The 284,407-nt window shown below is 49.3% G+C and overlaps 2 protein-coding genes and 2 long non-coding RNA genes across 8 annotated transcripts; 2 read left to right on the top strand and 2 right to left on the bottom strand.

The window, feature by feature from the left end:
• Positions 1-61,987: 61,987 nt before the first annotated feature.
• Positions 61,988-65,229, bottom strand: LOC133207663 (uncharacterized). Its single transcript, XR_009724115.1, has 3 exons — positions 65,056-65,229; positions 62,258-62,330; positions 61,988-62,155 (listed from the first exon to the last, which is right to left on the bottom strand). It is a non-coding gene; the product is annotated as an uncharacterized LOC133207663 (long non-coding RNA).
• Positions 65,230-67,429: 2,200 nt separating this feature from the next.
• PBX1 (PBX homeobox 1) lies at positions 67,430-198,113 on the top strand. Of its 5 annotated transcripts, XM_061345584.1 has the most exons (9): positions 67,430-67,925; positions 70,455-70,528; positions 173,467-173,711; positions 176,571-176,761; positions 177,691-177,826; positions 181,278-181,437; positions 189,020-189,132; positions 190,657-190,746; positions 197,675-198,113. In XM_061345584.1, exons 1-9 carry the CDS (start codon positions 67,735-67,737, stop codon positions 197,765-197,767), a joined length of 1,293 nt encoding a protein of 430 aa, XP_061201568.1. In that variant the 5' UTR covers positions 67,430-67,734; the 3' UTR covers positions 197,768-198,113. The 5 variants fall into 5 exon arrangements, with proteins under 5 accessions (XP_061201568.1, XP_061201571.1, XP_061201572.1 ...); XM_061345587.1 differs by lacking the exon at positions 189,020-189,132; XM_061345586.1 differs by lacking the exons at positions 67,430-67,925; positions 70,455-70,528 and adding an exon at positions 114,556-114,731.
• A 491-nt stretch (positions 198,114-198,604) lies between these two features.
• LOC133208015 (uncharacterized) lies at positions 198,605-202,202 on the top strand. Its single transcript, XR_009724207.1, has 2 exons — positions 198,605-199,357; positions 199,394-202,202. It is a non-coding gene; the product is annotated as an uncharacterized LOC133208015 (long non-coding RNA).
• Positions 202,203-239,218: 37,016 nt separating this feature from the next.
• LMX1A (LIM homeobox transcription factor 1 alpha) lies at positions 239,219-282,308 on the bottom strand. Its single transcript, XM_061344736.1, has 9 exons — positions 282,018-282,308; positions 281,566-281,681; positions 280,798-280,984; positions 244,774-245,006; positions 240,327-240,496; positions 240,096-240,173; positions 239,928-239,997; positions 239,623-239,793; positions 239,219-239,394 (listed from the first exon to the last, which is right to left on the bottom strand). Exons 2-9 carry the CDS (start codon positions 281,639-281,641, stop codon positions 239,234-239,236), a joined length of 1,146 nt encoding a protein of 381 aa, XP_061200720.1. The 5' UTR covers positions 281,642-281,681; positions 282,018-282,308; the 3' UTR covers positions 239,219-239,233.
• Between the last annotated feature and the right edge of the window lie 2,099 nt (positions 282,309-284,407).

The following is a 284,407-nucleotide window of genomic DNA, read 5'->3' as shown; positions in this document are numbered from 1 at the left end:
TGTCCTAATGAGATAAAGACACCAATTAATCCTGAATTAATTTCAATAGCCTATTTCAGGCAAACACTTTAATATGCAAATGTAAATGAGAAACAAAGCCTACTGTAGAATGCCAGAGTTCAAAACCTCTCTCTGCACAGCTGCAGCGGGTGTAAATAGTGTCTAATGAGTTTGCATGGAAAGACACAACCAGTTGAAAATTTTAGACTTCATAAAGCACAGCCGGTGCCTCAGGTACATCGTGGTGCTGAGCCGGGTGGGAGGGGTGGGAGGACTCACTTGGCTGACACTGGGAAGGCCATCAGCTGCTCTCCGAAGGCACATGCGGGATGGGTCCAGCCACCACCGCCACGGGATCACAGGATGAAGGGCTTTAACAAGATGCTGCTCCACAAAGCCAAACGTTTCATGCTGAGTACCTGGCCAGCCGCCTTTCTAGAACGCAGAGATGATTTTAATTAGCTGTTGTGTAATTGTTTTAAATTAGCCATTTTGCTATGCACTCCAAAAAAATCCACTCCCTTTTTTTTTTCTTTTAGCACTTGGCAAGGGAAAGGGTAGAGCCTGGGATTTAGGTTACAGACAAAAGCAAACATCGTACTGAGTTTCTCTTGCTTTGCTCCCCTGCCATCACAAAGTACCATGAGCATTTGCTCTGAGCCATCAAGTAAGCAAGCCCCCATTCCCAGGGCCCGACTGGGGTCTGACTTTCAATTTGCACTTTGCTTTAATTAGGGGCACTGGGCAGGGGTGCTGCATAGCTGCATAGGGGTCTGCAAAGGCAGCTATGGGAAACGATGGTATTGACGGTGAGGCTCAGGTCTGAATTATTTCTGTTGCTGTGTCTCATCTCCAGCAGGTCCCACAAATATACCCCAAAGGAAGCTGCTAAAAAAAATAAATATATATATATATAATAAACCCAAACTGTTCCAGAATGAGCATCTCCCAGATAATTTTCCCTCTACCCATCTTTCTGCCAAATCCATTCTGGGCTGCCATTAGAGAATAATATAATCCTAGAAAGGTTTGTGTCCTTCCAAACGTATTTCTTCATATATGGCAACCCTCGATGTTCTTCCCATTTGAATGTCAATTCTCTCTTTGAATCTCCCCAGGGTTTATCTTCAGTGCAGCTCATGCTGCAGGTGAAGGGGGCAGCCTGGGAGAATGTGCTGCCCTGGAACTGTCCTGCACAGAGATGAGGCTTCTCTTGTCTTTCCCCTGCAGCCTTTCCACTAAGCCCTGCCAAGCTACCAGCTGGATCTTGACTTCACCTACTGGTCTATCAAATTAATAGGATCAGAGGAGGTGGCAGTGACATTCCCCAGGCCACCAGCACTGGGACACACCCAGGGCAAACTTGGTGAGCGGAGCTTGACTGCCTGAGTAGTGTCCAAGGCTAAGTCTAAACATGCTGTTTAGCACTGGAGATAAAGCTGAACATCACTGGTCGACCTCCACCACACACCTTGCATCTTCCCCATGTGTTGGAGGGAATTTGCTCTTTGTTTCAGCACCACATAATTTTCCTACCCAGATATTCTATGAAGCAGTGAGATCCTATCCTTGTCACATCACCTCTTGCAAGGGCTTTATCGTTCCAAATAATGTCCCTGCTGTTTATTGTCCCTCCTGCTTTGCTTAGGAGGGCAGCTGGAGTCACTGTCAGGAATTTCACTTCTACTGAGAAATCTTGAGTAACCATCATTTGTGCAGCATGGCATTTGGTCCTTGCTGGGTGGACCACAAACATCCCTTTCCATTACTCCAGCCTTAATGGGCTTGGTGGTTTACTGACAGATGAATTGAGACAGTGAAAGGGCTGATGGCCCAGAGCTCGCAGTGTGCCAACAGATCTGGAGATCTTCTATCATACATGTTTGTCCTTGGAAAAAAGACAATTGACTCAGTAAATTGCTTAATCTCTGGCACGCTGGGTACCAGTGCCGCCTTTTCCACTGAAGCCTGGGAGATTATTTCTTTTCAAAGCATTTGGCGCTGCCTGGGCTCTGCTGTCAGAGCCGTCAGCAGTGTAGTATGAGCTTTAGCTTGAGTGGAGATGCCGTGCCATGGACAGGAATCTGGGTGAGAGCTCAGTGCTGCTGCAGCTCCCAAACCTGCTCCCAGCCAGAAGATCAAATTCCTCCTACCCAGCACTGAGGAGTGCAGGCATGCCCAGGAGCAGGAGTGCAGATTTAGTGGCTCTCAGAGACAAGGTTTGCTGGGTCTTCAGTCCGACTCAAGAGAGCAGGGGGATTACCCAGGCCAGTGGTGGTACCTGCCAGAAGAGAGGGGGACAGGCTGGGGGAGACTGGGGTGGGAAAGCCGTTAGCAGGCAAAAGCTGCATCCAAAAGAGGATGACAGATCGCTGCCTAGGGCTGTGGTTTCCTGTTAATTAATACCAGATCTGCACATTACCCGGTCACCCCATGGGAGGAATTGGGTCTGAATCAGGGGTGAGCACATGATCACATTTTTGCCAAATTACCCAGCTCGTACAATATGGTGTGCATCTGGCTCCCTGCCAGCAGCAGGAGCACAAAACAATACCTGATTCAGCAGAAAGTCTTCCTGGCCCCTTTGGAGATCTTGTGAAGCAGCAGAAAGAGTTTATATCTGTTCAGCGCTTTGCATTGTTTTCAGGCTTGGACTGGGTGCCGTAAAATTGGATTTATGGTCGTGAGGAAGCATGGCCAAAGAAGCAGAGCCTCTCATGCCAGTGCAGTTTAAAACTAGATGTGGGGATGGGCTAAAAGCAAGTCCCCCTGACTTTCCATCCAGACAGGAGCTTCGTTTCTTGGATCCATCTGTTTTTGGAGCCTTGTGATTCCCGGAGGAGCTTGGCGTACTGCTGAGATACTCAAACCGGGATGTTCAGTCATGTTCTAGTTAAAGGGCTCTAACAGTCAGCCAGGGGACTTGTAAAAATGTTACCACAGGGTCTCCTGTTTATTCTTGCACTCTCTGTACTCAGCTCACACATTAAAAGATGGTATTTTTTTAGCTGCTGCTGCTGCTGTCTGACAAATCCAGCTGTTTTCTTTCTCCCTCTGAAATCATGACATTTATAATCAGTGTTTAGTGGAAAGCCTTCTGAGTGGTACACTCTGCCTCTGTACTCAGAGAGGCCAGGTGGGCTTGTGGGGATGCTGGTGGGTGCATGCCCTCCAACTCCTCCAGCCTGGGCTCACCTGGCCAGGCTGGTGCTCAAGCTGCTGAGCTTGGGATGAGCTCCCATTCTGGGCAATTCTCTACCCAAAAAGCATGTAGCCAGCTGGGATGGCAACGGGCTGTCATGTGCCTTGCCCGGTGCATGAGTGTGAAAATCATTCTCAGATTTGCAGCCATCTGAGCAAGCTGGACTCTCCTTCTCCCTTTCTTCATGCATCCCTCTGAAAGGAGAAGGAAGCAGGGAGACCAGCTTGGGTGCCTAGTGCTGCCTGTCTGCTCTCTTCACAGCTCCCAAGAGGAAGGCAGAGAAGAGACAGGGACTCCTTTGTCCTGGCATGGTTTTTGGGAGGAGAAGGATGAGAGACAAATTCTGATGCAGAGTCGTAGGGATCTCCTGATCTTCTGGTCTTCCAGAGGAAAAAAAACCTATCTCCATTCCAGCTCACTCCAGTCTCTCCCTTGAGAGCAACCTTTGCTCCCTGCATTGCATCAACCCAAACGAAAAAGCCCTTACATTTTATGCATGCGGAAGTTCTCATTTTTATACCAGTAAAAGGGGTGAGGATGCAAAAGGTGGGCTCAGAGGAGATGAAGCCACGAAACACCAGGAGCAGGTTGGATACTGATGAGCTATCTGAGGTGCAGCAGGGAATCTGCATAAAATATTCCTTGTGGAGCTCATGTAGCCGGTTCCAGCCCAGATAACAGTCTGACAGTCACTGAGGAAGGATGCCTTTAACCTTCACAAAACTGAGAGGACAGCAGAGAAATGAGCCAGGCAGTGGTGTCATGAAAATCACAGCCTCAGCGGTTTGGACGCTTTTTGCTCTGCAGCAGAGTTATAGACAACTGAGGGAAAACAAATAAAATTCTGGGAGGAAGATGTCTGGTGGGCCAGGGCATGATACTGTGAGAGCTGTGAAGGTCCCTTGCTGAAGAAGATCATTGTGGAAGTTGGCTTCTGGTGATCCGGGAGAGATGGAGATGCTGTTGCTGCTGGCTACTCTATGCTGCACAAAGGTTACGGCTTTAGTGAAAGACCATCCAGCAGAGGTCCAGTGAGACCATAATGTGGTGGTCCAACCCCTGTGGGACAACACCCACCAGCTCTTTCAGGTCTTCAAAGGACTGCTGCTCACTAGTGTGAGATTTAAATCTTTTGGGACAACTGTTTCTGTCATAAAAAGGGTTTCTGGTGGTACAGAAGGGTTTGTGCACTGGGCAGCATGCTTATGGTTCACCTTCTGCCTAGTGATACCTGCATTACCTCATCTGCAAAGGGATCCTAGCAGCTCTCTAGGGGCCTGTTTGCAGCTTGTGGTGACTGCCTGGTTCCTCCTTTCTTGTGCACAACCCTATATTTTTCTTCACCCTGTTTTCTGTTCACCTCCAAGCAGTTCACTAGTGGAAGGCAAACCTTGAGATCTAGTTTGGCTTTCTGAGGGCTTTTCTTCCTCTGTGTTGTTTTGCAGAGTGAAAGAAAGGGGGAAACAGAGTATTTCTACAGCTAAAGATCCCATGTTTGGGTGACTGGGGCTGGGGGCTTGGGAACATTTCCTAGTTGGGGTTTGATGGAATGGAGATCCCACGTCAATATTTGGGAAGCCCGGCTTTGTTTTAATGCAAACAACTATCCTTGTAGCAAGAATTTTCAACAAGCTCATCACACCAAGATAGTTGGACAACCAGTGTGGGACACCCAAACGCATGTTCAAAGACAAAAGCCCTCCTCTGTCCTCACAGCTTTTTTTGTTTGCCAAACCATGTATTTGGTCCATGCCTCAGAGCAAAATTCACTAGGGCTGGCATGCTGCGCTTTTCCTGCTCCACACCCCTCGCACTGAAGGATCCAGTATTTGCAGCCATGGTTTCCAAATGGGCTTCTCCTGCAGAGCCCTGGTGAGGTGGCATCTGGCTGTGCTTGGGCAAGATGCTTCCCACCAGTGCTGTTTGGAGGCAACGCTTCAGGGACTGTCTTGTGACACCAAAAAAAAAAGAGGATCAGCTCTTCATCTGGAGTGGAAATAAAGCTGGTGAAAGGATGAATGTTTTCTCTTTTGCCTTGAGGTTAGAAAACAGCAGGAAATCCTTGCTTGAATAAAAGGCACATGGCCACCAGTATGACTTGCACAGGCTTTGCTGCCTTGAAGTCAGCCTGGAAACAGAGTTTTGTGGAGGATAAAATTTCACAGACTAAAATTTCCTGGTTTCTTACTGCAGCTTTTTTTGTGCCCGGTTTGCAGTTAAAGCTAAATGCTTGCCATATCTATACAAGCTTGGAAGGTGGTGTTCAGGCAATTGGTATCACAGAACTGGATGAAGGCAATACTGTTTCATCTCTACAGCTTTACATGTGGCAAGACAAAATATCCACATGGTTAAGAGTTTGCAGAAGCAGGGGAAGCCAGAGCCCATGTTTGGGTCCAGGCACCCAAGCAATCCTCTAACTGGTGACCCCACAGCCTGCAGAACTAACTTTGCCTTTCTAGCTTATTAATAAGCATCTTTTCTGAGTAACCAAGATGTATTGAGTTGGGACTCCCTGAGTGCGAGCAGCCAGAGATAGCTTTGACTTTTCCTTTTTTTAATTTACCTTGTGGGGCTGTGGGAAATGAGCAATCCTTCTGGCTGTCAATATTGCCAGCGGCGTTACCATCACCATGACAAGGAAAGGGGGGCCAGCGGGGGGCTGCAGAAACTGGGCACCCCGGGACTGGCGTCTCAGCCTTGCACCCAACCAGAGCTGACACATCCGGCGTGATGAGACTTGAGTCGATGGCATTCTTGCAGCTCCCAGAAAATGTCTTTTGCTTCACCTCTTTCCCCTTCCCCACTTTCCCAGACAGATTATTCCTTTTATTTTTCCTTCCTCAGCCCTCCTCTATCCTCTCCCTGCCTGCAAGATCCTCCTGGGGGCTCAGCCAATTTGCAGATGGGTTCGCTTTTGTCTTTCCTCTTTGCAGAGGTAACCTTCAAGTTCACAAAATGCTGATGGCAGTGGGGAAGCAGGATGGGCCGGGGGCATCTCCCCTGCCCACCCATGTAGGAGTTGCCATCTTGCTCCACATCCCTGCCTCTCCCACCATCCTCTCCTTTCCCTTGCAATAGCAGTCAGGGCTTTAGCTGGAGGTGGTGCTTTTGGGTAGCTTGGCCTTGGTGGTATCTTCTCCCACGCTTTCAGGGTGGGTAGAAAGCAACCTGGGCTGCCAAGTGGCCAGGGAGGGAAGGGAATCACCTGTACCTCAACTAAGTGATAATGATACAATACCACTCAGCTTGGTGTGGCTGAGAGGAAGGAAGGAGATGGGAAGGTGATATAAGGAATGCTCAGTGATTCCCTGTTTTTTTCTATTTCTCCTTTTCCCTGGGGCATGGAGGGGTGCCCTGAGGGTGCTCAGTGTCCTGGGAACTTTCTCTGTGCAGCATTGGAAATCTGGGGAAGGAGAGTCATCAGGCCCCATGGGGATGATTCTCCTGCTTGTGGATCACAAACCGTGAGTGAGCATTGCAGGGATTGGGAGGGTGGGAGAGGAGGATGGCACTGCCATGGGGTGCCGATTGTTTATTCACCCAGTGTCTTCTAAGCATGCGATATTTTCCTTGCCTGTTTTAAATGGTGGGATTCCCTGCCCAAAGAGTTTGGTATTGTTTGGGTTTCTTTGGTGAGTGGGGTGTGAGTCTGCCTTGCTGGCACTGCCCTGACTGAGCCAGGCTGGGCTGATGGGAGCTGCTTTGCACTGCTTTTGCTGGTGCTTTGAGGACCTCTTTGAGCTTTACCCTGTGTTGTGCTCGGCTCCTGCTGGTCTTTCCCCTGCAGGCAGTGTAGGCAGGAGCTTGTTCTGCCCATTCTAGGCAAGCTGCAGCTCTTGCAGGAGTTTTGGGGCAGGTCAGGTTTGGCTTTGTCTGATGTGTAATAGGACTGACAGCAGTAAACACACAAAGTGGGTTTTCTCCTGTTGTGTCTATCTCTAGCAGTGCCACATGAGAAATCCTTTAGCATGAGCTCACATCTCACTTTGTGTTGCACAAATATCTTCTCTGGGATTCCTTCAGCTGAGTGCTGAAGCAGACAGGCATGTGCTTTGCTGGGCTTCTCCTGCTGAAGCTGAAATCACCCATTTTGGGGATAGGATAAAAGAAAGGATGGAGGGTGCCAGCAGGGCTGGGTGCTGACCCCTGGTGCCGGTGTTGCTCACGGTCCAGCTTGGGACAGGGTGGATGGAGAAAAACCTGGTGAAGAGAAGGGAAGGGGATCCTTAGTATCCTACTACAGCTTGGCACAGGGCTGGGGAAGCAGATGCTCTCTGGGGAAGGCTTCAAGGAAGCAGGAAGGACCTCCTGGTTTGCCAGACCAGTTTTGGGTAGCATTACTGTTGATTCCCACAGTCAGGTTGGGAGGCAAGGAGCTGATTTCCCATTTCTTTCTCATCCTGGTTCTCTGCACCTAGTGCTGGGAGCTGCCTGGACAAATCTTGTCACCCAAGTGGTTTCGGGCACCTCCTCTGGCTCCTGCAGGAAAAGGCAATGTGGGGTTTGGGTGTTTCATCATTTTACATGGCCACTGCATCCGTGTCACTCCTGTCGTGTGTCCCAAATGTGGTGGGAGGCTCTGTCCCGGTGCCATTTGTCTTCAGTACATTCCATTTATCTCCGGGGAGAAGCTTCAGACCCAAACCATCTTAAGTGATCTACAAAAGACAGTGATAAGTACCTTCCCCCGTCATTACAGCTCCATTTTATCATGGTGGTGATAGCAATAATGGCGGTTGTAACCCCCATCAAGTCCACTTAACATGGTTCATTTTCAAAAGTCACTCAATGCCTCCTGACAGTCTGGCCGGGCGGTATGAAAAGATCATTTAACCCTGATGATCTGAGGGAGCCGGTGAGTGGGAAAAGGAGCCCAAGCAGCCGGAGAGAAGCCAGCACAGAGTGGGCAGGGGAAGACCATTGATTTTATGACAAGGGGCAAAACCACTGTCAGTGCAGAGCAGCATGGATCGGGGGGACATTTCAATTAGTGCTGGTGGGAGAAATCCCAGGGAAGGCAGAAAAGCCTGGGCTGCCTTGCCTATTATTTTTTAACAGTGAAAAATGAACCCAAAATTAGAATCCCTATTAACAATTAGCGTAATTAAAGGCGACACGTTATAATTTCAGCAGAAAGGCGCTTTATGGTGATACAGTGGCCTGAGATAATTACACCCTGTGCTTGGCTGAGGCGAGTGGTAAATGGATGATGTAGTGGCCCACCTGCCAGTCATGCAGCCCTGCTATTATCCTGCCTGATGCTGCTCTGGTCATGCCTTGCTGTTAAAAGTAAAGCCATCCTCTCATGACCTCAGAGTCATTTCAAAACTGCTCCTAAAGTGCGCTTGGCTTTAAAGGATGGGAAGTGGAGTGAGTGCTGCTTTGCAGCAGAGGCGCAAGGTGCCCCACAGGCAGTTGCTGCAGTTCAGGCTGTGTGAATGGCCAGGTTTGCAGTCATGGAGGGGATCTCCTTCATGCATCTCATCTCATCTCATCTGCCGCACCCACTTGTGCCAAACCCATAGCACTGACTTGCCACCAATGCAAGCTTCTCCATAGGGACATCCAGTCCTCTCACCAGTGCTGTATCTCATCCTCAGCATCCCTCCCTACTTTGGAAGGGCTGAGGCTGGTGGGGCAAGCACTGAGTTATGGGCTGCCCCTTGTTCCTCACCTTCCCTGGGGTTCCCACTACCCACACAGGAACAGCCTGGGGACCACAGCCTGGCAGCTGTCACCTGCAATGAGGGAAGAGCCTAACAATGCTTTGAAAGCAAAGTCATTCAAATTTGGCAAACGAGCAGTGCACACTCTTGCTTTCAGGTTAGCTTATCTGAATAATTACGTGAGCAAAGCTATCCCAGAGTGTCTTGGAATATGCAGAAATACATTCCATCTGTGTATGCCACAGCATCAAAGAGCTCTCTGAAAGGAGGTCGGTCTCACTATATTTGAATTTGGTGTAGGGAGTGATGGGAAAAACACTAAAAATCAGAATCATGCACTGCCAAAATGACCCATTTGGGTTTAGGTCCAAAAGTTTTAATTTTGAGAGCTTTTTTTTGGATTGAGATCATTTTGGATTATAGTTTGCATAGGACAATGAGGACCTTGAAAGCACTCAGCTGGAGGCGGAGCTGTCAATTCTGTGGCAAAAAAGTGCTTTGATCACTGGGAAAGGAATTTTATTTAGTTTTTTCTCCACTGAGGATCTAGAACTTGCCGGGGAGGTTTTCTCTGCATCTGGAGCAGAGTCAGGAGAGTGGCTTCTTTTCAGTACCTGCCCCCCTGGTTGCCTTCTCCAGTTTGCAGGAGGATAATAAATACAGGAGCTCTTGGGCAGCATCATCACCTGAGCTGCTGCTCTATCCTGGGGTGGAGGAGTGGGACCACACTGGAGCTGGTCCCATTTGCTCCTGGTGGAAGGCGGTTACTGGCAATTTACAGCATGTTGGAGGAAGTCCCTCAGAAGAAGGTTTAAGAGTTGTTGAGTCAACATGAAACGATATATCAGTTAATGAAGTTTAATAGCACTGAATAAGAACTGCACTGCTGCTCTGGGATCCTCTTGCAAATACTGTTACAGTCTAAAAAAGAGAGGCTGGAAAAGCAGTCCCTTGCTCCTGTCCATATGTTGTTCCCTCCGTGCTTTGCAACTTAGATGCCTTTAAGCACGAGCCAGTCCCACAGAGGTGATAACAGGAGCTGGCTGGCATCTCTTCTGCTCCTGCAGCATCAGCAAGAAGATGAGTCCTGGGCATTTCAGAAGAGTGATTCAGGCCTTACCCAAATTAGCCCCAAACCCAGCTTCTGAACTGTAAGGCCTGGGGTGGAGCTCTGCTCTCCTGCCTTTAATTCCTCTGAAGGGCTTTGAGCTTTGCAGTAAAGAAACTTTTCTAAAACCAATGTTTCCCCACAAACACATGCACTCAGGAATGAAGATCTTGGCATTCCAGACAGAGATTTGGTGATGGCAATGTCTGCCTTGTGAAAATCTAGACATCTGCCAAACTAGAGGGTGAGGGTCTGGGAGGGGGGGTAGAAAGGAGATAGAAGACAAAGAAACTGCAGATGTGTTTCCAGGACGGCATATCGTTTTTCTGTACCCCAGAGCCATGCCCTGAACCATCACACAACTATAATCCAAACGGAATGGGGTGGGTGGCACTGCAAGGCTGTGCAGGAGGAAATGTGTCCATCCCTCCTGCTCATGCAGCCCACCTGGGGGCCAAGGGGGCAGATCCTGCTGTGAGAATGGCAAGGCAGTGATGCAGGGAACAGCTTGTGGTCCATGCTCGGGGGGTATAAGGAGTCGCTGTCTTGTGACAGGCTGTGCCAAACCCACACTGCTCTCACTTGCACAGCAAAGGGAATGCTCAGGGGAGCTGGGAAGGTGGCAACTGCCTAAATAGCCCTGCAGCCATGGGGCATGGGATGATTTAGGGGTTGAGTTGGGGCTATGTGAAAAGCCTTTCTCAGGGTCCTATAATTCAGCACATCCAAAGTTGATCTCTGAGGGTCTCTGTCTGTGGCTTGTCATGGTAAGCACCTCAGCACGTGTTTACACCATCATCCTTCTGTGTAGGGTGGTGTGTAGTCATGTAGGACTTTGCTGGGTTCCCTAACGTGCTTGGGACAGCAAATCCTCCAGCTGATACCTGAACAGTGACTCCATCTGCTTTTTCAGAGGTTTGTATGTTGGTGGGAACTGGTGGATAGGTAGTGGCTCTCCTGGAAGCACCAGCCATCCTTGGACCACCTCTGGCTGTGGAAGAGAAAGGAGGATATCACATCCTCTCTCTGCTCCATCATGTCCTGCTCTTCTGAGGGTAGAGTCCCACTGCCCCTGCTCACCTCCTGCTCTGCCAGGATGCTGCTTGCTGTGGTGGAGAGGCAAGCATCAAGCTGCTGTCTTCAGAAAATCTTGACCCAGTTTCCTCTGGAGCACTCGGAGGCAATGCATTTAGCGAGTGCTGTGTCCCTGCCAAGCTTTGCCGTGCCGCTCTGCCAGCCTGAGCAGCCGCCTGGCTCAAAAAGAGTGCAAGAATGCGTCTGTCCTGAGGAGGGCATCGCCTCTTCCAGCGTAGCCTCGGCCCTGGGAGCTCGGGACTGTTCTTGCAAGAAATGCAACCAAAAATACCACCGTTGGACAGGTCTGCTGGGGCAGGGGTGCGGTGGTGGAAAAGCAGTGTTTAGGGTGCTCTGGTTTGAAAGCATCTGGGGCTCAAGTGCATGCAGGCGCAGAGAGCTTTTTCCAAAGTCCTTAACTTGTCCCCAGCATCTTTCTTTTCCTGCTCGGCCCTCTTGTGAGGAGCTCCCTCAGTGGGAAAACTGGGCCTGTTTCATCACATCTCACTGCTGCCGTTTGTGTCCCAGGAAGTGTGGCTGTGAAGGGTGACAAAGTGAGTCCCTGTGTGCCTTGTCCCTGCTTGGGAAACGCTGACTAAGCAAGTGCTTTCAGGGCAGGGGGGGCATGTAAGGAGGTGGCCAACCCCCAGGGGAAGGCAGTAGTGGGTGTCTCCCACTGCTGCTGCTCTTGGGGTGTGTGTGTGAGCAGCTCCTGCTCCACCTCCCCTCTGTGCCAGGGTCTGCAACATCCCCTCACCACTCTGTCACCAGGAGGGGAGGCACCTCCAAACTCAAGGGGCCGCTCCCTCCAGCCCACACTGCCTTGTAAAATACCTTCAGCTGCCCGTGAACACTGGCAGTGGCTGAAAGGTGCTGCAGAAACTGGGGGGCAGGGTCAGTGCCTTGTCCCTGCCTTGTTTCCCAGCCCAAGGTGGGAGGGAGGCAGTGGGCTCCCTTGTACGAGCACCTCCAGAACAGTGCCAGCACCTGTAGTGGGTGTCCCTGCCGCAAACTGGCACGGGTGTGAAGTCCAGCAGGGCTGAAAACCCCTGGATGTGTTTTGCTGGTGCTTCACAGGGTGGCAGAGCATGCTGGAGCTGAGGGAGGCTGTGGCACATCGGTTTCAGACACTCAAATGTATTGGAGGGGGATGTAGCCCTTGGTGCGCTCAAAGTTCAGGTCTTTAGAATAAATGATGCCTGACCCTTTCCCTCTCTCCCTCCCGTTCCCTCTCTTGCCTTCCTCAGTGCCAGCTCCCACTAACCCAGGTTCAATAATTTGGTTGTAATAAAATGTGACTGCTGGGGCTATTTTTACGGAGCTGGCACTCATTTGCATGCCGGCTCTGTGTGGGGCCCCAGGCAGTCTTTTTTTTCCCTTTCCCTTCCCCCTCCTTTCCCCCTCCCCACTTCCCCCACCCCGCTGGCATCCCTCTGATCAGAAGTGACAACAGAAACACAGCCGTATTTCCCGGAGATTTACTGAGTTAGACGATGAAAGCTCGGAGGAACAGTAACAATAGGAAGGGGGATGCGAAGGAAAGCGGTGGGGGGAAGTTCCTAAACTGATCGTTTTCAAATGTCAGCCCTGCTCTCGGGGGTTCTGGCAGCTCTGGCAGCAGAGCCTTTGGCTTACAGAAATGCCAGGAGGTATCTGAGGTGGAGGTGTGCGGGTAGAAGAGACCAGCTCGGTCCTACTTGTCCCCTAGGGCTGAAGAATCTTTGCTCCTTTTGGGTGGTTCCATGGGGTTTTGTCCTTAACCCAGTGCTGGTGCTGCCAACTTGAGGGGCTGCTGGGTGCCTCCTGGGGTGCTGCCACTCTTCCTTCAAGTGGTGCCTCCCTCTGCATCTTTTGAGCAGCCCAGGAGCAGCTCCTTGCTTGGGAGCTCTGGCCTCCCTCACCTTTCTTGGCCTCTGGGGTGTCCCCTGGGCAGCGGATGGAGGAGGGTGGTGGGGACCGGGCTGGGGCATGGCAGGAGCAGAGGCTACAGGAGGGACAGTTTGGCTGAATATTTTGAGAAATAGGCTTTCTGCTGTGACTGCTCCCCTCTCAGCCTCAACAACTCCCTCCCTGCCAAAAGCAGGCTTGGGAAAAAAGTGCTGCTCTCCTGATGACCAAGGCATCTCAGGCTCCACATTTAGATGCCAAGAGGCTTCCTTGAGCTGCCATTGCCACCAGGCTGCAGCAGATCTGATGGGGGAGGTGACATAAGGGAGGTCTCTGGTGGGGATTTTGGTGGGGAGCCAGCCAGGCACTACACCAGGCCCCATTGGTGCATGGGACACTGGGCAGCCAGTGCTGGGGAGCACAGAGGAGTGGGAGCTAGGTGTGATTGCAGTGCCCTCTTCTTCCACCCCACCAGCTTCATATGGGCACCAACACCCTCATGCCAGCTGTCTTATCATATGGGCACCAACACCCTCATGCCAGCTGTCTTATCATATAGGCACCAACACCCTCATGCCAGCTGTGGTGATGGGGACAAGTGCAACCCTCCCACTCGGGTCTCTAATAGAGGGTGCTTGGGTACCCCCATCCTCCTGCCTGTCCTTGCCCCCCCTCTGCTCCCTCTGTTTTTTTCTCTGTTTCTCTCCTCAGCGCCACTGTCAAGCAACTTGATCACCTGCCAGCCTGTATTGATTTTTGCTTCCCAATCTCCAAGCTGGATGGAAGGAAAAGATTAAAAACAGTTTGTCAGTTTGAAGTTGAATAAGAATTCAGCACAAGGGATATTGCAACTGCTTGGGGGGCATAGAAGGGGTCAAGGACAAAGATGGTGTTGGGGAGACCATAGCCCTTTTACACCCTCTGCACCAGTGATGCTCTCATGTTGGCCTTATCTAGCACACCTAATGCATCGTAATGACCTCCTGGCTGCTGCTGGAGTTCTGCCTTCATTCCTTGCCCTCTGCGGCAAGGATGGCTCTGGCCATCCTATGTGTGTTGCACTAGGGGTCTTGGTGTCCCAGCATCCCTCACTGTGGCATCTCAGCTACCCCTCATTCCTTGTCTCCCCGCCACTCCGCCAGCAGTGCCCAGCCCCGGCGCTCCTGTCCCCACGTGTCGCTGCTGCCACTGCCATTAGTATTCATGTGGTGGGTCTCCTGCTGTCCTTGTCAAGACTGAGTGGGCAGACTAAGGAAATTTGCCCTTCAAAAAATGAGAATCATTTGAGTCAGGGAAGCTCTTTTCTTGTGCGTGTGGTTTCCTTGCCAGCCTGGGGATGACAAATGCTTCACAGCCATCCCTGTGCAGTGAAAAGGGCTGTTTGGTTGAAATTTGGCAGGTTATGCCAGGTACAAGCAAGGGTTGTGTGTGGGCTGTGAGCAGAGCTGCATGCTGTTGGGCTGTGTTGAATTTGGACTGTGTGAAGGGGGCCATGTGTGCTTTCTGGGGTGCGATACCCCACGGGGTGATGGAGGATGCTTGGGGACAAGAGAGAGCCTTGAAGGCTCAGTCCTTGGCTGATGTCTAAGCTACTGCAGTCAATAAGTTTCTTGTACTGCCATTGCTTTTCCCCCCTCTGCCTCCCTGCTTCTGTGAGGGAGGACAAGAAAGCTGCAGGCTTCCTCCCATGCTGCTACAATCTCCGGACAGTATCCGGTAATGATCTGCTCAGATATATTTGCCTACATAAAAAAAGTAGGATTTACTTCCATTTATACCTGCAGGTGTATTTCCTTATCTAAATAATAGATGGTTATGTCCTCAGCCAGGGTAAGCTGGCAGAGTTCCTCCAAGGTCAGCAGAGCTGCGCTAGCTCATATCCTGGGGAAAGATCCTGGTCCTTCCAAGAAGGAAGTGTAGTGGCTGCATAGGGTGAGGATGGAAAAGAAGGTAGTCCTGTTCATGGAGGGTTTTGGAGGTCTGGATTGCAGCTCCTGTGTCTGTCCTAGGAGGGGTGGGACAAGTTAGCTACTGGTGGGGTCTGTGCCTGCTGATGGAGGACCACCACTTCTCAGTCAATGGGGAGAGACTGGCACCTCCCGAGGGCTCCTCTGCCTGTCCCTAGTAGTTTGGGAGATGGGTCAGTTGCTACAGCACCACTTGGTCTTTTGATACTCTGGTTTGCTCCCTGGCTAAATCAAGGTGCTCTTTGGGGAGCATGGGACTCTTGTGCTGAGGAGAAGCTGTCCCTGGTTCCCATCTCTAATCTTCAAACCCTGGATCTAGCACCCACCTCCTCCCTGAGGCAATAGGTATCCGCAGATCTTTCTTCCTCCTATACCTCCACTAAGTTGACAGCTCCATTGAGAATGGTGCCCAGTAGAGGACCAGGGTTGAACATAGCCAGAGGAGTGCTCCTTGATCTGTGGGACATGGTGCTTTCTGTTACCATCCCAATGCTTTTGGAGGGAAGTGATTATTCTTGTTCCTTGCTGAATGAATAAAGTGAGAGGTGCCAGCTGAGCCTGGTAGATGGGCAGACCTGTCTGCAGACTCCCATGGCACAATGGCTCCAAAGCTCTTGTTTTCTCTCTGCACGCTAATACCCAGCCATGGCACAGGACAGCTGTCCCACCTGCAATGCTGTCCCCTGCCATGTGGCTCTGAGCTGATACAGCGACATGCAGAGCTTGGGAAACCTGTGCTGTCTCTGCAGCTGCTGCAATGGCGACAGAGCTGATTTACGTTCTGAGACCCAAATCCTTGCCTTACCTGGCCCCACAATTCCTAGCAAGTGGGCTAGTGTGCAGAGCTGCTGCAGGTGTGCTCTCCTGGGGCGCCCACTGAAGTTTTGTGTGTGGCTGTCAGGTGAGCACATCCACTAATGTGCACTGACAGCTCTAGGGTCCCCTCAGCCAGGGGAGCTGCGGGACATAGCTAGATAGCTTATAGTGCTGGTGCCTGGGAAGAGGCAGGGGGACTTGCCGCTCACTGCTCCTCTGTGTGCAAACCAGGGTCCTGGGGTGGGCTGGCTGCTGGCAGGATGAGCTGATCCTCATTCTGCCTGTAACTGACAGGTAAAGGTGGACACCAAAACCCCAGAACTAGCCTTGGTCCTGGCCATGGCCAGGATGGAGCCCATGCCTCCCCTTCTCCCTGCAGTGAGAGCAAGGTGCTCCCGAGGGGGCAGCAGGCAGAAGACGCCAGAACAAGTGAAACTCAAGAGGCTCCCAGGGAAAGGTCATAGAGAGTTTTAAGTAGAAATGTCACTGTTGTTCTGTCAAAGGATAACAGACCAAGCACGTGCAGTGAAGTGGCCGCTGCTGTGGCAGAGAGGGCAGGCCCCCTGAGCTGTAGCTCATTTGCCTCCCTTTGCCTGGTCCTGGATAAGGGGCTTGGTTGGAGTTGGTTCCCTCCAGCTGTCACCTCCCAGCCTTGCACTCCCCTTTCCTCCCTCTTCTTCCCTTTTTTCCCAGGGTTCCTCTGCTCTCTTCCCAGCATAGTCCATTCTGGTGCCACTAGATCTGAGTTCCAAGGAGATTGTGGCACCTCTTGAGGAAGTTGGAAAGCAAAGGGGAAATAACCCCATTTGCCAATATAAGCCAGGCAATGCCTAGCTAGGAAAGACCAGCTTTTATCCCATAAAAGCATCGCCAAGTGAGCCATCACCACTTGCTGCCATGCTGTGACTATGCCGGGCATCCCTCACCGGCTCACTGGTGAGCCTGTCACACCCTCTGGCTGCAAATGCTTCTCTCCAGCCCTGGAGCCCTGCTGTTGTGAGCTGGGAGGGAGAGTACAGCTGCAGGCTCCGGTGTGGGTACCTGGTAGAGCAGCAGGAGGGGGCTGTGGAAGCTTAGGCATCCCTTCATCTTTGAGAAGCCCTGAGTTGCGGGGATGGGTGGCACAGGTACTGGAGACCAAGTGCTGCATGCCCCTTTGCTTTACACACTGGGATCCTCTGTGTGAGGAGCAGATACCATTATCCCACTGGCCAACTGAAAGGAGAGGATGGGGCAATGGAGCTGCTGCATGGCCAGCACCAGCACTGGAGCCTGCCTCTGATTTTTTTCTTCAGCCTTAATTACTGAATTTCCATATCATCAATTCTCTGCGAGTCAGCACTTGACAGGGAAGGCTGTGGCTACTGTCCTTGCTGCTGCCATCAGAGAGCACCCGCTCCATCCAGGGGACAGCTCTCAAAATGTTATTTTTATCTCTCTCTCATAAAGCCTGTTATGTATAAATATATTTTAATTAATTAATAAATGGGATGTAATGAATTCTGGCAGGGTGACATTTGAGCATAAAACGAGGCTTAAACAGATCCTGACATGTGTTAGCTGGGAAAACACAACATACCCATGTGTGCACCACACACACACATATGTATTTCTTTACTTGGTGGGACTGTTATGCAATGGAGAGGGAGATGGGTTGTGATGGTTGCTTTTAGGAAGCAGAGGTGAGAGCTGCAAGCGGTGGCTCTGCTGAAGAACCACATAGGCAGTCTCCTGGGTCGCCTCTGTCCTGAGATGGAGAGGAGGAGGGAATAGATTGCTTCCTTTCCCAGAGACTGATGAGATGTCTCCAAAGAACAGGGCTTGCTGGAAATGCCTTGTCTCATCCAGCCTGCGCCATTGGTTTTGGAGGCCCTGTAGCTCTGCCGCAGGTTGGAGCAGGGGAGACTTGAATTTCTGGCAATCTCTGGGATTTGGATCTCAGGCTCCTGCTGGCTTGTGGTCAGTCTCTAACCCATGCCAGAATTACTTTTTTTTGCCTGGGTCAGTGATGTAGCTGTGTTGCACGGTGTGGTTTTTGTTTGTTGTTGGGTTTTTTTGGCTTGGTGGTTTCTTTTGTTGGTTTTTTGTTGTTTTTTTTTTTGGGGGGGGGTGTCACTAAAATAATGTTTTTCAAAAGAATACAAGAGAAAAGGGCAGGGCTGTGCTGGGGCTCCCTGCCAGCCCTGGCACTTAGGAGACCTTCCTAAGGGTCAGGAGTGGAGGGGCACCCAGTGGGGACCTGCTGTGGCCCAGGGATTGGAGGCTTGAAGAAGCAAGGATGGTGCTATGACTGGTCAGGGTGGTGTTTCTGACCTGACTTGGTTCTGGTGGCTCCTGGTGGGGAGAACATCACAGGAGGTCCTGTGTTCACACGAGGGGGTACAAGAGCTGGTACCCAGTGGGACAAACTGTAGTAGTAAAAACTTCACCCACTTCCTTCTAGTACCTCGGCACATCTGAAGGTCACCTTTCCTGCACAAAGCCAGTGGCAGATCTGCTCTTATGTAGCTGGAATACAGATTTAGATCCACAGATCCTCTTTTTCTCAAAGCCCATCATAACTTGTGTGCCAGGGTTTCACTACAACCCACTAGAGGAAAAGCGAATCTAATGGTGAACATTGTCCAGTCTCAGATCTTAAAGGTAAAAATCTTCTCCCTTCCTAAGTTTGGAGATGTGAATTTATGGCTCTGCTCTGCTGCAGGTCAGGGAATGACTAGTCAGAAAATTATGTTTGTACCAGTCACGTGCACTCTAGATGGAAAGGTTGCACCTACATATGTTACACTGTGTGTGTATGTGTGAAGGTAAATGTGGTACAGAGGAGTCCTTCGGCAGCACAGAAGTTTTGCCCAAAGACCCATAAGCCTGATAAAGCATTCCTCTGCTCTGCTACCGGCTGCTTCTGTGAGCCCTTGGCAGACTTCCTTCTTTGTGCAGCTGCCCTTGGTTATTGCCTGCAACAGTGCCCACTGGCTTTTCCTTCCTCCGCCTAAGCCACTGTGGCTATTGAGGGACCCAGTGGGCTTTGCTCAACTCTCTGCCTTAGGCGTTTTAGCAACGGCACAACTTTCTCCATCATGTGTTATGCCAGCATCATGCTTGCTTCCTGGTCTGCCTTTGGGGAAGTCTGGGAGATGAAAGGGCATAGCCAGGATGCTTTGACCTATTATAGTTGTGTATGTACATGTATTTGATCAAATAGGAAGGGTGTACTGTTTGTTGTTCAGCTTTAGTTATGAGCTTTGGCTGCTGGGAAGATCATGTGGAAGCAGATTTGAGGTTGGTCTCCATGTGGGAGGGGCTGGGTGGGGAGACTGAGCGATTTTAATGTGGAGTTTTTTTCTTCGTGGAACAGGTCAATATTCCTCCCCTCTCCCTTGAGTAGCTAATAATATAGTGGTTGGCTCTTCTTCGCCCAGCAGGGTTATTGTCATCCTTGCTAAAGTTTGACATTTTACACTTTAACTAAGCACAGCCTTAGGCAAGAAGCTGCTAAGAGACAGATTTCCTTATTAAAAGAAGATGTCACCAAAAGAGCAAGTCAACAAATATGCCACTGCCCAGAAACAGCCATGTGGTTGGGAGAGCTGAGGAGGGCGGCGAGCGGAGCTGGTGTGGGTGATGGGCTTTGGAGAAGACAGCCAGAGGCATCCAGGGACACAGGATACCTTCACCCACCGCTCCCAGACCAGACACTGTTTCCTATGCCCCATACATATAGCACCTACTGTGATGAAGCTCTGGAGACCTCATGCAATGCATGCCATACCCACCATTGTCTGTTAGCTACAGGGCATTCATCTGGGTGACTGTGAGCAGAGGGCTTCCGAGTCGGAAAACATTTTCAAGGATTCTTCTCAATATTGCGATTGCTAAATGCCAGACACACGCAGAAAGCTGCAGGCAACTGCTCTTTTGGTTTTTGTATTTAATCTGAGCGTGCCTTGTAATGTGCCTTTTTCACATGCTGCTGACAGTGGTTTTTTTGCTCCCCTTTATGGAGTTTAAGTATAATACACTTAATAGCAGTTAGTGATGTCAGTGCTCTGTGGTATAGCAGATCTCTGGTGTGAGATAATAGTTAATGATCAGCATAAAACAGATAGAGGTCAGTATTTTAGCGTTGCTATAAATCCCACATTTACTGTGATAGAGGTTGAAGGAGATGATCCCATTAACCTTTTCACTGTATTGATAGGGTGTACATCCTGCCATGGTCAGTTGGGGTGGAGGAACAGTGTGGTTCAGCCCTGTGGACCTGCTGCCATCCTCCCCTTCCTCAGGCTTGCGGTCACCTGCCATGCTCAGCTGAGTTCAGGTCTATGTCCATGGGGTGGCTGCCCCATCTTCTGCTGCAACCTGGCTCAGGGGGACACCTGCCACACCAGGAGGGGATGGGAAGATGCTGCCAGCTTTCACCCCCTGTAGGTCCCTTGTTGGAAAGGACAGTGCAATATGCATGCCAGCCAGGACACAGGTGGGGCAGGGGGGGCCCTGCAGTGGCAACGCCTCTGGGACAGCACTCCCAGGTGCCAAAACCTCTGGAAACCACTATCCAGGTCAGCACCTCCTGTGGGCTTTGGTGAGGTGGCGCTGGTCTTACCAGCTGTGAATCCACCCTCGTGCACTGCTCTTATAACCTGCACATACAGGCAGTGTGGAGGGCAAAATATAAAAATAATTAAAAAAAAAAGTTAATGAATTATTATGGCTAAGAGTAAGGAAATAAAGCATTTAAAGGTGCTATGGGAACATTGAATGGGTGAGGACTGTATTTATGTAGCATCGGCCTTGTTTTCCCTGGATGTTGGAGCTGTTCCTTTCATCTGTGTGATGAGCAATGCCTGGGATAAACCTCGCTGTTTCTCACACTGGCATAAGGCTGGAGTAGCTCTGAAGTTTCTCCACAGAGCTGGCTAGCTGGAACTGCCCTTCAGCCTTGCTATGGAGACATTGGCTTTTGGGTCACTTGCCGAGCCTCAGATGACATGTTCCCCATGCATTTCAGGGAGATCCTGGCCTCAGAAAAGGGCCTTTTCCTGAAAATCCTCCAAGGGTTGGCCTGAAAGGGTGCACATGTGCCTCCTTGGAAATATTTGGCAGCTGCCATTCAAAGTTTTAAAAATGGTGCTGTCAGTGTGCCTTCAATGCACTCAACTTGTGCAGCCAAAGGCAGGCAGTCGGTATTGGTTTTCCTGTTGCTAGGATCGTTTTCACTTCTCATTCTCAGTTTTTAGAGTAAAGCAGCAGGGTGGTGGTATGTGGGGTGGGTGGTTGATGTGCCTCTGGAGGGACTGCACACCTCTGAAAGAGCATCTGTGCTCCCAATTGCCAAGGACCGCTGGCAGCCTCAGGGTCTGTGGGAAGGGTTTTGGGGGAGGATGGAAGAGACCTGCACTCTGTAACCATAGCCATAAGAGTCTACAACAGGTTCCCTGCAGCACTGTCTTCTTGCGAAGCCTCCATCCCTGCCTCTTCAGTCCTCTTTCCTCCTAGTCACTATAAACAGTGAAGATTTGTCTTGCAACATTACTCAGAGACCCAGGGTTTTTCTGCACTTCAAACCACACCTTCTCCCTGATGTCCTTGATTAGTTGCCTTGGTTGTAGGGTAGTGCTAATTTGATCAGTGTTAGAAATCAGTGCAGTGCTGGAACCTTTTTCCCTGTCTTTCAACTGAATGGATAGAGAGGGCAGAAATAAAGGCTCCCTCGGGTTCTGGTTCATATGTCACCATGAACTGCATTAATGAATCACTGGTCCCAGAGCACATTTGCGGCTTGTTACTAGCAGATAATCCTGCACTGTGACCCAATTGCTACTTGGCTGCCCAAGAGGAGATCTTTCTCCAAGGCCCTGAGGAACAAAGATGGGCTGGGCTGGAAGTCGCCTTCAGCTTTGGAGCTGAAGCTGATGCATTCATTAGGGAGGCTTTTCCTGGCTAGTGCTTGGGTCGTTTTTATTTTAATTTTTTAAAATTTTTTTTTTTAATAGAGAAAGCTTGCAAAAATAGCCCCAGAAAACTTGCTGAGCTTGCTACCATATCATCCTGCCACCAGCAGACATCCTCTGCATTATTGTATAGCTTTGCTGAATGTCTTATGCCTTTGGTCAGCTACAGAAAGGCTCCTCAATGTTCCCACTCATGTCAGGCCTCTATGACATGGCAAGGGGGGCAAAGAGGACATGGATGCTTTATTTCACACACTCCTTGCCCCATCTGATAAAGGCGGTTAGCCATAAACTGTCCAATGCACCTGAACTCTGGTCCACCATGGCTCGGAGCAAGCTCCTCCAGCCCTGTGACCTTCCTCCAGCAGCACTCATCAGCAGGAGCAGGACCAGCAAGTCCTTCTCCAGCCTCCAGGGAGGTGACTTGTTGAAGGAGACTTACTCCACTAAACCCAAGGAGATAAAGGTCTGCAAGTCAAGATTCGCTAGCTGGCAGATGAGTTAATATTTTCTTTTATAAGAAGCATCTTTATGAGTGTTTTCTCCATGTGCGGCAGCTCAGTGGAAGTGACTGTGCAGGTCAGGAAAGTCATCAGGAGCCAGCAAATACGAGCATTCCTTATTTATTGGAAAGTTTATCTCTGCATTAAAGTTTTGCTGAAGAGGGTGTCATTAGTCCCACAAGAGTGGTATAAATGGGGAGCTGGAACAGTGGTTTTCACAACCCCAGAGCTAATTTCTTGCTCTGTTTTTTGTTCCCGTTGTTTGCACGCTGGGGCTGCCAAGTGCAGTGAGAGAGATGCCTGTATTCAAGTCAGATTTCTTTTTATTTCCTGCGTTTGAGCAGGCCAGAATTTATATTGCTCAGGTCTCCTTAAATTAGTCCGAGAGGATTTCATTTTACAGGCCTGCTTGACTGGGATCCTTTTGGCACGATGGGCTCAGCTTTGTATACAACTGAGATTCATATTTTATGTGTATATAAAAATCCCAGCCATGAATCTAGCGGCTTAAAACTTCACCTTCATTCTTTACAGCTCAATTCAGAGCACTCTGTGCATTTCCAGCCACTTGGTCTTGCAGGCGGCTGAGCAACAGGAAAGTGGCAGGGGATGGGGGAGATGGTTCCAAAGCTCTCCTTGTTCACCAAAGGTTGCTTGAGAGAGCCCTGATAGCCTGCAGCTGAAGGTCATGATGATGTCTTTCTCCCATTGGGTCTCCAGTTCCAAATCTGAAGTGAGACCTGGGAGATATTCATGGGAATTAGGGTAATGGAAGCAAACTAAGACTCTAGGGAACTGGGCTCCATCTGTATTTTTGACCCATTAAGGAATGCATGGAAAACATCTGGAGCTATTGTTCTGCATTGTTGTATGTAGAAAATATTTTCTGATTGACATGACCAACCAAAGTTGGATGTAGCTGGTACAGCAATGTAGATATTGGTCTATCTTATCCAAACCATGGTCCACTGTCAAAATCCAAGTACCAAATTCAGATCCAGGTCAACAGGCCAGCTTGAATGTCCTGGTTGGGAACAGAGGTCCTTTGCTGCCCATGGCCAGAGAAGGCTGGAAAAATGAAGGTGCCAGAGGATATGGATGGTGAGAAATGCCAGATCAAGATACTTGGATGGTCCTGCATCCAGTGTACTAAATGCTGCCAGGCTAGTCCGAGGAGGGCTGGTTGTTTAGGATTTAAGGCCAGTTCTGTGCAGCCAGACTGTGCCCAGCTAACACTTCCCACAATGTAGAAGCCTGGGGAAGCTGTGCCAGAGCTAACAGCTGCTGGACTGTTGCCAGCTGCAGCTGGTACTGCATGGGTGGCCCTGGTTCCTGTTTCCCTGCATTCCTGATTCTTGGATCCGCATGGAGAGTGTCTCTGCCTTCCCCCTGTATGAGTACAGTGGTGTGGCTGGACCAGATTGGCATCTCTGGAATTACGTGGCACAGTCAACTGGGTGGGGAACACCAAAGAGCTTGGTGTGAGGATGCCAAAACTAGAAAGTTTGTACAGACAGCAAGGATCCTGCAGGGTCATCTGTGTTACAGTGGTGCTCCAAGTATGCTTTGAATAATAGGGTGCTATGAGACGCTGATCCACAGCTCTTGCTACTGGGATAAGCAGAGATGTGTCCTCATCAGTCATTTTCTTCAAGGTTTCCTCTTGGCTGTGACTTCCAGCAGAATTAAATTTTAAAGAAGGTAGAATTTAAGAATATGGATGTCCAAATGTTGGGTTTTACTTCAGGCTTTTTGGCAATACCTGGTCTGCATTTCACTGGCAAGTGTGTCTATGATGCTGTGCTGCCTTCCAGAGTTAGTGTGGTTTGGCTTAGTAGGTGTGAATCCCCCCAGGCTCTTGTAAGCCTCAGCAGATTCATCTGGGTCCTGGGAGAACTGAAGAGGAAACTGGAACAAGAGTGGAAAAGGGGTGGGAGTGAGCCTGGGCAGCAGGTCCCTGGCTTTGCCTTGTCCTTGTAGGATGGCCATAGCAGAAGCATCACTGCCCTGTGCTCCAGGAGCAAGCAGCTGAGGAGGGCTGCAGCCTCCTCATTCCCAGCAGCCCAGCCAGTGACCTGGGAGCATTTTCCCACTGTGAGTGAATCATGCTCCTGCTTCAGTTGTGAATCCGAAGCACATCTACATCCACTCCCTCCCCATCCCATGTTTGGCTTTCCAGTGGTTGGGTTTTATCGAGCAGTTCTTTATTGGATTTATCATGCCAGTTGTTAAAGCTTCCAGCTGCTTAAATTTACTTTCTTGTTTTCTCATTTTCTCATCTGTCTTTTCTGTGTTCTTTACAACAAAATCCACACGGCCCTCTATATCATTAACTCCACGGGCAAGTTAATCAAATTTACTGTCAGGAACAGCTATAGCTGTTGGAATGTTTCTAATTTCTTTGGAGGGGGTTATTGGGCTTGCAAAGAATCAGCCGGTGCCTCCATTTCTGCCAGCTTTCTCCATAACATGCCCTGGAGTCAGTGCAGTTCCCAAGCCAGCTCAAACACTCTATTTCCCCTACTGTGGTCTCTCTTATTTCTGCTCTCTCCATGCAACTGCCAGCTCAGTCCAAATTTTGGGTTGGGTTTGTGTGATCTTCCATGGGTGCCACTCCTCAGCTGGGATGATCCAGAGGACTGTCCAAACTGAAGACCAACACTTGTGCAGGAGGGTTGGGAGCTTTACCTAAACCAGGACATCCTTCATGGATGGCAAAAAGCTCTCCAGCCCTCACCTTCAGCTAGCACTTGCTGTGCTGAGGTTGCACAGGGAGCATCACTGAATAATCTCCGCTGCATCCTAGAGAAGTGGGCCTCATCACTGCCTGGAGGCTACGTGGCAGTAAAAAAGTTTGTGGCGTCTCCAGCCATATTTGTGGGTCACAGTGGGATCCAGAGGCAGATCGGAAACTTGAGTGTCATGTGTGCTCAGCAGTGACCTAACTGTTTGCCTGCCCTCATCCTCCTAAGGCATATTCTGGAGCAAGGAGTGGTTTGGGTATTGTAGCAGTCATAGAAAAAGGGGGGGCCTGCTATGGAGGGGCAGATCAGAGGGACATTGCAGTGCTCCTGCAGACTACATGTCCCTGGGAATGGCTGCTGGTGTCAGAGGGGAAACATGCTCCTGGGCTGAGGGAAAGCCCGATACCAACTTGGGTCATACTGTTGTGCAAACTCAGCATGCAACCATGGTTGGCATGTTGCTGTCTCAAAGAAAGATGCTTGGGAAACTTACAAATGTACCTGAGGCAGCAAGCCAGGAAAAGGTTATTATTCACCTGTCTGTAAATACTTTCCACCTTCTGAGCAGTGTGATGGTAGTGTGAGTGCAACAGAGCAGGAGCTCTATGTTTTAACTGGGGCTGACCATGCTGCCAGATGTGCACAGCTCTTGTTGACCCAGCTGCCCGTGCCCTGGGACTGGGCTGTGGTGTGACTCTGCCTCCAGCCCCCTTGGGAGCAGCCACTGCTGGCTGACCCCAAGCCAAGTTCCACCTCTGTGTAAACAGGATTGAAACCCGGTGGGGGTTTTCTGTTTAGGTGTGTGGGCTGTGTGTTTTCAGTGAGGCTACGGCACCTATGCACATGTGGAAATAAAACAGTGTGAACACAGCGAGAACATGAAACCTTGGTGCGTCTCATGCATGTATGCATGCGAGGTGTGAGACAGCTGGTGTGTGTGTTGCAGGAGTGACATGCAGGGCTCGCCTTCCAAATCACCAGGGGATGGTGGGGAAGGGAGGAGAGGAAGAGGAATGGGAAAGGGGCTGAGAGCAGGTGAAGGGAGAGGAGGGTGGGAGGGGGAAGCATGAGAGAGAGGGCAAGGGGAGGAGGGAAGGGAAGAGAAGTAAACAGGGATGCAATTGCAGGTAAAAATAAAGCTGAAGAAGCCCAGGTGGAATTCATGCAAAGTCTCCTCATCAACACTGCGACTCCCTCCTGTCACGGGAACTGTCATCCGGGCTCGGCTCGTAATGAAAGGGAAAATATTTTATTCAGATTTATTAATTTGAAAATGAAGCCCGCCTGTCGAGAGGGGGACAGTTCTTCTCAATCTGTCATCGTTGAACCACACGCTCCTGACACCAGGATTCATTTGTCTTGTCGGCTCTGACAGTCGGATTCTCCCAGAGCTGTTCCTGGTGGATCGCCCTGGGATTTTAAACCGGATGAAACACATTCCGACAAGGAACAGCCTCTTTATTAATGCAAATTACACGAGGAGGAAAGAGCGTGAGGGAGGGAGAGAGGGAGGGAGGGTGACGCCAGCAGACGCTCTGGTTCCTCTCCCTGTATCAGTCATTTGTTATTTACATTTATACGCATTTTTCAGGTTTAATAAAAGGAGACCGGGATTTTCGGTGACATTTATGGACGGATTGTTTTAAGGAAAAATGGTACCTTCACCACAAATGTATGCAAAAATACATACATACATATATATATATATGTGTGTGTGTGTGTGTGCAAGCCCTGTCTGCTGTGGGCAGAAACAACTTTGGCTGGGGTGAGCATATGGGTTTCCCCTAGGTGTGGGAGAGGCAGCTCTGAGCTGGGAAGGGGACATGGGGCTGGTAGCATCAGTCTGGTGAGGCTGCCGAGGTGGCTGATGGCAGGGCTGTGGCATCTGCCAGGGTGCCCATATGACCTCTCCTTGATCCCTGGTGGGGTTAACTAGCTGGAGAGGGCTCATTTGGGGTTTGAGGGATGGGGAGTGCCTGCCTGCGCTGGGATGTGCCTTTAGGACAAGATATGAAGGCAAGGCAGACCTCCCTCCTGCACCCTCACATCCATGTGGGATGTCTGGGAGGATGTTGGTGGTAAGACTGTGGCTCCTTGGGGTCAGTGTGACTCCATAGGCATGGCTATCTCTGCAACCTCTGCTGCTGCTCTTCCTTGGGGAAGTTAATGTGCTTTAAACATCATAATCTCACAAATCCACTTACTCCCGCCTCCCTCATATGGGTGTCATTGAAGCTTCCAGGATGGGATTTTCCTTGCAAGCCATACTTTCCCCTGTGGAGCCCAGCTTTACTAATGGGGGCTGGCACCATCCCACCTGAGGTCTCCTCAGCTCATCAGTGCAGTGTAAAACAAATGCCAGAGCCGGCAGTATGGAGAGCTTGAACGTATGTGTCTAATGATGTCTCTGCACTCTATAGAATGAATATTTAATAGCGCTTGTCAGCAAGATCTTATAGAGGGATTTCTTTCCTGAAACGCTTGTTAACTCTTGTGATTTCCATGGCAATGTTTGTGTTCCTGGTGGCCTCTTGCTGGTTTGTCACTATTCCCAAGGGTTCACCACCTCAGGGTCCATTCCACTATCCTTCCTCAGCCATGGCTTGGCAAAGATCACTGTCACCACCCTCAGCAGCCCCATCCCTGGCAAGGACAAAAGTGTGACACTGCAGATGAGCAAGCAGGAGCTGATGGATGCCCTTCTCAGATGCAGGTGGAACCCCTTATTTTAGGGTCCCAAAGTCTTTAAGGTGACCTCACATGTCCTGCAGCCCCATGTGGATCAGAGACCCTCACTCCTAAAATTTCCCCACCCTGCTAAAGCTCTGTCTGAGAGACTTTCAGGCTTGACTTGAAGGCTGCAAGTGATGGAGAATCTACCACATCGTTAGGCAAATTGTTCTGCTGGTTAATTAGCTTCACTTTTAATGTGCTTGGAGCAATGAGAACAGTAATTCACGGTAGGAATAGGGACGTGCAGCGAGGGCCTGAAGGAGTGTGGGAGGGAGGGTGGAAAGCCAGAGAAAAAGGACTCAAAATTAGGGCAGAGACATTTTTCAGTGAATCTTCATTCTGTAAGAGGAACAATGAGAAAAGAGAGGAGGAAAAAGAAGAGAAAAGGGGAGAGAGGAGAAGGAAACATTTCAGAGGGACCAATGTTATTTTTGAATTTGGGTTGAGATTTGTGAATGCTATTTTTATGACAGAAAACTAAAGAGTAGAAATGACAAAATGCCATTTGGTAGCATCCTTGAAATGCACTCTTCCACTTTTCATTCTGAAATGGCAAGTTTTAAAATTTAAATCTTGGTCTAAAAACTCTTCCAAAAAAAAAGGGGGGGGGGGGGAGGGAGGAGAGGGAAGAGAAGGGAGGGGAGATGCTTAATGCTTGAACCTGCTGCTTGAAACCCTGCTTCAAACCTTCTTCAAAGGTTTTCCCAGAGTCAGGTGGATCTTTTTGACTTGGGTACCCCTAGTTTGAATTCAGGCAGCTGCCCACTCAGAGTAGCCCATAGCAAAAAGCTTTTAGTTTCTGCAAGCTTCCTTCTCCAGATGAACCCACAAGTTGCTCTGAGAGCAAACTCAGTGTTAATCCTCATTATGCATTAACCCAGCATGGGTGGCTATAGAGACCACTGTCTAGGGAGCACAGGAGTTTGCTGGAGCTGTGCCTCATCCAGGCTTCCTGAGATCAAGGTGAGAAACCGAGAGGGGATGCATTTGGTGAGGTCTCCCCATAGCTGCTTGCTTGCAGGGGCGAGGAACTCAGGCTGCAGAGATGTTTCTGCACTTCGGTGGGTGTAGCTGCCACAAGCCCCAGGCACATCTGCACCCAGCTGGCAGAGGTCATAGGGACATGGCCCCGAGGACAAACTTGGGAGCACCTTGAGGAGCCACCTGGAGGCCTGGCCCAAACCCCAGCCTGCTCAGAGCACCTCTAGATATTGCTTTCAAGGACCTTCCCACCTGGTCTACGGGGACTGCCTGAAAAATCACTTCTGCCCTTGAATTCCTATTTCCTTGCAAGCCCTGTGGCTAGGGCTCAGTCCTTGTGTAATAGGCATCCCTTGTAGTAATATCCACACCCCTCCCAAACCTACTTATAAAATACTGTACCTTGCACCAATTTTATCTGTGACATTGCATTAAAAAAAAAAAAACCCATTAAAAGAAATAAAAGCAGGTGCAGGCTGGTGCTGCAAACACTCCTTCACTCTCATTCTCTCCCCTTCGTTCTCCCTCTCCTTCACTCCCGGTGTTTGCTAGTTTGTATGATTAATTTTATCAATTTTCCTGACCTGCTTTGCCACTGAAATAAATATGACAGCTGCAGTGCTGCCTCAATTCGTTCTCTTGCCAAGTGAGCTGCTGAGATGTGTTTTCTTGTTGATCGCAGACTTTGGTAAATATCAAGTAAATAGACTGAAGAGGATTCATTTCAGCAGCTTGGATTGTCAGGACTTCAGCTCAAGAGTACATCCTTCACCACGGAGACAAAGGGAGAAGGAAAGCTCCTGTCCCTCCCCAAAAAAGCAATCAGGAAATTCTTGTGGTGCACCAAGCCACTGTCAGCCCAGCTGTATTTAGCCGTGTCAGCAAATGTCTTGGAGGAGACTCTTAAAGCCTGGTCCCAAAAAAGAAGCCTGTGGCCAATCAGCCACTATGGTGTGCATGGGTCAGGGTGGCAGCAAAGATTGGTGCGTTGAGTACTGCCGTCCTGGTCCTTTTCTGTGTCTCAGCAGCAGCACAGAGATGGTTCACCATCAGCTCTTCCATGGTTTTGTTACTGCCCACTGTCCCTCTGTGGAAGAGAGACATCCTGTCTCTCTTCAGCAGAAGGTGGCCTAATGGGCCAAGGGTTTATGGAGCACCAGAACATTGCTGGTTCTGGTGACCAAAGAAGGGAGTATTAATCACAGGGTAACAACCTGGCATTGAAACTAATCTTCAAATGAATTGGCTGTGCCTAGTACAGCAGCAGGATAGTGTCTCCCTACCATCCTCATATCTCCTCCTGCATGGTTTTGTTTTGGTGATCATGCTCACAATTTACCTGCCTGTTTTCTCTCACCTTGGATGACCTCTGGAAACACTCCTGAGACAGAGCATAGAGACCTCGCACTTGGAAATCATTGCCCAAATACCTAATTTTTCAATTTTGCATCTCCCTTTGAAATTCAGGCAGGAGTGAGCTGAAGGGCTCCCACTTTGCAAGGAGTCTCTCCAAGAGATTTCCTCTGGCAATGCTGCTCCGACGCAGCTATGGATGTAGCATCTTGATTAGCATGTCCCCCATCCCAGTGCAATGTGAGTATGGCCCAAGCAAGTCTTCCGGTCCATGCAGGCATTTGTCCTTCCCATGTTTTTCTCAGCAGCTATACAAGTGTATATGTAAGCTTTATTTCTATAAACAAAAGTTTGTTGCTAATTTACAGCAGAATTCTGTAGCTTTAAAGACTCTATGAGTAAGGAACACCATCATGAAGATTTTGCATATTAGATTGATTAGATTAGATTGTTTACCTAATAAAAGATAAACATTTGCTATTGTTCATGATCTAGTTAACCAGCATGCAGTAGTTACCAGTGCAATCACATGGCCAAGCCCTTTGTATGCTGCAGATCTTAGCAAAGCTGCCTTCATCTGGCACATACAAACAATGGCAGAGAGGGAAAAAAAGGGAACTTCCAGCCTCCAGAACCAAAAAGAGAATTTGTAAATGTGGCCCAGATATACACGGTGCAGGATGGCTTCCTTCCATCAGCAGAGACCTTCAAATGCCAGCTTATGCGACCTCATACAACTCTGTGTTGGAGAGGCCTGCAAAGGCTGGGTGGCTGCTGCAGTGCCCCATCATCCCTTCAAACCTGCCACAGCCCAAGCCTCATCGTGTGTCACTGAGCCAAAGCTCAGCAGCTTGAAACAAGGGAGGAGGAAAGGGGCACCATAAAATACCTGTAACCAAATGTAAAACTGAAAATGAAGAGCTCCCCTGCTGCCTCTGCTCCAATTTCTTGCAGATTGACTGTGCACCTGTAGCTTTACCTTTTGGAATTATTGTATTATTACCACTACTAAGGTGGTAATTTTCATTAACGAGTTACTGCTGGAAGCTGCAGCAGTCCAGGACTTTCCATCAGAAAGAAGGTCTAACTGGCTACAGGGTCCCCCCAGGGCCATGCAGGGACTCCTCACTCTTCAAGTTTGTGTTCTGATGGAATACATTGGCTAAGTAGGTGTCTTCTATGGAGGGAGACCACCACTCCTTCCAGTTTGCCTAGGTCAGTAATCTGTGACTCTGACCTTAGGACAGTCCAGCAGCCCTCTGGTTGGGTCAGACTCCACAAACCACAGGTGAATCAGAGAGGACCAGGACAACCAATGTTGAAATATCTATAGGCAGCCATAAGGCACCCACCAGCTGGGGCACCTGGGAATCAGGAGCTAGTGAAAAGTAGTGTTTGCTAGCCTTGGATAGAGTTACAGGTGTGTGGTGGTGGGTAAAGTGGTTGCCATACTGCTGTCACTCCTTGTGTGGGTGTGCTTTTGGGTAGAAAGTCCAGCCTGCAGCACAATGCCCCCCAACAACCAACACCACCCCAACAACAACCACACCCACCCAAAACCCAAACCACCAAACCCCCACCACAACCCACACCAACCCAAAACCACAACAAAACCCCACACACCCCCACCCAAACCAAACAACCAACATGCTGGGAGCACCACTACCTGGGAGCATCACCAGCCCACTGGGGAGTAACACTGCTGCCACTGGCAGCAACACTCTCTTCCTTGCCATCAAGATGTTTGGAAGCCTGACTTTGTTGACTGGGCATATATTTTACCAATGCAAATCACCTTGGTCCAGCAAGGAGTGCACACAGCATCCGCTCGTCATCAATTCAGATATCCCCCTCCCCTCTTCTCAAGGACTTCTGAGAGCAAAAGGCTTGTGGCTACAAAGATTTACACCCCCTCGGCAAGGGTTAACCTCATCTGGCAGCCACTATTGTCTCAGGACAACTTGTCAGTCTGTGAGAACGTGCCATAATGGATTTGAAGTGGATTGCTCAGCCCACGGAGAGGGTGATGCTGTATTTATTGAATAGACATTAAAAAGAACATTTCTCAATTTCTCAGCACTGAACTCGAGGTCAATGGATCTTTTTGGCACTGACATGCTGAGTCAACTCCTAGCTTAAAGCCTTTAGAAGGACCAGGGTTAGATGAAAAGATTAGACTCCATCTTTAGTGTTTCCCTGGCAAAATTGTTGGGTGCTAAATCATTTATGTTGCTTTGAAGTGCTTTGCTTGGCCTCTCCCCATTACCTTGGGAAAGAAAAAAATTCCTCCTTTTTTTTTTTTTTTGGATTGAAATGACACAAGTTTATTATTTCCACTGTGCTGCACCAAGATGAGGTGGAAACCGTGTGTTGGGCTCCTAGTGCTGTTGGCCCGCTGGGCAGCTGCTGAAAGGGCTGCAAAGCCTTTTCCAATGGGGAAGAAAGCAGCTCTGTGGTGAGAAGTGGTGCCACCCCACCCACCTGATGCCGAGAGGGCATGTGGCTCACTGCGTGCTAACAAATTCCTTGTACACCAGCGAGACAGCTTTTTAATAATGAACTAGAGATTGATTGCAGCATCCCTGATGGCAGACTCTGGCTCCGCAGTCAGTCCGGAGCTGGTGTCAGTGGGAGCAGAGGCATGGGATTCCGACTGCCCCTGCCCGTCAGGCAGCGCTCCCTCGGTGTCAGGGGGATTTTTGCCTGTGTGCCACGCAGTAAGTAGGAGCCATCTGAACGGTTTGAAGTTAAAGGGATGAGGTTATTCTTTGCTCACTGTTACAGTAGGGTAAATCTGGAGCAATGTCCTGACTGCGATAGATGTTTTCATAGATGCTGACCTCCTTGGTGTCACACACATTGCTACCGTTCCCTGTGGTTTCTGGCAATTTTGTTAAGGTATGTGTCATGCTAAGGACAGTGCTGGACAGGCAAGTTTGGATAAACCTGTCTAGGCTGAGAGCAACCTTGGAAAAAGCATTTTTGGGAAGGGTACAAACTACAAAAACAGTGGTGAGCGATGAGAAACTGCTGCTGTATTCCTGCTGTGCATCTCTTGTCAATCACACTGGCTGTTGGGGAGACAAACACAGCTCCCACATCGATCCCAATCCCTCTTAAGAGGAGCTGGGAGCATTTCCTAGAGCAGAGGAGGAGGAAGGCAGCCTTCCCACAAAGCACTACCTTCTCCTGCAGCTATCCTGCTTGCAGCCGACATGTCCCATACTGGCAGCTCTCATAGGGTATGTGGAGCCCCATCCTGCAGCCCTTTCTCAGGCCAAATCCCTGTTGCAGCCAGCACTTACCTACGGTTTCAGGCCTTCTGCTAGCAGTACCACAAATAAAGTGCAATCCGCCTGTATCATAAAGTCCAATAAAAATGAAACTGAACATCCACTTTGCAGACAGCAAGTACACTGTAAATTTATGAGATCATATCTCGTGGAGGACAGGGTACTTAAGGGGGAAAGGAAGGGGCTGGCAAAAATGGGAGAGAGCGGCCGAGGGGTAGTAAATATGTTTTCAATAATGAAGAGGCCCGATTACCCTCTTTGCAATAAAAACGTGCACAAGGCAGAGCTGCCGTAAAAATTACTCCCAAGCAGCCTGGCGTATTTGCACCTTGTCATCTTGTCAGCTCCATGCAAATGTGCAAGGCGCCCGCAGCCAGCGTGGGTCGGCTCTGCGGCATGGAGCTGCTGAGGACTGGGCAAGGGACCTCCTTCCCACAAAAGCCATTTCATTTACAGCCCCCATCACCCCAGTCCTGTCCACCACCCCCTCCCACCCTGCAAAACACACCAATTTTCCTGTAACCGTAGCAACCAGCACAGATGCAGGATGCAGGGGTGGAGTGGAGATTTGCCAGGGTGCCTGCCACGTGTCCTGGGCTTCTTCCCAGCCAGGCAAGAATGGTGGCAAGCACAACAGGATTTGGGATGTGGCTCCTGTGGGCACCATGCTGTTTTCTCTAGGGAGAAGCCCTGGCCCCAGCCTCGAGCCCTGGCCCCATTGCCAAGTGTCCTTTCTCTCTTTAGGGGTTCTTTATATACTCTCCCTGAGGGTGATGGTATCACATACTGTCTAGGGCGCACCAATAGCACTGGGTACAATTGGGCTTCATGTATTTAAAGGAAAAAAATAAGTATTTTGTTTTCCCCCAGCACAAACCAGAGTAAAGGCTGAGGCCCCACCTCTTTGAGGGCCCTTTCTCAAGAGGTGTGGGTTTAAACCAATTTAAAGGAGATGATGTTAACAGCACAGGAGCAGCTTTGAGTCATTTGAAAAGCAGCCTGGGCTGTCCTCAAATAAACCATTGCTGGGGCCATAAGAAAGCAATTACACAGGGGCTTAACTGAGCTGATTTAACAAAGCTGCAGTAATTAAACCTCATACACTTCAGGCTGGGGATTCAGCTCCAAGTGCTATCAGGATCCTGTCTCACAAGGTAAATCTTCTTGGTAAGAGTGGCTGAGTGGATTTAAACCAGAGTAATTCACCCTTCTCTCTCTTTCCTGCCTCTTGGCTTAGATATTGCCCTTGTGGGTGCTGGTGTGGTTAGCAAGGACTTCTCTTGCGGAACAAACCCAGAGCAGAGTAGAACTCCCAGGTCTGTTGCTTTCTGCACCAGGGCATGCAGCCTAGAGCTGCATTATCACAGGATCTGGCAGGCACCTGACTGCTGAGGACAATTTACTAACCTGATCTGGCAGCCTCAGTGTAAAAACTATTGTCCTTTGTGGCTCATGACCCTGATCCAAAGCCTGCTGTAGCTAATGGGAGCCTTTCTCTAGCCTTCAATGTGCTTTGAATTGTCCTGCTGTGGCAGAGGGAAAGTGCTGAGTGTCAGGGCCCTACTAAGGATGGAGATAGCTGGGGATGGGTGCTCCCCTGCAGAGGCAGCCTGCTGTGGTGCTCGAGCCCTGACCCGCCACTGGAAGTGCCATCCGCTGGCGCTCAGTGTGCCAGCCATCACCGCAGAGTCACAGGCTATAAGGAAGGAAGAAAGAAACCGTGGTCATGTAGCTTGACCTCTTCTATTCAAAGCAAGATCAAAGGAGGGCCAAGAAGGAGCAGAGGAGGTTGTTGCACCCGATAGCTGAATGCAAGATGGATGGGAGGGGGGGGAGCTGGGGACTTTGACTTGCAACAAAGCCACAAGATTTAATTAGCATGAAAAGTCATGTTCTGGAATTGCAGCATTAAAAGGATAGGGCTGGATCAGTAAAGGCAGGCAGGGGCATCACAGAGAAGGTGGGTTTCATGTGTCAAAGGTGCATGTGTTTGTGTGGAGGGCCAGAAAATTTGGGGGATTAGACTTATTGCAGGTCTTCAGCTGGTGGGTGAAAGGAAAGACACCAGGACAGTTATCACACGAGCGGGTATCAAGCCCACCAGGTAAAGAAGGCTTTAGTGAGCAGCTAGCAGCATCATTTAGTTGATGTGGGATATCTGTTCCTGGGGATAGAAGATGCAGAGGACTCCGTGAGTCTTGAGGGGGTGTGACCATCTCTATCACCAAGAGTGGAAGAACAAGGAAGAGCCTGTTTCTGATGGTAACTCCTGCAGGAGAAGCTGGCTAGGGGTGTGAAAGGTGACTGTTAGAGTTGCGGGGAAATGACTGAACTGGTGCTGAGGAGCAGGAGGGAGTAATGAGAGTGCTGGATTTATGTACAGATCTGGGAACCCCAGCACAGACAGATCATGCAGAGGCAAGGCCCCTTGGGAAGCTGACCTTAAGGGGGGAAAAGTTGTTAATGAGGGTCAATCACAACTTCTTGTGGGCACAGTTCAGAGTATGGTGTGCAGGAGAAAGGAAGCATAGGGAAAGAACCTTGGTCTGAGAAAGAAACCTGGGGGAAATTAAAAGTAGGTCAGGCCATGAAGATCAAGTACAAAAGTGCAGCACACACATGCAGAGACAAGATCAGATAAGCCAAGGCACATGGTGAGATGCAATTAGCAGGGGACATCAAGTGTAACGAGAGATTGCTCTAGCAGTACATCAGCAGTTGCAGGAGGAGCACAGAGGTGTTGGTTTGGCACTCAGGGACAGGGAAAGCACTCAGCAGATGATGCCAAAGAAATGGCATCACATTTGTTTTCCCCTAAGAAGGTCTGCTGTTATCCTAGTCAAGTACTGGGGAAAAATATGCCTATCCTTAAAAAGGGAGCAAAGGAAGAATGGGTTAATTATGCAGTTTTCAGTCTAACTGCAGTTCACAGAAAAGCATTGGGACCTATAGTCAACCTTGTGAAAACCTAGGAGAAAACAAGGGCATGAGAACAGGTAATGCAGTTACCAGGTCACTGATGAAAACATCACCAGTTGCAAGCGTTGACCTATGCATACTTAGTCAACAAATCTTTTCAGTAAAACAGTGAACCTCTAGTAGGTGCATGATGGAGGGATGGTGTTCTCCCCTTTCTCACTGTGACCCTGTCAAGACTAGTTCTATAAAAATCAATGGAGATACCATAGTATGAATCCAAAGCTGGTAAAAGGTGTGAGTGTCCCATTGCAGAAACATTGACAGCCAGTTTTGAGAAACATCGAGAGCCTAGGAGATGTGTCCCAAGTTGCCAGGTTATTGAAGAATGGCATTTCATAAATACTATACCATCCTATGAAGCTTGTAGAGATTTCATGAAGCCGAAACATCACTGGCTAGGTGCTGGCAGCTGTGTGGTGGTACTGTCTCAGCTGAAAATAGATTGGAAAATGATTTCATGAAAATAGCTGTTTGTTGCAATATTGAAGCTGGCAAACCTTCAGAGGTGGAACTTCAGGATGCTGAAATTATGAGAGGAAATCCATGTGGCCCTTCTGAAGCCAAAACATACTGAGGTGAGGATACCTGTGCCAAACTTATTCATGTAAAATGAGGGGTTTTTCAGGTTCAGAGTGTAAATGGCTAGTTTACCCGTCACCACCCCTCCTGTTTTGCACAGTGAATTCAACAGGGTAGCAGTTTTTGTTTGCAGCATGGGCTCTATGTGGTTTTATTTGTCTGTGCCTTGCTCACATGAATTGCAAAAGCACTTCGGAGAGAAAGAACACAGAGAGGGATCTCCAGAAGAAGAAGGAGGTGGCAACAGGTTACTGAGGTGCAAGAACAGCTTCATGATGGACTGTGTCAACATCTGCGCTGTGTCCTTGCTGGGACATATATCTCCTGTGCATGGCATGGTCCCCTGGTGTTTTTCAGTCCCCTTGCCCAATCAGGCAAGGGCTCTTGCTTCTGTCTCGCAGGTTGGAAAGGACCATCCTTTGCTTGTGCTACATGTGAACCAAAGCAGAGGTGTCTCAGCTGCTTCTGAGACTTTTCGTGCTTAACATGCTGAGTGGAAGGATCCTCAAATCCCTGCTGATGGGAGAGCCTTCAGAAGCAGCTTTCACCAGCACCCAATTATGCCTGTTGTAGGGAGAATAGTTAATTTCAAAGCCAGATAGATCAAATGCAGCTGGTGCTGGAGCTGTGTGTTATCTCTCACCTTGTCCAGAAGTTTGAACAGCAGAACAAATGATTTGTTTGTGTTTTTATTGTGCTTCTCCCCCTCCCTTCTATCAGGGAACTATAAACCAGAGATAATCTACAATTCTCCTTGTCTAATTGTGCTGCCCGGCCACCTGAATGCCATTGCCTCATGGATAAAATGCCCTCCATCTTCTTGGCTCTCCCTGTGCCACTTGGGAAGCAGGGCGCATGCCAGCTGCCTTCACAGCTGGCTGCTGAGTCCTGAGACCGAGTTTTCCCTGAGGTAATAATTTACTTGGATGCTAACTGGGCCGTCCACAGAGTGAATTAGAAGAATGTTCTTCCACCAGCTCTGGAGCTGTGGGAATCCTGTGGCTGTGCCCAAAGGGTAGGGGGGATCTCACAGAGAAGTAACTGGAGCCTGGGAGCCTGTTTGCAAGGAAATTAAACTAAAAATGTGTAGAAAAATAGCCGTTGGGCTTCGCATTTCAAACCCAGAGTGGTACCCAGTAGGTCTGAAAAGCTGTTTACACGTGAGCATTGGGAGACTGCAGAATCTTATTTTTACTAAAATACTAGTTTTCCCCCCCTTAATTACAACAAAATTAAATGGAAAAGTAACCATTTGCAATCTGCTTGATTTAGTCCAGCTGAAAACTGACTGCAGACACCCAGTGCTGGGCAAAGCATTTCTCTCACAGTTTCTTTTTCTCTCTTCTTTCAAAATATCCTTTCCCAGTGGGTTTAACCCAGAGCTGTCTGTTTTGCTGGGAGGGGCAGAAAAAATATAAAATATAAAAACGCCCAAAACAACAACCCAAGAATTTTAAAATCAATACTTCATATTGTCGGGGAAAAAAAATTTATATATATATATATATTGTTGTTTGGTTTTTGGTTTTTTTTTTAGAAGCTCAACACTTGATGAAAGGATGTCAACCGTGCCCGGCTCCCCGAGGAAGCTCCCTCTACGGGCGATGCTGCGCTAGCGTTGCTCCTGCTCCGCGCCACAGCCATGTCCTGCACCAGAATCCCATGGGTTGGCCTCGCACAGCGGGTAAAACACTGCAGGAGCAGCTGAGGCTTCCAGACTGTGAAACTTTTAGATTACATCCTCTCAACACCAACCTTTTGTTTTTTTTTTTTTTTTCTTTCCTTCCCTGGAAGAATAGGGATTAAAAAATAATCACAAAAGTCTTTAATTTTTATCCAAAGCAGTAGGATGCTCTGATAGCACTAGAGATGGTATTGGCATGGGATGCAAGGGGCTCTGAACACCCTGAAAAGGGATGGATGTGTCCATCTTCATCGTGTGTTTTTACAGCTAACACCTGCAAACCTCACAAAACAACCAAAACCAAACAAACCAACACACCCCCCACCCCCACACCACACAAACAACACACAACACCACCCACCACACCACAAAAACACCCCCCACCAACCCACCAACACACAATGCAATGGTGCCCAAGGTAAGGACACCAATGCATTTGTTCTCTCACTGATTGCAAGTGGCTCTGGCAAAATTAGTGGTGGCTTCAGATGTTCAGCTTGGTTGAATCAAAACTGATGCTGATCTCCCAGGGCAAGGCAGGAGCCAGGCAGTGGCAGCCATACCCTGCTAGCTAAGGACAGCAGATAGGACAATGTGGGGTGACAGCAGCCCAACTCCCAGCTGTGTGCTGTCCCACAGACACACTGGTTTTGACTGTTCAAATTTTAACAGACTGATATAGAATACATTGAATTGCCCACCCCAGATGCTAGCGTGAACTCTGTTAGGACAGCTGTTTGCTAGGCAGTGATGGAAGATGTTGAGTTTTAATCCCTTGGGAAAGATCTGCAAAATGCTTCTACTTAGCATGGCGATGAAGAGGCAAAATTTCAGTCACCATCAGAAATGGCATAAAATGCTATAGAAACATTTTGATTCTGAAATATTGGCATGTCCTTCGAGCAGGTTCGGGGCCAAAGAGAAACACTGTGGCTGTGAAATCTTGCCTTCAAACTTCCCTGCTTTTGTGGAAGATACGGAGTTTGCAGATGGCAGGAGGTCCGTCACAGCACTTTGCAATGCAGAACAGAGGCTCAAAAAGCTGAGGCAAAAGAGCTGGTGCTGGTTGCAGAAGGTTTGGTCCTTCAGAGCAAAAAAAGGTACTGATTTATAGGCTTGTTGGTACTGAGGAGAAAAATTCATGATTTATTGTTGTTGCTCTTCTCCAAGAGATGTTTCCTCTAAGTGACAATGTAATAGCATGGGCTGAACCTGTGCTTGCTGGAGCACAGCTCCTTTGTGGGGTAAAGGCTGACTGCATAGCACAGCAGGCTGGGGGTGAAATACAGGCTTACATCTATGACTGCCAGTCCAAATTGTTCTCAAGTTATTGGGGTGTTAGGGAGGTGCAGAATGCCTTAAAGTATGACCCGCTCTGGACAGCAGGACTGTCCACAGCACGTGGCTCTGGAGGTGGTAATGATGGGACAGACCAGACAATGTCTGAGCTCTGAGATGTCCATGACAGCTCTGCAAAACTGAGTTACGGAGAGATGTGATGTTAATGTACAGTCAGCGAGAAAGATAGGAGAAATACCGCCATGCAGAGATCCATATTTTTCCCCACTGAGTAAAATACTGTGTAATTTTATCTAGTTACTATAAAACAGTTTATACTCCTTGTTTATAAAGAAAAAAAAAGGGGAGGGGGAACATATTTCACTTCCACTACTGACAGGCTATGGAGGAAAAATAGATGGCTTCTTCTGCATTTAATATTTCAAACCAAGTAGACCCAAAAGAAAAGGCAGCAATTAACCACAAGTACCAGCAATGTGTTCCGTGTATTTCTTCTCTCTGGATTCAGCTATGAAGAATCAGTTTGGTACAAAATTATTTACAGTCATGTTAAATCTTTTAGTAGTAATTTCCTAAGCTAGTCAAGAAAGAAGTGCATTTGCCGTGTTCACCTTTCAGACCACAGACCTCTGAGATGAGATGTGCATCTCCCATTTAGTCAGGAGTGAAATCCTTTACATTCAGCCAGTTAGAAATGGTTACTAAATGATCTCCACATATCTGACCATATGTTGGAGTAAGCTTATACACAGGAAAGTAGATTTTATAAGCCCAGCAGAACCCAAGAAAGGGGCCAAATGGTAAAAAGGGCATTGATAGTGGTGCAGGTTCTCTGTACCTATGGGCACACATACATGTGCTTGCACACACAAAGGTATGCATTGCATGTGCAGGGCTATGCATTTTTCCTCTTCAACTGTAATTCCAGGCAAACCTACCATGTATCTCCTAGTGGCATCATTTTGCCCATGTCTCCTGAATCACTCTGCCATCACTGCTCAGGTCTTGCCACCTAAACAGCAGGGCTGAAAGACCAGTGTTAGCTGAATCATCAGCAGGAACCCAGCAAGGATGCAAGCTCCTCGTCTGCCGCCTCCTTCTCTGCATAGCCTGCACCCAGGCTGGCACCATCCTGTGAATATCTCTCCTAGACTGAATTTCTCCAGGGGAGGACCAGCGCTTAATTTGGCTGACTCTGTGCTCTGTGGGAGCTCTCATCCATGCCAGCTTGAGTCCTAGCAAAAACCCATCATCATTAGTTCTCAAAAGGAACAGCTCAGATATTCTCCACCCCTGTGTCTGCAGGGTGGGATGTACTGTGCATTCCACAGACCAAAATTCCCCTGGCAGGCTTAATTACAGCAATCAGCCTTCACGCTATTTTCAATAGTGCTTCTGCCTCTGACTCCATAAGGCCACCGTGATGGGGCCAGAAGAAGTAGCTTTCCCACAAGTGCTGGGGGAGAGGACACGGCTAATTTGTCTACACCAGACCTGCAGGCAGGACTCTGTAGGGTGAGCATGAAAAATGGTGTACGAGGCCCACAGGCTTGCCTGAGGAGGTTGCCCTAACTGGAACTGTTTGTGATGTACCTGGCTCCGTCTTCTAACGATGTGGCTACAGTAGAGAGATAAGCACATGCTCTGTTCAGCAGGGTCTTCACTGCAGCTTGCAGCAGATTTGCTCTGGTGCAAGGCAGGGCTGGGATGGGGAGAATCAGGCCAGTGTGCATTTCTCTTTGCTAACACTTTGGCAGCCTCTCAATGAATAAACCACTAGAAAACAAATCTGGAGCAGCCCTCGGCTGTGGTGGCCAGACCTCGTCTGTTAACTGGGCTGAAGAGTACCAGCTGCTCTGCTCCTGCCCCAGGGAAGAGAGGCCCTTCTGCTGTGGTCTGGGGACTAGAAATGAGCCTGAACCAAACCCTGCAAACTGCGATGGCTTTTAGACTCCAGCTCTGGATCCAAATCCAGATCTCATAGCTTTACATGCTGCTGAATCGATGTCTTGGCTCCAAATACCCCCAAATACCCCCCTGCTCTTAAAAGGCAAATAATACAGTGGTGACAAACATTTTTTCTGTCTATGGCTCCGTGTAATGCTGACTTTAAAGTGCTCTGGGTTGAGCTTCCCTAGCTGCATCACTGCAGCCAGGACAATGCTTGCATTTAAATCCCTTCTTTCACCCCTCTGGTAGCAGGTGCTGACTTGGCAAAGTGACTCACCTGGTTTTGTGCAGCAAGCTGGGAATGTGTGGCTTATGGCCCTTGACCTATGGGTGCTTCCCTACGCCAGGCTATGTTGCAGGAGGAGCTGTGCTCAAGGGGGACAAAGCTTCCCTTGCTGGGGATGGGAAGCCAGGGGAGCTTCCCCAGCTCTTTTCATTGCCCGTCTGCCTAGCTTATACCCCATTTCCCAGGCGCATGGGAACCCCTTCTTGTATCACACAGATACTCCTTTCCTGAGCTTGGCCCACTCCTCAAGCCCCATAACTTGGGTCTGTTAAGCCTGAGGATGTCATGGAGCTGAGGTGTGCCAGCCCCAGCAGTGCAACACAGATCTCTGTGCACCACAGTGCCTGGTCCAGGCACCTCACGGCAATACCAGTTTGCAGCATGGCTCCCTGAGCCACAGGCTGCAGTAGCTGGTTTCTGATTTAGAAGAGCAGTGTATATGGTAGGTATTGGGGACTCCAGTCCCAAAAGGGGCTTGGTGAGAACTGAGGAGGAAATGTGTTATTTTGGCTTTTGTAAGGCATTAGCTAAACTCTTACTCTTCCTGTGTTTTCTAGTGGTGTCTGTGCAGCAACAGTGTAATGCTTGTACTTGGACACCAGCTGCAGTCAAACAGGGTAAAAAATGAACTATCCCAATTGTAAATGAGAAAGATTTGGTATAAGGAATGTATTTTCCCATCTGTCTAAATCTTGCCAGTGTTCTGTAGTTCAAGAGGTGTTGTCCAGGCTTATTTTCAGCTGAAAAGTGAGGAAGGAAACTACACTTGCATTGCCTGAAATTCTCCCCATCCTCTTCGCATGGGAAAGGCTGGGTTAATTGCTTGCAGCAGCTTTGTCCCAGGTTTGCCCTTTGTGTTAGTGACCACAGTGGTCCCCAGGCCTCACTGGCCCATGGGCCTTGATAAAGAGCAAGAAACATTCAGGGTGTTGCAACACCCTTTCCCCAGTGGCTGAGGACACAGTCATCTCTGAACGAAAGGATTCAGCCACACTGAGCCATGGCAGAATATATATTGCAGATGTGTTGCAAAATCTTGGGAGTCGGGGAGGAGATGGGTCAGTCAAAACCCTAAGCAGTCCCCGGCAGCATCTCTGAGGTGCCACCATGACCCCAAAGCTGTTGCAGTAGGTGGGCTCATCCCTTGAACTGTGTTCCCTGAGTAAATTTGTGCTCAGCTCTCACCCTGCTGCTGTCTCCCACCTCTTTTCTCCTCCTAGGATTCCCCTCCTGAAGCTGCCTCAACCTGCTGTGGCACCTTCTGTCAAACGCTTCACACGTTTGTCACCAAAATGTTTTGGCAGCAGCAGCATCTCTAGGTTTTGACATAATCCCGACAGGAGACTTTCTCAATTATTACTAATGGAACATTATGCTCCTCTTTGGGAACTCCTGCATGAATAAAAAGGGTCATTAATGACATCTGCACGGAGCCCGGAAATTATTAGTCAATGCTGATACAATTTTATCTTATTTTTTTAATTTTTACATATATATTTTCTTAAGCTCGTAGTAATTTCCCACCTTGCCTCCCACCCCCTTCTCCAAAGTCTCCTGTGCAAGCTGGAGCTGAACTGGGTTACTGTCAATGCTCTTGCTTTTGTGCAGGTAAATGCTATTCCCCTCCCACCCTTCCTTCCCTTTTATTCCCTCTTGGCTTCTTTAAGGATCATAGCTCTCGTTTCAGTCCCAAGAGATCCTGTCACATCTTTCTCTGGGCTTGATTTTATTGCCAGTCAAGCTCAAATACTTCTTGGACTTTAAGAAATCAGTAGTGCCCTGGTCCTACCAAGGCAGTGCTGGAGGGGGAGCGGTGGGACCGTGTCCTGCTGTCCATGGCCATCAGGGTGACCTGCCTCCTATTCTGTGCTGATGGCACACAAGAGATGCTGGAAGAGGGACTGGAAGTTTCCCCAGGTGCAACATACCATCATGCAACAGGGAAGCTCAGCTTGGATCACTTTAGAGGACTTTCTAGACAGCAAACTATTGTTTTTTCTGTCCTTGTGCCAGGTATTCAATTCCCTCTGTTCAATACCCCTTAAAAGTGGCCCAAAATAGGCTTTTTGGGTTGTTTTTTTTTTATTTTGTGGTGGGTTTTGTTTTTGTTTTCCTTTTTCCATAGAAAAGTGCAGCAATTTGAGAAACTGTCCACTTTGCAAGTCAAAAAGGCCCCTGTAATAGAGATGTGACAAAAAAGGTGTCTCTGTCCTAAGCCACGTCAAATGGGTCTGCAACTCATGACCACTGAGGAGGTGACTGATGCGGGGCTGTGCCCCATGTGTCAGAGGCTGTATCTGTCCTATGTCTCACATTGATGACATGTGGGTGCAAGCCCTAGGCCAGTGTCAATGGCATGTCCAGCAGAACAAAACCCTGAGGCCATTCCTTTTGCTGCATTCCTGTGCCAGCACATGTGGTTTGGAGGCACATGGGGTTGTATTCCAGAGAAGGAAAGGAGAGGTTTAGGTTGATGGTTAGGCTTTTGGAGGTATTTCTCATGTCCTGTGGAGCAGGAGAAAGGCTTCTCTCTTCACTGGGTCAAAGCTTTTTATTTTTGTGACTGGTATCTGTCAAATGAGCTCCATAGAAGTTGAAGATAGGGTTGCTTCATAACCAGCAGGGAGGTTCTCTGCTTCCTGCACCCCCTACGAGATGCCCATCTCCATGGTGAGTGTCTCTAATGCTGCTAGGTATGAGACTCTTCCCCAGGCCATAGTCTGCAACCAGAGGAGATGTGGCTGCTGTGAGGCTTGGTTTGCTTAGCAAGGCACACGCAAGGCAAGGGGCACCAGCTGGGGTGAGGGCTTTGGCCTGGGTGGGAGATGTGACTATTCTCTCACGGGATGCTCAAGCCCTAGACTCAGAGCTGCTGCATGTCCGTGGGGAAGGTGAAGCAGGGATCGCTGGCCACGATTCAAACTTGGCACTTGGGGTAAAAGGTCAGTGCAGTAACTCTAAAAAGAAAACTACTAAACAAGAAATAGACTCCTTTAAAAAAAAGTCCCTTGGAGAAAAGATATTTCAACCCCTTTTTGATTTATGACCTACTATAGGTTATTGAGACATTATTTACAATCGATATACGCTCCTGCAAGACTCCCGCTGGAGCCATAGACCCTGCCTGTTAGAGTGGAGACCGGTCAGCCTGCTCCACTGGAAGTGCCAGCCATGTCCTGCTGGAACAGGCTATAAAGCCAGACCCAGCTGTATATCTTTCAGAAAATGGACCTGGTTACACATGTCTTTGGGCAGCTGACACAGGGATATAGTTTAGGGCTAAGACAGCATTTCAGCAGCAGAAATCAGCATTCCTCAACCTTGCCAATAATGAAATCTCTTGCGCAACATAGAGAGCTCCATGGTCTTAAAGGTGCGAAATGGAGTTGTTCAGTTGACTTATAATGGAATTGGGCCAATTTTGAAGCAAGCACTGGATTTTATTCTGGGATTTTATCTTTAAAGGGGGATTTGCAAACACTTTAAGAAGGGGGAGAGAGAAATTCATTCAGCGTAAAATTACGTCCTGGCTGAATTCCAGTTTGGGTAATTACAGTCTCTTTCTGTAGTGGCTGCAGGACAAAGGGCCATTCATCACACTCCAAAGTGCTGCAAAGGGCTCCCGTGTTCCACCCTGAGAAGTGCCTGTATTTGAATCCAAGAGAGAAAGTTTCCTCTCCGTGCTCGAGGCCACTCCAGAGAGTAATGGAGCTTGGCATTTCTTTAGGACCCTTTTGGGTGAGATATAGGGGCAAGCACCTTGTCATGTGCTGCTTAGTCTCCAGCAAATCTGGATAAGTATGGTGCTGAGCAAAACAGATTACTTCCAGCCTCCTGTGTGTTTCCTTTCACTCAAAGGACATGCTTGGCTTTGCAGGGTGCCACTGGAGCTCCAGTGATCCTGCTGGAGCAGAGAAGCTGGATTTCCTCTCTGCAAACCTGCCATTTTGGAAATGCCTATAGGCAAGAGACTGGGTCACAACCAGCTGAGCAGGCCTCAAGGACTTGGATTACATTCAGAAGTGATGCTAAGGAGCCTGGAAACATTCAGGTGCTCTGCTTTCCTCCTCCTAGATCTCCATACAGCCAGAGAAGAAATATTTGCAGCCCTTCTTCCAGCTTTCTAGCTTGGAGAGGGTCACACTTAAATAGTGGACCAGTTTTCAGTGGAAGCAATTCAGCAGCAAAGCAATAGAGTGTTGCTTCCTTGTCTCCTGGTTGCTCTCTTTCCAGCCACTCTCTGGTGTGAGGCCCCGTAGTGGCGTCCCTGGTGCTCAGGAAGAGGCCACACAATGAGGCAGCAACAGCACGAGCTATGTGGAGTGAGGGAGCATGTCTGCTTGCCACCCACCAGCTGACCTGCTAGGGAGCATCCCTGGCCTATGTGTCTTGAGAGTGTCCCTTTAAAGCAATTTGTAGACTGTTATCCTGTATCATTAACCTAATTAGTGTAATTGCTGCCATTTATGTAATGAGTATAAATACTGGAGGAATCCCATAATTAGAAGATGTAATTAGGTAATTAATAGATGACATGGTAACAAAAATCCAGGGGAAACTTTGCAAGGTGGACACTGTGTATGTTTGTGCATGTGCACATGTGGCTATTCAGATAGACTCCTCCTACCAGGGTCTGTCACAGATGTGCTCTGCAGTTGGCTTCAGCCTGGAGCCCCTCTATATTGCACTGTCAATGTAAAGGGACCTTCAGGTGATATGTTAAAGCTCTCTTAGATTTCTACAGATATTTTGGAGGGGCTCTGGAGTTGCTTAGGGGGAAGAGCAGAGCTGTGGCCATTGCCTTGCCATATGGATGCTCTGTTTTCAGATGCTGGGGAGAAGCAAGGTGAATTCAACAAAGGTCTCAGATTTTCCCCAGCCCTAGGATTGAAGGTGGCTTGAAACCATGTTTGCCCCACGGTGCCTCTCTGCTACAACCAGCACTGGAAATGGCACAAAGGCCAGCTCCTGCACATATAACCCTCCTGACCGGAGGGGTAATAAGGAGCCCCAGAGTTGCCCACGGCTGCATGATGAAGTCCCATTTAAGTTCTCTTGTGGGTTTGGCCTAGAAAAGTGATTAGAGCTGGAAATTGTTTGTGCTGGGGAGAGCAGATAAGGTTCCTGGTGTGCCTGAGGAGCACTTTTTCAGAGGTTCACAGGTTGTGTTTTAGCTGGACCCTTTCTAGTCATCAGAATGTTGACTTTCCTGCTGCTCTTTGTGTCTTGCTTCTCAAAGCCCTCTCACACTTCTGGAGTACTTACATGTCCAGATGCATCTGAAGAAAATGAGTTGCAGTCAAGGAAAGGTGTTTGTTTGTTTGTGTGTTGTGGGGTTTTTTGCTACTGTTGTTGAGGATCATTTGGATTACTGGCTGGCATCTGTCAGAAGAAGTCACTACTGCCAGCTTTGTGGCAGGAGGAGAAATCTCTCTTTCATGTGTACATATCTCTTCAGCATTGCTAAGCAGTGGGTGGCTGAAGGTACCATCAGGCTAGGGTTCTCACAAGTTTTCCCTTTCAGATCTGAACATAAAAGGAGGAAGCTAACTTGAAAATGCCAGTGGGACCAGCCAGGCCAACTCTGACCCATGTGACAAAAGACATTTTTCAGCCACCAGACTTCAGCCCCCTAAATCGAGGCTCCCATCCAGTTCTTAAATAGGCTTTGTATCCTCCCAGCAAAGCAGCTTCCATTGCCACCCTGTGAGGCATTACAGAGTGGCTGAAGCTCTTGGTCTCCCTTCTGGCTGGCTCTGGAAGGGGTTCTCTCCTCCAGTCATTCCCCCAGAAACTGCAGATGGACATTGTGGAGGAGCCACTTTCCTTCTCCCTTTGATCTTCCTACCTAGTCATGCCTAGGAAGACACAGTGATCTTCAAGCAACACTCCTGCAAGGACCCAGGGATGAGATCCTCCTCTGGGTGATGATCATGGCACTTTGCAAGGTCTGCTGCTGGCCCTGAAGATGGGAGTGATGTAGCAACATCATAACAGCAGGTTAGAGACCTGGGGCCAGAGGTCTTCCCAAAAGACAAAGCGAACATGTCTTTTCAAGACAAGGGAACAGTCTTTCCAAAGATATGGGGAACATGTTTTGGGAAGACCAGTGTGATGCCGAGCACTGCTTGAACCCTGCTGTGTTCTGAAGGGAGAAAAGAGACTAGAAGGTCTTTTGAGGATTTAGCTGGGGTAAGAGGGAGCATAAGCTACCAGTATCTTGTCTGTAGGATGTCTCCTTTGCAGAGGGCCCTGGGCTCTCTGCATGCCACATTGACTAATCTATGCTGACTTATTTTGAAGAAGCCATCAGCCTTGTTGCTTTTACACTTGGCCTCCCCTTTTCCCTTCTGGAGTATCTCCTCTCCAAAAGCTGAGCTATTTTGCACTCCTTGGAGGAGCACTGCAGCCAGCAAGAAGTGACCCCAAGACCCACGGCATTGGAAGCTCTGTCATGTAGGAGAGGTCAGAGGGGAGTTTGCATGGGCATTGGGTGGTCAAAGGCTGCTGAGTCCCCAGGACCAGCAGCTAGAGGGAGATATGACCTCATGCTGAGGGCCAGCCTCATCTATGCTGTGGATTCTTTCCATAAAGCCAAAGAACATCTTGCTTTTCAGTGTTTAGGGCCTATGTAATGCACAGCCATAATGCAGGCTTCATTACATAGCATAAGTAATTCTTGAGATTAAAGACTTTTAAAATGGCTCCTGCTGGAATTTCTGCTAGAGTATTTCCTAGTCCCTGTCTACATGGGAAGTTTTATCAGGTGTATCGTGATCAGTATATGCAGATCCAGTTACACCAGGAAGGCTCTGTCTAGACATCTTAATTCCAGTATAAAAAGGGCCTTTTTTTCCTTTAGCTTAAATTCAGTTGCAAATGTCCTTCACAAAATCAGGACCTGATTCATTAGTGTAAGAGCCTCCTTATATTTAGCATTATGTTCAGACCTGTTTGAATTCCCACCATAGACTGTATCAAAGCCCGCTCTACCCTGAGGCCAGGGTTTCTGCTTCTGCCATAGCCCTGGCTCAGGGACATGGAGGTAGATTGGTGCTTGGCAGGGCTGGGCTGGAGGTGGCTCTTCGTGCCCAAGGGAAGCACATGATCTTGCAGGGCACTCCTAAAGTCCTTCAGCCTAACCCTGCTCTACCCTACTTTGCTTCCCAGTCACTTGTCCCATGATCCCCATCCTCCCACCACAACAGGATGTGTCCCATGAGGCAGTATTCAGTGCCTCCCAGCTGAACCTCCCCATTTCATCTAGAAAGCTGGTTTGGGTTTTTTCCCACTAAGACCCAAATGTGCAAGAGCCATGTTGCATTTTGGCTCACTTTCCCTATAGAGAGCTCTGAGTCCCAAATGATCCCAGCTTCAGAACTTGTTTTGAGGTCTTGCAGACTATGAGATCAGCCCACTGGGTTTGCAGAACTGAGTGGAGGTGCTACATCTCCTACCCTGCAGTCACAGAGGGAGGCTCCAGGATTCTGGCTCTCTGAGTGATGGCCTGTGTGGAGTATCTGCCTTCCTCTGCTCTGGACCATCACAGGTATAACAATTGCTGCCATTTCTACATGTTCTTTACTTGTCTTTGCCCCTACCAGGTACCGAGCATTAATTTATTTTTGGGGCCATGTCCAAACTACCCTAACGCAGACCTCCACCAGGAGTGAAGAGCAGCTGTACTTTGTCCCTTGCTCTCCTTTTATAATGACATCCCTTTTTGCTGTGTTTCTGTCTCCCCTTCAAGGTCTAACTCTGCCTGAGTCCTGCCAAATTTCATCTTGTCCCTGTATTTCTTGATTTTCAGATGTGTCTTCCTTTTCTGATCTCTCCCACCTCATCCTTTTTTTTCTTTGTAGTCCTAATGCTAAGTTTGAACACCTTTTTCCTGTTCAACATGGTTTCAGGCTCAAAGCCTCACTTGAATGGCTGCCCCCCCATTAAAGTTTCACACTCTAATTTAAAAAAATCTGAAATTTCCTCCATGTTCAGATCCTTAAGCTCTTCAGTCATGTTGAGCATGTTAATAGTGTTGTAGTTCTGGCCTAGCTTTGAGCATCTTCTCCAGTGGGCTTGATTTATCTATCAAGGATCAAATGGACATTGTCTTCTAGAAACGGCTAGCTGTTCACCAAACCTGTGGCTAAATGGGCATCAGAGGAAAACCCCAGGAATGGGGAGAGGCCTGGGTATAAGAAACTTTTTAGGACCAGTTGTCCGGAGGAGGAAGCTTTAACTGGGAGCAGTAAATTATATTAATTTATAAGATTTGTCCTGGTTCAATGCAAAATGGATCTGAGGAAGTCTTGTGTTAGGCAAGAGGATCCCAATATTGGTGTGGGTTTTTTTTTCTCTTAACTCTCTGTCTAAAGATTTAGTGGAAGTCAAGTTGCCAGGAAAGCATTACCAAATAATTATCCTGTGCTACCTCATGGTAACCTCTGCAAGAAGGTGTTTAGAAAGAAAAACCATGTGAACTAGTCATTAATATCTTATAGGTCAGAGTTTCGGATGTTGCATTGTGATGAAATATATATTTCTTAGGAAAATGGGCTTGTAAGACAGAGTAAGATTTATGATGATCTTAATTAGATATTTCCTAGCTTTCAAAATGTTTGGGTTTGAGAGATGATATGATAGATAATTAACTTGTTGTCATACAGTGACTTTTCAAATGAAATATTTGTTCTCAAAATATTATTTATCTCAATATGCATTGTACGCATGCCGTAGTATGTACCCATATGTGTATGTAGACAAATACATGCATATGCACTGCTGCAGCGTTCCCCCCTACAGGAGTAGGGAGCATGGAGTGGTGCTCCCACATTAGGCATCATCCCAAGCCCCGCGTCAGGCTGAGCAGAGGGTGCAGCCATCACAGCCCTGTAAAAGAGGATTGCTGCCACATAGCTGCTGTTCTAGCTGTGCTTCTCCTTGCTCTCCTGCTGGAAAGGTGACCCACAGAGGGTAAAGGGACTGGCATTCTGCCTTGCCCTTTCCTGTGTGGGTTTACCGAGGCGAAGGCCAGAGAGGTTTTCACTTATTTGGGTTTTTTGATTCATCAGCAGATATGAAATGATCACATCAGCTCTGGGTGCTGTGGGACTAGCTTTGCTCTCATCCTGGTAGTCAGGAGGGATGTATTCGTGGCACTTTTGTCTTTGTTTTTGCCGTAAAACCAGGAGGGGACAGCAGTCCAGCTCTTTCAAGGTCCTGCGCTAACAGTTTTTGGGAAGTCCTCCAGACCAGTAAGCTCTGGGGACACCTGACAGTAACACAGTGCTGCTAAGAGGTGGGAATTTGTGACTTTCTTTTTCTGAACTAGTAAACCCTAGATGAAGGGAACTGTATCCCTCATTGCTACATCCATCAATATATTGCCAGGGAAGGCAGAGGGCAGGTTTGCATTGACCCTAAAGGATACTGGATGTGGGCCCTGGAGCCATGGCTGCCACAATGCCCCATTGCTGTAAGGGAGCAGAGCTGTTGCAGAAGGAGAGAGGTCACCTGGAAGTTGATGTATTTTTTCTTTCCCTTTCTTTTGCATTTTTCATCAAAGCTTTATAAATTACAGACAAAACCCCTGGGGAAAAACCTCCCAGCCAGCTGCCTGTTGCAAATACTCCAGGAAACAGGAGGCGGGGAAGAGGGAAGGAAGGCTAAATTTGGTGGCTTTTATTTTTAACAAGGGCTATTTCAATCTGTTTTAAACCCATGTAAAAATAATAAATGGGGCAATGAGAAACTTTTCGCAGCACTGCAGGACTGTTGAGCCGAGTATTCACTCCATCCAGCACAGCACAGATGTGGTGTCTGTGCCAGCCCCTGCTCTGGGAGATGACAGCTCAGACACTGCCAAGGCCGTCAGAGGGACAGGGAGCTCAGGGACAGAGATGAAGTTTTTCAAGGCCTCACAAGGTTTTCCTAGCAAGGCTAAGAAAGGCTTGAAACTTTCCAAAGCAACAGAAGGATGCATCTGAGAGCCCTAAGTTTTCTACAGGGCTTATGTAATGAGCTCCTTAGTGCAGCACAGTAAAGTTTAAGATAACAAACCCAATCAGCCAAGCAGGAAACAACCCCCTTTTTTTATTTTGCTTTTTAAATAATTCCATGACTACCCTTTTCCTCCTGACTGGCCTTTGCTAGAACTTGCTGTTTGCAACACCTGAAGTCAAGGCATATAAAATGACTTGGCAGCATCCCTCTAACATTCCTCTGGCACTCTTTGGAGAGCAAGGGTGTTAACCTTGGTGTCCTGGCTGTGTGCCAGGGTAAGTAATTACATTCGGCCTCTCTAAATTAGCCCTGTGGTCGCAACCGGGGAGCTGCAGCGTCATTTCCTCCTGGCTGGGCAATGGTGTGCAATGCCCGACATGTTCCAGTGGGGCACCAGTTGCACCTTGGTGTGTGAGGTGGCGTGGAGGACAGACATGGGGAGCAATGTGGACTTGCTTATGCTGACTCTGTTAAGTTGCTCTGCATGTACAGGTGCTGTGCAACAGGTCTGGTTCTCAATGCTTCTGCTCCCGTGTTAGGAAAAAGGAGAGAGGAGAGGGCAGAGCTGAGTCGGACCCAGCTCCCACGCCAACAGGGTGACCTGATAAATTGCCACCAGTCAGCTGAACCTCTGTAATGGCCTCTCAGCTCTCAGCTAAAATTAGCTGAAATGGCATGAAGAGAATTGCTGAAACCTCCACGAAAGTGATTTAAGCCAAAGCACGTGACCTTGCATTTGTCACGGGCCAAAGCACACACGGGCCTGCTAGCACAGCACAGGTGATGTGCAGTAGTGTGTTAAGGTTGGGCTGTAAGTAACGCAGTAGCCAGATAGCATGCTCTACCAGTGGCCTGGTCCCACCGTTCTCCAACACTGACTCAGATTAACCCCTTCTGCTGGGACCCAGCAGCTGGTGTCTTCAGCTGGTGTCTGGTTATAGCTGGAATGGAGTGCAGGAAGGGTTAGTTTAAGATTAGGTACAATGTGCTGGCCAACTGTGCTGTATTTCCCAATGCAGATGCTAAGCTAACCCTACCTAATCAAGTCTGAGATAAGATGGAGTATGTCTACAAGGAGGAGACAGATGATAAAGCAAACAGGTTTGGAAGGTCTAAGCAGGAGGAGGTGTAGTGGCACGTTCCAGACCATCTTGTTATTGCCCCTTTCAAAGGTCAGCTGCTTGGTCTTTAATTTCCGAGGCTGGCTACTACAGAGTTTGGGGTTGCTGTGCCTTCCCTTCAATGAATCCAGCAGCCCTGGCATGAGTGCCCCTCCCAGGCTGGCAGCAAAGGCTGTGGCTCTTGGGGTTGCCTGCGGTGGAGCGGTTCCACCTTTGCAGGGCTGTTTTGTGTGTGGGAAAGGATTTCAAGAAACAATTGACCAAATGAAACCTCCGTAATGCTTCTAAATACTCAAACACATTAGACATGCCTGCCCAGCTCAGAGATAAATTAGAGCTATTATCACTAGAGCCCAGACAAACAAATGGAGGGCTCTCTCCAAACAAGCCATTCACTCAAGAGACTGGATTTACAAGGGTGAGGGAAGCAGCATGAGCTTCAGGCACCTGCTTTCTTCTGAAACCTATTTAAATTGGCTGTATTGACTGGTAAAGGAGGAAAGAGAGCACAGCTCTGCCCTTTGTGATCTGGGGAGTCACTTCCATGTAGGAACTGCAACATCATGATGCACTAATTGGCATTTTGCTCTCTGTGTCCACAATCAAAGCTGTAAGTCAGACCCTGATCCATTTTGCTTTTTTCCCATGTGATGGTTGGGAGATCAAGGTCCTAGAGCACATCAGGGATGCCAAGGCCATTTTGCTTTGCCCCTGGATTTTTGTTTCTGCTTCCAAGGAGGGTTGTAGAGCCGGGTTGGTGGTAAAGTGGCAGTGAGAGAGAGATCAGATCAAATCAGCATTTTGGGCATCAAGGAAACTGCCTGAAATAAGAAATGGTAGCCAGAGCATGTACTGTGAGTTTGGGTTCGGTTTTGTGTGGCAGCTAAAGGAAGGAAGGGGCAGATTCAGAGACCAAAAGAAGTAAAAGAAAAAAAGAGATCATTATAAAGCTTCCCTCGCTGCCTTGGGCAGTCAGTGCTCTGGTGCAGGGAGGTCGGTGGCACAGCTTTGCCATGGTGGCCAAGAGCACCATGCTGCGGTTGAGCATGACAGAGGCTGGAACTTGGATCCTGGCTCAGGCAGGGTGTCTGGAGAAGGGCCATGGTCACTACAAAGTTTCGGTGCCTGCCTGGGCCCTGCAAGCCAGCCCTGGTGTGACTGGGGAGAGCCAGGCTGGGGGGGAGAGGCTGGGCTGTGAGGTGGGGGCTTTGCAGCACTGTGCCCTCATCAGCTTGCCTGGCAGCTCAGGCCAGCATCACCTGCAGAGGCTATGACAAAAGGTGTTATTCTCCTCTGAGAGATGCTCCTGAACAGAAAAACTTGATCCTGGACCAGAGTGCTGCTTTTTGGAAGACATCCAGTCTCTATGCACAACATTTGACTGATGATGAATTTGCCATTTCCCTTGGTAACCGGACCTGGTGATTAACTACCCTCACTGTTCAAAATTGTCTTTTATTTCCCATACAAGGTTCCCTCACTCAGTGTTGTCAACTCTCACTATTTATTTTGGGTTTTGCTGCTTACTGAGCTTTTTACCTGTGAGCCTAACAAACATGCCAATCTCAGCTATTTTCACTCTGTGGTTATCTGAGATCAAGTCACGACAAAGATTTTCTTTGACTGCTGAGCAGACAGAGCCCTTTCAGTCTTTTGCAGGGTTGAGCACAGGCAAAGCAGAAGCTGTGCTCGATACTGCCTTGAGCATCTCACAGTGCGTGGGATTTTATTTAAAGTCCCAGCCTCTGGAACTGTACCATTACAAGGGCTTTCCACTTCATTTTTGCAGAAACCTGAAAATGTAACCCAAACCACAAAAATAATACTAATTTGGGTTTGGTTTGGTTTTTTTTTAATGTATCAAGTGTTTTGTGATGCTGTGGTTTATTGTGAGCAGAAGGGTGGTGGGTGCTGGCTTGGTGACTAATTAGAAAATTATGAACTCGCTGAGGAGACACCATGAGGCTTAGGAGGTCTCTCCTTGCATGTACGTGTGGTTTCTGCAGGCAAGGCAGACCTTGACCTGAAATTCCTACAGCTCTTCCACCTGCACAGTAGTAGGTTTAGTTGATGCAGGCGGCCTGTCTGACCTCAGCAGCTCTGCAGTTCAAGCCTTTATCTGCAGGTTCTCCTGCATTGCTGGCCAGACTGAAGGGCACAAGTGGTCTCAGCATCACTGTCATGCATGTAGAGAGAAATGGAGTTTATTTGCCAGCTTCCTTAGAAGGTCAGATGTCCGCTGCATTGTGTTGACCTTCCTTCGCTGAGCTAACGTGCTTCAATAATCTCACAGCTTGGGCTTTGTTTGTCTTCCACTGTGTTTGTCACCCTCCCTGTGTCTCCTGGCAGCACTGCTGGATGGAGCACAGCACACTCAGGGAGAAGCTGGCAGATCCTCTGAAAGGGGCAAATATAAACCAGGAGTGTTTCAAACTGAAACAGCAAGATGCTGTGTTTAAAAATATTGAAATTATGTGTTTCCCCTCTATTCATTCCTCTCTTTGTATTTCCTCCCAGGAAAAAAACTATTTGTGAAGTTGGATCCAGAGCAATAGCAGCTCTGGTGGCTGAAACCCAGCTGGTTTTCTGTTGATTTAAAACTTAAGCAAGCCCTACTAATTGGAGCCTCCCCCTCTCAAGTTTCTCCAGCCCTTGCAGTGAAGCTTTACCTCATTTCACTGTTTCCAGGCTTCAAGATTTGGATACTGTTACCTGCCATTTCTGCTCCTAAAGGGACTCTGGAGACCCGGAGTTGGGCGCATGCTTCTAACCGCTGTGCATATGTGTTGCGCCTTCTGGAAAAGAATCAAGCTGGTTGTCAGGCCCTAAAATGCTTGTGTATGTATTAAAAAAAAAAGAAAAGAAAAGTGCTGCAGCAAATCAGGATTGATGATTTAGGGGCTGGGAGAAAAAGAAGCAAGGATGTGTGCATATGTGTGTTACACATCTACAGGTTCATGGGGAATCCTACAAAATGAAAGACCCACTGGCAGCATACACCTATAGTTATTGTGTTTGCATCTCAGTTATTGTATGAGGCCCAAATGAGTGTGTCAAAATAATCTGTGATGGGCATGTAAGACACCAGTGACTTGTGTTTTATGAAACGATGTGGGGAGCAGAAAAGGTAGGTTGTATCTACTTGGCATAACCTGATGAACTGTGGGGAAGCTGCTTTGCCCCATTTGTCACAGAGAGATGCTGGAAGATACCCAGCTCTGCTCCTACCGTGGTACCCAGGCACTAAGGGTCAGGAGATACAATGATGGGGGCTCAGCTTCTTGGAAAATCATCTTCTTGTGATGGAGAGGGAAAAGTTTGTGTTTAGCTGTCAGTGAGTTAATGAATTAGAAGGCAAAGAATCAAACTAATGTTCTTTATTTTTTGAAGAGCAGACACAGTCTTGGCTTTCATTTACTGCAGAAGCAATTGAGAGGTTTTCCTAGCAGAGATCAGAGCTCCAGCTAGTGAAACCCTGTAAGAAAGAATCCATGCCTCAGGCAGGAGGCAGACAGGCAGGCAGACAGTGCAAGGGAAACAGAAGCAGTGACTGGTATTTCAGCACGTTTATAGGAGCCGAAGAGCAGAGCTGGGGCCGTGGGGCGAGCCCTGGGAATCCCAGGGCTTAGAACTGGCCTCCTTCATCCCACTGCAATGCTCTTAACATTGACCAAGACATGTTTGTTCATGTGTTACCCCTGGAGTCACTGTCTGAAAAGCACTTTATGAGGCAACAGAAACACAATGTGCTATTATATTTTAGGCTATAGCCATTCACACATTTTCTCTGCAAAATGGGTACCCTTATTATTATTTTTTCTGTTGAGCTGTTTGTGCTTGCCTACTATTCCCTGCCCATACAGCACCTAGCAAAATGAGATGCTGATCTTGTCTAGGGACGTAAATAGTGCAAATTAACCTCATGTGGAAACCTTTTGGGTTTGAATTGAGTGCTGTGCTTCTGCTGTAGCTCTATGTCCAAACTGGTGGAGCTAATGACCTGAAACTGCAGGGAAGTTTGGACAACACAGGCTGCAACTCCATCTCCCGGTAATGCACTCCTCAGTGGATTAGGAGAAGCTTCCCTGGCAAACTGGGAAGGAGTCCAAGCTGGGGAGCTGGTGTGATAGGAACTGACAGGGCTGGAAATTTGATTTCTGACTCTTTCTGCATGTATTTCTTCTGAAATAAGAGGGAGAGGGAGCCAGGAGTACTTTGAATCCTGCAATCATTAAAACCAATTCCACTTTTCCTGCCCCTGCCCACCTCCTGATATGTGTGTGAAACAATCTTTACAGCTACACAGCCATCAGATGGTATCGACCTGGCAGTGGAAATTGCTATTGACTGCTGCTGGTGCTGCTCTCTGCACTTCCATGGCTTTTAAAGCGACACTCTTCAGGTGATTTCACTTTGTACTTGATACAGTCTGAGAAGCCATGTCTCAAATGGGATAGTAAGAACACATGGGATTTGTGTGTGCATGTGTGTACAACAAACACTGCCACTCTTTAGGCAGTGGAAGGGTGTTTGAGAAAGTGGGAAGAGATGCTCAGTGCGGAAACACTTCCCTAGTGGGAAGATTGAGAAGTTTGATATTTTTTTCGTTACTCTTGTGTCCTACCACAGACTTTTCCTGCTGCAATTCCAACACCAAGCCAAGACCATTCTTCTACCCTTAAGAAGGATCTACCCAGTCCTATATTGGCTGAGGACTAGATAAACTGATTTCTTGTTTTAAGGGGCACCTCTGATTCCACATTACAAATTCTCTCTTATCTGCTCTGGGTTCCAAAGAAAAAAAGCAAGAAGTTATAATTTTTTTTTTTTAATGCAAGTGTTTTGTGCAGCCTAAAGAACTCCTTTCATCATGGAGCATGACAACAGGGCTCTGGCTCAGCCCTGTAAAATGCACATGTCGTTTCCTCTCAGGCAATTTAACTGATATTATTTGGTTATTCCAGCGCTTGGGGTTGGATTTAAGTGGTGGTGAGGGGAGATGGTGAAAAAGCTGTGTAAAAGCCTGGGGTTAGAGTCTGATCCCAGCTCCATGGAGCAAATCTAGTGCAATGCCATTCTCATATCATTGGTATAGCTGGGGTTTCTGGTGTAGAGATAGACCTGTGACTGAATGGAGTCAGCCTAACCATGTCTACACAGAAGCCATTGCTCTAGCCTGCACTGTCATTGAAATGACTCTTTGATAACTTCGTATCAAAATGAAGATATGTCTTTACTGCTGTGAACTGAACGTTGATCCTGGCAAAGGACTCTCCTGCTGTTGCTTAGGTCCATCCACTCACAGATGAACTGCACTGTGCAGTGAAGGTTCCTGTCCTGCCTGTGATGAAGATCTGACAGAAGCTATCTTCTTCCAAAGCAGGCTGTGATGGTGGAGTCTCCCCGAAGCTGTTTTCTTCTGGGATGTTACTCCAGGGCTAAGGGCAGCACTGGGGGCTCCAGTCCACATGCAGTCTATCTGCCAAGCACTGACTTAGAGAATGCTATAGTATATAGCCTATGAAAACAGGCTGAGCATGCTTTGGTAAGTAACACCTGGTCAAGGAGTAAGGCAGGGTGCTACCTGCATCACTCTGCCCTTCCATCTCCCAAAAGAGATCTTACATTTCTCTTTTACCAGCAGAGCTGGAGGTTATGAAAGGAATAGATGTTACTATTTCTCACAGAGCTCTGCCTTTGACTTCAACCACATGGCAGTACCCCGGAGCAGCAGCTGGCCAGATGTGTCCAGAGTGTGCATGTAAGGAGCACCCTTTCTTGTTACCTAGAACAGTGACTGCCTAAGGCTTCCAAGCCAGACCCTTAGCTCAAATGCAAGTAAACACTGCTATTAGCTCTGAGCAGGCCCTGACGGCCTTGATTTCAGGTCACAAGACTGGCAAGCTTCTGACGTTTCAGAAGGCATGCCTATCCTTTCCCCACTCCCTAGCCCAAGCCCTGGGAACTTTTCTCCCTTGTTTACATTGAGCCTTGGGGCTCATGTGGTAAGTCTGACCCTTCTCAGTCTGTCTCTGTCTCAGCTGAATGGGAGGAAGAAGTGGAAATAGGAAGAGCTGGATGTTGAGAGCACATCTCGGTGGGATGGCTTACATTCTCAGCTCCCAGCACTGAGCAGGCTGGGAAGGGAGATGGAGCAGGACCCTGGCCTGGGGGTGGTTTAGCATGCCAAAAGCTGCTCTGCTTTGGGACATTCTCTGAGGAGAATGTACAGGGCATTTTTGAGCAAGCACACGTCCCTTTGCTGCTTTTGCATCTCCTGCCCACCTTTGCGTGTGTCACAGGTCATGCATTTCAGTCAGGACAGGATGTATATGTGTGATGACTATAGAGTACCTATGTTCCCCTCCCTGCAAAAACAGGCTTTTTTTGCCTCTCTTCTCTTTCCCCTCCACTCATGGCACTCTGCATCTCCCAGGACACCGCTCCCATCTCTTTCCTCCCACCCCACCACTTCTGCCTGATGGGAGCATTGTATTGCCTGTTCCATGGGGACAGTAGGGACCTGGGATGACTTCTCCTTCCTGGTCCTCCTTGGGCTCTGCCAGTGTCTTTCTCTCTGTCCTGACGCATGTATTGCTCCAGAATTAGACTATCCAAATGGGGAAAGAACAATTAGCTGGAGGAAGGGGCTGAGTGACCTGGAACATAGGAGGAGTTTCAGTTCTTTCTCTGAAGCCAGAGCAGTGGGAGCTGAGTGAGGTCTTCCCAGTGTGGTCCTTGACATTCAGGTTTCTGTGCAACACCTACATGGGGCCTCTAAAATTTGAAAGCCAGGTCTTTACTGTAAGTAAATTAGTACTGCTTCAAACAAGGTTTATTAATTTACATCCTTTGAGGAACTTCCCCAGTATGAAACTGAGGAAAAGCAACATATTAGAGTTGTGGGCAGCTTTCTGAGTTTCGTGTGTCCTTTAGTCTTTCCCATTGCTGTGACCATGACGCCCTCATGCTTTTTCCAGCCCTCTGGCAAATATCTTCTGGTGCTTTCCCAAAGATCCCATCCCTTGGACACCTTGACTTCTGCACTCATCAAATGGAAGCTGGCAAAGTTAAAACTGCTGATAAACAGACCGGTGTGGGAGGCTGCAGGCTCATTCCATAGCAGTGTCTCAGACCTTCACCTCCTTTGGCTCAACAGGACCGCCTTCCAAAGCCACAATCCCAGCGAACTTTACTTTCCATTCTCAGGGCTGTGTCTTTCCTCCCTAGTGGATGCTGAGCTGATGGGGTCAGTGAGACACCCACTGAATGTGAGTGCTATTTGGCTTTGAGCTCACTGCAAGATGAGAATAGTTTTTGCTCAGTAGGCTTTGCATTTCGTTCAGAGCTAGTACCAACCTGTCCTTTCTGGCTTTTCCTTGAGAGAACAGTGCCTAGGCAGAGCAACCTGCACTCCAGCCCAGCTTCCAGCTCCATGTGTCCCACAGTAACCAGGTGCTGCTGGAGTATAGATGTGCCCTTATCAAACAAGCAGCCTTTGATATTTTCTCTTTCTTCCAGGCTTAACCTGCCTAAGTCTTTTTGGGGTGAGATAAGAGATGCAAGTTGACAGCATATCTAGGTGAGATTTTTTTCCTCCTGGGAAAGCATGGTAAGAAATTAAGCTTTGCAGGTTTTCTGCTCAGTCAACCAGGGAAAATAAAGTCCTTGGTGAACTTGAGTTGGGTCTAGGGGCAGGAGAGCTGCTGCTGTGATATGTGGTTATTCTCTCTGCAGCACTGCCTCCTTACAAGTGAGAGGGGAGTGGTTTTGGTACCTCTTTATGACCTGGGAGCCACAGGGAAGTGGTGGTGACTTGCATTCTGGAAAGACAAGGTCATCAGCAAGGGTGGGGCAATTGGTTTGTCTGACACTGTGAGAATCCAGGTATTTTCAATTCGTAGGAATTAAAGTGAACACCCTAGTTTTAGGTTGCTGGCTATTTGAAATTTGGCCTTCCCAAGGTGGTGGTATTAGGTAGGGGTATTACTGGGAAAAGCGTTGATAAGAATAATAGTGAAAACGGATGTCTGGTTGTGAAGCCTCTCTGTCCTACAACCTTCAGGACCTGCCAGGATACGTGTTTCCTGGGCTGTGAAAAAACAATATGGGAGACAATTATATATATCAGTGATAATATCGATCACTGTCTTAGAACCTTTCAGTCAAGGACATCAGCACCTTCTGGAGATGAAGTGTCTCTCCTGCTCTGGGAGCCTGGAAAGGATGTTGAATGTGTGGCAGTGACTGTGTGCAAGGGGAAGTGACTCTCCTTTAGGGAATGCTGGGCCCACAGTCGAACCAATTAGTAGAATGAAGCTGAGCAAAGTGCAGGAGGGACCAGACTGATAATAAGCAAAGTGCTCAAATATGGGAAGTTGGGGAGGAAGCCAAATGAAAATGAAACAAAAGGCTAAGGTCCAACTTCAGCAGCTGTATAGAAAGGATGGGACAGCTGATAATAGGAAAGCCTGAAGGAACACTGGGTCAAAACCCCTGCGAGAGAGACTGAAGGAATCTGTGAGCAAGCCAAGAGGGGTGGGGGGATGTGGGATTTTATTAAAAAGTGAGTCAGCAAACTGGAGCTGTTGGCTTGCTTATCACCATAGACCTAAGTCTCACTGTGACTTCTTTGCTCACTGCTTTGTGGAGATGGCCAGCTTGAGAGGTGCATGGGATGGTAGGGCTCTATCTCAGTCTTCTTGGCAGACCTCGGCATGCGGGGACATCAACTTTACTGCTGCAAGGGACAGAGGATGTTTACTCTATCACTTGATTTGGGTCTGATAAAAGTTGTCTTAAAACCCTCTTTTTAATTAAGGTGAAATCAGAATCCTGCAGCTGATCCTTTTCCTTTGCAGACTTTCTCAGCCTCGTAAATCTGTGGAAATCTCAAGAGAGCTGCAGATGAACTCCATAAAGACCACCTGAAGGTAGATGATGTGGTGGAAAACATTCCAAAACCACAAGTCTGCAACTGAGACACAAAGTCACTCTAGCTGCTATAGTTCACATGGGGAAGCAAGGATTTCTTTCACAGACACTGTGATCAAGGTAGATATAACATGATCACCTTTGAGTGATAACCTTGGCTCTTCCTACTAGTCCACAGAGGTAAGGCCCTTCTTCTTCCTCCATTTCCCCACCTGTAAAAGAAGAATAGGGATACACCTTCTGGGTAAATGATCTGAAAATGGGATTATTACAAAGAGAGCCCATAGTGGTGGTAGTGAAGAGGAGGTCTCATTGGGAGGCCTGACTTGGGAGATCTCATGGAGAATATGTGGAATATGATCACGTGTTTGTCCCTTTAATGTGGCTTTCTGGTTTTTTAAAGCGCTGAACAGAATGTGAGACATGCTAGATAAAAATGAATTTAACAGCTATTTTGTATCCTTTGAGGAACATCAGTATTGGCTGAAAGAGGAAAAAACACCTTTTTTGTTGAGCCTGGAGTAGACCTGCTTTTATTGGAGGACTCTATGACTGCTTTTGTTGGTATTTGCTCTTATAGCTTTTACCTGACTTGTTTTCAAAATTCTTGTGGATTTTTTTCAGTCTTCAAAACCTGCATTTCCTTGCGGAAATTCAAATTTGGGGTCTGGAAAAATGTCCAAAATGGTTTTGCAGGTGGCTTGCTCTGATGCAGAAGCAGGACATTCTGTAAGGGGAGTCACATTTTTATTTCAAGGAGGGCAAAGAATTTGTTGTAAACACTGCCATTTTCTTTTCAATTATAGATGTTTTTGTGGAACAAAAAAAATGCAGCAGTTTCTAAGAAAGAGCATGTGATCACAATTAAGGGATGTGTTGTGCTATATCAGAAGGTAACATTTAAACCAGGGAAAGACTGAATATTGACTATAACTCATTGTAATTATGCCATCTATTTCAAATATGTAAGTATGTTTGGTAGCACTTACATGTTTATGTCAGCTATCGGGAAAAGCAGTTTTCCTTTTTGGTAAACTTCTGATGGTAAGAATTTTGTTACTTGCATTTGAATAAGCAACAAACAAGTTTAGATGCAACAAATTTTTGTGTGAAGAGAAGTTGATCCCCTTTCCTTTGGTGGTAGTATTTTACCTGTGTTCAGGTTGTTTGTAATACTTTAATGATCAGGAAATATTAATAAGCAATGCATTGACTAACATGTGCATTTCTTAATAGAATAGACCATGACCATGTAAAGTCACTGTGATGTAGGGGATTGAAAGTGAGTCTGGGAGTGGGGTGAGTCAGAATCCATTTCTGGCTTTCCCACTGTCTGGCCAGTTTTCCGCAACTCCCACCTGAACTGCAGTCATTGGGTATTTAGCTCATTTTGAAAGGGCTTTGAGATCTACAGATTGAGATCACTCCTGAAGACCCATGTACTTTGCTAAGTCTAACATGCAAACCCTGCAAAAAACGTGAACGCTGATTTAACCTGGCACTGTGAGTGAAGCTGTGTCTCTGCTAAAATTGATGAGAAAACTCCCTTCACTTCTGGGGACTGGGATCCTTCACCAGGGGAAATCATTCTGAGCCCACTTCCCTTCCCTTTGACATTTTCAGCCTCACCAAAAGCCAAAGGAGTAAGAAAGAAGGTTAATGACTAAATTGACAAATAAACAATCAGTTCAAAACAGCAACACAACATTTCTAGGAAAACGTAAGAATCTCCTCTGAGAACTGGTTAGGAATGTTAAACTGTACTGTGCTTCAGTCAAAGAGGGACCATCTGTATGGAGCTCATAGTATTATGGGGGCTGTGGCTGGCTGGGAAATAGGAATAGCTTTGGTTTTCTGATGGAATACATTAGAGGAAAATTGCAGAAAAGGAAGGAAAACTAATTCAGTCATGGTGAACGGAGAAGGGAATTGCTACAAAGATGTTTAGGTAAAGGCCCTCAAACAGTGTTATGTACAATCTATATGCTGTCTGACTCTGGGATGTCACGTTTTGGACAGCGAAGCAAGAGTCCATGGCTCTCCTCACAAAAAAGAAAATGTTGAAGGAGTCTCAGGCCAGGAAACTGCTTTTCATCCCATTGTGGTGTGAGTGTTGAGAGACAGTTACGGGGAGAATCTTCCCTCATGCTCCGAGAAATGGAGTGTGTTTGGTCTTCATTTTCCAGGGCTCCACTTTGCCACAGTAATGGTGCGTTAATAACAGCTTGATTTTCATTTAATAAATAATAGGAATCATGCTGCTTGGAGCCAAGATTTTAAACAAGAGGCTCCCGTAAACATTTTCTTCAGGAATCTGTGATAAACCAAAGATAGCATTAGACTTACTTGAAGAGAGTGGGGACGCCAGACTTGGAATCTGTCCATCTGTTTCACCGTTGAAACAAAACCACTTTATAACAACCACAGAGGAGAGGAAGCGATGCAGCTTGGCACATACACTTACACTATGTGTGGTGGAAATGTTTATTCTTTATTTCAGAAAGATTTAGTGGGTGTAGAGATAATAGAGCATAGCGCTTGCTTGTGACTTGGGGAAGGAGGGGTGATGGTGTTCGGGTTTTAAGGGAGCCCAGTGTCGGCTCCCATGGGGAATATTTTCAGTAATACTCATTGCAATCTCATGCACTTGGAAAGCAGGAGAAGGCAGAGGGATGAAATATGCTTTTTAGGAGAGGTGTTGGAAAGGCCTCAGGATTAGTTATCTCTGACAAGATTGATTTTACAGACTCCAGTAGACAGCAGAGGCAGAGTTCTGGGCATTTCTCTGTTGGTCTGATGGCTCCTCCAAGGCCCCGTGATGCTATGCTTCCTTTGGAACGGCTCAGGTTGCTCTGCTCCTCTCCTTCTGAGACACCGTGTGGCTGCCTGGGGCCCCACACACAACGCACCTCATCCCCATGTGTGCTCATACCCTACCTGTGCTGGCTCCCTGAAGGGTCTTCGGGCTCCTGCTCTTGCGTGTCTACCTGATGTGCTGAGAGGCACCATGTTGTGACATGGGAAATGCTGGAAGGATCTGCAATACAAAAATCTGTGGGGTCAGCAGGCCACCATGTCCTAGTGTCCCTCTCTGTCCCCGCAGAGCCACTGGTGCCTTTTTTCACTGTGCATGTTCACTCTGTGCGTGTGCACTGTGCATGTTCAGCTCTGCTGTGCTGCTTCCCCTCAGAACTACTCAAAATCAAAGCCAAAAGACCCTGGACCAACCTCCAGGGATGTGAGAGTCCCTATCAGAGTCTGAGACAGTGTATGTCTAGACTTTGTGTGTGAGCAAGCAAGTGAAGGGATGACTAAGTGTCTGAAAGTTTGGACTTTGGAAAGGCGGCCCTTTGCTCTTTGTTTCTTGGAGAAAGTTTTGCTTCCTGTGGAGCCATACAGATAAAGGTTATTTTATCTCCCCTTTCTTTCTTTCCTTTTCAAAAAAGTAAAACATATATAGATATATCTTGGGTGAGAAAGCACAAACCTGTATGAAATTTTGGCAAATGGAGAAACATGAATAATGTGTTGAGTGAAACATTTCAAAGTGACAAAAATCAAAACATCTCACTTCGCCTTCAACCACTTTAAAACATTTTAATGGCTCGAAAGGAAATTTCAAAATGAAAAGTCATGTTTTGCTTAAAACACTGGAAAGTGTTTCATTAAAAAGGAAGAGTGGAAGCAAAACAATTGCCTTTTTTTTTCTTTCCAGTCAGCCTGATGTCTCTTTCCCCAGCCTGTGCTGAGGTCAGGAACCAGGGCTGGGCCCATCTTCCCTTGTGTTATGGGGGTCCTGGGGCTGGGAACTTTCTGATCTGAGGAAGGGACAGTCTGATGAAATCATCTCCCACACAAGAAATTGTTATATCACCGTAACTGTTTTATTTATTATCTTTTAAATATAATTTGCAGGCAAGCCTGGTCCCAGGGCCATCCTTGCTCACCAGCTGATGCCTACAGAGGTCTTTTTGGCCACAGGACAGCCTCAGATGACTGGCAATGCTCAAAGAGGCTGGGGAAGTCCTCCTCCTCCAGAGTGCATTACACTGTGACATTTAGGTCTGGATGGCAGCCTTGGTAGCCTTGGGACTTCTGCTAGCTTCCCCTGCCCTGTTCAGGCAGGTGTGGGATGTGGCCCCACTGTCGTGTGGCCCCACTTGTAGGAATCACGTGGGTCAGTGAAGAGGAAGCAGAGAAATAGCATCATGAGGTGACACTCGCAGCAGAGGTGAGAGGGAAGGCTCCTCCATGGGGGGCTACATCAGAGGGGGTCACTGCTCCCACCCAGAACATGGAGATGATGTGGGGACACCTGGGGAGTCAGAGCCAGCTGGGTGGCAGGGGACGGCAAGGAGACCTTGCTGAGGGGCGCAGGGGGGCTGTGGGGAGAAGGGAAGGCTGGCGGTGGGGCACGGGGAGGCCGAGGACAGTGGGGTGCAGCAGGGCTGAGGAAAGACTGGCGGGATGTAGGAAGGGGAGCAGCGGAGGTGGGGGCAGACATGAGCCCGGGGGCGAAGGAAAGCTGCGGGGCGCAGCTCTGAGGGGAGATGGAAGGCGGGAAGGGGCCAGAGCTAGGGCTGGGGGAGGCACGCAGAGCAGTGCTTGGGGCGCTCCGCAAGCCGGCCCCTGCAGGCCGCCGCACCACTCTACCCCTTCCCCTCTTCTTTGGCGGCCGAGGCCGCTTTAAGGCGCGGGCGGGGCGAGGCCCCCGGCCCACCTCTGAACCCGGAGATTGACGGGCTGCCGCGGAGGAGGCGGGGCGGCCGCGGGGGCCGGCCTTGCCGCCGCCAATGGGGACGGTGGGGCGGGCAGGCGCCGCTGCCCCTTCCTCCCCCCGCCCCCCGGGCTCCTCCGTGCCAGTTTGAGGAGTCCGGAGCCGAACAAAAGCAGGCGGCGAGGGCCGGGAGCGGTGCGCGCAGGCCCGTTGGAGAGAGAGGGGAGCGGAGGGGAGGGGGCCGGGCCCTGTTGCCGCCAGCTAGCCCCGAGCTCAGCCTGAGGGTGGGGGAAAGTTTGGAGCCCTCCCCCGGAGAGCGGGGGGCTGCGCTGCGCTCCGCTCCGGCCCCGGCAGCTGCGGCGCTGCCATCGCGGGCGGCCGTTCCGCTCCGCCCCGCGCGTTGCTGCCTTCTCCTCCCCCGGCGCAGCCGCTGCCCCCACCAGCCTGCCCGCCGCCTCCCGGGCGCAGGGCTTAGCTGCCCTCCTTTTGGAGTCGCCGCCGTTTCCCCTCCCTTCCCCGGAACCCTCCCTCCTCCTCCTCCCTTCCCCTTTTCCCCTCCTCCCTCGCTCCCTCCCTCCCTCCCTCCTCCTCCAGCAGCCAAAGGGATTTTTCCCCCTTTCTTTTCTCTCTCTCTCCTTTTTTTTTTTTTTTCTCCTTCATTTTTTCCCTCCTCCTCCTCCTCTTCCTCCCCGCCGCGGAGCTGGGCGCCAGCGTGAAGGATAAATAAAAAGCGAAGAGGAAGAGGCTGGGGGGAGGAGGAGGAGGAGGTGGGGGGGAAGAAGGAAAGAAGAAGAAAGCGAGCAAGAAAAGAAAGCGAGGAGCCAGGCTGCCAGCCCAGCCGCGCCGCTCCCGGCAGCCAGGGCAGGAGGCGGCGGCGGAGTGGGGGCCGGCGGCCGGCAATGGATGACCAGCCGCGGCTGATGCACACGCACAGCGGGGTGGGGATGCCGGGGCACCCGGGCCTGTCCCAGCACATGCAGGATGGACCAGGCGGGGCGGAGGGGGAGGCAGGCAGGAAGCAGGACATCGGAGACATCTTACAGCAGATTATGACCATCACGGACCAGAGTTTGGACGAGGCGCAGGCCAGGTGAGAGCGGCGGCCCGGTCCCGGCGGGGTGAAGCGGGGGACAGGTGCCGGGGAAGTTTCCCCCGCGCCCCGGCCCGGCCTTTGTTATCCGGCGGGGGGAGCGCGCCCGGCCGCGAGGCGCAGCCGGGAATGGGGTCCTGCTGCGGGGAAATTGGGGGAAAGGGGAGAAAAGGTGATGGGTTAATCGCCCCATGTCTCCGTCCAACTTCGTGGCTGTTTTGGGGGGTCGCAGCGCCCCCAGCCCGCGCTCCCCCCATCTTCCCGCTTATCCCCGGCGGGGTCCCGAACCTCCTGCTCGGCCGGGCGGGCGGCTTGGCTTTTCTCAGCCTTTTTGAGGTGGGGGTTAATTCCACAGGGACATGGTTGTTGGGGCAGGCTGCGAGTGCGGGGCACAGAGTGCTGCTCCGTTTGCTAGGGGCGTTAATAATGTTCTTTAGGGCCCTTAGCGGTGATATATTTAAGGCCGTCATTTTTCGTTCTTGAAGGATGCACGTAGAAGCTTTCTCTTTATATCTTTTTTTCTTCTTAATTGCAGAGGTATTAAAAAAGATTAAAGAAAAAGGCTGTAAAAGACGGTAACCGAATTGTCCCCGGCTGCAAGCAGCGCAATCCTAATACGCACCTTCAAAGGCGCTAGCAAAAGTTAAGGGGGGGGGGGGGGGGGGATAATCTTCCAGCTGAAAGCGCAGTTGAAGGAATTAAAATAAAGTAAAAAATTAAAAAGTTGCCCTCAATTGCCTGGGATACATGTGAGATTTCTTCTGGGCTGCAGAGCTCCTAGGTGTGGTGTCCTGCCCCTGGTATTCGTGCCCCGAGCTGGAGCAGATTGCTAGAATACATTGTTCCTGGAAAAATGCATCTCTCAGCCCCGAAACTCGCTTAGTAACAACTTTCGGAAGGATAGAAGTATTCCCCAAACCTCAGCTTACATCCTCGGTGCCTCCCCAGCTTGGGTAAAACTCCCGTTTACCAAACAAGCTTGTTGCTGGGCTAATTTTCTTGCGTTTTTGCAGAAGCAGAGTAGCTGTGAGGAGGAGGAAATCGTGCCCTTTCTCCCCGGCTGGTCCCGGGAAGTGAAGGGAGCTTCCTTCGGAAAGTTGCAGGAATTGTGTGTGTTCCTGCCTGGATAATTTAGTGTAGTTAATCAAATCAATAAACCCAAAGCAGAACAAAGCTGAGAGAAGGCTTTATGGCTTTCCTTGCTGGACTGTTTCAGCTGTTTCCTCACAGTACTTATTTTTTATTATTTTTAATGCTGAGCTTCCAAATGTGCTGTATTTATCAGTGATGTTTGGCTTTGCATTTCCTCAATCCGTTCTACTATTGCACTGTGGTTTTGCTGCCTTTTTTTTCTGTTTGTTTGGGGTTTTTTAATTAAGTTTTTGAAAGATGCAAAGTACCAGTATTATTTGTAAGAGGGCTCCTACAGCATATGTACGTGATTTGTCCATACCCAAATGTCTGCACCCATCTGGGGGTGCTGATAAGGGGACGCTGTGGTTCTGCAAGGGTATACACCTTTGAGAGACTTCATCAGATGTATAAATCTTTTTAACATGTTGTGGGTGGTGGGGTAAGTAGTGTGAATGTTTGCCAGATGTTCACATTGTCTTTCGCATGTAATTTCGGTTGGTAAACAGAAATCCCGTAGCAGGCGCCTGGTAGCAACAGCCCTTTATACAACTAAATCCTTGGCTAAATGATTGTATAGCTTAAGAGGAAAAAATAAAATAATACAGTTTCTTTGCCTCAACAGGCACATGGTGGGGTTTAAAACCAGCCAATTAACTCTCCCCCAGACTCTCAAAAGCCGCAGGAGAACGGTCAGCTCTGAAATAATAGCAGCCAAAAAGAAAGGCATTGAATAGCATGCCCTCCCTTGCCCAGAAGCAGCCGGCTGTGCTTTTAAATGTTTACTGTCCCAGTTGTAAAGAATTAAATTTTAACACTTGAAAATAAGCTGGATGTAATTAGCATGGAGGCAGAGGAATAGGTTTCTCTCTTCATAGGTGCGCGTGTCTCTGTGCTCTAAGTTGCACGCTGAAATTCCTGGAATTGACAGCTCTAAGCAGAGGATCTTTCCAGTGCTGGGGCAATGGGGGGCTTATTTCCCCCCTGCTTTGCAGGATGAGCCTAATAAAGCACATGGCTGAGTTTAATATCGAAGGTGGGGGATGGAGAGAGCTCAGTGCACTCTCGCTATTGAATAAGACAGTTGAACCCAGCTTGGCTCCCAAATGCTCCTGGCTTCCGCTCAGTGCATTGCCTGGCTTGCACTGGTGGTGGGAGCCGCTCGATGGCAAAGGCAATTTTCAAGCCATTCCTAAATTGGCATAATTCATCTCCTCTGTGTTAAGTAGGTGACTGTTTGCACCACTGGTGCTCAAGTCCTATCAGGGATGTTAAAGGGGCCAATAGTGGCTCAAACCTGTTCCCCAGCCTCTGGCAAGCATATGCCAGTGGGTTGAATTTGGAAAGTTACTCCTCATGGTGACATTGTAACCTTACCTTCCCTTCTTTTCTCTTTAGGAAACATGCTTTAAACTGCCACAGGATGAAGCCAGCCCTTTTTAATGTATTGTGTGAAATCAAAGAAAAAACAGGTAGGAAATCAATGCTGTTGGTTATTTATTATTTTTATTTTTGGTCTTTGAGGGTTTCATTCCACCAGGTTTGTGTCGTTGTCCCCCGCCCCCTTCTCCCCACCATAGCAGTATTTAAGTGGAAAGAAATAACTTGCAGGTATTTAATGCTTCTGGCAGTGGACTTGCATGATGTGGTTTTGTGTTTGGAAGGGAAAATACCGTGGTTTAATTTCTATTGTACAGCCTCTTTATTTATTGCTTTTTCTGGGGAGAAGAAAAAATCAAAAGCCTTGCAATTTCTTTTGTGCTCTAGTTTTCTTCTTTAAGACATGGCACTGTTTGGAAAAAAAAAAAAAAAATTAAATCTGAGTACCAAGTAGGGTAGGAAACCGAACAAAATGAAGTTGTGCGCTTTTACTACTATTATTATTCAGGTGAACATAAAGGTTTCTTTTTTAAAGAAAGGGTTAAAATGTTCTTCTCTGCCAATCATCCTGGCTAGTTCATGTAAGAGAGCGTTGTCAGTTGCCTTTAGTGAAAGCAATATATTAGATTGTTACTTACTTTAGGGTACTGTTGTTTTATGGCATGGGGTGTTCTCAGGCTTCTAAAGAAGCTAATGGCATGAGAGCGTTGATTCTGCCGTTTCCCACTTTCCAGACCTCCTACCATGTACTAACACACTTATAACACATCCCAGGGGGGCATTTAAATTTTAAAAGCAACAATTAAAAAATAGCAGTCATCAATCAAGGGTGATCTTAAACAACAGATGCTTGGGGAAGGACATTTAGCAACATGCACCACTTATGTATTTGTTGGAACCTCTTTTTTCTTAATTAAAAAAAAATAATGGGGGGAATGATGGAAATTCAGTGGTGGGAGGGTAACAGTGTTCATCTCTGCTGTTGGCTTTCTGAGCTGACCAGAGTTGATCAGCTTTTCCATGCCGATGTAGCTGCCTTGTTTTAGCACGCTGCAAGTACTTGACTTCCCCCCACCCCGTTTCAACAAGGACTGTAACAGTCAATAATTCATATCTAAGCTGTATAAGCAAGGGCATGACATGAATGAAAGTGACAATAAATATGATAGCACACCCGGTTGATATACATTGATAGTTACACATAAAAGGGAAACAGCTTTCAGAAACCTGAATCTGGGTCTTTTTTTTTTTTTTTCTTAAATATATATATAAAACCTCCTAGCATGAGCAGCTGATTGAAAATACAATTACTTGACTCTTGCAATATATATGAAAAGACTAAGGGGACCCTTTGTTAAACGTTGTTTTTGCAGCGTGTAGCCCAGACAAAGCACCTACTGATGGCATTCGGCTCTCTGAAGTCCTCACGGCTGCATGGCTGGGTCTGACCTTCCCAAGGAGTCCTTCCTTATGGAGTTCCCATAATATCAAGCAGTGGGTTCAGTATGGGAACCTCCATATGGTTCATATGATGTAACATAAGGGAGCCTGCCTAGAAATCAATTTTATGGGTTTTAACCCTGTGTACCACCCCAAAGAAAAAGAAGCCACCAAGTTCCTTTTTCTTTTCCACCCTCTTACTTTGTGTGAGTCAAAGGAAATGTTTGTCTGACTTTTCTCCATGTGTAATGATGTGTATGTTGCCCATGCAGGGGTACTTTTTGGCAGGGTAACCGATTAATCCCAGCTTGGGTTTACTGTTGGTGCAGTTGCAAAGTTAGGGGAATGCATGGGGAATCTGCTAGGAAATCTATGTGACCTTGGGGATGCTGTAGGGTCCCGGTGAGCTGGGGAGGGATGGAGAGCCATAGTGACTGGGTAGGATAGTTTGTTTACTACAGAAAATTGAGGGAGAATGGTGTAGGGCAAAGTACACTGCTGGAAATAAAGAATGTTCAGCTGTGGACTGGGGCTTCTTACATGTTTTTAAATTTTATTTGTTGCTGTTGTGCCTGGGGTATTTGACTATGGGGCTGCTGGGTCTCTTCAGAGTTTGAATTGAGGTGGCTTTTGGAGTGTTTATCTACCCTCAGATACGTTTATGGTGGATTGTTTTACTTTGCAAATTCAAAGACCTCCTCCCCTTTCCCCCATCTGCATCCCCGAAAGTCACACTTTGTAGCGAAGCAAATGGCCAGATGGTTTTGTTTTCTTTTATTTTTATTATTATTATTGCTTTGTGGGCCCAATGCTAGGAGGAAGTTAGCCTTGTTTTGTTGGGGGGCTGAGGGTACTGCTTGCTTCTGTTTGCTTACCACTTCCTTGTGAGCAGGAGCGTGAAAGTTGAGCCAACTTCTCTCTTCCCACTTTCCATTTTGCTTCCCAGATTTTTGCATGTTTCGCGTTTGAAATCCTGGTGATTGTTTGTGGTCACTGGTGGGTGTTTGAAAGTGCGTGCGTACATCTTCCCCCTGGCGTTATGATGTGCAGAAATGTGCGTTCAGTTACCCCGCTGCCTGATTTAACTGACTCCAGAGCCTTACGGAGACTTTACCACTGCCTCTCGCAACATTATGGCTAATATTTCATAGAGTTAACGTTGTCTTAAGCAAACCCAAAGTGTCCATAAAGTTCTTAGAAAAGGAGGTCGTCTGTATTGGCCAAAGAGTTCCCTTTTGCACTTGAGCTCTTCAGTTATTTTAAAGCATTATAAACACTTCAAATAATAATAATAAAAGCTCAGTGGGTTGTCTTTTGTCTGCAACCTGGAGATTGCTGCTTTTGATGTATGTTTAAAAGTAATAGAAGTTGAGAGGTTTGATCGAAGCAGGAGTATGTAGTAGGGGAAAAAACACGGCTTAAATATATGTGTAAGTTGTCGGTGTGCATTTGGTGTGTTTTCACTTGCTGTTGGTCGCTTTGTTGCGAGGGAAGGGGCAGGACGGCCTTCAAATGGCTGGCTGGCTTTTTGGAATAATAATTATGGAAATGGAAGGCATTGTTGTCCTAAATACAATTGATTCCTCTGTCAATAGGGATTGAAATCGGAAATGGTGATGCTGATTTATAAAAAGTTTGAAGGCAGGGGCTCTGTCTTTATGTGCCCCCCCCCCCCCTTGTGTTTTTTTATTTTCTCTCTCTCGGTATGTGGGTTTTTTTTTTCTTTAAGCTGTTCTCTGCATGAGCAGAATAGCTAAGCAGAAGAATCAGGCAAGGCGTACAGAGACGTGGGGTCCTTGGATGGCAAACTGGAAAATATCTGCTGTCAAAATGCAGCAGCATCTATTTCAGCTGTGAGCCTTTCTCAACTCCCATCTCGTTCGGCGGGCACTGGCAGAGAGAGGCTGAGCGCAGGATATATGACCATTTAATCTGATTCCTCCTCCTTAAGAGCTTTTCCCATCGTTTCACTTTCTCTGCCCTTTTGGGGGAGGCGAGGGCATCGGGCAAATTCTGCTTCTTAAAAAGACCCTGATTTTGTATTTGAAATCCCCCAGTTTTTATTTTCTTACCTCCATCACCCTTCTGTGCTGAAAGAATTCAGATTTAAAAGAAAAATGTACATACCACCAACGGGGGGAATTTACAAAGTGGAATATTTATAGACAGCACTGATCAGCTGTGCAAATACTGTTGAATAATGGGGTTTGTTGGTGTGTTTTCTTTCCCTTTTTTTTTCCTTTTAAATTTTTAGAACGTAATAGATATATAAGGTGCCTCTTAGCTACCTTTCCCTATGCATTATCTTCACCAAACTTAACTCAAATCAGATCTTCGGAGGAGGTAGGATTTTTTCCCCTTCTATTCTTCCTTAACACCCCTTTGTTCTCTCCAGCTCTGTGTTCAATTAACACCCCCATCGCAGAACTGTAGGGTTTTTTTTTCTTTTTTTTTTTCTTTTTTTTTTTTTAATGTCTGTTACTGTATTTCACTTCTGACACCTCTCTTATTATTCTTGCCTGCTATTTCTCTTTAATATAGCAATTACGATACGGGGTTTCTTTCTTTCTTCCTCCCTCCCTTCTTTTCCCTTTCTCCCCCCTCAACTACAGCCCTGCCAGGGAGAAGAGGGGCAGCTGTGGTGCAGGCAGCGCTGGTGTTTTTGGGGTGTAGGGCAGAGCTGCAAGCAGGATATGCTGGCAAGCCCAAGGCCTTTTGGATGATTTTTTTTTCACAGGGCAGGATAGGCAGCTTGCTTTCCTTGCCTCCCCCCAGCCCTTCTCTGGGGTTTTCAAACCCTGCCCTCCTCCTTATCCTGCATTTTGACTGAGGTTTTCCGAGGCGCAGGGGAGAGTTAAACACCCCGATTTGAATTTGAATGCAATTATTGCACCGAAGGCTTCATTCTGCTTCTGTAAAAGCTCATAACGAAAGTGCTGCTGCTCCAGCCTTGGAGGATCGGGGTTCCCAATCTGCTTGCGACAGGTCCAGCTCTCGCCCGGCTGCTCTCCCTCCTGCCCTTGCTTTGATTTTTAGTTTTTGTCACCCAGTTGAAAGCAGAAGTGGTGCTTCGCTCCCCCAGCCCGGCAGGCTTCCTACAGGGGCAGGGGCTGTAGGGGCAGTCTGGCAGGTCGCTGGTGTTGCTGCCCCTGGGGCAAGCAAAACATTTTGGGAAGGCTGGCCAGCACTGCCTGAGGAAGCCTTTTTGAAGCTCACAATTAAATTGCTTCCAGAAACCTGATACCTTTAAGGGAAAGGAGGGAAGGGAATGTGCATGGAGCTGGAAGATAGGGATGGTTCAGGAGGGAAGATAGCATCTGGGAGACCTTGGCTTGGTGGAGCGCTGTATTTCTGCAAAAGCAGGTGCTGCCTCTGGGGACTGGCTAGGAGGGGATAGAAACCAGTCACCATGATAGGTAGTGGGACATGTCCCAGTAGGTCCTGGTGACTGGAATGAGAAAGGTCTTCAGGGTTGGACCTGTGTCACTGCAGCGAGTCCTTTTTTTGGGCTTTCTTCTTCCAGTGTGGCATTGTCCATCGGGGCCTTGCTGGGGACGGATAGCTTTGGAGAAGCATGCTTGCAGGGAGATTTCTCTTTTTTCCTTTTTAATTTTATATTTTCTTCCTCTCCCCTGGTAGCATGTGGTTGGAGCTCTTTGAATGGAGCAGGCTTAATTAGTTTAATCAAAATTGGTCTCCTGCAATCCTCCTGGGGAGGAGGTGGGAAGCACAGGGCTGCCAGCAGGCTCTTCCTCCCATTTCTTCCCTTGCCATCAGCTCTGTTGGCAAAGCAGAGAAACCAGGCCTGGCTTTGGCATAGTGTTACTGCTCCTGAGGGTCTCCCCACAATTTGGGGAGCACAGGAGCGAACCTGTTTTTGTTTCAAGGCTTTTTTTTTGTTTGCCTGATGCTAAGTAAACTTCATTGTGATTGCAGCAGGCTGGGAGGGTGCTCTTGAAGGGTCTGCTGGGTCACATCACTCCCTGCCCCATCTGTTTGCTCCTGGGGGATGGATGAGTTCGTCCTCCTCCCCCCGTTGATCCTATGCTTCCATGTCCCCCAGCCTTTGCTTGCATCAGCCTCCCCAGGTTTTGGGTAGTGGTGGCCACTGGGTGCATGTATTTTGGGAAGGAGGGGTCTGGAAAGTTGCTGTGCCAGCAGCCTGCTCTTTGGATGCTGCCTGCTAAAAGCACTGGAGGAGAAGGAATCTTCATGTTCAGTTAATGCATACTTATTATAGGAAAGATAGCTATATTAACCAGATGCATGCATAAATAACAACCAGAGCATTGTCTTATGTGAATATTAGGTGTCTTCCCTGCTGCCATGGGTCTTCCCTCCAGTCCATCTCCCCGTGCCTCTGCATGGTCTTGGCAGCAGTCAAGTGTTGTGGGTGAGATCAGGGAAAGAGATCTTGTTACCGAGGCTTGTAGCTCCAAACAAGAAACTCGGAAGATCTTTCAGGCCTAAATTTCTCCAGGGAAAAATGGTTCAAGTTCCCTTATTTGAGACCTGCAGAGGGATTTCCCCCTTGGAGCCCTGACTGTCTGTGAGGAGAGATTTTTCTTAATGATCTCAAATGCTAGATTTATCCCTGTTAGCAGCTCGCGCTGCTTGCTGGCCCTTGGTTTGAGGGCAGTGGCTGTAAACAAAACGCAGGGGAACTCTGAGACAATTTCATCTGGCTTTTTTTTTCCCCGTCACAAGGAAATTACTGCATGCAGCAGTTCTTTAGGGGAGTAGGGTGATGGTTTAAATGTAAATGGCTTAGTTTGCAGTCAGATACATTAGGCGATGCTGCTGGTGGTGCTTCTGCTGAATCAGAGCTGGGCATTTTGGTGGGGAGAAGGGAAGAATGTGGGATTCGTTCTCTGCCTTTGATTCACCTCATTCCCCAGTTCCTCCTTTAATCCGGGAGCTGCTGCCTTCTCTGCTAATGAAGCTCTGCAAAGGGTTTTGGGATCTCTTGGAAATCTGCTGTGAAGCATTTTATTACTTTTTTTTTTTTTTCCCTTCCTTTACTTGGGATTGGGGTGTTTTGGGAGGCAGGAGAGCCTCCTGTATTTTCTCTGTGCAGCTAGTGCAAAATACCAGGAACCCAGTAGGAGCTGGGGGGGAATTTCCATCTGAAGATGTGGTATTTTCTTTCTACTATTTTTTTTTTTTTTCCAATTCCTGCCGTGCATACCTGTGCCATTTTTCCCATACAGTGAGTTCAACCCTCCTTGTAACACATGCTTTGCTTTGTTTTGGGAATTTCTGTGGGGCAGGTGGGCTGTGCAGCCCTGGCTCCATGCACCCTCGAGCAGGATGCCCCTGCCAAGCTTCATGCTTTTCAGGCTGATTCTTTGGGCTTTTGGTTGCCGGACTGGGAGAAGTGATGCTCCCATGCACTGCAAGGATGTACAGTGGTAGCACAGGGGGACTTCGTGCTGGGTCAGGGTTTGGAAGGAGGTAATGTGATTTACAGCAATGGATCTGGTTAATAATCTCCAGCAGCTTCTGTATACTCAGGGGCTGCTTGTATTCCCAGCCAGGTGTTTGCAGACCGGATCAATATGGCCCTATTTGCATGGGGCTGTCCATAATCTAATAAACCAACCTCAGTCTGTGTCCTTTGCTTTCCCCAAATGTCTACCCAGAGATGATTCCAGTCAGATTGGACTAGTAAGTGTTCCCCATGATGGGAGAAGCTGCTTGTGAACAGTGCCTGGCCCTGTTACTGCTGGCCTGGGGTCAGATGTGGCACCCCGATGCTCTTAGTGGGTACTGGGTGCCAAGGCTATGCCCTCCACCAGAGCTTGGCCAGTGTGAGCGCCCTTGCTTTTTGGGTGTGCTGGATGTTTGTAGGTGCTGCATGGTATTTTTGTGTACTGTCACCACCCCAGTGTGCTCCAGAGGCACTGACATCATGGGTTTTCCATGAAATCCCTCCTATTACCACATTGCTTTTGCAGGGACATCTTTTGGGAGCCCCATTTGGAACAAAAAATGATGGGTTTGAGGGCCAGGTGATTGGCAGCTTCTGCTGAAAACTGTCTTGGAGGTGTTGTGTTGCCCGGTGACTTAAATAATACAAGGTGGCGTGCAGTGTAGGGATAAATTACAGAAAGCCGTGGCCTGAGGAGGCTGTGGGCTGAATACATTAAAGTGTGGTGTTTTCAGGCCAGCGGCTGAGCTGGGGAGGAACTCGGGTGATGCTTTCTCTGATGCTGAGGGATTGGTTGAGCTGGAATTAGCAGTTTGCAACCATGTTGATTAAAAAAATAATAATAAATACATAAAAGCACTAAAGAATTAAGTCCCTTGGCCTTGTGTTTGTGAGCTGTACCCATCTGTGTGTGTGTATATGTATATTTATTTACTTTAAGCTGGAGAACCAGCAGTCCAGTGGAGGGGATGGCTGTCTGGGGAAGCTTCCTTGCTGGGCTGCAGTGCCTGCCGAAGAGCTGTGTGCTGTCGCTGCTTCTTGGTGTTTTAGGGAGGTCACCAGCACAGAGAATAGAAATCCCCTCTAACACCTTGAGCAAGCTGCACACTGTCACTGTCCTCTCCCTGCCCAGCCTTTTATTTATAGGAGAAGCCTTACCCAAAATAGCTTTTTTGCTTTCCCTAAGCTGATGGGCTGTTTCCCACCTCCCTCTTTTTTTTTTCTTTTAAATATACTGATAAATTTAAAACCCTCGGAAGCCAGTGCTGTGAGGAGCCACTCTAAAATGATAACTTTTTCATTTTACTTCAGCCTTGGTCAAAAAAGAGCAGAGCTGCCTTTGCAAGCGGGATCAGCCCATCTAAATGTTGGTGCCTGGATTTTTGTTTCTTACTGAAGTGCAAGCCCAGAAATTCAGTTCATCATTTCCACATCCCATTTTTGGTTTCACAGGCAGTGTTTTGTAATGCCGCGTTTGGCCCAGCCTGGCTGGCCTGCCCGTCCTTGTTATCAGAAGAGGAAAATCAAGTTTCTCTCCTGGTTGGATAGCATTTTCAGATTCCAGAGTGATGTCGATTAGCAGAATTAGCAGTGGCAGGTTAACTGACAAAAATACCCTTCCAGTTGTGAAGTGTTCATTCCTGGTCACTGCTCCTTTCCCAGCTCCAGCGGTCCCAATCCCGGACATGTGTCCGGCATGGGAATTTTTCTCTCAGTTCAGTGTGATGGTTTCCTTTGACATTTGATATTTACAAGGCTGGAGCCAAAATGAAAGTGGATCTGCCCATAACTTTCTGAAATGTGCTTTCTAATTTCAATGTTAATGTTTCAAAATGCAGTCTGCTAGTGCATATACTGTTGCTTGTTTGCACACATCCTTTTTGTTGGTTTTTGTTGGTTTTCTCTTTCCCTTGTGCAGTATTTCTCTGGTGAAATGTTCAAAATGATACAATACCTGGAGCCTCTGGATGGATTAGTCCCTGGCCTTATGCTTTGAATTTAGCTTTACTCCAAGTCTTTAATTTTAAAAGGTTGCAAGTATTTTAGCTTGGTCTTTCTTTGTTTTGTTTTTTGAGGGGGATGTTTGTATGCAAAATCGTTGTTGCAGTAATAATTGCAAATATTGCAATGATATGATTATTGCAAATCTCTAGACAAGAGACACAGTTCACAGCGCAAAAGAAATGAATTGGAAGGAATCGCTGCTGTCAATCCTGACTTCCTAGCTCAGGGCACAGCCTTGGTATGTTTTATGTAAAGGCACCGATTTCCAGAAGGGCGTTTGGTGTAGGAAAGTTGCAGGCAGTGGGACATGCTCCACCACCATGGTGGAGGTGATGTTTTGAAGGGTTTATGACCCTTGCTTTGCAAGGGGTTACCTGTTTATTTCTGGTATGACTTTGTGAAGCTTCTCGCTGCTGTGCTGTGCATGTGCCTGCTGTGGCCATGCTCCTGGTGCATTCCGTGTCTGGGGGGAGCAGGTGGCAGGAATGGTGTTTTCAGCGAATGTATTATTCCCCCAGAAAACCCTGGCTATTAGGTCTGGTCAGCAGATGTGAAGTGTTGGATCAGTACTGGTGGTGGGAAGAGGATTTGCAGTATACTTTGCTAATGGAGGAAAACCCAAGGAGCAATTCTGTGATTTATGCTTTCAGCGACGTGAAATGAAGCCGTCTGAAGCGCTTTGCTCAGCAAGCTCTTAGCAGACTGCTTCTTCCTTCCTACATTATGCAGATTTTTCCAAAGAGATTGTTTCTTGCCTCTGTTGCTGGATGGACAGAGGTGGCTAGGGGACACGGACCCCTTAAATGCATCTGGAGGCACAAAGCATTGAGCATGGAAGCAGGGAGTGAGCAGTGCTTGTTGTAGCTCGCTCCAAAGCCCCAGTGCAATTCTGTCCCCAAGCGGCTGAAAAGGTCATTTAGCGTAATAGCAAACGTTTAATTTTATTTTTTTCTCCCTCCACTATTTCAAATAGTCAAATTAGCATCCTTCCTCTGCTGCAGGAGCTTCTGGCAGGGGCGTCCCAGGAAGGATTATCGGTAGGAGCGCCTGGGCCAGGGCTCTTCCTCTCCCAAAGGTCCCTGGCTGCTATTTGCACATCCCAGTGTCTGACTGCAGCTGGCATTTCCCCTGTTCGGTGGAATTTACTTTCTGCCTGGCGAGGGCATTGGGTAACATTTGCGCACCTGGGCCGCTTAAGCTGCGGAGGGGCTGGGGGGATGCAGTGGAGAAGGTCAGGGGTCTCTGCTTTCCTTATGGGCAGGAGGGAGCAGGGGAGAGCAGCTGATGGATACTGTGTCCTCTACCTAGGCTCAAGCAGGAGAGGGAAAACTATGTTATTTGGGCAACCATATGGACCCATATCCGATGTTGGTGGATGTGGGCTTGGCCCTGTCTGTGGAGAGCTCGGGCCCTGCTTAGCTTCTTCTTGTGATGGATGGATCGGTTGGGTGGGCAGGTCTGGGCAGTGGGTGCTTGGGTTTTTTTGTGGTTTTTTTTTTTTTTTTTGTGGCAAAGGGTGCAGTATTTCCATTTGGGATTTGCAGTGTGTGTGCTAAGGGGGTGTGCAGCCTAGGGGGGGATTTCTCTTTAGAAATGGCTCTTTTGCATCCAAGTCTAAAAAGCTGTGGGGTCCTGAGTCATGGGCTTTTGGGGGCAGGGTGACATGGGCAGCAGTGTGATGGCATGGCTGGAGGTTTAGGGGGACTATTCTAAGAGCCAACAGGGATTGTTTACCATGAGAAACCTACACATGGAAGGAGATGAAAGGCAGCAAAGGGTGGTGTTAGGGGAAATTCCTGGTCTTCCATGTTCTCGAGGCAGGTGGAAAAGTCTGTGCAGGTGGAAAGACAGATTTTTATTTCCTTTTTTCTGCCATGTTTGGTTAGATATGGGAATGTCCTTTGGCAAAGGCAGCATGCCTGGCTGGCTGGGTGCTCAGGGGCCTGGGCAGAAGGTGAGCGCCAGGAGGGCTGTGATGGTGCCGTGCTTCCAGCCCCAACACGTGGTTGGAAGCTGTAGGCACGGTTGGTGGAGCATGCCGGTTCTGTGTGCTAAGGCATGTGGCTGCGGGCAAGTGTGGTGGATGGACCTGCTTCAGCATCCATAGGCTACAACTGAGAGAGGAGCTGTGCAATTTAGAGAGGTGCCTGTGGTTTGTGTTTGAAAGGAGCTTCTTTAGGATAATTTTGAAGCTCCTGTTTGACCAGAAGGCTGTCTGCTGTTTAAGAGGGACAATGCTTGTGTAGTGGGTCTCCTGTCATGCCGCATTCCCTCTTCCTGGTCCTTTCTGCTTTCTAAACTGCTTTTGCTTCACCCTTTGGGGATGCTGAATCTGCTGCCCCAGCAGCAGCTAGGCTTCCATCATCACCCTTGGGTAGTGATGCTGTCCTCCCTTGGGCAGCTCTTTCCGAGGATCATCTTGGGCTCTTGCCCATTGCATGTAGTCAGCAGCCTGCTGCCTTCCCTCTTGCCTCATCTCCTCCCTCTACGCAGGCACTGGTGCTGGATTTGACCCTGGTTAGCAATTGCCCTCACAGGTTACTGGGGAAAGCCCCTCCCTGTGGCTCTCCAGAGGCTCTCTTAGGCTTGGTGAGGAGCGTGAAGGAGACCTAAATGAAGAACAAATGAAAACCATATAAAGACAAATGGAAATCAGATTTAGGAAGCAGACGAGACAACCCTTTGGAAGGGGCGAGGGGCGGGCTGTTTGCTTTAATCAGTCTCCTTGGGTTTCAGGCAATAATAAAGCAGATTTGTTTTCTTTTACCTTCTCCTCCCCCATTCCTCTCTTTTTTCCTCTTACTTGCTCTTCTCAAAACAGCCCTGGATCCCGCAGCACCAGCATCTCCTGCCCAAGTTCTCACCTTATGCAGATGGGATTACTGAACAGTCCAGCTGGCATCTTGACTGTCTTTTCCCATCTCTTGTCTGGTTCTCCCTGTTGGGAGCTTGTCACCTCGAGCCAGCCTGCCTTGGCTGGGCTGCTTGGGATGGGTCCCTCCCACTGCTGGAGGAGCTATCTGGAAACTCCTCCAAACAGGCTGAAGTTTTCTCTGTACAGTCAATTTGTCCTGGCATGCTCTGCTGTGTACTCTAGAGACAGTTCACAGCAGCTAGCCGTGCTTGGAGGAGATAGAAGTTTCTCCATTGGAGAACTTGGGCAATGCCTCTGAGATGCCTGAATTACCTCCTAACCTGTGCTCCTCTGGGATGTGCTGGTGGCTGCAAGGAAGGATCCTGCCCTTCCGGCCTCCATGAATGGGTTGTTTCCCTGCAGAAATGTGTCTCCTTCTCCTCCTGTATTTTTTTTCCCTGGTCATCATCTTGGAGCGCAGCAGGTAGCTCTTGCTCAGGCTGGGTCTGTGTGAGGCTATGGGTCAACGAAGCCAACCCCTTTGATCCTTTCCACTTCCAAGAGTCCTGGTGGTAATTCTCTTCCCAAACAGAAAGGCCAGACTAAAGTTGGGATTAATGATTCCCATGACCATCTCTGCAGCTCTCAATCTCCTCTGCTGGGCAGCTCACAAGGGATGACGTTCTCCCACCTTGAAGGCGAATGTGTGCCCTGCATGCTGCTGTGTGCCCAGTCAGGGAGGTCTCAACTGTGCTTTCTGCAGCTGGACTGCTGCAGCATACAGGGATGTTGTGGTTGTGTCCCAGGCAGAACTTTCTCATACAGAGTTGTTTTCTATTTACTGGTGGCAAGTAGAAAGACAAGGGATCCAAGGTAACTTCTGGCATGTTCTAGTGGATTGCTTTTTGGTTTTGTAACCCTCTTTATCTCTGTTTTTATGTAAGATTCCCCATCCTGGAGAGTAAGTTCACCTACTCTACTGGGATGTGTTGGGAAAGCTGGTGGTGAACAGCCTCCAGTATACCCTTAGATCTACAATTGCTCATGTGCCAGTCAGAGACTTTCAAGGTGCCAGGGCTGTGTTGCCAGCCAGCCTGTGGGTTCCCTCCTGTGTTCAGGCGCAGTGTGCACCAGTGGTGGAGTGCTTTGTCCACGGCACCCTTCACCTCCCACACTCAGCAGGGTGCTGCTTGTGAATGCTGCAGAATTGCACACACAATTGACATACAATTACAACCATTTTCCTGTGTGGCTCAGCACATCTTGTGCCTGGGCTTTGCCAGTAACCCTTGATGGAGGCTGTGTCTGATGCCGGCATCTTAGCTGCTTCACAAGAGCTGTTGGGGAGAAAGTTTGTGTGGGTTTGCTGCCCAGGAGGGGCTGATTTAATGAATGTTTTTGAGACTACTACAGGGCTTTCTGGTTGCAAACTAGTTTGGTTTTGCTCTGAAAAGTAGAGTGAAGCAAAAGAGCCAATGGTGCCCTGTGGTGGCTTTTTTTGCATCTCTGAGGCTGACACAAGGGGAATTGCCTTTATTTCAGCTCAGGGTGAGCATCCTTGCTTTTCAGTATGGCAGAAATTGCTCTTGTAAACCTTCACCCTGGTATGTAACTGTGCGGTGGGCTGTCATCTCCCCCAGCTTGTGCAGGTGGGTACTTTGGTACCATGGCCCTGGATGCAGAGCAGAGCTCCCCATCCTCACTGTATTTCATCTTCCTATGCTTCCAGAGAGGTCTGTGCATACTTCTTGTTGCTGCCAGCAAGCTTCCCTTTCACTGTGCCACGGTGGGGCTTTTTAAAAATTGTATTTTATTAGGAAATTCCCATTTGGTTGCTTTAAAAAGCAAGCCCTTGTGGCTGGCCCCTGGCCCGCTGCTAACAGATTTGTTTGAGAAAAGGCTGCGTTGGCATCCTGCTTTATTGAACATGCCTCCTGGGAAGGCGGTTTGAATATCCTTCTGTCTCCTCCGAGCAGGGAGCTCTCAGGACTGCCTGCCGCCATGGGGATGGGGAATGCTCTCCTCTCCCTTTCCCTCCCACCCCTTCCCCTTGTTCCAGCCTCCCTTTTTTTTTCGTGGAGGAGAGCGAGTGCTATGCACGGTGCGTCCCGCTCCATGCGGCTTTTCTCTTTCCCTGTGGAGTTCATCCAAAGTTCGTATCCAGACGATGAACAAAGTAGCTCAGACCTTTTCCTGACTCCTCACCCTTTGTCCTCATCACTTAGTGACAGACAGGAATCAAATGCCACAGACAGGCTGACGGGACAGGACTGTGTGAAAGTCCTTGGAGGAGGAGGAGGAGTGCAGCAGTGCTGGGGGACTTGTGTTTAAACTCCTCTCCCTCTCCCCCAGTAAGGAGCAAAGCTGCTTTTACTTTGAAGGGCAGAAGGGATTTATTTTTTTCTTCTTTTTCTCTCTCTCTCTTTTTTTTTTTTAATTCCCCCTTTTTTCTTTTGGCAGAAACCGGATAAATTTTTAGTGTCAATAGACATGGGGAAGAAGGACCGGATGGAGTGTTGAGCACTGGGTGTGCTTCCTGTCAGGAGCAGGGGAAGGAAGGGACAGGTCTGCCTGCATCACCTCTCTGCTGGAACAGGGGGAAGAGTGGGTGCATGGTCCTGGTCCCCATCCATTTGTAAAGGCTGCATTGCCCTGGCTTGGTCTTCCATCTCTCTAAGAAAGGTGGCTTGGTCTGGTTTGGCTTGGTCTTCCATCTCACCTTGCTTCAAGGCTCCCCTCTGGGCAGTGGGTGGATAGTACTCCACTGAGGGTGCAGGGGAGTGGGATTTAATGTCAGAGGCCTCCCAGTGCTGACAGGCAGGAGGCACAGGGTGGTTTAGCTGGCAAACTGCCTAGGTTGTGCTTCTCCCTATTACCAAAACCTGGGAAGGGACCATTTCCTGACCTGGCAATTGGGGCACTCAGGAGACTTGGTTCGGCCTGTCAGGAAGGGAAAGGGAAAGGAACAATTTAGATTGTTTGTTAGCACATCTCTGACTCAGAATTGGGAAGATTCCTGATGGATATTTATCTTTCTTCCAGATGTCCTCCCCACCATTCACCTTCTTTATTTTTTTAAATGAAAAATAATGACAACTGCAAGGTCTGGAAGTCCCAGTTGAAGAAAAGATGACAGCATCTTATGCCAGAGCTTCTGTGGGGGCTTTCATTGGTGCTGTAGCACAAAGCTTGGTAGAGGTTGGAGCGTAAGGATCTCAGGCCTCCAGGAAGAGGAGATCTCCACAAAGGTCTCCACAGCTCCCAACCCTTTGCTTGGGGCTGCTTCTCAGGAGGTGCTGCAATCCTGCAAAGATGTGCTGGGCTGGGGCTCTTGGTCCAGGATCAGCTTGTGACTGAATGCCCTACGTCTGTCTCTGGGAAGGAAGGACCTTCCCCTTGATCTCCTAAGGGTATCCTTCTGGTGCAGGCAAATGGCTGCAGCCTTGCAGAACATGGTATCTGTTAAAGCCTCTGGAACAAGCTCCAGGGATGTGGTGCAAGGCAGGGCTTCAACTGCTCAGGGCCACCCTGTTGGCAGGGAGATGTGAATCTCCTGGCTGTTGAGGCACGGGTTTGTGTCTGGGCAGGGGGGAAACACTGCTGTCAGAAAAGGACTTTCCAAGGCTCGGAAGAGCCCTGGAAGTTGTGGTTGGGAGGATGATCTCTTGGGTTCAGTTTACATGTTGAGAGAGACTGCTCACAGTTTAAATGAGCAAGAATAATGTTGGCTTCTCTGTTGGCAGAGGAAAAACCAAATTGCTCAGCAGTCCCAGAACTCAGCAGGGAGCTGGGGTGACCAGCTCACCCCAGGGCATGTCAGCTTGAGTCTCTGCCCCTAGCCTTGCCTGTAGCATTCCACATGACTCTGGCCACTGTCATCAAGCCTGCTGCTCAGGCCACTTGCAGGGGTCATCTCAAAAGCAGCAGGAAAGGGGCTGGGTAGGTCCAGGTTTTGCCCTCTTTTGTTTGCTGATTTTGCAGAGGTTGCTGATCTGGGCCCTGGCCAGCTTGTCTGACTCACAGGAATCATCTTGCAAGTCTCCTACACCCTCCATTACCTGATTTGAGTGCTTCCTGGTGTGCCGGCTCTCGCCGCTCTCACCGCTGTGCAGTCGTGGAGCAGCACTGTGAAGGGAGCTGTGCATTTGTGCAGCTTGTGTCTGCTGCAGGCTGCTGCAGCGTGTGGCGTTGGGACTGAGCTCTGAGTCTTCCCGGTCACCCTTTTCAATGCATGCTCCTTTTGCTAGAGACTATATTTTCTGACCTTGTATGTGGTCTACAGATGTCTTTACAGAGACAATTGCTCTGTTAGAGAGGCAAAATAAAGATCTCCTTGCTTGTGAAGAAGAGCAAGCTTTGTGGCTTTGCTTTTTCCCTGTCCCCTGTGCTGTGTTGCAGGTAGCAGTAGCGCTTGGGTACCGTAGGAGGTAGTTTGGGGGTTGGATTTCCTCTCTCCTGGTTGCTGTAGTGCTGCTATGTTTCTGTTCATAAATGCAACAAGTCAGACCTGGAGGAGAACATTTTACTATTCACAGGCTCCTTCCAGCACTCCCTATCTCTGCTAATGGAGTGTGTCAGCAGGAGGCTACCAGAGTTGAGTCAAAACTCTGTGTGATGATGCTGCAAGCTGAGATCTGTGTTGAGCAAAGGTGGTGTAAGACATGCTTGGAAACCCCCTGCCTTGCAAGTTGGGGAGGCCTGCTGGAGTTCCTGGCTTGCCAGTTGTGCCATGAATTTTTTTGCACCTGGCTTTTCTTCCACTCCTGTGCAGGGAAGCTGCTGGGGTGTGTTCCCATCAGAACCTCATATCCCTGCAAGGTGCTTGGTTTGGCAAAGGGCTGCTGTTGCATCAGGCAGGGCTGTGCCCAGTGAGCATGGGGGGAAGGTCCCCATGCTTGTGGCAGGAGCATTGTTCAGTTATAGTTAAGTATTGTAGCTCCTCTCGGGTGCTTAGGAAGGTCTGGTTTTGTGGCTTGCTTCCATGTGCCACACCTGAATTTCTCTCCCTTGCGTCCTGGTGATTTGCAAGATTTGTGTGTTTGGTGTCTTTCTTGGCCTGTGGCTGCCAGGCTGTATGTGGCACACAGCCACGGCACAAGTGGCTTGCATCTTGAATGAAGTTTGTGGGTAGCTCTTTCAGAGCTCAAGAGAACAGGCAGGTGCTGGTTTTGTATGATCAGGACTCTCATTTCCATTAAGTTGTGGAGCAAACAACCTTCCTTAGAGTGGCAGGGAGGTGTTTTGAGCTCTTGAGTGGTGTTGGGATGGCTCCTTGTTGTGTGGGACAGGGAGCTGTCAGGGTGCCTTACCCAGCTGGTCACTTGCAGAGAGAGGAGTCCTGGATGCCCTTGTGTGCCCAAGAAGTGGGAGTAGGCTTGTGCAGGACTGGGGGCTGGAGAAGGAACACTCTCGCATCTTGCAGAAAGATTAAGCCAACAGTGGGATACACTCTTCTGGGATCATGGCTGTGGTTTGAGTCTCCCCTAGCCTAAGCCTGACAGTTGCAGGGCCTCAGTGCAAGCTGTTGGTAAAAGAGGAAAGTTGTGTCCTGAAAATGCCCTCCTAGGTGACTTAGGCACTGATGCTTTGCCATGTTTTCAGCACAGTTGGAGTCCCAGGGCTGGTAAAAATTAGCCACTTGTTTGAGGTTGTGGGGTCCCCCCTTGGCAACAGTCTGTGTGCGTTGGCCTCCCCTGTCAGAAGGGATTTGGGGTGTAGGGGAGCATTGCCATCTGCCTTTATCCATTCCCTGTTGGGCATTCCAGCCACATAGAGTGTGACAATGTCTCACAAGAGGTGTGTTCAGTGCTAAGCTGGAGCTGAACTTTCCTACCATCTCCCTCTGCCCCTGCTTGCCTCCTCCATGGTGGTGCCTTTGTCAGCTAGCCAGAAACCTGCAGCGCCGCTGCCAGCCTCCCTGAAGTGCCACTGATGTGGCATTCGGGTCCCGGCCCCCCTCCCCTGCCCCAGCATTTATCAGCAACCTTCCTTCCCTCCCAGCAGCCAGATTCTTTCTCCATGCCGTCATCCTGCGGCCAGAAGCCGCCCTGTCCCCACTCTCCCTCCCTCCATCCGAAACCAGCCCAGAACTGCTGGGCAAACATTTTGCCTGTTGTTATTACAGTATTCCCATCTGCATACTTAGTCATAAACCCCTTTTAATTCCAACCCTTTTCTGGGGTGGGGTTAAGAGTTCAAACCCATCATTTTTCTTTTTGGGGCTGGAGGCTTACAAAAGCAGCCTGCAGTGAGATTGTTCAGGAAGACGGGTCTGAGAGCAAGCTTAGGGGGTGGGAAAGGGATAGGGGGTGGTGGGGAGGGGGCTGCACACAGGAATGCTGGTTGTGCAGTTTCCCCCTCCCAGAGGAAGGCTTTGGATGAGAATTATATGGGGCTGGCTGCAACAAGGGGGTACTGTCAGCTCCCCCTTCGCCTTCCCACCTCTTCCCCCTTCCTGTGGCTCACTGGGAAGCTGGAGGTGGATGGGGCTGGCCCCTTCACAGGGAGGCATCAAGTCGTGCCACTGCTGGTCTTGCCTTGTTTGCTGGAGTCTTTGGATAATGGAGTGCTGAAAGCCAAAGAGGAGTGTTTCCAAACTTGCAGGGAGGGGAGCAGCCCCTGCTCTGTGTGAAGGCCCTTCCAGGAGAGCCCCCAGACATGAGGCCATGCTGCTGATGCTTCTGCTGTGCAATGGGTGCTGCCAGGCTCCCTTTGCCCAGCTCACTATGTCCTTACTCTAAAAGATTGTCACCTCCTTGCTTGGGTTGGTGAGGGTTCACCTCCAGGAGTGTACTCACCTCCTGTACTCACCTCTTATGCTGTGAGGACATCCTTAGGGCTACATGAGGTCTTCCCCCAACTACACCTTCCCCACTCTCTCACCCCTTCCAAATTAAAAGATCTCAAGAAGAAGTGTAATATGTATTTGGGTTGACAGAAATGCTGTGCACATTTGTGCAGCTCAATTTCCTAACATATTTCAGTAACAAAGACTCTCTTTGCTTTTAGGAAACATAAAAAAGATGGAAGCATCTTGTATTTACATTTTTAAAATTTAAACCTTTGCTTTTTCTCATTAAAAGTATTTCTCTGAAATTTGACTTCAGTTTCATATTGCATATACCTTAATGATGAATTCAGTTCTCAAGTTGATGCTGTTAAAGGAAACCCAAAACAAGAAGTCCTGAAAGGACAGGTTTTTGGGCAATTCTGTGCAAAAATTACTCAAAGGCAGGAATGCCAAAATGAAGTTTGCAAGAGCGACTTCCCCTCCTCCTCTCTCTGCCACTACTGATCTGTGGTCATTGCCCCACATGGACTGCATGATGGCCTATTGTGTAGATTCCCCCCTTTGCCCCCCCCTCGGTTTTCTTAGATGCACAGGCTGAAGGTATCATGGCACTGTGGGTATTGAGCAGCCACAGAAAAATAACCTAAGCAACATACTCTGTATTTCTAATAGATCATGTAGGGGCTTTCTTAAAAGCTTGCCCCAGTGTAGGTAGGCAACATGATTTTGCAGCTGTATCCAGGTGAGTGGAGTTGTGGGGCTATCCCAGGCAGGATGAATGGTCTGAATTTGCATTGAAATCAGACTTACTGTTTGATCCCCTGAATTGCCATGAATTGCTGGATGGTTATTAAGCTTCTGCAGAGGGAAGGGAGCTTGTCACATGAGAAATTTGGGTTTATTTCCCAGTAATCTCCTAGGCATTTATCCTTCTGGACTGACGGTGATAGCCAGCATGCATTAGACCTGCACTTTTCTTCTTGCAAGTGTGGACGGGGAAAGGCCCTGCTGTGAGCAAAAGCAGCTTGTGAACCTTTCTGCATGCCTCTGCTGCGGGAGCAGGAGGGGGAGCGGGTGGAGCTGGTGGGCTGCGGCGGCTTTTTCCAGCTTCGAGCGTGCCTGGGATCGTGCGCTTGGAGCGCGGGGCTCTGCCTACCTGCCCTCCGCATGCTTGGCAAGCCGCGGCTTGCAAGGCACGGCAGGTTCTGCACACCAGCTACATTACTTGCTCCATGCTCCCTCTCCTTCTTTGGAGGGGACCTGGGTGGGTTGTGGCCAGCCACTCGTTTCATTTGCCTTTCTCAGTGAGTGCTGCTCTTTCCCCCTTGCTGCATGGAGTTTTGGAAAGGAGTTTTCCTTTCCTGACCAGAGGCAGCAGATGCTTTGCTGAGCTGCACTGGCTGCTCAGAGGTGCCTGAGCAGATACGTTGCAAGGTGTGTGTGGCGTTCATTAGACCTGTTTAGCAGGAAGCTTATATCTCAAAAAAGTACTGGCTGGCCTGCCTGGTGTGGGACAGGAGAGCAGGCTCAGCCCTTGCATGGGAGCCAAGAAAAAGCTGTAGGTTTGCTTTCTGGGCATCATGTATTGTTGAGTGATCCTGGTCAGGTCACTCTGCTTCCTTGCTGGCCTGCCTGTGTGGTGGCAATGTCTCTATCTGTGGATCTTACAGCTCAGGTTGTTGCCGTGAAGGGAGCATGCCCTTTGTCCTTTGCTTGTGGCCTTGTGTGGCAAGGGTCTGGCTGGGTGACACCAGTCATGCACCTTTACGGGCAGGAACTGAGTGGAAGACTGGGTAGAAGAGATATTGGAGTTAGCTTTGAGTTTTCTTCTGGGGATCAAGACTAGTGATCCCGGAGGTGTTTGAAACCTTACCCCACTTTCACATTTCCATTCTCAAGGTAGATGCATTCTCAGGATTTGGGTATTTGCAGGCATTGCTCACCCAGGGTGCAAGGGCTGTGCATTGCCACACCATCTCCTACCTCCTGCACAGAGCTGCCTCCAGCAGGAGGAGATCAGACGCGTGGAAGGGCACTGGGGTTATGTGACCTGTGTGAAGGTTTCATTAAATCAGGGTGGAATTTGTCCTGCTTGTGTGTGCAGTTTCCTATTCTTCTGCAAACGGGGGGCTTGCCTGCTCCAGGAGCTGGAAATGTGGAATATGTGTGCTCCTTCTGTTCCCATCTTTTTTTCTGTTCTTTTGTGTTGAAGGTGAGAGGGCTTGTGACATTTCTCCCCTCCCTGTGCTCACCTGCACCTTTTGCTTTTCTCCTGTCCAATGCCTTAATTACAGCTCATGAAACAGTGTGCCAGTAAATCTTAGGAGAGGTCACTCCTGTCACAGGCCAGCCCTGGGATGGAGATCACGCCATTCCTGCTCCTTCCTGACCAGGAACACTTTTCCACCATTACTCCTTCAGGCTCTCTCCCTCTCTTCTTAACGTGCTGCTTGTGTAATTGTTGGCTGTTTGTCTGCTAATGATTATAAATTAGAGGCCGAGTGTATAAAAAGTTAATGAAGTTCTGTCGGTGGAACCATTACGCCTTCCCAGGCTGGCACGTACAGGTCCGCCAAGCCGGCAAGAAAACCCAGACGTGGAGTCCGGCCTTTCAGGGGATCAGGTTTCAGCTCACTCTTTCCTGATGTGTTTTTTCTTGCTAGCTGGAGCTAAAGTTGAGCGCTGGGAATGCCAAAAGGTGACAGGTGATATTTTCTCTGCTATGGAGTGCATAATCACCAAAATGCTTGCATATCCCTCACCATCACTTATTTCCAGCCTTGTTGTTCCACTGTACCAAGGGCACATCCGCTACTTGTCCCCCTTAGTGGTTCTTTCAGGCCTGGGGTCTGAGGACTCCCTTAATCCTTCAGTTCTGGCTGCTAGCAGCTTTTCTTCTGCCTGTGGGCTTCTTTGGTGGAAACATGGCATTTTGGATGCTTTTGGTTTTGGATGCTTTGCCTCTTGAGCATCTTGAGCATCTGACTGTGAGATGGCAAGAACAGCTTCTTCCATAGCAGTGCTCATGGGCAAGGAGTAGGAAGGGTATTGGAGGAGACAGCATGATCCTACAGGTATAAATCTATGTGCTATAAACCTCCAGACTGGCAGGACTTTAACTGGGTGCCCTGGCATTTCTCTGTGTGGAGGCAGGTTTGGCGTAGGGCTAAAATGAGCTGGGTGGCTTAGGGAGAGGAAAAAAAAAAAGGATGGAGAAAAAAAGGTGTCCTCCTGGTTGTGTGTGTGAGATTCTGGAGGTGCCTCTCAAGGCTTAGGCTCTGGTTCTGGCTCCTTCTCTCTGGAAGAGCTGTGGAAACTTGGCAGTGGGGCTGTCTTGTGTCCTCATGAAAACTCAGTTGGATTGGGAGCACACAGTCATCTGCATCTCTGAGAAGCTTGAGGAAAACTTTGGCATCCAAATCCTGGACAGTGCTGATCAGCCCCGTGATGCTGTGTGCTGCGTGTCCCCTCCAGCCCACTGAGAAATGGTGGAGACTTTCAATGGGCAGTGGTTGCCATGGAGCATGAATGGTGGAAAAGATGGATCATATGGAGCTCCCAGGAGACAGGGCAAGGTCTGCAGGATCAGAGAGAGACTGTAGGACCCTGCATCTGATGCCTGGTTTGGGATGACCCACAGCCCAGCCATGCCGTGCTTCAGTGCCTTGGAGAAAGTGCCATCTTTTCCACCGGATCCAGGTTTTTCCCAGATGGGGTTATCTGTGCTTTCGTGGTGCTGTTCCTGAGTTTTAAGGGTGTGAACACTGGTCTCCTGGCCTTCTTCCAGGCTGAACAATCGCTTTTGGCATCTCTTATTTTTCCCCCTGGTTGTTGCGTCGTGCTCAGCAGGGCTTCTTCCTGGGGCTGGTGCTTTCCCTCCTTCTCCTCCTCTGAAGGTGCTTGCAAGGGTGCTGGGAGGATGGCAGAAGAAGCGTGAGCCTTTCAGGATCTCCAGGAGGTGTTTCAGGGTGGGCTGGAGCTGCCAGCCTAGCTGCCTGTCTGGATAGCCGGCACAGAGGGGAGGCAGGCTGCTTGAAGTCAGCGGGAGCCTTCCCTTTGATTCGGCCGAGGCTTTTGGGGAATTTTGGGAATGGCTTTTGGGAAAAGCTCAATGAATCTCTGCATCCAGCTGTCCGTGTGGGGATTAACACCGGGAGGCGTGGGTGAAAGCTGGAGCTGTAAGCATTGTGGTGGGGGCCTGGTGGCCTTGGGCACGTGGTGGGGATTATGGGCAGACATCCTTCCTGCCTCCTGCAGCCTCAGTGCTGGGTGTGCCTTTGGGACTAGGATGGGGTGTTTTGGGTGCTTGTGCATCCCTCCATAAGTAGAGGACCCCCCAACACTGGTGAAGGAGGATCTCTCATTTTGGGTGCAAACAACTTGCTGCAGCCCCTTGAAGGAGATGGCAGGCAGGAGCCACTCCTTGGTGCCAGGGACCTGCCCTGTAAGAGCTGATGGTGAGGAGGGGAGGGCCCCCAGCCCCTGCTCCAGAGGCTGATGCCTGCCCCTGCCTCAGGCTGGCTTTTGGGGGTGCAGGCATTCCAGGAATTTGTAAGGAATTAGGGGGCGGGCGGGGAAGAGCGGGAAGACTCCTACAACACGAACCATCTGGCCTCCTCGGCCTCTCCGCGTGGCAGTGTCTGGGATAAAGGAACTGATCGAAAACAGACATTGTTTGAGACAATAAAACCGTATTACACGTTAATGAGAAAATACATTTGAGAGCCGAGGGCCTGGGGCAAGCTGGGTGTTCTCCCTCTCCCCTTGACCTACACGTGGCCTGATGCTGTGCTGCCTGTGGGCAGCAGCAGCTATTTCCCCTCTTGCCGTGGTGAGCTGGGGTACTGCCAATGAGCATGGTTTAAGCAAGACATGCTTTGCTGGGGTGCCTGCCTCTGTTCCCCCAGCCTGTGACAAAGGAAAGCATGATCCCAGCAGGGAGGCAGAAAAACCCCACAACTCTGCCCTGCACTGTGCATGGTCATGGGCTCATTCCATTTGCACTCCCCTGTATTCCCACTTGCATGCTCAGCCTGGAAGCCTGTGGGGCCTCAGGCTTGTGCAGCTCATTTCTCCCAGTAAATAAAGCAGGTTAGGGCCTGTTCCCTGGCTATGGATGCGAGTGGCACAGCCTGCCTCCCATCTGCCTGACACATTACTCCCTGAGCAGCCACAGGAGAGCCCCGCAGCCTGTGCCTGGACCCGCTGAACTCCGAGCCTTGTGGACCCTAACACAGTGTGTTGCTGATGCTGGTTATCAGATCCTGTGGGCCCGGATTTCCTTTCCTCTCCTTGTCTGCTCACGCCTGTCCCCATGGGATGGGCAGGTGCTCTCTATGTCTGCTCTGTCAGGGCACATGGTTTCTTTCAGGTGGCCGTGGCACAGGCCTTGCTGGCTCCCCTCCTTGCTGTTTTGAGTCCTGGCCTTTCACTAGTTCTTCTTCTGGGAGTTGGGTGTAGGTGTCTGCATATCCTCTGTTCTGTGTCCCCCCCTGCAAGGGAGTTGGATGCCCTTGGGAAAAAAGCCAGAACGGATCTTCACCTGAAGGATACTATTGACTCATCCAGGCTTAACGTAAGGCTTTAGTGATCCTATGGCTGGGCTTTCAGTCTTCTGGCACCCTGCTTTTTTATCAAGAGGCTGACCTTTGCCAAGGCATCTGGGGGAAAATTGAGCTCTGGATCCTAGTAAAGGTGTACGTTTTTAGGTAAGGGAGAAGCAGGAGTTTTGAAAGTGGAGGTGGGGAAGCAAAGGAGCCATGGTGGGGGGACATGTCTGGAGTCTGTACCTCCCAGCCTAACATTTTTGGAGATCTTTCTTCACCTCAGGCAGGAGGAGGGAGCTGACGGTCCATGACAAAGGCCCCTTTTCTTCTCCAGGCTGTTGTTTTCATAGTGTTGGGTTACATCCCCCTCGCTTTGGGGGTGGGTGGGTGGGAAGGGGGCATTGATAGAACCTGACACAGCCTACATGATGTAATGTTATTTTTTTTCTGTACTGAAATGAGGCAATTTTTCACTCGAGGTCAGCAGAATTTATGTCAAGCCCTGCTGGAGGGAAGGGAGGGAAGAAGGGAGGGATCCTGGGCTTGGGGGTACAGGATGGGTTCCCTGCCCCTCCATACCCTGGCACCCTCTCCAGCCCTGCCAAACCCTGCTGCCTGCAAAGAGGTAACAAGCACATCACCCCTGGACCTTTCCCTGCTCCCCGTAACTCTTGCCTTGTGCTCAAACCGAAATATTTTAATTAAAATGGATTCTGTTGGGAGCATGGAGAGCCTGCTTTTGGTGCTTGGGCCCTCAACATCTGTTTCCTATTGAAAGCTCTTTGGAAAGGAGAGCTGGCCCCTCCTCCCATCCTCAGTTTCAGTCCCTTTGGAGACCAGTGCACAGTCTGGCTTTCCAGGGTTTTGTCCCCCTTTCAGCCTTCCCCCAGCCCAGCCAAAGTTTTGCTCAAATAAAAATAAACAAATGAAGTTGATCGCAGGCAGCAGGGAGGCTTGTGTCTCACTGCATGTGTGAGGCTCTGTCGATGTGATTTCCCCCCCAGCCACGCTGCGAGGGTGAGGATGGGGTCTCCACACTTGCCCAGCAAGGAGGGCAACAAATCAGTAGGCTTGCTGCTGGGGAAGCTGCAAAAGTAGCACTTGGTGGTGGTGATGTAAGTGGGAAAAGCTCTTTGTGCCCTACAAAGAATATCTGTTCCTCTGTCTGGGAGCAAGTAATGGCACTGGTGTGAGCCCTTCTTGTTGGTACTGTGATTGCCCTGAGTCACAGGCATTTTCGCCATTAGCATGGGCTCTGCTTTCTGTTAACGCTCTTTCCAGCCAAGATGGTCCAAGGTGAGGGGAGCGCTGGGTTGCCTTGGGCAGATGCAGTCTGAGTGGGAAGATTTTTGGAAAAGCTGCCCAACATGGCCGGGATGGTTGGTTGTGGACCCTGTAGGGATGAGGTCTTGTGTTTTATAGGAGCATCGCTGTGGTCTTCCAGCAGTGTGTCAGTGTCTTAAAACTGTTGTTCTGGGAGAGGCAGGTCCCATGGAGAAATGTGGCTGTGTTTGTTATGGGAAAGCTAGGGCATGTAGAGGAGGGGGTGCTGGACCTGCACAGGGAAGGAACGTGATGTGGTATCAATGACTGTCCAGACCATGTGTGGCCTGGAAAAGCCAGAGTATGGACCACCTTTTGCTGGACTCCCCATAGAAGGCTAAGGCATGTTCGTATGTCTCAACAATGTGGTGAGATGTGGTGGACTTGTGCAGCACAAGAAGGAAGAAGACCACGGCACCAACAGAGATATTGATAGGTCTGTAACCCCTCCTGGCTTGGTTATACAGTAGATGTGCTGGATAGAGGCAGACTGCAGTGGCAAGCACTCTCCAGGTGATCAAAAGTGAAACAGCTCTAGGATTTGAATGGATTTGTTGCTGTTGAGGTTGTTTGTTTTATTTAATTAAATCTGGCTTGTTCGCTGTCTGGATTCTCTTTCTCTTTTATCTGACCCCACTTCAATCTCCCAGGCAAATACACCCAGGACTTGTACCTGTGAGAGCTGTCAAAGCCCTGTCTGGAGGAGTTGCACCCCTTGTGAGGTAGTGCCTTGTCCCCATCCTGGGCTGGGTGAAGGATGGTGGAGTTCAGTAGGGGGACAGGAGGTGGCTGGGCCAGAGAAAGGAGGTCAGAGGACTGCGTTTTCAGGAAAATTGTTGTGCCGCTGACGCTTGCTGTGGAAAACTGGAGGCTGCAGCTATGCATGGGGAGGGGAGAAGACCTTCTCTAGCCATTTTACTAGAGCACTGCTGCCATTTGAGAGTGCAGGAGGGAGTGGGAAGATGAGCATGGAGAGAGGGGGTAAAGATTACTGGAAAAACTACAGGGAAAAATAGAAATCTGTAGCTGGTAAGAGCTGATTCTCACTGCATTAGAGGGTTAAAAGAAGGTTGTTTCTCTTCCCTTTCCTGGAACTTTTTCCTGATTCCTTCCAAATTGAAAATCTTATCAAGTTCTAGTGGCTTTTCTTTTTTGTGATTGTTGCTTTTGGCCTGAAAGGCAGGAAGCAAACTGAAGTGGTATGTGCTGTGCTTACTGCTGTAACCCTTTCTCCCCAAAACAGTAGTTGCTTTTCAGTGTTCATATTTCAGTGCAATGATATGGTTTGGGGTGGCAGGAAAGGGAGTCTGCTTGGGAGGGGAGAATACACCTGCTTACTTAGGTAGACCTCCTGGCCCTGCTCTGGGGTATTGCTGACCTCCTTGCAAGATGCCTGGGTGGGCATGGTACTTAGTTGTGTGGTGACATAAGAAGGGAGATTTGGGTGAAATATGTGATGAGCAGGTCTTGATTTCCTGGTCCCCCTCGACATCCCAGCACAGGTTAGGCACCTGTAACACTGTCCTGATGGCAAAAGTGAGGCATGGACACCCTGTGACTTTCCCAGAGCCATTCCCAGGTAGGGGTAGTGAGGACTTAAGTTCGTTCCCCAGAATTCTTGTTCCTATAGGCTACCAACAAATCCTTCACTCTCCTGCCTTGTATTTCATCATCCTGCTGATAGTTTCCTGGCTGTGATGTTCCCCTTGTATCAGGACCAGCTGCTGCGTGAAGGCATGTGCACGTGCATGACACAGAGGTTGTGTGTATGAATGAGCAAAAACTTGGAAAGAGCCTGAACATTGCCTTTATGTCATGAAAGAAGAATTTTTTTGATGAAGAGTCACAAAATCATCTGTCTTTCCCCTGTTATTTTGGCAGTGTAACCCATGAGGATGCGTCCTACCTGTTTCTTAGGGATGTGTGTGTGTGGGGGTGTCACTTAACATGCCTGTGTAAAGCCCCTGGGCTGCCTTCACCAAGCGTGTTTTATGTCTTTGTTCTAATAAAAAGTTGTAAGCTGCTTCATAGTTTTTGCTGTGATGGTGGTGGTGGTTGCTCTCAGCAGCTGAAGAAAAGCTCTTGGTTGTTCCCCCCCCCTTTTTGCTTTAACATCTGGACAAAGATTAATGTATATGTGGGCTGTTTTCACTTGCTGTGACACCCTCACAGCTTTAATGGAAAGATCATTTCTAACTTGGAGGAGCGGTGGCCTGGCTTGCAGTTGAGCTCGCTCTCTACCTCTCCGCAGACAGCAAGCAGCGTGTTGGGAACAAACTCTGCAAACTTGGCGCAGGCAGGAGGAGCGTAAGTGAAAGCTAATTGGAAGCAGCCCTGACTTGCACTCTGCTGGAGCTATTTACAATATCTTTCATGCGGTGACTTATTGAGTTATTTGCTCAAAGGAAAAAAATAAAAGAAGTTCCTGCTTATTTATAGCAATGGTGGTAACCACTGATACATGAGCTGGCTTGGACGTGGAAGCATCTGTCCTGGTCAAACCTTTGGCTATTAGTTCACATCCTTCGTCCCCTGGTCCTGGATGCTTTGAATCACATATGTAAATACTGGTGTCTGGGGGTCACATTTAGGTACCAGAGACCTTTCAGATCTTTCTCTTATGATCCTGACCATGTCATTGCACCATCCCAGCTGCTGTCTCTCACACCCTTGATCTCCTGCTGTGTAATGCTTGGTGGGTGGTGGTTTTTCATTGTCAGTTTAACTGGGGTGGTTGCTTAATATGTTGCGTAGTCTGAGCTGGCTGGGTGAGGGTGGTGCCTAACATTGCATTGGACCAGTTTTATCTTGAGGCTGGGGAGAGGGAGCACTCAATGCTGGTTTCGGTGGAGGAAGGAACATGTGGGTTTTGGGTGCATGATGTCCTTGTGTGTAGAAGGGCTGGCCCAAGTAGGTCTGAGAGGTGTCACAGGGTCAACCAGACAGGAAGGGTTCAAATGGGGACGCCTATCTGTGCTACGGGGTTTGGGGCTGAAGTCTCACATAGACTGTGGTCATCACTACCATTTTATTCAGACCCTGATAATGGTGTGTTCAGGTCTGTGATCCTGACTCATCCCTGACCTGCACTGTACTCAGGTCATGGGAATGTTATTTTAGTCTGGGGAAGATGGCACGGTGTATGTGCAGTATTTGCCTGCCTGGAGATGCTTGTTCGACCTTCCACATCCCCCTGGTTTCTCAGCTATTGGCTTCTGCCCCAGCCTCTTGCTGATCTTGTTGTTTTTTGTTTTTCTTTTTTAATCCTGGCACTGATGCTTTTGATGTTCCCAGCTCCTATCTCTGCACGGCTCCTGCAGTACCAGCCCTGTGCCTTTCATTACCGCATTAACAAACTCGAGTCGTGCCTAACGAGGACGCCTCATACGTTATGCTAATGATCAAGAGACATGTTAATGATATTTTAGAAGCCTAATTAGTGGAATATATAACTATATGCAATTTGGTAATGGACTGTGACAAGAAGTTGTTAAAAGGGGGCTTGACAAATCCAGTTGCATGTGGCCTCAGACAAACAGTTGCTGAGAATAGATGAAGAGAAGCGGGGTCTGTGCGTGCATGTGCTTGCATCTTGCCTCCCTGTGCTAAGGGGTGTGTTTTTTGGCGCCTGCACTCATCAGCTTGACTGACACAAGCTGGGTTTTGGCTCTAAATTTTCTTTTCTGCTTCTTGAGCTGATGTGACCAAAGCTTCAATTTATGGGCACAGTAATTTTCTCTCCCCATCTGTCGATATCTGCATGCACACGTATAAAATACAGTCAGTTTGTCTGTGTGGGGAGGCTGCGCTGTGTATGGCCATAGCTGTGGTGGACCTGCTGTTCTCTTCTACTTTGGAGGAGGCAAAGGAGTTGTCAGAGCAGCGCCAGGTCTCTTCATGTGCTGTGTTCCCTGAACATCTTGCTTAATGGCAGCTCTTCCCAAGATAGATACACAGTTGTGCTTGAGCATAAATGACTTGTGGTTCATGGGAGAGGACCAGAAGTCATGTAGGACTTCTGTCAAGCAGATCCTGAAAGCTCCACCTTAGAGTTGGATGTTAGCAGGATGTGGGCTCTTGGTACCTGTTTCTCTTCCCTGAACAAGGGAGAGAGCAGTCCGGCTGTAGATACCTCCCCATGGACAATTGCCGATACTTCCCAGGGTTTTGTTTTTTGTTGACGTGCCTTGTGCAGGGCTTAAAAGCTGGTCATCTGGTTCGAGCCCATGCCTGAGTGTTAGGAAATCTGACCTCTTGTCTTGGCTGGACCAAGGGTAGTTTGACCCTTAAAAATACAAGCTGAATATGGGTTTGGAAAAGTGCCAGCTGGAGGGTGTGATTTGGTGGCCAGCATCTCTGATGACTGGACTCCATAGCCCTTCCAGTGGTGATATTAAAAACACTTTTGTCTCATACTTTCCCTGTCATGGATGTGAACAGAGGTGACCTTCTAGCAGCTGCAAGGTTCTTATCAATCCCATCTCGGACTCCCTGAGGTTATAGATTGTTTCTTTGTGTGTCTGACATCTCTTCAGCTTAGTAAAAGAGAAACCTTCTTCTGGCATCCCATGGGAGAGGAGAAACCTAGTTTCTCTACCAGGACTTGCTCCATCACTGCTGCATGACCTGGGGCAACTTGCGTTACTCATGTGCTGGAGCCTCTTGTGAGGATAAGGTGACTGTCCTCTGCCAGCAACTGAAAATAATTTGAAGAGTGGGGGCAAAGGGTTAACAGTATTAATTCCCATTGCTTATGAAGCAGTGCCAATTATTAATCTTATTTCTTGATATCAAGCCTAATTTTTGCCCATCCTTAATGACTTTCCAGTTTTCTCATCTGTATCCTGAGAGCTGCACCATTCATTACTTTGTGCCTCATACATAAGGTATGACTTATGTACCTGCCCTAAAATCAAGACTTTAATAAGATGAAATTCCCATATAAACTCTCATTTTCTTACTATATGAATATATGCACAATACCTCTCTCTGGGAAGGAGGCACTGAATTGAAGGGACAGGGAAAGATGTATGTGATCTTTCAAAGAGTTTTTAAGTGGAGGGCTGTGTGAGAGGAGTGGGCTCAGATGGTCTTGCTCGCTGTGGAGATACGCTCCTGTTCCAGGTGTCCATCTGGGCAGTGTGGGCATTGGTGGTCCAGGGACCCTACCTGTCTGGCTGGGAGCAGTGATGGATCCGTAATGGGGAGCTGACCCCAAGGCAGCCTGCTGCCAGTGAGGCTGCCTGAAATGTTTGATTTGGAAATTTGCAACTGCTTTGAAGCTTGGAGAACTTTCATCCTGTTGCTTTTTTTTTTCTCCCTTTAAATATTTTTTTAAGATGTTAAATTTTTTTTTACTTATTTGTTTTTTTCCCCTCTGCTAATAAGTAAATTATAATGAGGCTCCCAGTGGTGTTTAAAAACATAAAAAAACACATTAAAAAAAAAACCTGCAGAAATTATTCTCCCCCTTTTTTTTCCTTTCCAGTGCAATCCATTCTGCATAATAGCTCTTTGTCTTGCTGGCAGATAGGCACAGGGAGGCCAGGAATCGGCAGCGAGTCAGCGGTGGCTTACCAAGAGTTTTGTGCAGTCCTTGGCCAAATGGCACAAAGTTCCCCTTGGGGGTGATTGCAAACTGTGCACCCCCGAGCGCTGGGCAGCGTGTGGGTTTTGTGCTGGGGTACCACCCTACTTAGTTTGTGTTGGGGCTGGATGAGCTCACCTCACCCAGCATGCCTGCCATGAGACAGGTATAATAAAGCAGGAGAATCTTTACACTCTGCGATTTCATTCCACGGATCAAAGATCAAAGTAGAGGAATACACAGTGACCATAAAATTAACTGCTTTTTCAATTTTACAATGCTTTTGGTGGTAAAGAATCATATAAATTTAATATTAATTAAACACTTAGCTTTTAACCTCCTCCTGCATCTACTTTTGGCTCCTTGTTGGGGAAGAATTAATTGGGCATCTTAAATCTTGCGTTACTAAATGCTTTGACAGGGGGTTTCAAAAGCACTTAGAACTCCAGCAAAATGTATTTGCACCATTCGTCCTTCCACTCACCTAATTGAAAATCTTAGAGAGAAAAGGGAGGGGGCAGGGAAGAGGAAAGAAAAAAAGTACCATTTTATGGGTTTGTTTCTTAGAAGAAAAAAAAAAGGGGGGAAGGAGAAAGGCATAACTTATAGCTGCTCTTATGGTCTCGGCTTTAATTCAATCCCCGTCACACTTAACACCTCGCAAAATGGAAGCGATTGATCTTCTATTACAGATGGCCTATCGATCGGGAGCCAGGGTGCTGGCAGCGCGCTGCCGCTCGCTCCCGTGGTCTCGCGCGCTTCCCTCCGTCTCCCAATTATCCTCTGAAAAAACCTGTCCTTGTTGTGCATTGGTCATGTGTGGAAGATATAAACATCAGTTCACGTCTCTCCCTGCCTACCACTATGGTAATGTACATTATTAGCTTCCTGACCATTGAAACGCGGCTGCCTTTGGGGTACTGCCCAGCAAGCAGCTTTTTAGTGGCAAACAGCAGCACTTCATGAATGTGTGAGGAAGGAATTGCTAAAAACTACCCTCACAATCCAAACCGGAAAGATTCAGTGAGAAGAAAGCTCTTGGAAATCAGTAATGTTGCAAAAGACCTAAGGAGCACAGCGGAGAGTAAATTAGATGTGTTATTTGCAGTGTGTTTTGGCAAAAAGCATAGCAGTGGGCTTTCTGGGCTGCAGAGGCCACACTTGATGGAGCAGGAGACATCTTAGTTCCTTTTCCTAACTGGCTATAGCAAGTGTCTCCAGACATCATATTAATGCAATGGTACTGGTGAAATAAAGGGAGTTTCAGGAACTCTAGATGTATGGAATCAGAGCTAGGGATCTAGGGAGTGAAATTCTCCTTTCGTGGTGGAGCCTTACTAATGTCCATGGCAGACCAGGAGACCTACCAGCAGCCACTCTCCAAGGGGATGTTAGCTGCTAGGATGTGATAGGGGATACCTGATTCAGGAGAAACTTAAGAAATGAATGAGCTACTCCCAGGATGCTGGCTAGAAGCTTGTTAGACGAATGCATTTTACCTATTTGTACTGTTTCTTTGCACAGCACTGGAGTTTCGTGAGGTCTTTTGTAAATGCAAGAGTAATAGCAGCAGAAGACCTTTTCCAGGCTTCTCTCTTGTGGCCTTGGCTGCAAACTATGGAGAGCAGGTATGAGTGTGCATTAATGTTGCTGCATAAGCATGATGTGGGTAGCTTGATGGTGAACCCAGCAAATTAGAGGCACTCCTAAACGAGGCATGTGGGTGGACATGATCCAGGGCTGAACTCTGGATTGGGACTTTTGAGCAGTATGGAATTAATGGTCTGATTGGTCTTCTGTTTGGGAATGTTGATCTGAGTTTAAGTTCAGATCTTCCTCTAGGTTTTGGGGGTGGTTAAAGATCTCTCCCCACCCCCCGAAGCTCTTTCTTGCCATGTTCAGGGGACAAGGTTTGCTGCTTTGCTTCTCCCTGGATGAACTGATGAGGGGTGTGGATGTCAGATGGTGAGGAACTACCAAATGGGTCACATGGAGCAGTTCCTCGACTAGGAACTAAGCAGTGAAATTCAGGATGAACAAGGGATGTATTGAAAAGTGAGACCAGAAACAGGGTCTGAACAGCATTGCTGGGGATTATACTGCAGGGGGTAAAAGCTGTAAGGGGCTGGAGTTACTTTGTAGCTTGCTGTGTGGTTGGTGCTGTTTTATGTATCTCCCCTTCTAGTTCGAGCTCTCAATTCTTTGCAGGATTCATTTTAAACTGGGGAAACTGGGGAAGCAGAATAACCTAGTGCAGATCATCGTGGGCAAATTCCAGGATGCTGTTCTGTTGTTTCTTTTTTCTTTTCTGTTTTTTGTTTTGTTTTGTTTTCTTTTTTACATTAGTTTGTGGGTTTCCCTGTTCCATTCTTGGCTAGTTGACCACTTAGATTTGTAGGAGAGGATCTCATGCTTGATGCTGTCTCTCATGGGGGTGCTGAGAACCATGTGGTCCAGCAGGCAAATTTAAAAGACTAATCATGTAAAGGACCAGTGTGACATGTGGGCACCAGCAGTGGGCACCCTGCTGGAGGGACACAGCCTCTGCAATCGGTAGCATTCAGATATCAAGGCAGGGCCGATAGGATCTTTTTTTGTACCATTTTAGACTGCTGGAAAAGTACCTAAGTCGTGGTCCTTTATGGGCAAGCAGTGCCTTGTTTCTTCTCTGCTAGGCCATGCACCTTGGAAAGCAGGGACTGCACCTCTTCCTGTGCTGACCGTGGCTCCCTCAATTCAGCCCTGGGAAAATGAGCTGTGATGTGGGTGTGCACTCTGCATGCTGGGGTCTTGCTCTTTCTTGTGAGTGAAGGGGCAGACCCTTGGACTCAGTGTTTTGGTGCATTGATTTATTCTAAAATCTCTTGGGTTAGATGGAAGGCATTAGTGAAGGACTGGGTAGTATTGATGCTGCAGTGACTCCATGTGGGCTCTCACAAATGGTGTTTGAGAGGGATGAGGAATGTTCCCACCTTCAGGTGTGTAGATAAATCCCAGCCTCTGCATATTTTGTATCTGGGACTCAGTCCTTACTTGTAGACTGACTGTTGGTGTGTTTAATAAACATGTTGCAAGTCAGGATACGTTTTCAAATGGGATTAGATGAAGAATGTGCCAATATCCAAAGACATCTCTGAAGTTTGGTGATACCATGTCACCATGGGCTCATGCTCGCTTCTGTTTTCCCTCTATAAACTACTGGTGCTCGGCTAAGAGGCTGGCAGTCACTTAAATAAAAGGCTTAGGTTACCCCCAGCTCTCTGTATGCAGCTGTAGAAATGCTTTCATATGGCTTATCCTCCAGGATCCATAAGAATAGTCATTGAGAAACAGCATTACACCAGTGAGGGTTTTATAAGTAGTCCTTTGTGCTTCTAAGTAGTGTAAGATAACAGTAAGGGGAGGACGTGGTGCTGCCATCCCCAGCAGCAGCAATAATGAGCTGAGGAAAGTGCTGCAGGGACATGCTCTGCTTCCTTCTCCCTGATGGCTCCAATTTTAAAGGCTTCTATTTCTTTAGTATTGCCAGCAGCAGAGGAAGGTCTCCTGGGTGAGAGGGTGCCCTCGAGGCACGGGTGGAGACCCTGCTGTATGCTACTATGGTATAGAGAACATAGAGGGACCTGACACAATGGCACAGCTAGTGCCAGGGGTTCCCATGGTTGGAGGTATAATGCTATGAAGGAGGTGGGGGGGGTTGTTAAGACCTCAAAAGATACTGGAAGGGATCAGCAGTGGGCTTAAACCAGGGTATTCCTGCTGGTGATGAAAGAGCTTTATCCATTTATACCAGCTGAGACTTGCCCTGTTTTAATGCTGCATGCCTTCAGCTGTGTGTGGGGCAGCAAGTGTGGAACTGATGGGTTTGGTTTATGTTTAAACTCATTTGGTAATGTTCCTGGATTGCACAAGTGTTACTTTTGGGAGAAGCTGAGAAGCCTCATTCCTAGCCAGGTTTGAAAAGCAGATGTGGGGTCTCAAACAGCTGAAATGCTTTTAAAAATACTGATTCTTCTTGAGGCCTTTAATTCTCAGAGGTGTGCAGAGTGTGTGCCTGCAGTGTGCCTATGTGTACGTTCAGCTTGTGTTGGTTGTAACTCAAGCCTCATCAAAACAAGTTAATGCTTTAATGAAACTTAGACAAATTCAGATATTGGTAATAAGAGGAAATGTTTCAACTTTGGTTGGTGTCTGAAACAAAGCAGCTTTGGGTTGTGGAGCTGGGAGAGGGTTGCAGTGGTGCCAAAGAGGCTGCAAGCAGCACAGGCAGTGGGATGTTTAGGGCATAGAATCATAGAATCACAGAATAGTTAGGGTTGGAAAGGACCTGAAGATCATCAAGTTCCAGCCCCCCTGCCATGGGCAGGGACACCTCACACTAAACCATTTCACCCAAGGCTTTGTCCAGTCTGGTCTTTAACACTGCCAGGGATGGAGCATTCACAGCCTCCCTGGGCAACCCATTCCAGTGCCTCACCACCCTAAGAGGAAAGAATTTCCTCCTTATAGCCAATCTAAACTTCCCCTGTTTAAGTTTTAACCCGTTACCCCTTGTCCTGTCACTACAGTCCCTAATGAAAAGTCCATCCCCAGCATCCCTATAGCCCCCCTTCAGATACTGGAAGGCTGCTATGAGGTCTCCACGCAGCCTTCTCTTCTCCAGGCTGAACAGCCCAACTTTCTCAGCCTGTCTTCATAGGGGAGGTGCTCCAGTCCCCTGATCATCCTCATGGCCCTCCTCAGGACTTGTTCCAACAGTTCCATGTCCTTTTTATGTTGAGGACACCAGAACTGCACACAACTGCATATTTGCCGATGTGAGAGGTATTGAAGTAAAATTAAAAAAAAAAAAAAACCACCAAAAAAACAACAACTTGAAACCTCCTGAATTCAGTGGGAACAGCATGTAGACCAAGCCTGGACCTTGGTGTCGCGATCCGATGGCATGCAGACTGCCTGGTATGAGTGAAAACAGGGCATGGCTTATGCCACCAGCCTTCACCCAGTGAAACCCTGCATCTTGGTAAGGCTCTTCCAACTCATAGCCCTGGACTTTCTTATTTTGTGTGTGTGGGGCTATAATGAATCCTGAATTCACTGGGTTTCTCCCTCCTGTGTTCAGGCTCTTAGGGATGTGGCACAGCAAGGGCCTGAAGACAGGCAGTACCGGTGACTTTCCAGTACTGGCTGGAGGAAGAAAGTGTTTGAATTTGGGTCAGTCACTCCCCGGTACTCCTCAGGGAAGCTCTGGTTCTTGTTTGTCAGAGAATGGGATCCCCAGTTCTGTTCAGAAGGCTTGTGAAACGTGCTGGAGCTCTTGTTACCTGTTCCAGCCATGGAAAATTAACTCTGTGCATGCAGTTTGCTCTGGGGAACTTCACAGTCTTTTGCTCTTAATTCATGGTATTTTCACAAGCTTCTCCCTCTAGTCCCTTTTCCATAAGAGTAAGTAAAAAGAAAGAAGGCAGGCAGTGGAGAAGAGACCGTGGCTGCAAAAGGTCCAATCTGCCAGCAAGGGGCATACACCTGCTTGTGAAGCCCTCAGTCTCCCTAAGACCAGGAATGGAGCATAACCAAACCAGGACTGGCAGCACAGGCAACCCCTGCCCATGCTGGTGCCTGCCGCTGTAGTAGTGCTTCACTCCATCGTGAGAGTGTGCACACTCTTTGGGCTGCCAGGGCTATTTAGCCCTTGAAAGGGGAATTGAAGTGGGCCTCGTCCCAGCACTGGCAGCACCTCCAGCCCTGCCTGCAAGGAGGTTTGCCTGCATTGGGGCTGCCTGCACCCTACCGCTGTGCCTGCCTCCTTGTCTATGCCACATCCCCATCCACCTGAGGCCCATTCCTCCTTTGCCCATACATGTGGGGCATCGCTTTCCCCTCATATTCCTGCACCTCTGTAGACTTCACAAAGCTCCATGCTACAGCTGGGCACGTGGAGAGGGAGACCCTGCCACTCTGCTTGGGCAAAGCCCCGTCCCCAGCTCATGGGGACATCAGTGCTGGCATACCCTGTCTGCTGCCAACCCTCTTCCCGCTCTTGTTCCTGCCATCAGAAGGAGGGGGAAAAATAAAGGAGGAACAACCATATGAAAAAAATGTTAATTTATTAATCACGGAATATATAGCAGTTCATCTGAAATGCTGTTGCTATGCCAACACCCTGGGAGTTTATTTTCTTAATCCAGGAGTGAGGCGTTTGGTCCCCCGCTCTCCTGCTGAGCTATTTGAATATGTTGCCGCTGCCGCCATATCTGTTTAAAAGGGAGAAGGAGGGAAAAAGGAAGGGAAAAAAAATAAAGTAGGCTAAACCACCAAAGCAGTCAGATGCAAAGCAGTAAGAAGCCTTTCTCAGTGCGACTTAGTAAAAATGACACAAATTAATATACTCTACTTAAACCAGACCAAGATTAATGCTTCTCTTTCAGAGCAGCTTAGTCCAACTGTCACTCGACAAGCGTTCGTCGGACAAAATCAACACTAATCAACATTTATTCCTCTCTTGCCCTTGGGTCTGAGGAGCGTAGAGCGGGCTGCACCATTCTCCGGCTCGTCTCGCCACGCTTTTCACCCTCCATCCAGCTTCGCCATATATCACCCTTCCTCTCTGTGCTTCTGCTTGTACGGATCCACACGTTCAGCTATCAGGCTACATTAGAGGCATGATAGATTTTCTGTTTTAATTTACATCTATTATATTACAACATAACAGATCTTGATTCAGTGGAGACCAGTGTCTCCTATAGCCAGGCTCTTTGGGAAGATTTCTGCATTAACTTATTAAGGCTGGTTGGAAGGTGGCTTCGGATAGACTCCTGAGTGCTGAGCAGAGGTGTCGTGGTTCAACCCGCTCAGGGGAAGCCTGTGGCTGTCTTGGCCTGCTTGCTGGGGATCTGGGAGGTTATGGCTCTGGAGGCAATGGGCTGCTGAGTGCCACCTGCCACTGTTGCTGTAGGTTGTATACCAGGCTACTTTGTAACTGGAGCCTGCAGGAGACCTTGCCCTGTGCTGCTGCCCTGTGCCCTAGACCCCATAATGGGGTAGAGCGGAGAAGGATTGAAACCAGATGTTGATACTGGGAGGACAAGGTCCCAACATACCTGCAGGGCATCTTCCCATCTCTTGTAAAAGGATGCTGAGGCTATGAGTGTCTGACAAGTATAGGTGGCAGGGTTTTGCTAAGATTCATTTCTGGTGGCTGGGGCACTGGTTCCTGCTTTACCTTCACAGCAGGGAAGGGACAGGTATGATCTAAGGTCTGCCTGGCAGGTTTCTCAAGATCTGCTGACTTTCCCTTTGAGCATTAGGTCTGTCTTGTCTGGCTGTCCAGAGTGTCTGTGAGGAACAGAAAAAGGCAGATGAGCGAAAGAAACTGGAGTATGTTGTGTTCGTTTCCTCTCTGATGAGCAGAAAACTGGTGAAGGTCATGATGCTGCTGGACCCAGCTTGGTGTAGTTTGAAGAGCTGCTCTTGTCCTTGCAACCTTGGGTTATTAAAATGGGAGGGAGGTGAATTCCTCCTCCACCGTCCCTTTCTTGCACTTTGTATTCAGTGCTTTTTTCCCTGATTTACCTGGCAGTGCAGTCACTTGGATTTTGTGTGATCTGTATTTGATTTCTTTCCAGTGTCACAGATAGTTGTGTAAGCTCGGACGAGACTTTGTCTTATAGTCTCTTAGGTGGGAGTGTACAGGAGTTAAGCTCTTGGGCAGACTAAAATCAAGGTGGTTCTTACTCTGCTTAGTCCAAACAGGACAGCAAATATACTGTTGATTTGCAGACTGAAGGAGTGAATATAAGACTAAAAGCCAGGTGAGAATTAGTAACAAACACAGTGAACCAATGTTCAGACCTTGCTTGAACAATCTCTTTAGGTTGTGCGCGCAAGTATAAATCCATTTGGGGAGGTAACAGACTCACCTTTGTAATGAGCGTCCAAGAACAGGTTAGAAGAGTGCCCATCAAGGATACTCTTCTTCCAGTGTGGGAGGAGAGGTCAGTCTGTACATGTCTGTCCACTCTTTGCGCTGCTGATGTGGGGTGTGAGGGGCCAGCCTGGTGTTGGGTTTTCCCAGTGCAAGGTTGGTGCTGATGTGGTTAGCATCCGTTCTCCTCCTCGCAGATCGTGGCTAAGAGGCCGAGGTTGCCCTATATTTGGATAGCATTAGGGGTAGCCCCTTATCTAGTGATTGCTGTCATGGGTTCTTTGACCTTGGGAGTCTAATACATGGTGTCCCCATTGCTGTTGCTAAACTTCTTTGTAGTATGCTGGATCAGTGGTCCCAGGGAAAGTTGGAGTCAATCATCGTGTCAAAACATAGCTTGGTGATTTTTCTGGGAATCCCATGGCCCGTTTCTGCCATAGGTCCTTTTTGTCTGTGTTGCTGGATCTAGTTTGGGAAGTTGTAATTTCCCTTTTCTTCCTGGGAACACGTAGGTCTCTGAAAGCTGTGATACTGAAGCTTTCACTGCCCTTTTCTGCCGTAATGGCTTCCATTGCATTGCATGGAGCTTATTGGCTGGCAAAGTACTGTAGTGCACTTTCCCAAGCCTGGTTGGACTGAAAGCTGGGCTCGAGGAGCTGATGAGGCGCTCTCTGCCTTTCCCTCTCTCTGTCGTTGCTGGTGTGAATGAAGATTTGATTAATGCGGGCACTTTAGCACAAGTGCCATTTTCCAGGCTGTAGCTCTTGGCACGGAAAGTGCTGCCGGACCGGAGCAGAAAACTGCAGGCAGCGTCTGTGTGCCGGCATGAGCCGGGCACTTTACAGCATGCCGGGAGGGAAGCGCCCTGCTTCCCTCCCCGCTCCTCACTGCATAGCAGTAAAGTAAATGACGCTTGGTATAACTTTGCACTTACAGGACTGCAACTCAATTTAAAAACAACCCCAAACTCCAGGAACAGGAGGGGCTCTGTAGCAGCCACATCTCTGTAAACCCACTTCGTTAATTTTAATGGTGGGAGAGATTCTGCAGCCAGGGAGAGAGGAGATGCTGGAGTGCCAGCAGCCCTCAGGGATGGGAGGACAACAGTAAGTCCCAGCCCATGGGAGACCAACTGGGGAGTCCTTGCCCTTCTGATGACTCGTAAATTAGCCGGGCTCCTGCTCCAAACAATGGTCTTGCCTCCAGGCTCCCACTGTGCCTTTGCTTGTGCAGGGCACCTCGAGGCTGGGTGGGGACCACTCACTTCAATGCTGCTGCAGGCTGCAGGACTTCGCCAGCTCCTCGGGGAGGTTTTTGGAGAGGAGATAACATGTGCAGGAATTAGTGCTGTTTGTAAAGCACTTGGAAGATGGGAAGAGCTATAGAAGCGCTGTAATTAATAGAGGCTGGCTAATTTAATGCTCTGCCTTGACATCATCTCAGCTGATATATATGTAAGGAGAAGTACCTCCATTAGCAGTAGGGAAAATCTTTTCTCCTCCAGTGCTGGGGCTAAAGCAACCAGATTTATTTCTCTTAATTGTCTCCAGGAACTGAAGTCCGCATGTCTCCGGGTCTTAGAAGTGGATGTTCCCATGAGACGGCAAAGCTTCACAGAGCATTCTTGCTTTTGGCAGATGCCTGACTGCCCTGTGGTTGAGGTGCTGCCACCTCTGAGGCAGAGGACAGCCCAGCTGAGGTCTGGTGGAGAAGCCTGGGGCAAGTGTCATCTGTGAGCTCTTAATGAAAGCTGCGTGGGCCTGGAACAAACTGGTGGTTACTGGGAGGAGGGGACAACTTTGCCATGGGGATGGCTCTGGGCTGGCCGGGCTGTCCGTGTGACTGAGCACTTCATTGGGGTACACGGGGAAATTGAAGGAGGGGTCTTCTTGGTGATAGCATATGAAGCAGCACCTGAAGGAAGATGTTTCTGCTCTTCCTGGTGGGATACACAAGCTGATTTGGAGGCAATCATTATGAAATGGGAGAAAGGGAACTGGTCCTGTCTACTGCGCATGGACTGGGTCCTTGCAAAACTGGAAGATTCAGGTGTTGAGCTTTTTTCTACCTGATGTCTCCCGTTAAGCAAGATCTGGGCTGTTGTGAACGTCTGCTGCTGCAGTACTGTTGCCGAGAGCTGTGCTTTTTAATGACATATTTATACTGCAGAAAGTCTTGCTTTTGTTTTGTTTGAGGATCCAGCGTAAGCTGCATCTGTTTAATCCATGTTCTCACTTACCTGCCTGTGCTGGGGATGGGGTGAAGTGAAGGAGGCCTCTGCCTTTTGCTTTGCTTTTTGCTGCTGTAAACCCTTTCTTTAGTTTTCTGGTAACACGTTTGGGTAGCTGTGTCTCAAGAGTGCTGGTCAGCACAGCCCTCCTGGCCTCTTCTCCCAGGGTGAACTGTGACTGGGATACAAAATCCATATATAGCTCTTGGAGTAATGCTGGCTTGTTTCTGTCCAGCTTTGGATGTGCTTCGCTCACTGGGAAGCTGGGTTATTCCCTGTGCCTGAATATGGTGTTGGGGCCTGCCCAAGTCTGAAGGCATTGGCCTTATATGCATAGGAACAGGCAGTTTCTATATAAATGTTTTTATAAGGGCCATAAACCACAGTGCTTTGGAGTGCAAGCCAACCACTGCCCACTGAGCTCAGAGGAAACTTCCCTGTGAGCATTCTCCACCAGGTTTGTTGTGGTGGTACCTGCAAACTCTATGGCTGCATGTACCAGGAAGGGGATGGCAGGACAGGCAGGGGGTAGGGGAGCAAGCAAGGTTTGCACTGTTCCTGACAGTGGCTGGATGCTATTGATGTGGGGAAGCAGCCCTGAGGGAGCTGAAGTGTGAAACCAAACACCTCTCCCATGGAGTCTGTGGGTGTCTGTGTGTGGCCGTGTACCCACGGCCTGCCAAGGGCATTGGGTGCTCCCAGCAGCTGGGGTGACTTTGGAGGCAGAAAATACTGCAGCCGGACTGGGTAAGTGACCTTCTCCTGGGTCATTGCCTGCCAGGGTCAGTTGGCTGCTCAGCTACATATCAGGGATGCTTTTCCCTGCTTGTGAAAGAGCAGAGGAGAGAGCCCACTGGAGGAGGGGAGGGCTGGCAGACCTGACCCGCTGTGCTGGCTGTGTCTGGAGCTGTTCCAGAGGAGGTGTGGGAGGAGGGAAGGGGGGCAGCTACGCAGCAATCACAGTGGTCAGTGCCGCCTTTAGTAAGCCTGATCTGGCCCCCCCAGGTGTCGGTGCCTCAGTTTCCCCCACTGTAAAGCCAATGATCTTGCCCTTTGCTTTTTGGGTGCAGAATGCCACTGAGCATTGGTTGAAAGGTGACAAAGGGGCTTATGCAACACGTAGGACTGATAAGCTAGCTAGAAAGTTAGAAAGTCACCAAAGCTAACTTCCTCATGATGGGGATGCAAAACCACGGCTGGAGCAGGTCTCCCTGCAGGAGGCATTATGACCCATCTGTGCTTAATGGGGACCACACAATACGGCAGCTGGCCCTGGGCCCAGAGATACTCTTGTAACTTAATAGCGCCCTGCAGAGACAAACAGTGCTATAAAGGGGGTACAGGTTTTTTAAAAGGTATTTAGGAGCCCAGGGCTACAGAGAAGAGGGGGTCCTGTGGACTGTTTAAAAGCTGCACACTGCCCACCTTGGTTGTCTGTCCTTATATATTCCCATGCCACCAGGATCATGTTGCTCCTGCAAGTGCCTGGCTTAAGGCTGCAGGGATAACAGGTGCTTTCCTCTGTTGGGGCCTCACCTCAGGCAGGGGTGACAGCCCCAGAATGTCTCTGAAATCTGGGTCAAGGTGACTTGGGGGCCTGGTATCCAGGGTTTCCAGTGGGACCAGCACTTGGAGGCACAAGGGCTTCTTGTCTCATGGTTTTTCCGAAGACGTGCTGGGGCCATGTTGACCCTTCATGAGATTTTCTCCACCACAAGCATACAGTGTCTGATCTTGGAAAAATGGGGTGATTCAAGGTGGCTCATCAGGGACGGTGCTCAAGGCCATGCATCTCTTCTTTCTGGTAAAACAAGGCAAGGGGCCAAGCCTTCCTCAGCAGAGGGGCTCTGTGGAAGAGGTTTGATAGAGAGCACCTGAGTGTGCTTGGAATTTGCAGGGGGTACCTGAGTCTACCTGGTGGCCCAGCAGAGCTGCTGTGGGCCATGTCCCATGAGTGTGGAGAGGATGTCTCTCAGGAAGAGCTGGAGGAGACGTGCGTGTGCTGCCAGGTGGGGATGTAGGGAGTGCTGGTGCTGGGAGCCACAGGGACATCCATCAGCCTGCCCAGCTGGCTGCTAGAGAGGTGTCAGAAGGCAACAGCTTTCTGTCGCTGCTGATGTGGGCTGGGGTTGAACTTCTGACCTGGAGATAAAGGCCTTTCCCTCCCTCCCTGGCTCCAGTGCCATTTCCATCGAATTGCCCAGGCTTTCTCACTTGTATCCAGCCAGGCTGACAATGGAGAAAGGTCATTAATTGTGCTTCTGCCCTTCTGCCTGTTCCCTTTGGTACCTTCACCATGAGGCCATCTGGCTCCACCAAAAGCCTACCTGCCTCCTGCTTTCCTTCTTCATCATTTGCTCGCCATGGCTTCAGCTCTCAGCCCGCAGAAATGTGCCAATGGATGTGGTGTGCCAAGGTGAAGGGAGAAGTTGAGCTGTTGAAGAGCCCTGATGGATGACATAGCTGTCGCTTTCATTGCCCCCGCCATGTCAAGGCAACTTTATGAAATCCATGTGGATTTAGGGTTTTGATGGGTCTCCAGAGCCAACAGAGCTGGATGGGTTTAAGCATGGACATGGGAGAGGTTTCCCCATGCTTCCCTCCCTCCCCACCCCAAAGAAGGGAGAGCTGAATGGGGCAGGGAGGAACGGGGTCCATGCAAACGAACGTTATGTCTGCCACTAATTTTGTGATTGGAAACAAAGCAACAAAGGGAGGTGTTGCAGCGTGAGGATGGTTTAACCTTGATAAAACAGTGATTTCAACGAGGATGATGTTCTCCCATCTATCTTCATCCATCAAAGTGCTGCCGAAATATGCTGATGAAGCCTGTGGATAGGAGTACAGTGGAGCTAAATGGGGCGTTGCAAACACTCTCTGTACCCCCGTGACAAGGTGGCGTTACTTACTGTCCAAATTTAGTACAGGGAACAGCAGGAACTGCTGCCTTTTGCTCTGTGGGCTGGGGTGGGATGCAGCCAGGGCTGTGTCCTCTCTGCAGAGTCAGAGATAGCAGTGGCGTCTCAGCACATCACTTAATTTTCCCTTTAGTGCCACTGAGAGTCATGAGCACAGAAGCAGTAAATGAATTCAACTTCACTATACAAATGTCTTCTCCTCCCTAGCAGAGGGAGAAATTCAGTCATGCAAGATGCCAGGTTTGCAGGTAAGGCGATGGTCCTGTTGACTTGGGTTGAACATCAGCTGGAGGGTCTGGTCTGCAGAGGAGCCGGGCAGTCGGGGAATCCTGGGGCTTTGCTCTTTGTTTGGCTACCACACGTTTTGTCTGTATATGCTGTGTCGGAGTAGCAGCAATTAAGCTTTATTTATATGGGGTTTCCCAGCTTGCAGGTTGCAAAGTGATGGTACGTGGGTGTGATCTCAAGTTTGGGGATTAGCAGCACGGGCCAAGTGCCACGGTCTTTTTTGGTCAGGTATCTGAAGGCGTGTTACTGGCTGCGTGTGACTGTAAATGTCGATAGGTCAGCAGTAAACGGAGCCCTGTAACCCAAGCTGCTGCAGTACCTCATCCTGCTGGGGCTGGCAGTGTTCTGCTGGGACAACGGCATTGCACGTGTCCCCAGAGCTTCCAGGCTGAGTTTCAGTGGTGGTGTCCCCATGTCTGAGCTGAGCTGTGCTAATGCCAGGGCTAGCTGGGATCTCCTCTCCTTGGAAAAGAGCAAGGTGGAACTGGCAGGGAGAGTTAGTCTCTTTCTGCTGTGCTTGAGAGCTACAGGGAAATAAAAGACTGGATCCTGCTGATGGCATGGGCCCAATTGTAACACTGAGAGGAGCTAGGGGCTCAGAATCCTCTGAGAGCAGCAATAGCTCATCTCCAGCCAACTCTTTTTGCAATTGGGCTTTTCTTCCTGGGCTGTCCTTCCAAGGGCTGACAAGGTGTGAGCTTCAGGCCTCCTTCAAGATTTGTGCTTCCAGCAAGGTAAACATATCTGCAAAGCTTCTGTAGTCAGCAAGGTTCTGACATGGCTTCAGGGCTCTCCTCCATAAACAATCCAGATGTACGGATGTCTTCTTACAGACAAGATGCAGGGTGAAGGCTGGATAGCTTGCTCTGGATCTGGAGAAGACAGCTGTTGAAGGGTATCCCCATCCAGTGCACTGCAAGACCAGCATAACATGCTATGAGGAGGACACAAAGTCTGATTGGAGGCTTGCCACCCCCTTTGATTCAGGGACCAGAGCCCTGTGATTTCACACCTTCAGAGCTGCTTCTTTTGGTGTTCTGGGCTCCATAGTGCCCCTGCTGCATTCCAGCCCTGGACCATTCTTTGGGCTGTCAGTTATCCCTGGAGATTTGCTCAACTACAGTGAGGCTATCCTCAGCTTGACTGCTTCCAGTCATGGGCAATAACATAGATAAAGCACAAACTTTCACCCCACAGATCTTCTCTGTCCCGCCAGCAAACTGACTGCTTATTGGTAGCTCAGACTTTGTGATGGCCTCTCTCCTCCTCAGGCATTTCATGGGGACACTTTGGGAGCCCAGGGTTGGAGCGATGGGCTGGTGCAGGGCATAAAACTGGTCAGTTTACAACATGACTATTTCTTCCTCCTCTAAGCCTCTTGTGTTCCCATTCTCCCATTGCTGCTTCCACTACTGATGCATTTGGGGGAAAGAAAAGTTGACAAAAGAAATGAATTATGCATAAGGAATTAATTTACTTGATGAATAGGGACTTACAAACTCAATTGCCATTCGCTTTCAAGGGATGCTTGGGAGAGTGGGAGGGAGGGAATAAAAGCAGAGGATGGAGCAGAGGGTGAACTGCTGAGCCTGAAAGTGTTCCTAGCCTTTGAGTGGACTTGGGAAAAACAGCCTTGGGTCATTTAAACCATATTATGGGTCCCATATTCCCATCAATGTGTGGGGCTCTTTGCTGGGGTGAAAATCAGGGTGGTGAAGATGCAGGAAATCTAGCAGTGTGTTTGAGTGCCATCCTTCGCTCAGGAGGAGAAAAGGACCAGATGAGGGTTTGGCTATTTCAATAGGTAGGAAAACTGAGGGAGGTGTGCACATGTGACTTCTTCAGGTCAGCTACAGGCTAGGGGCCGATACAAGAGCAGTGCTTGAAGCTCTTGTGCTCCAGAAGTTTGCCTTTTTCCCCCCTCGTATGCCCTTCCCCTGCTGCATGCTGCTGTGTCCTGGGAGCAGTGCCAACAACTGGGAGCACTAAAAGCACTGGAGTGAAGATGCTGTAAAAGAGCCTTCTGGAAACTTTGCCTAGCCAGAAAAACTTGCCCTCAAACCCAAGCAGAAAATTCAGATTCCTGATGGAAAGAGGACGTCTGTCAATCCAAGTGATCTGACCATGTGCACCAACACAGCGCAAGAGCTGTGTGTTGGTGCACGGGGGAAGAAGTCTTTTCCTGTAGTGGAGGGATGGGAGAGGTCTCTTTTGGAGGAGAAAGGAAAAGTCTGATTGTAATGCCAGTTGCTCTAGGATTGTGAAGTATTTTACCTTGCTGTGCATCAGGGGTGTTGAAAGGAAGTCTGACCCGGCTGTTGCACTGGTTGATGAATTGGAGTAGTGGTGAGGAGAGCAAGGCACAAAGGGGAGCCATGCTGGGCCCTGAGCTCAGCCCAACATTGGGCACAGTTGATGTTGGGCAGGTCAGTTAAGTGTCCCTGTGTTCCCCAAGGTCTGGTTTCTCAAAAACGAGTGTGGTTCTTCCTGATCTGCTGCAAGTAATGCCTGCTTCTTTGATCCTCTTGTCATCTGTGCAGCTCGAGCCAGCCCTAAAATAATGAAGACTCTAGTCCTGAAGAGTACCTTCAGGAAGGGACTAGGAGCTAGGAGGGAAGGGTGATGGAAGTGGTGTTTAGAGTTGGAATAGGGGCTGTGCTGTGCCAGGGGCTGCACTGAACGCTGAGTTGGGCAGCTGCTCTGGCCCCTTGATGGTGGGCAGCGGTTCTGCAACCATCCTCTTGCATTTTGTATGCAGTGGAAGGCCTCAGCACTGCTTGATGGTCCTGCAGGCCCAAATCCTGTGAGGGAAGCAGGCTGGCACCATCCTGACCCGGTGCCCCTGCAGTCCAGCATCAAAATGGGTGAGCTGATGTAGATGGATAGTTTCCTCCTAGAGCCTGCGGTTTTGCTGCCCTTTGCAACTTGCCTTTTAAATGATTCCGTCTCAGTAAGACTGACATACCTGGGTAGTCATGTACTTGGGATGAAACTTTGCAAGTGAGCAAAGTACAGCATTGCTGGCAGCCTGGGTATTTCCTGAATCAAGTTGGTGCATTTTGGCAGTTGTGCCAGAGCCGTGGTGCTGAGTTCGTATAGCACCACACCATGCCAGGAGCACCGTCTGTGTCTGCAGGCATGCCCCTGTGCTGCGTATCAGCCCTGAGGCACACTGGAACTTGGTCTCCTCCAGCTTGTTCACTGGTGTGATGAGCCTGGGGGATTTGTACAATACTTGTCTCTCCCTGCTCCCTCCTTCCCTGTGCTGTTTGGGGGAGGGAGAGGTGTACCCTAGGCAAAGACAGGATCCCCAAAACCCCCACCCTGGGGGCAGCTGCATGGAGTTTATGACTGTGCTAGCCGGCTGGAAGGAGGTGCTGCAGGTTCCTCCTGAGCTGTGGAAGGGGACCAAAGGAGTGAGAGTGCCTGGGAAAGGGTGGTTTAATAAAGGAAAGGATGGCTTAATTGCTACTTTTCTTTTCATCCTCTTCTTGTCCATCCTTCCCTTTCCCAAGCAGAGGGCAGAAGGGATCTGCGGGCAGGGGCTTTGGAAGCTGTCGCTTTGCATTGCACGGCTTGGGAAAGGTCTCTACCTGCCTTATTTTGTCCCTTTTGCTGTCAGGGCTGACAGTGCTCATGTTTATTTCATCCAGTGTGGCGGCTGTCTCGTTTCCCTATCCTCCGATGTCATTAGCGCGCCGAGAGCGGGCACTGCAGTGCTCAGCCTAATGAATTCCGCTGTGGCTCTTCTCTCCCCACCTCGTTACCAAAGCTCAAGGTGTCATATTAAACCTGGCCAGTGAAAGGAGAGAGAGAACAAGGCGCAGAAGGAGGAGGGGAGGACGTGTGTTGTAGGGGTTCCTTTGGTTCTAGGATTTCCCCTTATTTCAGCTATTTTCCTTTTAAGCTGTTTCCTTCACAGATGGGGTTTCTCTTTGAGGCTGGATATGTTGTCGCTCTGGAAGTGGTGACTTTGTCCATGGCCATGGGTCCTCTTCTGTTGGCATGGGAGGAGGCATGTCCTCTGTGGTTGTCCCCACAGCAGAGCACGTGTTGGCATCCTCTGCCCCTGCTCAGTTGTGCCCACGTGGGAGACAGCGGTGGGTGTGCAAGTGCCATTTTAAAAGCCAGGTGGCTGTTTCTCAGCTCTCTCTTGGGTTATGCCGTCAAGCTGGGATGAATTTCGCAAGTGGTTTTAGATGAAAGCTGCCATCCCCCATCTCTAGGAGCTGGTGAATTTGGAACGAGCTGCCATCCGTCCTGAGAACTGGGGTGCCAAAAGCCGTGCCAGAAGTCCCTGCCGTCTCCAAGGCCATGCTCTTCTGGGACACATTTTGCTTTTCTTTAGCGTTTCTCACCTCCGTTTTGCCCAGCCCCTGGTACAGGAGGCTTGGGGAGTCCCTTCCAGAGCCAAACAGTCCAGCCCTCAGAGGTAGCTGAACTGTGGCAGGACATCCACAGTGACAGCAGCTTGTCCCACCACCCCCTTTGCCCATCTGTCTTGGCTCTTACTGATTTAAAATGGTTTTGTAATATAATTATCTCCTCGTGGATGGGCTTTTCATTGCATTGGCTGCTTCAGCTGTGTATGTTAATGTGGAATTAGTGCCAGGGCAGAGCATGTGTTAGAAGTGGGGAGAGAGGGGCAACCCCCTCAACTGGTGCTTGTTTCCACTGTCACCCAGACTGGGTTGATTGGAGGCTGTGCTGAGACCCTAAGAAGTGCCTAGTATCTGCTGGGGACAGAGGAGGAGAGCAGAATCCAGGGGGAATGGGGATGAATCTTTATACGATGTTGGGAAACCAGGGCCCTTTTGCACCCCAGTTTTGACATCTCAGGGCCACTTATGGATGCTGCTGGGAGGATTTGGCTTGGAGAGAATAAGCCTGGGTGACAAAGTGACCATGTGGTCCCTCCAGTGACATCCTGTCCTGAGGCCCTTGCTGGGCATGAAGCTGTAATTGAGCTGTGGCTTGTGGTGGTGGCTTTTAACCCTGTGTGGGCAGCCAGGACGCAGATGGGTACGCATGGAGGTAAGGAGCAATTTCACATGCAATTGGAACTGCAAAGGGAGAGTGGAGAGAAGCACGATTTTATCACCTCAGCTGGCCCTGGGCCATGACTACCAATGTTCAAACACCTCTTCATTGCAAGAGATGCCAGGGGAGTATTAATTGGCATAATTCATCAACCATTTGGCACTTTGCGATGTGCTGTCCACCTAAGTGTCCTCATGCTCCAGGTTGGGGGGATGTTGGGGAGCTTTGAGGCTTTTCTGGTAAGTGGGTGAAAACTGCTGAAAGTGGTTGAAAACGTGGTGTGGTGGTGGGGGTTGGTAGAAGTGTCTCCAAAACTGCCTGTAGGTGAGGAAGGCAATACTGGTAGGTGTTGTCTGTGGCTCCTGGTGCATCAGACACTTCCTCAGCAGGGAGGCATCCTCCCCTTTGCCTTACCCCACTTGCTTCTTGAGAAGGACTTGGGATGAAAGATGTTGCAGAGGCATGACAAGCCTCTCCAGCAGCATCTGGAGCTGCCCTGTTTTGCACGGGCCTTGTTGAGTTCTCTGGACCAGTATGGCACTGAAGATGTGAAAAGAAGTTATGAAACTTGCTGAAAGGGCAGTCTGAGATAAAGTAGAAATGTTTTCCCTGCACTGTCCTGAAAAACAAGGCAAGAGAAAGAAAAGCAGGCATCCCCTCTGATGCACTTCTATGGTTAAACACTCACCCCAATAGAGGAAGGAATGACTCCCTGTGCAGCACAAAGGGGTAAGTGTGACCTAAAATGGTCTCAGTGTGGGTATCACCCTGGTACATAGAGATATTGCCACTTTTCCCAACCATAGGAGGCATTGAAATGCAGCCAAGTCATCTTGCGTTGACCGCTTCATATCATGTCTTCTCAGTTGGGTGGTGGTAGTGCAACCATCTCGTTTTAGGAAGACCTGGGAGATCGAAGGCTCATATGACCTGAAAAGCCTCTTTTATATTGGGAAAGCATGAAGGTGTTGCATGGCAAGTACCTGTGCGATGTAGGTATCTCTGAGGGTTTTGGGGTGGCTATATCAGGTCAGGCTGAAAGTGTACCCATCAGGCTGCCCTTGTTGCCAAAGCCTGATGGCAGCTGCCAGGGGAAGGAACAAGTCAAGAGTAAAAACGCTCCTCTGCTGGTGTCCCTCCCAAACTCAGGCAGTGAACAGTTATAGACCTCGCAATGCTCAGCACAAGTTCCCTCACCCAGCTGGGTGGCTTTTGATTTGCTCTGTGTAAACATTCTTGTGTGGCAGGGGACAGGTTTCCCTACCCTGTGCCTCAGTTTCTGGGCAGAGAGGTTGATATACGTTTGCTCCAATTCTGAAGTGTGGCGGAGACAAGTTCATTCAAGCAACTTCAAGTACTCCAATGAAAAGCACTGGAGAATGGCAGGGTCTTATTAATTGTTGTTGAGAATATCTTTCAGTCTAGTGTCAGGAGCTGGTGGCTGAATTTCTGCTGCCTGCTCTGTCTAGGAGAACGTAGTGACAATACTGTGACAATGAAAGTGGGGCTGTCATGGAAATCAGTCCTTCAGGATGAAAACCTCCAGGTTTATAGGAGTGGTACATCCGGGTTGTGATGGGAGGTAAGACTCTGTTTTGGCACGTTGCTGTGGAGGTCTGGCCAGTCTTTGCTTTTCAGGCACTGGTGGAGCCATGAACTTATGCATACTATTTGGTTGGTGGTGGCCTTCCATTTCTGGGAAGGAGCTGCTAGCTGGCTTTTGGGTACTTGATGTGTCTGTTGATACCAGCCCATGGGAGGCTTAAGACGCAGGTCAGTTGGCAATAACAGAGAGTTGTCATTGCCTCTGCAAAACTGATGGCTCTTTGGGGTAATGGGTTTGTGCCTGATGAGTACCTGGACTCAGTTACTTGTTTAGCCTCTCCAGAACAATAAACCAAAAAATTCTCTGTGGCTATTAGGCTCATGCTGGAGCAGTGATTAACCTCTTGGCTGTCTCAGACTCTGCTTTGATTCACGGGCATCTCAGGATCCTCAGCCCTGCTGTGCTAAACAGGCAGTTGGGGTCAGAGTTGTGGGCACAGAGCATGCAGGTATCCATGTTTGTAGTGCTGCCAAAAGAGCACGTCCTTTATGACTTGGAGAAGGAGGCACAGATAGACATGGAGGAAGAAATTACTAGGGGACAGAAAACTGTCCTCCCTCAAGCCAGCTCATCGTCACCTATGTGCTTCTACCTGTTGAAAAGCTGTAGCACTGGCTTGTCTTGTAGGGTTTGACCCTTTAGATGGGGCAGTTTGTCTTGCTCGATGTGAAGCAGCCCATAGTGGATTTGGTGCTGGCAACTCTACTGTTGCAGGTGATGTTAAAACTTAAATAGGGGAAGTTTAGATTGGATATAAGGAGGAAATTATTTACTGTGAGGGTGGTGAGGCACTGGAATGGGTTGCCCAGGGAAGCTGTGAATGTTTCATCCTTGAAAGTGTTCAAGGCCAGGTTGGACAGAGCCTTGGGTGACATGGTTTAGTGTGAGGTGTCCCTGCCCATGGCAGGGGGTTGGAACTAGATCATCTTAAGGTCCTTTCCAACCCTAACTATTCCGTGATTCTATGTGTCTTGGTAGCTCTGAAGCACAGAGATCTCTATGGTCTGGTGTTGAGGCAGAGAGGGAGAGCAGGAGTACTCCCTGGTGACAGATCTTGGTGAGATAGCACAATGTCCCTGGCCATGAAGGCCATGGGGAACCGTCTGACTTCAAACATCGTGTGTGGATGAGCATTGACAGTGCCGTCAGAGCCTCAACCATGCCTCTTGCTCTGCTGAAACATCTCTCCTTACTCCCTGGATGCTGCTGTGCCATCATGCATCCACATCCACATCCACCACTCAGGGTTCTTCTGCCACAGATCAGGATCTTTTGGACTTGACTCCTCATTTGGTGATGGGTGAGAACCTTGAGAGCTGTCTCCTTCCCCCAGCCTCATCCTGTGCTCTCTCACCCCTGTCATGACACTTAACATCTTTCTCGCGGATGAATGTGGCAGTGCCGGGCTGGGCTGGGCTTTCTTGCCAGTATGGCAACAGCCACGGCTCCCAGCTTGTTAGACTGAAAGAATGTGCCGTTTTAATTAATGATATGTAAATATCCTTGAATGGGCCGCATTTGCATATTAAGAGAGATTTGCGGAATCTGCAGAGTAATATATTTTAATTAAGGATTAATTAAAAATAATGGGAATTTCATTTCGCCTGGCAGAATCCGTTTAGATCTTCGCACACGTCTGCTCAGAAACCCGGTTGGAGCATGCTGCCGGTGCTGTGGTTTGCAGCTGGGGCCAGCCACTGGTGCTGCTGGCTCCTGAAACCGCTGGTGGAGCTGAGCGACCGGTCCCCTTGGCCGCATAGCCTGGGTGCTGGTTTTCGGGCTGGTTTTTGATATTCTTTATGGCAAAATAAGCAAATGGCTGTGAGACACGGAACACTAGTTGTGTTGGCAATTATGTTAATAGCATGCTATTAGGCTATGATTCTATATGAGCAATTGGGGAGAAGAAATGCCTTACTGAGAGAGAATGATACAACAGACGTCTGTCTTATTGATATAGCTCCAGAGGAGCTTTCTGCGTAATTACACTCGGCCACTTTTCAGAGGTAGGGGCGAAGACGTGGCTATGGGATGGAGGGGAGAGTGGTCCTCTGCGTGTGCCTGCATCTGAGGCGGGAATGCCCTTGTGACACTCCAAGAAGGAATTTTGGTACCTGGCAGCAACAGGCTGAGTGTCCTAGTGTCTGTGGGCTCTTTGGTATGCTGTTCTGGATGGCCTTGCAGAAGGGATGTGTCCTGCATCGGTGGCCAAACGGTCACTGTAGAGCTCTGGGGACCATAGCAGAACCCCAGGACTTGGCATCTGGACCCCAAAGCTTGGTTGATTACACTGTGGTGATGGAGAGCATCAACAGGGAAGTCTCACAGCTTCTTTGGTGTGATGGGGTCATGCCAAGCAAGTAGACAGGTGGCTCCAGTGGCACTGGCAAGGATCAGGGGAGCTCTTGAGGGATTGAGATGGGTGGAGAGCAGGAGGGGAGAGCAGAGGAAGGGTGAGGGTGCTAGTCCCTCCATCCCACCCAGCTTTTCCTGGCGCTAAACTGGCTGCAGCATATTGAATGCAAATGGAGAAAATGCAGTTTGTGGTAAGTGTCGGCTAATAAATAACCTCCGAGTCTTCTCCCTATCAGGCAGTGACATCCTGCATTTCTCTTCCCCGCTGCACCAGCACAAGACATTTAATGATGTGGTGCTCCTTACGGGATGTGCCGCCCATGCTAAATATCCCCAGCCTTCACAAAATGGTGGGCAGAGAGCCCAGCTCAGCTCCGGCAGCCCTACACCTCTCCCTGCAGCCCTAGGCAGGGAGGTCAGTGGTGTGGCACCTGCGTCCCGCTCCCCATTCCCAGTGCTGGGCACAGACCTCTCCGCCACACTCGCCTGCGGTCGCTTGAGGATTTCATTAACTGCACGAAGTAAAAAATAATCAATTTCAGATGTTCCCAGTGTTTGTGGTAATGGTCTCTCTAACCATTCTGATTAGCTGAGTGAAATGGAATTTTTCTTTTAAATTACAGCGCGTTGACATTAGATATAGGCAAACTTTGCGTGCACGGTGGGGGAGGGAACAGGCTTTTTACATTCATCCCTGTCCTTCTCCCTTCATGGCCATCACTTGACTTATCTTCCCATCACCCCTTCCCCAATCGCACCAAAATCTCCAGCAACTTCTTTCTGCTACATACTAGACTGGGATTTTTTTTGCCCCCTGGGCTTTGTGAAGTGTTTCCTGCAGGGATTGGTTGGTGGGGGGGTGCATTTTCTTTAATAAATTTATGGTTTTATTTTTTTTATGTTTTCCACAGCATTTGGGACTGGGACCAGTGCTGCTGCCAGGTTGAGCTGCTTTCCCCCATCCTCCCTGCTTCTTCCCTCCATTCTCTTGGCTGTGTGTGTGGTTTTGCTCTGGTTTTGCCACTCTCCCTGTTTGTTTCATGGTTTCCTTACAGAGTCCTGAGAATAGATAGCGAGAGCCATGTGCCCTGGGGGGCAGGCTGGGCTCCTTCCTCCTCTGGCTGTCTCTGGTGTCCATCTCCCTTCCCCACACCCTTTCTCTTTCCCCAGGCTGAATTTTTCAGACTCCAAACAAGCCCACAGCAGCGTGTCCATTATTAATTTTTCCCCTTTTTATTTTTTTAATGCCTTTTCCCCCTACCTTCCTTTATTCCCCCTTTCACCGGCATGTGGTGGTGGCTGCAGGCGGGTGCTGCTATGGCGCAGGCCAGCCGAGGCTTTGGACTTCTCCTTTTGATAAGCTGTCATCCCGTGGCCCCGCACAGGGATTTGATCAGAGCGCGCTCTTGACCCCGTGGAAGACATTAAACACCCTCCCAGACCCTTTCCTCTGTCTCCATCTCTGAACCTTTCACTCTCCTTTAATGAGAATTTCTCCTAATTATTTCAGTGGCTGCAGCACAGGGACCGCAGTGTAGTTAGATCTTGATACCGGGACGTGACTGTTATGCTGATAAAGGCAAAAGATCAATAATTTAGGCCCTAGCGTTAATGGCAGAGCTGAGAGCTTAAGTGTCTGTATTCAGGTTTAGTCCTGAAGGTTTCTGGAGTATTAATGATTTCCAGAGGAATTCCCTCCCTTCGTCTTCCCTTGTGCTGCCATTGCTTTTTCCCTAGTCCTGTCTCTTTTTAAAACCCCTCTCTTCTCATTTTGTTTTTTTTTTTTGGGGGGGGGGGAGGTCTCCTTATTTTTCTACTCTGCAGCCATTCTGCTTTGCTTTTGGGTTGCCCCTGAATTGCCCTTACACAATTTACCTGGGTCTGTGGCAGTGTGTTAGAAAGCAAGGGGGGAGCGGAACCTGGGAGAGGAAGCACTGAAAGAGAGGGGGGAAGGTGTGTGTAAAAAGAATTGCTAATTTCTTTCTGTTCTGCTTTGGGGACTGCAGGATGGGCCCCACTTGGGAAGCAAACAGCATGGCTGCATCTGGGTCATAGCTTGCGTTGCCTTCTGTAGGAGCTGGAGGTCTCCATCTGTGATGGAGGTGCCATATAATGTGGTGGTGCAGGTGGAGTTACCTTAAGTGCCATATGGGGCCATGGCCTGGTCACCCATGCCATCCCCCTGCCACTAGATGAATGTGGAGGGGGAAGAGCCCCCTGAGTGTGAAACACTGCTGTGCTCTGTTTTCCTGTTTTCATGTATGTCTGCCAAGCCCTCACCACAGCCCCTCTCTTCTGCATCCTTGCAGACCCATTTTTGCTGCAGGAACTCATGTGCCTGCCCATTCACATCAGCTTGAAGGGGGCTGCTGGCAGAGGGGAAAAGCATGCTGCACAAAAGATGCTCTTGCATTGTGATCCCTAGCTGCTTTCCTATGAAAGATTCTTGTCCTTTGTGAAAGTATCTTTGTCCCAGGGATGCTGGGCTGATTTGAGGTGGGCTGGGGGAACAGGAAATATATCTGCTGGAGATCCTGATGCGCTGTGCTTTTTTCTTCCTGGTGTTGTGACCCATCTGCCTTCTTGCTTGCTGGGTTTCCTCCCCCAGGCCAGTATGTCTGAGCTGATCCCTGGCTGTCCAGGAAGTGTTTGGAGGCCCAGGGTGGAAAGGGGGAAGTTTAAGAGAAGAGAGAGGGGTGGGAAAAATTAACCAGTTTTCTTGTGAGGCATAAGCACCTTACTTGGTTTTTTTGGGTGTGGGTTGTTTTTTCTTATCCCCTGAGCCTGTTGGTACTTGAGGATTCAGGCAATATTGGCTTGATTTGAAAGAAGATAACAAATGATGAAGGGAAATTGGGGGATAAAGACTGTTATTTAGCCACAAGGAGCCCTGACTGGGAAACACTGCTATACACGTTAGCTGGTTAATGGGAATTTTGCCTGGGTTATCTCCATCCTGATTAGGAAAGAAAGGCTGTGAGCACCTGGATTTTGTGTCTTTTTGTTCTGTTTGGTGCCCCAGGCCGTACTTCGCTGCAGAGGGAATGGGAAGGGTTTCTTGAGAGTTGCAGAGCATCCCTCTCCTCCCATGCTCCGAAACTCTCCTGAGGATTACTGCCTCTCTGGCTCAGCATTGAGCTCACCAGGCTGCCCCTGACATCCCTGGTCCCCAGTGTGGGCAAGAACTGACAAAGCATCCTCGATCACTAGCAGTGTCGAGAAGTGTCTCATATGCCCTGAGTGCCACAAACCAGATAGCCCAGAGAAGGTGGAAGTACTGATTTGTGTTTTCTAAGGATGTCTTAATCAATGTGGGAAGCCTCACTGTTGAGGCTGTCTTTTATGAGGATCAGCACTATTCGGTGTTTTGCTTTCTTTTCTGATGCTGAATGCTGTGAGACTTGTCTCTCCCAAGACTCCTGGAGCTTTGAGGGGAAAAAATGACCAAAAATACGAGTTTCCTGCTGAAGTGGAAGCTGGCAGTACTGCAAATGCCACTGAGTGCTTCCTTCCAGCTGCAGGGCTGATATATCTTCTGATTTCTTCCCCTTCTCTTTGCTGGTGGCTGAAGGGTCATGCTAGCATCCGGGGCACAGTGTACTCATTTGCAGACCTGCAGCTTTGCTGGGCTTGGATAAGCAGAGCAGGCTGTGGCTTGGTGAACAGTTCTGTAGCTCCACGGTCCAGCTGGCTTCTCTTAGCCAGCTTGCCTTGACAGGGCTAGCCACACCATAAATTAGTTTCAGCTTATTGTAGTCACTGAAGTACAGAAATATAGCTAAGGACATGCGGGAAAAACATCTGGGCAGCGCAGAAGTGCTTGTTGGCTTTTGTGTGATGGCATTATTTGGGGTTGGGAGAGAGCAACCAGAAAAGCACTTCAAAGAACACGCTCTTCAAAGAATGAAAAGGTGTTTTAATGCTGCCTAGTTCCATGCTGTTTACAAAAATGCATGTTTGTATGTGTATGTATGGGTGTATCTGTATATGTACACTTGTAATTGCATATATAGGAATGCGAATGTGGATTGTGGCTGTGTTGAAGAGGTGCTCCAGGGAGTAAAGGAGCCTCATGGTTATGTTTCTTTGTGCAGTGTAGGGACCATGTGTCCCAGTCCCAAATCCTTTCTTTGATTATTGAAAAAACAGAGACTGACCTTGATGAAAATGTGACCACATGGGACCCAGGACCAGTTTCCTGGTGTGGTGGGTGATTGTCTTCTATTATCCAGGCAAGAAACCTGAATCACAGAATCAGCTAGGTTGAAAAGGACCCACTTCTACCCCAGGCTACCCCAGAGCACCATCTTTGCAATCATTTCAGCTTTCCCTACTGCTTTTCCTAGTGAGTCTCCATTTATTCTCTTGTGCAGGAGGCACAACAGCCATGGGATGGTCCTGCCTGAGTGTTTCCGAGTCAGATTATGTGTTTACACCCAGCTTTTTGGGTGGCAAATTGACCTCAGTAAGATTTTCCTTATCCAGGGCTTCCTGAGGCATGTGTTGGATTTTACTAGGCTTGGTTAGGAGGCTGATTTTTGAATGCTCTGGCCTTAGGCTGTGCGGGTTGAGTATTTGCAGAGCTTCTCTCAGCAAGCTTTACAGAGGAGAGGACATAAAGGACAAGTATGAGTAGCTATAGGTTTTTCTAGCCACCAAACTGGTTATGAAGCAGGGAAGGATTCCCCAAATCTCTGCCGATATTTGTTGCGGGTTGCCCTGGGGAGCAGGTATTTGTATCTGAAATGTTAATAGAGAGACTGAATTGAATTGTGTGTGCTGTCGGGGGAGCTGTAAAAGCCATTTACAAAAGAAGCCAAGAGATCAGTAGAAATGTTCACAAACCCTAAAAATCCCAATGTGATGCCTGAATAATCACCCATTTGTCTGGGGAAAGAGATTAATCCAGCTAGGGTTCAGTTTAACAGGATTATTGAACATTGGCGGGGGGCAGAGGGAGGAAGACTCTGGGATTTTTCATACGCCTTGAGACCATGGGTCTTTCTTTTCCAGTGGCCTCAGGAGGACAAGGAAGCTTCAGGAGTTGGGGTGGCTTTGCTAGATGTCAATGTGTGAGCTGTAGTGGGACAATTGGAATCATGGAAGTCAGACTGGGTCCTTCCCTCCCTTTCGCCTTTTCAGCCAGTTTACTTAGATAAGGAGTTTTTTGGGGTAGAGACCTTGTCTGATGGTACGTGTTCCTTGTGGGGAGCTGAAAGTGGATGTTTGGCAGTTTTTAACCCTGCCACAAGGAAACATGTATTTCATCCAACCAGCATGAAGTCTGGATGCGTCTCCAAGCGGGCTGCTGTCAGGTCAGTCATGTCCATTGCAATGCTACTGGAAACATTGGACAAGTCAAGGCAGAGACATGGGGGGGAATTTTGGGGAGGGACATAGACCTTCATCAGCCTCTGATGAAGGGTGAGGAAGAGACTTCTGATGGGCTGGATTAGTCATTCAGTACCCAAGGGACAGTCGTGCTTCCTGAGCCACCTGATATTGACAAAACCTCTTTCATTTGGCATCGTGCCCGAGAAGGTGTTTGGAGACAAGATGTTTGGTGCTTGACTGCCTTGTGGCTCTGATCATGGCAGCTCTCCTAAGCTCCTTTCTATGCATTAGTGTGTTTTTTTCTTAAAACAGCTTTTTACCCTTAGAAACAAGAAGATGCATAGGTGAGAAGGGAGACAGTGCCGCTGCCTCTACGATATTCCCACAAAGCAGATCACACAAAATAAATTGAAAGAAGAAATGTTTTTTGTAGCATTGCCTGCATTTATGTGGTGCTAGATAGGAGTATAAGTATGAGCGTGTCTTTGTCTCAGTGCATGCTTCATAATATAAAGCAACCACAATGTCTCTGCGGTGCTCCCAGAGAGCTGTTGATGTGGTGTCAGATACTGTAACTTCTTTTAAGTCTACTTTATGTAGGGTGTCTTGCATATTTGGTGATCACAAAAAGAAGCAGGAGAATAAAGTGGGAGGAAAAACAAGGGGGCAGCTCTGGCTGTCCCAGGGTGCAGCACCTTCCTCCCTGCCCTCCTCTGCCTTGGCTCTTCAGGTGAATATTTCTTAAGTCTTTTGATGGGACCTTTCTCTTTTTTGGAAGTGGGGGAACTGGTGAAGCTCCTCTCTTCCCGTTGGCTGGTGGTGTGTTCAGGGAGCGGTGGGATAAACAAAACACTTGGCATTCACAGAACCAACATCTCATTGTTTCACAAAGGCATCATTTTCCTGTTTTGCTTTTTCCATGCATCTTAACCCACAGGAGCTGTTTACAAGAAAAAAAAAAAGGCTTTCCACAAGCAGCGTCACCTCTTACAGACACGTGACAGTAATACGAGGTGTTTTCTTTCCCACCACACTTTCTCCAGCCTGTCCTGCTCCCCTCTGCTGTGCAGCAGGACCCCATGTCCTTTTCCAGGCCATATTTGCTTTCATTTTCCCTCTCCCAGATGTCCCCTCTCTCCATGGCCCTGCCTCCCTTGCTTCCTCCACTGTGCCAGTTTCTGCCAGCTCTGTTTTTTCAGCAGTGCATGTGGGGAGCCGAGGGCCAGGGATGGAGAGAAGACACAGCTACCTGCATCCATACCTGCATTTCCGTGGGGAATGCTTTGGGCATTTTCTCACATATGGCCTATGCATCTCCAAAACACTGTTGAGTGGTGCAGGATACCGACAGGCAGTTGAAGCTGTAAGCTGGTTACCCCAGAGTGGCGTGTAGTTTGGAAAGGTGGTACGTCCTCACCACACACCTGGTTTCCTGTCCTTGCAAGGCAAGCTCTATGGACTGGGCAAGCTGTTTTCTAAGTGAGGTCTGTCTTCTGGTGCTGGACTGAGAATCCTCCCTGTCTCTAAGAGACTGCTCTGCAGCAACCCCTGGGAAAAGAGCTGCTGCTGTTATTTAACAGGGATACAGAGGTGAAGGCTGAGGAATCCTGAAAGACCCAGGAATCTTCCAGATGTCTTCCTTTCATCTCTAGCACATCCTGTGCACATCTAACACATCATAGCTACAGATACTCATCGGAGCGTGTTCTTCAGGGGTGTCATTTCCCAACATAGGCTGGGAGCCTTTCTCTGATCATACATGGGATGGCTGAAGGCTGCATCCCAATGCAAGCAGCCAGGTAGAGCTGCCTCTTTCGTAAGTCATTTAAATAGCAAATAAACTCCAGCAGGTTCTGCAGAAATGTGAGGCTGGGGCTCTGCTTGTCCGTTGCTTCCCCATGTCAGGGCTGTGCTGAGCCAGGGATGAATGATTGGGAATCAACAAAGTGTTTAAACACCAGAATTGAAATTAATGTCCCCTCATTGCTGGTGAGGCTGCCAATACATTACAGCAAGCACCTTCCCAAAGTGAAATGAATGTTTGTTTATCCTCATGAAATATACATCAAAACATGGTGGTGGGAGAGGCTGCTAATGAGAGAACCGGCCAGCTCTCCATTAATTCCCGGCTGGGAGCAAATACTGCTCCTTTCCTCTTTTCTTTCCTCTCTAGGCCTTAGTTTTGGAGCCTAACCTGTCCGCAGCTGTGTATCCAAAAGCATTAATATGGCTTTAATGAAAACTCCGGTTGATCTGTCCAAAGATATTGATGAGTGGTCCTCAATCGTATTAATCTTCTCATTGCGGGAGGAAATGAAGGTGGTGAGTGGGGCCGTCAGGTGCCACTGGAAGAGGAGGGTGCGCTGGGAGCAGGGAAGCCATTGCTGCCTGGCTCTGCCTCTGTTGCTGTACCTTTTCCTGGCTTGTGTTGAGCTTTACAATTTTTTGGTCCTCCTTGAAACTGGAAACAAAGCGCCTGCCCCTCGGCTGGACTGCACACCACAATTCCAGGCCGGTATTTAACATTCAAATCATTAAATTTCTGCCAATAAATCCATTACTGTTAATTATATCGAAGGGGCTAACGATCCGTTGACAATATTCCACCATAGATTTCCATTCACGTCGAATGGACACTTTGCCTTCAGTCCCTGCCAGGGTGCGTTTTGGGGGGTTCCCCCTCTCCTTTGCAGCTTTCTCAGTGGAGCAATACCCCTGCCATCCCCTTCTCCCTGAGCATAGGCTGCTCCTCGATAGGAACACGCTACACTTCTTTATGGCTTATGGCAAACTGCCTTGATTACTTCTACTGTTGTACCCATTATGTGAATTAAATATGTATTCAGTTGCATGCTGCTTGCGTTGTTATTGCAGGGTGACATATGGTAGTGACTCAATTAGAATGAAACTAGCATTAGATAACCCTTCTGATTACATGCATCCCAGCTCGCTCTGCAGCCTGGCTGCTGCTGCCACCACCGCTGTTTTGCCTGATCTCCCGTTATCGATGGGCCACAGGTTTCATTAGCTGTTATCATCTCCAGAGGTGGGCTTTAGGCAGGAGCATGGCAAGAGGATGGTGCACAGGTTGAGGTGAGGGCGTATGGGGTACCATTGCACTATCCATAGCTGAGCTGGCCTTGTGGCCTCATGCAAGCAGGCTGTGGGAGGAGGGGTGCTCGCAGTGATGTAAGAGTGCTCACAGCAATGCAGGGATGCATTGCTTCCATGCCAGGCCTCCCCCATGGATTTCAGTTACAACCCTCTTTACCTTCCCTTGGCGGTAGCGCCAGGGGTTTTCAGATCCTAGAAATGCCTGAGAGGGTGGACCATCTGTGAGTCCCAGACAGGCATGCCTTGATGGGTAGCACTGTGGCAGAGCAGCCCCTTGCAAGCAGCCATCTGTGTCTGAGTGAAGCTTGCAGTATTTGAGGATGTCCTCAAAGCAGCAGCAAAAAAGGCTTTGGTTTGGTACACAGCTACTCCTGACTCTGGTAAGCAGCACCAAGTTTTCTTTAAAGGGATCAAATGGCTGGTGATTTTATGTTCTTGTGTCTTTCCCCCTTTCGAATGAGTGCCTGGTGAGAAATATCTTAGCGGGGACTGGGCATTTTGTCCTCTGCTGGGTGGTTGTTGGGTTGCAGATTGCAGGGTGGCGGTGGGTGGCTTTGCCACTGCTGCCCTCTGGTGCGCACCACAGCCGCTCTGTGGGTAGCCCAGGGCTCTGAGCCTGGGGAGCCCAGGAAGGCTGTGTTTGCTCTAACTTGAGGATTTTCCGCTTCCTCAGTTCCCTTCTTCCCTGCAGAAACCATCCAAAAATCTTATGTTTCTTGAAGCAAGAAAGGATGGATTTCCCTGACCCTATGCACCACTGCTTCTGTCATTTCTGGCTGTTGGAGGACTCTGCTGTGAGCATGAATGGAAGATGCTGCTGGTCCTGCAAGTGCGGCTCTAGCCTTGAACTTTGGCAGCAGCAAATCTGGAATGCTTGGTTGTTCCACAAAACAGCCAAACTATCTGTGTCTATCCACAGGGCATTGCTTCTCTCCAGAGTTTTTCAGCCCTGCTCCCAAACCCTGAGCTTTTACTTTATAGCTTTTTGAACTGTTTGTCAGCAGATCCTCATGCGAAAGTAAATAGGAAATGGGTTAATCATACAAACATGCTCGGGTTCCAGAAACAATCTCAGCCAGTGAACTGTTTGCAAACATTTCTTTCCAAGGGCTGCTCCCCAGTCATGCTGTGGTTGCTCCCAGCACCCAGTTTCTCCTCTCATGTTGGGCAAAGGGAGGATTTTTTTGTAAATGGAGTACCAGCAGCCATCAGAGAGCAAATAACACACTTCCCAGTGACAGGGCTTAGCTAAATACAAATTTTATCTGGGTACGTATATAGCTATTGAGGGGGATATTTATGAATGGAAAATAATATAGCTTGACAAAAAAACCTGCATTTCTGTGGGTTTTTTTTTCACATCAAAGCCTGGAGTTTGGTTTGTGCCTTTCATTGCTCCTTAATTCTTTTTATTGCTCTTGCACGTTCCCCTTGTGAGCATGCCTGCATAGGGGTGTGTGTGTACACATGGGCCTGCATGCATATTATGCTGTCAGGCCTCTGCAGGAAGCTTTATTCTTGCTTTTGCAAGTGGGAAGTTTCTTTTCTCAGTGAAATAAAGGCCCTTCCTGGCAGAGGACTGTGGCAAAGACAGTTGCTTCTGGAGTCCTAATCCTTTAACCCGTTCCAGACGGTAGCCATTAGCATCCTTCCTGGCTCACGGTTTTCTGAGTGGCTATGGGGATTTTGCAGCAAAGCCCAGCTTGTGGTGCAGAGCACAGGCAGGGTCTGACCAGTGAACCTGATGTGTGGTGGGTGCAGTGTAAGCTGCCCCTCTCTGGGAAATCTGGGGAGGATGTTCAGATGCAAACATTGTCTATCTGAGTTCTCCAAATTTTGGGTTCTTGGCAGAGCTCAGTGCAGGCATTGCTCGGTGATCCCTCCTGCAGAGGCAATGCCTTGAAGGAACACACATTTCCTTTCCCAAAACTAAAGCTTTTCTGATTGCTTGGTGCATTTTCTTCCTAGAGCAGGGTTTGCAGAGTGAGCTGGGGAGGTGGCATGTGGCTCTTAGAGCAGGATCCATCCCTTTATTGCTTGCCTTAGTATTGCTTATGTTGCTATCGGCTAGAAAACCATCAGCTCATACAAATGACTGACAGCAGCCAGCATCAGCCCTTGGCAGGTATGTAAACAAAAGAGGGAACCGTTTTCTGCTTGCTTGTTGCTTTTTTTTTTTTCCCTTTTTTTTGAATTTTATTTTTTTTCTTTAAATATTTTTACTTGAAGGAGTATGGGTGCAGGGTGGTGTAGCCCCATCCAGGGCTTCAGTGGACCTGTGATGTTAAGCTGGAGGGTGTCACCTTGATTCCAGAACTGCTTGACACAAAGGGACTGGGGAGATGAATAACTGTGGGGCTGCGTGGACTGTTACCTGCTCCCTGTGTTTTCTGAGTCCTCCAAACCTCTCTCTCCTCTGAGCATCCCCTCTGGCCCTTGCATGCGTTTCCTCCTCATCTTTCTGCCACGGGTGGGTGCATCGCTGCTGGTTTCCGTAAGCTGCCTGCTGAGCACAGCCCCCCAGTCTGCAGGGCTGTCAAGGGCTGTATCTCTCTCCGATTGATTGGAAAAGTTCTTGTGTGTGTATTTATTTTTTTTTTCTCCCAGTGAAAAGCACCACCTGAGCAGGTCTCTGTTTGTCAGGCCTGTGCAGCTTACGTGGAAGGCATGCGAGCTTGCACATAGGGACTTAAACACCAACATAGTCCTATGAAGGCAAAACAAAGATGTTGATAGAAGTGGAGGTTTTCTGCTTGGTTTTCACTTTCTAAAGTGCCAGGCAATTTCTTAAGGTGGTTCTTATTGTTGTAGATATTATTTTTAGTGTTAGGATTTGCTGGCGGTACTTACTTGGGTGTAGTAAGCCCTTCACCCTCCCTCCTGCTGGGTGCTGGGGTCACCCGTGCAGCTGCAGAAAGGAGCAGGTAAACCCTGGAGCAGTGGCAGTGTGCCTGATTTTGACCCCAGGGGATTTCACAGGAGTGAAAGGAGATGGAAAGCACCATGAAGCCGCTAAGCCACGAGATGGAGTAGATTATTTAAGTGGATTAGTGATTTCTGACCTGGGGCTGGTATGGAGCAGATGGGGTTTGGCCTGCTGCAGGGTCTGTGGGAGGGTTATGGTGGATGACAGTGGATTGAATCCTCCACCTCTAAGAGCTGCAGCCCCTGTCCCCCAAATAGCCTCTGCAAGCTGCCCAGCCCATTCCTGGCCTTGGGTGTGGGCAGCTGCCTGCCTGCCTGTGCTCACCCTCGGCTGGTGAAGGCAGACTGGTGTTGAAGAGCAGCTGGGAAATGGTCCCCTGCCTTCCCCTCCCCTAAGTCACTGTGTCAATGGGGAATACTGGCACATGGTGAAGAGGGGTGAGGGGTGTGGGGGGGAATAGGCTTCTCCTTCCTCTGCATGGGAAGTGCTGTGCTCGTCTCTGAGGGTCTCCCAGCCCTTCATTTGGGTGGGAAGGAAACTCCTGCGTAATACATGCCTGCACTTTCTCCCCTTTCTTTCTTACTCTCCTTTTCTTCCCTTCCTTTCTCTTCCTCAAAAAAAAAAAAAAAAGGAAAAAAAAAAAAAACCAACCAAAATAAACCCCCAGCAGAAAGCAAGCTGTGATACTGTCGGGCCTGGCGTTGATGTTATTTATTTTCCTCAGTTGCTGCTCTGGAAGCCCGGAGTTGACAGAGCGGTTTTGTAGAATAGAAACATTATAGACTGTTACTGTCAGAGTGTTAAATGTGATGGATAGAGAAATACAGGGGAGGGAGGGGACTTTACACTAGCCATGTCTGCCAGCGAGGGTGCTCATGGGAGAATAAACCATCCGCATATAAGAAATGAATGAGGTAATGTGGCGGGAGGTAATGGACTCTTGCAACAGAGATGTGCCTTGCTGGCTGGACTTAACCCTCGCCACACTGCTGCTGAGATGGGGTGGGATGCAGGGTACATGCTTTGCTTGTCTCTGGCCCTGTAGGATGCTGTGGTGTGATAGAAAGAGCCAGGCTGTCCCTGTGAAGTGAGGAGAGTACTGGCCAGGTCCCTTACAGGCCCTCATCCTGCACAGCAGTGCTTGCTGGGCTTGCCACAAGTCTTGAAGGGGCATCTTCATGGTGAGCACTAAGAGATTTATTTATTGCTCGTTAGCAAAGGCACCTGTGCTGCTTGGGAGGTGCAGATGGATGCAGCTTACAAAAAGTGGCAGCCCGATGGCTCATTTGGGGTGGCTTCAGGTTCGGGGTCCTTCTAAGTGTGGGTGCAGAAGTCTTGGGTGCTCAGATGGTGAGATGAAGAGGTGGCTCTCAACTTGGTCTTACCTTTTCACTGCTGGCAGAGGTGATGGGAAGCTGAGGGGCTTCGCCTCCATTTGTGACTGTTTGCACAAGGTGCTATGCTGGGGTCCAGAACTGTAGCCCCATGGTTTTGGTGCTTGGTTTGTACTTCAGGCATCATTTCTTATCGCTGGGAGGGGAGGGCTGGGTAAGGAGAAGCTGTGGTGGTTGGTACCCTTCCAGCTCTGTGTTTGTGTCTGGGGAAGGCAGGCTGTGTGCATGTCTCAGCACTTCTGGTTCATGCTGATGGGTTTTCCAGTCATCCACTTAACTATCAAATTGTATTTTGAAGGCTAATTAGTGTTTGGTACTTGTTTCCCTCTCTCCTCCTCACAGAGTCTCTGTAGCAACCCCACAGGGAGACCCCATGGACAGTATTACCTCCTGCCTGCAGGACCACAGAATCACAGAGTGGTTTTGGTTGGAGAAGGGACCTTCAAAGATCATCTGGTCCCCCTCCCTGCCATGGGCAGGGGCACCTTTCGTAAGATCAGGCTGCCCAAAGCCCTGTTGAACCTGACCTTGAACTGTTCCAATGATGGGGCATCTACAGCTTCGCTGGGCAACCTCTTCTAGTGTCTCATCACCCTTTAGTCTTTACATCTGATTTAAATCTACCCTCTTTTAGTTTGAAACCATAACCCCATGTCCTAGCACTACAGGCCCTTGTAAGAAGTCTTTCTCCATCTTCCTTACAAGGATGATGGGATTGCAGTGGGTGAGAAGCCTTAGGGCAGGGGGCAACCTAGATGTGGGGCGTTGTGCAGCCCTGGCAGCTCTCACTGCCCCTTCCTTTCACGCATCACTAGGCGTCCGGCCTGAGTGCGCCAAGTTTGTCCTAGTCAGTGTGTGTGAGTAATTAAATTACTTCCTTGTGCATTTTACCCTCACTGACTTTTACCCATCATCTTACCTCCAGCTCATGGAGCTTCGTTCACACATCCTTGAAGGAGTGTTTCAGCATTTTTGGGTCCTTGCTAACCTCTACTGCTCATGTTCTCCCCAAACCTACTGCTGCTCATGCTCTTCACCTGGCAATAAGTTTACTAAGCAGCAGTGGGTCAACCCCATAGACCCATGGCATTATTGAAAAAGCCATTGATTTCTACTCTTTTCCACATCTTAACCAACCCTTAGTCATTGCTTTTGCTGGGAGAAGAGTTACATTTGTCAGCTGATCAAACCTGAGGGACTCCAAACAAGGCCAAGTGTGCTTTGTGCCTTTGGTTGCTGGGTGTGCAGCAATTGTAATAGATTAGTGAGGTACAATTTCTTCTTCCTTACGGGCATTGCTAGTTAATCTCGGTGGTATCATGTCCATCTCGAGTCTTTATCCTATCTATTTATCATCGTAGCTGGTACTGAAGTGAGACTCACAAGTCAGTGAATCTGTGGCTCATCTCACTCCATTTTTTAAAAATAGGGTATGACACTTTGTGTCCTCTAGTGTAATGAGAGATTGAGCTGCTAATGAAAATATGCAATCATTTTATTTCTGAGTCCCTGCAGAACTCTTAGGCAGGTATTATCTGGTCCTGGTGACTCCTCGTTTTTCATTTTCCAAGTGTGCTTTACCATCACTTCTTCTGACATCTCAATCTCTGCTTGAGTCTCGTCTTTGCCACCTGAAAGATGGCCCATGGTCAGAGATGGCGTGGTGTTGGGTTGCTGAAGGCTAAGGACTGTGTTTCCCTGCATCTACCACAGCAGCTCCTCCAGAGATCACCTCTGCATGGATGATGGCAAGGGCCAGGCTTGCTGTACGCCTTGTGACAAAAATCATCTTGGTTTGTGAGCTCCCATGTAGTTAAAAATTGCTACCACTTAAAGCATCATCTGTTTGTGAAATGGGTGAGCTTGAGGAATTTCCTTGTATTTGCCTGCTGCTTGTTTGGGGTCTGAGTCAGATTTCTTTGGGATACAGTGAGACTCCCCAAAATGTTTCTGTTCAGGAGGCATCTGGGTGTGTTGGCTCCAACCACTGGAGCTGACCTTGCTTTCAGGCAATGGGGAAGAGGCAGAAGGAGCCAGTCTCAAACCAAAATCTCTTTCTTATGAAAGAGTAATGGGAAGATGCCATTGATGGGGGACACTGCCTGCCCTACAGGTGGAGCCCCAGTGGTCCGTAGCTGTGGGGATGTCAGCATTCCTGTTTGGTGGCAGCCACTCTTATTTCCTGGCTCTATGAGAACTGGTCCACAAATCCCCTTGGATTTGTTTGTTTGGGTTGGTGGGTTTTTTGTGTGTTTTGTTTTGTTTTTTTTTAGCTTTGTGCTCCTAATCAGCTTGATTTGGTAAACAGCTTCTATCACAGCATGTCACAGGGAATTTATTCCTGGGTGCTGTAATCTGAAGAAAAGCAGAGTGAAGGACCTCCAGTCACAGCCATGCATGCACGCAAAAAGTTAAGTATTCTTGCTTTCGCTGACAGTACAAAGGTGTCATATACGAGAAGGATTGACACAGACCAAAGGGTCTTGTGGGAAATATGATAATAACTATAAAGAAGACAGATTATTCCCCAGTTGCCAACATTCAAACCTTTTTACAGTCAGTTCAAACATATAAAACTTTATTGCTGTAGCAGAAAGGGGAACAATTTCTGGTTGCACAGCTTTCCCAGGGCTGGGTTTATACTGTCTGTGTTATTGCTCTATAGTGGCATTTTAAAGTTTATTGAACAAGACTTTTACAATTGAAGGAAGTATATAAAACTGTAAATTTATTAGATTTTTCAGGATAAGTGCCCTTTCTAGTTGTGCTCAAGAATTCGGAGCTACGAGAAACTGCTAGTTACAAGACTTATTAATATTAAAGACTGAGAGAGCGTGCATTTTATACCTTAACTGATCTAAAAAATAATATTATGATATTACTGAAAATCTGAGCTGTCACTGAATAGGGTGTGTAAAGTGTTTGTATAGTTTGTGTGCGTATAAGTAGTCCATATCTATGTGCAGATAACGTGTATATGTACGTGTCTGGGTATGTCTTTGCAGGGGTGTGTGCACATACAATATGTGAACAGACAAGCATGTGTGTTTGGGCATATATGTATATATAAATCTGTGTGCTCCTGTGTAATATTTTATTTTTATATGGATTTTTTTTCCTATATTGTGCAGTGCTTTCTAGTATGGAGTCTTAGTGCACATGTAAGGCTTTTAGGTGATGTGGAAATACAATTAATGGGGTGTCTGGGTGGATGTGATGGTTATATCATGCTTGATTGTGTGTGGTGTTCACGGGCATCTCATTTTAACTCATGTATGAAGACCTCCAGTATCTAAACTATACAATTTATACCGTGTTCACCATTCACCTGATAGTTTGTGCCTAAACCCAGTGAGCCACGTGAGTGATGGTGGGATGGCGCTTTCCAAAGGGCTGTGTGCCTGCCCCCACCCTCTGCTTTTTCCTTTGGGCTGTGGCCAAGTAACACTGATCATAAATTTGCTGGGACCAGATTCTCTGGTTGGCACGTTTGCTCTGGGCTGCTTATGCAGCAAAACGAGGCTGCAGTGCTACTGGAGACAGCCCTTGGAGATCTCATCCTGCATACAATCTGGGGAGAAACCTGCTCTTGAGGGGTCCCTGCCATAGGTTTTCTTTTTCCAGCTTGAGAATGATTTCACCTAAATGTGTGACTTGAATTAAAATAACTCATAAATCTGTTCTTCTGCCTGCTGTGTGTAGACCATTGCCTGCCTACCACAGTGGCTGGTGCTGCTGGGAGGCTTGGGGGACATCTGAGAGGGTTTTGTTCTGTGCTGGCACGTCTACCGGGTCAGAGGCTCTCCTGAAGGACCTCTCACCACGGCTAGTGGCCAGGAATACATCCTCCAGCTCAGGAGGAGAGCCTTTCTCCACCACTCTGCTCTGCTGGTCCAGCAGAGACACAGAAGCAGATGCCTTCAACTCTGGCATCTGTGATGGCAACTTGCAAGGGACAGCGGGTGCTTTGGAGGCTGAGCAGGAGCAGGCAGGAGCACCACAAACAGGCAGTGAAGGCAAGGAAGTCAATAAGCCCTGAATCTTTTATGAGACTTTGGATATTCTGATCACAGCTCTGCTTGCACCGAGATAGGAATACAGATTATCTGAGAAAGCGTCTGTGACTTGAAGCTCAGTCCTGGGTCTTCCTAAGGTTTTTTAGCTTGCCTCTCCATATTAACATTTTGCTGTTGGTTTTTAGGGGGGCTCCCTTTTTTTCCCCCTGCTTTTTTCCTACAGAAGGGGATGGAGCTCTCAGGTGCAATTTCTGGGAGCCAGGGCTGGCTGGAGAAGAAGGTGGGAAGAATGTTAGTGCAGCTAATGGGGCTAATAGCTTTATCCCTGCATATTGTTAACAACAAAACCAAGCTGCAACACTGCACGCCATGAGTCGAAAGAAAAGGAAAGCCCTCGGATCCCTTGTAATCCTGCCTTGCGCAGCACAACGGTGCTGGAATTGCAAGGGTTCTAACTGAATTCATTTTGGGTTTGGAGAGAAAAGGAGAAACTAGGAAAAGAAGGAGGATAGGGAGGAAAAAAAAGGGGGGGGGGGGAAGAAAAAAAAGACCCCTGCACCGAGATGAATTTATGCCTGAGCTTGTCTTGGGAATGCAAATGTGTTTAAGACTCTCTGAGCTAAACCACCCCTTTTGGAAAGAAGGAGGGGGGAAAATGGGGGAGAAAAAAAAAAGTATGACACAGAAGGGACACCAGGAGAATGTGAAATGAGGGTTTGCTGCCCCTCCTCCTGCGCCCTGCCTGCTGCTGAGCTGGCACACGGGCAAGCAGCAAGGAAATGCTGGGATGCTCCATAGAGGGGCGACCCATGCGCCTGGGCGCCGTGCTCTCTGATGGGGACCCATTGCTCTGCCTCCATTCACTGTGGCCTTGTGCTTGCTCCCCACCATGCCAGTGTGGCCATAAGCACATCGGGTGTGACTTGGCCAGATTCATGGCACTACCAAGTGCTCATTTTCTGCCTGCAGACATAAAGAGGATGCTGCCTGCCTGCCTCTCTTCAGCCCCGTGGGGACTGGGCAGGGCTCTCCCAGCACTGCAGGGATGCTCACACAGGGGTCTACAGAGTTGAGAGGAGGAGGACAGCAGGGAGAGGAGAAAACTGGCTTCGAGCAGGAGGGAGGAGGGATGCAGGAGGAGATGTGAACCCACTGCCAATTGGGCAGTTGTGTCTGTTGTCTGGAGGCTGCTGCTAACCACTCGTTACAATTAAAATGAAGTGTCCGTCAGCGGCTATCTTCGCTGTGTGGCCCATATGTTTCTGAGCTGATACTGTCCGGATTATTCTGTTTGGGAGAACGATAACGGCTGTTTATAACCTTGGCAAAGACTGAGCCCTAATCAGGCTGGAGCACATTTTCACCGACTGGCTGATAACGGGCTGTTAGCTGCCTTATCGCTGGGGAGAGATAGGCCAAAATAAGCAGATCTGTGAGCACAGGAGCCCAACCAAAAGGCGTATACTATGGCCTGGCCTTTATTTTTAGATGCTCTTTTCTCTTCTTCTTTCTCTTTTTTTTTTTTTTTTTTCTTCTTCTCCCTCCCCCCCTTTTCCTGGCTGATTTCAGAGAAAAAGGGGGATTATTTCAGAAGAAGGGGAGGGAGGGAGCTGGCAGGTTTTGTTCCCATCTGTAAGTGGGGTAGCAAGAAGGGCGTGCAAAAACAGTGCAGGGGTGTTGCATTGCTTTCCATGTGCCCCTCAATTTACCCCATGGCCCCACCCTACACCTCTGAGGGTATTTCCATCTTTGGGAAGAAGAGTTTGAAAGTATGTCTGTCCTCCGTCACAGCATCCTTCCTTCTCTTGCTTTCTGCTCACTTCATCCTCTTTTCTCTGGGGCTGGCTCCCCAAAAAAGGGTGATGGGCTAGTTTTGGGGTGGAATTAGTTTTGTGTAGAGGAAAGACATTTTGAAAGAGGGCATTTCCTCTTGAGTTTTCTCCAAAAAATGGGGTTACATGAAAATATGATGTGTGGCAGCGAGACCTGAGTATTCCTGCTGCAGACACCATGTTTGGGCCAGAACATCTTGAAATTACGTGCAGTTGGATACCTAATGAGCCCAATTTACCCAATGTGGCCCCTCAATGTGGGTGGCTAGAGCATCTTCCCAGTGCTCATTGGTACTCAGCTATTCCCAGCAGCTGTGTTAACCTGGTGCTGTGCAGGTGTGTGATCCCTGCCATGCCACCCTCTTTGTCAGCGTAGCCACAGTCTTGCTCCATTGCGCTTGTGTCTCTGCTCTCGAATCTTCCAGTGGAAACGGTCCAGAACTCCCGGTGCCGCTCCTCCCTCCCTCCCTCCGCTGCTCAGGCTCTGTACTCTGCCTTGAAGTCTCAGGCAGGTGTTCAAATAAATAATGCAGCTAAAAATACCTTTTGGCAGCAGCTGGGAGTTGTTTCGAGCGGCACTGCCGGAGTGGTGGGAATACAGCATCCCGGCTCTGCGGGCAGGTGCGTCTGCATGCTCTGGAAAAGTGAGAGCAAGCACTGTGGGGACGAGGATCTGTCTGCCTTCTGGGTCCACCATGGCCCCACTGACAAACCAGAGCAATGATTCTGTCCTCCCTGGCTTTGAAGCAGGCCTTGTTTTGCCGAAGTTGGCTTTCAGTGGAAGGATGCAGCCAGCTGCATCCTATCTAGTGGAGAAGTGTCATGGTTGCCCTCCACTCCAGCTGCATCAGCAGGCATTAGGAAACAAGTGTTTGCGCTGTGGTAGCATCTCAAGCCATTTCCCCTTGGAAAATGGTTTGCAGGCTGGACTGTGCAGCTGCCTTGGGCAAAGGATGCTGAGCTCTTTCCAGCCATCTTCAGATACTGCAAGAGTAGTCGGCATCTCAGGCTTTTGGTCCAGTTCACTGGGAGTGGCAGTTTTAAAATCTCCCCAAAAATCCCTCTGCTGGCTGCCCTTTCCTGGGGAGACATCCCAGCTGAAGGTAATTTCTGGTGGCTTTGTCTCCTCCCTTTACCCACCTGGACCTGGACCTGGCAGCCTGGATCCCAGTGGGTACAGCAGGCTCCATTTCCACTAGCGCTTGTCTCCTGGCTCTTCTTGGAGACCTTTTGAGAACTCCTCTGGCAGCAAATAGTTGTACGACAGCTTTAATTATTACAACAGGAACATTGCTGAGGGCAGTTGGCCACAAATAAAACTGACCTTGGTTTTCCCCTTACCCGGCTGATAGCAAACCCTTTGCTGCAGGTCAGAGCTGCTCCCACTCCAATGCACAGAGGAGGAGGGATGCTAGCCTGCTTTTCTCTGGTGCCCATCCATTTTGGGGGAATGCTGGTCACTTTCTGTATCAGCCGTGGACTTTTGGTGGGTTGTCCTTGTGTACCTCAGCTTGGAGAACAAAATGTTGTGTTAATGAGCCACAAAACACCCTTGCCAGAGTGCAAAGATAGGGGTTGGGTAAGCTACATGCTTCTCAAGAGGCTGAGACCTCGTCCTGCTCGTAGTGCTGGCAGTAGTCTGTCAGCCCTAAAGTACTGGCTGCCCTTGCTTCGCCCTCCTCTCTAGGAGCAGGGTAAGGTGCTGGTGGGGCTGACATAGTGGCTGAGGGTCACCCATGGTCTCAGTGATGCCTGGGTGATTCTTGAGTCCGGCAATGCCCCTGCCTCATTGTGGTTTTGGCCATAGCTCCTTTTAAGGCTCGAACAGATGAAGCCAAATGGTGTGCTGGAAAACATTCCTGACTCCAAGGGAGATGCTGTCTAGGAACTGCTGTCTGCCTTTACATGCATTTTGGGTGTATTTGGCCTGTTCTGACAGCAGAAGTGCAAGCACAGTGCACAATCGGCTAGGGGCTGGACAGCTTTTTGAGTGAAAATGTGTTTCAGCAGTTGTGTGGTGGTCCAGCTGTGGTGCAGTGGCCTAGTGCCTGCCCCGACAAGAGCAACCGCAGTGACTTATCTCAGTCCCCAGGGCTGGGCCTTTTGCTGTGGCTCAACAGCCTGCTGCCGGCCCGTGAAATGCAATCAGAGCTATGCGGATGCCACGAGCCAGGGCAAACTGACTCTTCCCATCTCATCCCACAGAGAACAAACAGAGCTCAAGGTAAAGCACTGAAATTTCACCGTGACCTTTTCTTAAAGCATTATAATCAAGTTGAACGTTTCCAGTTGTCCCACTAATGTTTGCCCCATGGGAGAAGGCGTCCTGCTTTGAGGGAGGATGTTTGTGGCAATGAGCGCGCCTGCCCTGGGAGCTCGTGGTGCTGGATGCCAAATGCCTGCTGGGGGACAGGGAGGCGGGGGGCAGAGGGCTGGGGCTGCTCCCTGCCTCCCGCTGTCATGCAGCCAGGGGAGGGAATCTGCTGAACACTCTGCATCTGCTACAGCCTTTGCTCAGGGCTCTTCAACACATAGATTGTAAAACACACATCGCCTGGCGTGTTGCTGGGCACTCGTAAGGCCTCCCCGGTGTGATTTCAAGGTATTGCTTTCGTGGTGGGTTTGGCAGCTCCTGCCTGGGGGCAGATTGGGGTTGGCTTGAGGGAACCTGGGGCTGGAGCTGGAAGGGCTTGATCCAAGTATGTGCAGAGATGTGGAGGCAGAGAGAGCCTTCAAAGTTCACCCTGGACATAGAGGAAGCCTTCCTGGGCAGTATCCTGGGTTCAGCAGTAGCAGTCATTTTTCTCCTTCTTGGTACCTGGTGCAGTGCTGTGTTTTGACTTTCAACTGGGAACAGAGCTGATAACAATGAGGTTTTGGTTTGGCCAAGGACTTTGTGAGCCTCATGCTCTGCCAGGGAGGAGGGAAGCCGGGAGGAAGCAGAGACAGGACACCTGACCCAAACTGACCAAAGAGGTATTCCATACCACAGCACGTCATGCCCTGGAGGTAATTGGGGAGTGACCCGGAAGGGGCTAGAGTGGACTGCAGGGTTGGAGGAGGTATCGGTCGGTGCTTGGTCCGGCTGGGTCGTGTGAGTTATCAGTCTCCGGGTGGTGAAGTGCTGTATTCTCTTCCCTTGTTATTTCCTTTATCATTGTTATTATAGGTGGTAGCAGTAGTGATTTGTGTTATACCTTAGTTACTAAACTGTTCTTATCTCAACCCATGGGAGTTGCATTCTTTTCGAATCTCCTCTCTGTCCCTCCGGGAGTAGGGGGAAGGCAAGAATGGGGGGGGGAGTGAGTGAACGAGCTGGCTGGCTGGGTTTAAACCACTACATACTACTGAAGGATGAGCTGTGATTATGCTACTGCATAAACCTGACTTTCTCATGTGGTCATATCCTTTTAAGCTGGTGTCTTGTCATGTTGGGTCTGAAGGCATGGTGTTCAGCTTTCTGCATGCAGGAACATCTCACTTCAGCTTGGAACAGGCAGTTGCCCATCCTGTGTCCCCTGATCCCTGTGGCTTGCATGGCAGAGACCAGCGTTTAATTATGTGTCCCTTAACCAGCAGTGGAGTTGGTGACCCTGTATTCCCAGTGATAAAGGGGACAAGGCCCACTTGGTGATCTGCTGTGTCTCCCAGAGCCATGCAAGAGGGGTGACCCAGATGCTTTATGGAGGTTGCACATCTAAGCACAGCTCTGTGTTTCCTGCAGGCTTGGGAAGGTGCGCCAGCTCACAGTGGGAAGGGAAGATGGTTTTGCAGACCCTTCCCCAGCCATGACACTCTCACTGAGTTTGGCTCAAAACGCCCATGACCTTCAGGCTTGCTTTTTTTGGTCACTACCAGATTTTTGAAAGATGTTTAAGAGGTGAAAGGTGAGATACTCCTGTGTGTGTGAGCGGGGGTTGTGGGAGCAGCAGTGGTGGCACAGGAGCTGTTGGAGCTATCCACGCACGCATGTGCAGGGATGCAAACAGCCCTTTGCTGGACGCTTGCTTCAGCCTCACCAGCCCTGTCAGCTTGCAGCTGCCTCCCATAGCAGCTGGGTGCCCATGGCTGCATCCATGCATGGGGTGAGCCCTTCTCCCTGCTGTGCCAGGCCCGTCCACGCCTTCTGTACCCCAGAATACCTGCCTTTGTCCTGCAAAGGGAGGGTCCCCTCTGGCTGTGTGCACATGCTGGCACCGCTGACATTTAGCTTGCACTGGCTTACAACGATGCATATGTATGAGGAGCAGGCGGGAGGGTGACAGGGGCTGGCTGGCCCTGGTCCCACGACCTCTGCAGATATGGAGCTGCTGCTTTGTGGCTCTAGAGGGTTTTGTTTTATATTTGAAATTTCTGTTTGAACCCTTCTAACAATCCCAATTCAGTTTTGGTCTGGAAGGCTGGATAGCTGGGTGGGCTGCTGCTGCTTCCCAAGGGTTCCTCCAGGTAGCAGCTCTGTTTACATAAGGCATTGGATGCAGCTGTAATGTTCACAGCATGGATCTGTTTTAAGCTCAGAAAATTGAGTTCACCACATTGCTGAACCAGCTGCTAACATGACAGCATGAAATGTCGTTGGGTACTGTGGTCTGGGTGATGCCTGGAACCTTTGGAGAAGCATATCTTGTCTGTATTGGTCCTAAATGTGACACAGCTTTGATGCTAGTGTAGTGAAACTGGGTACCTGCCTGCTGGAGGTTTTCACAGTAGCACCTACTGGGTGATCTTGCTTTATCCCTCTTCCATACATACCCAGAGTGTCTGAAGACATGATCATGCCCTACTTGTTTTCTGCCTGAGGGTGGATGGTGCTTGCTGATGACCTGCCCTCCAACACAGTGCTGCTGCCTGCTGCTGCAGCTGCCTTCTTGAGGAGGGTCCAGCCTGGCTTTCAGGAGCAGGTACCTGTGCATCCTGGGGCTGTACTGTGGGCCAGAGCTACGTCGGAAAGCTGCTGCCACGTGGACATGGTCCAAGTGGTGATGTACCTTCCTGCGCTCAGATATGTTCATCCCATGGAAGGGTGGGATGGTTGGGAGACCAAAGCACAGGACTGCTAAGGAGCACAGAATTAAAAGTGGTGGCCTCCTGGAGAGCTCATGGCAGGGCAGAGGTGAAGTATGGCCTGGAGAGCCCTGTGACTCAGGCAGGCAGGCAGTGCAGGCAGGTGTTGTCTGTGAATGTGTCTGCCTGGACTGCATCTCATTCCCAGGCATTAACTGTTTGCTGATGGAATGGAATTACCTCCCAGGCCAGCACACAAGTGCTCCCTCCCCACCTCACTGCCCACCCTCATGTCCCCCTCTCTGGCACTGCCTCTGGGTGTCCCTTTTCTCTCCTGGCTGGGCAGGGGACACTGCTCCCTCTTCCTGGGAAGGTCTCCCTTGCACAAAATGGCTCCCTCCGACTCCCCCTGCTTCCCCTTCCTCCCCTACCCCAAAACTTTCTTGCTCTAGGGTTCACTGCAGAGCTGTCCTCTGTCTCAGTTGTTCCCAGCTGTCAGAGGTTATATATATCTGCTCTGCTCATGCTCATCCTCTGTAACCATTTTCTGCTACAGAATCTTCTGGCTGCTCGTTGAAGCCTTAATCCGTAATGCAGCGATCAATGGGTGTGCGCCTTTACCACTCGGATGCTCATTTTTTAATCCCCACTGCCTCCTTCAATGTCATCCCTTCCCATTTTTCTTTATAGAATTTCAGGTCTACTGTACCTGCTGATTACTTAGTGGAGACCACTGGACATCTCCCTTAATTAATTCCATCGATTTCTCAAATCCCACAAGGTTTGGGGTCCTTAGATTTCTGAAGCAGCTAAATGGAATGTCTAAATTCCGACATTTTCCCTCTATAAATTGTTTTGCCAGGGAGACAATGAGAGGCAGCACTCCAGCTTTATTTGTTTGGAGGTGATGTTAGCCCTGGAGCCTTCCCCGTCCTTGTTTTGGGCGCAGAGGAGGACGCTGGGAGGGGTGTGCTGCTGGCCCTCATCACCTGGCCATGCCCTCCATCTCAGGGATGCTCTTGAAGACCCCTGGTCCTCCACTGCCATCCATCCTGGGAGTAGCATTCTCCTGGCAAGGAAGCAGGGTGGAACCAGCCTTGGGAAGAAAATAAAGCTCCTGGAAAGGACCTATTTACCAGTTGGGCCTTCGCTGCGTGCGGCTGGGGAAGACTCTGTTGCTATGCGCAGGGAGCTTAATTTTATTATTACTCTCTGCTATTTAATGTCTGTCTCTCAGGCAGCTGGTGATGTTTTAATGAAGCTGGAATTGCGTAGTCTGTAGTGCTGGATAATCGTAAGCTGCCGAGTCAGAATCAAATTAATAATTCATGAAATTAAAGTGTATAATTAATTCGAACTGTGCAGATGAGGAGGGGCATGAGTCTTAGGCCTAAAAGGAGTGCACACATGTCTGTGAAACGTGTGTGTTCATGTCGACCTGCATTGCAGGGCACATCCGTATTGGGTCCCTGGCAAGGCTGGGCAGATCTGCCTCCCAGCTGCAGGTCCTTGGCCATATTGCCTTCCTGGATGGTAAGGCATAGAGGCTTGGTTTCAGCTGGTTTTATTTGGGAATTTCCCCACTCACACATTCTGTTTTCAGATTAAAACTTCCACACTAGTGTTTGGTCCAAAACGTTATTTGATGTCTGGGGAAGCCTGCCTGGCCATGTAACTGGATATGGCCATGTCTCTGTTCCCCTGGAGAGAAGCAAGATATGCCTCCACCCTTCATGCTGTCATTACTTTTCTTGTGGTTCTGTTTTCTCATTTGATCTGATGTGAAACTACAGGAAATGGAGCAACCACTGGGTTGGTCTTTGAAGGATTTATGCCGTGAAAAGTCCCAAGGGTTTATTTTTGCTTGAAAAGGTGGAAGGGCTCAACTTGATGGAGTTAATAGCCACCCCACCAACATGGAGGGTTTCCTAGTAATTTGTTACAAAGAACAGGGACATGTGTTCCCATCCACACAAGTATAAGCCAAAGGGCTCATGTCGCTACTTAGGCAGGCCAGAGCCACCATGAAGGACGCAGGCTTGGAAGTTTGAGATGTACCAGTTACAAACAGGTAGGGCAACTGCGTTGAGCAACACTGGAGATTTAGGGCACTTTTAGCTTTGGGTCTACTTGGACCCACAGCAACATTACTGATCCATCATGTAGGAGGCACTGACCTAGTCCTCATATTCCTGTTAAGCCTTTGCTAGCACTGAGAGGAGCAATGGGAAGGTGAGCAGGGGAGGTTGCACCACTTTGCCTGCACTGTCTCCTGGGGAGAGGGGTCTCATCACATCCTGATCCAGGGTGGGACACCTGGCAGTTGTCTTGGGAGCCATTTCTCTCAAGCGTCTCAGTGCATGGGGAAGGAGCTTCCCTGTGTGTGCAGAGAAGCAGCTTTGTAACCAAGTGAGATTGGGTGAAATTTGGATACAAAGACACATGCAAACTGAAACAAAACACCTGTTTGGGTCTAAAATTTCTGTCTTCCTAAGAGTGTTGATCTGCCCATGCGGTGAAAACTTGTATTTTTCACTGAAGTTGAGATACTGAATAGTTTGCAGTTCAGGGGGCCAAATCTCCACCATCTGTGGTCTGTATGAACTGTTGGCCCAACCAGGCTTTCTGCCTCTACCATTGCAGCAGGTCATTGCTGCTTCTATAGTGGAGTGATGTTGAGTGCTCTTTTTGCCTGGCTCTAGCAGGCTTGGCTTATTTGGTTACAGCTTCCCAATTTACATTATTTTTGTTCCAGACAAAATGTTGGCATTGTGGATTCGGAGGGTGTATTTCTTGAAGACATTTGTGAGGGAATCTTTTATTCATACGAATTTTTTTTTTTTAAGCCAAAAATCTGGCTGCAGCAAGATAATGTGATTTGCTGTAAATGCCATAGCTGTGAAGGATCTAAAGTACAAAGCTCTTGGAACAGCTATTTAGAAAACTATTGAATGACAGCAAAATGGTGCAGAAAGGACAGTGTGAGTTCATTTTTGGGGTGTGAATTGGGAACCCTCCCCACTCATTTAAATTGACTGCAGAATCCTTCCCCGCAAGGTGGGCACACATTGGTCCTGCACCAGGTGCAGCTATCTCAAGGTATCATGTATGTTCAGAGACCTGCTGAGATCGGGTGAGATTTAGTGTAGCATCACTTCAGTCTATGTAATTCTTCCTTCTGTGCTTGGCAGCTGGTGGCCCTGGGGCTGAGGGACACCATGCTTCTCCTTGGGAGGGGAGGAAAGCTGTGAATTTGCTTTTCTCCTGCTGAGTCACAGATACAAAAGTGAGTTTCTGGTCTGAACATGCATTAGACATCAGCTGGTCAGTAGCTGTTTCAGTGCTCAGGCTGGGTTTCAGCAGTACAGGGGGAATCTGCCTGATGCGGAGTCAAAGCAGAGCTGGAGAAACCACAGGTTTTTTCTGCAAGGCTCTTGTGTGCACAGGAAACTCGAAAGGTTGCTTCTATTTAGCAGTCAGGGGCAAAAGTAGCTTTTATCCATGTTTCATAAAATGAGGTTCTTCTGATCATTTCCAGGACATGTTGCAGCTGTTTGCTTTGGCAGTCCTGAACAGTTTTAGTTCCAGAGGAGAGACAGTATTTCAGTATCGAAGGGTTTTTTAACACTCCCTGCCAAGGCTTCAGTAGCCTACGTACACCACCCATACGCTCTGTACTGTATGATGAAAAGGCAAGACACACAGGACCTTCATGCTCATTAATTGCCTGCAATTAAGCCCTGAAGCTTTTGTGATACTTACTGAAATCAGGCAGTTGCTCTTGGATCATTATGGTTGTCGTTCTGCTCCTGAAATCCTGTTGGCATCTCCCTGCCTTGACAGAAATCCTTATCCTAGGTTGGGGGTGCTTGTGAGTGGTACAATTGGAGGATCAGAGGAATGTAAGATATTTTTGGTTTTCCGATAGGTCAGAGCCAACCATGCATCCTGGACGCATGGGATGAAGGCATGAAACCAAGTCAGGACAGCACAATTTACTCTCTGAGCTCTTTCTTTCAACGTTCAAACATGACAAGCAGTAACTGCGTCTCTTGTGCCCAGTTTCACCTCTCAAGTCTTGTAGTTTCTCCATTGTAGAAAGAAAGGGAAAGGAAGGATTGCCTTCTCCCTGTGAGCGAGACTAAACATCAGCAAAGGTCTCTAAGGTTGCGCGGCACTGGGTAAATGCTGAGTGGTATTAATAATAACCTGCCCCTTCTTGCTAATGTGCTCCCCTTTGTAGTCCAGATCTTTTATTATTATTATTATTGTTAATATTATTGTAGCTGTTATAACACGGGCTGCAGGGAAGCTGAGGAGTGAAGCTGGCTGCCTCCATTGCTCTGCCTCCATCCTCCTTGGCCCTCCCCTGCCTGTGGAGTGGGCAGTTTATATACCTCCTCCTGCTCTCTGATCGGTTGCAAGAGAGGCTGATGGCTCCCTGGCCTTGTGCTCCTCATCCCCACCACCCTGGGGTAGCCAGGACTGGCGGGGGGGCGGGGACGATGGGGAGACCCTTGCCTCTTGGGTTGGAGCTGTTCCCTCCTCCTCACAGATCCATGCGGCTGTATGAGGGCACATGAGAGGTAGAAGAGGGCAGGGGGAAGCAGAAGTGGGGAGTGGGAGCCTGGCTGAAAGGGTTACTGCCAAGTACAAACAAAAACATGATGTAAATGAACCGTTTGCAACAGGTAGCCTTAATCAGATACTGTCAGATGAATTCAGCATCTCTCCGATTGTCGCCTGCACTAGCCTCCCATTCGGAAGCCCTCATCTGCTCCAGATGTGGTTTAATTTACTGCGACTTGGCTAATTACTGTAATTAAGGATTAATTACTGTTAATTACTTTCACATAAACTCAACGCCAGTCAAAGAGCGGAGCCTTATGAAGCCTGCCACAGCAGTGAACATGAGTACGGCAGCTTGGGTGGGCCCACCGGGTCCTCAGGGCGATCCTGAGCTGGTACCCACCGCCTGCCCCGCCCCCAGCCCTTGCCCTTGCCCCACGGGTCACCCCCTTCCCGGCCCTCCTGGGGCCAGCGGGCACGCGTGGCAGGGCTCCAGATGGCATCCAGCAAGCCAGCCACTGTTATTATTGTTAATAATTAGATAGAGCAGGGATTTGCTGTGCAAACTCTGGCTAGGAAGGGGAGGCCAGCAGCGTCTCCAGCAGGCTCTTGAAAGATGCAGTGGGTTAACCACCTTTCCCATTCCCAGCCCTTCCTGATGCTCCCACTTATCATGTCCTTCACTACCCGTTCCCAGTCAGGGACTTCGCTGGAGACCTTTAATATGCGGGAGACACAAAATTGTTATGCTTCCCCCAGCATCATCTGTGCAAAATGTGCTTTAGCAAACAAGAGAAGAAATCAGCCCTGTATCTAAAGGAACAGGAGCATGGAAAACCTGCAGTGGGTGTGGGCAGGAGCACCAAAATGATTCATGGACAGTAGAGTGTACAGTATTCCCGGGGGCAGAGGGCCTGCCCTGCTTCCTTGGCTTCCTTAGAGTTGTTAGGCTCATTATCTGTTTGGCTTATTAGTTTTTAAAGTCCTGGGGCTTGTTCCACTGCAGCAAAAGGAGGAAGACCATGGCATGGGGGTAACGAGGTACCGTGACAGTGGCAAAGCCGGGAGCAGGCTGTGCCCCATCCTCACCCAGTGCCTCCGGCCCCAGCTTGGTCTCATGGCTGTGTGTGTAATATGAAGGCAGGATAGGGAGAGAAAAATCGGCATGATTAGATGGGTATTGTTCTATTAGATCTCTGCCTGCTTGCTGTTGTGTCTCAGCATTTGAAGATGAAACATATTCATTTAGCTCCTAGGATGAATGGTTTTAATAAGGGGAGCAAGATGAGGTGGGGTAGTCCTGATGACTTCAGAGACCCATCAACTCTCCCCCTAAGGCCATTTCGGTGATGACATGGGCCACACGACCATTAATGCCGCAATCAGGACAAGTTTTCCGTGTCCATGCGAATCCTTCAGCTGGGAAGAGCGTGTTTTGGAGCCCAGGAGGAGATGTGTATCAGCAGTAATCCGATTGAGCCTGCAGGGAGGGCAGGCAGGGGGTGAAACAGGGGCTCCTGAGAAGCAATTCCGAAGGGGAAACAAGGAGGAGCAGAGGTGCAGGCTGGCCACCCGGGGAGGCTTTGGAGGGTGAGTCCCTGCAGGTGTGTGCTGGATTGCCACCTTCCCTGTATCCCAGCACCCCCTGCAAAGGGGCTGAGACCTTGCAGTGCTCATTAGTTACTTCAGCATGATTGAGCCCCTCTTTCTGCCATCCCACCTGACCCCGACTGCATCACTGCCATCCACCTCCAGGCTGGCTGTAGCCTGCTTAAGCCCCAAATCATGGTAATTCCCATTATTAGGAGCAAGTCTGGGGGCAGGGGTAAGGACACCATGCTGCTGCCGGTGTCCATGTGTCCCGGCCTTGCAGATTTGGAGGCAGGGGTGTGCAGGGGAATCGTGCTCCGGTGAGCGAGATGGGGAAGCCAGCCGACGCTCCAGCTGTCATCTCCGCTCAGCCTGGCTGTCAGGCGCAGGGATGGGAAGGGCTTCATTGTTTTAATTGACACCTTCCCCTCACATCCCACGCTCAGCCATCCCAGCCTTATCCTTCCTTTCATCTTCCTTCTCCTCCCTAGGAGGAAGTGGGGTGCAGTCCAGCCCTCCTTTGCACCCCTGGAGCCAAAGCTGAGGGAAAAGTGGGAAGACCAAGGGCTGGACCAGGCTGGGTTCAGGATCACAGTTGGCATTCCTTGTGTGACAGTTCTGCGTGTACTGATCTTCCTGAATGTCGGAGCACCCCCTGTGATTTCCTTGCCCCTCTCGTTTTCCAAGGCACTGTAGAAATGTTTTCTGGCAGCTCTGCTGGGTAATTGCTGCCCATGGAAGGACCAGAACCTGAAGACCCAGACGGTTTCTGGTCATGCCTTGCTGTTTTGCAGGTGTCCCTTGTGAGCTCATGAGCAAGAAGGAGTGAGGGCTAGTTGCTTTATGGAGCATGTACTGGCTTTGCTGCAAGGTCTTGTGAAGCCCAAAGGAGAGAGTGAGAGGTGGGGGCCAGAGGTGCTGGTAAAATGGCTTCATCTTACCAGTCATCTCTGATGCAAATTGTGTCTGGCGCATCAGGGTGTCCTGCTGAAAACCAAGAGAATCTGCTGCTTTCTGGTCCAGGAGGGGTGATGGATGGCTGTGATGTGCCGGTGGTTTAGGGCTGGTGCCCCTTTCCGGGGCGGGGGGGAGGGACAACAGTAAAGGCATCTTCTTTCTCTCCCAAATGAACAGGAAGCAGCAGAACTCAGGTTTCTTGTCCATCAGGAGCTGCAGGCACAGGCTGTGACTCTGCTTGAGCAGGATCGAGCTTCCTTTAGAAGGAACCTGTTTGAAATATCCCATCTCAGAAGCTCCAGGTGCAGTGTGTTCCTTCAGCTCTGGGGAAACTGAGGCATGAGCCCGGTTCTGGTGCTAAGGCCAGCTGTGATGGCAGCCACCATTGCCACCATTGGCATACGGCAGTGACTCTTGTCCCATTGTCTCCCACAACCCAACCTTGGCTGCTCCATTCAGCATGCCATGCCAGCTAGCAGACAAGCTCCATAGTAGGTCCTTCCCTTGGATGGAGGCCTCAGAAAGCTTTTCTGTGATCGGGGCTGGTCCTGCAAGGACCAACCTCCCTTTTCTTGCCTGTGCCTGCCAGGAATGTGCCATGCAAATAAAAACCAGCTGCCCTTCTGCTTTCCCTGCCTTTCCTTGTCAGGGGTCTCATGAACCGCGTTGCCTCCAACATTCAGCCCAGGCAGCCAGTGCAGGCGATGGGGAGAGATCTCCTGCAGACTACGCCGTCCTTGCGCTCTATTTATTTTAAAGTTGGGAACCCTTTGATGTCTGCCTTTGCAGCTCGTATTCTGCCAGGAGCTCCGAGCAGCCTGTGTAATTAGCCCAGAAAAATGCTGCTTTCATGTGGGTCGGGGGACCCAAGCAGAGAATAGATTTCCAAAGGCTTTGTTCTGCTGTGGAGAAACATTGTTTGGCATTTGGTGTATTTCAACAGAGCTCTTCTTTGCCCTTCCACTGTGGGGTGGAACTCGGGTTTTTGGCAGGGAAAGCACACGTGGCAAGCTGCTGCTCTGCAGGGGATGGGCTGTGTTTTGGGTATATGCAGAAGCATCTTGTGCTTGAGCAAGGGATTGGCCAGAGCCATGATCCAGCTGGCCCAGGGTTAGAGTCAAAACAACGCAGATATTGCAGGGTCACTTTTCTCAGCTTCAGCTTTCTTCCTTATTTGCCCTAAAAAGCATCCAAGGCAGTGCACTGCTGTCCCAAGCCCTGTTGCTGGCAGTGAGTCCATGTTTTTGATCAACTCTTGAGCTGGTGATTGCCATGGGAGGGTCTCAGTCAAAGATGTGAGGTCTGTTGTTCTTCTGGGGCAGTCAGAGCTGCTGCAGTTGTGCTGTGACTCTGCGTATCCTTCCTTACACCAGGGATTTGCAAAAGTGTGGAGCCCTTGCTTTGTTTTGGCATGACAGGTTGCAGTTGCAGTTTCAGCCTTGCCTTTATCTGTCTTTCTCTCTGTGGCAAGTTGGTGGCAGCAGGCCTGTGGCCCCAGGGGGCTTTTGCAGCAGGGTGGGTACAGGGTGCTGAGGTCTGTGTCCTTCCCTGTGTGGTGTTTGCCTTCTGCTCCACTTGTCTCACTGGCAACTGACTGCAGCATGCTTCCTCTGTTCAGGGCACTTAACATGACACCGAAGCTTTCTAGGGAAGCAATTTTCATTCATTCATTTTCATTTTCATTGATGGGCATAGTCTGGGTGTTTTATTCTCCCCCTGCCTTTACCACGAGACCATCTGGGCAAATGGGATATCTACAAGCTGGCCATTTGCTTTCTCTTCCAGCATTAAGATGTGAGTAGGGCACTGCTGACATCATTGTGCCACTGCATCCGCCAAGTATTTTGGCTTCATGCATTATCCTGGATGGTCCTGGATCAGCACAAGAAGTATCTTCCTGCAGCTGCTGCTGCCCTGGAGGTGCTTTTGCCCCTTTCCTACCTCTTGAGGGTGGTCAGATATGTTGCTTTTTACAACATCCAGATCCTTACAGAGGCAGTGGGACCAGCAGAGGGGCCAGTGGTGCTCAGGCAGGTAAGGTAGAGATGTCCTCCTGCCCCAAGAGGTGGATGTGTTGGCAAACTGATTTTCAGGATCCCAGGGACTTGGCTTGGGAACATACCTGTGTCGAGGTGATGGTGAGTGTATACTCTGATCTGCCCTGTGTGGCAGTATCTCTTATCCTGAAAGAACCAAGAGGCACAGAGCACTTCGGAAGCTGAACAGTGAAGGGTTCTATTTTTTCCTTCACTTTTTCTCCCTGGGATTTAATCTCCCCCATAACAAGCATCGCCAACCCACCCACCAAACGCCAAGCCAGATAATTACTTTTTTTCCCCAAATCAGGGCTGACGCTGAGAACTAGCTGCTGCGAACATGGGCAGAGGTCTTGCCTTCTTCCTGGTATTTCTCATGTATCTTGCTTAAAGACTTTGTGCCATCTTCCTGCCTAGAAGGGAGCCATGGGGCCTCCCCCGGGAGCTTGCACCTTTTCCCGGGTCCAATTACTTCAGCTTTCACATGGGGATGAATGGATGCGATGAAGCCCCCTGCACACGGGGCACAGGTCCCCAGTGCCTGCCTGTGTACATGTAAGGTGTGGGTTATGTATGGGAGTATGGTGTTTGTACCACGTTTAATGAGCATACAGGAGAGCAGGGAAAATGGATCATTTATGGTTATGATCTGGCTACTGTCAAAATACAGTGTTATTTTGATGGTTGCTTTGTCTTTGCTCTCCGAGCAATACGAAGGTAGTTTCTTAGCAACAAAACTGTGTTCGCAAACAACACCGGTGAAAAACAACCCCCCAGAAGAAGAGGAGGCGGCCTCAAGAGCACTGCTCCCGCGTGTCCCCTGACCACGCTGCATCCGTAAATTAGATGGAGAATGTCTTGCTGGACACTAGGCACTTGCTTGTGGTTGTGATGCCATGCAAGCGTAGCCCTGAATTCCCCCATGGGCTGGGTTGCTTAAGATACGATTACTGTCCCTTTTGCAGATGGGTAAACTGAGGCAGCATAGGGAAGTGGGGAAGAATCATGGAATGTCCTTTAGGTGACATGGAAGGGTTTGAGCTTCTGCTGAGTGATGTTTGCCACATGGTGGGCTGACAGGCTCTGTCACAGAATTTTCTTGGCCAAAGTCTTCTCCAAGGTCTCATCCCTCCATCTCAGATGGATCCCAGAAGGAGTATGGGAGGGAGCTGCCTGCAAACCATTTGGCAGTGGTTCTTCTGTGCAGTTTGGAGTGTCTCTCCTTTGAAGGCGGCGCTGGGCCTGGTGTCTGTGCTGACGTTGGAGTCCATGAGAGCAAGCAGTTCCTCTAGCCAAGTATCTGCCAGGCTGTGTCGGGAGAACTTTTATCATTTCTGTCACAGACATCACAACTCGCTTGTCTTACCATACATCTTCCTAAATGTGACAGAATATTCAGCTGTTATTAATTGAATACTCTCTAATTTAACTGCTTAGCAGGAGGGAGAGTGGCTGGTTTGTCTCAGCACAGAGAGCTGCTGTTGGGCACGCAGGAGGTTTTGAGGGGCAGAGAAGTGAGTTTGGGAGCAAAATAGGGCTTTTGTTAGTATTGACAGTGTGGGGGGAGAGGAGAAGGGGGCTGCATGGGCCAGATCCTGATCCTCATCCTGCCAGGGAAGGGCTCCAGTGTCTCCTGTGCTTCCTAGTCCTGGGGCATATGGCCATGCCAAGGCTGGAGATGCTGAGGACATCGCTTCCTCTCCATCACATCCTGGCACTACCACCTGGGGGTGGAGAGAAAGGAAGGGACACCCCGGGAGTGTGGCCAGGAGCTGGTGATGCTCCGTGGGTGCCCAGGAGGAAAGGGTGATTTGGGCTGGGTTTTCTCAACCTTCACTGAGGTGCCCGGAGGTTACATCTGTGGTGGGTAAGTCCCTTATTCTCTACTGAGTTGCTGGAAGCAAAGCTCAGCCCCTTTGGTGGGCTCATCACCTGAATTGCAATGCCTGTCATGGCCAGGCCATCCCCTTGGTCCCCAGCAGATCCCAGTTACGGCTTCATGTCTTCTTCCTTAGCATCTACCTCCAGGAGCTCCAGGGATGTCCACATGCAGACTGGTTGTTATCGTAGGGCTGCTGAGGCACTCTGCTCTTTTGGAGGATGTAGAAGGCAGCCCTCCTCACTCTCATCTGGTGGCAGGCTGGTGGGGGACCATCCTCCCCAGCCACCCCAGCCCCATGCCCGCTTGTTCACGAATGTGCTCACATCTCTCTGCTGCTCTCCCAAAAAAGTTCAAACCCAGAGTCAAGTTTATTGTTTCTATCTCGTTTATTTTAAGTATAGTTTTACACTTTATTATATGCTGTGACATCTTAAATGGAGCCTGTCACTCTATCTTGACTACTGCTAGGGGCTACAGCCACTTACTGTGTCAGGCTTTTCGGCAGCCCTGATTAACGATATCAAAACGAATGGATCCCGGCTCAGGCACAAGCAGGAAAATCAAGGGGTGATTTGCATATTTAAATGGTACATGGCATCCGAAGACTATGGCTCATGCAAGTATTGCACCAACACACCCTATGGATGCACATACGTAATGCCACTCATCCCTGTGTACCAGACCTGGACATGTCAGTAAGGTTCATGCACACCTAAATCTATTTATTTAGTATCTTCAACCAAAAGGAAAAAGCTTTTTCTCGTGAGTTTCTTCATCTCCCTGGACAATATATCAATTAGGATGGCTAAATGGGATAATACTCTTTTTCTCATGAGCCTGTTGGAATATGTTATAGAATTACCCATGCAAATGCTTGCTTGCTTGCTTTTTTTTTTTTCCTTCTTGGAAGTAACATTTTGTTAGGTTAATTCATGCATTGGAAAAACAAACTTTCTGTTCTTCCAGTCCAATCTCTACTTACAAGTCAGGTTTTTGTAACCCTGTCATTGAAATGCGAGGTAGCCTACAGTAATTTGAATATTTCATTCTGCCGGCTGCTAATGCACTGTGCATTACAGATGGTACTTGCTCCATCCTTCTGGACTGGGTTCAATTATAAATGAAAGTAGGGAGCTGAGATTTGTCTTTTTGTCTCTGCTTAGTTGAAATAACACAATAAAGCTTGATGGGTAGGAATTCCTCAAGCTGCCTTCTCTTTGCCTGCGATGTCTCCGGTGTAGCTTTCTCCTTGATAGCAGATCCCACCTGCCTTTCAAGTCGAGTCTGGAGTGTTTGGGTTGGCAGTGGTGGGGTTTTTCACAAGTTGTTTTTGGCTCATATGCATTGTATCCCCCTTTTGGAAATGCTCTGTTCAGTCCTCCTCTTTCTCTCTGTTTATTTGCTGGCCTCTGCATCCCCTTTTGCATCTCAGGCAGGGAGCGGTGGTAGCAGGAACCTGCTTAAGCTGGGGAAGGAGGGTGCTGCATGGCTTTCATGATGGTCAGGACATTGCTGGGATGGTGGGGACGTCTTCTGCTCCTGGTGCATCCTTTTCTAAACTAGGACAGAGGTGACAACCTGGTCTTCAGTGAGAAAGGAGTGATGGGGATGCAGAACAGTCCTCATCCATTCCGGAGCTGCTGCAGTGAGCTCTTCCCAAAACCCCTGGGAATAACAGGGCTCCTGGAGCTCCAAAGAAAACATTTACCTCTGCTTCGTGATTAATAAAAAGGGGGGTCACTAACCTGTAGCCCAGCTGCACGGGGGCTCTATATTACATACAGATGCCTTTTGCGAGCTCCTTCACCATTCCTGGACGGTAAAAGCAATATTGCCGAGGGAGTCGGAGGAGGTGAGGGCAGGGCTTTCAATTTGGTTTTACATTTACAAGGACCAGATGGCCTCTCTGGAGATGATCTTTGATCTGGGGCGCAGCCGGAGTCAGGCAAAGATATTTTTTTCTTTTTGCTCCCTTTTTAATCTTCTCTCTGTTTATGGCCGGGGCCTCTCTCTTGCAGGAGCAGGGGGGAGCTGTGCAGCCAGCCCTCTGTCTGGCTAGTGCTGTGGGGCTGGGTGTGAGCCCTCCTCTGCTGAACAGTGAGGGTAAGCTTGGTAGTAAAGTCCTGATCAGCGTTGTCCAAGGTAGAGGCAGAGACAGACCCCATTACACCACCACCACCAGAGCATGGAAATCTATCTCAGCAACCTCTTGCATGGATTATAATTGAACACATGCATACGCCTCAAAACAGATATGCCCCTAATTGATCCTTTCAAATTATTTTTCCCTTTTTCTCTGGTGTCTCACACCCTTCCAGCAGCACGAAGGTGCAGGGGCTCTCTCCTCCCCTCTTGCCTTGCCAGTTTTGGGTTTCTTTCTTCCCCCCATGTGTTTTGAATGGAGCAGGAATGAAGGCAGCTGATCCTATTTCACAAGCTCTTGGACTCTTGCAGCACTCTCCCTCCTGTCCAAACAGATCGTTTACAGAAGGGGCCTCTATTTAAAAAAGGAACTGAACATTCAGAGCCGTTTTCTGGCCTTAAAACACTGCCGACCGGCTGTTGCCTTTCAAATAGTCGGGCTTTGTCTGGCACGCTCGAGGACCAGGTTTGAAGCCAGGCTCTGCAGGTCGGCACGGTAGTGTGAGGGACTGAGCATCGTGCAAAAGCCGTGCTCGTTTATTTGCCTGAGATCATTGAATCCCAGCAAGGTTGGGTTCAAGATAGCATGTCTTAGCTATGGGAACTTGATGGACCATCTAGGCTTGGGCAGACTTGACCTCTCTATAGTGTCGGGAGTGGGGCAAGCTTCAAAACCAAGCAGATGGAATCGGAGCATTCCGGCAGACTTTGGTGTAATCTGTGTAAAGCATAGGGAGAAAGACCCTATGTGTAAGGAACGTCTGCAAGGAGTTAGAGGAACATTTAGTCCACAAGAGCTGTGGTACTTCAGAAACACACTAGGGTGACATGCATATGGGCTCCAGGGAGGCTGGCTCTGGTCCTGTCGTCGAGGTTACATCTATAACACTGTGAAGTGGCCTAATGCTGTCTCAATACAGGCCATCACTGAAAGTAGGTGCCTGAATTTGCCCAGCGGCTTATGTGTTGTATCTAAAAGGTGGCTATACTAGCGGAGTTGGGATGGGTTTTCCGATACCGTTGGTTATGGTTGCTTTTTGTGTTTTGGACTTGCATGTATCATAGGCATACAGCTTACTTCAACCTTTTCATGGGAACATGGTTCTGGGCAGAGAGTGCGCCAGTAAGCAGGAGGCAGGGAGGTCCCTTGGCAGTGAAGGGAGAGGACATGGCCCAGGGCACTTTGCAGTGGGAGGCTCTTACATGTCTGTCCCCAGCTTGTGGTAAAGACGTCTGTTATGGTTCAGCACTGCCCCCTTTGTGAGGGAGAAAGGGAGTGAAACAACAGTTAATTTCATGCGGTGACTTGGCTCTGAGACCTTGAAAATCTCTCCTATATTGCACAAAATCACAAACCTAGCCCATGGCAAGGCCATCAAACTTTGCAACAGAGCAGCAGTGCTCTCGCCTGCGTGATGGGCAGTGGGTACCCTCAAATTCTTCAGCAAACCTGAGATTTGAATGGGACATTGCTATCTAATGAGCTCTAAACCAGCTTTCCTTGGATGGGGGCTCACAGGTCATCTGCTTTGAAAGAAGGCAGGAGAAAGGAATCTGAACTTCAGCTTTTCAGCTTGGGCTCTTGCCAGTCTTTTCACCTATGACTTTCTTGTCCTGTCTCCTTTGTGCATTGAGCAGCAGATCGCAGGCGCTGTGTCCAGGGGAGATGACCTTTCATGAGAGGGGAGCAAGCTGGAAAAGCAGCTTCCTTCTGGGGAAAAACCTCTCTTTGTTTGTTCTCGGATTTCAGGGCTTGGCCTGGGGCAGTCGAATTGGGACCCTCGCCCTCAGAGGGGCTCCGGAGGCCCTGGCTTCTCTTTAACAGATTCAGCTCATTCAAAGGACCCTTTATTTTCAGCAAGGAGAATTCATATGCAAAGCATCTCACAGATCCCAGCCCAACTGGCTGTAGGAAGGCATGTGTTTACGGCTAAACCTGTCCTGGGAACAATCCTATCTTTTGTTAACTGATTTCAAGGATCACCTGCTACAAGCTCAGGAGTGTTGCATCCCAACTAGAAGGAAGTGCAGCAGGAGGGCCAGGAGACCTCCTTGAATGGATAAGGAGCTGCTGAGGAAAATGCAAATGAAAAAAGGGGCTTATAAAATGTGGAAGCAAGGACAGGCGGCCTAGGGAAGAGTACAGGGATGTTGCCCGGGAAGCCAGGGACCAGGTTAGGAAAGCCAAGGCCCAGTTAGAATTAAACTTGGCTAGGGATGTTAAGGATAACAGAAAGGGATTCTGCAGCTATGTAGCAAATAAAAAACAGACTAGGGACAACGTAGGCCCCCTCTGGAAGCTATCGGGAGAACTGGCTACAAAGGATTTGGAGAAGGCTGAGGTTCTGAATGACTTCTTTGCCTCACTCTTCACTGGCAAAGGCTCTGACGGCACCACCCAAGTCTTGGAAGGCAGACACAGGGACTGTGATAATGAAGACCTTGGGCCCACTGTAGGAGAGGAACTGGTTCAAGATCATCTTAAAAATCTGAACGTGCACAAGTCATAGAATCATAGAACAGTTAGGGTTGGAAAGGACCTTAAGATCATCAAGTTCCAACCCCCTGCCATGGGCAGGGACACCTCACACTAAACCATATCACCCAAGGCCTTGTCCAACCTGGCCTTGAACGCTGCCAGGGATGGAGCATTCACAACCTCCCTGGGCAACCCATTCCAGTGCCTCACCAACCTAACAGGAAAGAATTTCTTCCTTATATCCAATCTAAACTTACCCTGTTTTAAGTTTTAACCCATTACCCCTTGTCCTATCACTACAGTCCCTAATAAAGAGTCCATCCCCAGCATCCCTACAGGCCCCTTCAGATACTGGAAGGCTTTCTGGGCTGCGAGCACACACTGCCAGCTGGCTCATGTTCATTTTCTCATTGACCAGCACGCCCAAGTCCTTCTCCGCAGGGCTGCTCTGAATCTGTTCTCTGCCCAACCTGTAGCTGTGCCTGGGATTGCTCCCACCCAGGTGTAAAGTCCATGGGACCTGATGAAATCCATCCGCAGGTCGTGAAGGAGCTGGCGAGTGAAGTTGCTAAGCCACTGGCCATCATATTTGAAAAATCAAGCCAACCGTATCCTGGGCTGCATCAAAAGGAACATAACCAGCAGATTGAAGGAGGCGATCCTGCCCCTTTACTCTGCTCCCGTGAGGCCTTACTTGGAGTACTGTGTGCAGTTCTGGTGTCCTCAACATAAAAAGGACATGGAACTGTTGGAACAAGTCAAGAGAAGAGCCATGAGGATGATCAGGGGACTGGAGCACCTCCCATATGAAGACAGGCTGAGGAAGTTGGGGCTGTTCAGCCTGGAGAAGAGAAGGCTGCGTGGAGACCTCATAGCAGCCTTCCAGTATCTGAAGGGGGCCTATAGGGATGCTGGGGATGGACTCTTCATTAGGGACTGTAGTGATAGGACAAGGGGTAATGGGTTAAAACTTAAACAGGGGAAGTTTAGATTGGATATAAGGAGGAAATTCTTTCCTGTTAGGTTGGTGGGGCACTGGAATGGGTTGCCCAGGGAGGCTGTGAATGCTCCATCCCTGGCAGCGTTCAAGGCCAGGTTGGACAAGGCCTTGGGTGATGTGGTTTAGTGTGAGGTATCCCTGCCCATGGCAGGGGGTTGGAACTTGATGATCTTAAGGTCCTTTCCAACCCTAACCATTCTATGATTCTATGATTTGTTCATGCAGGCTTAGGGAGCCCCACTTCCCCTCGATGTTCCAGACTGGGATGTGTCTCCAGGCATGACCAATGCCAGGTCTGAGCCATCTCCTAGGGTAAGGACGATGGCTTACTTTGTCCCTCGGTGACAATTTGCTCTCTTGGTGCTGCAGAGGAGACTATGGTCCACCAAACTCCATGAGGAGGTGAGGTCCTGTCACAGCAGGTGCTGCCTTTGGAAGCACTGAGGCAGAGCCCCTGTGTTTAACCACTTGTTCTTGTCATCGCAATAGAAAAATTTGATTCTTTTGCCTTATATCACAATCTGGGGTTGGAAAATCCCCCAAATGCTCTCCAAGAGGTGTGAGAATGGTGTCACATGTGCATGCTTGTGTTATCCCTCTCCTCTCCACTGCCGATTTGCCATCACAGCTACTGGCTTTTCCCCATGGTAGATGCTGCTCCCCTGAGCCAGGTCAGCCCATTCAGGTCAGTCAGTTAGCTGGGTTACATCTTCTGCTTAAGTCTGGCTCAGCAGCAGAGTAGTGCTCAATCTCATTCTGCTTTCCTTTTGCCTCCTGCAGCTGCTGCTCTGAGTGGCTAGAGGTCGGTCCTGGTCCCCAACCCCTGCCTGCTGTGAAGGCTGGGGTGAGATGGAGGAGGGTGGGTGGCCACAGACAATCTCTCCCTTACAGTGTGGTCTGTGCGGCTGGAGAATTTGAGATGTGCTGGGCTTGCCTATGCAGATAAGAGATTGATTACGCTTCACAGCTGTAACTGGTGCCTGCTAATCCTGCCCTGCTTAGGAAGGGAAAAATGCTCTGTGAGATAAACTGAACATGGGATTGCTGCAGCCCTCTTCAGCATTGATCCCCAGTGTTAGCCTGCTTTGTGGCCAGACCATGAGCCTGGCCTGGGGACGTGTGAGGTGTTCAGTGGGATGAGGAGGGGACCTGTGTGCAACCAAAATTAGTCCAAGCTCTTCCAAGGGAAGAGTGCCAATAAGACAGGGTTGACCCCTCAGCACCCAGAGTTTGGCTCTGGGCTGATGGGTTGTTTGCAGAGTTACTAGGGGAGATGAGGATTAAGTAGAATGAGTTGTGAGGGTTTACTGCTCCATGGGACATAGCAAAAGGTGGGCTTGAAGCTGCTGTAACTGGGAAGGGAGAAAGTGATCTGTTCACCGGTGAGGTATTTGGCTTTGGTTGGTTTGTTTTTCTTGTTTGCAGGCACTTCCAGCCTGCTTTTTGCCACTAAACTGCTTCTGTTCAGTGTTTGTGGTGCAAGAGATTCAATCAGCTCTGGCTTCTGAGTGCTGCTTGCCCCAGAAATCACAGTTGAGAGTTGCTGCCAAAGCTGATGGGAGTTGACCCCCAGCCTGCAGTGAAGCACCCACGAATAGACGCAGCTTGTGGCATCAGGACCATGAAAAGAAAACCAGAAAATGTTTAAATTTGATCTGCAGTGTTTCATTTGACCATAACGTAGCAACAGCTGGGCAGGGTCGGAAGTTTCTGTACTCACATTGGTTACTAGCCGTTAGCTAAACTGGTCGGCAGGAGCAGGATGCAGGGAAGGACTGGAAAGCGGAGCTCATCTGTGTTCATTCAGCTTCCGAAGGGGATCACATTTCCCGGGGAATCTGGTTTTCAGTAATCACTACAACATTGTGCCATATTTTTGTGGCTATTTTAGATCATTTTCCAGTTTGGGGGGAATTTTTTCCCACCCCAGTGTGTTAGTGATCATTTTCCAGACCTTTTGATCATTTTGCTGCCAGATATTCACTCACTATGGAAACCCATTTGGCATTTGGGATGGGGTTAGGAGAAAATTGGTGCAGACTCTTTGCCAGCGCTGTGAAATACGTTTCTCTTCTGTAGCTTCCATGGCACTTGCAAGCTGCATCTTCTTGAAGTGATGGAGAGCTGCTGCTGGGAACTGAGAAACTTTCTGGCATGTGATAAATTCCCTTCTCCGATTTCCAACCCCAAAATTGTGGTTTGAGGGTAATTAAGACTTATTTTTTCATGTGGGTTGGATTCAGCAAATAATTTGGACTCTTCCACCCCAGAAAGATGGGAAGTTACTGGTTTGGTTGTTATGCAACTGACGCAAAGTTTTACTGAAAAAAAAAAAAAAGAGGAAGGGGGAAAATCATAACATGAAATAGGAGGAGAAGATTTTGGTTTTAATTCAGGAAACAGTTTTGATTGATCCAAATTTGGGTTGCAATGCAAGTTCACAAAACTGGTTTTGGGTAAGAGGGTGCTGCGGAAGTGCCACTGCCTTGAAAATCTGATGCTTCTGCTGTTGGTCATGGCCATGGTTGGGTCTCCACTAGGCCTTTTTGGCCATGGCTGAAGTTGGCCTCTGAGTCTAGATGGACCATTACTCTGAACTGATGTGACTTGCTCCCATCTCTGTGGGAGTTCATATCACAGTTTTGTGTGCTTTATGGGCTGAAGGAACATTTTACCTTTAAGATCATCTCTCACAAAATAGTTTCAGTCCTTTTATTCCAAACAGCCCTTATGGACACTCCTGTGCTGGGAGAGGAGGTGGGTTTGCAAGGGTCTGGGGTAGCTTTGCAATGCTTATGGGTACAAGCCTCTCTGTTGATTTGTTGCTGGGATTTTTTGTTTGGTTTATGGCTTTAGACTATGAAATTGGTGACAGAAACAGCCCATCAGTTTCACAATATTCCTCCCTTTTCTGGGAAATAAATAAATAAGTAGATGCACATAAAGCCATTTTGCCAGCTGAAATTTTCCATGCCTCATCTCACGGCAGCCTGTTTTGGAAAAACTGAGCAAAAATCTGTTCATCCATTTGTAAGATTTGGAAAGGTTGGAGTGAGAAGAGGAGCTTTTATGTCAGTTGTAAGGAAAAAAACACAACTTCTCTTAATTCCCACATCCTGGAAGGGTGTATGTCAGTGTATTCAGAAATTCCAGCTTCTGTTAATGTTGGAAGTAGGTATTTGTGTTTTGATGTTGATTTTCTCAGTGGCTTTATGTAAACATGGTGAACCAAGGTGTAAAACTCCCTGTGATTACTTAGCATTGAAGTGCTGCACCTTGGTTACTGTGATTGTTGACACCCATTTAAGGTGGACGCCATATGCTTTGTTGAGAAGATACTGAATTGCTGTCACATGGACCCCTGAAATGACCCTGTGAAAGCACAGACGGAGGTGCTTTAGTAGCTTCCACAAAGCTCTGAGAGTTTATTTCGTCTGAGCATAGGGTCTTGAAGGTGATTTTGTGTTCGAAGACGAGATCCAATACACTGGATTTTCCTGCAGGGGAAGGAGCTGCTGTTGGAAAAGAAAGTAGGCTTCAAATACACTTTCAGAGGAAAAAAGGCAGGAGTTTAAATAGGTGAATGGGGTGTGGGGGCTTTGCTGCACAAAGAAAGCTTGGAAAGAGCAGCTCAAGCCCATGCCATCATGGATCAGCCAAGGAAGCAAACCTCAACTGTCTTGACTTGGTTGTGACTACACACTTGAGTACAAGACGGATGCAGCCAGCCAGCTGCAAGCCGCTTAATGCCTAACTGTCCTCAAATAAGAGGCAGATGGGAGTATTTCTGTACTAAATCCAGTGCTGTTGAACTTCAGTGTCCACAAATGTAGACTTAGGCTCAAGGGAATATTGAGATCGGCTTAAAATGATGTAATTAGTTACTGGTCTTGTTAGCAGGGACATTTGTTGGCATCATGGCTGTCCCTCTGTTTTTTGGCTGTTGTTTCAGACCCAAAGGTGTAAAAATATCTGTTTAAAGAAGACTGGTGAGCTCGTGTGACTCCTGAAGCTGGGTCTCCACAAGTTCAAGCAAATATTGCAGGTGGTGATTAAATTGAAAAAGGTCTGAAGAGGGCTGATGTTCAGTATGTGTTTTAAAGCTTGGCTGCTTGCTGCATGTGTCTGCACAGGAGTTGTGGGGTTCCTGGGAAGGAGCTGCCATGCTGTCATTGTCCGTAGCACCCTGCAGGGGCACGCACTGGTCCAGGAATGGATTTGGACTAGACTTGTTTATCCAATACACAGGTGAGGTGTCTGTGATTTGGTGGCAGAAGAGCGCCTTGGTGGGGAAGGAGGCGTCTTGCCCTGCATGTGGCTGTGCCAAGAGGACAGTGAGGGCAGCCAGCAGTGGCCCACCAGTGGCATTGCCATGCTGGACATCCCTGGTTTCTCAATGGGAAAGGCGCGCCAAAGGCCAGCTCACAGCCTGGCAGAGGAATTGTCCGCCTCTTGAAAACGTTGCTGGGTAGGTTGTTTCTCCACACACACACACACCCGCCCCAATACATCTTAGGCACAGTGGAGGCAGGAAAGAAAACCTTTCTGAAATTCACAACCTAATTACTCCCATCTGCTCCAGCACTGCTTCCCATTTCTGCCTGCCAGGATGCTTGTCTCCGATGCTAAGTAGCATATTATTTTCGATAAGTTGCAATCATTTACTTGAAATCTCCTTCTTCTTTAAAATGTCCCCCTGGAAAGGCAATTCATCAAGTTGGGAATGGGCAGAAACAACCATGAGAAAACCCATCCAGACGCAGCCCAGCTTGGGCGGCAGGGCAAGCACTCCTCGAGTCCTCATTAAAACCACACAGCAAGTTTCGTTTTAGGGTGGATTTGTTTAGACATCCAGCTTCTGGGACCAGTCCTTGGCTGATGGTGTCAGCAAACAGAGCTGTAGAGGAACTGCCCGCTGATGTAGATGGAGGGGATCTCGACCGGGCAGTCTCAGCAAGTTTCACAGGACCACGCTTTTGACTGCTGAAGTCAGTGGAGAGTTGAGGAGCCAAAGGCCGCACCATTTCTGGGGATCTCTTCTTTCATCATTGCAAACCTGGGTTGGCTTCTTGCCTTTCAATGTGTTGTCGTCTTCCAAGATGTCCCCACTGCATCCCTGAAGAGGCCTTTCCCACTGCTCCACCTTGCCTTTGCCTCCTCCGGTGTCTTCTGCTTGGTCTTCGGCTTCCATCTCAGAAGTCCTGGCTGGTGTGTAACTGGGAATGGGCTCTTGCCCGTGCATGACGGGAGACATGGGGATGAAAAATGGTGAGGAATATTGTACCACCACAGCCTACGTACCCTTATGAGTGGATATATCCTATGCTGGGAGTCTGTCTGGGACAGGCCCCTGCTTTCTGCATCTGCTCAGCTTGAGGAGGCTGACCACAGTAGGAAAAACTGCCTTTTCTAGAAGGAAAGTAGAGCTTGGAGGTTTGAGCATCCTTTTGTCACTGCTGAGCCACAGTCTCCTGGTAGGCAGCTGTCCTCACCCTCATTATGTTTGATTACCTTCAGGATGTTATTCTGCCTGTATTGACTGCGCACCTCTCATCTGGAGGGTTTGGAATGGGTAGAAAGCAAATTGTTGCTAAGCTGAAGAATTTTGGGGTGGCCTTGGAGGAGAAGTGGCTGGGTGCTCAGCCGTTGCACTGAGCTGGCTTCTTAGGTCCCTTTGGAAAAATGCTCTCAGGAAAATAAGGGAGGGGATGGTGGTATAGAGAACCAGGAGGAGTCTGGTATCCACCTTTGTGGATTTCTTGGGTGTCTTCACAACTCCAGGACACCTGCAGGGTACAGTCTCTTTCAAAGGCCTTGCCAGCACCGTGTCTGGAAAAGGCTGTTTCTCCTGCCCTGTGCCCCCCACCCAGGCTGTATGTCAGGCTGTGTGGTCACCCTGCCATGTGGGGACACCAGGCACAGGTACTTTAGTGTGAGGACACAGACACATGTGGGGTGCTGGTTGCCCATTTTATTTGAGTGTGAAGCTGGCTGCTCTGCAGGTGCTCCTCAGAGATGCCCAGGTTGGTGGGAAACATCTTGGAGCAGCTGAAATCTTTGGCAACTCGATGCAGTTTCCATTCTGTGTCCCTGAATCGCAGAAGAGGCAAGGAGCCAAGGAGCTATTTTTGGCTTGTCTCCTTGCCTGATTCTCTGAGGCCAATCCTGCCATCTCTGTCTGTGTCCTGCACCACAGCCACACCACTGAGCCAGCCCAGGACTGGGACCTGGGCAGTGTTCTCTGCACACAATGGCTGTGATACCTTCCTCAAGAGGGAGAAGGAGTGAGGGGGTGAGCTGGGAGCCGTTTCTCAGCTGCTGGAACAGGTCTCCATGACCCTAATGGCACCCATGAGCAGACCGCAGGCTGGTGGCTTCACGGTCCCCAGCTGCTCCCGCTGCTGGCGCTGGTGACGGTGACCCTGCTACAGCTGTGCTCCTCCGTTCTCCTCTGCGGTCAACCAGGCAGTGTCTCGCCACGGTGCAAGGGGGGACAAGGTGCGTGGCTTGTCTTTGCATTTAAAATAAACCCATATATGTGTATTTTCATCTGTGCGCATATACATATATATATATATCCATAAAAATGCATTTTGAGGCAGTGGGGGACCTTTGTGAGGTCCGAGCCCCCTCTAGCGGCATTTGCCATGGCTCTGGGGGCTGCCGAGCCAGCAGGAAAGCGGCCAAGGACAGAAAGTCTTGCATGAATTTTCCTCCCCACAGCTGCCAGTCGCTATCTTTCTTTTTGTTCTTCCTTTATTTCCCTCTCTCTTTAATCGGGAGCAGTAAATGGCAGGTCCTGAGGATTCCGAGGCACAGGCAGGAGGATGCCCGCAGCCTCTCGACTCTGGTTTGCTGCTGCACTGCTGAGGATCATTCTGCTTCATTTATTTTATTTTTATTTGGTGTGAAAACAGCAGCCTGGGGAGAGTGGGGGCCACTCACAATCAGCTGCGCAGGCACTGCAGGTTGAGTGCTGTCTGTACCGGTTCATCCCAGGCTCCTCAACCAGGGGAACAGGGGCCGCATCCCATCTCAGGGGGCATTTTAGAGGGTTGGTGCTTGCAAGGAGCCCAGTGTCCCAGGCATCCTGGCAAGAGGTGTGTTGAAGCCAGGGACAGTGCCGGGAAGATAAAAAAGCAGCTTTTAAATAATCATTTTGTCTTTCCCTCAGCTGAGCACAGCCTTCCAGGGATAAATAGGCAGCATCAGTTCTGCTAAGACACATTGGCCTTTCCATCTGTTTACTCCCTAGCCTTATTCCTAACGAGCAGCCAAGCCCAGGCCGTCTCCACACGGTTCCCGGCTGGGTTTGGGTGTCTGCTGTGGGAACATACGTCCGTTGGATGCTTGGGATGCACGCACTGGTCTGTACGTGTGGCACGGTAATAAAGCTCAGGGGTTATACAGTGCTTTTCATCAGGAAACAGCTCTCTAAACATAAACTAATTAATCACTGGTGCCTACCTGTCAGGTCAATGATTCCTGAGATTTTTAATCTAAAAATATTTCCCTTTTGAAATCCAGATGCGCCTGTTTCGGCAGCTTTTGATTTGTTTATTTGAAGGGGTTTAATTTTTGGTTTTTTTTTTTTAACTTGTGTTGCTTTCCATTTGTGTTTGGGCTTTTGATGTGCTTTAATTTAGTGCGTGGTTCTTTTGGCTTTGTTTTGGGTTGGTTTTTTTTTTTCCCTGGAAAAAATGAATTTATTATCTTTTATTTTTATAGCAGTTTTCCCTCCTGCCTGTAGCCTGTCACCTTTCTTCTTCCTAAAGGTTTGGGCCACTTTTACCTCTTGTTTCAGTTTATGGGCCACAGACCTCAAACCATTTTCTTGATGAAGTCTGACCTCTCTCCTCAGATTTATTCATCGGTGAAGCATGTGGCCGGGTGCCGGCGGTGCCATGGGAAGCCTCCTGCAGTGAGGGGAGATGCTGATACTGTCTCTTTGCGACTCAGCAGCTGCACCCGGCTCCAAATTTGGCACTCTAGCCCCATCCCTCCATAAAGAAACAGTCCTCTCTAGCATGGAATTACTTATCATTAGCTCATCTTACTGGCAAATGTACGGTTGTTGGGCTTTTACCTGTCTTTTCATTCCCCCTGAGCTTTGCTCCTTTGTTGACAATGAATGTTGAAATCACAAAAAACACCAATAAATCCTGGAGTCCTAAAAATCAGGATTTCAGCAGAGTTTGAGGCTTAAAAAAAGTCTTTACAGTGTTAGCTAAACCGCTCAACAGGGTCTTTGGCTTCCATTTTATCCTGATAATAGCTATGTCCTTAACTTACTTCAGAGTGAGGAAGGCTATACTTGGCGTTTTGCTCACATTTTTTAGCTGCTCCAGTTTACTTCCTATTGTGAACTAATTTTAGACTAGCTCTTGTTTGTGCTGCGGATCTGGGGTGTCAGATTCATCTTGGGTGTAAGTGGGCATGGCTCTAGTAAAATCCCCACATTACCCAGCTCTGGATGTGTTTGGGGTGTGTGTGTATGTTTGCAAAATGCTCTGAGCTCCTGTGCCAGATGAAATAGGGAAATGCAGTCAATTTCTCTTAAGAAATGCCTGTTTGTTCTCTCATCAAGGATTTATTTTATTTACTTGCAGCTGTGCACACCTATGCATGCAGAGGTGTCACACAGGGACACTTAGGCCACCTCCATCCTTCCAACCTGGGACATTCCCAGCAGGCAGGATGTTCCCATGTGTTTTTCCAGGAAAGCCCTCACAGGAGAGTCCACTGTATGGCTAAAATAATGGCCTTGCAAGCACTCTCCACCTTTATTTAAAGATGGAAAAACTGAGGCATGTTTAGCTCTGGGATCTGTGTGTCTTCCTCTGCCATCTGGGTTTGATGGCTGATGCAAATGGTGCAATATTAAGCTGTAAACTACTTGTTAGGTGACATGAGAGTGTGGGCTATCTGGGTGATCTGAAGTCTGGGCTACAGATTCTCAACTTCCTAGCCTATGCTTGGGTTGGGATAGAGTCCCTGTAATTTGTAGCAGCAAGAATGGGTACATTAATTGTTTTTTTGACCAGTGATAGCAGTTTTGCAGTGTGTTTGAACACAAACCATGGCTTTCTGAGTTACCTCTGTGGTGAGCTCTCTGCCAGTTCTGCCCTACTTCTTCACTGCAGGAAGGAGGGGCAGAAGCAGGGAGGAGAGCAGGAAGCTGCAGTACTGCTGTTGCTGCTGCTTGGCTGGAGAGCCAAGGAATCGTGCTTGGTGATAAGCATCTGGGAGAACCAGGATGCAAATTGCCTGTTGGGGTACCCTTTCTAAAGGAGGAAAAGCTTGGTTGATGGGGACTGAGCAGCCTGGGATGGGCATCTCCTTTTAGATGAACATCCCTTTCCCCAAGTTAAGACCTGGGCACAACTCAGGCTTTCTTCTCTGCTTTGTGTCTCATGCAGTGCTGAGCATCAGAGGAGCACAGGAAGAGGAGCCCACGGATCCCCAGCTGATGCGGTTAGACAACATGCTTCTGGCTGAGGGGGTAGCAGGCCCTGAAAAAGGAGGTGGCTCAGCCGCTGCTGCCGCTGCTGCTGCAGCATCAGGAGGAGCCGGCTCTGACAACTCAGTGGAGCACTCTGACTACAGAGCCAAACTGTCCCAGATCCGGCAGATCTACCACACGGAGCTGGAGAAGTACGAGCAGGTAACAGGCTCTTTCGTGGAAGAAGGCAGGGCTGCCCAGTAGTGGTGGTGGTGGGATGGTGGGAGTAGGAGATGAGTGCTGGGAGAGCAGCTGGAGTGATGTGTACAGCCTGGATCGCTACTGACATCTGTTGTTAGGAGTGTACAGGCAAATGCAGACTGTAGTGGAGTGAAAACATGTTTTCTTTAGGGTTGGATGGGTTGGGATTTTGCACTGGAACATGGCACGAGAATAGGCTTGGCATGGGTTTCCCCTTTGACTTTCACTTTTCAGTCTTCCTTTAATACCTTGCCAAAAATTAGCCCTATGAAGTGGGAGTCCTCTTTGAGGTGCTGGCCTCAGTGCAGGCAGTTTTCCAAGCAGGGCTTGAATCAAAATCTTCCTTGAATACTTTTTCTGCTTGAAGAGTTCCTTTTCCAGAGGAAAAAAAAACCCAGCAAAACCAAACAAGTTTCTTTTTAATTGTGAAAAATGATTCTTAAACAAAACAAAAAACTATTTGGGTCATGAATGCAGCTATTGGTAATGCTGACAATTGCATGAAAAGCTTTGCAGGCTGATGCTCAAAACACGTTTTTTTGTGAAGGCTTCCAGATGTTTTGCAGACCTCCTGTCGCCACTGCGCAGCTTGCCTTTGTGATGAATGTGGTTTCTACCCCAAGGTTGCACTGGAGTGCAAGCAAAAAAGCATCCCTCCTTTTTGGGTGCAGGACGGGCTCTGTGGCCAAGGAGCCAGGCGGGGTTTCAGGTCTCTGGTTTAGCACCATCTCTGCTGTGACAGGGCTGTGAGCAGCCTCCAGTCTGGCGCCCGTTACACCTGGCTAACTGGATGCATGGTGCATGGTGGGGCTGGGGGATGTGTCACCCCTTCAGTTGCCACACTGGCCAAACTGAGGCTGCTGGTCAGCATCTTCAGACCCTGCACCCAGGGGTGGTGTGGAGCTGCCTCAGATGACCCTGGGTTGGAGCTGGAGTCAGAGTGGCCAGGTAGGGCTCTGGTGTTGGAGAAGCTGTATGTGGTCATACCATGAAAGGCATTTTGACAGAGCATTAGAAGAGGAGGTGGCAGGGCCCACAGAGCAGGCAGAAGGCAGGTTGGAAGGATGACCTTTGGTGGCTGTCCTCAGCCCTTGCTAGCACTCCCTTGAGTGATGGGGATGGGCTGGTGTGGCATGAGGGAGCCTCAGCCTTCCCACATGGGTAGGAGTGGAGAGGATCTCACAGCTCATCTTTCAGCTCCCAGGCTGAAGAGGCAGGGAGAGATACCCCATGTCCTCTGCCACCCAAGCCCAAGGAGAAACCCTTGGCACAGCCAAGGACATGCTTCAGGGAAGAACCTTCCTCTCCTTCCTTCTCTTGGGCAGGAGTTTTGTTTGTTTGCTTTTCTGATTTTTTTTCTGCATCATTTTGATGGCCCAAACGGGCACCCAGGTAAGAGAAGCCTTTACCCCAGCCCCATGAGTGAGGTGGGCCACATATTTGCTTCTCAGAAATCAGTGAGGGGGTTGGTTTTGCCACTGAGTTGCTTTGCAAATGGCTCTGTAGGTCCACATCTCTTGTATCATCACCCACAGTCCTGCAAAAAAAACAGGGTTCAGGGTGTCTCAACCTCCACCCTCCTTTCTTCAGTCCCATTGCTGGAGGCTGGGGGAGCTCAGTGCATGGCTTCTCATGGCATTGGGCTGCTGCTGTGACAGCACAGCGCTCACTGGCAGTTTTTCCTGTAATGCTCTTTACATCACACCAAAAGGAGACAATCTGAAATTGCTTGGGTGTCTGGGAGCAAAGAGGTACCCAGCTGAGAGCTCTTGTACCCTGGGAGCTGTCAGCTGAAGCTGGTGATTAATTGGAGGGGCTCTGCTGGCCTTCAGAGTATCTCCTGGGATCTGAGCCATGGGTGGGGATTCAGCTTGGAAGAGTTGAGTGGGAGATGGTAAGTCAGGACTATGTTGCCAGTCCACAAAATCAGTATTTCTTTCCCCTGCTAGCCCATTTTTCTCCATCATGGGGTGGGAATTGTGGATGTTGTCCCTAGAGTAGCTGCCTATGTCCCAGGACCACAAAAGGCTTCTTGAGCCATCAATGCAATGATGTGATTCCCAGCACCAGTGCCCCTTGGTTTTTAGGGCTTGGTGCTGGGAACTGGAGGATGGAGGAGGTAGGGGTGAGGAGAGGGCAATGAAGTGGCCTCCATCCAGCCTTAAAAAGTCCCCTTGACTCCTCTTGCTGCCATGTCCTCACAGCACAGCCTGCGGGACAGCAGGAACAGCCAGACTATGCTGTGTCAGCAGCAAACTGATTGGGATTGTTACCTGCTTGCCCTTACTTGTCAGGGCTCCTGCCTCATTCAAACTTTAATTAATTATCATTATTTACTTCTTACCTAATGTGCTAAGAGCACAGGGTAGGGCTGTGTCTGGGACCTGCTCCTGTGACGCATGGTGCTGGGGTTCAGCTGGGGCAGCAGGAGGAGGGAGGTGGGTCAAAAGACTCATGGTTCTCCTCAGAGAGAGACATCTATAGCTCCTCCAGCCCTATCTGGAAAACCAGTGGCTGGGACTTCTTCATGCTTTACATGAGTCCTAGGACTTCATGTGCCTCAGCTCCATCCATGATCCCTGAGAGCAACAAAATTGGCTCCTGCCTTTCTCATCATGTCTGTTGGGAGTCTCTCATGCCCTCTGCTTTCTCTCCCCTGAGAGCCAGCCCACTCTTGATCTGAGTCTACCCTAAAAGGTCGCAGCCATTGAGGTCTCCATTTTCATCTCCTTCCTTAGTAGCGTTGCCTCTCTGCTGTCCTTGACGTTATCGAATGACCTTCCGATCCTGGGGTTTCTTTTGCTTTTCTTGCCATCCCAGGCATGCAATGAATTCACCACCCATGTGATGAACCTGCTGCGTGAGCAGAGCCGGACCCGACCTATCTCACCAAAGGAGATAGAGCGAATGGTGAGCATCATCCACCGCAAGTTCAGCTCCATCCAGATGCAGTTGAAGCAAAGCACGTGTGAAGCTGTCATGATCTTGCGCTCCCGATTTCTGGATGCACGGTGAGTTCACCCCACCAAACCTTTCGCCCTACCCACTGTGCAGTATTGTCGCGGCCTAGGAGAGGTGTTTCGAGGTTCTGGAGTGAATTCAGGTTCATATGAAGGACCATGTCTCTTGGTCTTGAGACACAGAGGCCATTTACTTTCTTTATCCTTTAGTTGTCTATGGCTCAGCAGGGGAGAGGATAGCAATTCCAGACATCCAGCCTCTGTTTCGGGGAGGCTTCCAGCTGTACCTTGAAAATTGCGCATACAGGCTTTGCTGTAGCAGAATGGAATTCTGTGGCATATTGCAACAAACCTCTGTGATGAAAATGTGCATATCAGTTAGGGATGAAAGCTAATCCTCCAGCCCATCCTATCCTCTCTAGGTTCCTATTCTTTTCCTTCTGTTTCCATTTTCCCAGATTTTTTATTCGTTGTAAAATTATTTCACTGCCCAAGCTGGTTGTATGCAGGCTGTGGCTTGGGCTGCAGTTTGGGATGGGGAGGAGAGGCAGTTACACTGGAGGGATGAACAGTCAAGTAATGCCCAAGTGCAAATGGAACAGTCCTCACCAGGGGTATATCCCCAGCACTGCTTTCTCAGTATGGAGCTTTGCAGAGTAGCAGTGATGTCTTTGGCCAGGGCAGCCAGGTGTTGAGAGTCACCTTCCCAGGTGGAGGAGATGGGTGCCAGTTTTGAGACTTCTGTGATGCAGTAGTAATTTGAGACATATTTTCTGTGGAAGGTGCTGAGAGAGGAGTCGCCAGCAAAGTGCAGATGAGAAGCTTCCTGGCTATGAGTCTGTTGCACTCCGTGCTCCTAGGAGCAGGGGAAGGAGGAAGGGAAGCAAGGAAAGTCAAGAGTGTCTAAAATTGCATTCCTCTTTCTGGATCCCTGACACTGATTTGCATTTCTTTTCCTTCTATTTCCCCCTCTTTCTTAGGCGGAAGAGACGAAACTTCAACAAGCAAGCTACGGAAATCCTGAATGAGTATTTCTATTCCCATCTCAGCAACCCTTACCCCAGTGAGGAAGCCAAAGAAGAGCTAGCCAAGAAATGCGGCATCACAGTCTCACAGGTGAGAAAGCTCAGAAATACAGCAAAGATGGCTACTGCTATTGGGAAGGCTTAGCATGGTGAAGGACACTCCAGACCTCAGTCAAGTCGGTCATGTCCCAGTGTTGAGCATTTCATTTCTAAGTTAGTTTAGCACAAGTTTGTGTAAGTGGATGGGGAAGGAGACAGCAGGCTTGCAGTTTGAAGCCATTGATGACAAAGGAGAGTTTGGGAGAAGATTCAGAAGGGATAAAGACTTCATAGGGTGATGGCTGTGTGTGCAGCCAAGGTGTTAACAACACAGAAATGATGTGGCGTGACCCACAGAGGCAAAGACTTTTCGTGAGGGAACTAGTGATGAACTGGCTTGCAAGAAGAGCTTGTTTGAGCTGACAGTCCATTCTTTGAGCCAAGTATTTGAAGGCAGTAAAAAGAGTTGTGTAGATTTTCCTCGATAAGGTAGAATGGACAGGGTCCTGATGGGAATGGTTTGGGTCAAACAGGCTAATGGTCATAGTTTGTGGTCAAGGAGGGTGGGCTTTCTCAGGATGATTTCTCTCTGTTGTTACGCTTGTGCTGCAGAACATGACATCTCCCTGACTTGCTTATCCTTCAAAGGAAGGTGAACAATAAAGACAAATTGAAGTATTTCCATACATTCAAGGCAGCCACATAATTCCTGGAGTCTCTAGCTTTGACCTGGGAGCTGCTGGAATTTGTGAGGAGTACAGTCGGTCCTTGAAGTGTTCAGCTGTACATTGGCCAGGCCTGCTTCTCTTTATTTCCTCTCTTTTTGGGGCAAGATTTCTGATAGAAAGCAAATCTATACAGCCTTTGATAATCTTGTCCTCATGTGAGCTTAGTGAACCCTCAGGGGTCCCATTGCTTTTCCCATCTTGGGCCGCTTTCCAGCCCCAGACCTATGTCTATTCATCGCTTGAGTAAACTGGAGACAGCAGTAGCATCTGGTGTCCTTGTGAGAGCATGTCTGCCTTCAGCAGGAGCAACAGCATCCAAGGGTAGGTGTTGTCACCATGTTGAATGCCTGCTGAGTGACTCCAATTGCATCCCCTGGGTCAGAAGACCCAAACATTGATTCTGCCCAGAGTTACCAATGAGGAACAGCAGATAGTGGCTTAAGTAAAACTACAGCTGTCCTGATGCTTCCCCTCTTACTTTTAATTCCTCTATTCACACTTACAACGTATACCTTGCAAAGGGAAGATGCCCAGGAGAAATGCTGCCCTTAAGATATTTTTTGACTGTGCTGTATCAAAGCTGCTTTGTGCCTGTCTTCAGAATCTCCCTTCCTTCTTCATCCAGAGAAGGCAGAAATAAACATACATCTGGGTCTCTGCTTTTGCTGAGGCTAAGTGGGAGCATGAGACAGTATGAATCTGTGCAAGTTATAAGCAGAGTTTATCTGAAATCAAAGGCTGACAGGGGTAGGCAGGTTCTTTGCTTCACAAGTTTCAAGGTGAAGATCAGTTGTAGTGGTCATCTATCCCAACTTCCTTCCCTGTGGTACTCATAGTTCAGCCACTGGCTCCAGCATTTGGAGCTGGAAGAGCTGTTGTAGAGATGGCAAGGTGGGAAGTTCACAAAGGAGCACATTGTCGGTAATGGGAAAGCTGGACCAAGAAATGGAATCGAGCTCCTTGCAGACAGCACCTTCTGGTGCCATAGAAATGTTCACTCCCACATCTGGGTTGGGTGCTGGTCTGAGTCTCTGACAGTTATGTTTTCTTCTTCCTGCTCTGCAGCAGCACAGGATTGAATACCTGCAGTTCAGTAGCAGGTAAACTGGTAGAAGAAGCCATTTCTGCGTAGAAGCTGCTGAATGCTCTACGATCACTGCAGGTAGAAAGCATCATAGGAATGAAAGGATATGGGTTTCAGTTACCAACACCCAAGCTAAAACAATTTTCCTAAGATGAGATAAAAATCACGAGTTTCCCAGGATGAACAGCCAGCGGTTTATTAGAGTGTTTTATTAGAGTTGCAGCATCCTCTGGCATTTGGTCATTCTCTTCATCTTGCTGAGCTTTTTCAAACAAGGTCAGGAGTGACCGGAAGTTGTCTTCTGCTTAGAGAGCTGCATGTAGGAAGACACACCCCTGGGTTCTCTGGTGTTGTCAAAAAAGAAGCTGAGATTTGCTTCCCCAGCTGTAGGTTGAATATTTCCCACATCTCTGAAACTGTTCAGTGTGACATGATGCCCACTGAGTTCATGGTGGTTTGGGAGGTACCCTGATATTTTCCCTGGGAAGCAGTTCTGGCCAGATACCACAGCCTGATTCCACAGATTTCAGAGTTACCCTGTCACTGTGCTAAATGAATCTCTGACATGCAAACTTTGGGGTATTTTATTCAGACACCTGGCAGGTTGACTAAACAACCTTTCTTTCCAACATTCATACTTCTGATCCCAGGATATCACTCTGACAGGCTGCAGGGATCACTGCTCAGACCTCACCTTGGGGCTTTCTGAGGTTCATGCTTTGTACTGCTGCAGGCATAGGGAAACAGCCTTCACCAGGACTGGCATGACCAGAGCTGCACAGCTTCATTCTGCCTTCAGGTCTCGCCCATAATTTTCAGCCATCTCCATGACTTGTGAAGAAGTTCATACAGCTTCTTAATTTTTTTTAAATAAATCCCCTAATTCCTTTCAGCAAAATTCTAGGCGCTGAAGTCCGGCCTATGCTGGTCTCTGGGCAAACACAATCTCTGCCCCTTTCCAAGGAACACACTTGTTCCCTGGGACCAAAGTGAGGTCTTAGAATGAGCCCTGTGCTCCCTCTCTAGCCTTCCCCTGGTGCTCCTGGTTTATGTAGTGGGTCGTGCTAAACCATACAAAGCCAAGTTCAGGTAGATGAAGAGCATCCACTTCTGGCCTTTTGCACCAATTTCAGTGAGTTGGATCAAAAGCAGAGCTTCAGTGATACCAAGGTATTTTTCTGTGTCAGCCAGGCCTGAGTAAATTCATTCAGTGTTCTCCCTGAAAGCCACACTGTCCAAAGGGAGGAGAAGGTGCAGCTGGGAAACAGGGCATCTGTCCCTGTCAAAGGGATACTGAGGAGGAAGCAAATAAAAAGTTCCAAAATGACATATACCTGTTTTCAGACTGTGCAATTTTAGAGTCATTTGACTTTCTCAGTTTTTTTTTAACTCATCTCATATTTTTGTGGGGTGGCTCTAGCTTTTCCTATAGAGCATCCCCTTAGTGGATGTACCATTCATAGAGGAACAAGTTATAGGCTCACAACCCAGTGCTCCCAAGAGGGTCTCGCCACCTTTCCTGAGCTCGGTGTAGCACACACATATAGAAGGTGTTTCCTTCCACAGCTAGGAGAGTGGGAGGGAAAAAAGAATATTCACTACTTAACCTGCACTAATGCACCTTCCTCACCAAGCCGCGCTTGCCAGAGCTGAAACATTAACGTCTTTGTCTTCTCTTAAACTCGCTCTAGGTATCAAACTGGTTTGGAAATAAGAGAATCCGGTACAAGAAGAACATAGGTAAATTTCAAGAGGAAGCCAATATTTATGCTGCCAAAACGGCTGTCACGGCTACCAATGTGTCAGCCCATGGAAGCCAGGCTAACTCACCCTCAACTCCCAATTCAGCTGGTTAGTTTTTGTTTTATTTTTTATTTTGGGTCATTAGTGTTCGGTTCTTTTGTTTGTTCTCCCCCTAATCTCTCTCTTGTTTTTCCCCTTCTGGTTATTTGAATTTTTATTTTCTGGTTTTGGTTGGCTCACTTTTGTGGTCTTTAAAAAAAGGCAGAGATGGGATTTGGTTTTTGGGGTTGTTTTGTGGGGTACTTTGTTTTCTTTGCCTTTTTCCCCCTCTTTTTTCTTTTATTTTTTTCTCTTTCCCTTTCCTGTTCCGTTTTCATTGGGAAAATGATGTGATAAGACCTTGTAACTGATGTCACCTTGGGGATTATATGCATGGATGGTAAACACAAAACCAGAAATATGGTCCATAGAATGTTGCTGGAATTGCTTGCACTTTGAGGGGAAAAAAAAATAATTAACAACTCGTTGCATAATGATTTTTATTTTGCTGGGGCTGAAGGCATGAGTGGCCCTAATGGCTAAACCCCAGCATTTTTAGGATATCCTAATTCAACGATCTTTGGGGAGATCTTTGGTTTTCTTTCTGTTGTGGTTACCTTTGATTGCTTACATGACAATGTCTGGATCATCTGCAAGAGTGTGCTCTGTTTGAATTTTATTTTCCTTCTGTGTCAGCACGATCCAGGGTAATCCATGGGTTGTTCCCTTCCCTTTCCCCCTTTCCTGCCCATTTGCTGTGGTTCACCTTTGTTTGTTTTGAGGGTCAAAGGCACAGAGCACTTTGCCCAGATTTCAACTCCTCTGCTAGAGAACGGTGCTTAGTTCATGCATGGTGCCTGCCACAAGGATGGCCGACCCAGAAGTGATCCTGGGCTGCGGCTGACTGGTTGTGCTCTGCTCCCAAGAGCGATGCCAAATTGGAATTTGTTGAAAAAGAGAGAAAAAAAACTGAACTTCATGCGTGCCATGTACTTTGTTATTGATGCAAATATCTATGTGCCTTTTTCCTTTTTAGGGGTGGGAGGGAGGGTGAGAATGTGCCACGCTTGGTGTCAGCTTGGTGTCAGCACATGGTACCCTTTCACATGGGTGTGGAGCTTGCTGTTATGAGGTAGGCTACTAAGAGGAAGGAAATGGTGGAAAAGCAAAGAGGATGGTGGGCAGCAGGAGAAGCTGTTTGTTAGATAGAGTACTAGTGGTACACTGTGCAAATGCTGGTTGCTATCAGGACATGCTTCTGTAGTGAGCACAGTCCTGCCTGTGGCAGGTAGCAGAGGAATCACACCTCAGAAGCATCCCCAGATCTGGAAGATTTGAGTGAAAAGTGGAGACCCAGGGGTCATACACTGGGAGAAACCAGTGGTATGGGTCTCTGGCTGATCTCCCAAACCAGTTCCTCAGTGGGAAGGCAAAAGCAGTCCATATCTGTGAGCTAATGTAGTAAATGGTGGTTCATTGCTGTGTGGTGGGGAGCTCATCCACACCTTGCAGGGACTCATGTGGATGGCTTGTACAGAAGCAAGTGGTAGAAAGCTTCTTCAGTTGGGCAGTGAAGTCCCTACACACAACCTCTTCATTTCCAGAGGACATGTTATGTGCTAAGGGTCTGCCCCCCAGAGCCACCTAAAGCAGAGCTGGTGCAGCTTTTGGTTGCAAGTCAGAAACACTGCTGGGGAGGGCATCTCCTCACACAGGGCTGCCTGCTGCAGCTCGACTGAGGTGCTCAGAAGGCTCTGGTGGATGCAGCAGAGTTCTCTAGGGACAGATGGTTTGCAGGAGTTTTGTTTAATTCTTTTCTTTTGTTTGGGTTTTTTCCCCCTTTTCCTTCTATTGTTTGAACTGCTGGTGATTTAGATGAAGTTTTTACAATGTCATCCATTCCAAACAGCTCACTTGAAATACCTGGTCAGGTGGGGTCTCCTGATATTGACACCCCGTTGTAGAAAAAGCTGGAGAGTAGAGAGCAGAATGGTGTGTGTTGAGGTGAGATGCCTACTGCCTGTGATGCTGTCCTGAAGTCCACATCAACTTAGACACAGCTTTCCTTCTTTTCCTCTTTCTTATACTGGGATCAGATCCAAAGGTCTGGAATGGCAAGGGAAAAGCTTCAAATTGTTTAAATGGCTTTGGGTCTGGCCTTCATGCAGTGGAAGAGGCATTTCCCCAGTGCCTGCCCAGTTAAATAGTGCTCTGGTGTGAGGTTGTTTCTTCGCCTTCCCCACAGGCAGTAAAACAGCTGTTTCAAAGATAAATTGGCCGGTACCCTGCAGTAAACAGCTAAGATAATCCCTGGATAACACTGTGCTTTCAACGAAGGACAAGCAGTCTTGTTATTAACGAGTAAGACTTGAGCTCCTGGGTCCTCTTTCTGGCTCACTTGTCTGCACTCTAGAAACACTGACTTCAGGTGTCTTAATGCTGTGGTTCTAAAGCAGCACATCAGTGTGAGGGGAGCTTGCAGGCCATGTTGATCCTTCTTCTGCTAGAAGTGTTTGTAACCTGGCCCAGATCCCACCATCTTCCCTGTATCCAGCAGCAGCGAGGCCTTGCTGTCATCACTGCAGTAGTCTCCAGGGCAGCTTACAGAGATAGTGCATTTGGATACTGGAAGAGCCTCAGGATTTTATGTCCAACAGTAGCATACCAGGTTGATATCTCCCCAGCTGCACCATGCAGATGTAACAGCTCAGTCAAGCTGTGGGTTAAAGGCACATCCTGAGGACATCTAGAGTTGAGTGATCTCCCCTGCTGCAGGTTGTCCTGTAGGTGCTAGCAGCAAGAATCACACCTGTATATGGTAGGTCTGAAATACCTGTCTGTGAAAAATTTGGAGGATGCTGTCGAGGGCCGTGAGCCATCCAGTTGTGCTGAATTGCTCTGGGAGGAATGTGGAAGTGGCTGAAGAGGTGAAGGACTAAGATAGATGATGCTTCTCCTTTTTCAGATCATCAGCTATAAGGTTTTTGAGGGAGGAACCTGAGAAAACGGGATTTTATGAGAATTTGTAGACCTTCTGGTTTAAATACATTGTAGGGCATGTGGAAAGAAAGAGCGTAGGCAGAGGACAGGACATGAGAAAGAAGCGACCAGCAGTGTAGTCCCTGGAGGGCCATGATGCTGGAAGACGAGGTGGAACCGGATGTGATAGGACCTGGGACAGGAGTTAAATTCATTTCTGCCATGGCTGTGCAGGCCCATCTGCTCTCTGCATTGATGCCTATGTTACCGGAGATCGGTGAATGGCTACAGTCAGTCAAAGAGATTGGCCACACATTGACAAGGGCAAGAATTGCATCTGTCTAGCCATCTGGCACGTTCAAAGCAGGGTCCCCCATCCTCAGTCACCCAGGCCTGAATGTCAAACACCTTTTCATCCTGAATACGCGCAGTTGGGCTTTATCAGCCAGATGTTCAAATAAGCTGAGATGTCTGGCTCATTTGGGCTAACAACTCCCCATCCTCACTTTGATTGCCTGGACAATCTCAGCACAAAAACCACATGGCAAATTAAAGTTATTTTATGTGGGCAGACCCTTTTGCCAACCAGAGTCCTCAAGGGCCACGTGCAGGTGATGACATCCAGTGAAATCTTCCATGCAGAGCAACCAAAATTGTCCTGAAATGTTTTTTTTCCTGCTTGCCCTTTTATTTTGTGAAAATCTTGCACAAAACTGCTGATGGAGGAGATTGTGCTGTCTGGAAGTATATGTATGTCATCAGGCCCAGGCCTGGTGGCTGTGTCTTCTCTGCCTTCCTCCATCTGTGGCAGTCAGTTGTCCAGAACACAGCATGGGAGAGGACCCTGCATCAGTAGAGAAGCTGTTCTACTTACAGTCTCACTATCACTGTTGGTTAGTAAGTGCAAAAGAACAAATGCCCTGCTGAGTTCATCCCTGGCTTTTAGACCTCCTATCAAACTCAGTGGCTTTGTCCAGCTGAGGAGCTACATGGTCCATCAAGTTCCTCCCTCATCTTTGGCCATGGTACAAACACAAGGAAAACATTACAGGGGGGGTATTCTCAATGCTTATATGCTATTGCCATTGTCTTCAACTAGGAGCCTTCTATACATGACCACAGTCTGCTTAAATGGTTCAGTGTGCTGGATCTCTGTCTTATTGGTGGTAGGTGGTATGAGGCATCAGATGAGGATGGTTTGATTTCAGCTTCAATGAACACTTACTGTTTATCCACGGTGCCGTTTGACTTGTCAGGTATGTTAGAGAAAAGGACTTACTAGAGTTCCTGGAAAATCTGAGGTGAAAGTAGAGACTGCCAAAATGCTACAGAAGACATCAGAGAAGAATAAACTCTCTGAAGAGTTGGAGAAGTGGTGCAAGAAATGCCAGCAGACAAGCTTGTGAAGATTTTTAAATTGGAGGCAAAATTGAAGTGGGTTTTGCTCATCAGAAATGTTAGGGATGGAAGAAACCTCTTCGTGGGCATTATTTTGATGTAGGATTTCATCCAGTAACAAGATCTGACTGCCACAGTTTGTCTAAATATTCCAGCACTCTTAATGAAGCTGGTGATGACCTGATAGAAATTCATCACTAAGGAATAGTGGTGGTAGGTCTTCAGTTTAGTAAGATAATCTGGATGCTGAAAATGATCCACTGTTCCTCACTGCTACAAGTCGTAAAAAGTGCTGGGGTTTCTGGTATTTTGGGGGAAGGCTTGGTCTGCACACAGTAACATCAGGGGACTTCCATGCCAAGATCAGAGCCCTTTCCTTCTGGCTTCACAAGCTCAAAGATGGTTGTTACTTCTTAGTTGTTGAAAGAGTCCCCAGTCAAATTATGACCACCGAAGAACTTTACTGTGTTCACATTGGAGCCTTGCAGAGGGACAGATTACATTTATGGTGAAGCCTTCTCTAACTGAAGGATTTGACTTGTATTTCCAGATGTATTCTTTGTGGAATATACCAATCTTAATTTTCAGGGCTCTTCGTATTCCTGCCCCCTCTCCCGCCCCAGTGCATCAGCCCCTTTTAGCTGTGTCTCTCAGACTTTGGGCCATCATAATTGTTATACATGGCTAGTACATAGACAGCAGAGTGCTGAAGCAGCAGAGTGGCAGCGTGAAGGGCTCTCTGCAATTACGGCTCTGATACAAATGCATCCATACATGAGGGGCCATCGGTATGCGCATATTTATCTTTGCATCCACATCAGCAACAAGACATATTCACTGTTTAGATATGCACATATATTGTAAAAATACCCTGTGCCAATAGCAGTGTATATCTTGTAAGTGACATCTCCAGCACTCCTCATGATTTCCAAGACACCAGCACTCTTCAGAGCTAGAGTTTGTGGCTGTTTATTTTTATTTCGTCCCTCCCAGTCTCAATTTCACAGGCAGGTTTGTTAAGTTTCAATAAAATACCAGTTAACTTTATGGCATTTTTATTTGTTATTATTGTTACAATTTTCTTTTGATAGGGGAAGGCGGGATAAGATGTTGCCCTGCTGGGAGCAGAGTGATAGCAGTGCCCTGTCAGGTGCTTAGGGATTCCCAAGTTCTCTTCCCAGCTCTGTCACTGATCATTTGTGTGATCTCAAAGGTTTCTGTTCACCTTAAAAGAGCAGGAGAATATTCTCTGCTTCTTGCAAGCAGTAGCTGCAAAGTCCTTTGGTTCTCAGCTACTGTGGGAGTATGAAGCCATAGTTAATTCATGACCTCTGCTTTTATATCAGTGGTCAAAGTGATCGTTCAGAAAACTGAGTAGGAAGCATCCAAAGATGTATGTGAAAAGTGTCCATTTTTGTGCTTAAAGTTGAGCAGTGTCAGGGTGGGCTATCCTCAGTCTGCCAGCTCATTTCCCTAGGTTTTTTGCTTTTAAAATAGCAAGTAACCTGAGAGGTTGGGAAATGACAGGAGGCCTTTGCCAGCTGAGCAGAGGAGGCGATAGTTACAGCTGCCTTCTGACTAGTCCCGGTTATTTTATGCAGCAGCACTGTGGGATTGATCTCTGGAACAGGTTGGGCAGAGTTGACAGTGAGCACAGACAATAAGCTATTTGGCTCTGCTCTTTTCAGGCACCAGTGGGAGGGTCCGGATCCAAGATTAACTGTGCTCAAGATGAGTCTTTCTCTTGACTGTCTTGGACATTGTATCTAGCAGTGATGTTTCTGCTTTCCTTCAACGCTGAGAATTACCAGCACCTGACAAAAGAGCCAGTTGCAAAGAGAGCAGCAGAGAGTTTAGTGAACATGAAGTCTCCAGCATAGACCTCCCACCTCCTCCCTGCCCTTTTTAGAGGTGACTTCCTTCAGAGGAGCCTTCCTGGTCCACCTCCGGGACAGAGCTAGGGTCTGTCCAGAGTGTTTCTTCCCTGTCCTGCAGAGGGAGGGGGATTGCCAGGTGTTTCTCAGAGTGCACACATGAGCCATAGTTGGGCAATTCCACCAGGACTATGGTTGCCAGTCTTCCAGGTTGGAAGTGGCAGTGGAGATGATGAGAGTGTATTTGGGGTTGGAGCTGAAAACATAGCTGACCTGGGCCCCTGAAGTCTCTCCTTTCCAAGGCTAACGTCATGTATATAACCAAACCTTGCACGTTGAGCTGTCTCACACTTAATGCGCTGATCTGCACGATAAAATCTGAAATAATCCCATAAAACCTTTTTATTTATTTTTAATCCCCTTCCCTGCCTTCCAGTTATGTCATGGGTTTGTTTCTCCCATTCGGTAGCTGAGAAGGTGCTCAGATATCTCAAAGCTGGAAGCAGAAAACCTTGTTTCTGCAAAGATGGGTGGGGTTTTTCTTTTTGTGGATTTTTTTCCTCCTGATCCCACCCAGTTGTCTTCCCTTTGACAATTTTTTAGTGTAACATTGACAACTGGTGCATGCAGTGGGGAATTTCCTTAAAGAGCTCGTTCTTATGGGGCAGCTGGCCCAGAAGGGAAGTGACACCCTTGCATTCTCTCATGGCCCGTCATGATGAAAGACACTTGCCAGCATGGTGGGTACTGGGAGTCTAGCCCAGGTGTCTTCACATTTTTGTGAGCCTTAGCTCCTGGTTCGCACCAGTGATGGGTTCCTTATGTCCTGAAGGCAAATCTATGCACCACTCCCTTGCAGAGCTCCCCGTGGCTCAGTGGGAGCACCAGCTGTGGAACTGGATGTGCTCACCCTGCAGAGAGCAGTGCAGTGTAGACTTAACCCACCCTGACCTGAGCTCAGAAGCAGCAGTAGTGTGGGTCTGCTTCACCTGGCTGAGCAGTTTCCTGCTCTTGATAGTGAGGCTTGTTTGGGTAACTCTCCAGCAACCAGGATTTTTCAAAGCTGCCTGGAGGATTTTGGTGCCCTGAAATTAAGGGAAAAGCTGTCTGAGTCCTCCAGGCTGGGCTTTGTTTGTCTCAGTCAAAAGCATGAAGAATCCTTCCTCCAGCTGAGGAGCTGTTGAAGAATGTTCTTGGCATTGAGCTGTAACAACATGTGGCTTTGAATAACCTCAAGAGTGCATCCTGTTTTTTGCTTGCTCTGTTCTTCATACTACTAACCTGACTCTGTGTTTTGTTTTTGTGGTTGCTTTGCATGTTGTTCCTTCCTCTTGGCTGAGAGTCATGGGGTGGATCTTTTTCCTTTCTGTGATTCAGGTGCCTCACTCTTTCCTTTCCAGGTTCTTCCAGTTCTTTTAACATGTCAAACTCTGGAGATTTGTTCATGAGCGTGCAGTCTCTCAATGGGGATTCTTACCAAGGGGCCCAGGTTGGAGCCAACGTGCAGTCACAGGTAGGGACCCATCCGATGTACTGCCAGTGAATGCATTAGTGTTGGAGGAGCCTTTGACTGTATTGGCACTTCTCCCTTCGGTCCGAAAAGAACAAATCTCAACCAGCACAAATGAACCAACACTTAAAAAAGGCAAACCAAACTGAAAATCCAACCAACCAAAAAAAGCAACAGCAACAACCACGCAAAAAAAATAATCCAAAAGAAACAAAAACTAAAACCAAACACCCAACCAAACCAACAACCATGGTCTTGAGGAGACTTGCCCACACTTTGTGAATGCATTTGGCTCTGGCTTGATAGTTGTACTAGAAGGAAAGGAGGTTTAGGAGAACAGGCACGAACTCAAATGAAAGCACCTGAGGTTTAGGTTGTACTTGCTTTATTCTTCCAAGGGAAGGGCCCAGATGTTTGGACTGGTGTCTCATTTTACAAGGAAGGCTTCCACTTACTCCTTTGGTGCCAAACCAGGTGTCTGCTGAAAGGCAAGAAACGTTCAAATACACAGCTAGGTGTTGTTTTTTTTTGTTTGTTATTTGTTTTGTTTTTTTTTTTTTAATTAAAAGGCACCCTTCAACGTTTCATCACCTCCCCAAAGCACAGGCACTCAATGCCACCCATGTACACACCAGCAAGACAGAGCATGGGAGCTTTGAGCAGCATTACTGAAACATAACCCATGCTTTGGGCAAAAAAGAAAGAATTTAAAATAGCCATGAACTCACTCAGATTTCCCACCTCCCATCCAATATCCAGATGTGCCATGAGTCTGTTCTCTGGCATTTAACGCTCTGTAGTGTGTTGAGAGACAACAGCCACTGACACTTCTGCATTGGGCAAGGAGAGCTCTCTAAAGCCAGGATTGCCCCACTGACAGTGCTGGATGCAGAGCAAGCATGCCATCCATGGGCAACGAGACACACTCACCATGCATACTGCTGCTGGGGCTGGGCTGGGTGAGAGGAGGGAGAGTAATGGGGTGCCCAGAGGAGAGCTGCCAGTGCATTTGCCATGGTAGGTATCTTGCCTTTCTGGGCCCTCCAAAATGAAGGCAGTCAGCTGACTCCAAGGATCTCCTTCCGCTGCTGTAAGCTTCCCAGTGCCTGGGACCAATGGGTGGAAGGGGTAGGAATGTGCATCCTTGAGCACAGTGGTGCAACTGGCTGCATCAGTGTGCTCCAGGAGGTCCCACCCCACACTTGCAATGCTGTTCTCCCTCTCTGCTCTTCCTATTGAAAGACTTGGGACTGAGGGGTGCATGATGGGGCCACCAGGGTAGACAGGGGGTTGTGGTGAGGGAGGCAGGAGCAGCCGTCTGGCTCGGCTGTCGCTGCAAGAGCAACTACAGTTCTCTTTGCCCTCTTTAAATATATACCATTGTTATTATTGTTATTATTAGTATTAATATTATTATTACTACTACAACTCTTTGTTTTTATCTTGCCAAAGATGAACCAAAGCATCTTTGCCCACTAACCTTTCATTCACTCTAATTTGTGTCTTTGTTGTCGTTGGTCTGTTTAGGTGGATACCCTTCGCCATGTTATCAGCCAGACAGGAGGATACAGTGATGGACTCGCAGCAAGTCAGATGTATAGTCCGCAGGGCATCAGTGTAAGAAAAAAAAAAATAGGCTTGAGTTCTTGTTTTTTGGGTGGTTTTTGTTGGGTTTTTTTCATTTTTGTTCTCTCACTGCCAATTATTTCAAAGCCATAGGGCTTAGAATGCCACTTAGTAGGACTTGTCTTTGCTTTTACGGTCACCTAGTTTATTGCTTCTGTATCTGTCACGCCAACGGCAGAGCTTTGCCCACAAAAAAAGTGGCGACCGGGCAGGCTTTGTGCAGGCAGCTGGCGTCTAGGACTGTCAGAGCTGATCAGCGTTTGCCTGGCACCTGCGGCCACACGCGCTCGGCCGAGAGGAGCTGCTAAACAGGTGACACCTCATGTAGCTGTGGTGAGGGATGCTGATGCCCCAGTCCAGAGATGGCTTCACGCGGAGACCAATGGCACCATCCCAGAGCTACTGTCTAAAAATAAGCCTTCCCTGGCCAGCATCCGAAAGTACAGCGACAATGGGGTTGGTGGCAATAACGAATGCAAATAAAAGGAGAAAAAAAAAACCACAACAAAACAACAAAGCCAACCAATGTCAACCCAAGAAAACCTCACCCAACTGGGCTGTGGGAGGATGTGAGGGGGAGGGCGGTCTCCAGAGCATCTTCTCCTTGTTCTTGGGTGCGCTGGCGGGTTCTGACTAGCATGAAAATTCGTAGCGACAAGCTGTGTCGCACAGGGGGAAATCGATCAGACACACACAAGGAGAACCCAGTGTAGATTCGGGACAGCAATCCAACTTCATTTCTCAGATCAATCGTCTGCCATCTCAGCAGCAGTGACAGCAAGCTGGGAGAAGAGGGCAGCCTGGAAAAGGAGGCTGTGAGCGCCAAGTGGGTGGTGGCAGTGGTGTCCAGGGATGGCACGGAGGAGGGGGTGGCTGACTGCTGCAGGCCCCATTGAGGAGCCTAAACGTTGAGGTGGCGTGATCTCAAACTGGGCAGGAAGGCAGTGATCCCCCAGGTGGGACAGTGGTCCTGTGGGTGAGCACCTCAGCAGGGTGCACCATCCAGTCCCATCACCATCCTGGCCAAGGCTTATGCCATACATCACCTTGCATGTGACCATCTTTGGGCCATTGGCATGCAAGCAGCCACTTCTGGCACAGGGAGAGGTATAGGGAGAGGGGTGCAGTGGGATGGGGGAGTGCGCTCCCCTGTCCTGCGGGTGTTGGGGCTTAGAGGGTGGCTTGACGTCAGGAGGCAGAGGCAGGAGGATTTGTGAAGTAATGTAATTGAACATGTGCAGATAATTATGTCTCATTACATAAGCCCATTGCAAAAACGGTGCTTGGAAATGCCACATGAAAGAGCCTATCGTTCTGCATTAATTTCTCCATGCGCTGAATTTATTCCCTTTCTGGCTTTTTAATACTTAGAGAGTAAATGAATCACAGGCTGATCATGATAAGAGATGATACTTTTGTATAAATTAAAATACCCCCAAGGAAAGAGGCTGAGCAGATTATAGCTGGAGTTGGCTTCGAAAATAACAGTGGGCTGGGTAAGCCAAAATTTGGGGAGGGGGGGATTGTTGCTGGGGATTGCAAGGCAGGGAGGGGGCAATAGAGAAAAGGACAAGAGGTAGTAAAAACTCAGAAGCTGTATAGGACAAGGAGAGCTGGGCTGGAGTTTCTGGCTGTGGTAATGGGAGAACCAGTGTTACCAGCACTGGGAATTGGTGAGCTGAGGGTGTCAGGGGCTCAGTGGTTCCCCCTGCACTTCCCAAATGGGGATCCAGCATGGTGGCATCTGATGGCTCCTCAGGCTGGTTTTTGGGGGGGGACAGGAGCCCAAATAGGCCCAAATTGTATGTTGTTCAAAGAGAAGCAGGGTAGTAAGTGGGCAAAGAGACAGCTCAGGTTCAGGGGTGATGCCTCATTTTCCCATGAATGTGTAGTAGGCATGGGGAGGAAGGCAGGGAGTCCAGATCTGAGTGCAGTTTAGGAAGTATTTTCTGGGTTGTCTCTCTATCCCCGAATGTTTTGCTTCCCCGTTATCCTGACCAGCATGCTCCTGCCTGTGCCTTTTATTGTCATTTAATGGTTTCCTATCCAGCTAGGTCCCTTGATGGACCCCAGATTATCTACTCCTGAAGTGTGGCCATCCTCTAGGAATTGTTGACCCTTGGCAGTGTCCTGGGGAGCTGCTTAGTGCAGGCAGGGTGGTTGTCTTGTACCGTGCAGGGCTTCCCTGCCTCTCCCCTGAACCCGTTACTGCCAAGGAAGGGCAGCAGGATGTGGAGGAAACCTGCTAGTGACACAGAAAGCTGCCATCCCCACGTCATCCGAGCATCCCCGTGAGCTGCTGGAAGGAGATGAGCCGAAACATAGTCAAGAGCCCTGTCACAACGATGTCTGTATGGGGCTGAGGTTAAGTCATCCCCAGAGCCCGTCAGGGCTGAGAAGTCAGCGGCAGGTTGCCCAGCTCCACCACTGCAAACCTTGGCAGGGGAGACAATGCTCGGGGTTTGCCTTCCTTGATGGAGGATGAAATTTTAAATGCTTGTAAGTCATGACAGCTGAGAGCAGGAATGTACTCAAAGCCCAGTTCCCTCCGTGGCTCTGCTGCTTGACGGCTGACAGACCGCTCTGCAGGGCAAAAAGGGCTGGAGTCAGTTCTGCATCCTTAGCAGGATAATGGGTGATGTCCCAGCCTTCACGATCCCCGTGACCCACAGTGATGACTGAGGCAGAGCAAGAACAGACGCCTTCTACTCCATAGGTGGAGACAGTGTAAGGTATCACCAATACTAGCAAGGAACAGGGATGCACTTGGTGATGCATGACTGATAGAGGCTGAAGACATCTTTAGGATACCCAGCCTTGGGTAGCGCTGAGAAGAAGGAGGGACCCTTACACCTGAAAGGAAGGGGAGACTGGGGCCTGATCCAGCCCTTTTTGCAGGCTTTGAGGTTGAGGGATTTTGCAGCATAAAGTGAGAGGTGTTAAGTGTCTGGTCCCTCTGCACAGAGGGGTGTCCTGCATTTGTACCCAGCTGGAGGTCCCAAGATAAAGGTTTCAAAGCATTTAGAAGTCCAGATTCTTGTGGGTTCCAGTGAAAGCTGGATCTTTAGTACCATAGTTCTCCGGAGGGTCCCAACCCAAAACATTACCCTTTTTGCCACTGCCCTGTGGCCCTAAATCCACCAAGTGTCTTAGTTCCCCTGTCTCCCAATGAATGAAATGAGCTATAGTAATCTTAAAGAAAAACTATTTCAGAAATTTCTTTTTGGAATTTATTTAATTTAATTTATAGATCATTTAAATCTAAATGAGAGGCAATTTTTAAAGGTCATCAGAGTACAAGGTTTTTGATTTAAAATGCTGTTGTGCACATCTGTGCCGATTTACAGAGCAGTGTCTGTGACCATGATGGCGATGGTCAGCAGCAGAGTGTGCTGTTGAGTTTTGCATCCACTGTTGTTGATGAGGATCTCTGGGCACTGGTACCTGTAGGAAGTGAGACCTTCTCACATGTGCTGAGACCTTTTCTATTAAGAATTTGAGCCTTGAAATGAAAGTTGTTTCTGTTCTCCTCAGCAAGCTACAGTTCACCATCATGATCAAGCTATGGTTCATGACCATGTTCACAACCTGGGACATGTAAGTTTTGTCTGGCAGGGAGGGCTTCAGTGCCCAAGCTCCATCCATCAGGGATGCCTTGGTGTGTTCTGAAGACTGCTGCTGTGAGCTTCGGAAAGTGATAGCCAGACAAAGCTGGAGTCTTTGGTGTTTAATAAGAGTTTCAGCGTGTATCATAAGGAGACTGATACAAGCTCTTAAAAGTGCAGAGGTCTGAAACCTCTTTGAGGCTTCTGCATGACTGTCAGACTTGTTTACGTCTGCTGTGTTTGGAAGCTGACCTGACACCCTGTGTTGTCGATGGTGGGACAAGGATTTGGTCACAGAACGTGGGATGGCAAGACATCCTCTGTGCACAGCAGGAGGTGCCTTTAAAAACTGGCAGAGTCATCTCCCAGGCCCATGCTGGAGGCCCAGGCAGAGAGCCATCCAGCCTTGCTGGAGGTGACCAAACTTTTGGGAGACCTTGTGGAAATGGCAGCAAAAGCAGTTGCTTCATCCATCCATCACGGAGGCTCTGTCACTTGGGCAGCCACCAAGGCCTTGCCTGTGCTTTGGCACCATAAGGTGACATATGAAGAGATGTCCCAGAGACCATTGCTCTGTTCCTGTCTCCTGAAGAAGTCACAGCTGCATGCAGGGGCTGCTCAGAAAAGTCTGTGAGGAGGAGCACCCTTCTCAGAAGACTCCCTCATTTTTGAAGGAGATCCCTAGCAATTTACTTCAGTCAGATCCCAGTGGGATCTTCTTGCTTCAGAAGGAGGCGGGGCCCAGCTGTGGATGCATCCTGAATGTGTCTTGGTCCATGCAGCAACAGTGTGAACTCCAGGAAAGAAAAGATGAGTGTAAATGGCGCCTATATGCCCTCTGTTTTGGGAAGAGTCTTGCCTCCTCATGGAGGGCTTGTCCATACCAGAAGATAGCATTAAGACGATAAGGTCATGGCCAACCTTGCGGCCTTCCTGGCTGGAGGAGGAGGAGTGTGGGATATGTGGAAGGTTTCCTGATCTGGGTCAGCCTTTCCCCAGCATCCTCTTGGTTTCTTACCCAATGCAACCAAGATGGTAATTGACGACATGAACTCCCACAACACGTGAAGGCTGATTCCCAATCTGGAGAGCCATGGGGCTCCCCAGCACTGCGGGAGGCAGGGTGCTAAGCATCGAGGCACTGCAGTCCCTGCCTGCAAGACACTCTCCCTCTCATTCCTTCCAGCTGTGGCTCACATGCCAAAGCCTCACTAAAAATAGTTAAGCACAAAAGGGACAGAGCCCTGCTCCATGCGGCCCCCTCTACTCTCCCCCCTCCTGCTCGTCGTAATGACCCTGCAAACACTAAATGGCATCTGAGTGCATTAAGCAGCAAACTCTCCGGTGACATAGCAATTACAGCTCTGAAATAGATTTGGTGCGTCATGGAAGATAAGGGTTTTGAAAGTTTCTGTTGTGATTATAGCTTGTAACTCCAACAAATAACAGGCTTGGTAATAAGAGGCTGCCAGCGTAGCTATTGTGGTTCTCTCTCACTGATGGCACGTAAATTGCTATTAATGTCCTAAGTGTACTTGAATATGCCAGTCTCGGGGCGGTGGAGTTGGCTCTGTGTCTCTCTTTACGTGGCCTGTCATTGTCGGGCTGATAATCTACAGTAATTGCTGCCTCTTGCAGCGGTCCAAGATGTATAAGGGTGGATATTGCATCTCACGAGTGCAGGGATGATGGGTCAGGGCCTGGGTACAGATGGAAGCTGATGGGTTCTGTGGGCACAGTGAGCCCATGGTCTGCGCAGGCAGGGAGTGCCTGGGGCTGGTAATGTTTGTGCATAGTCTGGTTTCATGCTTGTGCCCACAGTGCAGTGGGATTTGCTAACCTGCTGGCAGGCTTAGGCCACGATATCCTGTCTTCCTTGCTGTTGCTGGAACCCCATGCATGGAAGAACACGCAAGCCCATAGTGTGTGTGCACACCTCTGTCTTTTTTGCTTTGTGCATGCCCTGCTGTGTGGTATTTTCATTCCTCAAAACATGGGTTCCCATGGCCCACCTGTGGCTAGCTCTTTCCTCCCATTTCAGCTGCCTTTCAGGCAGGCAGGAGCTGGTCAGCAGCGTGGAAAACCCACCAGCAAGTCCCAGACAGTTGCTCTGTGCCTTAGGGCCATGAAGCTTTTCCTACCCTTACCCCACTTCAGGGTCTGTGGGACCCCAAGTAGTGTGGCTGGTGATGGATGCCCTGTGCCAGGAGGCAGTGGGACAGGCAGCTAGAGAGAACAAAGCAGCCACAGCACATTTGAACTGCAACAGCAACTGCTACTGACTTGAGCTTGGGCAATGGTTGGAAAGGATTCATTAACTGAGCACTGAATCAATGTCAGAGTGAGCAGAGGAGGTTGGGTGCGACATCTGCTCCTCTCCAAAGTGGATGGCAACCGTGGAGGAGCAGCTTCTGTGCACTGCCTGCAGCAGTGGAGCCCTCCAGTAGCTCTGCTCTTGAGAAATGGGAGAATTTTCTCTGCATCTTTTTTTAGGAGAAGAAACAAGTTGTCTGCCACACTTCGCTGTACAAACCCTGGGATGGGATATGGTGGTAGCACCTCTGTGGCACGGTGGCTTAGGATGCCTCAAGGAATAGTTACAGGGAGCATGGAGGGTCAGCCCTGGGTGGCAGAAATATGTTTCTGGTTTTCTTACAAGGCGAGGAGAGGAATGTTTTTGCATCAGAAGCAGAGATGTGGCCCAGATCCCAGAATACAGCTTTCACCGTGGCAAGAGAGGTATTTGGACAATGTGTCTTTCCTGCAGCAAGGCTTGGGAGCTGATGGCTTTGCTTGCACAAGGATCATGCAGCAGGAGGGGTGCCTAGAAGGGCAGCGAAGGGGAACATGGAGCTGTGCTGGAGAACAGCACAGCTCAGTGGTCTCTTGGGACCTGTTGTTCTTTGTGTTCATAGCACCTGGGTCCAGATAATACCTCAGGATGGTGTTTCTGGAGTGAGGTTTTTCCTATTTTCCTCCTTCCATATGGGAAAGTATCATATTTGGGGGTAAAAAGACCACCATACAACTAGAACTCAGAGTTTCTGCAGGAAGATGTGGTTTTTAGGGGGCAGAATTTTCATGAGCACTTGCAATTTATCAAAACCTCTGTTTTCAACAGAATTGTTTCTTCCCCATCCCACTTATGGAGCCGTGTGGTCCGCAGTGGGATGGGGAAGCCAGAGGGGACAGCTTTGCCTCCTACATCAGTGCCTGCTAGGGGAGAAGCAGGAGAGTCTGAGTTGGATAGGTGGCTTGGGCAGGGTTGGGTGTGCTATTGGGTGACTGACATCTCCATGTCTCCCTTCCCACAGGCTAATGGAGGTTGGCAAGACGCTACTACCCCATCGTCGGTGACCTCCCCCACAGAAGGCCCTGGCAGCGTTCACTCTGATACCTCCAACTGATCTCCCAGCAAATTGCATCCCTGGCTGAGCCGGTCCCGGCGGGGCAGGAGGGGAGGGGGCCTCTCCTAACACTGCAGCAGTCAGACTGGAGGTGAACCCAATCAGCACACACAAGAAGACTCCTTCTCTTCTCTTCTCTTCGTCGGGATGCTTTTTTCAGCCAATCTGGACACTTCTTTATACTCTCTTCCCTTTCTTTTCTGGGTAGAAGCCACTCCCTCCCTGCCACCGCCACAACACCACTCCCTTCCCCTCACCCCTTCCCACCGAAGGATATGTCAACAGGTAGAAGGATTTTAAGGAGGAAAAGCAAAAATCAACTGCCACCACACAAAACAACCCCAAAGCAGTGTACAGCCTCATGCTGGGCATCTTTCTGAGGAGCCACAAATGTACCTCTGTCATGTCTCACTCCTTTACTAGCAGGCAGCCTCCCTTACTCCTCCTGTCTCATGCTACCTCTCCGTAGGGAAACGCCACCACAGCCCTGCTGCCGCCTCATCTCTGCCGGCCCTGGCCACAGCCAGCACCTTGCCTCCCTGCGCCCAGCCCTGCTTCGGTGAGCTGTCCTCTGTGCACTGCTGGTGATGGGTGGGTGGACACAGCCTCTGTGCATGTAGAAGAAGTCAGCATACTTCCCTTTGCTTCCAAAAGGTACCAGCCCATCCCCAGCCCTGGGTAAACTGACAGCATTTCCTGGTCCCTGCCCTGCCCTGCCACAAATCTCACTGGCTGCTGTGGGCTGAATGAGCCATGAAACCCTCCATCCTCTCTGCCCGCTGCTGGAGGGGAGGAGAGGAGAGAAGGAAATGAGGCAGGTGAGAAATGGCTGGCACTGAGCACCTCCATGGTGGTGTACACTAATCAGTTTTCTCACAGCACCTAGGGAGGCTGGTGGTGAATGTATTCCTCACAATGAAAGTGTCACGGGTTGTTTGCGTGTGTTTCTGGGACTGTGCTGCACTGCAGAAGAGGAGGAGGTAGGTTCCCCAGTGCAGGCAAGAGACCCTCAGAGAATGGTGGCACCTGCTGCATTCCCAAAGCCCTGCCAGGCAAGCATCGAGGGTTGGGCGGCAGGATTCAAGGGGCTTGATGTGGTGGGGTGAGCACAGTGGGTGCTTTCAGTAATGGTTAAAGCAACAGCTCTGTAGGACAAGGGGTGCCCCTCTTGGGGATGTCTTTCTGATAAAGCTCCTGGTTTTATCCCAATTACTCTGGACAGTGGCATTTGATACCATAGGAAAACTCATGAGATTTTCTGACCAGATTTTCTGGTTTGCTCTTTGAACAGCTGGTGATGGCTGAAACACTCATTCAGGCAGCTGATGCTGGGAGAACATGGCTTTCATTGAAGAACAGTGAGGAGGCACCAGTCTGCCCCTGGCAACGGTCTGAGCTTTGTGCCATAGTGGTACTTTTGGCCACTGGTTCTTCCAGTGGGTGCGAGCAAGTTCAGCCGTCTTGTGGCAAGATCCTGGGTGTCATAGGGATCACTGTGGGTGCAGCATAAATAGCACCTTGTAATGGATCTGAATACCTCTTGACCACGTCTTATGCACTTGCACATCCATGCCCACCCTGCCAATGCTGGTGCCAGCCATCTCAAGATGGGAACTGCCAGTGCAGAGCAGCCTTAAGCAGGAACCACATAAAATTACAGCTCTGCCAAAAAAATTTCTACCCTTCTGGTGGAAAAAATGATGGTTGGCCTGCAGGCCACAGCTCTGACATGCTGTCGCCTTGCAGCTCAGAGCCAGCAGTGTGACTCGCTTGAAGTGGAGGTGAAGCCTGCCTTTCCATGAGGAACAAGCCCAGAAGGCTTCAAAACATCTGCTCTGAAATTTGTGACCTTTCCCCAAATATGAGAGGTGCCAGTTCATTAGCTTTTCTCCTTCCGAGCTGGTGGGTCAGAGTAGGATGCAAAAGGTAGATGAGAAACAGCACAAGCTGCCTTTTGCTTGGTTTTTTATATCTCCAGTTGAAACATTCTGTTCCTTTCAGATCTATGCCCGGGGTTGGGGGCTTTGTTGCAGAGCATGATACAACAGGTGAGGTCTGGGGCTGCTTCCCAGCTGGGCATATCTTAAGAGCAATGAGAAGCTGGTTTCTCCAAGAGGATGGTTCGGAGGTGTTGCCCATCTTCCCAAGCTGTGCACCTTCCTGCTCTCCTCCTCCCCAGTGCAGCCTTTTCACCATTTCCAGGTTATTTTATATGAAACTATTCTGGCAGAGAATTTCAGGGACACAGGACTGGGTCAGGTCTGTTCTCTGGAGTGGCAGCAGTGCTGTGCCTGTGGGAATGCCATGGTACCTCTTGGAAATCAACCGGGAACAATCCAGAACCACCCACTGACTGGAGCCGGCCTATGCCGGGGCTGCCTTCCCCTGCCCTGCAGTTGCTGCCCCTCCTGCCAGCACTCCCTGCCCACAGCACCCCTGTTGCGGGCAGGGTGCTCGCTCCTCCATGGTACTTTGCGGATCACCTCCCGGGTTCCCTAGTTGGTCCCTCCGGTTTGTGTTGGCGTAGCTGCTTGCTTGGCTTTTCCTTTGCTTTCTTTATTTTTGGGTTTTGTTTCTCCTCCCCTTTCACCCCTTCCCCCAGCCCCAAGTGTTGTGGGGTTTTTTTCTCCTTTTTTTTTTATTTTTTTTTTCTGCCCAGAAAAACCTGACTTCGATACCAAAAAAACAAAACAAAAAAACAAAAACAAACAAAAAAACTAACAAAAAACCTGCAGAAACAAAAAAAAAAGAAAAAAAAAAGCCACAAAAAAAAACTCGACAATTCTTTCAGCTTTATTAACATTTTCCATTGTTTCTTGCGATTTGTGTCTCGTTCTTTGTAGTATTGATGATAACGAACATTTGATAATGAATGTTCTTGTATATTCAGATAAAGGAGAAAAAAAAAACCAAAAACGCAGTCGGAATTTAATAGTGTTTATAATAAAAGAATAAAAAATGACCCTCTTAGCACGCAAAATTGAACAGGGGGAAGGTCCCATCCCTGTTCTTTCTGTGGCAACAAGCGCTTCATTCCTGTATAGTTTATAACATCGAACTACCTACATTCATCTTTTTTTTGTTTGTTTGTTTTTCCCATTATTTTTTCCCATTTTCTCGCATTTGTGAATTAGTTCAAGAATGCTAGAAAAGTGTAGAGTTGTGCACACTCATTTCTTCTTACACAATGTTTAAAAAGTGACAGTAATTCATTTTGTAAAACTTTAAAAAGAAAAAAAATGGTTGGAATAGTGAGCATTAATAGGTACAGTCTAACACTTTATGTTTCTTAACGTTGAGACCCAGAAATTACCTTTTATTTTTTTGGCATTATTTGAGGGGGGGGGGGGGCTTTGATGATGATGCTGAGTTTATTTTGACCTGCCTGAGACATCAGCCTTGCTGCTTCCCCTGCGCTTTTGAGCTGTGCCCCAAGTGATGTGAAAAGTGATGGTGGTGTTTGGGGGGGGAATTGTCTCTCCTCCAGGGGGCCCCCACTCCTTTTGATACACAACCCAGAAGATCCTTAGGTAGCTCCTTTGGGGCTGAGTTGGGGAGTTACATATCCAGAGAAGCATGTAGTCCCGTGGGGTTTTGGCGAATACATGCTGAGGGGTAACGGGGAGTCAGGTGCTGAGCTGCTTGGAAGTGATGAAAGGGCATGAATCCTCCCCCGAATGTGTAGACAGTGGGCTTCAATGCTTTTATGCTCTGCCCTGAATCCCAGTGGCACCCAAGGGTTTGCTGCAAGAGCCCTGGATTGGAGGCACCCATCAGCCCAGACACAGCTCTTGGCTGAAAAATTAATTTGGAGCAAGGAAGGTACCAACCTCATTTCAGTCATGGACCTTGTTGAGGATGGGGTCTCACAGCCTAGCCCCAAGCCCCAGCGGCACAGGGTTGCTGGGAAAGATAAGGGACAAGGGACGGGACGTGGCAGCCTCCCAGCCATAGTGGGACACAGCCAAACTGCCCCCCAAATATAGCCTGAAATCTCAGTGGCTGCAGAGTGGGGTTCAAGGAGAAGTGCTAAGGAAGATGTTGGTGGGCACCACTTTAGTTGTCTCTTAAAAACAGGTTCCCTGTGCCCCCTCCCCCCAAAAAACAGCTTTTTACATCACTGAACGGTTTAGGGTTTGAGGTATTATTTTTAATCCCAAGGTTTCCTGGAGTCCTTTTTTTTCATACACCTTTATTATTATTATTATTATTAAGACTATGTAAATCAGACGTTGCCTGGGGGTTGGTTCTGTCGGTTTGCTTTTTTTGTTCTTGCAAAGCCCTTTCTATCCCTTGTAAAGATGATCCAATTGTTCTGAGTTGCTTTTTCTTTTCTATTTTTTCCCCCATCTTTTTTTTTTCTCTTCCTAATGGATTCCAAATATTATTAAAAAAAAAAAAAAAGAAAAAGAAAAACCTTAAAAAAAAAAAAACACTTCTCTGTTCCGACCTGGTTTTGAAACTTTAAGCTTTTCTGCTTCTGTAAAGAAAAAAAAAGGCCTCTGTCTTTCTGATCCCAGTTGAGACTTTTATGTTCTATGACGATACTAACAAGGTGTAGGTTTTACAGTTTCCTGATTTGTACTGGTAATGCATATTCCAAATAAATAGTTTCTTTTGTTGAAAAAAAAAAAAAAAAAAAAAAGAAACCAAACCTGGCGTTTTTTTGGGGAGGAAAAAGAGGAATGCGAGGTTCCCCGGGGCTTTTCCCCATGGGGGTGCAGGGGGCAGGAAGGGTTTGGGATGCAGCGGGAGCAAAGGCAGTAGCCTGATGCTTGGTCCTGCTTCTGGTGGTGTGAACTTGGGAGCTGGAGAAATGCGATTCAGGGGTGATGCCTGATGTGCAGTATTCCTGCTGCTCCCGGCGCCTCCTCCCATGTCTCAGTTTCCCAGGCCGGGGGAAGCGTCTGTGCAAAACACATTTTCAGTCTTTCATTTCCATTGCTCATTCACTGCTTTTTTGGACTTCTTAGTGGACTTCTTTCCAAAAAAGCTGCAATGGGGATTTTCTATCACACCCAGGCATGGGGCAGGGCTGGGGAGCAGGGGAAGGGTTGGTGGTTTCTTCTGTTTCCCTGGGGGGTTTAGTTTAAAAAAAAAACAGAAAAGAACAACAAAAAACGTTTTGAAAACATTTCTGAGCAAAACCTCATTTTACATTTAAAAATAATTTGCAATTCAAAAGAGTCTGTGCATGGAACAAAAACCAGAACAGCTCTGCCGTGTTTCTGGTGGCATTAGGTGAAAAGCGGGTGGCTGTGATTCCCCAGCTCCAACCTGGAGAAGGGCAGGCAGAACCTGCCACAAATGCCTCCAACACCCCACAGGGAGCAAAGCGGAGGGAAAGAACGCCTGGGGAGGCAGCACAGGGATGCTGGAGCTTGCCTTGAGCTGCTGCCCTGCTCCCCTATGGATTTCTTGTCAATGATTATTCAATCTCCAGACTGACCTTTCTCTTCTAAATAACATGGCAATATCAACGCAGGCCAGCCTCCAGCCCCGGCTGCAAATTAACTGTATCACTCTCCAGCAGGAGACCCAAGGAGCCCCCCGGCCGCTGCGCTGCCAGACTGCCCCAGGAATTATCTCTCTCCACCAGTGCTCTCCTAATACCAGTTTAAATATCATCTTGCTCCCAGCTGTTTAATAAATGCTCATCCTGGCTCCAAACAGAAATGCTAAGAAGTCACACCGGGCCCAATGAGAACATTGCCCCAAAAAGGCAGATGGCAGGAGGTGCTGCTGGGAGGAGAGGATACGATGCTGTTTGGCCTGGCGGCTCCTGGCACACATCCTTTGGGTGCCAGGGTGGGTTTGAGCATGTTGCACTTCTTCCAGCTCGAGTCTTTCCCCTTCCCTGCAAAAGCCGATGATTTTAAGATGGGAAAAGGACACATGGAACATCCTAGAGAGTTCAGGGGCAGCTGGAGGGGCCTGGCTGTGTGTAGCATCCTTCCTACTTCCATCCCCCCCTTGCTGGTTGCTTGTGGCTGAAAGAGAAACTAAACCCACAGGAACCAAACTTGATTGTTTGTGTTTTTGTTGCTATCATCTTGTTAACCCTCTCTGCATCCACACCTTTTCCTTCTCCCCCTGCCATTCCCTTACCAGTAGGATTTTTGTTTTTCTTATTTCCCCACATTTGGGCAATAAAGTTTGGTGAGAGCAAACCCAGAGGGCAGGCTCCTGCACTTCTTCTATTTCACATTATCATATTTATAATATTTTAGACAAAAAACAACAAGGTAGGGAAAGACACGGCATGGACATGGCGTGGACCCAGCCCTGCAGATTTCCACCACAGAAGCTTCAAAAGGCTTTTGGTGAGCAGAAACCAGCAGCTTGGTGACAGTGCCTGGGACATTCTGAGTCCCCCCAAGCTCCCTTGGGCATGGTCCTGATCCACACAATGCCTCTTGCAGCTTTTTCTCCTCATAGGCAGCTGTCAGCATTCCCTGGCTCCTGCCTGCCTGCTCCCACCCAGCCCTATGCTGGGGGCTCCAGCCAAGAGACACCACCAGCCACTGCCATCACTGGGGCAAGCCATCGGTGTACGAGGGCTGGCAAATCACAGCCCAGTTGTTAATAATCCCTCCAAACTAACCGAGTGGTTGGGAGGCATTAAAGTTACTGTTTGCAGTAAAGCCCCCATCCGTTCGCTGGAGAGTTTAATATACAGCAGGAAGTATCACCTATAAAAGGCGAGGGTTATGTTTTCCTCCACTTCACCAGGAGTCTATAACTTACAACCTCCATAAATGTGAGTGGGTCTCACAAGTCAGCCCATCAGTCTTTGGAGTAATTCTGCTTTGTAGTAAAATGTTTTATTGTGCCTTAGATGCAGCAGCCCCCTGCCTCCAGGCTGGCAGAGGGATGGTGGCCATCCCTGGGTCCCTCTTCTGGAGGAGTGATGCTGCCCATTCTTTGGGCATGGTGGGTGCAGCAGCCTAGAAACAAAATAAAATAAGATTGAAAAAATAAAGTAAAACAGAATAATCCTGCTCACAGACATGAGCTATTGGGAATGTGTGCTACTCCTTCTAATTATTGCTAATGAGATAGACTTTTAATAGCTTTATAGGTGAATTGTGGTGGCCTTCTGTGCGCTGGCTGTTCAAGGTGGCAGTGCTGCCCTCGGAGCTGCACAGGAAGGGGGAACCCAGGAACAGTGGTGCAGGGGTGCTTGGTGCTGGCAGAGGAGGAGGGTGGTGAGGAAGAAGCCCAGAGGAGGGTCAGATGGATGGGTACTGGCTTGGCACAGCCACAGGTGCTGATGGCACAGAGGCAGGGCTTGACCGAGACCGGGTGGAAGAAATCCACATGTAAAATCACCTCCTTGCCAGGTCCTGCGGCCACCAAAAGGCTTCGTTCACCCCCAGAATCAACCCAGTTTGCCTGCAGCCATCTCTGGCCCCAGGGCAGAGCAGCTGAGCGGGGCTGGGAGAGTCGAGCTAATTAAAAATGCAAATGAAGGATGGGGCCGCGGCTGCTGTCACTTTCCGAAGGTGCAAATTACGAGGAGGGTTTATTGGCAGGTTCTCATTCAGAGCCGCATCCCCGTCTCCCACAGCCACCGGCCTCGAAGGGCGGGCAGCCCCTGCCTCACCACTGCAACCGCCCGACAGCTGGAACGGGTTCTGTCTTTCCGCCCCTTGAAGCAACCTCCGGAGCAGGGAAAAGGGGGCAGAAGGAAGGATGGGGGGAAATAAAGTTGATAAAAAAAAAAAAAAAAAGAAGGAAAAAAACCTGTTTACCTGTTTTTTGGTGGGGTTTTTGTGTCTGTTTTCCTTTGTTTCATTCCCACCTCTTCGTATGAATATGATTCTTCAAAATGAAAAAAAGAAGAACATCAGAGGCATATACTCGCTAAAACAAATTACACAGGGACTAAAGCAGCCCTGTCCCCTGCCAGCAGCATGCTTGAGCCCACACCACAAATACCTCATTTCTGCTCCATCCATCACTACATGGCTTCGTGGCATTGCCCCTAAATATTCAGTATATTCTTGGAAACACTGCCCTAGCTCAACCTGTAAAATCCAAGCTGCAGCCCACCCAGCACAGAGAAGAACCCAAAGATGGAGGTGACCCACACAGCTCTGTCCAGAGCAAGACCCTGAGCACAGCTCATCTCCCCAACACTTCAACACATGGGGGGTTTGCCCAATTCTCCTGGGTTTGGGGGTGATTTGGAAGCAGCCATGGCAGGGACCACTGCAGTGATTGCCGAGGGCCACGCCAGCAATTCTCCCACTCGCTGACTCAGCTCCAGCGCAGCTCCCTCATCCTGCAGCTAATTAGGCTCCAGCCTCTCGTCTTGTTAATAAGCTTCCAGTTCATTTGCATACACAAAAAAAAGAGAGAGGAAAAGCAAGCAGCTCATTTTGCCTTCAACATGTGGCTAATGCTTATTAAAATATTTAACCTTTTATTATGGCACAGAAGCATCTGTTCAGGCAGAGCATGGTGCAGACAGATGCAGGCATTGCGCTGCTTCTCCTGCCTGCCAGCCTCTACCAGGCAGAGCCCAGCAGCAAGACCCTAGCACTGTACAGGGACACCCTATGGAGGGTCCCCACCAGTGTCTGCCAGTGCAGAGCTATTGCAAGCCCCTGAGGCAATGGGAAGATGCCACAAAACACAGGGAACTTCAGCTCCTGGGCGCTGTGTCCATGGTCTGCGGCATTTCCTGAGCCTGACTGCAGCATTAGGTGGTTAATGCCACTGAGCTGCCTCAAAACTCATCTTTCTAGCTATTGCCTTTCAGAGCTAAATAAAAAGGGCCCAACTACCAAGACCCTGCTTCTATCAAGACCTCTGTCTTCTCAAGACCCCTCCTCTCCTATTGAGACCCCTCTCATAGTGAGAACCCCCCTCCAGGAGCTGTATTTCAGCAACAGCCACCCCAAGCACTGGGCACGCACACCCAGGTGCCCCCTGAAAGGTAGCACCACCCCTGGGACCAAGCCCAGCTTTGCAGGCGTGAGCAGGAGTGAAGGAGAAGCTGCTGTCCCAGCTGCAGCCATGCAGGTTATTTGCTGATGATTAATTAACCGGGGACTAAGAGGTTTGTGAGGGAAGTGGGGAGCACTGCCTGGAGCCCAGCCACCATGGGGCTGTGCTGGGACACAGTGGTGCTCCCGGCCACCGCTGCTGCCAGCTGCCCAGTGCCAAGCAGGGCTCTCCAATAAATCTCCTGTGCTTCCAGCACGGCTGGGCTTGTGGAAAAGTCAGCTGTGCAAAAGGGCTGGCGGCTACACAGCTGTGACCTCTGTATGAAATAGAAGACATAAATATAATCATCTATATAATGTATTTATGTGCATACATGTGTAGGTAGAAGTGACTTGGTAGTGTGCTACCTCCCAGGACCTATAAACCCCCTGAGATTTGTAATCCTGGTGAGCACAAGCAATGCATTTAATGCTTGGAAAAACAGGAGGGAACTGCAGTGAAATAGTACACACACCCCAACACCTCCCAAGGTGAACTTGGGCCGCTTTAAAGGCAGAGACCCAAAACCCAGCTAGGCAGTCGCTTTTCCTTGTTTACAGGCGACTTCTCACCATGGCATGAGGGTGCCCTCGGGTACCTTCATTCCTGGGGGAAGAGGCAGTTCAAGGACATCCAGGTCCCAGAGCTCTGACCTGTGCTGGCATTTCAGGCTGGGGTTACAACCAGCAGATCCTGACCCACTGTCTCACACTAATGGCCCTGGCTCTCTCCCCCAGGACTTCGGTGCTGTCACCTTATCCTTGATCCCTGGTTATTATAAGCAGGTTCCTGGCTAAGCACTGGCTGCCAGGCAGGGGCTGGAAAATGTTTGCTTTGCAGGGCTGTATCCGAACTCCATCATTGTACTGGGTACTGGCACCTCGCAGCAGCTAAGCGCCAACAACAACCTCGCCTCTGCCTCCTTTCAGAAACCTGAAATCTTGACATGTGCTGGAAGGGATAAAAAATCCACGGAGGCCAGGGGCTGCAGAGCAGCTTTTGAAGCTGATAGCGGCTGAAGGCTTGTGGGGAGCATCCCAGGAGGCTCCTGCTGCGCAGGGCCAGGTGGAGGGGTGCCCGCAGGCATACCTGTCTGGAGCGATCAGGGCTTCGGCCTGTCTGCTGCGTGTCCTCTGAAGGTCATCAGGGCGGTCCCTGTCCTCAGGCTTTCTCCCGGCTGTGCAGACGCTGCCTTTTGTTGGGAGGTAATAGCTGGTGTGTGACTGCAGCAATAACTCTTCCTCTTGTGCTGCTCTCCTCGGTGGGATGGCTGCAGACAGGGCTGCTTCTCCAGCAGGTTGACCTGTGTGCCCCAGCGCTGTGGCCATCTCGCCTGGCTTTCTGCAAGCCATTCCTGAGGATGGAGGGCAGGGAGATGCTGCCCCATCCTGCTGGAGCAATGGTGGGGGCAGAGTTGCTGGACCAAACAGCAGCACAGTGGGAAGCAGCTGGAAATGGGACTGCTGAGCCAAATACAAAGCAGGACCATCCTAGAACTGCTGTGACAGAGGAGCAGCCTGTGTCCTTCTGCGGACCTTGGGGAAGAGGGCATTGGGAAAGAGCACCTTGCTTCCAGTGCAGCACAGTCTGTGAACCCGTGTGCTGGGACCTGTCCTGTTGGCAGCATCCAAAAAAGCAATGCTGTACCACTTAACCTCTTTCACTGGCGAGATGGGGTCTCATCCACGTCTTCCCTTCAACTCTCGATAGGTGCCAACCAGCCTGGGCACAGCAGCATCCCAACGAGGGCATAGGAGGGTACAGATGACCAAAGGGACAGGTTGGTACCCCCACCACTGACACAGGAGCTGTGCATTCAAGATCCACCTTCATGTTCTGGTTTATCATAGCTGGTTATGTACCCTTTGGCACAGAAGACAGCAGAGACCACTGGTTCAACGGCACCACCAGCATGAGCCTTCCCAAACCATGCTGGTGTGAAGCTTCAAAGGCAAGGAAAATCTTTCTCAGGCATTCTAATGGGGCCAGGACCCTCAGCTCAGGCACTACCTGCATTGTTCCTCATGTGGCAGGACCATTTTTTGGCCACAAAGCCCCTTGAGCACTGCCATCACCCCTATGCTGGGCACCTGCATCTCCAGCAGCAGCACTGACCCTTGGCAGTGGGATGTTCCCATCTCCCTGCCCTTTGATCCCCCCTGCCACTGACAGCTTCCCGGAGGATGTTTTGTTGATGGTGTCACCCTTGACCATTAGCTTTTCACGCATGACTGTAACGTGACATCTCTGATGTGGTGCCGCCAGCAGCCAACAACTTCAGAGAGCAATTAAAGCTGAATGAGTCACTGTGGGTGAGAGCATCTTTGACCACACATCTACATCTCCTTCCCGGCCCCAGCCCCTCACCACCCTCTGTCCCTAAATTGCCCCAAAATGCACTTTCCCCACCTTTTGGGTTGAGGTAGCCATAGGGAAGGATAGGCAAGATGGGTTCAGCAGGTTTGGAGCCATGTCCAGAACCAGAAGAGGGTGACCCATCCCCATGTACAGGGTCTTGGAGGCATCCCAGCTCTGTCTCTGGGACCATCCTGACCTGGGCTTGCTCAAGATCTCCCCTGCTCCCTTTCATGTGCCATTATGATTTTAAGAGCAGGGAGGCCAAGGTGGTGGGTTTTCTATGCGATTAGTTGCTGAGATGAACGTTAATTAGTTTCCAATTTCCATAAAGTACCCCATTGACAGAAAGATTAGTTAAATGTTCTCACAGCTGTGGAGAATCACTCAGAAACTGGGAAGGGCAGAAGAGGGGAGAGGGAGCCGGTAACAGGGGGAAGGATGGAAAAGGGAGACCAGACAGTGCCACCAAGCCTCGAGGGGAGAAGGCAGCAGGACTTTAGTGGCTGCCCACTACGTGAGGGATATAGATATGTGATGAGGGGAAAAAATAAATCCAGGGATATTCCTAGGGTCAGACTCCACAGAAAAGGTGCGTTGCTCTGCCAGGTCTTTCCTGACCCCACGTACTGCTCCATGAGCCAGCAGGGAAGGCTGAGCCATGCCACCCAGCAACAGCACCCGTGGCAAACAGAGCCTCTATGGATGGGGCAATTGAGTCCTGATGCTTTTGTGCGTTTTGTACCAAACCCCTCTCTGAATTAGCACCTCCCCCCCTTACCCAAGTGAGCGGTGCAGCCCGGGAGTGCTGTGGATCTGCCACGTGACAGCATGGAAGTGAATTGCAAATGACATTTCATTAACAGCTTGAATAAAGCTGTTTTCCCTGTTTCCCGCTATGCCCAAAAGCAACAGCCATCTTTTGCACAAAGTGTTCTTCAAACCCCAACCCAACCCAGTCAAGCTGGGGAGCACATCTGCGGGTGGTGTTGCCCTCCACATCCTCTCCCTATCAGAGCATGGCTTTTGGGACAGAGCAAAGGCAAGGAAAATAGTGGCTGAAAACGGGCAGATGCCCCAGGAGGGGTGTCCATGCCACAGAGCAGAGCAGGAGGATGCTCAAAGGATTCTGGGGCAGGTTGTTGCTCCCAAAGGGCAGGAAGACAGACTCCTTGGGAAAAGGTGTTTAATGCTAGGGGAGCCCCAGCAAAGCGCAGTGAAGGAGCAGTCATGTGCTATTGGGTTGCATACCCAGGACACTCAGCAGCTTTCTGATGCCAGAACCTAGCACAGTGGAGTGGGAATGCCGGGGCATCGGGCTGCAGCATCCCTCTTCTCCACTGCAAGAGGGAGCTCAATGGGAAGCAGCAAGCACCAGCATTTCCCAGGCTGCAGATTCCAGTCTGCACGGCCCTTCACTGGGGCCATGCCCAGCTGTCCAGGGGGTGTCGGGTGGTAGGAGGAAGGGAGGGACGGGGCTGCTGTGCCCTCAGAGAGCGCTGGGCACAGCTGGGCACTGTGCGGCGTCCCCGCCGCGGCCCCTTCCAAAGCCAGCTGAGACCCCGGGCGCCTGCTTGGCACACTGGCAGGGGGAGCGCTCCCACACCCAGCACCCCATAGCGTCTGCCCAAAGCACCCCCAAAGCACCCTGTGATGGGCACCCCTGAAGCCACAAGAGTGAATTTCCCCCCATGCAGCTGCACGGACCCCACTCTGTGCCCCATGAGGCCAGGCGGGGGCCAGGGCCCCTGTCAGGGAGAGCAACTCCCGTCCCCGCTCCCACTTTTGACGTTATTCAGCTGGACAGAGGGATGTCTGGGTGAATCATTTTCAACGCTCTTCCATATTCATAATGGGCTAAATATAGGGGAGCAAAGTGGGACCTGGCGGGCAAAGTCCCCCTGTGGTCAGAGGCAATGACTTCTCCACTGAGATGAAATGCCGGCGTCAGCCCCATTGCAGCCCTGGGGGCACAGGGAGCTGTACCTCGCCAGCCCCCCGACCAAAGCGCAGTTGTTCGGGGCTTTTTTCTTTAGCTCCCGGTGGCCAAATTCAAAATCATGTTTTCAGCCAGTCGAGGGAGTCAGTGGAGCAGCCCGGGAGGGGGTCTGCTGGCCCTGGCACCCCCCATCCCCCTGGTTCTCTTCTTCATTAAGCGAGAAGGTTAATGATTTCAATTAGGGAGAAGGCAAGCAGCTAAATGAGTATAAATAAAGCTTTTTCTGAGCAGCGGCAGGGAAGGGGCAGGAAGGGTGTGGGGGGAGCAGGGGCTCATGGGACTGTTGTGGGGATCCCATGGGAAAACACCCACAGCAGGGGAAAGCACTGTCTGTCCTGCTGAGCCAGGCCCTTCACCAGCCCCAGGCTGATGTGATGACTTTTGTCCCACACCTCCCCTCCTGCCATTCCCTAAGGAATAAAGTCTCCATCAATGTGACCCTGGCTTCCCTCCAGCCCCAGCAAAGCCACATTCACTCACTGGCCCCAGTGGTTCCAAGCCATGCCTGTGGCTTGGCTCATGCCAAAACAAAAATACCATGAAAAGTTAAAACCAGCCCCATGTAACGGAAATTGGTACCGGATCCCTGTGGATTACCAGGGTCTTCGCAACTCTCCCAAAACTGGCACTTACTCTACGCAATAAAAAACATGAATAATGTCAAGCCCAGCAAATAGTATTTGCAATATTGTGGATAGTTCTAAATAAAGTTTATTCACCGGTGAATCTGCTGCTCTCCCTCACCAACATGTCCCTACCTGTTCACAGTAAGGAGTGGAACGGCGAGTCCTGGGCAGAGCATCCCAGAAGGGCTTGCTTGGCAGGAGTCCTGGGGGCTGCCCCTCCTTGTCATCACCTGGTTAAACACCTCCATCAGTTTTCTGGTTCAACAGCAGCTCCCACGCTGGGTTTTTCTGGCAGGTACCCGCCAGCCTGTGGCATCTGTTCAGTGCGATGGCTTCTGGGGACAGGGGGAAAGCCCAGGATGCCAAGGTGTGCAGCTAAGTCCTAGGCAGAGTCACGCACAGGGATACAGTTGTGGGAAGCAGGTTTAATTTCTTGTCCTGCTGTGAGCTTGTAATTCAGTGTGAAACAAAGTGGGAAAAAAACATGAGGGGATTTCTCTTCTGAGGTTTGATTTAACATATTTTTGGGCATCTGGTGTTCAAATAATAAAGCGTGTCCTTTCCAGCACAAATAGATCAGCTCCTGCATTGGGTTGGCTTAGCAGAAATTTGGAGTTTATGCTTAATATGAGCAGTTTCACTGAATGCAAGCTAGAAAGGCACAGGAGGTTGTATGCACACGTGTGTGTCTCCTTCATGCCACCACAAAGAAACACAGGCACAAATGGCCAAATCTGCTACAAACAGCCTGTCAGTCCCTTGAGATGTTCAGTGCAGGTAGGCGTGCTGGTGTCTCACAGAGCATCTCTGCCTTCTTTAACTCAACCAGCCCTCACCAGCAGTTGATGGCTCCTGTTTTGGAGGTGAGAAAAACCCTGGATTTGGCTTACCAGTGAGGATCCAGAGGGGCTGTCAGGCTGGCACTGGCCACTGAGCCATTTGCAGGGCTGTGGAACAGAGGTGTCAGGAGGACAGTGGTGCTGCCTGGCTGCTGCAATGACAAGTTGTGCTCTCTGTGTCCTACAGCTCACTTTCCCCTTGTGAGAAATTCAGCAGTACCTTTTCCCTAAAAAAACCCGTGTTCTGTGACTCATGGAAAAGGTAGGGTAAAGCACAGCCCCCACACTTGAACAGACATGTGGCTATTTTAATAGACGAGGCAATAAATAAACCTGGTAGAGGTTTTTCAAGATTTCATTCATTTTTGATAGAGAGAAATTACTCCTTTTCCTCCATAAGTATATATAAAAAGTTCTCACTAGGAATCTGGGAGTTCAACAGCACAATTTCCAGGTCCCCTAGCTTCACCCCATGGCACCCGAAGTGCCTTTTAGCATCCCAGCAGTGGGAACCAAGGGCTTAAGTGAGAATAACTTGCATTAGAAATCAACCATGACAAAGTTTCCAGCGGTATGGTGGAAGAAGAAAGCTAAGCACCCTAAAAGCCCCAACCCTGGGAAGATTTATTTTAATTAGGTTGATTCATTTATAGCATGCAGTCTTTAAAAATAAGCATTTTAAGCCAATCCACTGATTTCTGAAAGGCTGAGCTTGGCAGCATGGGGTGACTGTGCCTGTCTCCTCTTTTAACTGTCAAACACAAAGATACCTCAAGAGGCTCAGTAAAAGCAGCTATTTTCTCCACTGCACTGCTAGCAAGAACCTTCTCAGCACTGGCCACAGCACAGCAGAGCCCTGAAACTCAGCCCTGGACCTCCAAAATGCCTTTCAGTTCACCTTTGAGATACATTTAGTAACTCACCTTAATATTGATGCCCTCCATACACATCACTGCGGAAGGACTCTTGGCCTTGGCCAGCGTAATTATATGTTCAATATTAACGGTCTTCATCTGTCAAGGCTCACCTGCACATGTCTGTCCTCATCCTGTGGGGCTGGGCGGGTGCTCCACCATCCCCAAATGCCACCCATCAGGCCTCGGCAAACCCTCTGGAGAAGAAGCTGAGGATGGGTTTCAGATCATCTTCCAGCGCTGGTTTAGAAGTTTGGAGCATAAAGGTAACAACCCCCCCTATACAGAAAGGCTTCTGACTCCTGCCTGAGGGACCAGGGAAATGCCAAGGTGGCTGCTGGCTTTGGCCAAACAAGACCTGATGACCAGTAGACCTGACCAAAAAGGAAGATGCAGTTAAGAACCTGCAGCCATATCTTAAGTGGCATCAGGAAAAGACAAGGAACCCTTCTTGATGTGGCATACTGCAGGCTTGGGAGACTTCTGAGGAGCTACAGATGGCCCCAGCCATACAACCCTGATTTAGTCTTCCTCCCATATGCTCAGTTCCATGAAACCTCATTTGTTTTGAGACATACATGCTAAGCCCATGCAAGGACTGGGCAACTTGGTGGCTACAGAGGGGGCCCCAAGGGCTTTCCCTCCATCTCATGCGTGAGCTCCTCATGCTGCACAGAGCTGTACCAGTGACCTTGTCCAGGGAAGTCACTCCATCACCGTCATCAGAGCACAGTGCCACAGGAATCCCCTGTGCCAGCCAGGACCCCGATCCATTGTAGAGGGTGCAGGGCAGGCTCGGGGTGGGGGACTGCAGTCCCCAGCACAGCAGTCTCCACGGGGATGGCAAAGAGAGATAAAAAGTCCTTTTTCTAGTAAATCCTTTATGCTATTAGGGCCTTTCCCTCTGGGTAAGCATGAAGCCTACCTCTTTCTAGGCTATTATTAAAAGTCAGGGCTAAAATCCCTTTGGGAGTGGAGAAGGCAGATAATCCCTGCTCCTCCTGACCTTCTTTCCCTCCTTGCATTGCAAGGTTACTGCAGCTCCCCAGAAATAGCTGCTTTACATGAGACACTCTTTCCCTTCCAGAAAAAAAAATAATAAAGAAATAAAATAAAGAAAAAACGGAAAAGATATTTCCACCCCAGGAGCCCTTCAACCAGAGGGGTCCCTGTGGCTGGAGCCAACTGCTCTCCATCCAGCCTGGGGGGTTATTCCTTCCCTCTCCATAAACAGCAGCTACAGAGTCAGCTGGCAATATTCATCTTAAACCTCCTAGAAGGGCAAAAGGGGGGGTGAGGAGTGGGAAATAAGGAGGAAAAAAAATGCCTTAAACCACCAAACTTCTATCCTGTTGCCCCTCTGCAGAATAAAGAGCTAGAAGCAGTTTACTCTTCTCCAGAGTGGCAGATCTCTGTCCCCAAGGCTGAGAAACTGTGTGATGAATTGCAGCAGTAGTGGGGATTTTTGCCTCTGCTTTTAAAAAGCCCCCAAACTACAGGGTTTGTACCAAGAAAGTGTTGACGCAGCCTTCTCCACTGCAGCTCTCGTGATGCAGGGCATGTGGGGCTGCAGGCAGGGGAGAGGAGACACGCAGGAAAAGGGAGACCTGCGGACGAACAACTCCCTGCGCTGGGATATATGCCTTTAATGGCAGGCTAATCACTTATATCGATGCTGATTCAGGGCCGGAGATGTGGAAATCCCGGGGCTGATGGGCGGGTTGTGCGTGGCTCCAGCTACCTCTAGTGGAAAGCAGACAGAACCGGCCGCCCTCGGCTGTACCGCTTCCTCAAGGGCTCGTTTGCTCCAAGGCGCTTTGCATCCACCTACTTGGGAGGTCTTATTGCAATATTTAGCTGAGTAAAACACCACAACCCATCACTGTGAGCCCAGACTTAGGTGTATGCGAGTGAGTCTAGCAATTGTCCTGATTTTGGGTGGCCTTTCTCTTTCAGAAAGGCCAGGACCTGCTTATCCTGAATAGGCGAGCTGGGTGTAGCAGGTCCATGTTGTGCAAGACCTCAGTGAACTGCTCCTGACAGTCTGACATCTCGGGCACCCCCTCAACAGAGTGGCCAGGGGTTTTTGCAGGACCAAAAGGATGATCAGAGGCCCATTTTCCTGGGACATGGCATAGGTGACTGCATCCCTTGAGGTCTGGCAGGGCTCTGTGACTTCTCTGTAAGGACACTCAGCAAGACTGGCACAGAGGGTTGAGCACCTTTCTCCTTGAGCATCTGTGCTACCACAGGCCACATATTCTCAAATAGCGTTGCAACCAGTATATAAATGAGGAAAAATGCTGCTCAGCAGAGAAGCCTTCACTATCACCATCGCAATAAGCACACCCTTGCTGCAAAGATGCATGATTGCAAAGAGTTAAAAAAACCGACATTCTTTTCATAGTAAATCCAAAGCACAACACTGTACCAGATACTAAGAAAAAATTGGCTCTACCTCATTCAAAATCAGGACACACAATCACAACAAGTTTTCCTCTTCTGGCAAAGTTCTCTGGTGGTCTATTTGCACTCAGGGGAGAGGCCCCTTCGCTGGATTTTCTAGGTGTAACCCCCTAGAGACCAAATCCACCTACTGTTCCTTTCTAGCCTCAAAACCTATTGCATTTTCTACATGCACTAAAGTGGTTTTGAGTCAAAAAGAAAAAAAAAAGGAAAAAAAAAGTTACTTACTTATTCCATGAATCCAGGAGCTGGTGCCTTCCAAAAGGTCCCCAGATTGACTGCTCTTCACCACAGCAAAGCAGCAAGAGGCAGCAGTAAAAGTCTGAGCAGAGGCTATGGTCCTTGGCCCCCTAACACCCTACGGCCCTGCACTCAGAAACAACTGCTATAAAGTACACACAGCCTCAAAAATGCTCGCTATGAGCCTGTAAAGAAACAGAAACATTTTTCAGTACCTCCAGCAGGCTCTGGCCTCATAATGTGCCTGGGAGAGACCTCTTGCAATAAACTTGGGTCAGGCAGATGGAAAGAGCAGCAGATAGTTGCACCCAAACCAGAAACTACTTTTTCATGCTTTTCGTTGCACTGTCACCAAAGGGGAGGAAACAATGCCATCTCCTTCCCAGTTTCACAAGTCCCCGAAAACCATTTCCAAAATGGTTAACAAGCTCTCAGTGTCAGGGACAAGTGGGGCTGATGGAAAGGATTAGACATTAATGAAAGCCATCTTCCAAAGCATCCATCATTCCACTTTCATGAGTTTCTTAATGTGGTGGGAACTCTGCCATGACTGGATTCCTTTTATTTAAAGCAGAGATAAAAAGCTGGAGAGGTATTAATATTAATTAAGAGACAGACATTTGCAGAAACTTTCTTTACCCCATGTCGCACCCAGCTCTTGGTTGTTCTCACTTCGGGGAACAACCAGTTTTTTTCCAGAACAAGCTAAATTGTTCTGCAGAATTTATGAGTCTTTGTCACTTCTACTGTGACTTTTATCCCACAGGGCAGGAAGCAAAGGCTGCACCAGATGAAAGCTGCTCACAGCCCGATTGTCTGTCCTGGGGCATGTCAAATGTTTCTATTTTTCTTTAAATTCCCTGTGGAATTTCTGAAACTGGAAAAAAAAAACCCTTCCCTCATGCTGAAATAAGATCTTAATTTTTGAAAAGCAAGAAAATGAAAGAGTTGGAGAGAAAAGCTGTCATTTTGAACACTTGCCTGGGAAAATGCGGTGAGGAGGAGCTCCAGGCATGGGACTGGCACTGCTGGATGGAGCTTTGCAGTGATGGTGGGGACACAGCTGGTGAGAGCTCCACCCTGGGGTAGGACATGGTCCTTGAGGACACATGCAAGACGTTTCCCACGGCAAGGTAGTGCTTGGCCTATTGCAAGTCACCTTATGTTACCCATGGTCCTCACTGGCCACAAAAGGGTGAATTCTCCCAGGACACTATGGTTTTAATTGATGGGTGACAGAGGCTCCCAGCTCTGGTCAGCAGGCTTAGCTTTTTGCTGCCACGTCTGTTTGGGTTTCTGTCAGACTTTGTCCTTGATCTGTGCAAAATGGACTTCCCAGCCAAGTGCTGTCTCTTGCAGCCATCTCCAGTGACAGTGGGTAAACTGATGAACTACAGTTGGGAACTGTTTAAATGAAATGACATCCTGGAAGCACCCAGGCAAATGTGCTGTACCGGCACCACTGGTAACAGATGGGGAAAAGTGAGAACCAGGAGATGCTGCTTCTCCGTAAGAGCACCATAAAACCTGGATCACCCTTCCTGATTTTCTTCATTGAGGTTAAAAAGAAGAGGGAAGGCAGAAATCAGCTGCTGAGGTTAGTACAGGCTCCTTCATTCCCAGGGCCATGGGAGTGTCCTTTACCTAACCAGGTTTGCCAAATCTGGAGGCAAAATCCATTGCAAGGGAGAATTAGGCTGGAGAATGGGTAGCATCATGGTCTTCTTCCCCTGCAAGTGTGGTCAGACAGACATTCCTGCTTGTGTGATCCTTCCTGAGAGCCACTACAGGACCCCAAGGTGAGCATGAATCAGCCCCAAGAGAGCCCCACAGCAAAAGCCACACAGGTGGCCAAGTCAGGCATGAGCTGCCCTATAATAGCTGCCCCATTGCTTTAGAATACAAAAGCTAGAGAACTCATTAGTTAAGTGAGCTGAGGATTTTAGGTGAAAAACCTGCTGGATGCTGTAGGGCAGAGCTACCCCTGTGTTAATTAAAGGAGTTGGAATAGGGGCAGGCTGAGGGAGAAGTAAAGGCAGAACAAGGTCACATGAAATTAGGAAACAGAGGCATGCAGGCCTGCCTCACTGGGCTAACCACACTCTGCTCGCATTCACATTTAAAGGATGAGAGAGCAGGAATGCTGCAAATGTTGCAGGGAACATGGCTGTTAAACAAGGGGCAAATCCTGCCCAGTCACAGCCCGGTTCCTGATGTCCCAGCAAGGGCCAGCAGAGCCCAATAGGGACCCCAGCACGGGGAAAAGTTATTTCATGCTTATGGAGGTTTCCCCCCTCTCCTCTCACCCTTCAGCACATAACGCAGGAGCAGGCAGAGGAGAGGTGGGATGCTCTGCTGCTTAATCCTACCCTGCTGCCTCCTTGGGTGCCTTGAGGCCAGCTTCAGAAATAAAAATTAGAAGGGGGGAGGAGGGGAAGAGGATAGGAAAATTAGTTTAAAAAAACACAAAACAAAGCAAAACGACTTTTTAACCTTGAAAACTTCTGACTGCTGAAATAACACATGCAGAGATGAGGTCAAGAGTGATAGAAATAAACAGCTCAAACAGGGGGTGACACTCGATGATTTTGCAGCGGTGGAAGCCGATGGTACGGTCAGCGATGAGCAGGGCTGTGGGCTGGGGGGGTCCTGCCGCAGCCGCGGGACTAGGACACGGCCCCGGGCCCCACCGCTCCCGTCCGCCGCCCGTTTGTCGTTCGGGACTCGGCCACGAGATGGAGGCTTCTGCCCGCGGAGAGCGGCCGGGCTGCCCGCAGAGCCCCCGCGGAGGTCCCGGCCGGTTGCGGCATCCCCAGCCGCTGCCGCTGTCTCCTTGGGGCACCTCGGGGCTGCGCGGGCACTGCCCGGTGGAGGGATTGGGGCCTGGCTTAGGAGCGTGCCCGAAGGTGACCACTGTATCCGCATCCTCCATCCCCGAAGCCAGGCCACTACCGGGGTTTGCCGCAAAAGCCAGTTGTTTGACTCAGTGGAAAACTGAAGCTAACAGATAGGAGGGGGCTTCTGCCCCTCTCCCCAGCACTACTGTCCCCACCGGGAGCACACAGATATGCTGGGCATGCAAGAGGGGGCTGGTGCGGTCAATTCCCCCACAAGATGCTTCTGTCTAGGGCAAAATTGTCAGGAAATTCAGTGAGACATTCCCAGCAAAATGGTGATACTCCCCACTTGTAATTGTTTTTATTTTCTTCCAGCTGGTTAGTAGGAAAATTGTGGAAAAGTGGTCTTGGGTGGTGCTTGCTATTCCTGTGCCTCTTCACCGAGATGAACTGGAGCAATGCCTGGCTTTTGCCACACAGGTCAGAGCAAACAGGAAAACACAGCAAAGTCCCATTTGGATCATCATTTTTCTGAGAGGAAAGAAGAAGAAAAGGGAAAAAAGGACCTGCTCACTGTATGATTTAGAAGTTGCTTGTCCTTCCAGGGAGAAGGGAGTTCCCTTTCCTGTATGCTGCTTCACGTACAGACACTTTGTTGCCTTGTCGATGTGCTTGGGTCTCAGGATGTCTGATTTCCCATGGCTGCTCAAGCTGGGGTGGTGGGGAGGCATTCTACTGGTTTATGGAGTAGTTACATCCATGAAAAGGGTAAGAATGAAGCACCCTAACTTTCCAACTTCTTTCAGTAGGCAGAAATCAATGGCATTAACATTTGCTGGCATGACCCATCATCTGGCTCTCTCACATATGGGACAATGTGGCTCAAAGGGACAGTGCAGGGAGAAACACCCATTGCCACCCCAGCAGAGCCACCCCATCCTTTGTGTGGGGAAGGGTGCTGTTGTGGCCCTGTGGTGGAGGTGATTAATTAGCAGTGCAGTGGCAGCAAACATGTGTATGCTTCCACATCTTCCCCTCGACAGCAGGGAGGCGTAAGCGAGGTGTCACCACTTTCCTGCTCACCTCCTTCCCCGATGTGATCGGCTGCGACATCTGTGCCAGCTGCTCTGGGAGGCAAAACCACCGGCCAGTCCCTGCCCAGCACCCTGACTGCAGGAGCACCTGCACTATGTGGGTACCTGGAAGTGCATCCCCATGGTCAGCTGTGAGGTCAGGAGCAGCAAGCACTGACACTTACATGTCCCTCCCAGTGGGCCCCTTACACCAGGTTAGGAGAGGAGCAGAGCCAGGTGAGCAGCAGCCATTCCGCACCCCAGTTTGCAAAACCTTTGGATGTCAGAGGAGTTTGGTAACACACTGGTTTCTCATGCTGCATTAGTGATTAATACAAATGTTAATAGCATGCTGGGGGTGATTGGCTCAGCAAAGCTGTTTGCAGCTGCTGTTAGATGGAGTGGGATGATGAAGAGTGTTTGGAGCCTTTTAGCTCATGCTCTGCAGACAGAGAGATGCCTGGCACACACTGTGCTGTACTGGTAACTAGCATTCACCCAGACATAGCTTATTATCCTTAAGAAAATTTTAGGGAGCTGATGGGACAAGTCCTGCCTTCATTATCCCCATGCAAGTTCCTTTGTTGGATGCACTGGGATTTCACCAGCCTTGGGCATATCCTATGAAATCCCATTCTTCCCCAAGCAGACCCAGAGTGGAAAAAAACTAATTAAGCACCATTCCCTAATTTCCTGAGTCAGGTCTCAGGAATGGCTTTCCACAGCTCCACAAGCAAGGCAGCTGCCATTCCCTGGCTCAGCCTCCCAATCAGGAGCCCTCCCCACTGCAGAAGCCCTCATCACATCCCTCCTTTACCTGCCTATTTTCACAAAACTTGGAGGAACTTAATTATCTTTGAGATTTCTCCCCCTGTCAAACCAGGCTGCAACGGGCCAGAAACCTTCCAGAGATATAACAGGGATGGACAGGCAGTGAGCACAGGAACACCGTCTCCTCCACAAGCAAGGTCAAAACCATACCTCCCTCCCACCGAAGCCCTGGGCTAAACCAAAGCGCAAGCGCATGGTGATTCCTTTCTGACTCACCGCTCCCGTAGCCACAAGTGGGAATTGGGAGGATGAAGAGGCAAGAGCTGCTGGTGCTGGCCGTCAAGCAGCGGGCCAGTAATAACCTCATTATGAGTCTGGAGATGCTGGGGAGGAGCAGGGGCAGATGCCATCCTTCTGCCGCCCGCATGCCACCAGCAGCTTGCGGAGCCAGTAAGTTGTCAGCCCATCTCCTGCCTCTCACCTTGCTTCTCATTAGCTCCCCACTGCGCTGCCGTGTGGGCAGATGGGCAGGTCCCACGTTCTCCTGCCGTTGCCGTGCCTGGGGGGTGCCAGAGAGCATCGGCTTCTGCGCCGCTCCCCACACATCCTCTGGTCTCCACTGCAGGGCAGAGATGCTCTGCCCAGGGCTGGGTGGGGGCATGGCTGGTCCACATCGTGTTTCCCAGGTTGCAGACGGGTGGCAGCGCTCATCAGCTGCCTGGCTGAGGCAACTCCACTGCGTCCTGGCACTCAGTGTCTCAGTCAGGAGGATGAGCAGGATGCAGGAAAGCTCTTACAGTTCTGTGCAGTGCAGCAGCCTCAGTGGTTGTTGCAGGGCCAAGATGTTCAAAGCACGCAGGCAGATTTACCCAGCGTAAAACAGCCAGGCCCGTGTCCTAGGATGAGGAGATATCTCACTGTGAGGCAGCCTGCTGCTGTGCTTTGGGTGCCCAAGGGTGCTGTGCACCAAGAAACCAAAAGTACTCTTAGAAAGTCCCAACCCTTACCACATTCAGGATGTGTTCTCTGCCAGAGCAAAGCAGAGATGTCCTCCAGCAACAGCAGCCAGAGCTCTGGGATACAGCCTGGGCAGCCCTGAAGGCAGAAGGGGGACCAAGAGAAACACGAGCCCAAGCCAGAAAGGAGGAGTGCAAGCAGAGCAAAAGGATTGTGAGGCCAGTTGGTCATTTCATCCCAGATCCCACCTCCAGGAAAGTGATTCCTACACACCACCCCAGTGTCTCATATAGCTCCTATCTTTCCAGGGTGGGAGGCATATCTTCTGGGGACACAAGCCTATGCTTTTCACAAGAACAAAGCAAAGTACAAGTCCCTGCATTTGTCCATAATGAACAATGCTTCCAGGATAGATGGGCATTCCCAGCCAGAAATGTGTTATCCAACAGTATTGCAACAGTATAGCTCCCTCTTGAGGGCAAGGGCTCTACCCATTTATTAAATATCAAATTGCACCAGCAAGATCACCATCAGTTGTGGCTTCTGCTCCCCACGTTCTTATGAGGTCACTGCTCAAGGCTGTGGGTTCCCAATACCATGGCATGACTCACTGCAGCTGTTCTGCCAAGGTGACAGTGCAAGAACCCCACACACATGTGCCATGAGAACAAGAACTTGCAGGAAGCATGAATGTTCTGCCCAAACACCCTGCAGTGCTTTTTTCACTGCCACTGAGCACTTGCTCTGGTGATCTGAAGGAGGAGTGATGAGCAGCCCCTGAACAGAAGGGAGATGCAAGAGGGTGACGATGGAGTCACATCACCATGGGAAGAGACAATTCCATGTATTATCCAAGTGCCCAAAGCCTCATCAATTTTATCATGGTCAGGATATTCAGCCACTTGATACCACCTTACGTCTTGGCTAGCCAGCACCACCTGGATCAGAAGCATCAAAATACTGAAGTTAAGGTGTTGAAAGGAGAACAGGGGGACCCCTCCACAGCCTTGCATTCTGCCAGTCTTCCCACTTTCTCTCCTGTATCCAGCTTTTTCTGCCAGTCCTCAGCAGAAAGGCTCAGTTCTCTTTCCAGCCACTACAATTTCTCCCTCTCTGTGAGGGATTTATTTTGCTCCTACTGCAGCAACCCACAGAGCCCAGCACAGCTTCTCCAGGCCCCTGCATCCCACCTGGCCATGCTGGGGACTGGACCCGCTCTTCCTACAGCCATAGCAGTGGCTGCAGCTCATAGTGGAGGCCCGAGCCAGGCATTCTCCAGCTAAGTTTTGCCTAAAGCAGCATCCAAGCTCACCACATATGAGCCCCCTCCTTTTGTCCACATGGCTGCTATGCAAGAGAAGGAGCTTTAAAGGCATGCGGTACCTGTGTGAAGCAGAGGGGGTAGGGGTGTGTGTGCAAGCGTACAGAGCTATTAATTAAAATTGCTCAGTCAGATGCTATAGAGAGATTAGTTGTCACATTGTGTTAATGGCAAGCTTGGCAACACCGCGAGAAGGGGCAGGACTGCCTGCCGTCCCCTCAGCTGTTCAAGTGCCACGTTTATACCCAGCCAGAATGACTAATTGGCAGGTTTTGTCGAACAGAAGCCCCCTTGTTATTGGGAAGAGATCAGTGCCTTAATGAAGGAGAGGGAGGAAGCGGACACACAGGTACCAAGCTACTGCAGCCACCTCTGAAGTGGAGGTCCCACAGGGAGGGACAGCTGTGCTGCCATCCTCATGGCAAAGGGGCACCAGGAGACTGGAAAAGCTCAGGGTCATGGGATGGCTCAGCACCAGGTTCTTCACCAGTGCTGCAAACCCCAGAGCTGGGCCCCAGTGAAGAGGTGAAAAGGTCTTCCTGGACTCCCCAGCCACAGGGGTGAGCACAGAGAGGACTCCCCTCTCTGCAGTTCATCCTCCTCAGCAGGGAGCTTTCTCCTTGGTTTTGTTCCCTGTCTCCTTTTTCTTGTTACAAGGAGCAAGGGAGCACAGAAAAAGGCTTGGGGAAGCTCCCAAATAGCAGCTCCAGGAGACCATTGTAATCTTGGTCACTGGAAAATACTGCAGGCTGGGCAAGCACAGAGCTCACCCTGCCTTGCATCAGGGCATGGGGTAGAAGCACACCAGGTGCCTGCTGTAGCTGTCATTTCTCCCCTTCTTCCCCACTGAGGTCTCCTTCCAAATTTCTACACCCAAATTTAACTCCTCCTTGGCATAGGGAGAGCTCCTAATCTGGGCCATCTGTCTCCTCACCACCAACTACAGAGAAGTGCTGAGCTCCATGCCTGGGTACAGCCCAACACAGGTGCTGGTGAGGCAGAAAAGCATGTTTGGTATTAGCATCACAAGCTTCACAAGGCTCAGGTGCAGCAGGCAATGTTTCTCCCCTCTGATGGACAGCCCTACCCCCAAGCAGGAAACATGGGGATGCTGCCACAGGGCTGCAAGGCTTTTCTCCCACCAGCACTGGTTTGAGAAACACTAGAGAAATGAGCCTTGTGTTAGGAGTATCAGCAATTTCCCAAGTTGACCTGCCTCAAGCTGTAACCCTCCAATTGTCATAGGTGAGGAGAGATGAAGCCAAGCTGCTGCTGAGCAAGGGCAGCCACACTGTGTCTGCAGTGGAAAGGTAACTTCCATCCCATGGAGGTGTGGCACAGGGTGGATGGGACTCTCGTCCCTCAGATAGCTCTTCAGGCCAACAGCATCTTACCATGCCAGGCCAAAAAGACATGGGGTGCCTAGAGTTCAGCACTAATCTTGGGTGAGAGGCAGCTTTTTACTTGATCATAATGTCATGGCTCTGTGGCAAGATGAAAGGTGTTCAGGCATATTGTGTGCACACTAAAGCTGTGATTTCTCCACAGTAGTTAGTCTAAAGCTAAGCTTGGCATGAACTGAACTTAAAACCATAACCAGGTAGAGTCATTTCAGCCCAAATCTTTGCTCTGTGCTGCCATACCTGTTTACTGCTACCCAGCTAAGTTATCTTGAAATTAGCTCAACTATATCTACCCTCCAGCCATCAGGAACCTCAACCGAGCTCAGCCATTACTTCAGCCTCACCATTTCACTCAGCCTCCAAGCTGTCTGTGTATGAAGATGAGGCAGAGAGGTCATCATCAACACCTTTTGCTCCCTGAGGCCTTGAGGCCAGATTTGGGTAGGGCGATATGGTAGCTGGGGATCCAAAAATGCCCACAACACTAACATCATTCGCACCTTCAAACAGCCTGGCCCTAAATAGTTTCTGGGAGGTCACTGCATAATGCCTATACACAGCCCTGCAAGTCATCCCCCTCAGCCCCAGGGTCTACTTGCAGATGACCAACCAACCTGGTGTGCTATTCCTTAGCACTGCTCCAAGACAGTTCACAGCAGAATACATACCTTTTCCATGTACTTTCCCCTACTGCTAATTTCCTACTATTTTACTTCTTTTTCCCCTAACTTCACCCTTTCACGAGTCCTTACCAAGCAAATTTCTGCAAGTTATTCATTACCTGTCAGCAGAGACAGTAAGGGAATGTGTCATGAAAACTTTGTTTCCTTTGCAACTCAGACTACTGCAAACTTAATCTTTTGTTCCCAAGATGACCTGAGTAAACCCAAGCAAGGAAAGCACTGCATTCGACTAGAAAAAAACAGTGTTTTTTCTTTTGTTCTCTGCTTTTGACTTTAAGTCATGCACTGCCATCTCCTGTGCAACAGTTACTTGTCACAGAAGACACTTTGTTCATGTGTTTGAGGCCAAGTTCTAATCACTAAATATAATAGGGCAAGATGAGTGATAGAGTGACACAATTAATTTCCATGCTCCCATTAGTAACATTGATTTTAGGGCATTCAGTCTTTACAAGTCACTGAATGCAAGGGTAAACATGGCTCTGATCTTTTCAGTAAAGGTCAAAAGGGTGCTCAGATCTCTGTACAGGAGCTCAACTTTTCAAATGCCCTTCAGGGTTTTGAAGTCTGCCCTGCTCATGAATCTAGGAATTGCCTGTGATTGCATTTGCTGAGGAAGGACCAAATAAGAAGGTGATGTTGACACATCTGTGGTATGACTTGAACACTCAAAACCCTCCTGAGTCTGTCCATCTATAGAGCACATGTAGAGGTTGAGTTTCAGTGGCCACTGATCTTATAAAGACTGGCTCTAGTGGTCAATCATTTCCCAACTTGATCTAACAAGGGACTGATGGTGGTCAGCTCTGATTTGTTCCTGCTATATAGCCCTTACAGTGCACCACCAGCTCTCACTAGCAGGATATTTACCCTTACCATCCCAACTGAAGGATGCAAGTCCCATGAGAACAGTCATGATCAATCAGCTAGTGGATGCATGTGAGACAGGTCTCACCTGGCCTTTGCACTGCTGAAAGATGCTCAGAAACGAACCAGTCAGGAGAAGTCTATTCTAGCCTTGCTTATGGCAACACTGATTGAGTCCTGGCTTATGGTTTGAGGTCTTCAGTTTGGAATGTGGACCGATTTTTCTCCAGGCAGAGAACTCCCCAGGACTATGAAGTTCAATGAGAGGGTGGCAGACGTAAAGTGTTCTTCAAGCAGCCTATGAAGGCTGGTTTCATGGTTCACACGAGTATATCCCAGTTTCAAAGAAGCTGAGGACAGTGAAACAACTAAGGTTCACACAGTTTACATCTTCAGCCTCTCTGAGGGGAACTCTGGTGTCTAACACACTCTCCACACACAGAGAGTGTGACTTGTGAGTGCATCTTCTTCTTAGTATGCAGGTGTCCTCCCGCCATGACACCTTTTTGAAAGCAAGATGACCCCAAGTGAAGGAACCAGAACGGTTAGACACACAATCCAGTAACAAATGGAGAAGCACATTATTTTAAAGTCCAGCCTGGATCAGTTCTTGGAACACCCATCACAAGTTTACCAATCCGCTGGCCAAAGATGGGCCTTGTCCCTATATCCCCACATGCATCCACCCCTAAGGATTTTCCTGGACTCCATATCCCCCCCTAAACTTCCCCTGTGCCCAGGCTGCCCAGTCCTGCCCCATCCTTTCCACCCCTCCTTCATGCCCTGCTATCAAACAATGCCTGTCCTAAGAAAACCACCACACAAGCAGGTGAGCAACCGCAACAAAGCGGCCCTGCTATGCGTGGCATCTCCGCTCACATCCAAGCTGGGAGATTCACCTGTGCGGCCCAGACAGTGAAGAATTGTTTGGAGCAAAACACTGTGCAATCAAGTGGAGATAGCAGAAGCAATGGGGTCAGGCAGGCTGCCTGGGGCATCTTTCATCTCCGACTTTGGGAGGTGGGGTGTAAAGTGTGTGCTGGCTGGGCCCAAAGAGGGCTCAAAGGCAGCCTTGTTCTGCCAGCTATCTGCCATCTCTCTGATGTCACACGTTTCATTTGGGCAGCTCACTTCAAAGGCCCCCTTCTTGTGCTTACTCCCTCCCTCCCCTCAACCCTTTCTCTTCTGGGTTTGTATTTTGCTATTGGAAGGATAATAGCCCAACTTCCAAAAAAAAACCACCCAAAACCCAGACATTTTGCTGCACAATAAAAGAACATCAAAGATGCTTAAAGAGCAGATGCCCAAGGTAGCCCAGTTCCAGCAGGGCAGGGCTAGGATAACCCCCTGTAACCCAAGGTCTGTCTCTCCCTCTCTCATGCTCAAATCTTTCCAAGCAGCAGCAAATTTGGACCTGGCTCCCCCAGCACCCCAAATCCTGCTCCACTGGCAAGGGGCTCCCCCTTGTATCTGCATCCATCATACATTTGTTACAGGGACTGCTGTGTCCCAGCACCTGCCAGCTACACATGCAGCTCCAAGCAGAGGTCCAGTTTTGGCCAGAGTATAAGGCAACAGTAAAGCCCACCTTGAACTGCATAAAGCATCACCTTGGCATGCCTATGGAAGTGGGGTACACAACATCCACATTCCCAGCACTTGCTGGGTGCCTTCAGGTACATCCTGCAGGCAGGAGGCCAAAATACCAGCTATGATATGTTGGCCATGCCAAAACATCTTGCTCAGCTGCAGACTTTTGTTGGACAACTGTATCTCTGCCAAGCTACACAAACTCATTCAACACTGCACAAGAGAAAAATGGCCTTTCAAAACGCTAATGAAACTCTGGATGCAAGTTGCCTACTGGGACAACATGCATCCCAGTAAGAGAAACCTAAAGAGCAGAACACATTCAGATACAGTTAGAAAGATCCTGGCCAAAAGCCATTTCCAGTTTTTGTCTTAAGCATGCAAAACTCATGCACCCTCAATGAAGTAGGAGGTAACTTCTGAGTTCAGCAAAGGCAGTTTTAAGCTTTCTTCCACAACTGGAAGCTGTACAGTGTAGCAAATATCTTCCTGCACATTCCATGCTTCCAGAAGCTGGGGACTTAGAAGGTGAAAAAAGCTGTGGGAGGCATGCTAGTATCCACCAGAGACACAGGGATCCTGGAGACAAGATGTTTGGGTTGCACCACCATACAGTTACCCACACCAGCACACCCACTGTCATTCACGGCCTCCTTCACATGGCAGCCACCTCACTGCGTGGACATTTGGCAGCTATTCTTTGGCTCACCTCTACCCCGATGCTTCAGTTTTGGCGACAGTAGTGGGAAAAGGTGCATCAAAATTCACATAGGTGCAAAACTCAGTATAAGGAATGAAAAAAAAATATTAAAAAATCACAAAGGCAGAAATTAGACCCACCAGCCTGCTGACCCTTATTAGAGTGCCTGGACTGCAGGCCATCTATAGATCAAGCTAAGCCTCCCTAGAGGGCAGCTAACAGCTGATCTCACCTGAGTGATGCTTTGATCCTGGCCATCAGACTGCACAGACAGCAGCCCCTGAGGGCTCCCCCCACCCCAAATCACCCTGGGTTTTGCTCATATGCCAGCACACTTCCCCGGACAGGCAGGAGCCAAGATGTGCTGCTGCCATTCCTCTGCCTGAAGCCTGCTGGGGGACCTTCAGCCCCAATCCTCTCAGAAGCACTTCATCCCATGGGGAGAGGGGATGCAATCTGCATCGAGAAAGTAATTTTAAGACCTCGGGAAACATAATGTCAGAAATCTCTACAGGTGTTTTCTTAATGCTGACAGCTTGGAAAGAGGTGGAGGTACCCTGAATAAAAGCCACAGAAACAACAGCCTTTGCTCCCCAGCCCAAGCATCCATGGGAGTATTTACGGGACTCACAGAACTTACTGGCAGATATTAAAAGTTCACTGGGGCTGTAGTAGCAATCTATCAGCCTGCTGCTAATCCATTTTGACAGAAACTTTATAAGAAGCTGAAGCATGTTAAATAGTTCTGGAGTTTAAGCACAGAAGGTGCAGGTAGGGTGGTTTAAAGCAAAGGCTGTTTTCCTTGGACCTCTGACCAAAAGCCCAAGGGCCAGGCTCAGGTTTTGACTCTGTAAACTGCTTCTCTCCTGGAGGAGATAAAGGAGAGGTGCCTTTATAAAAAACACTGCCACTCAGCACCAGGTAACACCCTGAGCACCCAATGGGCTGTCCGGCAGGTAGCTGGCACACAGGCAGCAGTGCACAATAGCAGCTCTGTGCGCTTGCCCAGCCGCCTGTGACCTAGGAGGTGGGGACAGCACACCAGAGGGGTGCTCACAGGGACCATCTGATGCACCTGCACTCACCTTGGAGTCAAGAATGCAAACAATTCACATCTGCAAATCCTGGGAAACCCATTAACACTGAAACTGGATCCATTCATCCTGCAAGGGAAGCTTGCCCAAGTCCGCGTGTCACTGTGGTTTTGAGGACAGTTTTATCAGTTGGCTACCACAGAGCCCTCAGTCTGGGCTGCGTCATGCAGGTGGTGTGTCGAGAGTGGTATTTTGTGTCCTCCAATCCATGGATGTTAACAGACAGGATAACCAGGTGCACCCTCCGGGGAAAAGCAGCTTGGAGTGTCTCTCCTGAGACAGACAGCCTGCTGCAAGAGTGGCACACCAATCACCCACCAGTATGCAGCACACCAAAAGCACAGCTCAGAACAACAGAACTGTAACCTGCCCAGCACTGAGCAGTTTCCCATCACTGACAAAGGTGAAGCTTCCAGGTACACTGTAGGTTTTATTAGGGACCAGCAGCTGAGATGCCACATCCAGTGGGTTCCTGCACCAGCAGGACTGCAAACATATTGCAGAAACAAATTTGTATGTGTTGAATATTCCCTGCAGTTGGTTTGTTCTGTACCAGATGGCAAATTTTCATCTCCATCTCTGTATTTCACTGCTCTATTTCCCACAGACCTCCCAAGAATTTTGCCTTCTAGCTAAGGGTCTTGCTCCCTCCTGAAGCATCCCATGCAACAGAAAACCCTACCGAGAACAGTTATCACATTAGGGCAACTCAAGACATCACCAAAGAAAGAAGTTTGCAGACTGTTAAACTCTCAGTGAGAGCCTCTAGAGGACCCTTTCAGCCTCACGTTCACTAGAACTTGCTGCCAAAAGAGGAGTGGAGAGCAAGACATTTATCTAGAAAGAAGGTTGAAGGACTTGCTGTTATGACCTGCCAAGACACCGGCCACCTGGATGAGAGGCCAAAAAACAACAGCATATCCCTCACCCATTTTGGGCAGGTGTCCCAACAGAGGAAAACAATGAGCCAGTAGCAGCAATGCATCTTTTCCACAGCTCCTTCACATCAAGTGTGCTCCTGGGTCTCAGCTCAGCTGAGCTAAACTCATAGGGTTCCTCAGGCAGAGAAACCTGTTGGCCAGGACTTGGTAGCAACCCAGCTTCCAGAAAGCCTGATCTTCCATGGCTTTGTACATCCCACTGATGGGCAGCCACAGCCCCTGTCTCACACCTAAGCTGCAGGTATGACATAGATAACAGTACTCACCAATGCAATTCCTGAAATCCAGTAAGGGCTCACAGTGAGGTCTCTGCATGGAGGTGAAGAGAAGTAGTGGACAGATGTATGGATCTCTTCAGAGCCTCTCTATGCAAAACCCACAGAAATCTATGTTTTAAGTTATGAAAATTGGCAGGAATTAGATAACACCCCCAAAATTATTTTGGCAAGGAGGTGTAGGCCAGGTAACTGTATAAGCCTTGTCTGAGAAGAAAAGTAAGGTGGAAACATTTGCTGAGAAAGGAAGAAGAGCCACCACTAGCCTTGCTGGAAATGCAGAGCAAGACCTGTAATAGCACCTGAAAAGGGAGTACATGTCTCTTGTGGTATGGCACAGCAAACTCAGCACAGCATCAAGGATATCACAGCAAGGTATAGTACAGCAAGAGCAGGTAGATGCAGATGAGGTAATCTACTATAAAGCCCTTGTGCCTTGCAGGGGGCCCACTGACTTCTTCCTTAGGAAGCACCTTGAAACAATCTTGGAGTAATTCACAAACTGGCATTGTAATTTTTTCCCAAGCCCTTCTTCCCCCCAGCATGTTGTCATCATCTTCCTTAGGAGCAGAGTTGCTCCCAAGTAACCAGATCCCCCCCAACCACAAAGCACCTACTGTATTCACCCCGATGCTATCGGGAGGGGCTGGCCGAGTGCACGCAGTCAGGCAGCACCTAAGCTCGGGTGGCCCAGGGCAGTGGGGTGAAACAGGACTCTTCCTCCTCCCCCAGCACATCACAGCTTTGAGGCCATCATGGGGAAGAGTGAAAATGCATCATCTCCTCTGCATATTCATATTTCATGGGGAAGCTCTTCCCCCCCAGCTCCAGCCCTAGCTAATACACTAGGCACTTCTGTCAATCCCTTCACAGAAGCCAGCACTGCCGCAAGCATTTGTTAGCTCCTCACGAGCTCCTGGCTGGAGGTGAGCTGGTCATATCAACAGCAGATTTGTATTTCGAGAAAAAGAAGAACTAAGCAAGTCAGGGAAGCAGCTGTTAAACTGCAGGAATAATCAATTAGGAAGCAATTTCATTATCTTTCATAAGCTTGCTTGCACTTAAAGTCTTTCTGAAAGAAGTGATTAGCTTTTAATTAATGGGAACTATAAAGACCAGGAAAGAAGCCAAGCAGATCAGTTTATATGACTATTTCTGGGTATGACATAGGCTATGGGTCCCCCCACTGCTGCCCAACATATTGCAATGCATTTGAGAGTAACATCTGCCTTTGGGCATCCTCATGGGTCTAACTCCTCAACAAAGACTTGCTGGTACTTTTCTCCAGATTCAGTATCCCTTCCCCATCTCATGCTATCAGGTAACCCAGGTTGATGTGGAAAAGCCACTGGTCAAACACCAGCCATGGTATTCTATTTCCAGGCCACTCAGGCCTCCCAGTCACCCACAGTGGAGCTGTTCCTTTTCTCTTAACCCAAAAGTGACTGCCTCATCTTCCCTAATGTCCTGATCCCACCTGCAGCTAACATCCGTTTTTCAGATGAGCTGTTCTGCCACATTTGCTACTGTCCTTTAACCACTGTGTCCTGCCTGAGTTTCTCACCCTGTTTTCACCTCTTCTACCCCAGCCTTTGTTGAAGAGCTCCTGCAAAGGCATTCTTTGCCCCATGGGATGACGCTTGATGTGCCCCAGCCCCCAGGTCATCTGCTGGCAGCACAGGGATGTCACCACTCCTTCCTCACTTCTCCACCTACTCCAGGAGGAGATAGAGCAGCCAACAGTTATAGCTTTTGGCATGATCCAGCTAATCCTTTTGGAAGAGTTTCACTGGTCTCCTCTTCCCAAACTCCCCAAGGGCTCTCCAGTTACTTTCCAAATACCTACATGCATGCGGCTGCAAAGCCAAACCCTGCAAGCCTGGGACACCAGTGCAAGGTTGTCAGGACAACATAATCAGCCACCCAAGGCACAGGTGTTATGCTACATCTCTAGTTCCATGATCTCATGCTATATTTTCCATACGGTCCCTGCCTCATTCAGCAACTGGGCAGTTGCTCACTGTTTCCCATCTCCTCCTCACTCTCATGCACAGCCTCAGGGCTCTCTGTGCTTACAGAGTATTTTGAGCTTGTGTTGAGCACAGACTTGTTTCCTCACAGATGCTCTCAGGAAAGCACAGAGAAGCCCAAGGCTCCATGGATACCTCCCTTCCCAGCTTCTCCTCTCCAAGGCAGATACTATTGCATCTGTACTGCAATGAACAGAGGCAAGAGGAGAGCCAGAGCTGCTGGGGGCTAGCCAGTTTCAGAGTGTTGAGCTGAGATACCAAAGATGAGCTCTCTAGAGCACTAATCTTGTCTGGACTCTCTAAGAGCCCTAAATAAGACTGGTCAGAAAAGGGTCATTGACTCTCCACCCCACTTGAAGCCATCAAGCTGATAAGGACCCTAGGGCAATGCTTGCTTAGGTTCATCACCAGCTCTAAAGCTCTGTGCCACAAGGTCTGCCTGTCTGCTGCCACGGATTTAGTCTGCTCCAAGACCACAATTCAACCCACCAAGCAACCCTCTGAATGAGCCCCCTGTTCTCAGGGTCATCAGAGGAGAAATCTGATCTCCCCTCTGAAGCAGCAGCTCAGAGGGCCCGAGGCAGTGGGAATCTGCTGTTCTTCACCAAAAGTGCTGTCGGTATTTGATCACTTGGAGTGTTTTGACATGGTTTGCAGTTGGATACGCTTGTCCCCAGCCTGTGAACTTACACACGTCAATCAGGCAAGCGTGTTCAGCCTCCACATCAGTGTTTAGAAGGTCTACAACTGACAAGATAACCTTTTCATGACCAGCACATTACCACTCAAAGGAATGGAGACAAGAATTTGGCCTGATCTCCAACAAGATAGGAAACCATTATTCACCTTTTTACACCTGAAGAACTTCTAACACTTTTCCTGCCTTTCCATTGCAAGTCCTTACCATTTTATAAAGGTGCGGGGGTTTTTTTGCTTTGTTTGGGGTTTTTGTTTTTAATGAATTTTCCATGCAGATGATTAGCAGTGGAAGAAAAGACTTAGGGAATGCAAGTCAGATTTGGACAGCTGGTGTTATCTGGGATCTTGCTCACCGACCTACTGCAAAGCAAAGGCACTCATCCTCAGTGGTTTGAGCTTTATCATGTGTTACAGGACAAGCATTTTCTAATGAAGGGTGACATACTGTACCAGAACAGCATTAGTATAGGTGTCAGGCATCTGGCATATTATTTCACTCTGGAAAGGTAACAGAAGCAACTGAATCTTTGTCATATTCCCCACAAAAAAAAAGCAGCATTTGCCACCCCCATGTGCAGTTCCAGGCAAAGACCCTACCTGTGGCTTCCTTGGGATTTGCACCCTCTTCACCTCACATGTGCAGAAAGATGACCCACTGGTGCAGGTACACAGAAACTCTCCTGCAAGTTCTCCTCATATAGAAGTGCTCACATTACACAAGAAAGTAGCCCCCACCCTGCCAGCCTGTAAACACCCTCTGCACCAATGGGCTGGGGAAGTGGCTGTGCACTGGGGTTCACAAATGAATATCCCCATTACACCAAGCTCTTTACTCAGTTTGAGGTATCCTCATGCCCATATCACAGCTGACAGGAGCCACCACAGCTACACTAACTTCACTTAAATGCTGAGCCAGGACTTTTTGAGCAAGGCAAGGATCCAACCCTTCATCTAGACAGCATCTGCTACCAAGGTCACACACTTCCAGGAAGGTTGCTTGCTCCAGCTTCTATGTCTGCGCACTATGAGTCTTCCACAAATACCTGAAAATACCATCAAGATTTAAATCTCCAGATTCAAACCCAGCCAATATTGGTCAATACAATGTTGAGTTTCATTCCAGTCTGCATCTGCCACAAGCTCCTGTATCATGCATTCACAAAGGGAAAGTTAATTAACATGGTATCACTCAGAGCTAGATGCATATCTGTATCATCTAATCAGTGTCCTCAACTGAAAAGTAATCTCTGACTTGATCTTTTCTTGGCCACCGAACAGTGCCTGAACAGAGTAAGCTTTGTTTTGGGCCACTAGAGACACAACAGTCAGCTCCCAGCACTTTCCTGGCATTGTCCTTGTATTGGAGAGCAAGGTAGAACCTGCTTGCATGTCAGACCTTGCTCTTTTCTTCCTGGCTTTGACAAGAAGGTATCATTTGTCCTAGGGAGCTGCTCCAAAGGCCAAGAGTGGGCTCAGACATGGAGCACAACATGGGAAAGCAGCACCATGACAGTATATCCCAAGGGATCCAGTCCTGAACATAGCAAACTCACAACCCATCCAGCATGACAAGAAGTCACCTGCCATGCAGTGACTCCATCACCTGCAGAAGATAAGGCTCAGCCAGTATTTCTTTGTCAGGATCCATCCACACCCTGAAATATGGCACATCAGAATATGAAATCCAGATGACAGGAGGACCCACATCTGCTAGTGCATTGCACAATTGCAAGCTGGACTTGTGTTTAGGCTGTGTCAAGCACACAGGTCAACTTGCAGAAGGAAGACAGGTTTAAGACCATAAATTCTGCTGATTTCACTAGACAACAATCTGCCCCCTTCCACAATACTGATCCTTCCCCAAATTATATACTGTATACAATAACTTTACACATACGCACACCTTGAGGTACTGTTATTATAGCATGTCACTACATCTTTGCAAGATATTAAAAAGTAGGCAGCCTGTCTATATACCATGGGCTTTATGGAGGGTTTATTTTCTGGAAAGAATTTTGTAAGTGTAAATTGCTAGTTAGGCTGATAGAAAACCAGACTGATGTAGGTGAACTTTTTCCAAATAGGAGATGGCTGTGGGTGGGAAAGACAAGCCTTTTGTCTTCAAAAGTTTAAAAAAAAAAAGAAAAAGTTTAAATGTGTTTGAAGAAGCATCTGATTGAGGGAAATTTTTAAGACAATTTTAATAACCATTAATGAAAACATCTATTTTTCTATTGCATACCTGGGTGGTGCTAACAAAGGCATTGCCAGCAGCTGAACCCTACAAATCAGACTGATGCTGGCTTCATGGCTCACAGCAGCTCCTCCACACCACACATACTTCATCTCCCCCAGATAAACTCCCTTTCCATAAGCAAAGCACATCTCCACCTCCAGCTACCAATGACTATCAGCCTCACCCCAGCTCAAATTCCCTCTGATCCACTAACACCAGCCAGCCTTGCTTCAAGACCACCAAGCCTAGTGACAGAGAAATCTCAAGCTGTAATTTCCCCAACCTGCCCATGCCAGAACATGTCCAACCCTTTACCCTGCTGCTTTGGAGCTCTCCTGCACCAAAATAAAATACAGGATTTTGCCTTTCCATGTCATCCACCCAGATGTTGGGTTTGAAGACAACCAGTCCAAAAAATATGCTTAGCTAACATTAAAAAATACTAGCACTTATAACAGGTATCACCCTTGTACTTTGTAAGAGTGAAGTACACACAAATGCTACAGTCTCTAGTAAGAAATTTTCCAACGCATCATTTTCTCTTAGAAAGAGCAAGGGCTTTAGAAACACAGCAAAATTTACACACAAGCATCTACCCTGCTGTCCTTCACAAGATCATCACAAATCAGGCCAGGCAGCTTCCTAGGGCACATCTTCCCACCTCCTCCCAAAGCAAGGCAACCTGTGAATCCTGCTTTTATAAGGTTTTGCCCTCCCTCCTGAAACACTTTCACCTAATGACTCACTAATTACATCCCAAATGAGCAAACAGGCACAGATGGAAAGGGAGAGAAGACCTTGTACCAAAATACAGCTTTTTGAATTCTCCATGGAAAGCCTTCTCCTACATGTCATACATTTCCCTAGTCTTTTTCCTGTGTTTTATCAGCTCATGTTTGAGGCAACAAAGGCCAGATACGGGCTCAGACACGTTCTGTAATCACAGTTATTGTTAAGAGAAAATAGAGCCTGTAAAGCGGTTAAAAGTAAGCCTTCATTTTAGGGAGCAAGGGGAAATAGCTGCAGGATGACCCAGAATGGAGTTTCAAGCAGTTTGGGTCAGGCAGGCTACCCAGCACCCTGATACCAAGACATGATTTGGTATCTGGAACAAACTGGACACTGCTGGGTTGGGGCTGCTTGGGGGTTTTGCAGCAGTTGCAATTTATAGGGTCAGGTGCCATGTTCTTCTACCCTGAAATAGAGCAAACCCCCAAACTAATCCAAGAAATCCAGGCTGTTCCTAGGAAAATACATCTTGCAAAATAAAAATCAAGTTTTCTTTAGAGAGTCACACCATTTGAGAATATTTTTTTCTGCAGGTTGGGCTTGGGAAACATTTTATAGCACAGGAACAGCAGAGCAGTGAGTGATGAAAGGCAGGAAGGAGAGCATGTTACTTTTAACACCTCGGACAATGAGTTGTAAATCCATATCCCCAGTTTGGTACCATCAGCACATATTTGTTAAGCCTCTCCATGTCAGAGACCTGGAATGAGAGAAGCTCCTATTGGAAAATACCTACCCATACCTTTTAGGTAGTCCTAACATGGAGTTGCCCATGGCCCTGCCATGGAGGGTTGATGGTCACGGTGAAGTAACAGACCAGGTGAGAGCTCTTATGGGCTAACCTGGCCCGCAGATATGCCTTCCCAGCAAACCCCTCACTGCTACCCTGGGAGGGAGCCAGGGATAGATGTCACACTCCAGACCCACCAATCTGGCCACTGGCCACAGAGGACCCGCAAGGTCCAGTTTACTCCTAGACTAGGGAACATTTAATATAGGAAACTGAAGGAGCAGAAGCTTCCCCCATCCCATGGTCTTGCTATACCCTACCCAACACCTTGATGAATGTGGAGATGATTCAAAACCTTCCCTCTCAGAGTCAATGGCACACCCCTCGCAAGAAAAGACCAGGCTGGTTGTTTTTTTTGTTGGGTTTTTTTCAGAGATTTTTTGTCTTTTTAATTTCATCTTGGTACGTGATTTCTGACAGTGTGTCAGCATCTCCCGCTGGGTCAGCCATCTCTGGAACCCGCTACATTCAGTGTCAGATCGTATGGTGGCGATGAGCCAGTGTTTGAGCCTCACAGTCACTTGCATGTCTTTACAGGTTGTTGCTTACATTGTTTGTGAACAGCAGCACAAAAGGACACAACGCATGAAAATGAGAGTGGGGATGAGGTGAGGGTCAGCTGAAGGCTTGACCCTAAGGAGAACTTTCCCCAGGTTCCCATGGCTTTGGCAGGGATGAACACAGGAAGGAAAATGCCTCCTTTCTCCTTTGCCTGAGGGGTGGTGATACAGGCTGCGGTGTTTTCCAGAGCCATGACAGCAGTTCACACTGGTCTAGCACCCATATTTGAGGGTACAGGATGGGGTCGCTGGCGGAGGCAGGCGGGGTCCTGCTGTGGGAAGGAGAAAGGTGATACGGGGAAGCATGGATGAGCCGTGAATGGCCTGGATATCCACCAGGTCCAGCAGTGTTTTCCACCTTGCACTAACCCCACACTGAACATGTCCAGATGGGGACCTGGCCACCATGCTGGCAGAGCAGCAGGTACTTGAAGCCAGCCCTGCTTTGGGTTTCAATTGCACCTCAAACCCAGTAGGGCAACCCAAGAGCACCAAAAATAACCAACCCCAAAATCCAGACCTATCGCCTGAAATGAACTGATGTTCCTTCCCTGCCACTGGGCTTTTGCAACCTAAACATAACGTTTATAAAAAGTAAATTATTTCATCTTATAACTTAAGTGCATTGAGTGTTTCCTTAAATATGGTTCACGCTGAAAATAAAGTTACTTTTGCTGTACAGTAAATTTCTGATAGACTTAGAAATAAACTTTGTTGATACAATCTGGCAGGTGTGGCTGCGTAGGACATCACCCACAGCCACACAGCTCTGCACACACACACACGTGTGTGCCCATTCACACACACATACACACACACAGCCCCGTCTGCAGGGACAGGGGTGATGTTAGGGGTTTCTGGCTTTCTATATTCACATGGGAACACCTATCTTAAAAGTCCCTGTGTTTAAACAGTGAGTGCTCAAGCTGGTAGAGGGAACAGAGGGAAAACCCTGAAGTGAAATTTTCCCCTTGCTTCTCCAAGACATTGTCAGCTTTTCAAATTTCAAAGCTTGGCTGATGCTGCAGGCTCTCCCCTTGAAGACCAGCAGTTTCCTCTGATCAGACTGAAGGTGGTGTGGAGGGAATAGGGCACTGGGATGCTCCCACAGGAGCATTCCCCTCCCCCTGCCTTTCCTCCTGCTGAAACAAGAAATTTGGTTCCCCGTTTGAAATTTGAAAATCCACCAGCCAGCTGCAACAACCACTCCTGTCCCTAATCCTAGGCTCCTAAGAGAAACATGAAACTATGCAACCCATAACTTAACTCGCTCCTTGAGAATCCCAAGCTACAACATATTGTTTGACAGCATTTCAGCAGTGTCACTTTCCCCTCCCTCCCAACCCCAGGGGCTCCGCAGCCCCTCCTGGAGCAGCGCAGAAGCGGTGGCTGCCGTGTGCTGGGGCCCACGTCACGCTCAGGAGGTGAAGTAGGAGTTCTGCATGGAGTAGAGGTGGTCAATGGGATTCCCCACTCGTGCCTGGAGCGGCCCCGTATCAGTCGTGGTGAGGAAGCAGTCACCCAGGTTGCTCAGTGAGGTATCATCGTTATCCAAGTCATGGAAGAGGGGTTCGGCACCTTGGGAAGCAGGAAAGGAGCAGAAGGGTTTCAGAGCCTGCTTTCTCCTCCAGCACCGTGACAGTGCCTGGTACCCCCAGCTTTTGCAGTGTAAGGATTTAGCGGTGAGGTGACCACCATCTTCCAGAATCACTGCATCCCCATGCATCCCTCCACCACACAGCCCCCCACTGCAGCCCAGCATCTCCATGAAGGGCAGAAGGCAAGAGGCAAACCCCAGAGCTTTACCATAGGGGTGCATGTGGTCTCCGGGCATCTGCGGCGGGGTAAGTCCTTGCCGGAAAGGGTCAGAGCTGTAGACACTTTGCTCCATGCCCAGCAGCTGCTGGGGTGGGGGCAGAGTGGTGTAGTGGTTCAGCATTCCTTCCAGCCCTGCGCTTCCACTGCCATTGGTCTGGGCTAGAAGATAAGAGCAAGTTGTCAACACAGTGGGGCTGCTGCTTTTTGGGGGGCCCAGCTCCCTTGGGAAGCCCAGAGAGGGCTCGGAAATAGGGAGATCCTGAATGCAAGGAGAACTGGGTGCAAAGGGGTACCTGAGCTCAGGCGCTGTGTGTTTTGCTGATCTTGCTGCTGCTGTTGCTGCCTCCTGGCAAGCTTCTTCATCTGGGTGAGAAGAATGGGAAAACCAGGGTGAAATCATGCCCTAGCCAAAGTAAGGAGGGAGGAGAGACCCAGCACCAGCCTTAATGAGGGCTACCCACCTTTGCTCGCTGGTTCTGGAACCAGACCTGCACCACACGGACACTCAGCCCTGTCTCTGCTGCCAGCGTCTCCCGAACCTTGGAGGAAGGAATGACAGCAGCATCTCAGCCCACTCTGCCTTTCAGGGGGGCTTTAGGAGGGAACAGAGCAGCCAGGACAAGTCCTTGCTCAGCATCCAAGACACCCACAGGGGCTGAAGGCAGCTGAGCATGGGCCCTTTCTCCCCTTACCTTCCTGCAGGGCTTGGAGGAGACCTCAAAGGATGCCTTGAATGCCCTTCGCTGCTGTGTGGTCAGGATTGTCCGTGGCCGCTTGGGACGTTTGTGATCCTTCCCATCCTCAACACCCTTCCCTGAGGTTTGGCCCAGTTTGCAAATGCTGTCCTCATCATCACTTTTGCCTAAGAGAAGGGAAAAAGAAGCAGGTCTTTTACAGACAACAGGCCATGCACTCCGTTTTCCAGTATGTCCAAAAATATCTGGGAGACTTCAGCTGATGTTGGTGGGAATCTTCCTGTGAATGTGTGAGAGGAGCTGAGGTTTGGGGCTGCCTTCCCCACAGCAGCTCAGAGAGGGTGAAAGCTTCTGTGACTCATAGTTTAGGGCTGCTCAGCGACCCAATGAGCTTTTTGGGTTCTTCTTTGCTCCAACAGTCTGAACAGCTGCAATGTGTAATCCTAGGACACCTGATTTTCCCTCCATCAGACCCAAATCCCTGCCTGCTGTACAGCTGGTGACCAGGCCTATATTTTCCCCTTTCCACAGTTTTAAATCTCTCTAGCCAGAAGCTCAGGCTGCTTCTAGCTTCACCCATCAGGTACTTGCTGCAATGTGCTGCTCCATTGCATTCCCAGGCACTGGTGTGTATCTCCCTGCTGCTCTCCACCATGCAGGGCTGCAAGGCCTTTGAGCAGAAGCTGCTCCAGGAAAGCATCTTACCAGCAGTCCTCATTTTCTGCATCACCACCATGTTGACAGCCTCCCATGCTTAGCCATTGTGGGATGGCTATAATGCAAGTCTGACAGCACAGGTCCTTCTCACTCACAAGCTGTTACTTACAGCTTTTTCCAGTTTTCCAGAACTGAGGTGCTGGTTTGATGCAGATGCAGGCTGCAAGCCTGTTATGCCTCTGGGACATGGGGATGGATCAGGGAGTTGTTAGCCTAGCTCATAATAATTAATGGTGAGAGCAGGTTAGGCTGAACCCCATGGCAAGACCTAATCATGGATCACACACATCACAAAATCATAAATCCAGTAGCAGCCCAGTTGGGAGTGGGAAATGACAGGAGCAGCTCTGCAGAGCAAGGTGGGGCAGTGCTTCCAGTGGAGGAGCAAGGATGCTCTAAGGTAACAGTTACCTCTTCCCTCCACGCTGCTGGGTTCTCTCCTGGGCCCATCAGCTGATACAGAGACCTTCCCTGTGGCTAGGGCTGGGCGGGCTGGGGCAGGGAGAGATCTTTACACTGGTGATCCCCAAACAGCCTGGAGCTAGGTGCTGGCCCACAGGAGACAAAGCCTTGCTGCTGCTGTGAGCTCCCTGCACAGCCACAGTATGCCCGTGGCAGCAGTGGCAATGGGAAAGGCAAACCGCTGTTTTCTTGCGTGTCCCAAAACAAGGGACATAGCAGTACAGTGGGTCTCAGAAGCCCAGTGTTAGGGGTGCTGGGTGTGGAGTCTGATGGCTAATGGGGCTGAGCAGTGGCTGTCGCTACCTCCTCAGTGCCAGCACAGAGTCTACTCTGCTGAGCTGCCTGCTTTCCCGAAACCTGAAGGAGCTTAATTTTGATGGAAGGGTAGAGAGTTTTACAAATACTGGGAGGAGGAATGTCAATCAATGGAGACATTTTAGTGCCTGAACCCCTTTACATCCTAATGGGAGGCAAGTGCCCCAATCCCCTCCAGTTTGCAAGGGGCAGAGCCCAGCAGGGGGGAGCCAGAGGCTCATAGACACCATCAAGCAAATGATGCTCAAAACCAATGCCAAGGGAAAAACCCGCTCGGAGCAGCCCTCCAGAGCCCTGCCCCCCACACAACACCTGCTCCACAAATCCCTCCCAGTGTCAAAGGGAAAGAAGGAAAAGTGAAGCCGGATTTGGCAGGGTATTACTTTTAATTAACTCTCCCTTTCAAGCCTTTCCCCACCAAGGAGGGGGGAGAAATTAATGAGTGTCTGGGGCTGCCCCTGACGTCACCTGGGAAGGGGCCGGAGCAATGGATATTGTGCAGCATGCCCTTGGTCCGACCCGCCAAGCCCGCATCCCACCGCCAGGGCCAGAACATTCCTCACTTGGGAGGATTTAGGGAGAGGAGAAACGTTAGGACGCTTTTAATTGGAAAGTGGGGTCCTCTTTCAGAGGGGCTTGTTTACTTAGGCTGGGCAGCGGAGGCTCAGGGGAGGAGGTAATTGAAGCGAGGGTTTGGGAGATTACAGACAACATATGGCTCGCTTTTTATCTGTGCTTTCTCATAAAGTGGCCTTTGGTGTGCGGCGGCTGGGGGAGGGAGGCTGGGGGTCTTCAAAGCAGCAAGGGGGAGACGGGGGAGAGGCTGGACAAGCACATCGCACACTGCTGGTGAAGGGCACCTGGGACCAGTGCCAGAGTGGAGGCACTACCTCTGCGTCCCCCAGCGTGGTGGTGGGGTCCCCAGGAGGGATGTAGCAGGAGGGGGCAAAGCTGCCCCATGGTGCTAATCCATGTGGGATGTGCACTTGGGCTGGCACCCACTAAGCCATCATCTCCAAAGCCACACAACATCCCAAGACAAAATGTTGGTGGCCACTAAAGCCAGGCAGGAACAACAGTGGGGCTAAGCTATGGGGTCTGTGGGGAGACAGGAAGGGCTGGGACCCCCCCCAGCCAGTAGCTGCCAGGGGATGCTGGGGCTTTGGGTTGGGTTTCCACCCAGCCAAGGGGTTGCCATGCCCTTTTGACTCCCACATTGACCCTTTGCATCCCTTGGGTCTCAGCTGGAGTTTCCACCTAAATAAGGATTTCCCCTGGAGGTTTTTGCTAGTTGTTCCCAGTTTGGCTAGAGCCCCTGGCAGGGGGCTGGACCACTGGCTGATGAGTCGCTGGGGAGGAAAAGCTCCCCAACCTTTCCCAAACTGCCCTTTTCCCCTATTAGGAATAAACCCAAACTGCTGTGGCCAATTCACTTATTTTCCTGCAAGATGTCTCCTCATCAGTTCCTATTTTAACTGAAGGAGTCTGCACATCCCAGAAGGAAAAAATAATAATTCTTCAATCCATTAAGGACTTTCCCAGAGCTAAGGCAAGAGGCAGTGCCAGTGTGCTGGATCCTGCTACTTTCCTGCCTCTCCACCAACTCCAGTGTTGGACCATCACTCACTGGCTGTGTTCAGCCACATCCTCCCATTGCCTCACTCTTTACTGTTTAAATATCATCACTGTTATTTGGGAGGAGCATTTTTTTTTCTTTCAAGCAAGTGGGTTTGCAGAGGAGCACAATATTAAATAGAAATATGGGCTTTGAGCAATTTTTGCTCCATATCCAGTTAAACCACCCTGTCCCCCCCAACAGCTGCTCCAAGCTGCATCATTGCCTGTGCCTGGCAGTGAGCACTTTGCTTTGCCATGTCTGTGACCTGCCTTGCTTCACACCTTGACAACCTAACCAGCTCGTAACACTGATTTCTATTTTATTAAATCCAATGCTTTGCTCTAGCAGGGAAAGGACAGGTTCCCCCCAGCATGCTGTCAGCCCTTTCCGGAGCACAGCATTTCAAAGTTGAATCTTTTCCTCCACAAAGCAGGTTTTCCCCCAGTTATGGGTTTTAAGAGTGACCCAGGTGCACAGCATGGGGTTGTGCAGCCTCTCAAGAAACAGGGCTCCATGGGGACAGCGTTAACACAAGGATTTCTGCTAGCAGATCATTTCCACCCTCCTGGCGCCCATTGCTGGGCTTTCTTACTAAATTTGTCTTCCTGGGAAACATTCAGATTTTAGGTGCATTGACTGTGAATACATATTTTAATGCTGATCTGATGCTCTGGGCAACCTGACCTGGCAGTGACACCCTGGCTGGAGCAGGATGCCAGGCCCCTGCCCACCTAAAGGTGCCAGATAGGTGCCATCTCTCCTGCAGCCCCCTTTGGCTCTTCGGTGTCCCAGCAGTGTCACCACACTGGGTCTGCTGTCTGGGACAGTGAGGCACAGGGAAAGGACACAGAAGGTAGTCATTGGGATGCTTGGGACCATGACTTTTTTTCTGAGAGAAAACTCTTGTCTACAGTGTATTTACAGCAGAGGCAGCTCCTCTGTTTCCAAGGGCAAGGAGGTGAGAGATGTCACCTTTGGCCAGCATGACACTCGCCCTCCTGCTCCTGAAGAGGATGTATGCCCCTCAGGATGGGGTGCTGCTGCCCAGGCCAGGAGCACAAACCATTACAGAAAGAGCCTATTGAGATGGGATGGTCCCCAGAGTATCCTCTAGCACTGCAGCCCCTCCGCTCCTGAGGTACCCACTCATGCTCTTGCTACTGAGGTGGGAGAGACTCTGGTTGGAGAATGCGATGTGCTTTTCCCTTTGGATCACGGGGCAGAGTTTCAGGGTAATGAGCCCAAACCTTGCTTCTAGTGAGCAACACCGCACTCACAGGGGCCTCAGAGCGGGACCAGCCAGGGAGACACTGGGCACGGGTGGCCCCTTACCAGAATCCGACAGAGCCGGGCTCACCAAGCTCAGCAGCTCCCGCTCCTTCTCGTAGTCGCTCTTACAGAGGAGCTGCCCCTCCTTCAGCACGAACTCGTCGCCCTTCTGCAGGCGCCGCTCGCAGACGCAGCAGCAGAAGCAGCGCAAGTGGTAGACGCTCTTCTGGGCGCGCATCACCAGCTCACTGGGCGCGATGGCCTCCAGGCAGCCGGCACACTTCACCGCGAAGAGCCTGCGGGAGCAAGAGGGGATCTCGCTGGGATGCCCGGCAGCACCGCGGCTGCACCCACAGGTGGCGCAAGGCTTGGGACCCGTGGCAGGGAGATGGGCAGCACAGGATCACTGTGTCACCCCCTTGGTGCTTTGATTGCATTGAGGGGTTGCACACAGTGGCACTGTCTCCCTGCAGTGACACGTGCTGCATCTTGCCCTGTGCCAATGGGGATTGCTGCCTTTGGGTCACCTTTAGCATTTTTGGTTGATCTGTTACCAGGTGCTTACCATGAGCGCAGTCAAAGGACGAAGACACCAACATCTGCACACTCCAGTTGAAAATCAAACAGGTGTCAAACCCAACAGGCCAGCTCCCACCATCACAAGACATGAGACACACATGAGTTTTATCAATCCAACCCTACATTTCTACCTGCATCCAGATCACACCTAGATGTAAGGAGATGATGGAGATGGCAATGGAGCCAGTAAGCTCGTCCATGCCTTTCAAGAAGCACCTGAAGAAAGCATCAGTACTGTAAGTCACCCACAAACCACCCCACCCCTCTGGCCTGGGTCACTGGAACAGCCCTGTTTCTGCTTGCAAACATATCAAACACCCAATATATCATAAAAACCTCTACGACAGCAAGTTTTGTGTTAAGGTTGGTGAAAGACTGAAGACTCAATATGTCAAAAGGAAAAGATAAATCTCAGCTTGTTCCTTGACATTGATGGGACAGTGTGTGAAGCATCACTAATTGTACAATTCCCAGGTTTCAACACACTGGCTTTATACTTAAAAGTCAAAAATAATAATGACAGCAATAACACTGGAGGTTGAAACAGAGCTTTTCTTTCTCCAATTTTAAATGTCCTTACCAAGAAATTCAGTAGCATGATCATTGATTTACAGTTGGGGAAACTGAGGTAAGCAGAGAGGAGGCAGCAACATCAGTGTTGGTTTGAGAAGATTTGGAGGCACCTGGAGCTTATCCCTGGGCTGGATGTTTTAACTGAATGGGATGTTTCATCCAGTAGAGATGTTTGAAGATACTCCCCAGATATCTGTATTTTTGGCTTGGGCCCCGTAAGGAAAAAAGTCACTGTTTACCCAGCCTTGTCCTAAGTATCTGTGGGAACTGGACATTACTATTCCCCTGTCTTGATGACCTTGGCCCAGAAAGAGAAGTCAGAAGTCAGCACACATCCTGTGAAGGTTATCTCCAAGCATCGCTTGTGTCCCAGCCCGGGGATGCCCCAGGGACCTGCATGAGGAGCGACGCATCCAGCCTTCCTCCAACCCCAGATAGCTCCCACCTCTGTGGTCCCATCCCATGTGTTATTCCCAGGGAAAACCTGAGGTGCTGCAGGGCTGCAGTGCTGGGATGACTGGCTGGGAGGGGAATGGTGAAGGGCAGCCCTGCACCCACCAGTGGGTTTTCAATCCTTTCGCTTTTTTTGGCAGTTACTAAACAAAAAAACCTCACATAGGAAATGAAAAGCGCCGAGTCAGCCCCATCCCAACAAGGAGAGGACCAGACATAAGCAAAACCCTCCCAGCAAAACCATCAGAAAACAGGGATCATTTTAAAAAGTTTTTGTGGTGAGCTCAATAGCCCATAGAACAAGGAGACAAGGGGCAGAACAAGGCATGTGCGTGTCTTTGTGTTCCAGAGGTACCTCCCAAAGTGAAGCCTCCTGTGACACCAGAGATGCTACACAACAGAAGATCCCCAGCAGCAAAGGTGCATGCTTCATCTCACTTTTTCCTTTCACCACTTCAGTTGCCCAACAGCTGATAAAGAAGGCAGCCAGCGGTGCAAACTGCCAGAGGGCAACAGGCAGGTTCTGCCTTGTAGGCAGCAAGCCTGGGAGAGTCGGCGGTAGCAGCTGGCTGCATCTATGCCCATCTCTTGCCTGCACGGAGCCAGTGACCCTGGGCAGGGCAGTGTCCTCCACAGTACGAGGAGGGGAGTTACGTGCAGGAACAGAGGATAATGCCGCCTCCCCATGCTGAGGGCAGGGTCAGCCACAAAGCGTCACCTCCCAGTGCCCAGCGCTGCAGCTGGTGAGCACCCAGCTCCAGAGGCAAACAGCTGCCTGCCAGACATGCACACCTCTCACAGGGTGACAAGGCAGACTGCCACCTGCTAGTGGTGCCTGCCAGCCTTTGAGGGTGCTGAAGGCTTGAAGGGCTGGGAATGGGGTACCCAAATGTACCCCACTTTATTGGTGTTGGCCCCCTCTCATCTTGGGGTCTCTCATGGACACTTCATGCCAGCATGTGGGCTACGTGTACTCCCTCCCCAGTTTTCCCAAAATGGTGGGGGCGAGCATGAGAATGGGGTGCATCACTCTCCCCATGATAGCCAAATCCTGGCAAACTCACAAATTGTAGCATCCCCCAAGAAGTAAGAAAGAGGTGTTATGAAGTTTTTATAAAACACCAGTGTCACTACAGAAAGTGGAAAATCGTCAAATAAAAGGTGGAAGTTAGGGAGCTTATAATTCTGTGTAATGCAATTAGTAGCTTTTATTTTTGTACATTCAATTTTCATTTCCCAGGTTTCCATACAACTCTGTCTCTAAGATGTATGTATTTCCAAGACCCAAGTGACTTCCCTGGGAGGAAAGGAATGCATATTCCTTCTAAAGCATCCCTACTGAAGGGTTATTCTCTTCTTGTCCCAGCTCTGAGAAACTCACGCTTGCATTAATATTTCTGTAATTGTCTTTAATTATGTTTCTCATGTCAAAGTGGAGGTGATTTGATTGATCTGGTAACACATTCTCACCCTGTTGAAATGAAGCTTTACCTGGTGGGATTACTAACTGCTTTCAATAATAAAATATTGATAAGCTATTATATTACTGCTATCTGATCTTTACAAGTGTATGTGTCCAAAATCTCTATTTCCAGGACACTGATTAAAGAACCATAAACTTTTGCCAATTAAACACAGCAGCACCAACTAAGCAATGGATGTTTCTAAGCCCAAAGCATGTTGCGAAACAGGAAGGTGTGAGATTTAGGTAAATAGCTGCCTAATATTACACACTTAAAGCCGTACTTAAGTTGCTGAATAAATCACTTTCTTTCCAAACTGCTGAGTTCCCAGCAGCTCCCACCAAGAGATGCCAGACGGACCAGTCATCTTTCCCTGTCCAATGCAGGACTCCCCCATCCCTGAGCAATGGGAGATGCAGAGAAATCCCCATAAAACCTCTTTCACAGTATGAAACCATTAAGAGATCCTTATAAACCCACAATAAACCAAGATCTTAGGCAGTAAAAGGCCACAGCATAAAAACTTCAGCCTACCACAGGTAGTAATGGTAAGAGTGCAAAGGGCATCTTAGATCTCTACACTCCTGGAACAGCCCTGGAGAGTACAAGCCCCTATACAGGGACTGAGGAAGAAGAGCATGCATGGTTAACATCCCTCCCATAGATAACCCCATGCACGGGTAACCCCATGCATGGATAATCCCACTGGAGAACAACCCCATAATAGGGACAACCTCACATAGGATAACTCTAGGACAGACAGCTCCTGCACAGGTAACCCAACTGAACCACCCCTGGTCAGCCGGAGATGCGGCTGAAAGGAAGTTTTCTTCCAGCACCAGATCTAGCAATTAATTTAACATTTTTGCCTGAGCAAGGCACACCAGCCTGGATCCAGAGATGTTTTCCTCCACCTCTGGGATCTTCAGCTCTGTGGCCAGCTCCCTCCTTGCAGAACACATGAGATACTTTGTCCCCTCTCTCCCTCTTTGTGCCTCCCTTCTGCTGCAAAGGGGACTTTGAGATGACATTTATCTATAGGAGGTTACACAGAAGAGAAGGGTGGGACTTCAACAGGTTTTAAACCAAGAACAAATTACCTACCCTTAGATTTCAATAGAAGTGCTTTCATTCCTGCCATCATAGGGATGGCAGAAGACAATTTTTCCTTTCACAGCTGGGGTTCAAAAGCTAAATGGGGCTTGGCTAGCAGCCTTTGGGTTTGTTTAACCACATAGGAAGCTGGCAGGCACAGTGCAGGACACTGGACAGGGTGACCTGCTCAGTACTGTGATGCTCAGCAGAAACCCAATCTGCCACAGGCAGCTCAGTGAAAGTCTCATTGAAGCACAGACAGTGACAATTTGTAAATCAAAACAAACCCACTCAACCTAGCAGAAACTGGGACAAAAATATGGTGAGCAAGCAATTTTTATCGTAACAGACAACCTTTTGCTTCTGATCTTACAAACGTTCCTGTTCCTATACTGATTAATCTGCATCATTATTATTATTATTATTAATTAGTATTTTGTATTTAGGTCCCTTTTGAAATTAAAATCCACAGTTTTGAAACAGAAAGGGGTCGTGGGGGGGGGGGGAGGGTGTTCAAGAAGATTATGAAACAAAATATTTTGCCATTTGCAGAAATGCAACATTTCTGCTGGAAGGTTCCCAAACAAACTAGCCAGCCTTACAGATGTCCCCCTTTTCTCTGAGGCAAAGTCTCACCTCTCCATGCAATCCCTCTTCCTCAAGAAAGCCATCCCAGACCTCTCTTTTTGGGTTTCCCATCCACCCAGCATCACTGAAACCTAGAAATTTCTACACGTGTCTGAAGCCACCTTTGGGACAGCTCATCCCATGTCCCCTCTGACACTGATGGAGGGGGAGGTGTACAAGCAGCCCCAGTTTCTCATCAGAGTCACTACCCCCTCTTTCTCCCTTTATTTTGAGCTGACAGGCTGAAAGGGGCTGTGATTGACGGGCGCTTCCCGTCTGCTGTCTGTCTGCGTGTGTCGCATACAAACACAGCCCTTTGGAGCCTCCCCGGGGAGGGGGCAGTGGGTCAGGGATGCCGATATTAAATAGTGATGGACAAACCTCAAATGCTGCACAGAGACATGGCTCAGGCAGCAGGTAAGGCAAGGCAGCTCGGCTGGGCACAGGAATAATTTCCTGCCTGCCTGCACCAGCCTGGCCCAGGGGTGTGCTGAGTGGGTCCCTCAAGTGACCACACAAGCTCCTGGCTGAGGGCTGGAGCAGGTGCCATTGGTACCAGTCCCTGTGAAGCAGCTGCCCTGCTCATCCCCCTGCCAGGGCTGCCCGCAGCAGATGCATCTGCAGGGATGCTGGGTTTTCCAGCACCTTGGTGCAGGGACCTGACTCATCTCTTGCTCTCAGCATGGCCCAGGAGGAGTGTGAGCAGACCTCAACCAACCCATCCAAGGTGTAAAGAGCTCCAGCCAGGCCACGCTCACAGACATCTCTAATCAATGTCTCTCTGGAGAGCAAAGCCATGACCTTGGCATGAGGATGAACCAATGGCCATGCATGGCATGAGAGGTGCAGGAGGAGGCTGGAGGCAGGCACCGGCAGTAAGCCGCAGGGCTCCATGCGTATGGATGTCGGATTGAGTTGTCTTGGCACTGGGTCATCTTCTCACTCACTGTCACTCATCAGAAAGGGGGAGGGCAGCACCAGGTCCGCCAAGGGCTGGCAGTGGAAAAATGCCAGTTGTTGTCAACCCTGCATGCATGGCTTGGGAAAGATCTGTTGTCCTGCTGCTGCTGGGCTCACGTCACATCGTCCTTCCCTCCAGCCCTTGTGGGGCAAAAGGATGAGGCAGAGGGACTGAGGCCAAGAAAGAAGGGAGAGGGATTCACCCGCTATGTGTGGTGCCTGCAAGCACAGATTCCAGCCATAGGCATTGGGGACAACATGGATGTTCAGCCCCCAGGAAGGGTGCTGAGGTCATGAGAGGAACTAGGAAAGGGCTGAGACCATCTCTGTGCTGCAGAGCAGGCTGGCATGTCCTGGGGTTAAGGAAAAGAAATTCAGAGGGCAACCCAGCACCAGTGAACCCAGGAACCTCCAAATCCACACCAAGTCTCCAGGCTCCCAGGCTGATACAGGAAAGCACCCCCAGCCACCCTCCCTGTGCATCCCAAGCCCTCAGAGAGCTCTCTGGTGTGATGAAGGAGGGATGTTTTCCCCGGGACTGTTCTTCTGGCCCTTCTCCGTCTCCCGGCTCCCTCCCCCTCTACCCTGAGGCGGACAAGTGTTCGCTTTACTGCCTGGCAACGGGGCCGGGGCTAAGCTTGCTAAAATATGAGTGTTTTTTGGCTGGAGTACCAGAAGGCTGCAGTCCTACAGAGAGAAAAAAATTGAGCACTCCATGCCATGGCTCCAGAAAGGGGGAGAATTAGGTTTCACACCGAGCAGGCTGGACCATGGCATTCTTTAGTTAATGCTTAACAAACGCCCAAACAAAAGCGGCCAACTTCGCAGCGTGTTTGTAAAATGTATTCTCAGCAGATTCGGGTTTATTGGGGAATTCACTCACTTTGCAGCAAGTGATGTTTTCCTTTTTTTTTTCTTTTTTAATTTCCCTTCTCCTCCCTCCCCCCCCAGCTCAAGCCCTTCTCATTCCTGCTGCTTGAATGCATCTTCCGACCCTTCAAGGGGACATAGCAACCGGGATGAAATGGGCTTATTTCATCCCTTAGGCTAATACGAGCTGCCTTCATGGCCCTTGGGAGCAAGTCCTTCCCGGAGTCCAGTTTAGCTGCTGCTGGCAGCCAGGAATGGGGAGTCCAAAATATCCTCGGCCTCTTGCAAATCCGACCCTGAGCAGTTGGCTGGTGGCTGTATTCTCTGAAAGATCAGTGAAAGCAAGGAAGGGAGGTGAAGCCTGGGTCCTGCTTTTAACCTTTTTTCACCTAACCCAGCTCTCTCAGGGTCCAAAGCCAATGGTCCTACTCCATCCAGCATCATGTTCTGCCATGCACCCCAGTCCTGCACACATCCCAGCCTCGGAGAAACCATCACAGTGGCAGATGCCAACAAGTACAGTTTGCTTTCAAAGACAGAACTGCTGTCAGTGATGGCTGGGGTGTGGAGGCGGGGAGACAGCCCTGTCCAGGGACTCCAGAGGCTTTGGAGGTGTTAAACTCCGGGATAAACTGGGGGATCCATGCATGGGAACCCCACAGGAGAAACCCTAAATGAACTCCTGCCTTGATGAGAGCACCTAGGATGGTCTTACATCCCCTCCTGGAGCCTGGTGCTGTGGCAGAGGATGCCAGTGACAAGGGACACGCTGGGGACAACAGACATACAGTGAACATGGTGGCAAAAGGGAAAGGGGTGCAGCAGAGAAGAGGGAGTTGGCACTGGACTGTTTAACCTTCCCTCTGCTACACATGAACCATCTGAGCCTTCCCAGGAAAGGGCACCTTCACCCCTGCCTCCTGGATGAGGTCAAAAGTTGTCACTTAACACCCCCCCCCAACCCTCCGGAGACCACACTGTGACACGCAGGGGCACCACTAAAATGAAAGGGTTAAGTAAACAGACAAACGAAGCCTTCCCAGCAAACAGCTGCTGCCAAAATACACTAGCAACCCCCAAGCCTTCTCTACATCAAAATAAAAGGTCAGGCAAGTGCATGGCTTCTAAGGCTGCTGTAAGTTGCTCCATTTCTGATGAAGGATATACTATTAAGACTTTCACCAGCAAAGTCCTACAAGACCTGAGAGCTATGGGTTCCCTCCAGGCTCTTGGGGAGCCTGATAAAAATCCTTTACTGACTTCCTGGGCAAGTCCAGTAGAACAAGACCAAAATGCTGATTTTACTCCATTTCCCTAAAGGCTGCTTCTTTTTGTGCCCCTCTCCCCGCCTCCCCCCCATAACAACATGTAACATAATGCAGGGAGCTGGCCCCATCACAGATCTGGTTTGGGAGGTAAGAGGGACACAGGTAAGAGGGGGAGAGGCACACACAATACTGTCGTCCACAACACTTTGTCCAAGCGCAAACACCATCTGAATGGAGACAATCCAAGGATCAACCCCACCCAGCCCATAGCACAGCAATTCTGCATCCCAGTCAGTACATCTCCCACAAAGCTGAATTTCGAGCAGCGACCCCTTCCCCCTCCATGCCCCCAAGAAAACAAGGATAATTGAAAAAACACAATATCACTAGTCAAATTTAATATTGAGAGTGAGTGAGCGGGAGCCAGAGGTCAGAATTAATTACACCCCACCATATTTCAGCACACTGCCGCGGCTCCGTGTCCTTTCCTTGGGGAGCAGTGCTTCCATAGAGAGGTCGACAGACATTATTAGAAAGGACTGATTTAAACGTACCCCCAGGAGCTTTTCAGCTTGTCTCTTCAGAGCCTTTGTTTGTACTGAGATTAATGGAGAGGCAAATGATGGAAAAGCAAAGTCACCAGGAGCAAGAGGATGTGCCATTGCTGCCACCACCCCGATTTGGCTGGCTTTGTAAAGAGGGCAGGAATAACTAGGAGAGAAGGAAATGCTGTTCATGTCATTCATTCTGCAGATAAAAATGTGATATTCCTGAAACCTTATTTTTGCTTTCCAAGAAATGGATATCCTGCATAAAAAATCCTGCGGGCTTTTTTCCTGCCCCTTGGGGATTTTACACACCCACTGTTTTTTTGATGTGCTGTACCACTTGGGGGAAAGGAGCTACTTTCATTCTCTTCCAGCTTAAGGTACCCCCTCTTGCAAGTCATTATATTTGCTTATGAATTTTTTTGTAAACCTCCTGTGATGGACAATGAATATAGAAACAGAAAATCAAAAGCTTTCCATTTTGCACTCAGAATTTTGAAAGGAGGATTACAAAAAAAACCCCAAAACCCAAAAAAACAAACCAAACCAAACCCCCAAAAAAAAAAAAAAAAAACAACAAAAAATACTCCTCCCCCAAAAAAAAACAAAAACAAAAGGAAAAGAAAGACCATTCAGATCAAGTGTAGAAATATCCTTTCTCAAGGATAGCCAGCCCTCAACAACCTGATCTAACACTCAAGCCAGCCCTGTTCTATGCAGAAGAAGGGATGGGGACCTCTTGTCCCTTCCAGCCCTGACTCCCCCATGATGCCATAAATCCACTTCCACCTTGTACCAACAGGTTTAAAAAGGGATCAGGCAAATCCGGGGGACCAAGTCCACCCCCAGCCTGGTCTCACAGGACCTCACCCTTAGGACCACCCAAATTCCTGAGTGTCCAGGGCTCCCCTGGCTTTCTGAAAGCATCACTTTCAAGTGCACGTACACTGGGTGCAGCCATGCCTCAGCGCTGGGGCTCCTGACTGCTCTCGCATCTCCTAGGCTACAATTAAGGCTTGTGTTTTCCTTTATTAAACAGAAAACCCGTGTTTCCCCCAGTGTCTCTCTGAGCATCCGGGGACAGGGCCACAGGAGCCAGCGTTTCCCAGGCATTTAAAATTCACGGGACGTTCGTGCTGATGTGCCAATGTGGCAAACTCTCATTAGGAGGCAGCCAATATCCTGTCGAGCTTCCTGGTGCTCTGGCAGCTATAAAAATCGCTCAGCTGTATGAAAGCTAAACAGAGTAAACTAAGCCCGACATAGAGACCAGCTGCTTCGGACTCAGCAAGCAGAGATCTGTGGGAGCACACAGGGCACTGCCAGTGAGGACATATCGGTCTTGTGGCTGGGTTATTTCTTGCCTTATCTTTTATTTCCACATGTCCCAGCTCACCCTCACACAGGGTTTTGCATAAATATTGTCTGTGTGTGCTGTCAAGTTGTTGGGATGTTGTGGATTTTTTTCTCAATAGCATTTCCACAATGGGAAGCAGCTGTTGTGGTTAAAAGGCTGCTCCAGAGCAAAAGCTGCGCTGCACATCCAGATATCTCAAAAGAGGCATCCTTCATTCATAGCTCTGTGCACTAGAGAGCACTATAACATGTGTTTCGATGAAGTTTGTTAACTACTCAGCTAAACAAGCACACTGGAAATGCCAGAGGAATATGCTCTGGAATGAATGGAAATATTCGTCTAAAAAGACATTAAATTTAAGCCACCTTTTTTTTTTCTTCCCCACCTCTGCTGAGCTCATGTTGCATCTCTCTGGTAGCATGTGCTCTCAGGCTGGGGTTTCGGGAAAAGCAAATGCTTGGTACGCATTCTGCACCCTCAGCAAAGCGGCACCCAAGACAAGGCTGTGGTAACAGATGAGGGTGTGAGGGGGAGTTCTCACACCATCGGTGGTCCAGGGAAGCATGGGCAGAGGAACCTGGCAATGAGCAGCTAGCATAGGCAGCTCACTGACCATGATCCCAACAAGCAACCTGCTCCCAAATGACATATAGTGCATGGAGAAGCAGAGCTGCTCTGTCTTTGTGGGGCTGGGCCTCAGCTCCCCAGCGGTATTGAGCATCCTAGAGGAGTAGGGTAGGTATAAATAAGGGATAAGCTAAATAGGGGTAAAACCTGAGGAAAATTTGGTTATCAAGTGTTAAAAATTCACTTGCTTCGCTAGAGCTTTCTCCTCTTCAGCCTGGGGAAGTGTGGGAGGGAAGCTTGCATTTTTAGCCAACACCCTCTTGAAAATTCAGTATTATTTTTTTGTGTGTAATAACTGCATTTCAAGGTGGCTTCAGCAGCCATGAGCACCCCAAAAAAAAGGCTTTAACTGATGCCAGTAAACAAGAGGCAGTCTCAGATCCTGACATCAGTTAGAGGTGTCAGTATCCATTACGGGGGGAAGACACTCAGAAAACTCCAAAGCGGCCTAAAGGTGCTTAGTGCCAGAGCTGGCTCAAAGTTTTCCCATAAAATTATTTATCTTCCTTCTATTTGCTCTATTTTACACACACACACTCCTGTATATATATATGGGTTTTTTTTCTGAAAACCCTGTTTTCCACAGATTTTTTTCAATTCAGACATGAGCCCAAAGTTCATAGTTCTCTGGTCCAACTCATCTGGGTACCAGAGGACTACAAGGTGGAACAAGGGGGCAAGGACAGCCTTGTTCCTGGGCCACTCCTGAGCTCATACTACTGTTCTGGTTGCAGGTGCACAGGGCTAGTGCTCACTTTGCCGGGCTACCTGAGACAGGTCCCAGTGCTGCCAAGGCACCAGGATGAGCCTTTGACGCTAACAGCAAACAGGCTTCCCTTGGAAACAGGTTGCTGCTGCTCATCTGCTGAGGGTTATCGCAGCGCTGGGGGCAGCAGCCCTTCCCAACAGCCTCCGGTGGCTGTCGAGGCAGGATATTACTTTGTTGCTTATTCATTTTATTGCTTCTCCTTTCTAAATATTTGCTTGGCAGGGGAAGGATTCCCTTTACACAGTATCTGTTTTTACAGGTCAATTGAATTTCTGGCGCTCTCAATCTCTCTTTCCCTCCAATTGCATTTGCAAAACAAATATTGATTGTACCAATTAGCTGCGAACCCCTTGCAGAAGATAGCTCAACACCTTCAGCTGGGAGAAGGCTGTCTCAGCCTCAAAACATGGACTGGGAGATGGAGAGACAGGAGCCCACCACAGAGCAGCAATGTTGGGGCAGGGCTCTGCAAACTGACAACAGGACCCTCTGGAAGACAACAGAAAAATAATGTTGTTCATCCATCCATCCAGAACACAAAATCTTTGAAGGGTGTTAATTTATGTCTGGGATGTCCCCTCACACCCAAGACAAGCATAAATTACCCATGCCTATCGTTCACCCTGGAACCTAGTGACTGCAACCAAGGGAGACCAGAAACAGCACCAACAGAGTAACAGGTAGTACGTTAGATCCATCAGTCCCAAAGCCACCCATCCCCAGCAAAAGTCTCAATTCTTTCACTGAAACACCAAATGCACCAACTCACTGGGGCAGTGGTGGGTAAGAAAGACAGCCCCCTCCCACTACACAGGCTTGGCTCTGCCAAGAGCTACTTCTAGCTCTGCTCTTTTGCCTAGTGTGTGATGAAGAAGCAGCTCTGGGCAGCAGCACATGCATGCTTCTCCTGCCTGCCCCAGCAACATTTGCTGTCTGGAATAGCTGGCAGATGCCTTTTTTTAAGGGATGGACTAGACCATGATAAAAAAGTACACAGCTGGGTGCTTGGCCACAGAGCAAAGGACCACAATGAGACCTTGCAAAATCACACCCTTTAAATAAAATTAAAACTCAATACAGTTATTTTTCTAATGTCTTTAGGTTTTGTCTGTGCAGTGCTGGACTTCTCTGAGCTGCCTTCACCAAACAAGGGGCACATCCAACTCAAGCACCACGTCACACTTTTTACATTTTAACACTTATTTCACTGCTCTGGAGTTTTGTTAAAATCCTCACTGCCACAAGGAGAAAGGAAAGACATCTTGGTGGAAAACTCAGTCTGCATTAAAAACTTGCTGTGTTTTGCTCCGACGCAGTCTAAATAACTTATAAAAGAACAAATGAGATCACTGAATTGCACAGCAGCGTGAGACACAGTGGGGATCCTTCACCCTGCACGCAGAAAGCAGTGCCAGCCTTTAGTGGCGTTCATCTGTCCCCAGGGTGAGGGTCCCCAGCACAAGCTGGGATGGCGATGCCACCTCTGGTGTCACTCCAGCAGGAGCTGTGACAGAGCCCCACAGCTCACAATCCACCAGATCACCACTGGCAAAGCATTCAGAGCACACTGTTAAATGTGTCCTGCCTGTGTCAAAAGTCACAGCCCAAGGCAAAGGCACAGGGCAGGCAGCAAAGCAGCAGGGGGGCTGCTGGATTAGCCACCAAAGTGGGAGTCTCTGTTCACACCCACTGGGGCAGGGATGTAGACTACCCTGCTGTGCCAGTGCAGGAGAGAAGCTGGGCACAGCTAGCAGCCAGTCCATCCAGGAGAGAACTCCCAGACTGCTGGGGATGCCCAGCCAGGGGAAAAAGCCTCTTTTTCCACCTCACAACCTCAAAATGATGCTGCAAATCTCAGGAAGCAGAGACAGTCTGCAGCCCCCTCAATATACCCTGCAGCCTAGTGAAGGCGGATTGCTCAGCCCAGCCTGTGAGTGCAGGACTAACCCAGCAGCCAGGAGAAATGCTTTTTCCTCCCAAAACATGGTATACTTTTTTCCCTCCACAGTTCTCTGAATCACAGCCAGAGGAATTCAGGTTCCCCCTACAGTGCTGGGGTAAAATGAGACAAGAAAACAGAGCATTCACCCTCCCATAGCCAGGCCCAGGGTCTAGTACCCATGGGGGCGTCGGGTCCCCCCTGCAAGCTGAGCTAAAGCCCAGACAGAGATGTTGATATGTAAGATGTTGACATGTACAATGTCAATATATAAGCCAGTCCTATCTGATGACAGCACGCACACATACAGCGTCCCGGGGCGGAGGGTGGGAAGCAGATGCGTGGTTAGAGAAAGGAGGGATGAGCCACAAACCGTTCATGCTCCTCTGCAGCTTGGACACATACAAGGCTGTTTGGCTCCATGTTTTGGGCTTGGGCCCATCTCTCTGGTTTAAAGCAGCTGAACTAAACCCAAAGGCTCATTAAGTCAGCCTGCCTGGACCTGGTTCCACCGCAAGGGTGTTTCATCCTAACATGAAGTCGATGTTCCTCTTTGCAGCTACAAGGGATTTAGGGTGAGCAAGAGGAAGTAGTTCCCATGGCAGGGGCAGTGCTGCCATCTCTCAGCATTTCAACTGAAACAGGCAACAGTGGGTGCTGGAGGCCCATGCCCACAGCCCGTAACTGGGTGAGCATCCAACCTTTTCACTATTTCCATTATTATTCCTCCCATTTTAAACTGATCTCCCTGGGCTGCATCAGGAATGGGAGCTCTTGGGATGGCAAATCACATGAGATTGGAAATGAGGATTCAAAGGCAGAGAGCCCAGTATTCATCCTCAATCCATGTCAAATGACATGATGGGAGAACCAAGGTCAGGAGCATTAATTTGTTTTGCCAGCCTGTGTCCTGGACATGCAGGGCAGAGGCAGCCTGAATCCCCCTCCCTCGTGTCAAGCAACACATGAGTCCATTCCCTCCCTGTGACATCCCTAAGAAGATGTCACCATGCCACCTCCCAGCCTTGCTGAACCCTCTAAAGGTCAGCACCGAAGGCATGTCCACCACATATGGTTATTAGTTCTCTGTGGGTCCATCCATCCCTCCACTACAGCTGGGTGAACAATTCACAGTGCATAAATTTATCTAGCAGATCTCAGCCCACGTGCTATTTGCTAACAGTCTGTAGAGAGGCTATATTTTATCCCTTTGGGTTTCTTGGCCAGCATTCAAGCTCCTGACCCTGATTTATTCTCAATCGGTCAAGAGCCACATTTCATCTCCATAGGCCACGTCTGCACAGAGCTATTTGAAGCACGTGGCTTGACGTCCTGAGCAGCACCAGGGCACTTCACTGTACACTGGCCCCAGTTCTTTGCAGCACATCCAAAAGGTAACCAAGGGGGATTTTGTGTTCAAATATAGGCTCTGCGGGGGCAAACTTTGCCTGATGAGAGCAGCGTGGCCGGAACAAACCACACCTCTTCTGCGCACAAAGGCAATGAGAGCTCCAGATGCCGGCCAAGGCTGGCTTGCTGCCTGTCCTCATCCCATCTCACCATCTCTTTGCCTACCTCTCTGCCTATTTATAGCCATGGAAGACCTTTGCACAACACTCAAGCAGCCAGAGGGTTGAGTGTATAGGCAGGATGGCAAATGCCGCTCTTTAACTTTCCAAAGTCCTTTTCCTTCTGCCTCCAAAGGAGCTCCCATTGAGAGACCTTGGGACCAGCCAGAAAAAGCTTCTCAGAGCTACACCCCAAACTGGCCTTGGGGGTTCATAAACTACCCTATGATCTGTCTCAGTCTTTACTAGGGGAGGAATCACACACAGCAAATGTGACCATCCCTCTGTGAAGATAAACCAGGTATAATAATCAAGACAATGGGAGAGGTAATCTGCAGAATTCAGTGAAAAGGTGTGATATGAAGGATCAAAGTTAGTATCAGCCCTCTCTGACATCTTCATTGGCAATTGCAATTCAGGGCTAATTAGCATGTTAATAATATTAGTAGGAGATAATAAATTGGAGAGGATGGAACAGAGCAAAACAATCTGAAGGGGACCCTGGAGAGATAAAAAAAAGAAAACAAAACAACAAACCACGAAACAAATTCAGCTTCTGCAGTCCAGGGGTAAAAACAACTGGAGCAGATGCTGTGGATGGAGGAGGAAGGCAGGAGCAGGGAAGCGGAAAGCAGTTTGCATGGGAGCAGCATGTTGGACAGAGAAAGGCAGCCCGCACACTGGCTGCCCTGCAAACCAGGTCTTGCCTGTGAGCAGCTCAGCTAGTGAGGCAGTCTGCAAGGTTCCATCAGGAGAGCTGAAGAAGGACCAGCACTGCATGCCGGCAATCTGCAGGGCATCCTGCTGGGTGCCTTGTAAGGAAGACTAATATCCCAAGTAGAACCATTAATGCAACTTGATCTCATCTGGAGCCATGTCACCTCAGGAAGTTCCACTGCATGAACAACTCCCTTCCAAACAGCAGCTGCATGCCTGGTTCCTAGGTGAATTGGAAACGCATGGGAAGGAGAGAGGTGACAGAGAGCTGCTGCCTTCACCCCAGCCAGGCAAGGCGGAGGGACAGCAGTAACTACACAGAGCTAACATCTGTGCTCACGCTGCTTGAGGAGACCCCCTACTCCTCAGGTGTACTTAGAAGTAACTCCTCCCCATCTGCAGCGACTCGCACTGCTGTCTTTGCTCACTGACCAGCATGAAGTGCTGATGCCCCTGCCCTCCAGCCACACTGAAGCTCCCCTGTGTCTCCTCCATCACATGAGCCTCTGGACTGCTTTGTGACAGCTGCACCATCACTGTCTTAATGGGACACAGGATGAGGGGTGGGCCCTCAAGGTGGGACACCTTGGCAGTGCTTGTCCTGGTATCACTGCTAGTCTACACTTACTTATAAGATGGATAGAATTGTTTTCTTGTAAGAAAATCCTATCATAACTCAAATTACTAAATTGGTGTAACCTGATTGTTTTTCTTATGCGGATCCTAAAGGACCTCCACCTCCTGGTGCAAACCAGGTGGCTGCAAAACCAGGCAGGATGCATGAGCTCATTGTGGGAGGATGCTAGGAGCTCCTACACTGCTCTGGGAGCCCCAAGCAAGACAGACAAAACAGCACAAAGCACACCTTCAGCAGCAATCCTAACTTGGCAATTACAATAGCAAGGGAGACTTTGCCCATCCCCATGATGCACAGGGTGAACAGGAGAGCTAAGACAGGCTCACCTGATCTCTGCAGCTCTGCTTCACTGACAGTTCTTTCTGCCAAATAATAAAATAGCAGCCAGCAGGATTGCAAGGAAAGGGCTGGACTTATTGAAAGCACCCTTCATCCTGAGAAACAACTGCTCCTTTACCTCTCATCTGGAGCCTTACACCCCCAAAACCTGGTGCTCCACAGCAGGGCATCCCTGACAGTCTCCTCCCCAGTACCTGATGATTCAGGAGGACCAAGTAGGACTTGAGTCACTGCCACTTATCCCCACCACCAGGAAACAAGTCACACCAGCCACGTCACAGTGTCTCCTCCAACTGGCTCCTCCAAGTCCCTGATGTCCGAGTGTTCCAGCTCTTCCCTGGACCATTTGGAGACTTTAAAAGTGCAAACAATTCAAGGGAAACCCGAATTTCTAAGCTGCCAGGACAAGCATTATAGGATGCAGGACCTCTGGAGGATCTGTGCTGTGCAGCCGCCCAGCATCAGGAAGGGGCAGGAGTTTTATTGTCCAAAGGGGGATTAAAGTGGTTCCTGCTGCAGAAGTATCTGGAGGCAGGCAAGGGAGGAGGGGAGATGCTTTCCCTTGATTTGTGGGCTGTTCTCAGGCTGTCCTTGCTGCCAGGTCTTGGGCAATTTGATGACTTTTGTTGCAAACTGGAAGAATAGGAGACATATGTGAAGGAGGAAATCTGCATTCCTCTCGCCTAAGAAATCCCTTCTCACTTTCCCCCAAATCACACATACACCCAACCTCAGCCTCTCCAGGCTGGCTTGGACACCGGCTCCCCTCCCACACCCAGATGACCTACTCATCCAGAAATGGCCAGGGCCCACATCTGGGGCGTTATCCTCTCCTCCTTCCCTTCCCTGCCAGAGTCCTGCCTGCACACCCCTGCGGGGGGACACTTCACCCTCTGCTGCTGACTGGGGAGGTGGGAAATGCCAGATAAAACCAGTCTCTTCCAGTAGCATCAGTGTAAAGGGGACCTCAAGCCTCCAAAACGCACTCCAGCCCCTCTGCAAACTACGTACCAAGCACCTCCATACATCCTCTTCCAAAGGCATGCCTGGTGGCTTGCAAATGTTGGATGTTGTACCTCTTTGCTCCAATTTCCCAGAAAAAAAAATACACACTGGGTGCTCCTTTCCTATCAGACCAGAGGTCCACCAATACCAGACAGTGAAGTGACCCACTGGGCAGTAGTGGTGGACACAGCAATGGACATGGCACCCAGGCCACCATGCCTTGATTTCTATAGCATCTCCCCTTACTCAGATGCCTCTTCTGTCCCTGGAAGTGCTCTGTAGGATGCAGAGGTGGGAAAGAACACACACAAATCTGAACCTCTGAGATAATGTCACCTCAGGCCATAAGACCATGTATTTGCAGGCAGAAGGCCAAAATCTGCCCAAGAACCTGAGCCTGCTTGAGTCTCCTGTGAAAGCCTGTGGGGAAGGTATGCATCAGGAGGAAAACCATCTGAGCATGAACAGAGTCCAAATGTAAGCATCAGAGAGTCCCCAGTTAGGGAACCAACTGCTGAGAGATTCTCCTTGCTTACTTCCACAGCACATTACCACTGAAGCTTAATGATGTCACCCGCCAACCTGCTGAACACCTTCTGAGCTGACAACTCCCAGGGTGGTTAAAGCAAAGAGTGACCAGTGTGTCACCAGCATGGAAAGGTACCACCTGAGAGGGGGAAAGCAGGCGGCCAGTGCAAACCAGCCTCTCCATCCTCGTGGCTGAGCAAAACTCACCTCCAAAAGAAAACCCCAGCTCCGAGGATCAGCTGTGCTGCTCTGGGGTATTTTGTCACTGGTGAAAAGGTGAAGCTGAGACCTCACATGAAAACTGGGGGGGGAAAACCCAGCAGCACTGGGTTAAGCAAGCCCCTGCAATCTGGTTATGGGGCGTCTGCCTGTGCAATCTTGGCTTTGCAATGGATTTGCAGGTCCATTAAACAAAGTGAGACAGAAAATTGGACGCCAGCGTTTGCTCCACGGAGCGAGAGCCACCCAGCTCCAAGCCCATCTCACTGGGGCCTCCTGAATGTCTTTTTCCCCTTTCTAAAGATTAAAGACAAACCCTGAGTCAGACCCAGATCAAACACAACCTCACATGTGCTCAAGGGGAACAACCAGCCCTGCAGCGGTAGGAATGGAGCACAGTCCTTGCATAGACCTTTCTGACTGCCTTTCCACGCCCAGCTGGATTTAGGGCTTCTCAGATGGGGCGGGACCCTTTTGGGTAAGAAGAGAAAAGGCTTTAGGGTGGACCCTGCTTCTTCCTATTCCAGGAAGGCCAGAGCCCCTTTGAACTCCGTCCTTCTGCTGGAGAGAGTGAAATCTAGGGATGGAAACACACTCCCCAATGCTAATCTAGACTTACACGTTCCCTAGCATCAATCACTGTTGTGCTGAAAACATCACCAACCTGTGCATGTGCCAGGCAGCCCCACGACAGACAGACAAGCTGGATGTGATCTGCTACACCAGCATTAACGGGCAGCTGAATTTCATCCACTAGATTTGATCTTTTAAGCACCAGCGCCTTGCCCCAGGCAGCCAGCAACACTATTATTAGGGCTCAAGGCATCTTGGCTGCCAAATGCTTTCCCTGCAAGCACTGCCCCGTGAAAAGATGCACAATTCCCACCACGGTACCCCTCATTGCATAGATATTGGATTTGGGAAATACTTATTTGCCGCAGGCAAAACATTTCCCCCCCCCCATGCCTACCCTTTCAAATGAGAGATTTTTAACTCTGTCTGCTGAGCTCCCCAGCTCTTTACAGCAGGCACCACCTAAACCTCTGGGGAAAAGCCAACATGTGGCCAGATGGTAAGAGCAGGTCTGCCACCAAGAGCCACTGTCATCCCAAATTTCACCCAACCCCATCCCTCCAGTGCAGGGGGAGCCTGAACAAGAGCAAACCTGCAGATGTAGCAAGCAAATGAAAAGTGTTGGAGGAGGGGGGAGGCAACAAACAGCCCCATGCACCAGCATCTCCCCATGAAAGAGCTCAGTGGCCATGTCCACAGGCTGGGGAGTTGGTGAGGAGGGGCTGGGAGCCCCTAAAAACAGCTTTAGAACAGCTCATGGCAGGAGCAGAGAGACAGAGGCATACTTCAGGGCAGACTATAAAAGCAAGACAGGACACCACCTCCCTTGCTATAGCAGCTAAAAGTCCTCCTGAAACAGCTCCCCAAGCAGAAGCATAGGACCACCTGAGAAACTCATGCCAAAGGCTTCAAGGTGCCCTGGTGCTGCTATGGCACATGCTGGATGCAATGGGCATCCTCAACCCTGCACAGACAGCCCTGTCCTGGGCTGCTCCTCCAGGAACTGCTGCAGCTTTACAATACACCTTTGGATGTAACAAGACTCTGTTTTGCTCCCTAATATCACTTGTTATTGCAGCATGTAAAAAATACCCTTTGATAATCTTGTTTACCAGGTTGTAAACTCACTCACGAGTTTAGGGATAAGGATGGGGGGGGAGGGGGCTTGCCTCACCACACTATGTTTCTAATGATCTTAAGATCCTCAATGGGGAATCGCGCCCGGTTTCTGCAAACTATTATCTAATCTAATTCCCTCCATCCTGTTACTTAAGGATTTACAACACACAACCTCCCCTGAAATGGTTTCTGGTAAATTCTTTGAAAGCTCTTCTGGTCCTCACATCATCGTCAGGGTCAGCCATGCATTAATGGCAAAGTATTTATGCATCAGGTAACTCATTCCCTGGCAAGAGAGTTTGTCTATGCTTTTTAAATTCAGGAAGCAATTAATAGTTGCCACAAAAGCAACATGCTTCTCTTGGGTGAAGGCCATAAAGCCCTGAGTCACCATGGGGAATGTGGATGCTTCTATCTCAGCAGACACCCTCCAGGAGCGTGCTGGTCACAAGGTAAATGCTAATGCTGAATAACTGATGCTGGAGAGCTGCGACTCCAGCTTCCTGAGCCAGCTTGAGATGGCCATTTTAAGGAACAGCACAGCCAACATCAAGAAGTCAAACATCAGCATCTTCAAGCTTTTCCTAGAGCTGGAGAGCTAGAAGTGCTCCCTACTGAAAAGTAGGCAGAACTTCATTAAATCCCTTGGCTCTGGGACCTGCAGCTTTAAAAGCCAAAATGTTACAGATATTGCTGTTAATGAAGCCATGCTCCCAGCAGAATCTGTAGATCTGACAAAGTATCTTGTAGAAAGGTGGAAAACCCCATTCCCTGAAGCCCAGCATCTCCACTCTTACCGGAAACTCTGGTCCTGAGAGCCCAGCATCCTCTGCTCACACCAGAATCCCAGTCCCTAGAGCCCAGCACCCTCTATTCACACACACGAAAAACCCCAATCCCTAGAGTCCAGTGTCCTTGGCTAACATCAAACAACTGCAGCAGCTGGAAAGCAGAGGCAGAGGCATCCACCACATAGTGTTACTCCTTCCCGACCAGCACAGCCATCTCTCAGGGAAAGAGGATCCACTGATTGCCTCCCACTAAAAACATCAGCCAGCTGCAGAGCTCCCCAGGTTTTAGGAGACAAGCTCCCTTTCCACGCTGCCCCCCTTGAAGCCATCAGAAAGGAATGATTTCCAGGCTTACCCCTCTGCACTAGACTTCAACCAGCTGCAGACAGGCCCATGCATATCCTCTTCCTAATCCTTCACGCACAATCCCTAGACAGTCCCTGGCTTTTATTATTTTCTGGCAGGAAAGAGCACTACGTTAACCCCTATGCATAGGCTGCAGCTTGAGCATCTCTCAGCACATCCCAACTTGGGTCCAAATTATAAATGAAATGTTCATGTAACAAAAGAACTGGTGAGGGCCTATTGCCCATTAATATTTTAAATCCCTTCTAATTGTTATTAAATGAGCTGTCCAAAAAGCCCCTTCTAATTGCTTCATACAGTGATGGGCCTGAAGTATTTATTGATATAGACCATAGAAGACTCTTCCTGTGAGGGGCTGGAAGCCAAGGAACAGAGCAGGCAGCAGCATCACTGGTTGTCCACCGAGACAAGGACCCTGCACTCCTCACCTCTGCCAGCAGAGACCAGGACCCTGCCACTCCTCCCTTCTCTGTACAGCAGTTCCCCTGGCTTCAAGAATACAAGATGAAGTCCTAACTGGAAGGTATTTTAAGGCACTGAGAGTGAGTGAATAACATCTATATGTATGCTGAAAGGTCCTGTCTTTAACATGATGTTGTAAAACTCTCAGGGGATGGAGCCACACCTGATGTGCTGGCTCTGGCTAAGGGACAGAGTTATCCAGACATGAAGACAGTATGCTGGTGGCACACAAGAAACCCTCACAGGGCTGCAGGACACATGCAGACAGGATTCGTGTCCCAGAGTCACTCTGATCCCAGGAGCACCCCCTGCAAGGGGAGATCCCAAGATGCGGGCTGCAGCCTCACCAGCCAGGAGCATCTCCAAGCCTAAGCTCCTGAGGTACTCGAGGCCTCACCCCAGGAAGGAGCAGAGCCCTGCAAGCTGTCTCAGGAGTCAGGTGAGGCTGCAGCCAGGAGCTGCCCCTCAGTCCCCAAGCTCTGTGCTGACCTTGAAACACCGGGCAGGCGGCTGCCATCATTGGCATCATATGATCTGTTACAAAACACAACGGGCTCTACTTAGAGGTTACACACTCAGGACAAATTTAACACCCGAGAGCGTTCCCGATCCCACTGGAAGAATTCCTGGCAGGGGCTCAGTAATCGCCCACTACTGTAAGTGGCCAAGTGCCATCACATCGGTCCAGCTCCAGACACAAGGACCTTGTTCCCTATTTCTGATGGGAGAGATGTTCCAGCTGATGGATGACATCACACAAGATGACGAACCCCTTGAAGCAGAGAGTAAAAGGAATCTGGAAAAGATGCTGTTCCCAAAAGCCTTCACTTGTTTGAGAAAAGTACTTAAGGACTGTGATTAAAAGTTGCATTGAAGGTACCCTTTATAGTCACTATAAAGCTAGGAAGTCCATTAAGAGATCCTTGGAGAGAATGATGCTCTGGTGGACATCAGAATAACAAGCAGATGGAATGGAAGCATCCTCAAAGGATACCCAGCCCAGAGTCTAATGCCCAGGGACTTCCCAATCCTGCCACGAGAAATAAAGGCTCAACACCAGGAGAAATTGTCCCTGCTGCCATCTCACCAGCTGTATACAAACTCTTCCAGACCCATACCGGCTTTTTTCAGAGGCGGAGCGGGCAGATGCTGCTCTGAAGCAGAGCCAGGAAAGGCACAGGGCAGGCAGGGTGGGATAGGCTTTCCCAGAAGCAGATCTGGTCCCAGCTCAGCAGTGAGCCAGACCTTACCACTCCCTCATCCTCCTTCTCTCCTTCCCTTTCCTTTCGACTGGCCCCAGCCCCGCATTTCTGGAGCAGCAAGAGTCAGCTCTGCCGATGCTGCTATGGGGCCCTGAGCCAGCTCTGGCTATAACCTCAGAATGAAAACATCATCTCTGAAACACGGCAACGGGAAAAACAGACAGGCTGACATGAGTGCACACATGAGCATTCCTGTAATCAGGAGAGCTCCCACGTCAGTGGCAAGGTTTGCAATAATGGGCAATTTGGGGTACCTGTTTTGACCTGCAGGCTCTGATTTCAGAGAAGGGTGATGCTATGCTTGGTTAGGGTGGGCTCACAGTGAGCAGGATGGACAGTGCTTCCTTCCAGCATGAACACAAACCTGGAACCTGCTGCTCCCAGTCCAGTTTGCTTTCCAGCCTATGCCAAGAATCTGGCACTATCCTGGTCATGGTGCTTATAGGAGGAAAGGAGAATTGCTGTGAGAGGCAGGCGGGGATGCTCAAAGCAGGACCAGGCTGGGCTGTGGGTGCCCCCAGCAACTGCTGCTAAGACCAGGTTGGGAGCGTCAGCATGGAGGCGATGGAGCCAGGTCAGACCAGTGACAAGACGACAGAAAATGTTGTCAGGCCAGTGGCTATTTTTATCTGCAAGGACCAACACTTAATACTCTTGTATCTCCCACAAAATGTCACTTGAGCTCCAGCAGAAAGCTTACACTGCTCACAGACAAGGGCTGAAACCTGAGCATGTAATCCCTGCTCCAGTCAAAAGTTTTAGTGGGATTCACAGCGTCTGGACAGGGGAAGATGAGAAAAAAACCCAACTCTTTCCCCTGAGAAATGACGGCTGGGGCAGACAAGAAACGGAACACGCAGGTCCCCTCCTGGCACCATGTCTTTCTGCAGGGTCAGCTGCCGCATCTGTAGGGCAAAGGGGACTTTGCAAGCCCTGAAGCTACATTGCGACTTCCCAGCTCAACCAGACTTCAGCTACTCTGAGAGAGTCTTTAGAGGACAGTAGAAGGCAGAGCCCACAGAGAGGTTTTGCGTCAGGTCAGGGTAGGAGACTCCATTGAGGTATCACTGACACCCATCTTGGCAATTCCCTCTTCTCCACTGAGCATCTCTAATTACTTCAAACACCATCTCCCCACTGCCCTTCCCTCTCATCTCAAAGCCCAGACTGAGAGATGCCTGGGGTGTGAGGAACAGAGGCTTCCCTTACTTAATAAAGCCGAGGCAGAGCAATGCCGTTATTAACAGCAACCTGCCCCTCCCTACTGATGGCAGGAATATTGCACTGGTAATCCCAGAGGAGCACCCCAGCACTGCCCTGACGGTGGATGCAATAATGTGCCCCCTCTGGGACTTGGTGCTGCCCTTTTATATTGCAGTGAGTGTAAATGCCAAGGGGGTCCTTTCCCAGATCCTCCTTTACATTGCAAGCAGGATTCAGTATCAGGGATGGATAGATACCCACTCACTGATCAGACACAGGATTCGTATGATTTAGGGCAGTGTTTTTCAGAGGGGAGGCAAAAACTAGAGATTAAAGAGCTCTGTGCTGGTACATGATGCGACATGGAGATGTCTGGTGTGCTCAGAAAATTAGGATACGACATTAAGAGCTCACATAGAAACTTACAGGAGGTGAATTTTGCTAGGGGCAAAAGGCAGGAGCTCACATGTGCCTCAGAGCTGTCCTCAGTCACTCCCAGGTGGGGGTGGCTTTTTTCCCCATCACACTGCCTTTCATAAAATTAAGACTGGCCAAAGCAGTCAGGATGGAGGAGTGGGCAAAGAAAGGACACAGTGGAGGACTGGGCCAGCCCCTCTGGGCTCTGCAGCCCCTGGGAATGGTGGCAGGATGCTGATGAAAGGGGCACAACCATCGTTTCCCAGCAGGATGTGCAGTGCTCGGCACAAGAAAATAACGGACACTGAACAGGGAAAACCAGCTCCGCTAGCCCCAGAAATCTTCTCTTACATCAAGGAGTATGGTAAAAAACCCCAGGAATATACTGCAGAGGCAAAACCGCATTCCTGAGATGGCCAAAAAGTGATCACATTTATTTCCCATTTCTAAAATCCATTTCTGAAGCACTGCTGGCCAAGAACCTTCAGTTGCTTGAACATGGTTAAAGCAAATATATGCAAAAAAAAAAAAAAACCCCAAACAAAACAAACCCCAAAAAACCCCAAACCAAAACATAGAATCTTATAGGTGAAACTTAAATGGTCTCCACAAACATCTTGCATGTTTTCAAGGACACTAAGGAAATTCACATTTTTTACCCCCATTTTGTGGACTTAAAATACCCCAAGGGAAAAAGTTATTTAGAACTACTTAAGAAATACAAAGCATAAAAAGCCTGTAATTATTTCTCTGCCAAGGGCTTGTCAGTTTGAAAATCCCCGCTCTTGAACAACTAATCCTTATGGGGAAAAAAAATGCAGCTTCGGCAAGTTTCATCGTCAGTTGACTTTTGCTGCACTTTTCCAGCACAACGGCACCAAAGTGGAAAGCACAGATTTGAGTTTTGTTCTATTAGCAACTTTCATCTACAACGTGCCTGATGAACCTCCCCAGCTGACCAAGCAGACCTGCAAAGCATCGTCCCAAGGTGAGACCAGCAGCTGCTCTGCGTGAGAATGGTGCTCTGCAGGCATCAGGACGGGGAGGGAAGGACAAGGTGGATCTCTGGAGGCAGAAGTGCCTGAAACAGGCCAGTCAAGGTGGGGGTATGTTTACTTTAAAAGCCAAAGATTCAGGGAATTCCTGAGATATTTGTTGTGCAGTTGGAAACAAATAAAGACATTATTGGCATGGAAATTGTACTTCCTCTGGAGGATGGGGATGATCCATCTCTGAAGAGCAGGGTGGATTTGGGCTCTCTGGTTTAGCAGCCAGATTCATCACCTCATGTAATGCCGCCTGGATAAAGATGGGTAGCACCAGCGCTTCTGAACCTGGTTGGATATGAAGAAATGGTCCTATGAATCTAGCTGTGTCCCCATATGCATCCCAGCATCAAAGTATTGATCATGTTTCTTCCATCCTCACTCCAACCATAAAGAGCTAGTTTTGCCATGAGGAGCGGGGAAGAAGGTGAAGCACTGGGAGCAGGCAGGATCCCAGCACGTTTGGCCAGAGGTCATTCCCACTGCAAATACATACCATGAAACTAAAAACTGGATCTGGTGGTGGTTCACAAAACAGCACATTTGGAGAAAGAGTGCTTCTCCCCCAGCCCCGCATAGGGTGACACCTTGGGGCCTTGACTCCACATCTCAGCCAGGCAAAAAACAGATGCAAAGGTTATTTTGGTGCTGCGGAGGAAATTCCTGTAAAGATGCTGCCATGGGCACAGACGCTTTTGGTTCTTGCTAGGACCCAGGCAGAGGCTGCCAGCATGCACACACCAGCAAGCCTCCACAGCCTGGTGTGCCTCTAGCAGGCTACGTGAGAAGTGTGTTACACCAGGCAGAGTGGGTGAGCAACCCAGTAACTTCTGCAGCCTGGCACCTGTCCATCAGTGCTGCTCAGGTTTGGAGCTACAGAGCAGAAGGCATCGTTACACACACATCTTGCACAGCAGGGGCCAGAAAAATCTCATCCCTGCCATGAGCAGCTTTCACCCTGCCAAGGATAAACGCCTCACTTGGACCTACTTCCCCCATGCAGGGCCCTTCAGCTATCTCTGATGTCTATCTTCTATTACTTTCCCCTAAACCATCTCCATAACAGCACCTCCCAACAACATGGGTTTTGATGTCCTCAAGGTAATGCATGCAGGAAGCCTCTTTCACTTTCTGGTTAACCCTCCTTTCTAGGGCCAGAGCTGAAACAAGCTCAGACTCAAGAGCCCAGCCTACAAGACTTTAAGCTTCATTAAAGTTTTAAGCCAGTCCACTGAGGTTGCTCTTTCAGCCTTTCATAATTACAGATGCAGAAGGAAGGAGCAACGTTCACCTGAGCAGGCATCAAGAAAATTCAAACACTTAATGGCTTTCCTAACCAAGCTCCCATGTCCACATTACTGTTTAAAAGGATTTGCTCGATACCACTCCAGTGCTCTGCCCGGCAGCAGAGATGCTGAGATATACATAATTCAGTATTTCAGTTCCACATCACCAACCCAGCTGGCCACCCATTTGGCAAAAGCCAGACTCAAGGCACATAAGCCTAAGCCATCCCACCACACCAGAGACCAGAGGCACCCAAGCCAAGAGGATGATAGGGCTCACGAACAGTGTTCATGTGAGCAAGGGGCCCTCAGCTCTTTCTGTATCCAACACCTGGAGTTCAGCATCTCCATTATGCAATTCAGACTTTGGCTTGCCTGAACCACGTTCTCAGAAGAGCCTTTTCCTCCCCTTCAACCCTTGCAGGAATCTACAGAAAGCAGTCTGTAAGCAGAAGGGAAACTGTCACCCCATCGTCAACACCCAGCACAGGGCTGGGGTCCTGCATACTCAACACACACACAGCACAGCTGCCATTCCCTCTTCTCCTGTTGCCTGAACGGTCCTCTCTAAGACCAGATATGGAAAAGATGCCCCAAAAGGTGTTCAAGGGTAGTTCCAATCTGGGCTTCACACAGAAGTCATTGGGGAAGAGTTTTGGGGTTGTGTCTTGACAAACATCCATCTCCACAATCATCAACCATGAATTTAATCATCCAAAGGCATCAAAATCATCCCTGTGGAGGCACTCGTGAACATGTGCCATTTCCCAAATTGCATTTCCCTCTTCCTGTTTAGACACATTACTGCAGAGGTTAGCAACGTTTTGCAGGAACAAAGACTTAACAGAGCTGGCAAGAGCCAAGCAGAAATTTTGACAACGATAGCATCCTTATGTTTTTACAACAGTTGGTGTTGGAGGGAAGAAATGACAACACTGACTCTTACAAATTAAAAAAAAAAAAAATTAAAAAATGCTGCAGCTGAGAACTGCCTTCATGTCCCCTAATCTTTTTCTCTCCCCTTTCCAAATTTTTACTACCAAATGTTTCCCTGAGCTTTCAATAGCAAAGAGAAAATTCCTGCCTCACTCTTCCTGCTCAGCTACCTTGGGCAATGTTATCCAGTGAAAAATGAACTTTTAATGTGGCCCCACTGGCCCCAGGCAGAGAAGGAGCCCTCAGCACACACACAGGTTCCAGGTTCATCCAAGGAGCTCTGCACCACAAAACTAGAGTACAGGATGCATGTCACAGAGTTGAATCGCATCCAAAAGGTAAATTATCCAGGAATCGCTCTTGCTTCTTGTTGTGTTTTTAAGACCTCACTTTACTCCCTCACAGAGCAGGGACCTTGCCCAGAGGGATTTCAGGGGCAATGGTGGTTATCATTCCAGAGGAAGAGACATAGCAGGGAGCGAGATCTTGCACGGTGGTTGCAGAGGCAGAGGACAATAGGCTGAGGCGTGATGGTCATGTGAAAAGGGATTTGTTCGGCTGTCAAGGACAGAAAGCTCTCCCTAAGAGCAGTATTAGGAAATGAAGCCCACAAGGGAAGTAGAGGGGTAAGGAGTGGCAAGAGACAATGTACGGACAATGGCAACAGGGGGACAGCTGGGGAGGATCAATGCTGAGCTCTAATGGGCTTGCTTGAGTACCAGCTGAGGAAGCCTCCTCCAGCATGCTCTGCCCTTCGACACATTTGCCCCCAGGAGGAGCAAGCAGGATGCCTCTGTGCAGGGCACACCTTTCACCTGCAGGCACAGAGCCCCAGTGACCCTTGGACAAGAAGCACCTCTGCCTGCCGGGTTGTGCTGTGATACAGAGCAGAGCAGTGCAGTTCTCCTACCAATTCATGCCTTCTCCTGTCAATTCATGCCTTAATGCTACTGATTCACGCCTGGGAGAAACCGCAGCACAAGCTCTCAATCGCCTTCAGTCAAAGGTAGCCCAAGGTGGAAAACAGAAAGACAGGCATGATGTAAAAATAAGGCAAATCTGGAGAGAGACTGAGAATTCATGCCCCCTATTCAAACATGCCCAGCAAGACATCATGATAGTGAACAAATCCTTTTTTAGCTAGACACATATTTCCAGCCCCATTTTCATGGGTAAAGGAGCCAAGTCTCAGCCAGGCACCAATGCAGGAGACTTGAACCCAAAACAGGATCGTATTCATAGGCATGGGAAATGCTCTACTGAAAACGGGTAGGTGCATGAAAGCACACAATGCAATATAAGAAAATAAATTGTTTGCATTAAACACAACACGATTTCACCCCTGTATTGAGAAATGCATATGCCACCCTCCTCAATGCTCAAACCCCTGTGGGAAGAAATCACCATTTTCAGATAGCGAGTCTACAAAATGCAGAGCACCTGAAGGCTCCCTGACAAGATGAAGAAGTTGGTCATTTATTAATAAGATCCCAGCAAAACATATAAGAAAGAAGGCAGAGCCATCTGATAGAGAAAGGCTATCAGACAGAGGTAGGCCCAGGCTGCTACAGGCCTTTTGCAAAAGCTTCAGGATCTGGCTGCCTGCAAATATTCGGGATAGGAAGCCAGGAATTGCAGACCCCTTCTCCTGGGCAACCAAGGCGTGATGATCTTAAAAATAATCAAACAGAGCTGCAAGAAGATGCCTGCCGGTTTCACAGAGATGCACAGACAACCAGGGTGCATCCATTGCCCCTGAGCACCATCAGGAGAAGGTACCCGGGGACCAGCTGACTTCCTTCCACCCAGACAGGATTCCTTCCAAGTTAAAAGCATTGAGGAACAAAACAGAAGTTACAGGATAGTGTAACTGCAGCTATAGGCTTTCACACACATCTGCATGGTGCTTGCCATGGCAGGGAACATTGTTAATCACCACACACCTCTCTCTTGAAATCTATGAATACACAGAATTTCAAATTCCTCATGAAAACACATTTATGGGGAAAAAAATATTAAAATTTGGGGGTCAATCCCAGTATTTAACCCGTATAAAATCTGAACTTTTTTTTTCCCCTGCTTTAGAACTACTCTTTACTCGTATTACAGAGGAGACGCTTTATTAAACTGCACGTACAGGCACAGTCTCTCAGCCCCGGATTGTGTCCCCAGTTCCTCATTTTACATTTGCCCCTGCAGAGGGCATAAGACAGAGACAAAATGGAGTACAAAGGGACAAAGAGCATCTTGAAAGGAAAAATACCCAGGACACCACTCTCTTTTCCACCTCCCACCGTGTTGGCCACAGCCTCTTCTTCCTCAGACATCCTCCAGCATTAGAGCATGCTGAGTAGCCCCTTGGCTGAACACCACAGGATTCAGCAGAAGTGGGGAGCCATGAATCCAGATCCAAACCAGATTCAAACCATTGGGTTTTCTCTTTCCTCAGAAAGGAGCAGGACTTGCAGCCTTGTGAGCAGAAGAGGAGACCCTCACCACCCAAAGTGCCTTTTCTCCCCCTCCAAGGCAGAGGGTGCTTCTGGGTTGCCCAGCTAAACCGTGGGGCAAATGTACAGGATCAGAGTCAGAAACTGCTGTGGGTTTGAGTATGTTGAGACAACCCCAGGACAAGGACAGACAGAGGAGCTCATCCTCCCTGGCAGCACATGTGGCCACTGGCAAATCCTGCCCACATGCTGGCCAGCCTCTGACAATGCCAACACCCGAGACCATGATCCAAAAAACAGCTGGGGTTGACCACAGCATCGAGTTTAGACCCTGCCAGAAAGCTCCCCAGGGAAGGACTGAGCAAGAAACCCAATTGTGGGCGCTCTCAAATCCATGGCTGAGCAAATCCCTCCCTGTGCCTGGCGGCTGCAAGCAGGTAAAGAACCAGTAAGGCAAGGGCTGGTGAGCCGGGACAGAAGGGGACCCCAGCTGTCTCTCCAGCTGGTGGGGACAAAATTCTCATCAAACTGAAATAAACCCCCCTTTTCCTCCCCCAGCCGATTTCTTTTCAATGTCTTCACTGGGTTTGCAAAGATCTGAAGCAGTTCCCCCAGCTCCAAGCACCCTGATAGGCACTGATCAGGGAGAACTGTGACACAGGGGGAGAACGAGAGAAAGGGAAAACCAGTCATTGCAGGTCTCAAATAAGATGGCAGAAACCACAGAGAGTCCCAAGGATGCTCAGGTCCCAGCCCTGCCAGCACCAACCCACAGTTTCACTGCCAATGATCAGGAGAAAGGGTGACCTCAAAGCTACCCCTGGTCCCTGCTACAAAGAAACATATGATGAGTATATTCAGCTGCCTTGGTCCCCAGCTGTGAAACATTACTCTCTTACTGGCCTTTCTATGAAATATTAGTTGTAAGACTCAAACCCAACTAAGAGCAGAGTGAAGGGGCAAGATGTCAAATCTGTCCTCTGCTCCCTTTGGAAAAGGAAAGCCCCACAAGTGAGACGACAGGGGGTAGTAGAGATAAAGGCAGATGTATTTTGCTCACCTGGCATTTCCAGTGCAGAGCCTGCAGCAGCCTCCACAACACACCTCTCATTGCTGCATCCCGCTGCTTCCCCACTTCCCTCCCACCCCCACCAGCACAACAAGGCAACCTAATAACAAAAACCAAAGGACCAGCACCCGGTCCTGGCCTGGCAGCACCCACCACTATAACCCTTGTCGGGATGAGGACAGATCCAACTGCCCCAGAGCTGCGCTCATCCCAGCCTACAAGTCAGCATGTTTCCTCTGGGAGCTATGGGGAAGAAGGCGATGATAGAGAGGCATTTGCTATAGGAAACAAGGTGCTGGGTGGGGACTGAGAGCAGGCAAGAAGGATAGGATGCTCAAGAAGAAAAAAATTGAGGAACGGGAAAAGAGAGAACAGCAAAAAGGACATCATGCCACAGACCTGCCACATGCTGTTACCCTGTCCAGACCAGCCTGACTGCCTCCAGTGCATGGCCAGCTGGAGAACCTCAAGTTAAAACCATACTCTTCATAGGATGCCCTATAAGAAGGGAAAAGGACCTCTGGGAGGCATTCTCCACTGTAGCTGGGCTGACCCATGGCTCTCTGGAAGGCCCATTCTCTCCAGTCAGCCACAAAAAGAGCAAAAAGTCCCATTTCTCCAGGAAAGGGAAAGCAAAGGACTGCAAATTACCAGCACAAACCACACAGACCGTAGGAAGTCCCAGCCAGTGGGAGCAGGCAGCTCTAGAGTATTCAGCATCAGCATCACCTTATTCATTCTATCCATCTGGGATTATCTGCTTTGCAACCCTTCCGGGCTGGGGAAGCTGTGCTATGGTTTGCAGCTAATTGCACAATTACGTTCATTAGCCACATTAAGCAAGATAAACAGCCACGGTGCTTCAAACCTCTTCCCTGTCTCTCCTCTATGGCAGCAGCTGCCAGACGAGCCTCCAGCCCATGAGAGGAGGCTACACTGCGCTGCACTGCCCTGCGCCAGCAGATCCCACCTTCCCCCTGGGTAGAGCCTGTCGTTGTCTGCCAGGACCACACTCATCCCCCCTACAAAGATGCAGGGTATGATTTTAAAACCCAACACTGCTGGGTTTCTCAAACACATTTTCTTTCATGTGTGTTCAGAGGTTGGAAGGACTTTTTTTCCTTCACATCCGGATGTGCCTCCTCATTTTAATTCACAGAGGCAGAGGTGGAGGCACCCTCGCGACCCCATGACTCCAGGAGCAGGGAACTTCGGAACCAAGCAGAGGGAGCTTTGCAATGACAGCACAGAAGCTGGCAACAGCACAGAGCCATCAAGCCATGCGAAGACAGGACGAGCATCACACAACTGCCTCCCTCGGCCGGGGAGCCCGGCATGGTGGAGGCGGCTTGGGGGCTACGGCTGCCCGTCCACTGCGGCGCCCACATGCCAAGCCTGCTCCAAGATGTGCTGGCCATCTGCTCCTGCCAGCCGGGGCTGGGGCCGGGGCTCTGCGCCGTGGCTGGGGACATGCCAAGCCGTCCCACCGCCACCACGCTCCCCAGCTGCGCCCCCCATCAAGACCGCACCGCTGTCAGTGCTCTTGGCCCCCAGAGCCAGCCAGCAGGACTTCTACATGTCATTGGCATCACCCACTGTGGGGCTTTGGGATAGGGATGTCCCAGCGGCTCCAAGTTCTCCCTACAGCTCTGGCTCCGCCTGGCCCATGCAAACCCACTATGAGACACATCTAGGCCTTTCCATCAGACAAATCAGGCATTTCCATCTTCATGTGGATTTTAAGCCTCTAGGGCAGCCCCTCTCTTCCCATTGCTTCCAGCACCCCTCCTCATTTATGGCCAGATTTGATGTTACCCCCCAAAAAAGCCTGCCACCCCAAAAAAACATCCGCCTGGTCACCAGGGCAGGGGCCCCACAGCTGGGGAACATCCCCAGATCTGCTCTGCAGTCAGGGAGCTGGCCAGGGCGAAGCCTGAACCTTGTCATAGTTAAGACTTATCAGGTTTGGATAAGCGCCGGGGGCTGCTGCGAGATTCAGGATGTTCTGTAACTGATGTCCTCTGCCCCAAATAGATGCTGTCCCAGGGGCATGGCCTGAGCAGTCCCTCCCCAGGAGCCCTCCCCGCCAGAGTCGGGGAAGCTCATCCAAGAACGACCCCCAGCCCCCTGAGTCTGCTGTCAGTATCACTGTCCAAATTGCCCACAGGTCCTAAGCTGTGGCCCTGGGCACCCCAAAGAGATGCTGAGACCTAGCCTGGAATCCTTTGTCTTTCAACCATCCCTCTCCAGGTCCTCTCCCAAGGTCTCCCTCTTCATGAAAGACAAAGAAATGTAAAACATGTGCTTTAGTAAATGATTCTTCAATTTCTGGAGTCCAGAAAGTCAGATGGCCAATTAATACTGCCCATAACACTTTCCATGGTTGTATTTATAACTAAAGGCATAACTCTGCTGTCTCGTGCTCTGTCTTTAACCCTCTACAGCCTTCTTATAAATGGAACTCAGAGAGCAAAGAGGCCTGTCAGAAAATGCTGCACCTACTCATCTCTAATGAAACATTGCAACAGTCACCCCATGGAAGAGAAACCCCATCTTTCAATTCAAAAAAACCAAAACCAACCAACCAAGTAAAAGTCCCCATAAAATCAAACAATCAAAACCAAAAAAACCCAACAACATCACAGCACTGGCAAGTGGGATCCGACCGCTTCCCTGATACTCCCAGCACTGATGTCTCACACGCAGACACCCCAGCCCTCCCACCCGACAAGCGACAGAGAGGCCCCGGGGAGGATCAGCCACTTTACGCCATCACACTGCACAAGGAGTGTCAGTCACTCACGATAATTAACCAGTTATCGGCTTGAGGTAATTAGCTCAGTGCAAGAGCAGTGGCTCTTCTCCTGCCCCTTTCACACTGAAAGCCCCATTACCAGTATCAGCACTCAGGCAGATGCCGGCACAGCGTTACTTCACCAGGGTAAAACATAGGGACAGGCAGCTTGGGCAAAGAAAGAGGGGGTTTTGTTAAATACAGTCATGTGTAAAGCTCAGCAGAGCCCAAAGGGAACAGCTCTTTGGGACTTTGCTCTGCATCCTTGCCATTCCCAGGTAAGGAGTCAGAGAGCCCGGGCAAGGGGATGGAGGGAGCAGGGACATGGACCTACAGCCCCATGCCAAAAAAGTAAAATAAAATGAAACTCAAGGGAACAAAGATGTGATAGCGAGGGGCAGGTGGGAGCAGGAGAAGAAACCAGGGATAAAACCATCACACTTCTGGGAAACTACCGGCTAAGGAGCCCACTCCCGGCTCCAGCCAGTCACCAAACCAAACACAGCTAGCAAATAAGCAGGATAAATGATGCCATCATCAGAGCCCAGGAAATACTTCCGGCATTTTCCTTTTTCAAAATCATCCTTGTCCATCCCAATAGCAAGATGGGCCCAACAAGAATCCAGCTGAGGCATCAATTTCTTTCCCAGACAAGAGACATAGGAGAAGGGTTTCAGGTTGGAACCAGCTTTCAGAGCTCAGAAGCTACAGTCAAACACGCAGAGAGTAAAACCCACATGCGCTGCAAGCTGGAAAGCCATTTCTGCGGTAATATTCACCCCAGTTTCCCCTTAATGCTCCAAATGGAGGCACCAGTAAAGCAAAAAAAGTGAATTAAATTGTGTTGGAAAGCTATGGGAACAGGAAGCCAAATTTTTATGAACAAGCAAGCAGTGCACCCAATCTCGACAAATTTTTGCCTAGAAAAAAACAGAAAGAAACGAGCCCATACCGCAGCGCTCTCCTTCCCACTCTCACGGCAGCTAATTCTTCCGCTCTTTCGTAAACATTTGAAAACAAGGTCACACGCACAAATTCTGCTTTCAATTTGCCTAGTATCCATAGTGATTAAACTCAGACCCACAATATGGGACTTAAAGGAAAAAAAACAACTTTAAAAAGGCCTGGAAGTAGGGCTAGCCCCCAGGCACGCTCATCGGCCCACCGAAGGCCAGGGATCAGAGCATCGGCGACCACTGTTTTCTCATGTAGCAGTGACCTGGGAATGGAACCGTGGAGCTCCAGCAGTTTTGCTATCACCGCAGTGTAGGGTCTGGCCCCACAGCTACACCCTCCTCAAGAAACAACTGGGCCAGAGGCAACACAAATTTAATGGCTCCAAAACCCAGCCAGAGAATGGGATCCGGCAGGGACAGTGAGAGTGGCATGATCGGGAAGAAAATGAAAACAGCTGCAGAGGAAAGACTCAACAGCCTTCTTCCCATTCCCACTGGAACAGCTTTTCTTTAAGTAAAAAAGGAAAAATAGTTTTTTCATTGTCTTCCCCCCCTCCAGCCCCACACTTGCCAAAGGAGCAGCATCAGGACTGGAAGCTTTAACCACCTACATCTAAATTTCCTGCTCATGACAGCCCCAGATGCAAGCAAAGCCTTCTGCATGTGAAAGCAAAACCTCCGAATTCAGTGGGGCCTTCCCTGGTCCCCGACAAGTGCCTCAGTTTCCCCATCTGACCTGGGGGAGTGATAGTATTGTCTAGCCTGTGGGACTATTTTCCTAATAATATATAATATTTTCCTAACTTTATCCAGAACCACATCAGGGAGAATATAATGCTCCTCCTGAAGATGCTCAGTTGGAGAACAAAGCCAGAGAAGATGGGGAAAACACTTTTCCCTGTCCCTCCACAGCCTCGGGGTTACCAAGGCTCAGGCTCAGTAACCCCAAGTCTCAGGCTCTGAACAAAGGGCTCCTAAATGCCCAAGGTCCAAGCCACGCACAAGGAAATACTTCCAAAAAGTGGAGAACTGGGGCACGACAAGGCTGCAAGGGAGAAGCACAACTCACCACGCAGCACTGTAAAGCTGACACCTCTTGGGACACACAACGCAGAGGAAGCAGGGAAGTTGCAGGGAAGCCCCCCAGCCCCTCATGCTTTCAGCCGGGTGCTGGGAGGGGAACGAGGGGGGCTCACCGGGGGGACAAGGAGACACTTACTTCTCATAGTCCAGCTTGCAGTAGAGCTTCTTGTCACGGTAGAAGCAGGTGGTCTGCAGGGGCTCCTTGCAGGACGCGCACTGGACGCACTGCTCATGCCACAGGCTGTCGTTGAGGCGCAGCAGGAACCGGTCCGAAATAACGCGCTGGCACCCTTCACACACCGACTTGGGAGTTGCGGCTCTGCCTGCGGGAAGGACCCGGGCGCAGGGGTGGGTGGAGGGAGAGGTGGACGGGAAGACGGACCGCGCAAGGGACGAACAGAGGATCGCGCTGCTCCCGCTTCCCCGGCGCAGGCTGGTGTGTCGGGTGGGGGGCGAGGGTGTGCGGGGTGCTGCTCCGGGATCCGGGGGCGACCTGTGCCTTAGAGCAGCTCCGGGGGTGGGTCATCGTCCCCAATTTCGTTCCTTTTGGAAAGGTGAAGGCAGAACCGCAGCTCGGAGAGAGAGCGATTGTTTGAAACGGATATCAAAACGAAATTAAAAAATATAAATTATTTATTGCTCGATAGGAAGGAAAGGCCTTCACTGTAGTGGGGGGGCAGAGCGGGAGCACACAATTTAATGCATTCACTGAAAGAAACGAGAGCGGAGAAGGCGGGCGCGGGACACTGCCCGGGCCAAGGGAGCGGCGTGGTGCCGCGCCGGGCAGGAACGAGCCGCGGGGAAAGCTGCCACCGGGGTTCCCCAGTGCGCATCGCTCATGTCCCGGCCGGCTATGTCCTACCCTCGGGGTCCCCAGGAGGGCAAGCGGGGTGCCCAGACTTACCCAGCAGGGAGGAGAATGGGGCCGCGGGGTCCAGGGCATTCGGCAAACTCTCCTCCATCTTCAGCCCGTCCAGCATGGTGAGGAGCCGAGCCGGGCGAGGGGGCCGCGCCGCTCGCCTACCAACACAGCCCGGACACACCGTGTTCAGCCCAGCCGCCCGCCCCACCGTTCCGGGCCGGGGTTTCCCTGCCCCGGCTACCCGCCCGCTCCCGGGACGCCCCGCTCCCCTTCTCCCTCCTTATCCCCGGCCAGAAGAAACCCCCAAGATTCCCCGCTCCGGCTTCGCAGCCCCTACTCCAGGCGGGCTCACAGCGTCTCACCAGCCCCGCAGCTCCGACGTGTGGGGCAGCCAGCCCCGGCCCCCTCCGCTGCAGCGGGACAGGAAGATGCGGGACGGGATGATGCGGGACGGGATGATGCCGGGTAGCCGTCGGCAGGGCTCGGCCGCTTACCTGGGACGACCCGGGAGGAGCCTTCTTGCAGGGAGCCGGCGGGAGAGACGTCCGCAGCCACCGCTCCGGGATGATCGTGCAACGGCTCCTGCCTCCCCGGACTGGCCTTCCTCGTCTTCCCCGCCACCGATGCTGCCGGAGTGGGGACCGAGCCTCGGCGCCCTGGACGGCTCCGGAGCGGAGCGCACCAACCTGCGGGGAAGCGCCCGTCCGACTGCTGCCAAGGCACATTTCCTGGAGCCGATACCTCCCTGCCCGACCCCCACCCCCTGCCCTCCCCTCTCCACCCCACTAGAAATAAGTTTCCTCCCCGCTCTCCTGCCTGGCTGCAGGCACCAGCCCCGCCACGCCTCGAGGGGCCGGCAGCTCTTCCCGGCTCTGGGGGGCACGACCGGGCCGCCTCGGCTCCGCTCCCTGGACTTTTTTTTTTTTTTCCCCTCTTATTTTTTTAGAAAACCAAAAAGAAGAAAAGGAGAAAAAAGAATAAAAAAAAAGGTGGAGGGTGGTGGCCCACCACCGCGGCTCTCCCGCTGGTGAAACCGCCTGCAAACCAGCTCCCCATCCAGGAGAAGCCGAGGCCGTGAGCGTTTGGGAAAAACCAGTCCCGGCCCGAGGAGGCAGCGGTCGGGGAGGGCTGCGGTTCCCGGCGGGGATGCGCTCTCCCGCGCTGCGCGCTGCCTCGGGCGCCTCGCTCCCGCTGCCCCGGAGTGCTCAAGGAAAATTAGTGCTAGGAGGGGAGGAAGGAAAACAAAACAAAACAAAACAAAAACAAAGGTGAAGAGCTGCCCGGAAGGCTCGCCGCCGGTGATGGCTGACGCCAAGCAGGGCCCGGTTCGTTACGGGCGCCGGTACCGCGGAGTTACAGTAGGAGGTGGCCCCAGGGAAGCGCCGCTCCAGCTCCGCCAAACCGCATCGGCTTCGGGGAGGGGAAGCCCGCGGAAAAAAGATCCCGCCCGGCCGGGGAAGCTGAAACTTGGAGCCTTCCCGCAGCCCCATCAATTTCCCGTCCTGCCCGGCTCTCTCCTTCTCTCCTCCCTGGCGGGGGCTCGCTAATTTTTCGGGGAGTTTCACGGGTTCGCAGGCCCGAAGCCACCCGTACCGGGACCGGGACCGCGTACCCGCTGCTGCCGGAGCAGCCTGGACAGCGCGGCAGCTTCCCCCGGCACGGAGGAGGGCCGGGTCCCTCCTCTCCGGCTAGCAAGGGAGAACCGGCTGCAGAGCTGCGAGGGACCAGCTACAGGCTCGTGGATGATGAGAGGATTTTAGGGGCTTCACCTCCTGTGCTCACCAGTGACCTTGGTACCAGCCACAGGAGCGCTCCTAGCCTCTCTGTGGGGCATCCTCGTCACCGAGTGTTCCCCACGCCCAGATGACGTGGGTGATACAGGCACCAAGGTCATGTCCTTTGAGAGCTCGTAGGAAGGGGAGAGGCCACAGGTTAGGAAGGGTGGATCACCACCCTGCCAAAATCCCATGGGAGAAGGAAATGGACTCCTGGGACAGCCTCACTGGATCCCAGTGTAACTACACTGGAAGCTTGGGCACAAAAGAAATTGTACCATTGCACAGGTTGGAGTGAAACAGCTCTGATTCCTCACATCCAGAAAAGCTGAGCTGCAGCAGGGAGTCACTGGGCTCTGATGCTTCTGTCTTTGTCTCTCCTGAAGGTTCCCAAGCAGCTCCATCCAAGTTTCTCAATAGCCAGATCCATCAGAGCGACATTTCCAAGGCACCAGCCCAGCCAGGACATAACCAAGGGCTCCGAACACTGCTCTTTCTCCCTTTGCAAAACAGCACAGCCAGCCCAGCTCACTCCACCCCAGCTATGAAGGGCAGTAGGTTTTTTCTTCCACAGGAGTCAGCGCCATGGGATGGGAAAGCCATCCTTTAGTACTGCTAAAAACTGTGGTCCTGTACAGGACACCATGCATATATACTCAGACTGCCTGCTTGCTTTGGTGTCTTCAGAGATGCAGGAACAGCTGGAAGTAAGTCCCACCTAGGTGCTGTCATCTGGTGGTCATCGTTGCCCCCCCCCAGGCAAGGAGGGGTCTGGAGACTGCCTTAACCTCAGAGCTCTTGTGCACAACTTCCAGCTCAGTCTAGGAAGGATCGTGCTTGAGGGATTGCCCCCAGCACATAATGCCAAGGCAGCTGCAGCAGGGGGCTGCTGCCCATGATTTACACACATCCACCAGCTCCCACACAGTTCACAGGTACTGGAGCACACCTGATCTCCTGCAAAGGATGGTCACGAGGTGAACCTTCACCTCAGCCCTACAGAAGATGGAAGCAGTATTTCAGCCAGCTCAGTGCAGCTTCTGAGGGCTAGGCTTTCCATAATTAGCTCACACAGGGCTGAATTAGGTGCAGCAGCCCACATCAGTAGC

The sequence above is a fragment of the Neopsephotus bourkii genome, unplaced genomic scaffold (assembly GCF_033783945.1).
Source record: "Neopsephotus bourkii isolate Nb327-2 ecotype Australia unplaced genomic scaffold, CSIRO-AGI_Nbou_v1 NB_234, whole genome shotgun sequence".
NCBI lineage: Eukaryota > Metazoa > Chordata > Aves > Psittaciformes > Psittacidae > Neopsephotus > Neopsephotus bourkii.
Note: the sequence above shows the minus strand (reverse complement) of the source record. Positions and strands in the feature narration are given on the sequence as shown.

Coding starts and splice junctions, on each gene's coding strand:
- PBX1 (XM_061345584.1), top strand. CDS start 67,735: ATGGATGACCAGCCGCGGCTGATGCACACGCACAGCGGGGTGGGGATG. Junction 177,827..181,277: donor GCGGCATCACAGTCTCACAG/GTGAGAAAGCTC, acceptor AACTCGCTCTAG/GTATCAAACTGGTTTGGAAA. Junction 181,438..189,019: donor CTCAACTCCCAATTCAGCTG/GTTAGTTTTTGT, acceptor TTTCCTTTCCAG/GTTCTTCCAGTTCTTTTAAC.
- LMX1A (XM_061344736.1), bottom strand. CDS start 281,641: ATGCTGGACGGGCTGAAGATGGAGGAGAGTTTGCCGAATGCCCTGGAC. Junction 245,007..280,797: donor TGCAAGCTGGACTATGAGAA/GTAAGTGTCTCC, acceptor TTGCTCCCGCAG/GCTCTTCGCGGTGAAGTGTG. Junction 239,794..239,927: donor CACACAGCGCCTGAGCTCAG/GTACCCCTTTGC, acceptor CTTATCTTCTAG/CCCAGACCAATGGCAGTGGA.